The 251334-nt window shown below is 42.2% G+C and overlaps 2 protein-coding genes across 14 annotated transcripts; one reads left to right on the top strand and one right to left on the bottom strand.

Annotated features, from left to right (window-relative positions):
• Positions 1–12429: 12429 nt before the first annotated feature.
• CDC40 (cell division cycle 40) lies at positions 12430–72326 on the bottom strand. Its single transcript, XM_048844795.2, has 15 exons — positions 72086–72326; positions 52723–52809; positions 48622–48751; positions 42895–42978; positions 40816–40955; positions 39877–39973; positions 37302–37441; positions 33065–33139; positions 29211–29256; positions 26897–26998; positions 22492–22607; positions 22063–22196; positions 17285–17361; positions 15636–15780; positions 12430–14339 (listed from the first exon to the last, which is right to left on the bottom strand). Exons 1-15 carry the CDS (start codon positions 72275–72277, stop codon positions 14162–14164), a joined length of 1743 nt encoding a protein of 580 aa, XP_048700752.1. The 5' UTR covers positions 72278–72326; the 3' UTR covers positions 12430–14161.
• Positions 48074–249276, top strand: WASF1 (WASP family member 1). 13 transcript variants are annotated; one of them, XM_048844799.2, is made up of 11 exons: positions 178488–178625; positions 179795–179891; positions 183493–183580; positions 185738–185896; positions 216173–216307; positions 236171–236324; positions 237850–237967; positions 238772–238944; positions 241061–241240; positions 244114–244724; positions 248411–249276. In XM_048844799.2, exons 4-11 carry the CDS (start codon positions 185764–185766, stop codon positions 248566–248568), a joined length of 1662 nt encoding a protein of 553 aa, XP_048700756.1. In that variant the 5' UTR covers positions 178488–178625; positions 179795–179891; positions 183493–183580; positions 185738–185763; the 3' UTR covers positions 248569–249276. The 13 variants fall into 13 exon arrangements, with proteins under 13 accessions (XP_048700759.1, XP_048700755.1, XP_048700761.1 ...); XM_048844796.2 differs by lacking the exon at positions 178488–178625 and adding an exon at positions 178808–178955; XM_048844798.2 differs by lacking the exons at positions 178488–178625; positions 179795–179891 and adding an exon at positions 74091–74540.
• Positions 249277–251334: the final 2058 nt, after the last annotated feature.

Genomic DNA, 251334 nt, shown 5'->3' with positions numbered 1-251334 from the left:
TTCTCCAGTCAACTGTCTTCCCCCTGTAAGATGGTAGCAGCAGCCGGGTCAGCCCTCTCCTCCTCTTCGCTCTTTCCTTCCCCTGCTGCTTAGTACTGCCTCCCTTGGCTCCTCCCCCAGCGATCTCCAAGCCACCCATTTAGAACCTAGGAATTACCATGGTGGAGCAGACTAGTGATCCATCTACTCTTTAGCACAAGCCAGTACTAGATGCTTCAGTGGAAGAGGCAAAATATCCTGAAATTGACAATTATGGAATAACCTGCCTCTTCCACCACCAAGGAATTTTCTTCCTACTCCCTTCCGTGAGAGGCTGCTTTATGTCCTGATGCAATGGGGTTTCTCTCACTTCTAAACATTTAAAACAGGTAAAAGAAGTCCTTGCTATTTATGTGGCTAATGTCCAATTCTTTTTTGACTCCTAGTAAGTTCTTGGCCTCATTGTTATCCTGTGGCAGAGAGCTCCACAAGAGGCTGGGGCTTCCAGACAGATTGATGTACAGAGGACCCAGTTTATAGATAAGCTTTCAATTTTCATTTCTGTACTAACCTGGGTCCAGGCAGCTGAACTCTGATGTCATGCTAAACAAACCGCTGTAATTATTGATTGCCTCCCAAGAACTACAACACTGAAGAAGCCCTGCAGCTAAGCACTGCACTGACTGATTCACATCATCTACCTGTAGTTACAGATTCCATGGAGGGAGCTTTTCATGGGGTCAATCTACACCAATGAAGTAAATTAGCGTTCTGCTCAAGAAGCTATGATCCAATGGAATGATCTTTGAATGAAAGTGGAGAGGGAATTCCTTCTTTACTACAAGCACGTTGGATGCAAACTCTTATGTAGTGAACAGTAATATTCTTTAGGGGACACAGAGCCATAAGAGTTTGTATAAAAATGCCTAAAGTCGTCAGACTTCCTCAGCTGTTACATGGATCTGACTTAAAAGTGATCACTAACAACCCCGAGAATGTCTGAGTCATCATTTTTCAGAAGTCAGATTGGGATAGTATCAATCTGGGTGTGATTAACAACTTGGTTTTAGAAATAGTGCCACATCATCTTTTCCCGTGGGACAGTCTTCTAATAACTAAACTGGTAATCTATAACAACTCGCTACAGATTAGTAGTGTAAGAAAGCACAAGTTAGAGGCTCCAAACATGGATTATGTAAACTTTTCCCAAGAAATTAAAGGAGACACACAAGTTTATTATAGTTTATTGCTCTGAAACAATGTAGGAGTGTAATGATGGAAATGGACTGAAGTTCCATCATGCATCTCTTGACGTTACAGCAGACTTGTAACTTTAGAATACCCAGAGCTTTATTTATTCCCAAATAAAATCAGGAGTGAGCAGAGTGGGAACAAACGTTTCTGGTTCTGTACCTCCTCCAGGAAAATATTGGAGTAGCTACAGGAGTTCTTTAACATTTGCAGTCTTAGATTAGACAGGACACTCTTTAGCGGAGTGCAGGTTGTTCTACTATTTTGGGAAAAAATGAGCAATTCTAGTTTTCCTTACACACTATCCAGACCTTCAGCTTTAGAGTCTCTGATTCTGGCTGTAACAGGTAGGTGTCACGATTTTGGGACTTACTTTTGGTCCCGTCCCCCCATGTTTGTTAGTCTTTTCTCATTTAAAGGGCCAAATCTCAGTTTGAAGTAGGGGATGAAATTTACCAAGTCTTTCCATCTTCCCAGTATGCTAATGAATACTAACAAAGTTTAATTTAAAAATGTTTCTCCATCACATATCAAACAGTAACATGGGACAAGTAATGCCACATATGATGCACAAGGCACTTCTTCACCTGAATCTGCCATTGGAATCTGAGAAGATGACTGTACAATAGAGCAGAACCTGTTACTTCTAGAAAACATCCATCCTGCTTTCCTACTTGTTCCTTTGCTGAAAAAGAAGGGCCTGAATTATTTGTCTGCTTTATATGTACAAAAAGACAAAGTGGATCACACTGATAATCTTTCAATAGCAAAGGAACTCATTCAAAAGTGTAATTCAAAGGCTTGCTGCTTTTGGAAATGGAGAGCTAGAATGTCAGATCATTAATATCATACCACTTAACGGCACATTTGCTTTGCATTAGTAACTGTACTGATATAATTGATTAATTCCAGCCTGAGTGACTGACTATATTTTAATTTACAGTTGATTTAAAAGCAGTCAATCCTACATACAGCTGGTGCCCTGTAGAGCCGTAGAGTGTAACACTGGCTACCACTATGCCAAACAATCTCACTTTTCAGGCACCCTCGCTATGGGCATGCTGGACACAGGACGGCTGGTCATTATAGCAAACAGCAGTCCCGTGCTGAGGCATGTTGAAAGGAACTGTTCCATTTTTAGAACACAGAATTGTTTTATTTACAGGTTTTTCAACCTGATCAGGAAAGACAGTAGCAACTCTGGTGCCCTGGCCCCCTCCAAATGTAATTTGTGTTTACACCTCTGGGACCAGACTTTGATCAAGTGTGAATCACAATGTACGAGTCTATGCTAGCAGGAAAGGCATCAGTACTTGAAGGATCAAAGGACGTGCAAGAAAAACATGCTGATCCTTTGTGCTATCCTTTAGAATGATGATTCTTGGCAGATGCAAACAAGGCTGTTGCAGGAATCCCAAGGATAAAGCACGTGGAAGGAAATACTCTCAGGTGAATTATTTGAGCGTTGAGCCGAGCTGTTTTATTATCCAAATTGTTGGTTTTATTTCTCATGCTTTTTGGCTAGCATTATTAGATGCGTCTCTGCTCTAGAAAGAACTTTCTGGAATTATTTAGTAGATCACTCCTGGTCTCTTCTTCCTTGGTTACATAACATGACAGTAGTTGTAGTTTATTTAGAGCAGTTTTATTGCTGAAATTTCCAAGGGTAAAGTCACAATAAACACTGACTGAAGTTCAGACACATTTTTGCATCTCTTGCTCCTCTTGGGACCTACAGTCTTGTATGGACAATATCTAAGAAGACTTCCACTTGAACAATGCATTTTCTGAAACAAAAGTCCCTGTTGAGAGATAACTATGTTATGTCATTGTAAGATATTTCAGCTGATTCTGGAATAAGCCTTTGCAGAGATCATCCACTCTACTTCACTTGATCTGCGAGCCAAACCACAGAGTGATCAAAGACAAGCCCACTTCACGATATGTACAGATAAGTTCTCAAGCCTGAATAAGAACTGGAATGTTTCTTCCATTTTGACTAGATTACCCAACCTAAGTAATCATATTTTCAACTGTTCCTGAAAGGAGGGTGTGTGTCAGTATGTACGAACACCCACCCTTCAGGAACAGTTGGGGAAAAAATAAGTGCCTATAGTGATGATCTCTTCCTTTGTATATTTAATATAAGATTAATTTTTGAATCAAAATAACTGGACCACAATGTAATCCAAAGGCTTTTAAATTAAACCCCCCACTTACAACAGGCCTGAAAGCACAGGCTGCATATACAATAGTAAAGCTTTAACAAAGTTTCAGCTCATGAGTGTCCATCTTTTGATCATAAAGGTCCTTTCAGAGCCCTACAACAAAAGGATTAAAGCCTTCTTCTATAACATATTAATGGAAGGTCCATTTAAGGGACAAAAGCCCAGTCTAAAAAATAGGGGTTGGAATAGCTATGCTTTGCACCTCTCTGGGAATGATGATAGCATCTAACAAGCCTCAAACTGGGTTAGTTCTCTTTTGAATATTTTTCTGGAGAGGGAGGCCTTCTTCATTATTTTCCTCCTTTGGAAGACTAATTTCAGTGAGGTAGAGTAATACAGTCTTTGAAGGAAATAATAAGGAGACCAAGCGTTCATATGAAAACCCCTTTAATCCAGTCTAATCCGTATCACGTAGAAAAAAAATGCATAACAGGATAAAGTGCCATGACATCCCTATAAATCTCAACCTCTTGCTAAAGATAACTCCTTTGAGGGTCACAGTGTGAACTAACAGCAATGGTTACTATTCCACATTCTCTACCACCTCGCCAGAGGCTGTTTCAGAGCTAACAGGAGAGGCTGTTGTGACTTGGGTCTGCTGTGAGATCTGGAACACTAGAACCAACAGACCATTAATTACCTTTTGGACAACAGATGCAAAGCCACAAAACCCTTCTAAAATAGAGGAGCCAGCTCTGAATGAGACATGACCATACAGTCACTTCTAAAGAGCCTCAATATGCAAAAATGAAAATGCAAAAAGGAAAGCATTAGGAGTCAGGTAACTCCAAACTACTTTTTTCTTAAAAAGAGAAACAGATAAACTCTACTAACTGGAATTCTTCAATTCCCACTTTTACCTCCCACTCCCAACCCATACTTTTAACTTCAACCTTATTTAGCTTTTTGAAGTGAAGCCAAAGCCAAGCTCACTTTGGAGGAAAGTCGTGACTTCAGACAAATAGGTATGTGCCATTCTTTATGGAGATGATGAGGAGTGCTTCATGTGAGCCCAGCCTGATTCGTAGACTTGTGGCCCTGAGAAAGTCTTAATCCACAATCAAAATTTAAGCCACTTGTGAATTTTATTCTTCAGGGAAAAGGGCACGACTTACCACTAGCACTTACCTCTTCAAGGAGAGAGAGAGAGAAGAGGACCTGGCTGTGGAGAAAATGGTTTGAAAAAAAGCTCATCACCATTTTTGCATCATTTGAGAACTACAGGGAATGGTTCTTTTACCTTTCTCTTTTTAGGTGTTTTTCATGCAAGCCATCTTGGATTTTGACTAAAACCCTCCCCCCACAGGAGACACACAATGTGCTAAGGACAGATCAGAGAGTGGGGAGTGGAGGGAGAAGTGTCACATGAGGACTCAAGAGGCAAAAAGCCTCAGTTAACCAGCTAATCTGCCCGAGGGCAAATAAGAGCTACCTAGGAAAGGTGTACTGCTATAAGCTAAGGTGTGAGTTTAAAATCACTATAAATTATACCGACAGCTCACCATGAAGACACTTAAAAATGCACTCATGTTCCTTTGGAAGCACACAGAGTTATACTGGTATAACTTTTAAGGCATAATTCTACTGTTCCAACTGGCAAAGTTTCCCATGCAGACAAGCCTTAACCCAGAACTCTAGCCTGAGGTAGTCCAGAAACATGTCTGCTTAGCTACTGACCATAGTTAAGCTTCATAAGTCTCCATATTATTGAAATTGCTTCCCATAAGGCCATTGAGGAAAATCAAGCTTGATCAATGCTGTCACTCTTTTTATTAAGAGATACTCAACTAGGTTTGAATCACAACTTCACGTTCTAGTTCTTATTCTGACCATTAAAGTCAAATATATCTAGCACTCTCTCAATGGCCTATTGTACAGTAAGTTAACAGTGCGCCTCAAACATGCACAATACCACCAAACACTTTAATGATACTTTAACATTATAACAAGATAATAAAAGGGTTTATGGTCAAATTTTCAAAAGCAGGTAATTGACTTGAGTGATTGAGGTGCCTAAGTCAAAGAAACTTCTAAGGGTACGTCTACAGTATTAAATTATTTCAAAATTATTCAATTTGAATTTTTTGAAGCGATTTTATACATTCGATCTTGTGCGTCCTCACTAAAGCATGTGAATTTGGTAGGTGCATCCACAGTACTGAGGCTAGCATCGAATGTCGGAGCGGTGCACTGAGGGTAGCTATCCCACAGTTCCTGCAGTCCCCGGCGCCCACTGGAATTCTCAGTTAAGCTTCCAGTGCATGATGGGGCAAAAACATTCTCGCAAGTGTTTCTGGGTGTGCGTCGTCAGTCGCTCCTCCCACTGTGAAAGCTACGGCAGACAATCGTTTCGCACCTTTTTGGCGTGCAGACACCATACTGCTTTCAGCAGATGGTGCAATACAGTGCACCGCTTCTCTCCCAGTACTATGAATCTACCTCGCATTTTCTCTCGTCTTTCTATGTAATCTCTATAAGTATCTACTCTCTCTTCCTCATCAACTGCTTCCGCTGCCAACTCTGCTCTGCCACTGTGAACCGAGCAGCACAGCTTCCGCCGCCAACTCTGCTCTCCCGCTCTTGCTGCGCTACCGAGCTTCTCCATGTTGTCTGTCCTGGGCTCCTGCCTCTGTGAAAGCCACAGAAGACAGCCATTTCCCACCTTTTTTCAGCTATCATGAACTGAACAGCACCTCTTCCGCTGCCACTCTGCTCTCCTACGTTTCGCGCCCTTTTTCCAGGATTACCCGAGCAGGTGCCATAGTGCAGCAAGCATGGAGCCTGCTCAGATCTCTGCTGCAGTTTTGACCATTGTAAATACCTCGCGCATTATCCAGCAGTATGTGCAGTACCTGCAAAACCGGGCGAGGAAGTGATGACAGCGCGATTACGATAGTGATGAAGACATGGACACAGATGTTCCTAAAAGCATGGCATGTGGTGATTGGGTGGGGTTAGGTCAGGTTCATGCCATGGAACACAGATTCTGGGCCTGGGAAACAAGCACAGACTGGTGGGACTGCATAGTGTTGCAGGTATGGGATGATTCCCAGTGGCTGCGAAACTTTTGTATGCGTAGGGCCACTTTCATGGAACTTTGAGACTTGTTGTCCCCTGCCCTGAAGCGCAAAGACACCAAAATAAGAGCAGCCCTCACAGTTGAGAAGTGAGTGGCCATAGCCCTGTGGAAGCTTGACAGCTACCAGTCAGTTGGGAATCAGTTTGGAGTGGACAAATCTACTGTGGAGCTGCTGTGCTGCAAGTAGCCAATGCAATCATTGACCAGCTGCTATCAAGGGTAGTGACTTCGGGAAATGTGCAGACCATTGTGGATGGCTTTAATGCACTGGGGTTCCCTAACTGTGGTGGGGCGATAGGTAGAATGCATATCCCTATCTTGGGACCGGAACACTGGGGTGGCCAGTACGTAAACCACAAGGGGTACTTTTCCATGGTGCTGCAAACACTGGTGGATCACAAGGGATGTTTCACTGACATCAACGTGGGATGGCCTGGAAAGGTGCATGATGCTTGCATCTTCAGGAACTCTGCTCTGTTTGAACAGCTGCAGGAAGGGACTTACTTCCCAGACCAGAAAATTACTGATGGGGATGTTGAAATGCCTATAGCTATCCTCGGGGACCCAGCCTACCCCTTAATGCCATGGCTCATGAAGCCGTACACAGGCACCCTGGACAGTAGTAAGGAGGACTTCAACTATAGGCTGAGCAAGTGCAGAATGGTGGTAGAATGTGCTTTTGGACGTCTGAAAGGGCGCTGGCGCAGTTTACTGACTCAATTAGATCTCAGCACAACCAATATTCCAATTGTAATTGCTGCTTGTTGTGTGCTCCACAATATCTGAGAGAGTAAAGAGAAGACGTTTATGGCAGGGTGGGAGGTTGAGGCAACTCGCCTGGTGACCAATTTCAGACAACAGGGTGATTAGAAGAGCGCAGCAGGGCATGCTGCGCATCAGAGAAGCTTTGAAAGCGAGTTTCATGACTGGCCAGGGTACAGTGTGACAGCTGTGTTTGTTTCTCTTGAAGTTACCCTATATATGAAAGGAAATAAAGTCACAATTGTTTAAAAAACAGTCTTTATTATTTGTTGCACAACACATTGAGAGAAATCAGAAGGTAGACCGGGGGGTACTGGGGGAGGGAGGTGGAGGAGGAGGGAAGGACAAGTCCAGAAACCAAAACAAAATTTTGGATATGCTAGCTTTCTGCTGCTTGTGCAATCCTCTGGGTTGAGTGTGGGGTCCCCGTAGCCTCCCCCCCTGTTTTCTTGGGCATCTGGGTGAGGAGGCTATGGAACCTGGGGAGGAGGGAGGGTGGTTATACAGGGGCTGCAGTGGCAGTCTGTAGTCTTGCTGCCTTTCCCGCATTAGATCCACCATACAGCGGAGCATGTCAGTTTGCTTCCTCATGAGCTTGACCATAGCATCCTGCCCGCTCTCATCACGTGCGTCCCTCCTCTCTTCAGGTTCATTTAACGCTTTACGGGACTCCACAATTGTTTGCCTCCATGCATTCAGCTGGTCCCTATCAGTGCGGGAGGACTGCACTAGCTTGGCGAACATGTTGTCCCGAGTTTGTTTTTTCCACCTTCTAATCTGGACCAGCCTCTGGGACGGAGTAGATAGGGGCTGCGTTGAAACATTTGCACCTGCGGGAGGAGAAAAAGGGAGGGTAGTATTTTAAAAGATACATTTTAGAGAACAAAGGGGACACTTTCTCAGTGAAACAGGCAATTCATAGTACACCGCACTTGTTCTTTCTGTATAAGGTCACATTTGGCCTCTTATACTGAAGTGCCTGCCATTTTGGTGTGAGTAAGCTATCACACGCGGCCGGGCAACAGAATTCAGCTTGCAGGCAGCCATGGTAAGCCCTAGGGGCACACAGGGTTCTGTTTCTTCTGCATTCATTTCAATGCTTTCAAACTGCCAGGCCTCCTTTCGCATAGCAAGGAATGCCTGGTGGGTTTGCCATATAAAAGGAGGGTCTGCAGGCTCTCTGGGATGATTGCTTCACACACCCCATGTGGCTCCGATGAGGCTCTGAGCAGGGATGAGCCCTTTAAACTAAATGCAGACAGCCCAGAGTGGCTGGGTTTCCCCGCACTCCCCACTGCATGGCTCTGATCAGGCTCTCACTCACCAGAAGTGCCTTCTCTAGGGTCATGGTCTGGGAGCCCGCCTTGGGAGTGGGGGGAGGCTATTGGGTCCAACGTTAAGAATAGTTCCTGGCTAGGGGGAAAAACGGATTCCCCACTTGCCATCTGTGCACTGTCCTCCTCCATCTCTTCATCCTCCAATAACTCATCCTCCTCGTTCCATGCAACTCCCCCCTTGCAGGTGTCCATGGACAGTAGTGAGGTAGTGGTGGCATCACCCCCCATAATAGCATGCACCTCACGGTAGAAGCGGCATGTGTGGGGCTGTGACCCAGAGCTCCTGTTTGCCTCCCTGGCTTTTTGGTACGTTTGCCTGAGTTCCTTGATTTTTGTACGACACTGCTCTTTGTCCCTGGAGTAGCCTCTTTCTGTCATGGCCCTGGAGACTTTAGCGTATGTATTTGCGGGGTTTTTTTGGAACGTAGTTCTGCCATAACAGATTAGTCTCCCCAACATGTGATGAGATCCAGTACCTCCCGTTCGGACCATACTGGAGCTCGTCTGGAAATCCGGGTCTGCATGGTCAGCTGTGATGGTAAACTGTGCTGATAGTGACCAAACAGGAAATGAAATTCAAAAGTTCCCGGGGCTTTTACTGCCTACCTGGCTAGTGCATCAGAGTTGAGAGTGTTGTCCAGAGCGGTCACAAGGGAGCATTCTGGGATAGCTCCTGGAGGCCAATAACGTCGAATTGCGTCCACAGTACCTGTAACCCGGAACTGAGATCTCGATTTTAGTGCTACTTCGCTTGCCGAGGTGGAGTACAGAAATCAGATTAAAGAGCTCTTTAAATCGAAAGAAATGGTTTGGTCGTCTGGACAGAATCAGTTTTATTTCAAATTAACTCAGCTTTTTCCGAAATAACCATGTACTGTAGACCAGGTCTAAGTGCCCAAGGCTCCTGTCATATAGGCACTTTTGAAAATGTCACCCTTCAATAAACAAGTGAGGTCTTCTTGGACTGCTGCAAGAGAGTCACAGAACGTCCAACATTCAAAGAGCTTGACTGGAGAGATTCATATTCATTTTGCTACAGGGCAACAGCCATCTAATCTTTTGTTAAGTCAACTTAAAGTAGTAAGCCCTATATGTTATTCAGAGAAACAACTTACATCTCAAAAAAGTTTGCTGGTATCCTGATACTAGTCTAGTTAAAGTAGCTTTCCACAGTTCTGTTCTCCCCCCCCCACACCTTTTACCCTCCCGTCCCTTGTCAGGTATGAGGTTTTTGGCTGACAAAAATGAGACTTTGTTATGATTAATTGGGAGAGACAGGGTGAAAAGATTTTGTGCCTGGGTAGATAGATTTTCAAAACGAGTTTGCAAGGCTTGAAGGCACAGTATTATAAACTAGTATTCTAAAGCAGCTGTTTAGAGTTGAAAATTGGCTCATGTTATAAATCAGTTTGTCTGGAGGTACAATATTTTTGTGCAGCGCAATGAGAATGTAAGGAGTAAGCAGCTGCATCTTATTGAAAACTATTACCAAGTCTGTACAGGACAGAGGCAGAGGCCAGCTGCTTCAAAGGAGGCAGCTCCTTCACCAGCAAGTTGTGTAGGGATGTGTGGTGGTGGGAAACACCCCACACAAAAGGAGAAATCCAACAGAAAGTTGGCACAAGGCTAAAGGAACTTTCAAGTCTCCATGGCAGAGCTCAGAAAAAATGATTTGGGTAGCTTGCTTATGTGCAAAATCCTCACTGTGATATCCTAAAAGTATCTTCGTTGTAGTGGCAATAAGTTACTCAGATTTCCTTAAAATTACAGTAGATCAAGTGCAATGATTATGAAGCTGTCATAGCAACTCCATTGGCCAAGTTGTAAATATTAATTCAAACCACTATTGAGACTTACTTGACTCCACCCTTCACAAAAGAACTGCTTTCAGCTTGAAAATTTTGCATGCTTAGGCTTATACCAATGGAGAATTTATTGGGAAAATCTGAAGCATGCTGTTTTCTAGTTATGGGTCTCAATTCCCACCTCCCCCCAAAAAACCCAGTCCCATGCCCCCCCCCGCAACTTCAGCCTACAGGCCCCTGGATTGTCCTAACTCTATCTCCATTGCTATCACAAGGCTAGCTCACCATGAAGACACTTAAAAATGCACTCATGTTCCTTTGGAAGCACACAGAGTTATATTGGTATAACTATTAAGGCATAATTCTACTGTTTCAACTGGCAAAGCCTCTATCACAAGGCTAGCCTTTGCTTTTGGAGTCCATAAATGTTTATAAATTGATGGGGAGAAAAATATTACAAATGAAAAGCCTCTGTGGGTTCCCATGCAGGCTTTAAAAATTTCACAAAGGATTAACTCAGTGAGCTACAACAGATGGAGACAAAGGATCTGATGCAGAAGGCAGGTTCTAGTTGAGTTCTGATGCAGGTTTTTACAGAAGTCTTTTTGTTGCAGACATTTAATTCACCAACTCCAGTGGAGCATGTAAGATCTGCATGTTACTCACAAAAGTTTATTTATCTTGTCCATAAATGGAAAATGGCCTATCAGAGTTTAGTAGCTCCACTGGAGCATTTCTGCACTAGTGGTGTGCGTAAGTGGTGGGTGAATCTTCTGACTGAACAAGAGGTTCTTACATATCTATTCAGCGAAATAGTTCAAGTAAATATACTGTACAGTTAGATTTTGTGTATCAATGATTTTAAGTGCTTTCTAAACAACAAGGAAAATCCTAGACAAGAATCTAATTAGGATACATTAACGATCTGTTACTTTTTCAAAAATTCTTATGGTATGTTATATCTGGCCTGCCTTGGCTTTTAAAGTTAAGGTCGGCTGTGGGACGCACATTCTCTCTATTCCTGAACTCTTATTGCTGTCCATTTTCTACTTAAGAATGTTTCAATTTTACTGTCTACATCAGAGCCACCTGCCTAGCCTGAGAGCTCATCTTCAGTAGGAGATGAGTACATCTCATCTTACCTCAAAAACTGTAACCTGTCCTTACCCACTCCCCCTATAGTCAATGGATGCCAACATTTTCATGTTTCCACCTGCAGCACATATAACCTCCTAACATTCACCACCAAATTTCTATTGCTCTTGTACAGAGTTCTAAGTTTGTACTTGCATAGTCTGAGGCCTGTCCATATAGCTACTGGTACCACCACTTTCTCCCAAAACAGAGCCATCCTCATCTGTGCCACCCATGACAAGTCACCAAAGTACATGTATTGTAAATATCCATCAGAGGTGCCGATGTCAAATGGATGGTGCACACTGTAGTGGGGTATGAAGGCTGAGAAGAGTGTGTGTGTGGAATCTAAACTGAGTTTCCAGACTTTCAAATTTATTTTTGAACAAATTTCACCTTCACTCAAATGTCTGGCTTTCGAGTTAGATGTATGACTTGGAAAGGGCCTTTAGTGGCTTATCTTGTCCAACATGCCTAATCTTCTTAAGACATCCCCAGTAACTGAATGATCAAACAACAATGGTTTGATCTCCAACAATTTTATAATGTTAATTCAATAGTTATTCAATGTGGCTTGAAGGCTGACCAGTTTGTTGTCCTTTCACCTTATTTCCATTATTCATTCATAGTCAGATAATATGGTACTGAGTGTGGTATAAGAATTTAGAAAGACTTTTCTGCCTCATTTGCTTTGCAAAATAATCAACATATTGTTTTAGTATCATCCAAGCAAGGAAAATAGTTCATTTGTACCTTGGCACCACTGGCAGTTAGGAAATGCCAAACCCCAAACTGAAAGGATAATGAATATTCAACTTGGATATGTTAGAAACAAGGACTAAACTAAACCAGACTTTTATACAAAAGATTTATTAAAAATAAGTTCTTAAAAAAAACAACAACAAATTGTGATGTATATACAGTAGCTTAGCATGGAAACAATCTGATGCATATAATACCGGAACAGTGAGTACGGTAACTCCTCACTTAACATTGTAGTTATGTTCCTGAAAAATGTAATTTTAAGTGAAACGATGTTAAATAAATCCAATTTTCCCATAAGCTTTAATGTAAATGCGGGGGGTTAGGTTCCAAGGAAATTTTTGGGGGGCAGACAAAAGGCATTATATACCGTACAGTACTGTACTGTGGTTGGGAAGTACCCCTGGCTTACCCCACAAAGGCACAGCCCACTGCAGACAAGGACACTAGGAAGCTCCTTTGCAGCAGCGGCAGCTTACCCAGAGAAGAACAGGCACCAACTTTGCTGGGGGATGCTCCAGGCCCGCCTCTTCCCGTCCCCGCTCCACTCCAGGCCCACCTCTTCCCGTCCCCGCTCCATCTCCTCTCCGGAGCATGCTGCATCCCCGCTTCTTCCCCATCCCCAGAAAGTCTTAGGGGAGGGGGGGGAGGAGTGGAGACGCAGTATTTCCCCGCTGCTCCCCCTCCCTCCCAGAAAGTCCTAAGCGCCGCCAAGCAGCCGTTTGGCGGTGGGGGAAGCACTGGGAGGGAGGAGGAGGCGGAGAAGAGGAACTTGTGCAATGCTCCCTTGTAAAGTCACTGCTCTTCCACAAAATCTTACATGCAGCGTACAGAGCAGGCAGCCAAACGATGTTATAAGGGAGCATTGCACAACTTTAAATGAGCATGTTCCCTAATTGAGCAGTGACATAACTTTGAAACAAGGTTAAGCGGGAGGACGTTAAGTTAGTAGTTACTGTACTAAAGTGCACGCGGTACAAAGAATATGATTAAGGGATAGGGAATGTGGTTTTCTTTGAAATATGCCCCAGTAAAGCATGATAATTAACATATGGAACTTATCTGGGGGTTTTTGGGGAGGGGAGGATTTTTCTTTATTATAAAGAACTTTCAAATAAACGAGGTTACGTAGAGGAACCTCCATGATCAGTATCATGTAAATGTTTAAGTCAAGATACAAATATAAGAATGCAGATGGAGGGTTTGGGAACACCATCTGCAGGTTACACTCCATTTGTTCATTGGTATGTATGCTAAAGCCTTTGATCAGCTCTGTTTCTGTTATGGATCAATAAATCTTAGTCATTGGTTGTGTACCCTAATAAATCGAAGAAACTTGAGTGCCACAGAATACTGCCAAAAAGTCTATTAATGGATGCATCTTCAGTATCTACTGCAGTAGACATTAGAGTCTTTTCTTCTGAGCGGTGCAGTTGCAGAACACAACAAAACTGCTGGTTTTCTACTTCTACACCATATACTGTGTGACATCCAGAATCACAAACTAGAAAATATTGTTTTATTCTGAAAAAGTGTATTAAACAGAAAATAATTTATCAAATTAATATTTGTTTCTGGCCACTTCACATGACTGTTCTCAGCGTCTCACAAACCTTGAAGTCATACTTAGAACAGTAGCCTTTCAGCTGAGTCTTCTGCCTGGGAGATTTCCCATTTCCAAGAGTGCACAGTGTACTTTAATAGCGAAGAACCCAAAAATAGCTGGAAGTTCAAATCAAACCATCCTCAGCAGAGTTCATGTTTAACAATCTCAGATGTTCACAAAAAAGTCTTATAAAAAATTAGCTCCTTGCAGTACCCCCTTCAGTCCCACAATTTAATAAGACCATCCCAGCCACAGGTGATGACCTTGGATGTTTCATGTGGATGCCAGACTGCGCCTATACAAACTTTGTCATGTGCTTTTAACCTACTGTAGAGTTTTGTCGTCTTCCAGTCCCAGATGTTAAGTTTTCCATCTGCATCACCTGATATCACATAGCTGTATTAAAAAAAGTAAAAGCTGTATTACAAACTCTCAGAACTACTTTTATTATTTTCCATTTTTTGGAAGATTATAAAGCATACATTAAAATAATGTTTTAAATTAACGCAAAAAACAGATTCAGGATAATTTTATACTGGGGAATGGAAAAAGTTTAGTAATCCAATAAGCTTTCCATTCAAGAGAGTCTGTTTCAACAGACATTAGGAATTCCAAAGAATTAACATGCATGATGTGTTCTAAAGAGCCTGAGCTCTTGCTATGCAGCGATTCATCACATCATCTGTGAGGTAAATGTGCTAAGCAATGTGATTATACCATGCGTTATGTTGCTTGAGTAATAGAACCTACTGAGAGGATAACAGAAAATTCCAGGAAAAATCCCTAATTTGCAGAGATTTTTCTTTACATTTTAAAGGGATTTTTTAAAAACACTTTTGCAGTGCATTATGCTAATCATGCATATACTTGCTTTGTTAACTACAGGAAGTTAAATGGGAATAATGGTTTTAAAATGACACCGATGTGACATCTCTAGTAAAGCCACAGATAGGAATTAGCTGTACAACTTCATTAGGCAAAGTATAAGAACCAGGCTTCAATCTAGATTCCATTTTGCTTTAAGTTTGAACCCAAGGTATGTGTGTGCAGGAAGGCTTCTTGTTACTCTACTGTAGACCTGTGTGTACGAAGCCAGTTACTGCTCCCTGGTTCATGGCTACCTAGCTCCAGTGCAAGTTAGAACAGGAAGCATCCTGCTCAATGCTGCTGGTGCTATAAAGTCCCCTACACCAGCAGAGGATCAGGTGTAGTGGAGCTCAGGTCCAACCCCTTATAGCCCCAGTCTGCCCTCCTCCATATGCTTCCTCCTCTCACTTTCACTTTGAGGCAGTCTGGAGTGGGGGCTGTGGCTGGTGTGGGAGGCAGTTTAGCTGCCTCTTATAGTTGAGACTCCTCCTACCTAGGGAAGGCTTCTGGCTGGTTTAAGGTCATAGCAACACAAAACAGCCTTTGCAGAATGGAGAATTTAGGCCAAAGTGTTCATTGCGAGTACTCCAACTAAATGGTCATTTCATATACTACTGGGTTAAACGTTAGTACTGAATCCGTTGAAGTTAACAAATGGCAAAGGGCAAATTCCCCTTTTAACTTCTGCTGTGTGGCCACGGAGTTTTCTGCAATGTTGGGTTAAAAGGACAGCAGCACATCAGTATGTTACAAAGGGTTTCAAAAACAAATTCAGCAGGTTCTCGTGCCAACTTTAAGACAGAAGTTAGTTTTCATAGAACTTACCTCATGTCAGGTGAAAAATCAACTTGACAAGCATAACCTGCCACCATGTGACCCTTGAAGATTTTCTTTTTGTTTAATCTGAATCTGTTCTGAGCTCCAAAAATCAAAATCTGATTATCCATTGATTGACAAGCCAGCCATTTTCCTGTACGTGCAACAAAGTTCAGGCAGATGTCAGTCTTATTTTGAATCAGACTACCGCAGCTGAAGAAACAAATCTGACAAAGATTCCTAGAATTTTCACTGTCAGTTTTGGTTTCAACAATATTCTGTGTTAATAAAGCATTTAGTTAAATAATATGCACGGCTTTTACCGTGTACTGTGGAGTTGAGAGCTAGACCCTAGAATGGTGTATTAGCAGTGTTCGTTCAAAGAAAAGAGGTACAAACTTGGCTCACATCACTTGTGTTGAAAGATTTCTAGTGTTGCAGACACAAATTTAATCATACAAAAACAGAAAACTTCTAATTCTGTAAGCAGTTCTTTCTAAGCCATTTGTGACACCAAGTACAGTTATCAGTCATACCCACGGAAAACTGTCATTGAGATGACGACTTCTGCCTATTACAATTAATACTGGAGATAGTTTGGAAGTATGTCCCTGCATGTATGCTCAATTGCCTATAGTAACTTTCTCTGTTATAATCACACTACACCAGTGATTCTAAAACTTCTGTACTGGTGACCCCTTCCACATATCCTAACTGGTCAATCAAATAATTGAAACCAGGAGACAAGCTCACAAGATGCACATCATCTCATTAATTACTCATTTTAAGTTGTGGAACAAAGTTACCAATGGTTTTTTTTTTTTAAAAGAGAAATTTTACTTCAGTGTAAAGCAGGTCTAAAATGTGTTGAAGGATTTTAATCATGTAAATAATTCCTAAATATCTAATTTTCAAACCATCTTTTTTTTTTTTTTTTTAGTTTCACAGTTCAACAGGAGAAGTGTCTGGAAGGAAAAAAGAAGGGATTCTCTCCTAACCAATCATGTATCCACACTTCTTCCTGTTTTGGTGGTGGGTAGGGAGGAGAGGGCAGTGCACTAACTTCTGTCTGGAAATCCAATGCAAATGCAGATGCTTCCAGGTGGGCGAGGGGACATGCTGAAGAGAGCAGCTGCTCCTTTTATGCTGGACATATTCCCTCTACCCTGAGCAGTGACCTCACAGTGACTTTGAAAGACTTTCTCAAGGGTCCCAGGAAAAAAAAGAGTAGACATGTCATGGAGACACTATTCTTCTCTTCTGCTGCCTTTTAGGCTTTTTTATTCCCTTCTAGCTTTGTTTGCTCCTTCTACCACTTGCAGAAAGAGAGAAATTTTAAACTGACAGAGTTCATAAAAAAAAGAAACTAACTTGGGCCTCTCACTACAGAGAAAGTAAACTAAGACCTTGTCCACTTGGGAATATTTTTTGGTATAACCCAAGGTGTTAATTTAAACTGATATAGCTATATTGATATAACTCACCCTGTTGGGTTACTCTTACTCTGGTATAAGAGTATCTTTTTCTGATTTAGCTTATGTCATCTGGAAAGGAATTTAAGCTAACCCCCAAAATGAAACCACAGATATCCATATGGGAGGTCTGATACTGGTGAAACTTTCCTGTGTAGACAAGGCCTAAGTAAAGTGTTAATTTACCATTTGGAGACAAGGTGACGGCAGGCATCGAGTGCATACTTGGCTCTGCGATGTACTTGAAATCGACAGGAATATCCCTGCAAAGGAAGAAATGTGAATGGATGAAGTACTGGAAATGTTTCAAAGGGCTACCTAATGTCAGCTGATTTAATCAACCATTGTGAAACACAGAATGGGAGGTGGTGTCCAGATGAAAAATGTCTAAAATGGAGTTCAAAGATATTAAAAATACCTCCCAGTGAACTCTTACTGTGGTGCTATCAACAAAAGAAAACTAGCCTTGTTTAATACCTCCAGTTGTGAATATGTTTTGGAGATGGATGTAGGCCAGAGGTTCTCAACCCTTCTCTCTCCGAGGCCCCCGCAACATGCTATAAAAACTCCATGGCTCACCTGTGCCACAATAACTGGTGTTCTGCATACAAAAGCCAGGGCTGGCATTAGGGGGTAGCAATCAGGGCAGCTGCCTGGAGCCTCATACCACAGGGGCCCTGTGAAGCTACATTGCTCAGGCTTCGGCTTCAGGCCCGAGTGGTGCGGCTCAGAGTCCTGGGCTTCAGCCCCATGTGGCAGGGCTTCAGCTTTCTATCCTGGGCCCCAGTAAGTCTAATGCTGGTCCTGCTCGGCGGCCCCCCTGAAACCTGCTCACGCCCCCCCAGGGGCCCCCGGACCTCTGGTTGAGAGCCACTGTATTATAAAAGTATAGATTCCCCCCACAATAGCCGTGTCTACACTAATAACAAAACCAGTTTTCAGTCACACTTGAGGGAGGCTGTAGGGTAAAGGCAGCGAGGTTTGAAAGTCAGTGCCAGACACTACTCCATTCCTACAACAGACAGGCAGAGTATGATAGCTTGCATGTCTCAACCTGCTCCTTCCCCAAAAAAGAGAGTCTCCACTCCAGCTAGGAAGAACTCTTATGTAACCTGTAAAGGTTAAAAAATAAAGCCACATTATGGAAAATACACTTCCTGCATTTAATTCTAGTTAAAAGGACTTGAAATGTAATGTGGGTTTTGCAGTCTTCTCTCTTCACAAATTAATGCAGGGCTCATCTGTTGGAATTTATTCCAGGCAGCTCTGCTTTCTGTTAAAATGTACCAGATGTAGTCAGGACTGCGGCAGGATATGCTGCCCTAAACTATTAGGCAGAATAAAAGACATTTAAGTTTCATGCTTGTTTCAAGCCAAATTTTGAAACAAGACGACAGACAAAATCAGCTTCTTAAAAGGTCACCAAAAACTGCTGCCATGGTTGGCTGACCTAAAAACCAATTTACCCTCAATGGCTGTTCTCACTGGAAACTCTAAACTGTGAGACCTGGTACATTTTCCTCAAAATGTTGTTTTATGAGCTGACAGTTATAAGTGGTGAAAGTGTATAACCTTCACTGGCAAACATTAGAGTACTCCACTGTGATCTCTTTCCTCCTGACCAAACCTAGCAGGAAATAAAAGTTAGGGTCTCTTGAAAGGGAAAGGGAAAAAGTGTTTGGAACTGCCTCAGACATAAAAGCTCTTAAAAGACTTCAGTTTGCTTATGGGAGAGCTTGGGAACTATGGAAAGACAGACCACTCCAGGGAGATCATCTGAAGCCTAGGGATTGCATTAGCCTCGTCATCCTAGCAGAGAATTAAACCAGCATTAGATACCACTATGGGGCACTGGTTCACTAGTGACTTGGAGGTAGGAAAATTTTGAGCTGAGTGTCATCAATATAATGATGGCACAGCAGCCCAAACCATTTTGCCATTTCCCTGAGTAGCACCATGAAAATACTAAGGAGTGAGAATAAAATTCTGCATTTTCACACATCAAGGGGTTTAGAATACAACAACCACCTCAACTTTAATATCACTGCCATATGGATGCAATAAGTAGAAAGCAGGAAAGCAAACTTCAGAATATCCCAGTTCAGATTCCACTGAGCAAATATAGTTTGTAATCTGAAAAACATTTATTGTTCTATATTCTTACTGTTGCAGTTCCACAAAGGAAGGACACTGCAATCCAGTAAACATGAAAGCAGAATCTGTACACAGCATAACATCTGTGAAATGGAGATTCAATTATCATGGGAAAGTTGTTCCCAGCAAAGTCTGACATGTCAGACCACTGCCAATGCTGGCCAAGTGAAAATGCTTACCAACTGAGGTTTGATTACAAAACACCCTAAACATTCCTCTACACAATTAAGAACACTACAAAAGCAATTAAAAACTTGCTCTTAAAAGCTACATTTAATTACATGTACAGGTCATATTTACTTGTAAAGCTTTTTCTGGTTCTTGTTAAAATCAAAATCTTCAGGCTTATTATTAATGTAAAGTAAAGAAAGAGATATTTGTACATTTAAACCTATCAAGAAGTGAAATAATCAATTAACCGAGCCATATAAAATGCCTGTTATAAAAGTAACAGAAAAGAGGGATTTATTCACAGCACTATGGGTGACAACTTGACATATGAAATTCTTCAAGCTCCAAAAGCTGCAGTGCTGAACATGTTCATTTAGTTTTAATGCAAATACCGTTAATTTGGAGCCTGAAATCTGTGAAATTTGCCTACAGACAGATAAGCATATTTCATTAAATGTTCTGTACAACAGTCCACAGCGATGAATGAGCAGAGTGGGAAAAGCACTCTATATTAGCTTTAATCAGTCTCTTAAGCAAAATTTGAATGATGGAATATGATCTAATCTATATTTCATAATAGCTGAATGAGACAACACTATCCCTGTGACTTCTAAAATAATTTGAGGATATCTACATTTGGGACAATCAGGCTGTGATGTTCTGCGACTAGATTCTTTGTGGTGGGAAGGAGGAAAGGGAAGGTCACATTCCACCCTTTAGCTGTTTATCTTATCCATTGTCAGGAACCACAAGAAACAAGAGCATCCAGTCCCAAGAGGCAGCAGTTCTGTGCAAGAGAGACACGGCTCCACAAACCAAACAGAAGAAATCCCTGTTAAAATTAATTGTACCCAAGGACTTTTCCTACTCCTTAAGGGGTTCACTGAAGCTGCTTGGAGCTAACCCACCAGCACTCGGTCAGATCAACAGTCCTTCCAGATGAGGAATTTCAGACAAAGCTCCTTCCAGAACCAGTCAAAACACCCACTGAGTCACCCAGAGAATGATCTGGGCACTTCTTCTCACCTGTGTGGCCAAGTGCACTGCCTTCACATAGCTCCCAAACTGCTAGCCAGGGAGCGAAATCCAGAGTACTGAACAGAGATTATCACAAAACAGCATGTGGCAGTAGAGCTAGCACAAGCTTAAAATGAATTTCAATATACCTTTCACACTTTTTTTAAATAAAAACAGGCAGTAACTGTGTGATACAATATGGACATCAGTTGAGCACTGCTGTGACCTAGATTCCTCCATCCACGAAGGGCAATGTACAACTACTGTAGATCCTAAAGATAGCCAGCTGGATTCAATGAAAAGGCCAGAATGAATCATTTTCTTTAATCACCAAAGGCTTTTTCTAAGTTTCAGGAACTGAACAGAACACAACTCTCTCCCAACTCACATTAGAACTGAAGAGCAGTTCAAATAATATTTCTAAATGAGTCTTTTCTTGGATGGAATTTTATACACCAGACTGCCACTATAATTTTTGTCAATGTTTTTACTGTGCTTCTCCATGCAACTCCAAAAAAAAAAAAAAACCAACCACCATGACCAAAAAGCTAGAATGAAACTATTAAACGATTTGACTTATTAGTTATCTTTACGGTACTCTAAAGTAGCATCACACAGGCAATTCTTTATACATGCAATTTCAGTGCTGCTACACCTCCTATGGGATAGCAGCTGAGAGAAACCATTAACCGAATGTTGTCTGCCACAAGCTGATATGGCTATGCCCCCTGTTTCCACATAACACAGCCCATGGCACCACTTTTACTTTATAAGTAAAGTTAAAATAATTTGATTGGTATTCACCTAGAGTGTGTTATACAGGAGTAAGAAGCAAATCATTTCACCGATTAAAACCCTATACCACATGACTGACTATCCTAGAAAAAATTTCCAGCAATAATTTTTATATTACTGCAGGTGCTATGTTTGGTTTAGATAAAAATCAATCTAACAAGATATTTGATTTCATTTTGGGCTAGTACAGTATGTTGAATAAATGTGACCTGAATGCTCTTGCACATTCATACCAATGAAGTCCGCTGTAAACTATGAAATTCTCTGCTTTGCTTTTGGATAGAATTAATGAAATTTCACAGGTTTTTTAAAAGAAGCCCTCAGATAATAAGTACTGCAACACAGGAGAATTGTAAGCCAGTAAAAAGAGTTAAGTGTTAGACATTTTAAAAATCTTTACTTCTAAGGGATTTTAAAAATACAATTAATGGTCTTACATCTAGTTTCAGGAAGGGATGTTTCATTTGACTGAACAAATACATTAAGAACTGGCTCTCAGACTAGCCTGTGGAATGCAGAACATACGGGTTTGGTGTAGAGTATTTACAATTGGTCAACAGCACTGTAAAATAGACTAGAAACTAGCAGCAGGAACATCACTGATTTTTTTCTGGCACTGCTTCTTTTTAAATATTTCAACTACTGTAGAGAATAACAGAAATGGATTTGTGGAAGTTTAAATTAATTTAACTTTTTGTTTGGCTAGCCAGAAGTTACTGCACCAAAACTTCAAAGTAATTGCATTGATTTGACTTAAAAATTGTTAACTATTTCCCAGTTTGCTCTGTACTAATGTGAAATCAAACTTTGTGAGGTTTGAAACTTACCATTCCCAGACTCTTAAACTCTTGTCATCAGATGTACTCACAAACCGTCTGTTCTCATCCACAAACACAATGGTGTTGACAGCTCCCAAATGCCTATCGTACTCCTGCACAATCTCCCCACTTCGAACGTCCCACTGCAAATTAAACAGCCAGCGTCAGAGCCACTTAGGTTCTAATACATTCCTGAACTTGAAACTATAAAGCTTCTGATATTTAGTCAGACTTTCAGGTCAGAGAGTAAGCACTCCAGCAACACCCTTTGAGGGAGTGTTCATTCAAAAATACTGTTAAAAAAGGAAAGAAAAAGTCTATGATTTTGAAATATAATAAAGGCATTGCAGTTATTCAGCAGCTAAATTTAAATGTCAGGTACAAAAACTTTACAAAATAATGAGATCAGGAAACATTTAATTAAGTTCTGAGTCTTACCTGTACAATTTTTTTATCTGACATTCCTGCCACAAAAAGATTTTGTTTATCTTCATCAGGATTGAATTTGACACAGTATGGAACCTTCCTGTTTGTGAACCTTGAAACACATTGCCCTGTAAACAGACAAGCCATTCAAATTACATCAGTTCAAAAGTTTCTCAAACATAGTTTTATAAATGCTCACAGTAATAAGCTACCATAATTTATCCATCTTTGTACCTACAGAGGTTTTACTTAGTTTAGATCCGGAGAAAACAAAAACATAGGCTTTCAACTCTCTGAAAGGATCAGAGATTGGGAATTATTCTGGAGATGACTTGGATCTTGTTTATATTAGATCTTCCCTCCTCCCTGCCCCCATAAAGTTTCCCACCATTGCTACCTGGTTCAACCGAGACAGCTGGTCACACCCTGGATCTGATCTTTAGCCTAGATATCAATACTGAGGACATCACAACCCAGCCACTGTCTTGGACAGACCCATCACCTTATTAAGACAGGAGTCAGAAACCTCCAACTGCCAGGCAACAAGACAGACCAATGATCCTGATTCAACCATGAATACTCATGGATGCCATCAAATTCCAAAGCCTCCTAAAAGACATCAGCACCCCACCATGAGTCATCACGGACCTGGTGACTCATTATCACCTCAATACTAGACCCATTACTTGTAGAGTTTCACAAGGAACAATTCTCTCACTGGTCCTTTTCAACGTCTACATAGAACCACTAGGTGAAGTGGTCAGACAATATAAACTCAAAGTGCCAGCAATATGCAGAAGACACACAGCTTTACCTACCCTATTCCTTCACTGCCACCACCACCACAACCAGCAAGGCCCAATGCTTGGACAAGATCAGCTGGTTGAAGCTGAACTCAAGCAAGGCAGAAGCTATGGTGATAGTGAGAAGAAAACATTTTGAGGAGTTTGCAGCCAAAGTATATTTTCCTTTGGTTAAAGGTACACATCCACAATTGGTCAATTGAGTTCATAGTTAAGGAGCACTCCTGGATTCCTCACTGATGCTAAGTACGCACACAGCCGCATCTTTGAATAATGTTTTTTATCATCTCTGGTTGGTTAGAAGACTCCACCCCATCCTGGCAAATGATGACTTGGCCTCTTGCCTTCATCACCTTTTGGACGGACTACAGAAATACAAAAGCACTGACGGCTTCATGCCCAGTGTAAGGAAACTCCAACCAGTATAGAATGCTGAAGCACGTCTTCTCAGAAACACAGGCTACTGCAAACACCTCAAGCCTGTCCTCCGCTCCCTACGCTGGCTTCCCATAGAATACTGAATCCAGTTTAAGTTCTCAGTCCTTATTTTCAGAGCACTCAATGGCCTGGACCCAAGGTATCTAAAAGATCAACTGAAGACTGTGGTTGACAACTACGCTCCTCTGGCAAGAATATAATTCTACAAGAAGGGTAAACTCATTTGTGTGGGAGACAGAACTTTCTCTAGGGGCCAGCTCAGGACTATGGAATGACATCCCCAAGGAACATCAAAAACCTCACCACCTTCCGCTCTTAATTCAAGATGCATTGCTTTGACCTTGCCTTCTCTAACATACAGCAGAGAGAGACAGTGAGTGTGAGTGAGAGAGAGAGAGAGATAATAAAAAAATCCCAGAACAAAACCCTCCACTGCACAAACCTCTCCCTTGGGGAGAGAACAACCACATGATAGGTGTTAGTCATGTTGCTTAATGCATTACTGGAAGGTACTCAGATACTACCCTAAGAATAGAATTGACCAGGACTGATCCATTGGTGGTGACAACAGTGGAAGCACCAGTAGTATAAACAAAATGTCAGTGGCTGCTGGTTTTTTAACCCACAGTGTCATTTAGACCTGCTCTGAGCAGTTAGAGGACAAGAGTGGTTAAAATGCTGTCAGCCATGTGCATCTTTTTAATATACTGCTATTTCCATTGTTGCCTCCACAAGGTGATTTTAAGGAAAACAATCACAGACATGGCCTTGCAAACTAAGTGCCAGGAGATTATGAAGCCTTCTGAACAAAGATGCACTCTACACAGCTCTTTAATGGTGTCTAACCTTGATATTGTATGTATTTTAGGAGGGCAGAGTTTGGCCTCCAGTATGTATTGTCAATTAATATGCATGAGGAGAAAAGAATCCATTTTGACTTTCAAAGACCAAGCTGAATTTGCAAGCTAGCAGTTAGAAAAAAATATTTTTTTCCCTTGTAAACTATGCAGAACACTTGAGTTAATCCAAGTACAGAAAGAGTGATCCTCATCTACTTATAAAGATCTGGGAGAGGCTTGCTGCCCTGAGCAAAACTTCAGTGTGCCACCCCCCCTTGTGTGCTGGGGATGAGTGGTTTGGGGTATGGAAGCTCAGGGCTGGGGCAGAGGGTTGGGGTGCGGGCTGCGGGGGTGAGGGCTGCGGCGGGGGGCTGGGAATGAGGGGTTCAGAGTGTGGGAGGGGGTTCTGGGCTGGGGTGTAGAAGAGGATCAGGGCTCTGGGCTGGGGGTGCAGGCTCTGGGTTTGGGGGGGCTCAAGGCTGGGGCAGAGGGTTGGGGTGCAGGAGGGGTCAGGGTTCTGGGCTGGGTGTGCAGCTTCTGGGGTGGGGCCAGGAATGAGGGCTTTGGGCTGCAGGAGGGGGCTTCGGGTTTGGGGGGGCTCAGGGCTGGGTTAGTGGATTGGGGCACAGGGGTGGGTTGCAGGCTTACCTACAGTGGCTCCCCGTCAGCAGGGATGCTAAGGCAGGCTTCTTGCCTATCCTGGCACTGCGGACTGCGCTGTGCCCCAGAAGTGGCCAGCAGCAGATCCGGCTCCTAGGCGGAGGCTCACAAGTGGCTCTGTGCAGCCCTTGCCTGCAGGCACTGCCCCCCCAGCTCCCACTGGCCGGTGTGGAGCCAGTGCTTGGGGTGGGGGCAGCACGCGAAGCCCTGTGGCACCCCCCCTAGGAACCGGACCTGCTGCTGGCCACAGCGTGATGTCAGAACAGGTAGGGACTAGCCTACCTTAGCCGGGCAGCACTGCCAACGGGACTTTTAATGGCCTGGTCGGAGATGCTGACCAGAGCTGCCGTGATCCAGTGCCTTACATTCTGCGATCCAGTACTGGGTCACGACCCGCAGTTTGAAAACCACTGCTCTAGAACACAGGTTCTCTACTGAAATAATGGATCTAGGGTTTTGGTCAAAGTGGGGGCAAGTACTAAGTCACAGTGCCACGCATTGTGGGTTGACCCAACTGCCCCTCCATCGCGATGGAGGGACAGCTGGGCCAAATTTGACTGAGTGGCCTTGTCACCTGGTGCATGGGGTCACAGTGTCACCCAGTTTTGGTCCAGCTGCCCCAGGAAGCTGCCTAGTTTGCCTATAAGCTGGAATGGCCCCGAGCTCTGCTATGCAAGATATTTAAAAAAAAATAAAAAAAATTATGGTACTGATAATTCTGTTACAAAGCCTCTTCTCTGGAGTTGCCCTATTCAGATTCTTTTTACTCTTTTAATAGCTGTTTTCCTACATTGAGAAAATCTAGGGGAAAAGGACCTTGAACATGACTATTAAAAACGTGGCCTGCACATTAAGTGCAAAGTGGAAGATGACTGGCCCCAAGAACGCTAAGATCAGTCACCACACAAGTTAAAGTAAAACAGACTTCATATATTTGGCAAATGCACAAAATTAAGGAAGTCTTCAGTTAAGTATTGAATATTTGCTAAGTACCACAGAGGCACAATGGGAGTAGTAGTGCAGCATTAAGAAAACCATATTTAGTATCTAACAGGATTTAAAATACCTTTTTTTGATTGTGTATTTGGCAGAGACACTCAGCATTAGGTGAATAGAATTATTTGTTCAAGTTCTCAGCAATGAAAATACAAAATGTTGTGAAATAAATGTCGTTGCTATAATTACTGTTCTTTCTTTCCCCAACCCATCTGGGAAAATTCTATTTTTTTTTTTTTAAATCTGGAAAAACTGTTATAGAATAAATCCTTTACCAAATTATAATAAAATATTCAATTCAAAAATGTACTTTTACTACTTAATTTCATTCTAATAAGTGAAGGGGTGCCAAATAATTCTCTCTAATTTGGTAAATGTTTGGCCCCATTCTTCGACTTGCTATGTACATTTTCAGTTCAAAGTAATTTTTTTTAAATAATGTGTGAACCCTTGTTACCATGGATTTTTAACTTAAACACCAAGACAACCTTAACTGTAGCTTTACAGTGACAACAAAAATATTCAGGAGATGAGAAAATTGCTCTCCCTGTATTTGACACACCAATGTTGCACTGTAAGAGCATATAATAATAAAAGAGGAAGCATGGCTATTAAAACAGTAGCTATTTACTACTAGTTACAATGATTATCAGATTTGAACATGTATGTATTTAAGCCTACCTGTTTCAGTGTCCCAGAGTTTAAGATACCGGTCATATGCTGCACTAAGAAATTGAGTTCCAGCATTGTTAAAGCAGATGTCTCGAACTGCTTTACTGTGCCCTACAAGATAAAAAGAAATGTGGTAGAGAGAAGAATTAACCCTTTACCCCCAGTGCTAGGAATTAGGATTTTCTGGAGAACATTACCACAGACAGAATGCAGATAAACCACAATACTAATGGTCAATTACAGCTTTGAATTACACTCTCTGGCAACACAGAAAACTACTTACTAGAACTCATCTAAGAATATCTTGTAAATTTAGTTCCAGCAGACCAATTCAACTGGAAAAGTAACAGTACCTCCTAAAGGCCGTTATGAGATTTGAAAATAAAGCCATTGGGAATTACCTCTGCAAAGAGACTGACCGCAACGCTGTGGAAAATTCTAAAACTTCTCCAGATTAAATATAGCATGCCTTTAAAAATAAACATCTATTCGAGGAATAAGACTGACCACAGGAGGCCTCCCTGCACTAGGAAAATCTTCCATTGCTACACCACCATAGTTGCAGCCCCACCTGTTATCAGTCACAGGGCTCAAACAGCGACTGCCATTTTTATTACTTTGTATTGTCTAAACCTGTCCTTTACAAGGTTATGTGACACAGCAGCAAAAGATCAACTCCCTCTAGTGGTGATAATGCAACAGCAGGGAATTTCCCAAAGCAGTCTACTGCAGACAGCCAGAGAGAAGTTACTTTGGAACTGCACTGACAGAAGGTTTTTTTTGGAACAAGTGCACTCATCTTAACACTTAACTAGCCTAATGAGCTAAACTGCATGAGGATGGGATAAATGCCAGGATGGTAATAGAAAGTTTAGATGACTAGTTTTGTTGACATTCTTATTAAAGAAGTCTGCCCCCCCCAAAGCAATTTATTTAAAATTAAAATATTCATTTTGTCTACATATTCCACACATCTTAAGATGTGATGCAGCTGATCTCTCCACTTCACTGAAATGACATACTGCACTACAAATACGATGCACAAAATTCACTATTGCTTCAAATATTGTCCTGGACATAGTTATAGCAACAATGCATTGCATGTGAAAAATATCTCAACAAACATTAACATCCAAGATAAAAAAGTAAGGGAGAATCAAGGACTGAACACTATAGAGGAATTCTATGAAGAGGATGCCAACTGCTAGGCACAGCAAAATTTTGGGATGGCAGCAATATCAAGTGGGTAAATAATTTTGGCAGGCTTAAATTAAATCCCCTGCGGAATACGGGAAATACTTAGGTCAGGAAGGCATGTGGGGTGGTAGAATCATCTCCACCGCCTTGCAGAATAATTCTGGTTGGCCATTGTAGCAGACTTATAGGGGCCCTACATTTTAGCTTACACACATTTTTAAAATAAATACAGCAGGTGAATCTGACTCATGACAGGAAAGTTCTGAAACCATAATTCAAAGAGAAGAGTCTCTTCTGGGAGATCCTTTTCTGAGGCATCAGTTTAGCCAATCTGCTTGGTGCCTTGGGTACTAGAAACATTGATAAAAGGGCACTTCAAATGACGGTACATCATTCTAGAAGTGTTTCCACTTCAAAAGAAAAACTGCTGCTTAGAAGCTACAGCAAAGGCTGCTAGAAAGCTCACATTTATCTCTCTCGATTCTCTAAAAAAGTTCTCAATTACAAGGAAAAAATTGGACTTGTTCCATTTTCATATTTGAAAGAAGGTCTGAACAGTTTTTGTGAAGTTTTCCTCTGTTCCTTTTGCATTAGAAATTCATTTCTTGTCTAGCCCAGAAGAGAAGACCTAGTTAAATGATGGCATCACAATTGTTAATTTTAGCACACCCAAAAGCGTGCTAGGTACCTCACAGTACAAGTAAGGAGACACTACCTTTACTGTTAACATACCATCTAATTTCAGACATGACATATTGAGGGGAGGAGTAGGTAACAATAACAGGGATCTATACAATACATTTCTGGTAATGACCCATAACTGATTGACCCAGTACACTAATATCTTGTTTTTATGGTCTAGAAGTCTTCAGTGCCAACACTAAATCATGTTGATTAAAAACAAAGTAAGATCATTCACAAATGCAGCCTCTTCAGCATTCATGCCAACACCATACTGAAAAGCTGATATTTTTCTCAGATGCCTACATGTCTTCTGTAGCACTGACACCCTCTCCCCCCAAAATCGCAAAGTAATTAAATCTACTGGGGGGGGGGGGGAGGAGACAAGGAAAGAAGGAAGTTGTTTTAATGTATATTAAAGAGTGCAGCAAAAAAAAGAGGTTACCAATAAATGTTCGTAAGCATCTTCGTTCACCATATACCTCCCATAGCTTAAACAAAAACAAAACAAGGAATGTTAATTTCTGCACCACATTCTTATGAAATGACAAGTTTAACTACAGATGTACATGACACTATATGAGAATTTTGACCACAACTAGCCTATCTTGAAATTCAGAAATAATGTGAACATTTGCCACAGAATTTCTGCAACTATCTCAACAGTATGCAAGGCTGAACTAAAATGAAATTTCATTCAGCAACAAGAAATTAAATGGTCCAGTTTCATAAACTCAAAAGAGGAACTTTTCAGCAAAAAATGTTTTGCTATCAACATTTGTCCAAGCTATAAAATGTAGCTTTACATAACATTGTCTTCTACCAAATGATAGCAGCAGCAAAGATAAGCTTAAGGACTTGTGACCTTCACAACCTAATTGTAATAGCATTTAAATGTGATTATTAAGTATTTATACTGTGCTAACACCCAAATTGTTTTAGGCATTTTACATACACACGTGAAACCAGAATGCTTGCCCCAAAAGGCTTACAATTAGGACTGTCAAGAGATTAATCGTGCTGTTAAACAATAATAGAATACCATTTATTTAAATATTTTGGACGTTTTCTACATTTTCAAATATATTGATTTCAACTACAACACAGAATAAAAAGTGTACAGTGCTCACTTTATATTTATTTTTTATTACAAATATGTGCACTGTAAAAACCAAAATAGTATTTTTCAATTCACGTCATACAAGTACGAAAATGCAATCTCTTTATCCTGAAAGTGCAACTTACAAATGTAGACTTATGTACAAAAAATAACTGCATTCAAAACTAAAACTTTAGAGCCTACAAGTTCACTCAGTCCTACTTCAGCCAGTTGCTCAGACAAACAAGTTTGGTTAAAATTTGCAGGAGATAATGCTGCCCGCATTTTGTTTACAATGTCACCTGAAAGCGAGAACAGGCATTTCGTATGGCACTTTTGTAGCTTGCGTTGCAAGGTATTTACATGCCAGATATAATGACTAAAGATTTACGTGTCCCTTCATACTTCAACACCATTCCAGAGGACATGCATCCATGCTGATGATCATGGGTGGTGCGTGAACCACCGGCTGGGGGACGCTAGCCCCTAGCCCCACCCCTTCCGCTCACGGCCATGCCTCTTCCCCCCTCCCCTCCACCAGAACTGAGCCCCCACTTCCGCTGGAGCCCAGAGACACCCACCCCACAGTGGCCACTGGCCCAGTCCCATGGCTAGCTCCCCAGCCCCAAAAGGAGTGTTGGGAGGGCAGGCGGTGCGTGGCCCCAGCTTCCCCAGCCCTGGGGGTTGGTCGGCTGGCCGCAGCCTCCCCAGCTCCAGAGTGCGGACGGCGCATGGCTCCAGCCTTGGGAAGGGGGGTGGCTGCAGCTCCCCATCCCCAGAGCACCGGGAAGCTGGAGCCAGAGGACTGGAGCCACACACAGGGAGCGGTCACAGCAGGGAGAAGGGTCACACTTGGCTGTTTGGGGAGGCAAAGCCTCTCCCAGCCTATGTGACCTGCCGCCCATGCTGATGATGTGTTCTGCTTGACAACTATCCAAAGCGGAGTGGACCAGTGCAGGTTCATTTTCATCGTCTGAGTCAGATGCCACCAGCAGAAGGCTGATTTTCTTTTTTGGTGGTTCGGGTTCTGTAGTTTCCACATTGGAATGTTGCTCTTTTAAGACTTCTGAAAGCATGATCCACCCCTCGACCCTCTTGAATTTTGGAAGGCACTACAGATTCTTAAACTTTGGGTTGAGTGCTGTAGCTATTTTTAGAAATCTCACATTGGTACCTTCTTTGCATTTTGTCAAATCTGCAGTGAAAATGTTCTTAAAACGAACATGTGCTGGATCATCATTGAGACTGTTATAACATGAAATATATGGCAGAATGCGGGTAAAACAGAACAGGAGACATACAATTCTCCCCCAAGAAGTTCAGTCAAAATTTAAATAATGCATTTAAAAAAACAAACAAACCGAGTGTCATCGGCATGGAAGCATGTCCTCTGGAATGGTGGCCAAAGCATGAAGGGCTATACAAATGTTTAGCATCTCTGGCATGTAAATACCTTGCAACACCGGCTACAAAAGTGCCATGTGAACACCTGTTCTCACTTTCAGGTGACACTGTAAACAAGAAGCAGGCAACACTATCTCCCATAAATGGAAACAAACTTGCTCGTCTTAGCAATTGGCTGAACTAGAAGTAGAACTGAGTGGACTTGTAGACTCTAAAGTTTTAGATTGTTTTGTTTTTGAGTGCAGTTATGTAACAAAAAAATTCTACATTTGTAAGTTACACTTTTATGATAAAGAGATTGCATTACAGTACTTGTATGAGGTGAACTGAAAAATACTATTTCTTTTATCATTTTACAGTGCAAATACACCTCTATCCTGATATAACGCAGTCCTTGGGAGACAAAAAAAAAATCTCACTGCGTTATAGGTGAGACTGTATTATATTGAACTTGCTTTGCCCCCACCCCCGGTTCCTTGTTCCCTGACTGCCCCCTCCAGAGACCCCTGTTCCTAATCACCCCCAGGACTCCACCCCCTACCCAACCCCCCGCTCCGTCCCCTGACTGCTCCGACCCCTATCAACACCCCCCGCCCCCTGACAGGCACTCAGCGGCAGCGGCGGGAAGCAGAGCAACACTGCCCCAGCCTGCTCCACTCTGCCATCTCCCAGCTGCGGCGCTCCATTTCCCACCATGGGTGTGTGCAGGGAGGTTGGGGAAAGGACTCCCCCCCGTACTCACCTGCGGTGGGAAGCGGAGAGCCGCAGCTGGGAGCTGGCGGAGTGGAGCGGGCTGGGGCCGGGCTCTCCACTTCTGCTGCCAGTGAGTGCCGGGGGGATCCCTTCCCCCAAGCCCCCTCACCCGAGCGACATGGCTGGGGCCGAGGCGAGGGAAGCGGAGTGGGCTGCTCCTGGCCTCCCGCTAATACCCATGGCCACTCTGGGACTGCAGGGCCCCCAAAAGTGACCCCCCCACAGCTCCTGCCTCCCAGACCTGGGGGAAGGGGCCCCTGACCACCCCCAAGACCCTCTGCCCCTTATCCAACCCCTCGGCCCCGGCCCGGCATCCTTAACATGCTGCTCAGAGCAGTGTGTCTGAGCTTTACCGTGTTGTATGCAAACCCGGGTTATATCGAGTCATGTTATAGCGGGGTAGAGGTGTATTTGTAATAAAAAATAACATAAGTGAGCACTGTACACTGTATTCTGTGTTGTAAGAGAAATAAATATATTTGAAAATGTAGAAAAACATCCAAAAAATTTAATAAATTTCAATTGGTATTCTGTTTAACAGTGCAATGAAAAAAAATTAATCGCATGAGTTAACTACAATTAAATCGACAGCCCTACTTACAATCTAAACATAAAAACAGATGAGAAATGAGGGAGAAGAATACAAAACACAGTACATGCAGTGTGGGCAGGGCGGTGATAGGCATCTATTTAACACACACACAGGTTGCTGCAGAAACCTTAATTTTTGCACTTCTTGACTTCATTTTAACTGTGATCTTTATATTGCATTAAAATAGTTTCTGCATTACTTATTTTTACATTCAATGCGGGTGATTGACAACTTAACTATTTATTTTTATGCAGAACAAAAACTAATTCAAACCATTTCTGGGAGAAAAACTAGAATGTAGGAGGACTATTTTACAATTTTAGCCTGATACAAATTTAAACAGGGGACTCAAACCCTGGAAAAGTACCTGTTCTAACAGAATTAGACTCACTATTTAAATGCTGTGAATGCTACATTTGTACGAAGTGAAGGTATATCAGAAACAACTCACTTTAATTTTACAGTCCATGGAGCAAGATAGCAATATGTGGCCAGAGAGTGGAAACAACCTGACTGCACTGACACCCTGTAAATAAGAACATAAATGATTAAGGAACAGCAAATTGAGCATGTGGATTTTTTTTCAAGCTCAATTTCCCTCTTTTCTAAAATATTTAGCTCAAATCCTAAAACACCAACCTTATCAGAAAGGTTGAAGAGGAGCCTGTACAATCTCCTGCTCCTTTTAACACAGCAATGTATTTTAATCAATTGCTCCTGCTGAATCACCAGGGGGCAATCCTGAGTCACTGCAATAGTTGTGTGCATGCCCCCTTCCCCTCCCACACCGACACCCACCCACACCATTACCATGGCAGCCCTTGGCAAAGAAATACAAATTGTGGGTTTGGAACGTTAGCTTTGACAAAAGAATAACACAGAGCTCTCCCCCCTGCCAATCTGACCTCTTCATAATACACCCAGTTCTGCACAATCGTGACTACAATCCTCTTTATACTACAATCCTGTGAGCAGTAACTGGGGCCTCTCTAAGCAGCCTCCTGGGGTAACTTCTAACTCAGGCCTCTTGCATGACAACAACTTCAACCACACAGGCTCTGACCCTGAAAACACTAAAGGCCATTTGTAACTTTACTCAGGTGAATAATCCCAGTGGGCTGCAATTGGATTTTTAAAGAGGTTACTATAAAACCAACAGATACGTATGTTGGGAAAAAAAACAAAAAAAAACAAAGACTTTCAGACAGACAATACTTTACATCACTTTATTTTACAGCACCCTGATTTCCAGATGCTGGTTTCATACAACAAGCTTATTTTATTACAGATACCTAAACAGAGCAAAGACGTTCATAAAAATGCTACATTGCATTTGAAGTTTGAAACATCACTAATACAAGGAAACTAAACGTTGAACTCAGAATGGGAGAAGTAAAGGAAACACTAATTCAGAAAGTTTTCAAGTGTGTTTAAAATACTATTCCTGATTATTTATACAGCCTCCCAAGCCTACTTATTGCTCAACACACAAAAGAGGCACTAAGCTGACAGATATAGAACCAAATTTTTATAGCAGTTAAGTTGTATTGGCAAACTTTTCCCACTAAAATTTGCACATGTAAACAGGTAATTGTTCATGTAGGAACCATTTGCATGTGCAGTTTTCTGATGAGTAAGCAACAGCTGCACTCAGAGTAAACACAATGTATGAGCATCTTTTCTTGAGTATTAGGATTATTCAATGTTAAAAAAGATTTGCAGGGGATTTTAAGAGGTACCATGGAAATCAGTGCATGGAACACAGTGGGGTTAAAAAAAAATTTCCTCAAAAAAAAAAAAGATTAACTACTGAATAGGACTAACAGTGCAGCTTTACAGGGAGCAGTAATGGTGGAAGTGCTAGTGTAGACATAATGCAGGCATTTTTACCTTCCAACTACCTTCACTAAACAGGATTAGCAGACTTGGTCGGTAAGAACTTCTGCAGTTGGTCTATATAAGCTCTCCCACGACTGCTACCATAAATGGAAAGTGCTGGTGCAGGAAAAAACCCACAAGGAATGAAAGTCTTAGCCCCACTGATGTCAAAGGGAGTTCTGGCACAGACTTCCATGGGGCCACGATTTTCACCCACAATTTCTAAAGTTCAGAATTATGCAAAAAGCCAGACACAACAGCTCCAAAAGAGGCAGAAACTGCCCAAATCATTAAAATGTTAATCTTTACTACCCCCTTGAGATGCCAACATTTCAGTGCTGCCCCTTTCAGCAGAAAGGCACAGGTCATGTGCTTCTCTCTCTTAGGGCCAAAGCCCCAAATATCCCCAGCTGCCACGATATCTAGCTTGCTCTTTCCCTGCCCTCCCCCAAAAGCTTAGTTATGCACTGTCAGTATAAAAAGTTTGGCATATTACATAGTGAAATTGTGGGACCTATGTAGAAAAAGTATCAAAACATACAAGGGCTACTGCTCTACTTGTACCTTCATTTTCATAGATCACTCATTTGCACTGTTCATTTTTCAAATGTAAATGATTCCGCAGCATAATTTCCAACCTGCTGCAACAAAATGCTAGCGATTCTAAGAACACAGCCCCAGAATTCAGGCCAAGCTGGCCACAGAATACACCAGGCCTTAATATTTTCTTCTTATTGCAGCTATGCAACACATTTAACACAATGTCATGTTTAAGCACATTTAACATGGATTAGGATAGTACCTAATGACCATGCGTGAATGAGGAACATATACCGTCTGCTACAGCTGGCTCATCTTACTGGATGAGATTCAAGACAGTGGACAGCAGCCAGTAGATTAAATGTCTAGGGATTAAACATTAGGAGTCTCCAGAGTCTGCCTTGAGTTGAAAGCTCTGGGTAAGGAATGTGCCTTGAATTGTATCACAAACTTAATCCAACTTGGGTTCAGATGCATTGTCAGCAAAATCAAATTGCAATGGTGAGGGCCCAACTCTGAAAAATACCTGCCCCGATTCAACAGCTTCTGTCTAGCAACAGCTAACTAAAGGGGCTCCTTCAGAGTGCAGTTGTCCTACTACACATGGCAGAGGCAGCCTCTGAAAACTAAGGGAATGCCTACAGTACAAAACCACATCAACCTAAGTTATGTCGACGTACAGCCACCACAGTAATTAAACTGCTTTTGCATGTCCACATTACGCTCCTTGTTGGTGGTGCGCATCCTCACCAGGAGTGCATGGACCAATTTAACTGTCAGTGGAGGGCATTGTGGGATAGCGCCTGAAAGTCGACCTCAGCAACGCAGTTTCTACACTGACACTGTGTCAACCTAACTACATCAACCTAAGCGCTGTGCCTCTCGCGGAGGGGGAGTTAAGTCAGTGTAGCGGGCGAGTTATATTTCAGCATTGACGCTTACAGAGTTAGGTCAATGTAAGCTGCCTTGCATCGACCTAACTCTGGCTAAAGTCCAGACATTTTAAGTTTTACCAATTTACAGGTCAGAACATAGTGTCACATCCGCAGTCTGTTCTGCCTAAAAAGCAAGCACATCCAGTCTGCATTATCTGAATGGATAATGACTGAATGGTCTTCAAGGCTAGCTCTAGATTAGGCACTACAGCAGTCCAGGCATTTGGTAATAAACACATTTGAACCAGAATAAAAGCTGTATCTAGAAGGGATGGACAGGCGCAATATCCTGGCCTGCTAGAAGCTAAAGAGTTGCTGGCCACTCTCATTTGGGTGCATGGAGAACAGTCTAGTAAGAACCTGAGATTTCAAGCCACCCTGACGATTGTAAAAAATAAACCAGAATTCAAGGAGCAGTTAAATAGTTCTTTAAAATGTTTCCCCTCCTCCTCCCAGCTTCATCTCAGGTTTATCTGGATTGACCCTAAGCGAGCTGGCTTTCACCCAGGACTCTCTCTCTAAGAGCTACTGGCAAAGTAGGGAAATCCTTCTGTTATTGATATTTAATGTCACTGACTTTGTGCAATCATACATAAAGTCTAACTAACTAGGGGGTTGCACACTTCATAGCTTCTGTAGACTGAGCTTGCTGCACACGCAAGGGGCTCCCTGGATCCCTACCACAAGCTCCCTGGGTGATACCCTTCTTCTCTTTCAGGGACTCCCCACACTTTCCACATCAGTGCTTAGGTCAGTGTAATTTTCGTCACTCAGGGGGTGGCTTATTCACATCCCTGAACGATACAAATTATACTGACATAAGTGGTAGTGTAAACACAGTGTTGGTGAAGGAGGACTTCTGGAGGAGAAATTGTAGTCAACAACTACATTGTGGGAAATCTTATGATGTTACTGTTAATACCATGAAACTGTTTTTGATAGGAAATTATGTTACAAATTTTCACAATAAGGGCAAAATTTTCATGATCCTCCAGAATTAAACCTAATTTGTTCATGTACCAGTGTATGGGTGAACTCCTAGTCCAACTGAAGCCAGTGGGAGTTTTGCTGTTGACTTCCTGGGGACCAGGATTTCACTACATATGTGCAAAACCTGCAATTGTGCATGGAAACTGGTAAATGAATGAATACACATTTGAGTATGCAAACACCCAATTTGTTTATGAACAATTTTGGAAACTCCAGAAAATTTGTCTTGAATGAGTCTGGGTCCATTGTTTTATAAATAAGGATCTGAAAAGCTACTTAGCCACAAAGACAAACATTTACATTATAAAAAAAGAAAAACCTCATTTTCAAAACAATATTCCCTACCTTTGTATGTCCAGACCATACATGGAGCTGTTTCTTTGGGAGATAGCATTTCTCAGGGGGCACTGTAGAACGGAGATTAACGCCAACATCTTGAGGAACATGAAGATAAGATCTTCCCTGGTAGTCATACATTTCTTTGACTAAAAAACCGAACAAACCAAAAAAACAGAGTACTATGAATTGCAGGGAACCTGTAATTTCAAAGGTTACAGATTTGGGAAGATCCAACCACCACACAAAATTAAGATTAAGAATTAGATATAAGGCAGCAGTCCTGCTCTAAAAAGCAAGCAAAAATTGCTCTTTGGATTTCTACATTTATTGTGTCCCAGCCATTTGATATTAAATGTGCCCAGTACACAAATAAGAAGTCGAGTTTTTCTGATTGCTAATCCTGGAAACTCTGTTTGGGTTCTGAACATTAAGCATTTTTGCCATGGCTTGTTTATCGCCAACAGCAATAAAGCTTCCACAGACCAGACGGAGCTCTCACTTACGGCTCAATCCAACTCTTTTGAAATCAATGAGGTTGTTTCCAATTGTTTCAACAGGAGTTGAAGTCAGTCCCTTACACCTGTGCAATCCTATTGCCTTCAGTGGGGCTCACAGAAGTAACTGATGGCAACTTGGGGGCAATTTATATTTCCAACTAGCCCTGTGAATGGAATATAGTGCATCAACGGATTTGCTAACGAGTCAGATAAAGATCTAATTCCCCCTCACAGAACCGTTGGTCAGCTCGGCTAACGGCAGTAAAGCTAGTCCACCTCACCCCTAAAGCCACCACCACCAACCAGATACGACTGAAAACACAGAGAGAGCAAATCTAAGAAATAAAATTGTCATATTTAGGCAATGACGTTTCAGAGAATACCCAGCACTTCAACGTTAGCTACAAAGGAGATGAACCTGTGCGATGGAAAGATAAGTGTCTCTTAATTTCTAGATTGTCTCATGGGAGCATTTTTGAAGCAACATTAAGTTTGAGTGACCTTAACTGTCTACTTGCATATTACTGAATATTTTAGGTAATTTAATACAATGGAACGTTAATTTGGAATTTCCATGAAGTTTGTGTTTTGAGAACAATGAAGTGTTCCTTAAGGGAATTATGTCTGACTATTTTAGATCCATTCTACCTTAAACTTCAGGTGAAGTCTTTTTGCATTGGAATAAGTTATCAATAATTTAAGATACACAGTTAGAGAACAGAAGCACTGATGACTTTCTGGTCATAAGCTTATTTTTTCAGAAATCTATCATTTACAGCTGAAGAATACAGAACAAGCAGTTCTAACATTTATTCCCTGCTGAACCTTTCTCTGGGAAAACAGAGGGGAAAAAATCACTAGATACAAAATATCAGGTCTATTTGTTCTGTATTCTTCACTTTGTTGAGTGTTACGCTATTGACATACCAGGGTCATGACAAATACAGCAAGTCTTAAATGTAAGTGATACAGCTCTTTCCTTTTCCTATTATATGACTGTGAAAAGAATTTCCAGTTCTGTATTTTCCTGTTGGTAGGAATTAGCACCAATGAAGGAAGATTCCCAGTTTATGAGTTACTCTCTTTAATTTTATTCATGAAGGCCCTATGTATGCAAAACTGTCATTGAAAGGCTTGGGTTTTTCGTCTGCTTAGGGCTTTGGGATGAGGCCCTAATTAATTATTCTTATGTAAAGATGCAAGCTTTCAATGTGCAGCAACTCTACTTGGCTACACAATTATTCACAACATGACATCAATAAAATTGGCATCAAATAGACTAAGAACAAAATTTAAATGACTGTCTAATGTTTAATATATAATCTGTTACAGCATGAACTCTAATCCAAAGTATTACTTGCAAATACAAGATCAAGGTATACGACTGAACTTAAATCAAATTTGTTAGTGAAGTACTAGATCTGCAATGGGGCAGAGCCCAAAACCCTAAAGATTTCATTTTGTAAAATAATGAATGGCAACTTGAAGGTGACCGCCAGCGTTTTTGAAATCAATATACAAACAGGCGACATTGCCACACTACTCTTAGCAATACAAACTGGCACTAGTTCAAATTTTCCCCCTTACTGAGGTTTTCTTTTTCTGTTAATTTAAAAACATTTCAGTTGAGCTTGGTCATGAATATGGCTGTTCCCTGCAGGACCTCTCTCTCCCCCTGCTCCTAGTTCCTCTATCTTAGGCTTTGTCTATACTAGGGATGCTTCACCAGGACAGAATAGGTCCTGTCATGGATGCAGCTATACCAGCACAACTGCTCTTGGTACAGGTAAAACTGTCTCCCCCCCTACCCGCCATGAAAGTAAAAGGCTATACCTGTAACAATGCAAATTTGCTGGTATATCTGCATCCATACTATGAGCTTCTGTCCGCACAGATACGCTGGTCAGATCTCACAGCTCTTCGAAAGTCTGTAGTGTAGACACAGCCTACAGGAGAATCTAACTCCTTTTACAGTTCTATATGGGAGCTAATGGGATTCACACGGTATAGCTGACACGAAGTTACACGATATTATCCTTGATTATGAACGTAACAGAAATTAAAGCAGACTAAAATGGCATTACCATGTAAGATAGTCTTCTCCTCTCCAGGTTTATCATCTTCATGTTTGCCTTTCTTCTGCCTCTTTGCTGTTATTTCATCCAACTCTTTCTGCTCTTCCTAGAAAAACAGAATATGGTCTTGACTTTTTTAAAAAGAGTAACCCTGAAGCTGAAGACAAAGACAAAACTGAAACATTGTTTATTTACTAGAATTAATGTATTTGTTAAATATGAATATTTGAAATATTTTCAGGATAGGAAAAAAAACAATTAAAAAAGAAAAACTTTAACCAAAGCCAGAACAGCTTAGAAAGGTATACACACTCTAGAAAGAATTTTAAAACAATTAATTCTACTCAGGCTTACAGGCTATAGCAAAGGCTATGTCTACACTACAGCTTATATCAGCATAATTTATGTCACTCAGGGGGGTGAATAAACCACTCCCCTGAGTGATATAAGTTACACTGACATAAGTGCTGTGTCAGTGGGAGAGCTTCCCCAACATAGCTACCTCCTCTCACAGAGATGGTTTTATTATACTGACAGGAGTGCTCTCTCCCATTGGCATAGAGCATCTTCACCAGACGTGCCACCGTAGCACTGTATGTGTGGACAAGCCCTAAGTGTCAATGACTGAAAGGAGGCAAGCCTTGTCTTTTTTCCTACTAAAGAGTATTTCTTGACTATTCTTTTCACCTAGCTGCTTCTGTTATCATACAGCAGCTATCCTCAGGCCAACAAAGTAAGACACAAAATCTCTTCTAAAGCTACTGTCCAAATTTTCAAACATACAGCACTTAAAGCACTACCTTCAAATGTATCATTGCCACAGTACATTTGGTCTCCACTGGCCTATACTGGTGAAGTCACAAGATTTCTTCCATACCTTGGTCTCTGCCATGGTATGCCACTGTGTTGCTAACTATTCTTACCCAATACACTTTTAAAAACGCTTACTTCTGAGGGTTTGGCTACTTCTTTCTCATCCACATATTTTGCCCATGGTCCCAGGAAGCCATCAATATTAGATGCATCATTCTCTTTGAATTTCTTCCTTTTTTCTATTTTCTTTTGTCCTGTTTCAAATACTGTTAAACCTACAGGAAGAAACACAATACTATACACACTGACGTTTATGCAACTTTTAACTTCAAGAACACAAGTCACTGTATTTTCAGTATAGAAACACCAAGTGATAACAGAAGGGAAGAGGTCTTCTGGATCACAATGTTGCTTTACTTATCTACTTATGAATGTAGCTAATTTAATCCAAAGTAACGAGAAGATGGGTAGGCTGTAAGATTCTAGGTATGATGGATGGCTGTTATAAGTTACTTAATCATGCAGGAGTCAAAATACATGTGAAGTCCACAAAAATATATTTATCATTACTCTTTTGTAGCCATATGAACACAGTAACTAGGCATTTTTATTGTTTCATGCTTTGTACTCTGTAAAGTTTGGAAAACAATTGAGTCCAGACATCTTGACTTTCCTGAAAACTAAGCTTCCCTATTCCACCACCAGATTTTTTTTCAAGATCAGTCGCTAGAGAAATAATTAGAATCCCCAATCATCTGCCCACCCTCCCTTCATCCCAAGCATCTTTCAAGTCTCACACAAGAGCTGCACACATGCACTAACCTACCACGAGTGCTATGCTCTTTACATTTACAAAGTAAAGTTTGTGTTTTCAGAATTTCAACATTGCAATATACAAACATTAAGAAAAATATTGAGGGAAATCCAAGTGACAGTGAGTTTTAGACATTAAAGTTTAGATTATGCATTAAGTTGTATAAAACCCTTCATATCATGATATATATTAGTGATTTTTAAAATAATGTATACACTCAGAAATTGTAAACATTTACTGCATATGAATCAGAAAGTGATACTGCCTATAAAAAGGGAAAGAGCCAGCATAATGTCAAAGCAAACAAATAGTACACCTTATAAATAAAATTAGAGTTTTTAAAAACTTTAAATTAACTACAGATGTTATTAGTAACAGGTTAAGTTTAATTTTAAAACAACTTTCGTCTTGACTGCCTCTCTCCCCAATGGAATTGTTATGTGAAAGGAACTCTAATATCCTCAACTTCAATTTTAAAAGAGAAAATGAAGTTAACACCTTTTAAAAACATTTGAAAATAACGTACTGAACAAGCTACAGCAGTATGTATTAATTAAACATAGGAACAAATTTCAGGCTATATGGGGGAAGATGTTACTACTTGTGAGAAGGTGTTTACATGAGCATAATTTCAAATGCAAAGAAACCACTTTACTAGAACTAAAAACATTTAATATGTTACATCAAAGTAGTAATTACAGGCCCTTCTGCCTCCGGACGAAAATCCTGCCACTGGGCTACCTTTCAGTAGTTTTTCTTTTTGGGGGTCAGAGGAGAACAGCTCCATTTTGCTAACTATTGATAACTCAAAGTTGCGAACAGAAGCGTTAAGGTAAATTGGTGTATACGTCATTTATCTGCTTACCCCATAACACTGAGTACTATGATACAGCTGATTAACCTATTTAAAGAAGCTATTGCAATGCAGGGAAAATACAATTTTAGCTCAGAGCATGATGGAATAAGGATGACACCACAGCTCAATTGAACTCCAAAAATACACACCTCTGAAGTCTATTTGTATATGAAAAAATGTTCTATTCTAATGTGAAATCATAATTTGAAATCTGATGTTAGAAAAAATCAGACGACTATTAAAAAAGATTCACATTCTAGGAAAAAACAAAAAACCAAAACAATGAGAAACACCCCCTGACCCCCACACTATTCTTAACCTGACCATGGAAGGGAAACTACCGTTCATTATTGAGTTTAAAAAAAAAAAAGAAAAAATTTCATCCTAGACTTCTGGTCTAAGGAGCATCTCTCTTGACACATCACAAAGCTTTGTTAATATTTCCTAGCATTTCATGATAGCCGGTTTTCTATAAAACTGAAACACAACAGAACAGATTGCCATTAAAACCAAATGGTTTTATATCCAATTTGACATTACTTACCTTGATTCTTTTCAGCTTCTTCTACAGAACCAATGTATTTAGTAGCAACGTCCTGAGTATCTAGAGAGGGATCTAATGCATAACCTATAATAAAAGCAAAAATACCAGTTGTTAGCTGAAATTTTTGTTCTGCATATGTTCTCAGTGATTGATTCTCAGTTCTCTTTGCCCCAATTTATCTTCCTCAAAGCCCTATATTTAAGATATCTTCCTAAGCCAAGAGGGACTGGATAAGATATGCTCTGAAGTCCATCAACTTTTCTCCCAGCCTAGCTATTGGATTTACTGCAGAGCATTGCCTGGTGCTTGCTTCCCACTAGAGTCTGAGCGTGCTGCTTCCAGAGCGCTCAAACCTCTTATAAGTTGAAGCAGTCACTGGTCAAGTTATTGAAATCGGCCATATGCTAAAGTACTGAGTGCTACCCTCAGGAACAGCCCTTAAACTGAACTGTTACAGCAGCAAATTAATTTCTAAATTTGTACCATTCTGTACTGATACAGAACGCACATTCTAAGAAATGCAACATGACAGCACATATTGCATTAAATAACTGGGACTGTGGTGGGAAGAACACAAGTAGATTGCACAACCTTTAATGTTATAGTAAAGATAAATAATTAAATTAGTTTCTATGGAACAGGTGCACAGAATATTTACTATCACTAATGCCATTTTTTCTGAGAAAGAGTGCACCCTTGTGGACATATAATTAATTTTAATTAAATATTTGAATGGGACAGTGTCCTTTGAAGACTCACGTAAGATCTCAGAATTCAGATAATTAAATCAAGAAATTGAAGATGACCAACAAAATCTGCAGATAAATGCTAGTGCAAACACCACTACACCGCACTACCACAGGACTTGACATTTTGTGGATCCACACAGAGAGAATCATGACACTAGAGTCTCTCCATGGATATCCCTGCACCAGCACAATTATTTCCCCCTTCTCTTAGGGAAAGTGCACTGGATCAGCAACACTCCCAGTCTGCCTTTTTTTTTAAATACTGAAAGAGTCAATTGTTCTTGAAATGTCTAGAGGAGTTGGCAGAAGAGCAGAGCAAAGCAGCGGATCTGCCTTTGGAATCAGGATTTGTGCTTTGGTGCTTTAACTCTGATCTGACCCTACAGAGCACTCTATACCTCCAGGTGGTCCACATGCATATTATAGGAAAGTGAAATATAAATAAATCCCTTTGTGATAAAATATGAAGCTCCATCATGCCTGTGTAATAATTTAGTAAAAATTATTCCAAGTTGTTATACAGATTATCTAAATGTTATAGTATCATGTGTTCGACACAATCAAGCTGAACAGACATTGCCAATTAGATTTACAGGACAACTGCCTGCTGTTACTGAGCCAGTCATCTAATGGGCTCCTCTAAGCTATAAGGTTTCTGTTATTAAAGCAGAGATTCTACTTTGGATAGATGTCAAAATCAATGCAGTGGTTTATTTGTCCTCGAGCTGTGTTTACACCATCTCTGGGACTCATTTGCTCAGTAGTGGGAAGGAGGGACAGCAAGCCACTGAAAGGAGCAACTGAGACAAATTCAGGCTTCAGTGGGAGCCATGCCTACTTACAAGCAAGGTTGACCTTGGTTCAGTATCTTTTCTTATAGAAAAGCTTTTCTACTTTACCATGGGAAGTCTGACAGACTTCCAAATGCAGCTTCAACGGAAAGCATCCTTTTCTCCTACTGAGTTAGCGTGCTAGGCATTTACATGACCTGCCCTGACACTCATCTTTCCTTCAGTTGCCATTAAAACTAGAGACATCAAGATTTTATGTTGACATTGATTGGAAAGGCACAATTCCACTCCACCTTATATCTGAAAAAAGTTGGGGGTAAATAAGCACAAACAAGCCTAATGCACATAACAGAACAATTACAGGTAAATAAATCTCTTTAAAGATGCACTCATAGAAGATTACATCACTCTTGTAGAATGAAACTCCAAGGATCTGTATACTGAAATTTTAAACAACCCCAGCGGAATTGGCAATTGACAGCCCAGACAAAGTGACCTGTACTTTGACAGTGACACTTGAATGCAAGGATAATATACTTCCAATAAATGTTATGTGCACACACTGATAGAAACACTTACTTTCTCATACTCTTGGGCCCTGTAAAAATTACTAGCCAAATCTTACTCCTGTTTGGTGCTGGATCTGAGCAACAGTACTTAGTGAACATATGTAGTCTTGCTTGTCCTTTAGACTTTACATACACAACACTTTCTGAAAAACAGGCCCCTTTCAGGCATCTCAAGTTGGCCACCCAAAAATCTGAGGCCTCCAAGATCACTAGTCACTTCTGAAAATATAGGCATCAAACTACATTTATGAAAATAAGTGATTCAGATGTCTAACAACTAGCCACTTAGACCTAGTTCTCTGAAGCAACAGAACTTATTTAGTGCCAAAGAGAACAAGAAGCTACGTCAAATAAGTCATATTCATTTTAATATCAAGCTGCCCTGTCTGCAGGTGCTGCCCCCACAGCTCCCATTGGCTGGAAACTGCGACCAATGGGAGCTGCAGGGACAGCACTTGCAGGAGGGGCAGTGCGGAGAGCCCCCTGGCTTCCCTTAAACATAGAAGCCGGAGGGGGGACATTCCACTGCTTCTGGGAGCCGCAGTACGCATGCGTGGAGCAGCTGCTGGCCCTGCTCCTCGGCTGGAGTGTGGGAGCGGGGCAAACCCCAGACCCCGCTCCCTTGCAGGAGTTCGAGGGCCAGATTCAATCGGCTGGTGGTCTGGATGTGGCCCGCAGCCCATAGTTTGCCCACCCCTGGTATAAGAAGTATGCCCCTGTCCCTTCCAAGAATGGGAACAGAAAGAATATTGCTGACAGGAAAGTTAAGTACTTATCTTAAGAAAAGTAGACTGAAAATATTCTGAGCCACAAAACTACTTGTTTTGTTTGCCAAGCAATATAGTAAACAGGGTTTTAGCTGACTGCGTATTCAATTTTAAAGAATTACACATAAAACAAGATTGTAATTCTAAGTATAGTAAATAGATTAAATGGAAGGCACAGAAATCCCTCACCAATTCCCTCTGCTTCCTTTTACAAAAGTATTTCACTTACAAGGCCCTCTATCTTACAATATACTTAATTTGCATTTCTAGAGACAAGTCACTGGTTAAACAAATGCCAATTGAATAAAATGGGCCCTAACAGCTGAGGTTGAAGGCCTTTGAAACCTGCAACTTTGAAGCAGGGTTACTTTACTGATTCTTCCAGTATGCTGAAGCAGAATCAGTCAGCAACATTGCTTCCCACCTAGATTTATATAGGGACAACTACACACTTCTGCTCTGCTACTAATCCAATTTACCATGAGAAATTTTTATCTTCCCTTCCCAAAACTGAAAGGCAATTTTTAAAAGATAAAGTTTTCTATGGACGATAGCATGATGAGACTCTGGCAATGTATTTCAAGAATTCTGGTATGTTTTCAGGTAATTCATAACAAACTTGCTAATATGCTGAGAAATCATAATTCTCATTTACTGCTCCTCCTAATTGAACCTTCTAATGCTTCCGTGCTGGTTCTGCTGATTTACCGAGTCTAGCACAGCTTTTTTGCTGCTCCACTTCCGTCATTTCCAGAAGACCTACACCTACGGAACCAACACCAGAACAGTACAAAGCTCCTATGGACAAGGTTGCCACTATTTTCTGTTACTCCTAAAAATAGGTATGTCTACACTGCAATACAAGACCTGTGGCAAGCTGACTCAGGCTCGGGGCTCGGGCTGTGGGGCTATAAAACTGCAGTATGTCTAGACATTCGGGCGTGGACTGGAGCCTGGGCTCTGAGTCTCTGCAAGGGGGAAGGGCCTTAGAGCCTGGGGTCCAGCCCAAGCGCAAATGTCTACACTGCAGTTTTATAGCTCCGCAGCCTGAGCCCCATGAGCCTGAGTCAGCTGACATGGGCTCAGACTCGGTGCTGCAGGTGTAGACATACCGAATCACAGTGTAGACATACCCAATTAGCATCACACTTATAAAATAGTACTAATGGTAGCTAGTGCATATGGAAACAAGCAACAACAAACCAAAGAGGAAACTGAAAAAGAAAATTTGAAGATATACACATTAAATGGTAATTTATGACAGTTGAAAGAATTACTTAAAATTTGATACTTTAGCCTCACGATTTTCTGGGTAAACATGGCTCACACTGACTCTAGTTTTCATAATTTAAACCTTGATGTTCCAATCCTGCAACTGATAGCACACAAGTAGATTGCTGTATGGCCACAGTGCCCCAGTGAAGTCAATGGGGCTCAGCATGTGGGCAGACTGTTGTGCCAAGCAATCAATTGCTGGACCATGGCCTTAATAACAGTTTAATTTAGAAAGAAATCTGCATACACAGATCTTTTAAAACAGCAGTGGACTGAGTATTATATATTATTTAATAATTTGTGTGGAAATTTCAGAACCTGCCTGGTGGATAATTTATGCTCTTCAAACTCTCATACTTCATCAGAAAGAGGCTATGTCTACACTAACACTTATGTCACTCAAGGGTGTGAATACTCCACCCCGCTGCGCAACATAACTTACGCCAACATAAGTACTAGTGTGCACAGCGCTACCTCGGTGAGAGAGCTTCTCCCGCCGACAGAGCCGTTCGTTGGGGGTTGATTACGTAGGTTGACGGGAGAGCTCTCTTCCATCAGCATAAAGCAGCTACATGAGAGATCTCACAGCAGCACAGCTGCATCGTTACAGCAGCGCCACTGTAAGCTCTCTAGTGTTGACATCGCCAGAAGCATGCCAAATTAAACTTTATATTTTAAAAACTGATAAGTTTTTAATAACGATAAACAAATGTTAAGTGAAAAAATAAAAGCCTTGTATGCTGAAATGTATAAGAAAACTTGTTAAAATTTCATGTAAACACACAGCACATTCTTTGTACTGAAAAAGCTCAGAAATCCACTTGCTTTTACATACTGTACATTTTCTATTGCACTGTTTCAATCTGAACAGGATTAAAACAAGCTTTATCCTTTTTCACAATGTAGCTATTTGAAAGCTAAAAAAAGGTCTGAGATGAAGTAATTGGTTACTATGGCAATTGCCCATATGGATCCACAGGCATAAGGAGACGAGTGTCTTTAACAAGAGCTCAAAGCTTCTCGCACGCATCCTCTAGGAAGCCATACACCCTCACACCGCTGAGACAGAAAACTTAAAAAAAGGGTGTTGGCACCAACCACCCATCCATGTCCTTCCATTCATTCAAAAATCATGAACAAAATACTGAAGTAGGGAAGGTGGGTGGGAAGTGTGGATCCATATATGCAACCATCATGAAGAACCAGTTGCTATGGTAAGTAGCCTTTTTAACTTTCAGATATGATTCTAACAAAATGTAGCTATGACAGAACCTACCCACAATAGGCTTATAATTTTTTGTCTATTTGTTAAAATGTGAAATTGTAATTTCCATCTTCTACATAACCACAACTAATGGAGGTTTTAATTAAAATGGTTCAGTAGGAGGTCTTGCATTTGATTAACGTTTCAGAGGAATTCCTGAATAACATTTCCAAAATAAATGCCATGATCTATAACTGTGAAGATTCTCATTTAATATTATTTGGTAAGTCTGTTACAGGCCCAGCCACACATGTGACAGTATAAGACAGAGATCAGCCTCAAAGGTTAAATATAAGGAGTTGTAGGTCTTACCATAAGTTGCAAATGTTCTTCTCTGTTGTTCAAACATGAAATCATTGATGTGTGTTGGTTCTGCATATCCAGAAAGCATATTCCTAGGTGCAGCCATCTGCTGAGTCCTAAACGGGTTTTCTGGCCCAAACTGCATCAACAAAATTAGAAGAAAGTATTTAAAGGTTGTACACTATTTTAGAAGGAATTAGTTTCTTGCTAAGTATTTTGTAATCATCTATAATGTTCTATAGGGAACGAACTGTGTGACTTTCAAGAAGGGCAGTATGTAGTGGCTTTAGCTTACTTTCTCTTTATGGCTACTGTAACTGAATATATGTCAGAATAATATTTGTACATTATATTATATACCAATTAGAATAGGAGTTTCTTTATGCATTAAGTAATTTTCACGGTGAAGCTTCTTGCTCACAGCACTGTTGGCAAGGACAATTCAATAAAAAAAAAAATTACTCCACACGCAAAACTCCCATTAAATAGGTAAATAAGGCAAACATACAGAAGATAACAGGAAAGGGGGGAAGGGGAAGCTAAAACCACATGGCATTATCCTTTTTGAAAGTCAAGCCCTAGAGAACTGTTGTAGCAATATGGAAATTGCCTTGTAAAATCTTTATCACTTAAAGAAAAAAATGTAATAATATTTCAGCAGGATCAGCTGCACAACTACAGAATATAGACAATTCATACACAAACACACACCTGTTTTCTAAAGAAAGTACTATACAATTTTATATTTGTATATTGGTTAAATGAAGTATCCACATGCTTCACAGAGAGTTACACAGGAGAGTTTACAGAATTGGATATAGTGTCTAGTTACAGCAGTGATGAGTTGGGCTGGAAGAGCTGAAATGCAAGAGCAGAAGTTTCTTTAGAGCTGCATGGCAGATCTTGATTTGTATATTCTGACCTATCTGAATGGATTTCCATTTAAATCAATGGGCTCTCTCAAAATATGGAGAACAGAATATTTGAGTTGAGCGCCACTGTGTTGGAGCACAAAGGAAGTGAATTTAGCCACCGTCAGAATAAAAATAACTACCAACATTGATAAGCAGTGACACATGAATGTTTGCATAATAGTACATGTTTTTGTAATCTCTGAAGATTGCAGCCATTTGAGGACTATGATCACACACTTGAGGAGGTCTGACATTCCATCCAGGAGAAGGCAATGGTACACATAAAGGACAGAAGTGTGCGTATGCACACACACACACACACACACACACACACACACACACACACCTGTATTGTGTCCAATAAACAAGCCCATTCTGGACTGGGCAAACAGAATGAAACACAGGTAAGGCTCAACTAGATACTTACATATGAGTACAGGTTAAGTATTCCCCATACATGGCAAGACCACCAGTACTGAAATAGTGCAGAGCTGTCTCCCAGAACTGTAACATGTCACGCTCATAGCACATGAATGTTCCGTTCACATGTTATTCACTCCTCCCCAATTCCCAAGGAAAAATAAGAAACTGAATATTTTATCTGTATTTACCAAAGCAATCTCTCACACAATTTTTTAATGTAAAATGGACCACTAAAAATGATGTTACAGGTTTACTGTTATTCGTCGATTAAACAAGAAACTCTATGGTTGTAACTTTTAAGACACTAAACTATTATATCTTACAGAGGCTGCATATTCTTGCCTCAGAACAGTTGATAAACCCTTTTTAATTCTGCTTCATTTTATCTCTGAGAACACAGACTGTGCTACTTATTAGCCATACATACCAAAATCGGCTCAAACTTTGCAAAAAAAACCCCCAAACTTTGCAAAAAAACCCCAAAAACCAACAACTTCCAACTCTGAGCAGTTGTGATTTCAAGACTATGACAGCTGCATGTATTAAAGCTAAGTATATTACCTTTTATACATGTTGCTTATTCCCCAAGGTGCTTTCCTGTGCTGAATACGAATCTCAAGATTAAATTGTTTTTAAATGTAATAATTTGACACATTTTAGACTGCAGATAATAGAATTAACCAAGCCTCCTCCTCTTTGAAGAAAGTTTCCTATTCTCTCCCCTTACGTAAAACCTATTTTTTCTCATTTTTTTCTTATGAATTTCAGAAGGAGAGAGAATCATTTAATCCATTAGATTTTTTTTTTGTATACTCAATTCCCAGTCATACACCAATAAAACCTTTTAGTGCAGAATTCAAGTACGGATCAACAGAACCATTTCTGATTCTGTACTTGCTTGCCCATACTAGATCAGGCCATGAATCCAGTTTGTATGTTATATTGTCTCCAGCAATACCCAACAGCTGATGCTTCAATGAAAAGAAAAAACAAATCATAACTCACCAGCCAATTCCACAATAATTACATAGGAAAAAAAAATTTTCCTAACCCGTGGCAATGAGATTTTAAGCACTGAAGCATAAGATTTGATTACCCTTATCTTGAATATTACTAGTCATAAAATTATCCTGTCCTTTGAAGAGAAAGGATGTAGCCATAACATTTTGATCAGATTCAGAGATGTGTTTCACATACGCAGGACCAAATGTACTCAACAGGATTTACACATGCTGAATGCAGCCCAGGATCAGCCCCTTAGGCTTGATTGCCTGTAGCAGTGGTTCCCTCAGGTTGATAATATGCCATGTAAAGAACCGTACTGTGTTCTCAGTTTACTTCCCTATAATGCTCTTAGTCTCAACACGAGACAGGCGTTAACACTGAACGATTATTTTCACTGTGATATTCCATTTTAAATGTCCTGTCTTTCTAAAATTCTTGTTAGAGGCCGATAGCTCCGTTCTGTCTATAATTACAGGAAGGTAAGAGAACTCTGTATCTCTCCAGTCTCAGGGACTCCACTAGTAGTTCACACCCCCCACCTTAATTTTCTTTTCCAAGATGATAAAGTAGTAACTTTTCCTGAAGTCACCATGGACCAGGTAGAGAAAATATTTAATTAATAGGTGCAAATCAAGTGCCACACATTAACTGTGACTGCTGTGCTTGCTGACTCCAATCACAAAGCCTTGAACCTGTCCCACTTGAGACCACTTGGGTTTCTTAAATCAAACATCTTTGCAAACCAACAGCCATAAGTTGAGACAGTTCTGTTGTCTATTTGGCCCACTTGAAGTGCAGATTGCGAGCTTTTGTTTAAAATAGCACCTAGCTCCCATGGTTGCACAATAAGTTTTCTAAACAAAGCATAACTGATGCAAAATTTATGCAGAGTTGTCTTCCAATCTGCAGACAGCCTCTATTTGTCTAAATGTGTCATTAACTCTTATACTGGATAACACTAAGAAGTTTTCAAATAAGTTATAGATTTATACATAACTTGAAGGCTTAAACCATCTCTTTCAATCCTTCAGACAAATAGTTTGTAGGCTACTGAAAAACAGTTAAGATAGAAAAACAGTTCAAGTTGTTTTGAAGAAGGTTAATTTTAGCCCAAAAGAGTTTTGTACGCTCATACTACATTAATTTAGAAAAAAAATGATTGAAAACACTTGAGTGATCATGACAGGACATGAATACGGTTTCTATTGGTAATACTGGGTTTTAGTTTTATACAGAACTATACCCATTTTCTAAAAGCTATAGATCTATATGACTTCTGGCAACTATCTCTACTGCTTGCTGATTAACATTACGAGTAGACATCAAAAGAACAGAAGACACAGGACACTTCAGGATGTTCAGCCAGGTAATCTCCTGTACTGGCTTCTTAACAGCACAATGCAGCACATTATTTGATTTCCACCTTTCATACCTCATACAATTCTTCTCTTTAAAATAGTTTAAAGTTAGATTACAAGTGTACATGATATCCTCAGGGTACCTGTTTGTGTTATGTGGTGTCTTTCAGAGTTAGCCAAAGTTCTTATCTTTACTTTAAAGTCCAGAAGGTTGAGGCAACCCTGAATCTAGAGAGAACTTGAGGAACTCTGTACATTCATATTTGAAGAGAATAGGCATTGCAATGTCTGAATTTCACATTAGAACAACTTTAACACAACACATTCCTTTTAAGCTACTTACATTCCTCAGTGCAATGCCAATTAATTTGGAAGACTAACATTTCTGGTTTTAATAAAAATGTTCTTACCTCTGGTGCAAACATGGTGTCATAAGTGGGATTGTACTGAACTTCCTTGATAGCAGGATCGAGGTGGACTCCCGTCTCTACATCTTCCTGAAACAACAAAAGTGCTATTGAAATGTAACCAAAACTTCTCGTACATAGCTAACCTAAGATACCGGACGCTAATTTGACTGTATGGGGCACAGTATGCTTTTTAAATTATACCTATATAACTTTACTTTTAGTTCTGAAGAAAAAAAAAATCAGGAAAAGCTTGGCGAGAATTCTTATGTATCAGTTAGATGAAGAACAAACGTTTGACAAGTTTTTATTAAGGCTCAGTTTTACCGGAAAAGTTGTAAGTGCAATTTAAAAAAAAACACACCCGATTTTCTAATATTTGCCCCCCCTATACCCATTAACCTAATGGAGAAAAAGCAAAGTACCATAAGAAAAACAAAACAGCAGGAGCCTGGGAAATTTTTTAGAAGATATTTCTGTAGATGCAGGGTTATTAGGAATTCCCTCCATTTCTTAATTCCCTTTCACATACACAGCTTATAAATAGAACCCTATGCAAACTTTCTTCCCTCCATAATGCAGATGTCTTTGTAAAGATGTCAGGTACCAAGGATCTCTGTTAGTCATGGTGTTCCCCTATTTTTCCATCACAACTGCCAACATTTTATGAAGTGACCAGTGATTTTGGTGCACAACTCAACATATACCTTAAAGTGGCCCAATTTTCATCCAGTGCTAAACACCCATCTTCCAAAAATCTGATACCTTAGATGGGCATCCATATATTGGGGCATAAAAATCATGTATCACTTTTGAAAAAATCTTCCCTCCAAAGTCAGTCAACATTGCTTTTGAGCCAACTGGCTGGCTAAAGAGAGAGGTCTTTTCACTCCCCCACATGGATGAAGTTATTCTATTTTATACAGGTACTTATACCACCCTCCTCACCTGAGCACCTTCCAGTAATGCATTAAGCAACACACCTAGCATATTTCATGTGACTCATTCTTCATCCTCTCCCCAGGGGAAATATGTGTATGCAGCGTAGTGTGTTGTTAGATTTAATTCGTATGCTTACATTAAAACATAGCAATATGCACATATATAAGAAGGGAAGGTAAAAAGTATGTGTTGTACTGGGATCAGAAGGTGGAGAGGTTTATGATAGTCCTTGACCCCTGTGAGTTCGTTCCACAATCTGGGACCTGCCCTCCACAAAATCTCCATCTTCCTGCACAGAAAAGCTTTCCCTTATGCTCCACTGTGCCTGAGAAATAAAGTCATTAACCGTGGTCCAAATCCTGGAGCTTTAGATGATCTTTTATGTATTTTGGATTAAGGCCATTGAGAACCTTGTAGATAAGGACCAAGACCCGCACAGCTTGTGGTAGTCCATATTGCTGAGGAGATACACTGCTATTTTCTGTACTAGCTAAAGTTTTCTAAGACCTAATGGCTTCATATCCAGGTGTGGAGCATTCCAGCTAGGAAGTGATAAAGGCATGTATAAGCAGGGCCAGATGATCATCCATGAGGATGAGAGAGAGTCTCTTTCCAACCAGAGGTGGTAGAAAGCATGACCTGTGGATGCTGCTATGCTTCAAACAAAGGAGGATGTACCATAGCTGTAAGCTTTTGTTAAACTAGGTACAAAATCAAGTACTGAACTCCACTACCCCTGTATGATAATAGATTATGTTATCAAGGGACTGCTGGACCAGCCTTCCCTATTGACATTCTTGCCAAGGCCATAACCCTCAGCCTCTTAAATGGCAGGCCAGTAACTAATAGGACTAGGAAGCTTATCCATCCAGTGCTTTCGATTACTCTGGTGTTCATTCAGGAGTTTGGAAAACAGGAAGATGCAAGGCAGACACCATATGGAACACACACGTCGCTGAACATGCTTGTGCTGCTACTGATGCACCTTCTCTCCCACTCTGAAGGCATGCTGTAATATGGCTCCTCTCCTTGGAAATCTACATAGGGATAGTTCTCATGGTCAAGGCAGAAATAAATATATTTTTATATACATACCTTTTCCCTCACTCCCATTGGTTGGGCCGAAAATTAATGCAACAGTCTGTATTTTTGCCCCAGATTACAGCACATTTTTCCAGATTAGTTGAGGTCAGTTAGTATCAAGATCACAGTCCACATACACACCTCTGACTAGAAACCTGCTCATTTTGCCTCATCCTCCCTCTATTTAAATATATTACCACTAACCCTGAAAGCATGTAATATTTCCCCATAATATCTTGGGACCAGATCCAGCATGCTCGTCTTTAGGACATCTGCGTGGGAGGTGAACACCCTAGATGGAGCTGCTGTTCAAGTGAGACTTCCTAGTCAACAGGCTGGCACAAATGGTTATCACCAGCCATGGGAAGCACTTTCTGCTAAAAAACCCCAAAACAACCTATCTCTGTGGGTTGTTCTGATATGAAACTTCAGAACATAACTCTCCCCATGTCTACTTTATCCTTTTAACAGTTTGCCTTTATCTCTCAAAATTAGATAAGCTGCCTGGGCCAGGGATCTATGTAAACCAAGACTAAATCATTCTTATGTATTATAATGGGTCAAATTCAACTCTGGCATAAAGACTGAGAGAAGCAGGTGCCACGATTGTCTTCAATGAGAGTTGCATATGCTTGTATAAACTGAATATCATCCAGTAAACATATCCTACCTTTCTGATTCTTGGGCTAAAGGATAAAAAAGTCAAAGTGACAACATAGCCTTCTCTACACTTCTAATGCTTTTCATTATGCTTACTTTGTAAGGAAATCAGAAATGAACTGTTTGTTCACTAGTCCTCTAGATTCCTGTGGAACTACAATAATCGAGATCTCTTAAGTTTTACACATTTTCCATCAGAGCATATACAGTTCTTCAAATGGATATTATCAACAAAAGATAGACTGTACGTAGGTTTTGCAAAACATCTTATTCTTTCTGAATACTTTTTCACTTTTGCCTGATTTGGATTTAGAAACAGAAATTATGTACTTTAGCCTTTATAAATTGCAAATTATTTAACGTGAACTAGAATTATGTTACTATGAGTGGCATATTGTACTCACAGAGGACATCTGACCAAGTTGATGCACTTGATCAGCTTACTCATAGGCTTGGATGAGAGTACACTGGCATTGACTCAATCCAAGATGAGATTAAACAGGAAGGTCTGGAGAACCAGCCTAAAGAAAGATTTGACATCAGTTCCCTCAACTGGAGAGGAGGGTATGTTTGACAGGGGATATACCCATCTTGATATATGCTTTTTTTAAAGCATGAAACATTGCACCCATAAACTAATTGGAAGCCAGTGCAGATTCTGCATCACGGGTGCAATTTAAGGGTATGTCTACACTACGGAATAAGGTCGAATTTATAGAAGTCGGTTTTTTAGAAATCGGTTTTATATATTCGAGTGTGTGTGTCCCCACAGAAAATGCTCTAAGTGCATTAAGTGCATTAACTCAGTGGAGCGCTTCCACAGTACCGAGGCTAGAGTCGACTTCCGGAGCGTTGCACTGTGGGTAGCTATCCCACAGTTCCCGCAGTCTCCACTGCCCATTGGAATTCTGGGTTGAGATCTCAATGCCTGATGGGGCTAAAACATTGTCGCGGGTGGTTCTGGGTACATATCGTCAGGCCCCCGTTCCCTCCCTCCCTCCGTGAAAGCAAGGGCAGACAATCATTTCGCGCCTTTTTTCCTGAGTTACCTGTGCAGACGCCATACCACTGCAAGCATGGAGCCCGCTCAGGTAGCCGTCACCCTATGTCTCCTGGGTGCTGGCAGACGCGGTACGGCATTGCTACACACTAGCAGCAACCCCTTGCCTTGTGGCAGCAGACGGTACAGTACGACTGGTAGCCGTCATCGTCATGTCCGAGGTGCTCCTGGCCACGTCGGCTGGGAGCGCCTGGGCAGACATGGGTGCAGGGACTAAATTTGGAGTGACTTGACCAGGTCATTCTCTTTAGTCCTGCAGTCAGTCCTATTGAACCGTCTTACGGTGAGCGGGCAGGCGATACGGACTGCTAGCAGTCATACTGTGCCATCTTCTGCCAGGCAGGCAAGAGATGAGGATTGCTAGCAGTCGTATTGTACCATCTTCTGCCAGGCAGGCAAGAGATGAGGATGGTTAGCAGTCGTACTGTACCATCTTCTGCCGAGCAGCCATGAGATGTGGATGGCATGCAGTCCTTCTGCACCGTCTGCTGCCAGCCAAAGATGTAAAAGATAGATGGAGTGGGTCAGAACAAGAAATAGACCAGATTTGTTTTGTACTCAATTGCCTCCTCCCCTGTCTAGGGGACTCATTCCTCTAGGTCACACTGCAGTCACTCACAGAGAAGGTGCAGCGAGGTAAATCTAGCCATGTATCAATCAGAGGCCAGGCTAACCTCCTTGTTCCAATAAGAACGATAACTTAGGTGCACCATTTCTTATTGGAACCCTCCGTGAAGTCCTGCCTGAAATACTCCTTGATGTACAGGCACCCCCTTTGTTGATTTTAGCTCCCTGAAGCCAACCCTGTAAGCCGTGTCGTCAGTCGCCCCTCCCTCCGTCAGAGCAACGGCAGACAATCGTTCCGCGCCTTTTTTCTGTGCGGACGCCATACCAAGGCAAGCATGGAGGCCGCTCAGCTCACTTTGGCAATTAGGAGCACATTAAACACCACACGCATTATCCAGCAGTATATGCAGCACCAGAACCTGGCAAAGCGATACCGGGCGAGGAGGCGACGTCAGCACGGTCATGTGAGTGATCAGGACATGGACACAGATTTCTCTGAAAGCATGGGCCCTGCCAATGCATGCATCATGGTGCTAATGGGGCAGGTTCATGCTGTGGAACGCCGATTCTGGGCTCGGGAAACAAGCACAGACTGGTGGGACCGCATAGTGTTGCAGGTCTGGGACGATTCCCAGTGGCTGCGAAACTTTCGCATGCGTAAGGGCACTTTCATGGAACTTTGTGACTTTCTTTCCCCTGCCCTGAGGCGCATGAATACCAAGATGAGAGCAGCCCTCACAGTTGAGAAGCGAGTGGCGATAGCCCTGTGGAAGCTTGCAACGCCAGACAGCTACCGGTCAGTTGGGAATCAATTTGGAGTGGGCAAATCTACTGTGGGGGCTGCTGTGATGCAAGTAGCCCACGCAATCAAAGATCTGCTGATATCAAGGGTAGTGACCCTGGGAAATGTGCAGGTCATAGTGGATGGCTTTGCTGCAATGGGATTCCCTAACTGTGGTGGGGCTGTAGATGGAACCCATATCCCTATCTTGGCACCGGAGCACCAAGCCGCCGAGTACATAAACCGCAAGGGGTACTTTTCGATAGTGCTGCAAGCTCTGGTGGATCACAAGGGACGTTTCACCAACATCAACGTGGGATGGCCGGGAAAGGTGCATGATGCTCGCATCTTCAGGAACTCTGGTCTGTTTCAAAAGCTGCAGGAAGGGACTTTATTCCCAGACTAGAAAATAACTGTTGGGGATGTTGAAATGCCTATATGTATCCTTGGGGACCCAGCCTACCCCTTAATGCCATGGCTCATGAAGCCGTACACAGGCAGCCTGGACAGTAGTCAGGAGCTGTTCAACTACAGGCTGAGCAAGTGCAGAATGGTGGTAGAATGTGCATTTGGACGTTTAAAGGCGCGCTGGCGCAGTTTACTGACTCGCTTAGACCTCAGCGAAACCAATATTCCCACTGTTATTACTGCTTACTGTGAGAGTAAGGGGGAGACATTTATGGCGGGGTGGGAGGTTGAGGCAAATCGCCTGGCTGCTGGTTACGCGCAGCCAGACACCAGGGCGGTTAGAAGAGCACAGGAGGGCGCGGTACGCATCAGAGAAGCTTTGAAAACCAGTTTCATGACTGGCCAGGCTACGGTGTGAAAGTTCTGTTTGTTTCTCCTTGATGAAACCCCCCGCCCCTTGGTTCACTCTACTTCCCTGTAAGCTAACCACCCGCCCCTCCTCCCTTCAATCACCGCTTGCAGAGGCAATAAAGTCATTGTTGCTTCACATTCATGCATTCTTTATTCATTCATCACACAAATAGGGGGATGACTACCAAGGTAGCCCAGGAGGGGTGGTGGAGGAGGGAAGGAAAATGCCACACAGCACTTTAAGCACAGCACTTTAAAAGTTTACAACTTTAAAATTTATTGAATGACAGCCTTCTTTTTTTGGGGCAATCCTCTGTGGTGGAGTGGCTGGTTGGCCGGAGGCCCCCCCACCGCATTCTTGGGCGTCTGGGTGTGGAGGCTATGGAACTTGGGGAGGAGGGCGGTTGGTTACAGAGGGGCAGCAGTGGCAGTCTGTGCTCCAGCTGCCTTTGCTGCAGCTCAACCATACACTGGAGCATACTGGTTTGGTCCTGCAGCAGCCTCAGCATTGAATCCTGCCTCCTCTCATCACGCTGCCGCCACATTTGAGCTTCAGCCCTGTCTTCAGCCCGCCACTTACTCTCTTCAGCCCGCCACTTACTCTCTTCAGCCCGCCACCTCTCCTCCCGGTCATTTTGTGCTTTCCTGCACTCTGACATTATTTGCCTCCACGCATTCGTCTGTGCTCTGTCAGTGTGGGAGGACAGCATGAGCTCGGAGAACATTTCATCGCGAGTGCGTTTTTTTTTCTTTCTAAGCTTCACTAGCCTCTGGGAAGGAGAAGATCCTGTGATCATTGAAACACATGCAGCTGGTGGAGAAAAAAAAAGGGACAGCGGTATTTAAAAAGACACATTTTATAAAACAGTGGCTACAGTCTTTCAGGGTAAACCTTGCTGTTAACATTACATACATAGCACATGTGCTTTCGTTACAAGGTCGCATTTTGCCTCCTCCCACCGCGTGACTACCCCCTCAACCTTCCCCCCTCCCTGTGGCTAACAGCGGGGAACATTTCTGTTTAGCCACAGGCAAACAGCCCAGCAGGAATGGGCTCCTCTGAGTGTCCCCTGAAGAAAAGCACTCTATTTCAACCAGGTGACCATGAATTATATCTCACTCTCCTGAGGATAACACAGAGAGATAGATGTTGTTTGAATGCCAGCAAACATACACTGCAATGCTTTGTTCTACAATGATTCCCGAGTACGTGTTACTGGCCTGGAGTGGTAAAGTGTCCATGAAGGACGCAATAAGGCTGCCCTCCCCAGAAACCTTTTGCAAAGGCTTTAGGACTACATCTAGGAGAACCGCAAATGCCAGGGCAAAGTAATCCTTTCACATGCTTGCTTTTAAACCATGTATAGTATTTTAAAAGGTACATTAGCTTTTTCATACCTGAAGAAGGGTTTCTTCAGGTATGTTGGCAACAAGAAGAAAGCCAAGGAAAGTGTGGGCCCCTTACTGAATGAGGCAGGCAACCTAGTGACAGAGGATGTGGAAAAAGCTAATGTACTCAATGCTTTTTTTGCCTCTGTTTTCACTAACAAGGTCAGCTCCCAGACTGCTGCACTGGGCATCGCAAAATGGGGAAGAGATGGCCAGCCCTCTGTGGAGATAGAGGTGGTTAGGGACTATTTAGAAAAGCTGGACGTGCACAAGTCCATGGGGCCAGACGAGTTGCATCCGAGAGTGCTGAAGGAATTGGCAGCTGTGATTGCAGAGCCATTGGCCATTATCTTTGAAAACTCATGGCGAACGGGGGAAGTCCCGGATGACTGGAAAAAGGCTAATGTAGTGCCAATCTTTAAAAAAGGGAAGAAGGAGGATCCTGGGAACTACAGGCCAGTCAGCCTCACCTCAGTCCCTGGAAAAATCATGGAGCAGGTCCTCAAAGAATCAATCCTGAAGCACTTGCATGAGAGGAAAGTGATCAGGAACAGCCAGCATGGATTCACCAAGGGAAGGTCATGCCTGACTAATCTAATCGCCTTCTATGATGAGATTACTGGTTCTGTGGATGAAGGGAAAGCAGTGGATGTATTGTTTCTTGACTTTAGCAAAGCTTTTGACACGGTCTCCCACAGTATTCTTGTCAGCAAGTTAAGGAAGTATGGGCTGGAAGAATGCACTATAAGGTGGGTAGAAAGCTGGCTAGATTGTCGGGCTCAACGGGTAGTTATCAATGGTTCCATGTCTAGTTGGCAGCCGGTATCAAGTGGAGTGCCCCAAGGGTCGGTCCTGGGGCCGGTTTTGTTCAATATCTTCATAAATGATCTGGAGGATGGTGTGGATTGCACTCTCAGCAAATTTGCGGATGATACTAAACTGGGAGGAGTGGTAGATACGCTGGAGGGGAGGGATAGGATACAGAAGGACCTAGACAAATTGGAGGATTGGGCCAAAAGAAATCTGATGAGGTTCAATAAGGATAAGTGCAGGGTCCTGCACTTAGGACGGAAGAACCCAATGCACAGCTACAGACTAGGGACCGAATGGCTAGGCAGCAGTTCTGCGGAAAAGGACCTAGGGGTGACAGTGGACGAGAAGCTGGATGAGTCAGCAGCATGCCCTTGTTGCCAAGAAGGCCAATGGCATTTTGGGATGTATAAGTAGGGGCATAGCGAGCAGATCGAGGGACGTGATCGTTCCCCTCTATTCGACATTGGTGAGGCCTCATCTGGAGTACTGTCCAGTTTTGGGCCCCACACTTCAAGAAGGATGTGGATAAATTGGAGAGAGTCCAGCGAAGGGCAACAAAAATGATTAGGGGTCTGGAACACATGACTTATGAGGAGAGGCTGAGGGAGCTGGGATTGTTTAGCCTGCAGAAGAGAAGAATGAGGGGGGATTTGATAGCTGCTTTCAACTACCTGAAAGGGGGTTCCAAAGAGGATGGCTCTAGACTGTTCTCAATGGTAGCAGATGACAGAACGAGGAGTAATGGTCTCAAGTTGCAGTGGGGGAGGTTTAGATTGGATATTAGGAAAAACTTTTTCACTAAGAGGGTGGTGAAACACTGGAATGCGTTACCTAGGGAGGTGGTAGAATCTCCTTCCTTAGAGGTTTTTAAGGTCAGGCTTGACAAAGCCCTGGCTGGGATGATTTAACAGGGATTTGGTCCTGCTTCGAGCAGGGGGTTGGACTAGATGACCTTCTGGGGTCCCTTCCAACTCTTATATTCTATGATTCTATGATATGAAAAGGTACACTCACCAGAGGTCCCTTCTCCGCCTGCTGGGTCCAGGAGGCAGCCTTGGGTGGGTTCGGGGGGTACTGGCTCCAGGTCTAGGGTGAGAAACAGTTCCTGGCTGTCGGGAAAACCGGTTTCTCCACTTTCTTGCTGTGAGCTATCTACAACCTCCTCCTCATCATCATCTTCTTCGTCCCCAAAACCTGCTTCCGTATTGCCTCCATCTCCATTGAAGGAGTCAAACAACACGGCTGGGGTAGTGGTGGCTGAACCCCCTAAAATGGCATGCAGCTCATCATAGAAGCGGCATGTTTGGGGGTCTGACCCAGAGCGGCTGTTCGCCTCTCTGGTTTTCTGGTAGGCTTGCCTCAGCTCCTTCAGTTTCACGTGGCACTGCTTCGGGTCCCTGTTATGGCCTCTGTCCTTCATGCCCTGGGAGATTTTCACAAAGGTTTTGGCATTTCGAAAACTGGAACGGAGTTCTGATAGCACGGATTCCTCTCCCCAAACAGCGATCAGATCCCGTACCTCCCATTCGGTCCATGCTGGAGCTCTTTTGCGATTCTGGGACTCCATCATGGTCACCTGTGCTGATGAGCTCTGCATGGTCACCTGCAGCTTGCCACGCTGGCCAAACAGGAAATGAGATTCAAAAGTTCGCGGTTCTTTTCCTGTCTACCTGGCCAGTGCATCTGAGTTGAGAGTGCTGTCCAGAGCGGTCATAATGGAGCACTCTGGGATAGCTCCCGGAGGCCAATACCATCGAATTGTGTCCACAGTACCCCAAATTCGAGCCAGCAACGTCGATTTAAGCGCTAATCCACTTGTCAGGGGTGGAGTAAGGAAATCGATTTTAAGAGCCCTTTAAGTCGAAATAAAGGGCTTCATTGTGTGGACGGGTGCAGGTTTACATCGATTTAACGCTGCTAAATTCGACCTAAAGTCCTAGTGTAGACCAGGGCTAAGATACTGTTTCAAAGCTCTAAAGCCTTAAATGGCCATGAGTGCCTCCAAAATCACTTCTTCCCACTACTTTGTGATTTTACTCTGAGATAATGTACACAGATGCATTTACACCAGCAAACTATAGTGGGATAATTATTCTGATATAGCTTTGCTGGTAAATTTTCTTGTGTACACAAGCCCCTAAGTGATTATGCACCCATAGGATCAAATGGGTATAGTTAAAAGAACAAAGAAAAGCATACACTAGAATTTTAATTCTCCTTTATAAGAAAAAAAATCTGATATGAAGTATGCAAAGTTTTCTCTTTCAAACTACAGAAGAACAATATAGCATATTACAGTATATACTTACTTAACTCTGTTAGCTATTCACCAGCATGTAATGCCCACAGGAGCTATTCTTGCTAGTTTAATGGCAGGTCAACAATAATGTATTTGCTTACATATTTAAGGCTTAAAGAGTTTAAAATCTAGTTCTCTAAATCACAGAGAGAGTGGAAAAAATGAGCATCTGTTTATGAAAGCAATTTAAATAATCTGCTTATAGAATAACTAGTACAATAAAAAAAATTCAAATATTTTCCTAGTCAGGCAAGTATTTCTACCGTACTGCCTAATATTGGAATTGTAAGACTAAACAGAAAGACTGTCTTTCATTAGACCTGCCTGATAAAAACAATTCATACACAATCATTCCATGGCTCCTGCTTGAGCAGGCAGTGTTGCACTCAGACTGACTGACCTCATTCCTTTAATCACATGACCGTCCCAATTTACTGGCCCTGGATGACAACAGAAACCCGTACATTTGCAAGCCTGAGTTTCATATCCCATGCTCTTGACTAGGAACAGTATAATGGACACTAATCCATTCATTCAGCCACACACAAAGATACAAACAAAGCAACTACAATAGAACTGTACCAAAATAATTCCCTGAATGGTATTACTTACTTGCACATGAGATTAGGATTTTCTCTTACAGCTCCATGACCTAAAGAAGTTTCTTACAACCTTCTCATATCATACCAAACAGTTTCTGTTGACAGACCAACAAGCATACTACAAGCATCCCATCTCATTATTTCTTAGATGAAGATTAGGATCATTTATGTTATTTCTAAGGAAAATTCAACAAACTGATCAGACAAGACTTTCACAGTTTGTCTGTGACATTTGTAGACTTATAATTACTTGATATTAAGCTGCCAGTTGCTTGCTTTTCTTTAAATTGTAAGATTCAAAGAAGCCTAGCTTTATAAAATGCCAAGAATTCTTCAGTTCTATTATTTTTATCCCCTTTCTTCTACCAGTTAAGTTCTTCTCTCAGCTATAGAATGGAACACAATAGACGACAGATTGTGGTATGAAAGACAATCCTCAGGAGGATGACTATAGCAATTTTGGTTCCACTTTACTGTTTGCTGAAGAGTGCCGAGTCATTTGGAAGTCATACAATAAATTCATTCCCATACCACGACATGTACATTCTTTGGATGTGAAAATTGCTGGTCCTTGAAACTGAAGCACATGTTGCATTCATTACAGTTCCATATTCCAGCATCTCCGGCTTTACCCATCATTCCATCAAACAAATGATACTTTTGTGCAACAAGTGATAACCAGCCAGTACACTGTTTAAGTGTGCCTGATTTTCTCTCTATTAGTCCATTTCACTTTTAGCTACCTATCAAGAAATTTGAACACGTGTCTATAACTTCTCTTTATTTCCTTCTAGTGGTCTATTGCAAGTGAAATCTAGACCACATTAGCACATACACTCTTGGTACAGTATACTCTGAAATTTAGAACATGCAAATCTTGTGTTAGTTTTATGCTACACAATGCAAACTTATATCATTTGGCATTTTGTCAACATATTGTGCTGTATATGCTTTAATCTTCACAGCACCACTATGAGACTAGCAAGCAACAGGGGCATGAAGGGTTAGTCAGACTAAGACCACCAACAATGCTTCCTCTCTCAGCCCTTCTACAGACTGTGTTCTATGTACAGTGTGACTCCTGTATAATTGCCATCTTCCATAATGGGGAAGAGAGGTATCTGGTGAGGCTAGAGCAGGGGTGGGCAAACTACGGCCCGTGGGCCGGATCCGGCCCCTCAGGGCTTTGGATCCGGCCTATGGGATTACCACCGCTGCGGGCTCCGCGCCGCTCCAGGAAGCGGCCACACCATATCCCAGAAGCCCCTAGGAGTGGGGGGGGGAGGGGAGGGGGAAGAGAGCGCTGCATGCTGCTCTTGCCTGTGGGTACCTCCCCCAAAGCTCCCATTGGCCAGGAACGGGTTACCGCGGCCAATGGAAGCTTCAGGGGAGGTAAACACACAGAGCCCTGTGGGAGGAGGGGGCACAAGGGCCGTGCAGGGATGTGGTGCCGGCTGCTTCCCGGAGTGGCGCGGCATGGGGCCGGGGCCGGGGCCAGGGTAGGCATGCAGGGAGCAGCAAACCGTGGCCAGCGGGAGCCACATCGGCTGAAACTGCGGACGCGGCAGGTAAACAAACCATCCCGGCCCGCCAGAGGCTTTCCCTGAACAAGCAGCGGCCCTAGTTGGTAGATAGAAAGATTAACCTAAATAATCTAAACAGAATCCCCTGGAACCCCATAAGATTGGGTCCCTAATCCATGAACTATTGGAACTCATTTACAAAGCTTTTCTTAAACATTACATGAATATATTGTCCCATACTATAGAATTAGTATTTATAATGCCTATTCCATGATGAGATATCTTTGAGCTATAATGTATCTTAATTAAAACTATCTTTAGATAGATTTTTTTGATAAAATGCTTTTTGAGGAAAAAACCTGAGTTAAATAAAAAAAATCAGATTTTTTTTTTAAAATCATTGATTTTTATCCACCCTGACATTAAATAATTTTACATTTTTGTTGTATGGTTTGGTCAATAAAACACAGTTTTCAGACACTAGGATAGTTCAGCACTAACTAGCCAAGCAGCTAACAAGGGCAGCCTGCTTTGTACAGGATTTATAATTGGCATTAGTTGTCCATTAAAATTAAAGTGCAGTAAATGGAGACCCTATCCCATGGGTCACAAACTTAACAGCCCTGCAAGAAATATTAAATGACATTCCTGTTCAGTGAAATTAAACATTTCCTGCTGAGATTTATACGGTACTTGCAGTGAAGTCCAACGCAATACGGATTTGACCCTGCAAGTTCTGAAGCACTTTAGCCCTATCTAGCAAAACACTTAACCACATGAACAGTCCTACTGACTTCACTGGGACTACTCATGTGCTGAACTTTAAGAATGTGCCTAAATGCTTTGGTGAATTAGTATAGCATGCTCTGCATCCTGCAGGATCAACACCTAGGTCTCCACCGTCCACAGGATATTCTGTGTTTCATAAACCCAGAATTGTTTTAAATGTTGTATTTAAAAAAAATTAAGTAAAGTCCTCCTCACATAAACAATCCCTTAAAATGACTATCGAAGCTTAGCATAGCCCCACAACATATGTGTAGCAGTTTTCTAGTTCATTAAGGAGGGACGGGATGGAAGGATACTGGAAGTAAAAGCAGAACAAATATGGATGGTCAAAACCTCAAACATAAGAAACTAATTTTTTTCCAGATGGACAAGGATTACATTTTAAACACAGAAGAGATTAAAATGACTGGAAAAGTGAACATTCATCGGTCAACTGAATAGATACATTCTAAATGGGATCAGTTTCTACAGTATTATTTAATGCTTATGTGCATCTAAGTTTCATGTTCTTACTTTGAAGCAATGCTCTCTGTGCACCTGAATAATCCCCGAAGACTGACTGTCAGCACCAGAAAAACAGACCTTAAATTCCTGAAATAAACTACATGGAACCCTGTTGGGATTCAGTTCTTCCTGATACTAATGTTGCACTAACAAACAGCATGGACTTAAGAACATAGGAACTACCATACTGAATCAGACCCAACATCTATTTAGTCCAGTATCTTGCCTCTGCCTGTAATTAGCACTACAGAGAGAGATGTAGGACGATATGCTCCCTACATTAAATTTTACTGTAATCTCCGCTAGTTAGAGTTTGTCTTAAAACCTGAAGCATGAGGTTTACTATCCCTTCCAAAACTGAATTATCAGCTTCACCAGTTTCCTGGGGTATTGAGGTCCACAGTCTAATTACATGCTGTACGTAAAATATTTCCTTTTATCAGTTTGAATACTCTGAAGAAGCCATGTGTTAAGGATATTTGAAACCAACACATGAATGTTTGTAAGAGACTTGGGATATTCACCCTCTGTCTTGTATTCTGTGGCTACAGTTTTGATCACCAAAAAGAAATTACTTAGTAAAGATGAGGAATTTTAGAATAAAAATGTATCAACTGACATAAGTAACTTCTTTCACAAAGCGTCTACAATAAAGATCTTGAATTTACGTTGGCCTCAACCTTCATACTAATAGGATTCATTATGACCGGCTTCCACAACATCTACTAGCCTGAGGAATAAGTCTTATACCCAGATGAAAAGTACATGAGCCACTATGCCTCTGTACTCTCAAAGTCATACTTATTTGATTTTTATTACCACATCTTTTTCCTCCAATCAATTTGCTCTGACACCTTTTAAAAAAACAAAAACCAGTGGTGACACTGTTCAATTCTGAAATATGCATCTTCCCCAGTTAACTTCTGGGCACCCACCAATTAATGAATTCTAGGTTCTTGCCCAGTAAATAAGTTCTTGGCTTTTCTTCTCCCCAAATAAATAAAATGTATCCCCACTTCAACAATAACTGAAAAATAGGGCCCTTATATGGAAAAATATATATTTGCTATGTTACACATTTTAATGACCTTTTCATACTCCTATATAAAATTTCATAAAGTACTTTAATAGCCCACTTTTCTTTACTGTATATTTTATTTTTGTAGATCAAAAAATTACTTGAAAAAGTCAGGTGTGAAGAGGTCAGTGCACACTCCCACCATTTTTCCTTTTAAATAAAAATCTTCAATAAGACGTAAGACTCAGATGGATGTGTTTTACACACTGCTACTTAAATTACAATTTCAGTTCTATTTGCTAAGAGTAACAAAGCACAGAGGTCAGCAGCGTGTGGAAGAGCTACTAAAAATACACTAAAGGATGACACCCCCAAGAATTATTATTTCAAATAATAGTTCAATTCATTAGTGTAATTTGCATAGGTGCAAATGTCATTTTGAAATCAAAAGGGACTGTGCAGATGTATGATGCAGTTCAAAAGCAAAGACCTTGCCCTCTTTCAACATCAGCTAAGATCTAGCATCTTGGAGTAACATCTTTGGGCAGTACTTGTTGCAATTCATAAAAGTATACAAAAAGGAATGTGTCTAGTCCACTAGATGTCTGATAAATTACAAACACCAAAAGCTAGAACTAGCAACTAAGTTTTGCCATTGCAGATACTTAAGAATATATTCCCCTTTTAATATCTATGCATGTTTGACATCTTTGCCATTTCACAAAGATTCCAAAGCTAAACTAATCAAGAAGCAATAACAGTTATTAAACTAGAAGCCAGACACCCAGCTACTCAAGCCATGCATTTCTTATTTTTCAGTCCCAACAACCCACTAAACACTAGAGAGGTGCATGAGGGGGAGAAATAGCTCAGTGGTTTGAGCACCGGCCTGCTAAACCCAGGGTTGTGAGTTCAATCCTTGAGGGGGCCATTTAGGGATCTGGGGCAAAAATTGTGGATTGGTCCTGCTTTGAGCAAGGGGTTGGACTAGATGACCTCCTGATGTCCCTTCCAACCCTGACATTCTATGATTCTATGGCTACAGGTCAGATCAAAGGACTGCAGTGTTCTCACCAAGTGCCCTTCCCTTTCACAGAGCCAGATCTCCCATCTCTTTCTCCCATCCAAGCTTGCCTCCACAATACATGGCCAGCATACTGCTGCAGCCACTTCCTACACCAGCTAGAGCAGCTGTTGTGTGTCAGCAGGCCAGTACCTTCTTGACTTTCTTCCCCAGTCGACTTGCTACTCCTCCAACACAGTAATGCAAGAATCATTGTACCATAAGCTCAAGACCTATTTCGTTCTATTTTGCAAATAAAATTGCTCAGATTCGGTTAGAACTGTCTGCCTCCATGGGATAAGAATATGTGCTAAAGAACACAATGTTAAATCTTCTCTGCTTGAGGTTAGGCCAGGGTCAATCCTTTCTGTTTTTGGATGCACTTTGGCCATCAATTTGTGCTTAAAAGCTACATCCTTCCTGGATGGTGAAAGCATGCAGGAAAGAACTGGGTACATTGTTAATACAAATTATCAATACATCCTTGAAAGAGGGAGGTATCTTTTCACTGAAAGAAGCACAAGTACCTCCTGCACTCAAAAAAATCACTGCTTGTTATTGAATCTTTCCAGCTATCATGCCATTTTAAGTCTTCCATTTTCAGTTAAGATTATTGAAAAGGTTGTGGTGAGATAACTCAAACACTATTTAGTAGCCTCAGTTCTTTTCTACACTAGTTGCCAACCTGGGTAGAGCAGAGACAGCCCTGGTGGTATCGGGGGATAATCTCCTGACAACAGATGAAGATCAAGTATCTATCCTGATATTATTACATCTGTGATCAGTCTTTGATAAAGTTCACCATAATTGGATGTTGACTTTTTTTGCAAACCATAGCATGAGTGAACAGGCCTATTTGAGTGGCACTTTGATGGGCACTCTCAGAAGGTGGTGTAGGAAACCTGCATCTCCCCATGTAAGTACTCTTCTGGGGGGGTTCTGCAACGTTTCATGTTGTCACTCCTTTTGTTTAATGCATGCATGAGGCTATCAGGAGTTTTACATGGACCGGAAGGTCTTTAATATTCTGAATACACTCAGCTTTATATCTCCATCAGCATGGCTGGAAGTGCTGATGGCATTACTTGGTGTCTGGAAAAGGTTGAGGCACGCACCAGGGCAAGATGGCTACAACTTAGTCCAGACAAGACAAAAGGGATGTTGATTGATTGTAGGAAGCAAGCTGGAAGAAGTGACAAGGATAATTTCTATGCGTTAAATTGAGGGTGTACATCTGCCTTTTGTTACCTGGGTTCATAATCTTGGGATCTGGTGAGGATTGTATGGGATGCGTGTGTGTTAATTTCTTGTATTTGTGTTGTCACTTGAGTTTGATTTTGGGGTAACTAATGGGTCTGTTTAGTTGCTAGTATATTTTAAAGAGATTGTCAAGGGTTACCAGAGCATGGTGGAGACACTTTTATAGTAGAGTAGTAAAATCTAAATAAACAAAATAGTTTGCCTGCCAAATAACATAGCCCCATCTTCTTTTTCGCATTTAACACAAAATTCTACTCACTACTAAATGCGATGTTTTGGGATAGCTGAGTAAAATTTCATTTTTTTCCCCCCGTCATTATCAACAACAAGAGGACTGGAGCACAAGTCGCCTCCATGAAAACACTTTTTAAAGATAATATAAAGGGAGTGGATTTCTCATAGGTCTCTAAATATTGACTCTTGCAGAAAATATCTTTTCCTGGAAGTGTTAAAAAAGCCACACTCTCTGCAACATTGATAATGTAGTAGCCTCCAACCAGCAGAAAGTGGTCCACCAGTACATCAGTGGTTCAGCTTTTCAGACTGGTACCCTAGGCATCACCTTTAAATTTATGTAAGGCTCTGATGGGCCTCAATGCATTGTCACTGCTACTTGTTATTTAACATTCATGGTCAAAGCCCTTTACAGATGTTAACTAATATGACTGTCAAACTGTACACTAACATCCCAGAGAGATTAGAAACTCTAAGGAGTGTGGTGGTGCCCAAACATCATGGGATGTACAGATAAGTGTCAGATGGGCAGCTGCGATAACACATCCATCTTTCATTTGAGGCAGTGAATGGAAAAAAAAAATCCATTCATCTATTTCGCACTGTGGAGTATGATGCATTCACTGGGGCATGTGCTTGTGATGGTGCTACTGTGCCATCAACTTCTGCAGAATTTATGATTTCATTTAAAAGTGAATTGTTTCTAACCTTCTGTACCTTTTGGTTCTGAAGATAACTTTCTAAAAGTGAACCAATGCAGTCTTGTCTTTCTGAGCTTACAAAATGAAATCATGCTGCTCATAGCTTCACCAAGAAGTACTAGAGTGAAATGTATGCAACACTGGTCAGCCTTCACTGTTGCTATTCACAGCACTGTAAGCAGCAGTTAGTGTGTCAAGAATTAGGTCAATTTCATTCTACTGCTATCTGGGGATAACAGGGATACAGCAAAACAAAAACAAAAACAAAAAAAGTTTAAAGATTAAACAGCAGGGACCAGTATCAAATTAAGATTTTGAACCACATAATCAATCCTCTAAATCAGGGCTTGAAACAATTAGCTAGCGAAGAGTATAAGATGCCTACAATTTGAAGTGTGTAAACAAAACATGGGGGGGGGGGGGCAGAGGAAGGGAGCAGAGAGGAGGACAGCATCCCAAAGGTCTGTGTGTCATACTCTGGTTTTAATCACCCCTCTGCCCCCAAAAGCATGGGGGGGGGGCAGAGAGTGGTAAACTGAGTAGTGGGTTGAAGACACCTGTTAGCCAAACCAAGGAAGCCCGAGTCCACCACAGAGGGAGGGGAAGGGGGTCAGGAACAGCATTACCACATTAATCCCGAACACCCTTCCCCCGCCTGGCTGCAGAGAGCTAGGTTAACATCAGAATATCATACTTTGACCTCGCGGATTCTCCTCTCCCCAGCTTCCCCCAGCATTCTGTATGCACATTTCATACCCTAGGTGCCTTCTCCCCTTGCCGACTGGAGATCTGATTGTTTCAAGACCTAATTTAGAAGATCAGCTACAAGGTCCAAGACTTTAACCTGGTTAAATCGGTGCAGTAGCCGAAGAGAGCTGACAACTGAGAGAAAGAAGCAACCCTACGCACCTGCAATGCAAGAGGCAGCTGGCCAGCCACCGAGCTATTAAGGGGCTCTGCATCCCCTGCCACCCCCGAATACCTTTCTAGCAGCCAGGGCCCGGGGCAGGCAGCCCCAGTCTCCACCCCAACCCCCCAGCTGAGGGCGGCCAGACAGCACGAGGCCTCTGAAGCCACTAAGCGAGACACACGGAAAAGGGCAATCGCCACGGGGCAGCTGCCCCCTGCCAGGCACAGGCCCAGCAGCGCTACCCAGGAGGCGGGAAGGGGATTCCCGCCCAGCCCAGGCCGGAGGGAAGGGGATTCCCTTGCTCCCCCTTCCTGCCCCCTTGCAGCCAGACGCCCGGGGCGGCACCTACCTTCACAGCCACCTCCGGGGCCGAGTCCACCGCCAAGGCCTGCGGGGCAGGGGACGGTGAAGCGAGATGCAGCACCGAGTCCCGGCTGGCTACCTGCGCCGAGCGGCGGGAGCTTCCCTCAGTGTCCGAACCCGAGTCGGAGCCCGAGTCGGAGACACCGTAAGACGCGAGCGCTGCGATAGCGGCCGACATCTTAGCAAGGAGGAACCACAGGAGCAGTGACCCGGAACAAACGGGTCCTGTCAGTTACATAACAATCCTCTCCTAGATTTATTTGTTTTTGCGACTGAATGAAAATTACTCAAATACAATTTTAAAAAAATAAAAATTATTATTTATAATTTTCTGGGTCTCTAACGAAACTTTTTGGGAAGCAGAAATCCCCTCCCATGGAGCTGAAGGAGGGTTTAATCTTTCAGGAATCACAGCAAGGACTACAAATCCCAGCATGCAACGCGTCAGAGCTGGGGAGGTCGGATTTGAAGCGTCCTGGAGGGTGAAAGCAGGATCCTGTGGTTCTGAATGACACGATCACTGCCTCTCTGACAAGTGACAAATAATAAATATAACTATAAATGCCCCAAAGAAAGCACTCCATAACAAAAAAAACAAAAAGAGAATGAGACTAAAACTAATGACCCCAGTACTCCCAATCATCCATGGAAGGTACTGTGGGGTAGACATAAGCATAAAATCTGCAAACAGATACCAATTTTCCAAACCTACTATTTCCATAAAAAGAAAAGGAGTACTTGTGGCACCTTAGAGACTAACCAATTTATTTGAGCATAAGCTTTCGTGAGCTACATCTGATGAAGTGAGCTGTAGCTCACGAAAGCTTATGCTCAAATAAATTGGTTAGTCTCTAAGGTGCCACAAGTCCTCCTTTTCTTTTTGCGGATACAGACTAACACGGCTGCTACTCTGAAACCTACTATTTCCATGTTATCCATAGCTCAAATTTGTGATGAAATCATCAAAGAAATTAAACTTGAATGACAGTTTTGGATGTTGGGGGCAATATTTTACATTTACCTGTAAATTATAAAGATACAATATTCCCATAATATGAACTCTATACTTCTTCCCCTTATTCCATTGCAGCCAGGGAAATGGACAACACCATTTGTCTAATTTCAGCCTCCAGCCACTGGATTGTGTTCAGTCTAGCAGAGAAAGGTATAAAATGATCCAATGGCTGCACAGAGAAGCTAGACAAATTCAGGCTGGAAATAAGGCATAGTTTTAATGGTGAGAGTCATTAAACATTGGAACAATTTACCAAGGGTTGTGGTGGGGTCTCCAACACTGACAATTTTAAAATCAAGCTTAGATGTTTTTTCTAAAAGATCTGTGCTAGGAATTATTTTGAGGAAGTTTATGGCCTGTGTTATACCAGTCAGATTAGATGATCAATTGTCCCTTCTGGTCTTGGAATCTATTAATCATCTGGGGTTGATTGGGTCCTTCTGCAACCATCTGCCATCTTCTTCTGTCCAAGGCAGCACTAAAGTCCACCTGCTTGTCTTCTTTGATGCAATCTAGCCATCACTTCCTTGGTTTCAATGTGAACTCTATGCAATGGACCGTAATGTGTGCACTATCAGATCTTCTTAAATACATGGATTTCACAGTAGTTTGAATTAACCTTCACAACCCCCTCTCCCCTGTGAGATAATTAACTTTAGCAGCACTATTTCATACATGGGGAAATTGAGGAATACATGTATTCAGTCAATTGCTCCGCAGTGCCAGGGCCCCGAACAGAAACCTTACACCTGCGTACAGAACACTCGAACACGCTGTGCGAAACAGGGTAAAACGAACTCGAAGCACTCTTTTCTCTGAAACAGCCCCGCCCATTCTCTTTGAAACTGCCAGCAGCCCCGCCCACTCCCAGTCTAGCTCCTCCTCTCCCATTCCCATTGGCTAACCAGGAGCCGGCTTTAGAATACGTCACAATACCAGCGGCCCCTCCCCCTAGATCGAGTAAGTGAGAGAGCGAATTGGACTATACCACCTGCCATCTTGAGGGGGTGTGTGTAGAAATCGGGGCTCCCTGATCCTCAACGCCACGGACGCTGTGGGGAGACACCCACCTAATCCCTGGGGCAAGCGGCGACGGCCGGTCAGGTGTTGGGTAAACAGCCCCCGCGTGCCTGGAGAGGGAATCCGGGCCGGGGAGAAGCCCCTCCTCCCACGCGCACACACGCGCCGCTCTGTGTCTATTGTGAAGCCTTTGGGGAGCTCCGCGCCGCCGACCCCCGCTCGCGCCGGGTTCGGGTCCTCCCCTACCACAACGAGTCTCTCCAGCGGGGAGAGGCGGCTGGAAGGAGCCGTTTGAACCGCGTATATTGGTACAGAGCAGGAGGCAGCGCGAGCCTCTGGGGCGCTGAGAGGGCGGGGCTGGTCGGCGGCATGAAGGTGTGAGCGGAGCCCGCGCGGAGCGGAGAGAGTAAGTGCCCCGCAGCCTGCACCTCCTCTGCCGTGACCCGCGCCCACCCCGGGCAGGGCCCCCCCCCCGTCCACCCTCCCACGGGGAGAGGGACTGCCCCCTCATCGGGGGGGACCCCGCTGTGCCGCCCCTCCATTCTTCCATCCCCCTTCGCCGTCCCCCCATCTCCTGCGGGGTGGAGGGAGCAATAGGGCTGTGCCAAGGTGGTCCCCCTCTCGCTGTCTGCAGCTGGTGGGGGGGGTGAGCCTCGGGCCCCCTCCGGCTATTGCAGGGACAGGTGTGTAAATTCCTCTCCCTTGGCCGCTGCAGGGTGTGGGGGAGGGGGGGCTGCACTTTTAGTAGCGGAGTGCGCCTCTTCACGCTCCCGTCTCCCGTGCAGTGCCCAGTGCGGAGCCTCGCTCAAGGGGCGGTGGGACCTTTTATTGTTGGGGTCAATCATCGGGGGTTCGTTGGCTGCCACAAGGTGCTAGTTACTATGTTGATGTGAAGGGGGTGGAGTTACCCTGACCCAGCCACCTCCGCTTAATTTATGTAATGGGGACTGTAGAGGCCAGAGGTGGGGATGGATGGTGGAGCTAGATGCGATTTGCCTTTTGAAGAGAAGCAGATTCGATCATATTCACTGGAAATAGCTGCCCATTGAAAGATTCCTACCGTTCTTCAGCTGTCGTGGAGATCTCGGCTGCCTGCGAGCAAAAGACCTCCAAACTGCAACCCTACAAACATATAGCGTCCGCCTCCTCCAAACACAAAAATATCCATCCCCCTATGCTGATTTAGCTTGTGGATGCAATAATTATAAAATAATAAAAAGTAATAGCCCAAAGTAATCTCCACTTGTATCTTAAGCATGTACGAAGTCCTTCTGGGTCATTACACTTCGTGTATCTGTGATTTCGTTTCATTTAGTTTTGTGTTTGGAATCAGAAGTAAATACAGTAATTAGATGTTTTAGTTTGATTTGCAACATTGGATTGCCATTTTTTAGCAAATGTTTCAGTTTTAAAGGCAACAGACTGAATTTCTATGAAAATATCAACAGAATAAAGAATAGCAAGTAGAAAATGCAGATAGTGAAGCTTTTATCTTTATTAAATGTTGTCTTTAGATTTTTTTTAGTGGTCATTGCCATAAAGAAACAGTACAAGGTGGCAAAAATAACATGGCATGAAAATAACTTTGCAAGAGTTGTTTTAGGGGAAAGTTCTGTATTTCCAGCATTCTGGACCTTTATTTTTTTGTTTTTGATGTTTGAAGTGTACAACTTTTATTTCAGATTTATAAATGGACTCTTTATCAGTGGTGCAATAGCAATACAAGTTATGTGATTTACCTGACTTACACACCTGATGTGAGTCACCTTGTATATGATTTATTCATTTTGAGAATGCAGCTGTCATTGATTCACACACTGCCTGCCAGCAATTGTTAGGTGATTCTTTAAAAGTGCATTTTTTATTTTCCTGGCATGCACTTACAGGGTGTTGTCTGTAGTTGCATGGTGTGGTTGTTGAAAGGTGAAGTATTTCAAGGTCTGTTTGCAAAACCAATCTTTAGAATCAGAGTCATAGAATATCAGGGTTGGAAGGGATCTCAGGAGGTCATCTAGTCCAACCTCCTGCTCGAAGCAGGACCAATGTCCAACTAAATCCCCAGTGTTTAGTGTAACTTTGCTGTTTAAATATTGTATCTCAACTATTATGCTGCAAATGTTTCAATGTATGTAAAAGCAATATTTTATTATTGCCGAATCTCTAGATTTAATACACAGAGTTTGATTTATCATAACAGGGGAAATTACAGCTTTTGGTTAAACTCTGTGGTGCTCAGATATTTTAATAAAGTGTAATAATTTAAGGGTTTGGGGTGGATTCACACTCCTTTGGAATACTTGGCTAGTGTAAATTAGCTGTTGTCCAGCTGCTACTACCAGTGAGGTGTGTTCTTCAACACATTCTTCAGAATTCAAACAATGGGTGGGTCTACGCATGTGGTGACTTGTAGAGTACAGATGTTGCATGTCCAGCTAGCATAGGTATAACTAGTGGTATAGAACAGAAGTTCTCAACCAGAGGTCCAGGGCCTCCTGGGGGACCGTGAGTAGGTTTCAGCGGATCTACCAAAATAAACCAGAGAGAGACCAGTGTTAGACTTGCTGGGTCTCAGGGCAGAAAACCAAAGCCTGAACTCTGCCACTCGGGTCTGAAGCCAAAGCCCAAACAACTTAGTTTTGTGGGGCCTCGGGCAATTGCCCTGCTTGCTACCCCCTAACGCCAGATCTGGCTTTTAATCTACTGGATATGCAGAAAAACAGTTATTGTGCTGTGGAATTTTTATAGCGTGTTGGGGGCCTCAGTAAGAAAAAGGTTGAGAACCCCTGGTGTAGAAGGTGAGACACAGCTTAGGCGAGTAGACATATCAGAACCCTAGGGTATGTACCTTACCTACATGACTCTCTACATGCCCAAGCCATGCCACCGACATCTACACTGCTGTCCCAGTGCCGAAGACTTTCCCCACCTAACTGAAAGGCAGAAGGCGGGAGGCAGCAGGGAAAGACTCTGGCGGTGGGGAGTTGGTGGAGAAAGGCTCTGGCAGCCCCTTGGAAGAATTGAACCTCTAGTGATGCTTCAGATATTCTTTTTTGACTTAGCAGGTTGCAGTAACTGCAGTTGTATTACAAAAATAGTAGGAAAAAATTATATGGATGGATAAACACACAAATCATCTGAGCATCTAGTTTTGATTGAATAAAAGGTTACAAATAAAAAACGCTACCCAGGCTTATTGTAGAATCATAGAAATGTTGGACTGGAAGGAACATTAAGAGGTCATCTACTCTAGCCCCCTGCTTTGAGGGAGGATGAAGTGCCATCTCTGACAGGTATTTGTCCAACCCGTTCTTAAAAATCTCCAGTGACAGAGATTCCACAACCTTTCTTGGAAGCCTATTCCAGTGCTTAACTATCCTTATAATTAGAATTCCCCCCCCCCCCCAATATCTAACCTAAATCTCCCTTTCTGCAGACTAAACTGATTACTTCTTGTCCTACTTTCAGTGGACATGGAGAACCATTGATCATTGTCCTCTTTAGAGGATCCCTTAGCATATTTGAAGACTTATCAGATCACCCCTCACACTTTTTTACTCAAGGCTGACTGGTGCAGCTGGGACAGTGGAAACTTCTGGTAGCAGTACCTGTTAGAGTGCTCATGTGCTCCTTTCCCCTCAGAATTTGAGCATGTTCTGATCAGCTCCAAAACTACTATTGCACGCATTGGACCCATAGCACAAGTGATTCCATATGCCAGGCTCAACACTGGCTATAAAGGAACTTCACACTCCGCATGGACAGTATGCTAAGAATACTGTCTCTGATGTGTTGGCTGAAACTACAGAATGTCCTCAAAGGAGGCTGGTTCAACCCAGCTCCTCCTATGTTAAGAGTTACTACAGATGGGTCTATGATAGGTTGAGGAGTATATCTCTGCAACCTATTCATTTGAGATTTTTGGAGCTGCAGAGAATCCCCAGTGCACATAAACACGTTAGAGCTGACAGTGATCCATCTGGCTCTGAAAGTGTTTCTTCTCCAGGTGCAGAGTGCAGTAGTTCAAATGGTTATGGACATGTGAGCAATGTATTATTTGAACAAACAGAAAGGAGCTCAATTGTTTCAACTGCGAAACAAGGCAATAAAACTTTTGGACTGGTGTATCCTATACAACATGTACCCAATTGCCTTGCAGGCAGTAGCAGAATACAATGAGATTGTGGAACAACTGAGTAGAGGCCATTCATACATCTGTGAGGAATCCCTGAAGACTCAGTGATTCAGAACATTTTCAGTCTTTGTTCGTTTCTGGACAGAGATTCATCACCAAAACCCAATATGAAACACCCCTCTTTTTGCTTAAGAGCAGGCTCAGACAGTCAGTCATTGCTGGATGCATTTCTGCTTGATTGGGGAAGGGGCTTGATGTATGCATTTCCCCCATTCCCTCTGATTCTAAAGGTGCTAAAGAGAATAAGACCGAATTCTATCAGGGTTGATTTTCGTTGTTCCTGTATGGCCAAGGCAAAGTGTTACACTGAGTTAATTCATTTTTCCAACGGCAAATACAAGATGCTCCCAATAACAACAGACATGCTGTCCAAGCAATAGGGGAAGGTCTTCCACCCAGATCTGCAAACATTAGATCTGACAGCTTGGGCAATAGGACTTTGACAGATTTAGAAAAACCATGTTCTTTTGAAATAAAACAACTTCTAATTAATGCTAGGAAACTATCTATTAGAAAAAGTTATAGTTTTAAGTGGAAAAGATTTGGTGTATGGATATCTGGTAAGAATGTTGGTCTAGTTTCAGTTCCTATGCAACTTATTTTACAATACTTGCGACACTAAAAATCAATGGATTTGTCTCTCTCCTCCATTAAGGTCCACTTAGTAGCTACAGCAGCATTCCATACTCACATTATGGAAAATAATTGTTTTCACATATACTGGTGGAAAAACTGTTTTAAAAAGACTTATTGAATCTGTATCTGCCAGTATGGGACCTTGTCCCTTTGTGGAATTTGACCTTCGTTTTAATGCAGCTTATGTCTCCCCTGATTTTAACCTCTAGTGAGCTGCTTTTTTATCTTTCTGTAAGACAGCTTTTGTAATAGCAGTCACTTCTGCTAAAAGAGTTAGTGAGCTACATGCCTTAGTGGCGGGAGCCTCTTTCTTACTTTTTATAAGCACAGGGTGGTTCTTAGATTGCATCCCAAATTCCTTCTTAAAATAATTTTGAGTTTCATATAAATCAAAGTATTAATTTACTAGTATTCTTTTCAAAACACCGACATATAAAGGGGAATCTGTTACATTCCTTAGTTGCAAAGAGCGCACTCTCATATTATCTGGATAGAACTAAAAAGTTCAGGTCTTCTCCTAAGTTATTTGTCTCGTATGCGGGTAACTCTAAAGGTCAGGCCATTTCAGCACAGTCCCTTTCTAGATAATTTAGACAGTCTATTGAATAGTGTTATAAAGGAGCTTCAGTCTATTCTCCTGTTCCTCTTCACCCCATTCTACAAGAGTGGTTGCTTCATCTGTAGCTTTTGCTAAACATATTCTCCTTATTGAATTATACAAAGCTGCTACATGGAGTTCTGTTCACACTTATGAAGCATTATGCACTGGATCTGGCAGCCGGGTCTGATGCAGTTTGGCAGAGCCATGGCCCAGTCATTGTTTAATTAGGACTCCGCCTTCCTCCCTCCTTCTTACTGTACTGCTTGCCAAACTCTCCCAAGAGTGGGAATATTCAAAGGACACATGAAGAAGAAATGAAGACTTAAATGTAACCATAGTTCTTTGAGGTGGACTCCGCATAATCATAGTCTCTGCCCACCTTCCCCACTCCTGCAGTCCTAATTTCAATATTACTTGGTATTCTTGTTAGCGGTGGAAGGAACTGAGGTGGCAACAGACGGTGACAGGGTAGCCTGCCCCTTGGGGGCTGAATTGCATAGTGGTCAATCCTCCGCATCAGATGTCATGATCCTTTAAGAGCTTGGGGAGGCCTGATACTCAAAGCCTGAAGAGACATGGGGAGAAAGGAAAGAGGTCCAGGACAGAAGTAGTATTTAAAAGGAATTCTGTTACTTTGTCTTTAAGGGCCCGCGACTTGGAGCCTTGCAGAGATGGTGGGGCAGCCAAAAAGGAATGAGCTGGAAGAAGGGGCCACTATCAGTGCTGCCACCTCCTCCATAGGAGGGGAGATGCCTGTAAACCCTGCGGGGAGACAGAAGGCATGTGCTGGGCCTTGACTTAGCAGGGAGAAGACAGCAGCAGGAGAAGATCTGCCTGCTGAGCCTCCCAGCCTGAGGGTGGAGGGACTGATTGGGAAAAGAGCCTGCTGTAGGAAAAGCTGCCTGAGGCTCTACAGCTGGCTTAAAGTATAATTCCCGCTCCAAGGAGGAGAGCTGGGAGGCTCTTGTCTTAAAGAGGGGGACAGTCTCTCCAAAGGCCAGCTCTCCTCCCAGAGCTGGGTGAGGAAACTGACCAGGACTCTTATGTGGGCCCAAAGAGAGCAGCTAAATAAATGAGTTACCCTCTGCAGAATAAATAAATTAACCTCCCTTTGCAGGGACTGGTTTAACTAATCTGGTCTGGGTAGTTGTCTGAAAAGCTCCAAAGGGTGCTGAGTGCAATGCACCTGCAGTTCACAACAAGCCATGAAGGCATGCTGGAGATGCATACCCCAAGACATGGGTGCCATGCCCCCTTTTATAGCCAGGCCCTCAGAATGCTCTCAAACTTAAGAGGCCCTGCTGCCAGAAAGTTCCACCATCTCACTTGCATTGGTCAACACATACCAAGAGTGTGACTGTGCAGTGTCCATCTTGATGACCGCTGGTAACAAGTAACTTACTTTCATTTTTTCTAAACTTTCTTCATAGGTTATGTTTTCTAAACCTTTTATCATTTTTGTTGGGCTCCACTGGACTCTCTCAAATTTTCTTGAATTGTGGCGCCCAGAACTTGACTCAGTACTGCAGCTGAGGCCTCACCAATGCCGAATAGAGTGGAACAGTTACCTCCCATGTCTTGCATATGGCAATCATGTTAATACTAGGGCTGTCAAGCGATTAAAAAAATTAATTGCAATTAATCACACTGTTAAACAATACTAGAACACCATTTATTTAAATATTTTTGGATGTTTTCGACATTTTCAAATTTATTGATTTCAGTTACAACACAGACTACAAAGTGTACAGTGGTCACTTTATATTTTTATTACAAATATTTGTGCTGTAAAAAATGAAGTAGTATTTTTCAGTTCACCTCATACAAGTACTATAATGCAATCTCTTTATCATGAAAGTGTAACTTACAAATGTAGAATTATGTACAAAAAATAACTGCATTCAAAAATAAAAAATGTAAAACTTTAGAACCTACAAGTCCACTCAGTCCTACTTCTTGTTCAGCCAGTCACTCAACACATTTGTTTACATTAGCAGGAGATAATGCTGCCCGCTTCTTGTTTACAGTGTCACCTTAAAGTGAGAACAAGCGTTCACATGGCACTGTTGTAACCGGCGTCACAAGATATTTACGTGCCAGATGCACGAAAGATTCATATGTCCCTTCATGGTTCAGCCTCCCTTCCAGAGGATATGCATCCATGCTGATGAAGGGTTCTGCTTGATAATGATCCAAAGCAGTGCAGACCAATGCATGTTCACTTTCATCATCTGAGTCAGATGCCACCAGCAGAAGGCTGATTTTCTTTTTTGGTGGTTCGGGTTCTGTAGTTTCCACATTAGACTGTTGCTCTTTTAAGACTTCTGAAAGCATGCTTCACACCTTGTCCCACTCAGATTTTGGAAGGCACTTCAGATTCTTAAACCTTGGGTCGAGTGCTGTAGCTATCTTTAGAAAGCTCACAGCGGTACCTTCTTTGCGTTTTGTCAAATCTGCAGTGAAAGTGTTCTTAAAATGAACAACATATGCTGGGTCATCATCCGAGACTGCTATAACATGAAATACATGGCAGAATGCAGGAAGAACAGAGCAGGAGACATACAATTCTCCCCCAAGGAGTTCAGTCAAAATTTAATTCTTTTTTTTTTTTAATGAGCGTCATCAGCATGGAAGCATGTCCTCTGGAATGGTGGCCGAAGCATGAAGGGGTATACAAATGTTTAGCGTATCTGGCACGTAAATAGCTTGCAATGCCCGCTACAAAAGTGCCATGCGACTGCCTATTCTCAATTTCAGGTAACATTGTAAATAAGAAGCTGGCAGCATTATCTCCTGCTAATGCAAACAAATGTGTTTGTCCGAGTGACTGGCTGAACAAGAAGTAGGACTGAGTGGACTTGTAGGTTCTAAAGTTTTACATTTTTTTATTTTTGAATGCAGTTATGTAACACAAAAAAACTACATTTGTAAGTTGCACTTTCATGATAAAGAGATTGCATTACAGTACTGGTATGAGGTGAACTGAAAAATACAATTTTTTTGTTTATAGTTTTTACAGTGCAAATATTTGTAATAATCTAAAGTGAGCACTATACACTTCGTATTCTGTGTTGTAATTGAAATCCATATAATTGAAAATGTAGAAACATCCAAAATATTTAATAAATTTCAATTGTTATTCTATTCTTTAACAATGCAATTAAAACTGTGATTAATCACGATTACTTTTTAAATGGTGATTGATTTTTTTGAGTTAATTGTGTGAGTTAACTATGATTAATCGACAGCCCTAGTTTATACATCCCAGAATATTAGCCTTTTCCACAACTGTTATTGTTGCCTCATATTCAGTTTGTGATCCACTATAACCCACAGATCCTTTTCAGCAGTTCTGTTGCCTAACCAGTTATTCTCCATTTTGTAATTGTGCATTTGATTTTTTTTCTTTTCTAAGTGCAGTAGTTTGCACTTGTCTGTCTTGAATTTCATCTTGTTGATTTCAGACTAATACTCCAGTTTGTCAAGGTTGTTTTGAATTCTAATCTTGTCTTCCAAGTATTAGCAACCCCTCCTAGCTGGGTGTCACCCACAAATTTTATAAGCATACTTTTATCCAAGTCATTAATTAAAATATCAAATAGTACTGGGCCCAGAACAGAACCTTGCGGGGACCACACTATATACATTCCCAAGTTTGACAGCAAATCATTGATGACTACTCTTTGAATATGGTCTTTCAACCATTTGTGCACCCACCTGATAGTAATTTCCTCTAGACTACATTTCTGTTTTGTTTATATGAATGTCATATGCGACTGTCATAAGTCTTATTAAAATTAAGATGTGTTGCATCTACAGCTTCCCCCATTCACTAACCCTGTGACAAAAAAGGAAATTAGGTTGGTTTGGTCTGATTTGTTCTTGATAAATCCATGTTGGCTATTATTTATCACCCTATTATTCTCTAGTTGCAAACAAATTGATTGTTTAATAATTTCTTCCAGTGTCTTTCCAGGTATCGAAGTTAGGCTAACTGCTTTATAATTCCCAGGGTCCTCTTTGTTCCCCTCTTTAAAGATAGGTACTATGTTTGCCCTTCTTCAGTTCTTTGAGGCGTTACTTATCCTCCATGAGTTCTCAAAGGTAATTACTAACAAATCAGAGGTTGCTTCAGTTAGTTCCTTAAGTACCCTAGCCTAGAGTGAATCAGGCTCTGATTACTTGAATACATCTAATTTAGTTAAATATTCTTTAATGTGATCTTCCCCTCATTTGGTTGTGTTCCTTCCCCCTTATTGTTGTTAGTTTTTTTTTTTTTAATTATCTGGTCAAAATTTACCTTTTTTGTAAAGACAGAAGCAAAATAGGCATTAAACACCACCCTTATTGATGTTGTCTGATACTACTATCTTTCCTTCATCTTTCTCTTGCTCCTAATGTTTTTTAAAAAGCTTCTTGTTGTTTTTATGACCCTTGCAAGTTGTAACTCATTTTGTGCCTTAGCCCTACAAACTTGTGCTGTTCTTTTGTATTCCTCCTTAGCAATTTGTCCATGTTTCCACTCTTTGTAGGATTTCCTTTTGATCTTCAGAGCTCCTGATGAAGCCATATTGGTCTCTTACTATTCTTCTTATATATCCTGTGCATCAGGATAGTTTGCTGTTCTCATTCATGTGTAGAGAGCAGTTGCTGTGTCTTGAGGTACCAACTGAATATTTGTAAATTCAAAAAAATGCTTGTTTGAATATAGTATTTTTAAAATTTCTTTTGTTGACTCCGGTAAATTTAAATAAAAACAAAAGTTTTGCAACTAAGGCTCAAAAAATATACCCAACTTTTCTTCATTTGATAACTAAGCCTATTATGAGGAGGGCAATGTTGTCTAGTGCACAGAACACTGGGCTGGGACTTAGGATAGCTGGCTTCTATTCCTCGCTCTTCCACTGACCTGCTGTGTGACCTTAGGCAAGTTACTTCACCTTCCCCATCTGTAAAATGGGAATGATGCTTGTTGTCTTGGTAAAACGCTTTGAGATCTACAGATGAAACACATTTGTAAGAGAGAAGTATTATCATCATCATTGCTGTCTGGGGTGACAAGTATGTGTGCTATTCTTCCTGCTTAAAGAAATAAAAAATGCTTGCATATTGGTGGTGGGGGGGGCAGAGTTCTACTGTATGTAATGATAACATATTGTCAAACACCTACATTTCAAATACATTAAGTAGTAACTTGTTATCTCTCTCTTGTTCCCCTTCCTTGCCTCACTCCAGTTTCTTTCTGTAATAGATCTTTTCCTTTGTTTTCAGTGTACGTTTGCTTCCTGTTTTTTGTTTGTTTGTTTTTTTTTTGGTCTCTCCATCAATCCTTTACAGCTCTTTCTCTCTCTCTCTCTCATTTCTTCCTCTCCCACCACTTGGTGTGCTTTACCTCCTTCTCCTCTATTTTCTGCTGCTTCTACTTCCTCCTATAAGTCATCATATTCTGCTTCTCTTTTTTTCTAACTTCCCTATGAATCTGTCACCCATCCACTCATGCAGGTTCTCACCCCCATCTGCTCTCTTGCTCCCTCCACATAGACCCTTATATCCACAGCTTGAAGAATGTACTAAATGCTTAACAGCCTGAGAACTAGACTAAAATATGAGGCACCATTGTCCATGGACAATGCCCAGGTGTGCTTAACCAGTGACTCCAGGAAAGTAAATAAACTGACAGTTTGAGACTGTACTGCTTTCTAGATAGTGTTATCTCCTCCATCCAGGCTTGTGTTTGTCATCTGTAGGTGAAGATCCAGAATTTAGAACTTTGACTCATGACCAATGTGGGGCTGCAATGCCCATGGACAATATCCTGATGAGAACCAGAGCCTTGTTTTTCCCCCCATTCTCATATCCCTTGGCTGCTGGGAAAGTGCAGAGTGATGGAAGCCTTACCAGGCTGCGCTCCTTGGATCCTGCTTGAAGCTTCATGTTTTGAAACCTCCTGGTACTATTTGTCTGATAAATTTGAAGCCTTTTCAGCCTTGTTGTTACTGCTGGAAGGAAGAAACATTTTTGTACACCCCATCCCCCTGCTTCAGTCCAGAACTAACTAAGCAACTCACAGAATCATGATCCAACTTTTTAGATGTTTGAACATTTCCTAAAGATGGCATACACAAGCCTGGATGAAGAAGGTGACATTATACAGAGAGCCATATAATCTTAAACTTTCAGTTCATTCATTTTCTTGGAATCATTGGAGAAGCTCATTCTTAACTCTATTTTTCAAAAGCACGTGACCTGAAAGAGAAAATCTAGTGTGTGTTTTCTTAACCTTCTGAGCTGTTATTTTTAAAATCTACCAGGGACAATGTCAGATTAAAAATCGTATTTCTAAAAATTAACATCTCTGTTATCTATAACAGATTAATATTACTGAAATTGTCAAAAATAATTTTTTTTCACCATTGAATGAAGTAGCTGAACTGCTAGCACAAATATACTACCTTGCATTAAAAATAGCTTCTATACAAGAGTATTGGAAGGTAGCAAATGTAGCTATTTTTAAAAATCAGAAGGGTAGCTGTGTTAGTCTGGATCTGTAAAAGCGGCAGAGAGTCCTGTGGCACCTTATAGACTAACAGACATATTGGAACATGAGCTTTCATGTGTGAATAAAAAGGCTGTGTAGGGATGATCCAAAGAATTATAGACCAGTAAGCCATACATCTTTAATGGGTAAATTGAGGGGGGAAAATTATAGACTAAAATTCATGGAAGATCATGATCTGAGAGGGTCTAATCAGTGTTTTTTCAGCAAAGGAAAATTGCTTATCTATTAGAATTCTTAAATGGGTCAATGAAGTAGTGGATAAAGGAGAACCAATTGACATAATTTATGTAGACTTTCAAAAGTCTTTTAACAGGGTCCCTCACAAGTTTAAGTTCTATGCTGCAGCTCTTAGAGGTGCAGCACAGAATCTCACTCAGGTTGTTCAGTCTTAAATTTATTTAGTGCTCATTGTGAATGTCATATTTGTAAGGAGCTACACTTGTTCTTCATCTTTGCTAATTTTTAAATGTAAACATATGTCAAGATGCATTCTACTTTAGGTGCACATGAACCTCATGCATAAAACTGGGGTCTTTTTGAATAGTGGTGTCCATTGGGGATGTGCATGCACCTGTCCCTGCTTGTGTTTGAGTATCAGGTCATAAAGGTCAGGGTGTCTGTGACCTTCCCTCCCTTACTGTGCATGGTAGTGAGACAGAACAAGTGTCTGGTCTCTTAGTTCTTAGCGCAAACTAAATCTCTCAGAATTTATTCATCTGGTCTGAAAGCTGATGGTCAGCTCTCCCTTCCCCCCGGCATATATCCCTCCTTACTACCTTGCACCTTAACATGGGGCATTCAAAACCTGTGGACTTCAAGCCCCACCTATCCTGTGATGGATTCATCATCATCATCATGGCAAATCCCAAAGGGACATGGCTTCCTTGAAGATCAAGTGCCTTCCAGATGGATCTCTAGCAAGATGGTGGTATATTCAGTTTGTGTCCACCAAAGCTTTTGACGCCTATGTGATCTATGGGCACATAGCAGTATTTCTTGGTAACCGTGCTTTGGAATTCATTGGTCTTTCCTTCTAATAATGACTATACTAAGAAAGCTGCTGAGATCAAATCAGTGATGATGGAGGTGATTGCTGGATTTGCCTTTGTCTTCGAAGATTGTCATTTCTGATCTTTCCTGTCACTAGATACTGAGCAGCTGATGAAGACAATGAGAATCAAAAATGTCACTCTGTTGTTCCTCGGCGCCCACATTTCACTTCCGTACAGTAGATTTGGTATCACCTTGGTTCTGTAGATTCATAGCGTTGTAGCCAGCTTGAAGTCAAAATGTCCCACTAGAGCTGTTGAAGGGCCTGAAATACGGAGGCAGCAGCTGTTACATACGTGTTCACATCTTGTGAGCATTCTCCAACACCGTCTATGACACTGCCCAAATGTTTGACAGTTGCCACCTACTCAATTTCCCCCACCTCGTCACCCAGACATGTTAATGGTGATCTGATTGCAATCTAGAGCTGAAGGCAACTTGATGATAATGGCTAGTGACTTTGTTTTATCTGGATTAGAATGTGTGCTGCTTATTGTCAGATTAGCTATCAGCTGCAGCGATTCACCAGACTGAATCAACAATGTCATTTTCATGTATGAGATCTCAAAGCAGAATGGTGTTCAGCTTAAAGCCACTGACAGTTGCCTCCTCAAGCTTATCCATCAGCCAATCGGTGCCAATATTGAACAACAGTGGTGTCAGAATGCAGCATTTCCAAACTCCTGTGGTCATAGGAAAGCATGTTATGTATTGGCTATTGATTCAAACGCAGGTTTCTGTTCCATTATAGAGCTCTTCTTTTAATGACATTATCTTTCCACGGATGTCGAGATGCATCAGATCCCACAAACTTGCTTGATGCTCTGAATCAAAGGGCTGACGGAAACATCTAAAAAGTGCTGTGCATGGCCTATTAAATTCAGCCATCTTCTCAAAAAGTTGTTTCAAGATAAAGATCTGATCTGTAGTGGAATGACCAGGTCTAAAGCTGCACTGACTCTTTGTGGCAAAGACCAGGATGCTATCATTGATTTGTGACATTAACATGGAAGCAGACTTTCCTTCGGACCGACAACAGCATAATACCTCAATAGTTACTACATTTGACTTATCCCCTTTTTTGAACAGAGGCAGAATAACACCCTTCTTTCAGTTATCGGTGATGTTAGTGGACCAGATGGTCTGGAAGAGCCTGTGCTACCAGAAAGAAAAGGAGTACTAGTGGCACCTTAGAGACTAAGCAATTTATTTGAGCATAAGCTTTCGTGAGCTACAGCTCACTTTATCGGATGTGCTACCAGAGTACAACAATACTCTCACCTGTCTTCAGCAATTCTATTATGATGTTACAAACCCCTGCTTTCTTCCCACACTTCATCTTACAGACTGTGATCCATAATATGATATGAAAGCTCCTTTTTAAAAATAAATTTACTGAGAGTTGTGCTGGTTCACTGCAAAATGTTAGACAAATCTGAGGGTGCTGAGAACAGTAAAGGGGAACAGAGCAACAGAGTGTAATGAAAATCATTCAGAAAAGACACTTTAACACTTCTGGCTATTTCAGGTGTTGTCTAACTTTTTGAAGAGCAAATTTTAAATCTGAGCATGTTGTAGTTAATGTGTTAATGATCACAGAAGTGAAGATGGGACTTTGTAAGTGTAATTTTATGCAAACCAATTTTAAAAGTATAAATCTGTAAATCAAATGAGGCTAACTTTAGTTGGGAAAGCAAGAACAACCTGCTACTATGTTTAGAATGTAAGGAACCTGATGGGATGGGGAGTGACTGTGTGTATGTATTTATCAGACTGTGTGTATGTATTGTGTTGTTGTGTGTGAGTATCTCATCATTATCCAACATTATTAAAAGTTTGTTTGATTAGTAAGTTTAAATATGTAAATTTTGCATAATTGCATGCAAATATACTGCTGATTTTTTATTTGTGTACTTCAGAAGTATTATGTTTTAGTTCAATGTTTTAGAAAGTTTTCCATAAGTGATGACTATCCTGAAGATGGAGATACTTTACTGTTAGACACATTACTAATGTGCTTTGTTTAAATTTGTTTTTACGTGGATTGGATAGTTATGGGGATGGTAATTGTCTAGTTTGAATCCACTCCAGGTTGATAGTGGCTGAAAGTTGAAAATAGAGCTTTTTCATTGTCTCAGGTTTCAGAGTAACAGCTGTGTTAGTCTGTATTCGCAAAAAGAACAGGAGTACTTGTGGCACCTTAGAGACTAACCAATTTATTTGAGCATAAGCTTTCATGAGCTACAGCTCACTTCATCGTACAGTTCCCAGTGGATGAGTCTCCATGTTACAAAAACCTGCATCACAATTGGCACTAATTGTCACCATTTGTCTAGCAGAGAGGCCAAAGAGTGAATGAATATAGAGGTTGAATAAGCCTCTTAGGGTATGGCTACACAATGAGGCTTTAAGTGACATGGCTAAAAAACCCTCTAACTTTCCAGTTCATTGATGTCTTATGTCGCCTGCAATACAAGATTGCCCTTTCAAGTTATTTTATCTTGCTATGGTTTGGTACTCTAAAGGTTGTGAGCTTCTGTTGCACTGAATTATGCCTAGAATAGTCTTATATACCTTAAATCAGGGGTGGGCAAACTTTTTGGCCTGAGGGCCACGTTGGGGAATAGAAATTGTATGGTGGGTCATGAATGCTCACAAAATTGGGGTTGGGGGTGAGGGCTGTGAATGGGGGAGTGGGCTCTGGGGTAGGGCTGGGGATGAGGAGTTTGGGGTGCAGGAGGGTGCTCTGGGCTGGGATCAAGGGGTTTGGAGAGCAGGAGGGGAACCAGGGCTGGGGCAGGGGGTTAGGGCGTGGGGAGAGGCTCAAGAGTACAGGCTCTGAGCGGCTCTTACCTCAAGCAGCTCCCGGAAGCAGTGGCATGTCCCTTCTCCGGCTCCTATGCGGAGGCGCGGCGTGCCCCATCCGCAGGCACTGCCCCTGCAGCTTCCATTGGCGCGCCAGAGGGGGCCATTGGAGCATGTGGGAGCCGGAGCAAGGCCATGCCGCGGCTTCCAGGAGCTGCGTGGAGTGGCCCCCAACCCTGCGCCCCAGCTGGAGGGCCGGAGTGGGGCCATATGGCTGCTTCTGGGAGCTGCATGGTGTGGCCCCTGAACCTGCTCCCCGGCTGGAGCGCCAGAGCAGGGCTGAGCCACGTGGTGCGGTCCCCGACCCTGTGCCCTGGCTGGAGCATGGGAGCGGGACTGAGCCATGTGTTGCGGCCCCTGACCCAGCGCCCCGCCTGGAGCGCCCGAGCGGGGCAAGCTCCAGTGCCCACTCCCCAGCGGGAGCTCGCAGGCCGTCTCTAAATGGCTCGCGGCCCGGATCTGGCCCGCGGGCCGTAGTTTGCCCACCCCTGCCTTAAATGTATTAAACATCTGAAGAATCACTCTGTGTAGCTTGAAAGCTTGTCTCTTTCACCAGGAGAAGTTGGTCCAATAAAAATATTACCTTACTCACCTTGTGTCTCTTAAACACAGCTTTACAGGTTCTAAGATGTTGATAACTTGAGCACTTGAATAGCCTTCTGATGTTTATCTGCCAAATATTTTTCTCATTCAGTGAGAATAAATAGAAACTCTTTCTTATTCTGTTTGTGTGAACTTGTTGCTGCAGAAACTAAAGACTCCGTTTAATGGAATACCTTAAATCAGTGACTGTTTTAGTAAAAGGTTAAAATTTTTTGTTTGTTTGCTTCTGCACATTAGTAGGTCTTTGGTATGAAGCCTGCTGAATATCAGTTTAATTACATAAGTATTAGAAAACCTATAGATTTATAGAATGTAGTTTCAAATATGAATTGTCATTCTTAAAACAGCTTACTGGATAACTTGTCAGTTTCACAGCATGATATTAAATACCTTGAATATGAAGTAGGGGTCAGGCAGTTCCAGCGATCACACTGTGTGAGTGTCCCTGAATAATGACTATCATTGGCTGGGCTGACAGGGGAATGAGGATCATTGCAGCTCGGATTCATCAATATTTCAGGCCCCTATACAGACTTTTCTTTCCCTATCAGTTCCTGAGTTAGGCTGGATTTTGTTTCTCTGCCATTGTCATCCACCCTGTCCCCAATCCTGAATCCATAATATTACTTCTAAATGAGGGAGCCCAGCCCACAGCCAACCAATTTTCAGCTCATATTCACTGCTCCATGTGGGCCCTCTTTGAATAGGGCCCTGATCCCAAGGAGCCTGCCTTAATATGTACTTGTTGTTCAGACAATGTTTGTTTTCAATTACGTTCAAGGGATCAGATGCTTATATCCTGAATTAGCGTCAATTAAGGATTCTCACTAGAATCCTATCTCAACACTTCAGACACTTTTGACAGTGGTTTTTTAATCTGCTAGAAGAAGGAAATGTCTAATGGGGTCTCATCAGATATTTAAGTCACTTCATGCATATCAATAGCTACTCATGTCTTAGAATTTTTAATAACTTCATTGAGCTTGACTGACTCTTGATATGGCTGTACTGATTGAATGGGATAACTCACTATTTATCAGATACCTTGAAATCTGTTCAGTGGTAGAGGGGAATTAGAGAGATGGCAACTGCAGCAAAGTGAGAGTGGAAAGTAAGTTCTGGAGAGACTCTTCCCACATTTCTGTCTAGATCATCAAAGCTCTAGCTATTTTCCTTATGTTGCCAGTAATTTAATAATTTAGTCTTTTTGTTTTTAAAAATGTGCCTGTGTGCTAAGATTGAGAGCCAGGGATGGGAAGGGAATATTGAGGAGGAGGAGGTAGGAGAAAAGAACAATTTAATAAATTCCCTCAAGACAAAAAATAAAAATTAGTACATTTTTCATATGAAGTTATCAAAGTGCTTTAAAAAGATGGGTAAATTACATCTCTACTTTACAGATATGGGAAATTGAGGCATAGAGTTGACTTGCTCAAGGACATATATAAGTCAATGGCAGAGTGTCTGTTCATATTACACTTATCACTGTAAATCTGAGACTATGTCTACGCTATGGAGTTTTGCCAATGCAAGTTACATCAGCATACAGTCATTGCAATTAGTGTATCATTTGTGCCTGTGCACACTTGGCTCCTTGCATCAGCTCTGCACACCAGGAGTGCTTGTGTCGATGCACAGTGTAGTGCACCATGGGTAGGTGGGTATCCCAGTGTGCAACCCACTGCTGTTCAGCACACTGTCTTTTGGCTAGTTTTGGCAATACATGGTGTGGCAGAACCGAGTCGTGCAGGAGTGACTGGTAGCAAGGGGTGAATTTTTGGGCCTGTTTTCAATTTCCAACCTGCATGGGACTACTTGCTGTCCGCTATCTCTCTTAGAAGCATGGAGCCTGCACAGCTGTGCACTATTTTCATGAGTGTTGCAAACACTCTCAATCCTCTAGTATTTACAGAGCTGCAAGAAGAACTGTAGGGAACGTGATGACTTCCAGGTGGTCAGTTTGCTGTGAGACATAGTGCAAACCATTCAAGGTGGTTGGTGGCATTCACGGAGTAGCTGCAGATGGTGAAGTGTCACTTCACTTCTGAGAAATGAACACTGACTGGTGGGATTGTATCGTAATGCAGACTTGGGATGATGAGCAGTGGCTGCAGATCTTTTGGATGCGCAAGGCCACATTCCTATAACTGTGTGCTACACTCACCCCAGCCGTCCAAAGCAGGGACATCAAACTGAGAGCTGGTGATCATACTTTGGAAATTTGCAACACCAGATTGCTACTGGTCAGTGGGAAGTCACTCTGGTGTGGGGAAAATCCACTGTGGGGACGACAGTCATGCAAGTGTGCAGGACCATTAGTAGTCGCCTGCTATGCAGAACTGTGACTCTTGGCAATGTGCAGGACCTGGTGGATGGCTTTGCAGCTGTGAGGTTCCCGAACTGTGGGGGAGCAATAGACAGCACACACATACTTATTTTGGCCCCAGAGCACCTTGCCACAAAGTACATCAAAAGAAAGGGCTACTTTTCCATGATTTATGCAAGCGCTGGTAGATCACGGACATCAACATTGGCTGGTCAGGGAAGATGCATGATACTTGCATATTTAAGAATGCAAGTCTGTTCAGAATCCTATAAGCAGGGACCTTCTTTCCCAACTAGTGGATTACCATTGATGTTAAAATACCAAAAGTGATCCTGGGGCATCCAGCCTACTCCTTACTCCCCTGTCTCATGGAGCTGTACACTGGTCACCTCGACAGCACTATTGCCGGCACCCAGTGCCGAGAGGCAAAACAACAGCAGGGGTTGGTTCGCTACCCGGTGTGCTTCACCCAATAATCACAACGGGGTGGAGAAGCAGAAAAGTTTATTTGCAGCTGCAAAAAGGTACAGGGAGAATAGAATCTCAAATCCTGCACACAGAGCAGGAAATTACACAGGCTTTTATACATCCTTTCTTCAGCATACTTATCCAATAGCAAGCTGCCCTAAGTATCCATATAGCCAGCCAATCCAATTCCCAGCTAGTTCCCTTGTTTTCTGTATCATTTGTTAAACTATACATAAAGCTGCTTTATTCAGCATTGTTCTTCCATATCTGCCCTGTTTGGCCTTGTTTAGTTTCAGGCAGTCTGACTCTGCAACATATTGTTGCATATCCTGAGCATAACTGCTGCGAGTGCCTCCAGGCGGGGGGGCCAAGGACACTTGGGCCTAGTACGCATAGCTGCTGCGAGTGCCTCCAGGCGGGAGGGGGGCCAAGGACGCCTGGGCCTAGTGCGAGGGGGCTTCATTGACACTCGTGGTCTTCCATCCCCTCAAGTTACCTAGTGGCCATGCCCCAGTGTCCCCAACAGCACTAAGGAAAGATTCAGCTACAAGCTCAGCAGGTACAGAATGACAGTTGAATGTGCTTTTGATAGATTGACAGGGTACTGGCAGTGTTTACTTACAGGATTTGGATCTCAGTGTGAAAAATATCCCAATGGCTATAGCTGCCTGTTGTGTCTAGCATAATATTTGTGAAGCAAAGGTGGAAAAATTGCTGTGGGGTAGAAGGCGGAGTGGAGTGGCTGTTTGCTGAGTTTGAACAACCAGACACAAGGGCTACCGGATGAACTCCATGAGGGGCTATATGGCTTAGGGGTGATTTGAAAGAGCACCTTAACAGTGAGGCACAGTAATGTTCTATGGTGTACTGTGCTCAATATGATGCTGCACTTTGGGGGCCTGTTGGGAATTGTGTGGTGCTTGCTGCATAGATCACTGACAGTGCAGCAAATAATGTTGGGATGCTTGCATACATTTATGATGACTACACTACTTGGCACTGATCCTGTCGGTTATGAGTGACAAGACAACTACTTACAATGCCAGCAGGCATTATACACCATGTGTTGTAAACGTCAAATACGAAAACAGCTCCAAAAATCTTAACATTTTAACTTAAAAAAATTTAGGAACCTTAATAAATAAAGGAACACTGATGTCTGTTGTAGCTACACTTATATCAGCTGTGGCTCTCACAAGTCAGTGTGTATGAAGCTGCAGTTGTCAATGCTTCCCCCAGTGTGGAGTGGTAATGGTAGGCATGTGGCCTCTGAGTAGGCATGTGGAATGCTGAGGAAGGGTGTAGGGAGACACTACACTGCAGTTCTCTGCCAAATTCAACGGCAATTGAGCCCGCAATTGTTGAACCTGGAGGTCCACAAGAGTCTGCAGCATCTGTGTTTGCTGATGGAGAAGCTTCTGTATGTCCTGGTGTATCTCCTTCTCCTTTGCCTTTCTCCTGTTCATCCTATCCTCCTCCATACAGTCTGCAGTATTCACCCTCAAGGCCTTCTATCGAAGGTCTGATGCATCACTGACTTGCAGGATGTTGCAGAAGGTGTCCTCCTGTGTCCTCTTTTCCCCCCCTCCTTTTCTGAATTAGTCATTCTGCTGGTGTAGAGAGGATATCCCTAAAGGATGCAATGGCCGCAGCTATAGATAAAATACACAGAGGAACCATTGGCATTATAGGAGGAATGGAAAGTGAAACTTAAGATTCAGAACTCTCCCCATCCCTTGCTCCCCTAAAGTGTTAGACAAGACATGCTTATTGACATTTTTGCTTTGGAGTGCTTGTTCATGGTGCCACTCAGCACCAGCCATGGGGAGTATGACTCACCAGAGGTGAGGGAAAGAAGGAGGGAATTTTTCTGTTGTGTGAAACTAAGTATAGGGCATTGGCACTGAATACTGGCTACATTTTCCACAGGTGATGGTGGTTTTAGCTGATATCTCACTCCTGAGGGTACCAAAGGCCCAGAGAGCACAGCTGCTACCGGCATCCTGAAGCCTCCAGGGCCCGTATGCCACTACCCTGTTTATGGAAATGGTGCCTGCCAAATTTATCGCCGAATGTCACGAGAAAGTGTCCTACCACGGAGGAAGAAATAAGGTTGCCATCCCTAGAAACCTTGTGGAGAAGATTGCAGTGTACATCCATGGAAGTTTCATTGAGCTCTCAGGAGGATTGAAGGGACAACCCTGTGTACATAAGCTGCTCCTCATGACCCCCTCTGCCTAGCTCTGGAGGGGATTGAAAAGCAAATAACTCTACCTCTTGTAGGATGAGTAAATTAATGAAGATTGAATAGCTATGTCCTCTTAAGTTGGAGGTGACATCACCATAAAGGGAAATTTTATTTGCACGCTTACCCGAGGTTCCTTCCCCTGCTTTGGGCTCACTTGTGCTCAACCACAGGGACTGACTGGATTGTGGTGGAGTCAAAAACAGGTCCTGGCTTAAGGCCTAGCTGGACACCCTCCCCCCCCTCACATGTCCCACCTCCACTTCCTCCTCCTCATTCACCTCCTTCTCACTGTTCATGGTAGGTACTTGTGACTCCTGCTCCCTGGTAGGGTTGAACAGTTGGTCGACAAGGGACCCTGGCGGCTCCGGTCAGCACTGCTACCTGGGCTGTTAAAAGTCTGGTTGCTGGTGCAGTGGGACTGGCAGGCTCCCTGCCTGGCTCTGCGTGGCTCCTGGGAAGCGGCTGGCATGTTTGACTCCTAGGCGGAGGAGTGGCCAGGGAGGCTCTGTGCACTGCCCTTGCCTGCAGGCGCCACCGTGAGTGCTGGCTCTGCTGCTCCTATTGGCCCAGGAACTGTGGCCAATGGGAGCTGCGGGGGCGGTGCCTGGGGGCTGGGGCAGTGCACAGAGCCCCCTGGCTGCGCCTGCGCCTAGGAGCCGGAGGGACGTGTCTCCGCTTCGCAGGAACAGCTTGATGTCCGCGCCGCCCAGAGCTGGCGCCTCAACCCCCTGCCCCAGCCCGGAGCCTCCTCCCACACTCTGAATCCCTTGGTCCCATCCTGGAGCCCCCTCCTGCAACCCAAACCTCTAATCCCCAGCCCGCACCCCAGCTGGAGCCCTCCCCTCCTCCCATACCCCAACTCCCTGCCCTATCCCAGAGCCCCCTCCTGCACCCTGAACCCCTCATTTCTGACCCCACCCCAGAGCCCACACCCTCACCCCAGAGCCAGTATGTCCTCCTACTCCCCAACCCCCTGCCTCAGGCCAAAGCCCCCTCCCACACTCCAAACCCCTTGGTCCCACCCTCCAGCCTGGAGCCCCCTCCTACACCCCAAACCCCTCATCCCCAGCCCCACCCCAGATCCCGCACTCCCAGCTGGAGCCCTCACCCCTTCCTGCACCCCAACCCCCACCCCAGCCTGGTGAAAATGAGCGAGTGAGCAGGAGAGCAAGCGATGGAGGGAGCGGGGGGCAGGGCGGGGGGGGGCCTCGGGGAAGGGGCAGGGCAAGGGTGTTCAGTTTTCTGCAATTAGAAAGTTGGCAACCCTACTCTCTGGAGGTATCCATGGTGGTCTGCAGGGTGGTGACGGAGTTTCCACCAAGCATGGCATGCAACTCTTTGTAAAAGCAGCAAGTCTGTGGCTCAGCACTGGATCCATTGTTGGCCTCCCTGGCCTTTTGGTATGCCTGCCACAATTCCTTGGCTTTCACATGGCATGCTACAGGTCCCTGTCATACCCATTTTCCTGCATTCCCTGAGCAATCTGCTTGTAGATGTTGACATTTCTACGGCTGGTTTGGAGCTGTGCTGCTACAGTCTCTTCTGTATAGAGTTCCTATATCTCCTGCCTACTTCAGGCTGCAGTGTGTCTGTAGCACATAGGTGGCATGATCAGCTGGGAAGTTGCACGCAACAATGGAAAGCAGATAGAGGTGTGCTCGCCAAGCAGGACAACCAGGAAAAGGTATTTCAAAAATTTGCAGGGTTTTAAAGGGTGGGGGCAGCTTCCCATCTATGTGACTCCTGGATACTGGAGTTGACAGTTGTGACCGGAGCAGTTTGTGTTGGGTACTGTGAGACAGCTGCTGAAGGAGTTCTTAGGATTTGCATAGGTAACCCAGCGTCTATACTTGCATTGTGTCAACATCCGTACATCAGCTGTGGCTCAGTGCCACTAAGGGAGTTGAAGTTACTGGAGTACTTACATGGGTGGGAGACAAATTTAAGTGTCAACACATGCACAAGTAGGTTGATGCAAGGTAGCTTGTGGCGACCTTCCTTTGTAGTGTAGACCAGGACTGTAATATCTAATCATAAGGATGTTTCTCCCTCTCTCTCCTCCTCTTCTTCCTCCATTAGCTGCTTTTTGTTCTCTCTAACATTAGGCAAGCTAGATAAAACAAGTGAGTTTTTTCCATTTCATTCAGAAGCCAACTACAAGTTTTGCTGCCCTTCTGACTCCCAGTCTTATACCTGATCCATTAGACCACATTGCAAGTTTACATGAACTGCCGCACAACTTCTTCCAAAGAGGACTTTCAGCGTTCTATATGTGCAAGGTGTACATGTCAGTTTGTGATGCCTCCATGGGTTACTATAGTCTTTCTGTTCCCTGCTCCAGAGTTGACCATTGGAGGAGGTCCACCTACCAGATGGTGACAAGTGATTTGTGGGGTTTGAACTCCTGATGATGATGGAGTTCCTCACTTTAAGAAGGCACTCAGTCTGGTGCAGTAGAGCCTAGTTAGACTCCGTCTCAAAAAGGGGCTGGGTTACTCTCCTGGGAGTGAGAAACTGATATTCAGAAGCCAGCGCAAGGAGCTGTGGAAATGTAAGTGCTGCAAGTGCTCTGCATAGTAACAATATACTGACTGTAGCTTTTCTGAATTGCTTTCTTACAATAGTTTGTTCACTTGAGCATATTTATTTAAGTATATCAAAAATCTTAATTATTTTTTCAGAACTTCTTGGCCAGCAGCAGAAACTGAACAAGAACTTCCCCATGTTCTTCTGCTCACCTATGTAATTTGCAAAGGTGATCCTTCTTTGTAAGTTTGCTACGAATTTCAGATGCGTATCTTTTGCAGGGGGTCAGCATGGTATTACACTTTACACTTAGATTTTATTTTAAAAAGAAAGTTGTTGGTTTTTTGGTTTTTTTTTTTAAACAAAACCTGACATGAATAGCAATGTTCTAGTAAAATGTCTTTTTAAAACATCCTTAACATTTTATTTTTTAATCTAAACCTTCCCCTCTCTGAAACCGAAGAAAACCAGCCTGGTGCTAGTGCACAGGAAACAGGCCATGAAAGCGAGTAGAAACCAAAGTGAAACTGAGTAGTCTAACTGTATTGTCTAAGCTAGTGAATGGCAAAGAGCAGACACCAAGCATGATGAAGAGTGTACCAGGGTTTAAAAATTATTTTTAATTAAATTCGCACTATTAATGGACCTTTTTTCACCTTGATGTTGCCCCTTGACTGTATATCGTGAGTTAGTGCAGAGACATAGAGTATATCTACACAGCAATTAAACGCACAAAGTTGGCCCAAGTCAGCTGACTTGGGCTTGTGGGACTGTAAAATTGCTGTGTAGATGTTCAGGCTCAGGCTGGAATGCGGGCTGACCCACAAATCAGCACAAACCAGCTGACCCAGAGCAGCTGCAACCGTACTGCCCTGGGTCTTTTATTCTAGTGTAGTGGTGTATTCTAGTATAGTGTATGCTGTTACTCATAGTGGTGGGTGTTTTTGTTTTTAAATGGTAATAGTCTACAGGTTGGCATTATCTCATGTTACCAGATATGCCCGTTACTTTGGGGTATGCTCATTTATTAGGGTTACTCTTCTGGGGGGGAAGGGGAATGTTCATGTAATTCTATTAATGTACTGCTTATGTCACTTGTTTCAGAGTAGCAGCCGTGTTAGTCTGTATTCGCAAAAAGAAAAGGAGTACTTGTGGCACCTTAGCGACTAACCAATTTATTTGAGCATAAGCTTTCGTGAGCTACAGCATCCGATGAAGTGAGCTGTAGCTCACGAAAGCTTATGCTCAAATAAATTGGTTAGTCTCTAAGGTGCCACAAGTCCTCCTTTTCTTTGTCACTTGTGTGTTCATATGGAGCTCTACTCCTTCCTTCTGCAAGTCCCCTCCCAATGGAGCTATCCTGCAGTACCTAGAACTAGATAAGAGCGCGCACACACGCACGCGCACACACTAACAGAGCAAGTCTGAGCGGACCAGGTCAATCGGCACTCTCAAGCTGATCCCCTTATATGTCCCTGTACTCAATGGGCTGGGTTAAGCAGCACCTTCAAGCTGTCACCCTTATGTGCCCCTGGTCTCAATAGGCTGTGCTGAGCAGCACTTTCAGCTGCCCCCCCCCCCATGTGCCACAGATTTAACACGTCTCTCTCCCATTTTCACGTCACAATTGTACTGATGATAACCCACTTGATGAGCGAACCCCGCAGTATTTTTGGGCACTACAGGGATCTTTAGCTTAGGTAAAAGAAGTGTTGTTGCAGAGTAAATGGGGGAAGCTAAAAACACAAAAGAGTAAAGTTCAGAGAGAGAGAGAGCGAGAAGCAACCAGCTTAACCATATTGAATAATAGTGATAACTACACAAGGAGATCCTAAACCAACATTATTAAAGGTTAATACCTTAGGTAGAAAGGAAAAAGAGAAATGGGGGGGGGGGGGGGAAGGATCTCACCACTCCCTGAAGCATGAACTGGTTAGCGTTCCCAGGTGATGGTGGTAGCTCAGGGTCCTGAGTGCAGGAGACAGGCAGAGCCCCCAGCACGATCAGTCAGGACATGGAGTCCCAGTGGAACTGATGTAGAGTTTGGATCTATGCATCAGAACACTTACTTGGGCATATGTAGGGGTTTTTGTAGAGAAAATACAATGGTTCAAGGGAGACCACTAGATTTATTTATGGGTAAACTGATGACTCAAGGGGTTTTTTTAGGCTAGACAATAGGAGCTGATCAGTCTTGGCTATGAGTGGTGTTTTCTTCTAGGGAGCTCACAATGCAACTAGGCTGCTTCAGTATTTTGGATATCAATCAAGGATTTATTACTAGCATTGGTCTGATAATTGCTGAGCTGGGTGTGTGCAGGCATAGATTCATTAACATCTGGAGCAGACATTCCCATGATGCAATGCGCCCCTCCTTTTCTGGTCCCAGAGTTCAGTGTAGTTCTCTGTTCTTCATTCTTTATGCTAATCTCTGTTCCATCTCTCATTCAGATGAGGCTAGGGGAGTTGTCTCTGTTCTTCATTCTGTATGCTAATGGAGATGTCTTAATCTTGTCACTCTTATCGGGAGGGGCCTAGGTGTGTCTCCCAACGCCCTTCACTGCTCTCTGCAAGTTTTTTTCTCTGATGGGTTTTGGTTTAAGCAGAGGTTGGTAGGGGGGTGTCTTTCATGAGTCAGACAGGCTGGATACTGTGCCCTGGTTCCCCAAAAACACAGAGCTGACTGGTATCACTCAGGATATAAATTCAGATCTGTAGTAATCTTAGTACAGTAAATAACTTTATATTTTTATCTCCTCTTCCTTCACTCATGCTACAAGAGATACCCAGGAACACTTGGCATTATGGCTCCACCCAACATGAAGCAAGAAAGCAGAAGAACTGAGACTTCCTCCTTACAGGATCCAGTCTGTTCCTTTCCTTCCAGTTCTTTTGCCTCTTGGTCCCCCCTGTTTGCCTCTTCTTCCTCTATTCTCCTTTTTTTTATCCTAGGCTATTTAAAGAAGATGGAGAAATAAAGGACCTCATACCTCCCGCCAGTGCAGCCAAATCGGGGAATCCCGAGCAGAGGGAGAAGCTGGAAGCAGAGTTTCCAAAACTGCCTGAGCCCCCTACCGAGAGGGGTGCTGTCATGAGGGGGAGAAACCGAGGAATCCGGTTCCAGAGCCATTCTCTTCAATTTTGATATTGAGAATCCAGACAACATTCCCCCTCTATCAGGCCTATGGGATTTCTTGCCTAGTCAGAAACCTTTCAAATTCCTGTCCTGCCTGAAGACAGCAGAGACTCTTCTCTTGGATCCTCCCTGCCTGCATCCCAGCTCAGTACAGACCAATGTGATTCCCTTCCCCATATCTCTGGGATAACTGTAAGTCTCATTTTCACAGGTTTTTCTCATTCTTTCCCAGTTTGCACACAGGTACTTGGCATTCCCAGAGGTAGCTTCCCCTCCAAACCCGTATGTGCATTATGGATGCAAGCCTCATGGATTGGGGAGCCCACCAGGGTCTTCTTTGGACCCCAGAGGAATGGAAGTTAAACATCAGTATCATCAATTCCTTTAATCCTCCAGCTGTGGAAATCTCTAATTCTCAGGTGTCATATGCTCATTTGATCTAGCAACAGGTCATCAGGTACCAAAGTGAATAGCCAGGACTGCACCTGGAACCAGCTGTTTTTCTGAAGCTTATGGTGATGTCCTGCCTTTTATCCCTATGGGCAGCCTTTCTTATCTTACTCAGTCATGAGTAGCTGGCTCTAGTGGGTCAGGAGTCCAAACCCATTTTCTTCTCAAGATGTGATAAATGTGACAGCTCCACAATAGGCTGGTTTGCCATAGACAGGTCTCTCAAGTGCCCTGATTTTTTCACTGGAATACTGAACCCAGATGAACTTGAGACTTTGGAGGAAGGCACTGGTCTACTCTTTTTCTTCCTTAATCTTCTACCTTTGTGGGCAATAAGGAAGTTTTGGTCAGGGCGATGGTGATATTGCTGGTGGCTCTACCTTGTTCTCTTCCCTGAATTCTTGATCTCCTTTCCCAGAGTCTGGTGTTGCACTGCCAAAACCCACAAGTTAACATATAGAAAATTAAGAGTAACCATTTCCTAGACTGAGAAATCTCTATAGCAGTAGTGTGGCTGTTTGGATTTGTAAGAACAGAAAAGCTTCCATAATTTTAACATATTCACTTATTTAAGGCATCTTTAGGGCATCTTTACTTAATTAGATTATGGTGTGAAATATCAAAGTTATTCCTGTTCCCTACAGAACATTGTGCACTTTTTACTAATAGGGTTTAAGAAGGGATTTGAGGTCAGCATCCTCAGTTCATTCCTCAACTATCTCTGCAGTCCTTTTATTTCTTACGACAGAAAGCTGCATTCACTGGACATTAAACAGGTTCTGAAGTTTTACTATGTCATTGTCAATAGTTCAGAGAAGATAGACAAAGCATCGTGGCTCTTTGAGGGCTGCCATAAAGGAAAGGGAATGGCTTAAGGCTACCAATTCTAGATGGCTTAAAGCTTTATCTGCCTAATATATGAACAGTTTAACATCATCCCTGAGTATCAGGAGATGTTTTTCTAAAAGTAGCTCTACTTCCTGGGGAGAAAGAGTTGAGGAATATAAGGTGCATACTCAGTTCATCATATATTATAAACCACTTATCAGCTGGATTGCTGTCTGCACTGTTGGATAGAACGTACTGCAGACAGCACAGTAAGGTATGTAAATTCTCCTCTTTAGGTGCTGCTTATTTACATTCAGCTATCTGTCTTGTAGTAGAAGAAGGGGGACATATAGCAATTGAAAATTACTTGCTAGTAATTTCATTTGTCATCTTACTTTCACCCCACATTCTACCCTCCTCTCCACTAAGGAAGTGTGCTATTTCTTTCCTTCTAAACCTTTCCTGCTATAGAAATGTCTAACTGGAAGGTAAAGAAACAGACTTGGGTTTATGTGGAGGAAGTCTTGTTCACAGATCTTTTGCCTCCTTGCTTCTGGTAGAGGAGCTGTACTTCCAACTGTCCTGTATAGTCTTTCATGTAGGATGGGAGAAAAGGAGTCAAGAACAAATGAAAAATTACTTACAGATAATTCTCATGTCTTCCCATCTTTGGAGGAGTAGAGGTAAGTTTTTTGGGTGCTGTTAAAGTGGAGTAATGATGTAGGTTTTGTTCTGAACTGTTGATGTCTGTATATTAAACTGTTTCATATAAAAGCCTGGGCAAGCAAGGAATATTCCAGTTGCAGTCTCTTTTGGCGGAAGTAAATGATCAAACTTCAACATTGTCAACAGACCATTTGGGACAACAGACCATTTAAAACTCCAGACTGTCTTAATTGTAGGTTAAGCATTTTGTATGGAAAAGTTATAATAAAAATATTATTTCACTTACTATTGTTAAAAATTGGGAGCTCTAATGTTTTTTCCTGCAGAGATCTCCTTAAACATATTAGGACAATAACAAGTCTAGCCATATAAATAATTTAGTTTTAAATAGTTTCCTTAGGAGTGCTAGTAAAATAAACTATGTACTATTGTGCTGTTTTTAAAAATAATAATTTATTATATAAAAATTCATATAAGCCAGCAGAGAGATTATATTAAATAATAAATGTTTTGGAAACAACACTACTTGGAAGTTGTAGATAATACAAGAAGTTATAAAGTGCATGTTTTAAATTAGGGGCTAGAAACATAGGGTTGAGGGTAGAGACATGTTCTGAACATTAATGTACAAAAATATAAAATTAATGCATTCAAAAACATTTATTAATATGTGTAATGGTAAAGATTAAAACAACTTGTAGAACCTTAGAAGATATGTAAAGAAGATATATAAACTTGCCATATAGATTCGAAACTCCTATTCTCAATCACTTAACTTTTTAGAATAAAATTCTTCATGTTTGACTTGGCAAACAAATATTCTGGGGTAAATTGCAAAAAATCTATTTAGGAGAGAAATTTTTAAATGTTTTTTAAGGTATGCTGGAAACTTGAAATGGTTTTCTAAACTTAAACTTGGCATGTACTGCACAAACGTTCTGACCATGCTCATATTGAAGTCAGTGGCAGAATTACTATTACCTTCAGGATAAGGTCCATAGTTCTGAAGGAGAAATTTGTACCTTTGTTGTTGCAGTTTATTTTTATTAAAATGCCGAGACCTTTAAAAACCCTCTTACCTGTGATGGGTAGGAATAGTTCCCAGATGAGTGCACTAACTTCTGCAGAATCTGAGCTTTAAATATTTTTAAACTTGAGTTTTTGGCCCTTTTATGGTTATGAAGAGTATAAGCTGATGCACAATGCTGTCTTTTAAATTTGCAGACAGTCTGCTTTTCTTGCTGCTCATAGCTTTCTCAAGCTGTTCTAGTGAAAGCTGACTAGAGTCTTTTAAGTTTTCTGTACTGTTGTTCAGAACCCTGGGCAGCAGTGATATTGATATGAACCAGGTCAGTTTCACATTGCTACATCTTGGCAAAGCTGTGAGCAACAGAGGTGCTAGTACTGGAGCTGTTCACTAGGGAGGAGGATGCAAAATAACTTGCTGGAGTCAGGGTGGATTATCAGCGAGAACACAGTGCAACAGTTCTTCGAGTGCTTGTTCATGTCAATACCAATCAGGTGTGTGCGTACGCACGTGCATGATGGCTGGAAGATTTTTCCCTTAGCAGCATCCGTCAGGTCAGCCTGGGCGCCCCCGGGAGTTGCACCCTTATGGTGCCTAATATATAGCCCTGCCAACCTGCCATCCCTTCAGTTCCTTACTGCCAGTGACGGTGGCTGGAATGTCCCTTGGCTCTTGCTCAGCAAGTTTCTTCGTTATTCGGTGTATATAGTTAGTTGTATCAGTTTAAAGTTTAGTATAGTATAGTAGTTGGGGTTCCCTCCTGCCCCACTCTGGCCTAGGCGCCGTGGCTTGCTGTGGTCCCCGGGATTTAAGAACTGCGTGGCTTGCACCAAGCACATGCTTAAGAGTGATCCGCACTCGTCGTTTCTTCAGTGCCTGGGGGAGACTCATCAGAAAGATAGTTGCAAGATCTGCTGCGAGTTCTGCCCGAGAACACTTAAAGAACGGGAACAGCAGCTGAAGGTGATCCTCATGGAGGCAGCCTTGTGCCCCCACTCCGACCCGGGTTCGAGAGATCCGACCCTGATGGCGTTGTCCTCGATGCTGAGTGCCCCAACGCCGTCGGCGACTTCAGTGCCAAGGAAGGACTCCTCCAAGGACACTCAGCACCGCCATGGCTCCTCATGGGGCCCTTCTGATACTAGGCACCGCTCCCATTCGCCAGTGCCTCAAAAGAAGAAAAAGCCAGATGACCGTTCTCTGACTAAGCCTCAAGAAGTGCGACCCCAGGTGGGCCACTCCTCAGCATCTCCTTCCGGGGCTGTCTTGACTCCTGCCCACGTGAGGTAATTGAGTCCGGCCCCATCTTGACCTCTGGCACCTACACAGCAGCTGCAGCTCCCGTCCATGCCGCAAGCGTACCAAGCTGTCAGAGATCTTCTCCATCTGATGGCACCATTCTTGTCTGCCAGGGAAGAATTCTCAGCGCTGACGCAGCCCCATGCTCCAGTGCATTCCAAGGGAAAGCCAGCTATGATGTCAAGGCACTCCCCTTCGCCTTGTCCATTGGTACCTACACACTCCGACAGAGCGCCTTCCCACTCCCTGAGCTCTCGCTGTTTGAGACACCCAGGATCAGCTCCTCTGTGGTCGTCCGTGTCTGAGACCTGAGTCAGAGCCTGACTAGGAGCAGAAGCCGTAGAGTGAGGTCGGGCAGAGACAGAAGGGAGCATCAGGTGTGGCCTCCGCAGTGGCAGAACCCACCTCAGTGGCCCTTCTGGACTCCCTGGGCTTATCACCAGGGCCAGAGAGGAACCCAGGGCCCACGTTCAGCAACGTCTTCAGTCGCCTCCACCACTTATGTATCGCCTTCCGCTGTGCATCCACCCCCGGCACCTACGGTCCCGACGCCTTTTCCTCCGGCATCGTTGTTGACTCCGGCACCGTGCTCAGCTCCGACTTTGGCACCAGCCTTCACGATGTCTTCACACCCATCTCCCACGCCTGCACCGTTGTTGTCGACCTCCATGCAGGCACCTATGGCCCAGGAGCCGATGTCGGCACCGGGCCCCCCCGACCCCAGTGGCTCCTGTGAGCGTGCCGATGCATTTCCCTCCTGTGAGACTGACGCCGATGCTGGCTATGACGCCTATGGCCCCAGCACTGTCATCTGCACCCCCTCCAACGCTGCTCCGGGAGTCACGTGACTCATCCAGGGCAGACAGCACGGAGCTTCTTTCACCGGCACACACTTCCTCCTCTTCGTCGCTGGACGAAGCGTCGGTGGGGACATCCGTAGCCCCTGCGTTAGAGGACAACAGAGTTTTACAGCAGTTGCTCCGCAGGGCTGCCCAAGGCTTGGGCGTCAAGGCCAAGGAGGTGGTTGAGGACACGGATCCCATGGTGGACATCCTAGCACCCTCGGGGCCCTCACGGGCCCTCATAATGACGGTGGTGGACATCACCAAAACTCTATGGCAGACGCCAGCATCTCTGCCACTCATTGCCAAATGCAATGAGTGCTGGTATTTTGTCCCCTCCAGAGGCTTTGAGCATCCTACTCCCATCTGCCTCTGGACCCATTGGTCGCCAATACGGCTAACCAGCGGGAGAATCAAGGTTTCCAAGGTCCTTCACCAAAGAATAGGGACGCTAGATGACTGGACCTCGTGGGTAGAAAAATCTACTCCATGGGCGGTCTACAACTCCGTATTGCTAAACAGCAGGCCATTGTGAGCGGGTACTCTAACACCTCAAATAAATTTGTTAGTCTCTAAGGTGCCACAAGTACTTTTCTTATAACACCTGTGCTTCCATGGCTAAGTTCACAGAGCTCGTCCCTTCCGACTCTCGGTCAGAGTTCACCACCTTGATGGAAGAAGGGAAATTAGTTTCCCGCACTTCACTACAGGCAGCCTTAGATGCTGCAGACGCGGTCACAAGAGTCATGGCGACAGGGGTGGCTATGCAACGGTGGGCCTGGTTTCAAGTTTCAGGGTTACCCTATGAAGTTCAGCAAATGATTCAGGACCTTCCATTTGAGGGTGAGACTCGGTTTTCAGATAAGGCGGACAAATGGCTCCACAGCCTAAAAGATTCCTGAGCCACCCTCAGATCCTTGGGTTTGCATACACCCGCCACACAGCACAGACACTTCCGCCCACAACTTCCTCAAAGGTTCCAACAGCAGAACCGCCAGGACAATTCTAGGAGGAGGAACTGGAGCGGTAGGAGAAGACAACATTCCTCCGCTAACCAGGGTCAGCCCAAACCACCTTCTGGCCCTAAACGGGCATTTTGAAGGTGCGGTCGAGGACGGCGCACCAGACCAGAGACTGGATTCACCCCACCTTACCTTTTCCTCCTGACTATCCCCTTTCTAGAGTGCAGGGTCCCGTATAACTTCTGACCGCTGGGTGCATCGCACAGTAGAGAGGGGATACTCCATCCAATTCTGTGCCCTTCCACCCCTCTTCCCTGTCCCTCTTCAGAGACCCTTCTCACAAGCAACTTCTCATTCAGGAGGTGCACTCGCTCCTAGTGCTAGGGGCTGTGGAGGATGTTCCACTGGAGCACAGGGACGAGGGTTTCTATTCCCGCTATTTCCTAATACCAAAGGTGGCCTAAGGCCTATCCTGGACCGCGTAGCCTCAGTTAGTTTGTGAGGAAACTCAGGTTCCGCATGGTCTCCTTGACCTCCATTATCCATTCATTGGATCCACCAGTCTGGTATGCCGCCCTCGACTTGAAGGACGCATATTTTCACATAGCAATAGTGCAAAACCACAGAAAGTACCTCAGGTTTGTGATCAACGGTTCGCATTACCAATTTACAGTTCTCCCTTTCGGCCTGTCAGCTGCACCTTGAGTCTTCACCAAGTGCATGGCAGTCGTCGCCGCTTTTCTCTAGAAACATAAGGTACAGGTGTTCCCTTACCTCGACAACTGGCTGATCAAAGGCCAATCCAGAACTCGGGTGGCATTCATCAGAGCCACCTTCGGGAACCTGGGCTTCCTACTGAATGAGGCGAAATCGACTCTGTCCCCGGTTCAGAGGATAGAGTTCATAGGGGCCGTTCTGGACTCAACCCAAGCCAGAGCATTCCTCCCGCAGGCGTGATTCCAGGCCCTTGTTGCTATGATCCAGGGATGGACAGTTGCCCACCACCACTGTGAGAAATTGTCTCAAACTGCTCGGTCACATGGTAGCTTCTACGTACGTGGTCTGACATGCCAGACTCAGCCTTCGGCCACTTCAGTCGCAGCTTGCATCAGTGTACAGACCTGCCAGGGACAGCTTGGACAGGATCGTGACCCTACCTTGCCCCATCCTCGACTCGATCATGTGGTGTATGGATGCTCAGCAGGTTTGCTCAGGCATCCCCTTCACTGCCCTGCAACCATCCCTGATGCTAGTAACAGATGCCTCAGATTTGGGGTAGGGGGCTCATCTGGGGGACCACAGAACTCAGGGCCTCTGGTCGCAGACAGATCTCTGACTTCATATCTATGTCAGGGAGCTCAGGGCGGTACACCTAGCGGGTCGAAGCGTATTGGTCATGATGGACAATACAACTGCAATGTTCTATATCAACAAACGGGGTGCATTCTCCTCTCCCCTGTGCCAGGAAGCCCTCAGGTTATGGGACTTCTGTGTAGAGCACTCAGTTGACCTACAAGTGTCGTACCTTCCAGGGGTCCAAAACAAGCTGGCAAACAGCCTCAGTAGGTCTTTTTACAGGCATGAGTGGTCCCTTCGCCTGGACGTCACATCTTCGCTCTTCCAGAGGTGGGGCTCTCCCTGATCGACCTCTTCACCACAAGATGCAACAGGAGGTGTAAGCAGTTCTGCTCCTTCCAGAATCACAGTACGGGCTCCACAGCGGACGCGTTCCTCCTCCACTGAGGGCGGGGGGGGGGGGGGGACAGGACCGCTTCTATACACCTTCCCACCCATACTGCTCGTCCACAAGGTCCTGCTCAAGATCCGCAGAGACCGGGCTCGGGTCATTCTCATAGCACCATCCTGGCCCCTCCAGCATTGGTACACGTCTCTCCTAGACATGTCAGCGGGAGCCCCGATTACCCTGCTGCTTTTCCCAGACCTTCTCACCCAGGATACAGGTGGCTCCAGCACCCAAACCTTCAGTCGTTGCATCTCCCAGCCTGGAGGCTCCATGGCTGAACCCGTTCGAGCTCTCCTGTTCAGAACAAGTCAGACGGGTTCTCTTGGGCAGTAGGAAACCCTCCAGTAGGGCCACGTATCTGGCCAAGTGGAAGAGATTTTCAGTCTAGTCAGCTCAGCGTGACTTTTCCCCGGTGCTAGCCTCAGTGCCCCCGATTTTGGATTATCTTTTTCACCTGAAGCAGGAAGGTCTCTCCTTGTCTTCTATAAGAGTACATCTGGCTGCCATCTCGGCTTTCCACCCAGGGGTACAGGACTGCTCAGTTTTCGCTAACCTCTGGTCAGTCACTTCCTAAAAGGCCTCGACAGGTTGTACCTGCACGTCCGCCAACCGGTCCCTGCTTGGGACCTTAACTTGGTCCTCTCCAGGCTCATGGGGCATCCCTTTGAGCCTCTAGCAACATGCTTCCGTCTTTACCTCTCCTACAAGGTCACGTTCTTGGTGGCGATAACTTCAGCGTGGAGGGTGTCTGAGCTTAGGGCTCTGACGTCCGAGCTGCCCTACACCATGTTTGTTAAGGACAATGTTCAGCTCAGACCTCATCCGGCCTTCCTCTCGAAGGTCGTATTGCAGTTCCACATCAACCAGGACATTTTCCTCCCAATGTTCTACCCCAAGTCTCATGTGAGTAGCAGGGAGCAGAGACTCCACACTCTCAACGTTCACAGAGCACTGGCCTTTTACATAGAAAGAATGAAAGTGTTCAGGAAGTCGGTACAGCTGTTTGTCGTAGTAGTGGACAGAATGAAGGGCCAGCCTGTTTCGACACAGCGCATTTCATCTTGGATTGTGGCCTACATTACCGAGTGCTACAATCTAGCAGGGATCCCAGTGCCCCTGATAATGGAGCATTCTACAAGAGCACAAGCTTCATCAACAGCCTTTGTGCCCCAAGTTCCCACCCAGGAAATCTGCAGGGTGGCGATGTGGTCATTGATACACACTTTCGCCGCATGCTATGCAATTACTAGACAGGCCAGAAATGATGTGGCCTTTGGTAGAACAGTACTCCAGTCAGTGGACAGCTCCGACCCCACTTCCTAATTTTGCTTGGGAGTCACCTGATTGGAATCGACATGAATGAGCACTTGAAGAAAAAACAATTACTCATCTTCTCGTAACTCTTATTCTTTGAGATGTGTTGTTCATGTCCATTCCAATACCCACCCTCCTACCCCTCTGTCGGAGTAGCTGGCAAGAAGGAACTGAAGGGGTGGCGGGTTGGCAGGGCTATATATTAGGTGCAATAAGGACATGACTCCAGGGGGCGCCCAGGCCGACCCGATGGATGCTGCTAAGGGAAAAATCATCCGGCCGTCGTGCGCGTGCGCGCGCACACACCTGATTGGAATGGCCACAAACAACACATCTCGAAGAACAACAGTTACGAGAAGGTGAGTAACCATTTTTTCCAGAGGTTCTTTAGGGATATTATTTAAAATTGTGCTACTAAACTGAAGGGAAGTTTGGAATGATTTACCTGCCTCAGATAGTCACTCTCTGGATACTACTAAATCACCCCACTACATGTGATTTATCTTTAGGCCTCATAAAAACTGGTTTTCAGAAATACTTTTGCACTTGGAATGAACTGGATTTCACAAAATAACAGGTATTCTTGAAATTGACTCTGAAGGGTACCCCTAGGCATCCTCCCTCTCCAACCCCATTTGCAATACTAATCTATATTTGCTGTTATTTTTAGAAATAATGTATAAATCCAACAAAGTGTGTCTTAATATATGTTTATTTACTCTGCAGTGATGCCATCTTCCTTAACTAGAGTTATTAGAAAATGTTTGTCTACCTGTTAAGACTTGGATTTTTTATTTAAAGAGGAACTGATCACAGAACTAAAAATTGATGGTAACTTAGATACAAGTAATCAGGACTTGATGACATCTATAATGTACAAGCAGAATAAAGCCCAGACCAGTAGCATATATGCTTGGTGCTTTAAAAAGGCCAATTTCAGCTTTGTGAAAACAATGGGCCAGGTCAGCCTCTTTTCACCTACTTCTTTTTATTTTCTCTTTGTACAGGTATACCACCTGGTATACCTTTTTTCTGCCCCTTTATCTCCCTGCATCCATTTGTCTGATAGGTGGTGGGAAGAAGGAAAATTACTAGCATACCTTCCAATAGCCCAGGACTGGCTAAGAAAAGAGCAGGCTTTGTAAACCTATCCCAGGAAACTGCTGTCCTGGTCAATGTCCCAGGAATGCATGGATGGAAGCTGTTCAGTGACCCGCTCTCTGACTGCTGCTTTTTTGGCTGGAGGCAGCTGGTTCCTAGCTCTGAACCCTGGTGGCTGCCTCTAGAACTGCGTGAAGGTCATCTTGATGGGTGAGTGAGGATGGGTGCAGTTGAGAGAGAGCTACCTTTCTCAGTGTAGGCAAAAAGAGGTCAGTTACTTGGAGGAGAAAGGCCAAGTAATATTGGAAGGAGAGCTGTGTGATTTTATTTTAAGACTATCTTCAAATTGGCCAGTGATTTAGGGGCCACTGGCTGGTTTTTATTTGAATTCTGGTGAGATTAGCTTGTTTTTCCTCTGGTTGTTTTTTCTCTTGCTTTCAAAGAATGCCTACAGCACTGTCCATTATCCCATTACTAAAGTCGTGATCCCACTTACGTCAATAGCAAAATTTCTTCTTGATTTCAGTGGTGCAGTATCAGACCTTAAGAGAATTGTACTTGGCAATATATGTAAAAGTTGACAACTATATACTGGGAAGAGAGGTGGAAAAGAGAGCAAAACCATGGAAGTGAACTAAGGAGAAAGTAAGGCAGGGAACTGGAAGAGAGGGAAGGAAGTTAGGAGAGAGAGAACATAGAGTAAGGGAGTGGGGAGAGGGGAAGGGCTTTAGATGAGGAAAACTGGAGAAGAGAATTTTCACAGAGAGCAAAGGAAGACGGCTGGGCTGTGTTTCTGGGGAGAAGGGGGAGAAAGGCAGTGATAACAAGAAAACACATGTGAACATAAAGATAAAAGATAAAAAAGAACAAACAGCAAATGAGAGACAATGGATTAAAAACAGGTGAGATGCAACAACAATGCCAAGGATGCGGAGGGCCTAGGTGCAGATCTATCACTATTTGGAGCTTCATGCCGGAAAGGATGTGAAGCACTGCTCTGCATACACTGATATAAGGAAAAATATATGCTGAGAACTGTTGGCAATATTCAACTGTTTCTTTACATGCTTCTCTAACAAAAATATGGCGGAAAAGAGTAAACACAAGCTACAGTCCAACTCTCAGAAGAGCACAGTATAGATCTTGGAGATGTGAATATACTAAGTTCAAACTTCAGTTAATGTTCTTTAAAAGCCATATTTGTAACCGCTAGACATTCAGTCTAAATAAGTGGCTGACCATTGTGACTGTTCAATAGCAATAGAGGGTGTCAAATGCCTTCTGGTATAAACCTTTTTCTTTAGGAAGTAGCAATGCGAGGTTTTGTGCAGCCAGTCATCCAAGTGTGGGTGTGAGATTTCATAGGTTCAGTGCCTTATGGTACACTTGACTGAACAAGCTAACAATCTGCACAAGGTCCCAGTAACATCTAATTGTGGTAATATTAGTAATTAAGTCTCAGCAATTCTAACTGCAGTTCAAGGCTGATATCATCTTCTACAAAATTGTTGTGTTATTGACACACTGAACTTGTGACAGGGACCATGGCTTCTTCTGTGACTTATATAATAATATTGGTCCTTAAAGTATTATTCTTTTATTATTTCTAATCAGAGAGCATTTTTTAAATGTCTTTCATGATTTTCATACTCTTGGGCATTCTTAGAAAATGTGCTGGAGAGAGAGATCTCCAGTAAGTATCCTTTCTTTCTTGGTGGAACAGCCTAGTGCTACACAGTAGCAGGACTCAAAGATGAGTAAGAAAATAATGTATCAGTTTCTGTTTAGAATGATAAGAACAGAAATGAATATTTTGTTTTGGGGTGTTAGTTCTAGGAGATGAGGAGGGAGTTGGGGGTTTCTCAGCATTCTGTCTCTCTAAGCTGTTTGATAGGCTACCCTGGACCAATCTATATGCTTAGGTTATGCATTTAAAAGGAGGGAGGCATTAATTTAGAAACTTGCCTACAGGAAACCTTTCCAGGAGGATGGAGATTAGGGAGGTTATCAGGATTATTTCTCTGCCTTAGTTGGAGGTATTGCTAAAATTGCTAATAGTGGATTGTCCAAATTGCTGTAAGAGATCAAATATTTTGATTTTTTTTTCCCTAGAGGTATAGTTGTAATATATTCTCTTGGTCCCCAAGATCATGCTCTTCTCCTGAAAAAGAAGTTGACAAGTGTTGCTCCAAACTGGGGAGAAGCTCTTTCAAGAACTTCCTTAAATAGCCTCCAAAACTCCAAGTGCTACCTTCTAGATTGAGAATCTTTACTTTTATTTATAAAGGCCAGGGATTGAGTGAATCTAGAGTAAAGTACGTTATAGGTATGACAGTTCTTAATGAAATGAGACTTCATGCTGTACCTGCTTGTAGCTGCTTGTGGTGGGTGGGAGAGATTGTTCTGAAATAAAACACAGTTTGCATCCTGCAGCCCAATAATACAGCTAAATGTCAAGCAGCAATAAACCACCCCTATAACAAGAAAGTGAACCTGACGTCTTTTTTTATTTCAGTTTTCCAGAAGAATGATATATACATAATTTTATTTTTTTTTTAAATTGAGTTTAAGTGAAAAAGGGACCTATTCTTGACACTCTGCTCACAAGGGTAACCCTGTCTCTGTTACTATAGCATCCAGCTTTGATTGTATTCAGTGAACAGACCCATGATGAAACCCATCTCTTGATGAAACCCATCTCTTTGGATGAAATGAATGTTTCTACCTCAAGACTAAGTCAGAACTTTCTTCTTTCTCCTCCCTGGGGGAAGAGTTCCTCTGAAAGTTCTTAACTGATTATCATGCCACTAGGAAAGTGGACAGGCTGCATTCCTTTGGAGCTGCCTCAATCTAATCCCTCCTCTAAAGCTCCAAGCAGCTGTGTTGTCATTAAATTTACTCCTTTTTACCCTTATAGGCCCAGAATATTGACCTGATCTCCACAAAGAAATAGATACTTTTTCTTTCCTGTAGGCTCTGACTAGTTACATTGGTTGCAGTTCTAAGGAATAATCCCCATCTCTCTTCCACTCTTTGGTAATCCAAACAAGCCCCAGGAAGTATAATCAAGAATCTGAGAGAAAATTTAGCACTTACTGAAGGTCCGGAACAGGATGCATAGATTCCTAACTTAGAAAAATCAGAAGAAAAATGCCTAAATCTAAGAGAAAATACATCAGAGGAAGAAGGTCCTTAGAATTTTTCAATAAGCTTCACTGAAAAAATTGATATTTGCCTTTCCCCTCAGACCTCAGCTCTTCAAAATAGTTGTCCATAATGATTTTGGATAGGTGGCTGGAATAAATCATTCAGGAAGAATATGCAGTAGAACCAAATCTTTCTTAAAACACTTGTCAAATCTTAAGAAGGAAATAAGGGAAGCATTTTTTCCTATACAGAGTGTAGGAATTATTAAAAATCTCTATAAGAGAGTGGTTTTGTGGTCTGTGTTCAGTGTTGTTTGTAGGATCTGGTGCCTGTAGGGCAGAACTGGACCTCAAACTGCTTTGTTAAAAATACTCTTGAGTGTTTTAATCCTGTCATTCATCTTGCCCAGTGCAGCCTAAGGGGATAGAGGTTTGCCTCTGGAGCCTTGCAGAAGAGAAAAGCTACTTCTGACACATCAGATTGGACACTTAAGGAACAAAAAAAGGTTAAATCTTCAGAACTGCCAATGTGAAGATGATTTCATCTTATTCTCTGGCTGAGAAACACAAGGAGTGGGAGAGGGTAGGCTAGAATGACCTCCTTGCTTCAGAGAGGAGGTAGAGCAGTCTCATGGTAGAATTTTAAGAGGGAAGCTAAAGGAAGTTAACAGATGCGGCAATTTTTCTTTAGTAGATTACCTGCAAATTTCTCCTGGTATGAATATAGGGCATAGTCATACCCATCACAGAGGCCTTGAATGTCTTCCAGTACATTGACTTGTCTGTCTTTTTGATAAATTTGAAATAATTTTTGATTTTAAGATTACTTATTGGCATTTCAAAAAGCATACTGAGCATGTGCTGTATTTCCTTAACTTCAGTAAAGTATACCGTAATGCAGTGCTTCAGATGTTTTCAAATCCACATGTTTGATAGGCATATCACTGCTATATAGCCATAAGTGGTTCAGTTAGATTTTCAATTTGTTTGACCAGCTAGGCTGAAAGAAATTCATTAGAACTTGGCCTGTTACAGTTATAGTGTAGTATCTACGGCTGATTTCTTGTACTGTCTAAGTGAAAGATTTGAACTCAGGGAGTAGGTTTACTTTTCAAAAAATGAGAAAAATAACTATTTATAATGTGTATAAGCTAAAATTATATACAAGAATGCATTTCTAAACAAAATAGATGTATTTCCTCCTTTATTTATCTGCCATAACCTGAATTCAGAGTTCTCTGTTCCTCTTACAAGGGTTGGTGATATCAGTTAACACTTAAGGTACTGTACAAAATGCAGTGCTTTTCATTGTTTGAAAGTTTGTGCTGTCATCAACTGATTAGGAGAAACACAGAGTCAAATTTTCTGCTGGCATAACTCTACTTAATGGATTTATCCTAGCAGAGAATTTGGCCTGGAACCTCTACAGTCTGAACTCTGGTCCGTGTAGGCTTTAAAAAATAGTTTTTTACTTTACCAATACATTGTAGTTATTTGCAATGCAGCTGTACATGCATGTCTTCTATGATTTGAGATTTCAGGATTTGTTAATGAAGCATTTCAGTTAATCTATAATGGGTCAGTGACTGTACATCAAGTATTCTAATTGTATTGTTTTCTTGAGAGGTAATAACTGGAGGTTGGCAAATGTGATTTGTCTAAATTGTGGGGAAAAATATGAGATTTGACTTTGTTGATTAGAGCAGGTTATTGCTCACTAATTACTGACTGTCTCAAATTAAATTACTATCAAGTCCCTTCTTCTATAGCATTCTCCATGTAAAACCCAATTCCATTGTCTCAAAATCTTTCTCAAAACCTAGTCTGAATATTGCAGTTCTCTCTGCGATTTACAGCAAAGCAGTGATGGAAAAACTTCGGTGAATAAAGAGAATTAGGCAGGGATCAGTTCTAAGTATGATTTTAAACTTTACTTGTAATTATTTTATGACATTTTAAAATCAATATTTTTTAAAACCCTACATAATGGAAACTATTCTCTTTCATAGCAACAAAGAGGATTTGAAAAATGTTTGACATGCAAATATCAAATATGAAAGCTTTTGTAACAGTCCCTTCATACACCGAAGGACTCCAGGGTGACACTGCAGTCCTCGGCATATACACGCCTACGCAAAAGGAAAAACAGGAAGTATTACTCGACACAAAGATCTAGATCCACACTCTACACTCAACCACAAAGGCAATATGACCCACAAAGGTGGAGGCAGAGACCTGCAAAGCAGAGACCACTCCCTTCTTAGCCTTCGACATCCCAACAACCTCCCTCTAAACAACAGTTTTGAGGGTTTGGTTGAGGACTAGAAACACCTCTCACATCTTCTATTGCTCGAACCATCCGACAACATCCATCCATCGACTATCTGACTCCATTCCACCCAGTGTGGTGAAACATCACATCAGACAAATGGATACTAGAAATTATCGAGACTGGCTATTCCATCCAATTTACCTCCATTTCCCCTTACCCTCCCTCCCTTCCCATCCCTCTTCAGGGACCCTTCTCACAAACACCTACTATGACAGAAGGTAAACCACCTCATATGCCTGGGCACAGTAGAACCAGTACCAGGACAACACAAAAGGAAGGGTTTCTACTCCTATTATTTACACACACACACACACACACACACACAGGATGGAGGCCCATTTTCAACTTAAGAAGACTCAACAAATTCATGAAGACCCAGTGATTCAGGATGATCATGCTAGCCATGATAATTCTGGCACTAGAACGAGGGAACTGGTTCTCAGCATAACAATATGCAACACAGGTGTTTTCCCCAGATTTGTTCTGGGAACAGATCGTTTCCAATACAAAGTAGTCCCTTTCGGATTATCTACATCTCCATGGATATTCTCAAAAGTCCTTTGTAGTGACAGCTCACTTCCACAGACAAGGGTTCTGTAAAGTAAACAATCATCCAGATATTCCCCTATCTGGATGATTGTTTACTCAAAGCCTGAACTCAAGAAGAGGCATTAGAAACTACCCAAAATACAACAGCTCTCCTTGCACAGCTAGGTCTACAAATAAATAAAGATCAACATTCACACCTGTGCAGAGACTGGAGTTCATCGGAAGCTATAGCCTCCCTGCCCTGACACAGATTTACCACTCTAGTCAATCTAATCACTGCAACGCATACCAGGCCACAGACATCAGCTAGGATCTGCCTCCAGCTGTTAGGCTGCACATCAGCAATGACATTTGTCATCAGACATGCCAGGCTGCACATGTGATGCTGCAAGACTGGCTCAGGACAGTATATATCCCACACAGACACAGTGTAGACAAACATCTTACGATGCCAACCAAAGTAAAAATTCTCGATATTGGTGGACTCAACCACATTTGCACAGGAGTTCCCTTTGCATGGGCTCTCCATCGATGATACTCATTATGGACACCTCTCTGCTGGGCTGGAGAGCACACTTGCACAACCACATGATCCAAGGCCACTGGTCCCTATCTGAATCGACACTACACATAAACCTACTGGAACTGTGGGCAGTCTGCAATGCATGCATATACTTCCTACCTATGATCAGGGACAAGACCATAAAAGCGCTGATAGACAATGTTACTTTTTGTTTTGTATGTTTTATATAAACCACCAAGGAGGGGCACAGTCACACTTCCCATACACAAAGCCATCCTACTATGGAACTGGTGCATCCACCACAACATCGACATCTCAGCCTCCTATCTATCAAAGCCAAAAATACCACTGCAGATGCACTGAGCAGAAATTTTTCCCAGGACCACAAGTGGGAAATGGACACCAGGATGCCGCAGAACATATTCAAACAATGAGGGTTCCCAACTATAGACCTATTTGTGACGAATCAGAATTCCAAGTGCCCACACTTCTGTTCCAGAGTGGGAGTGGGACCCCATTCTCTCTGTGACACTTTCCTCCTAAAATAGGATACACATCTGCTGTACGCTTTCCCCGCAAACCTTCTCCTAGCCAGGGTCATAAACAAGATAAGGACAACAACTCCAGAGTCATCTTGATAGCCCCCACGTGGCCCAGACAAATGTGGTTTCCTTACCTCTGGAAGATGGCTGTGTGCCCACCACACACTCTTCCACTTCTACCTCATCTCCTGTCTCAGGATGTGGGTCAGGTCTACCATGTGAACATTGCAAGACTGCAGCTGAAGGCATGGTTACTTCATGGTTCGAGACAATGAAATGACCTGTTCAGAGGAGGTAAGGGGCATTTTTTTAAACAGCAAAAGGTCTACTGTACGGTATACCTATCTGCACAAATGGAAGAGATTCCATGGATGGTGCCAAAATAGGCAAACTGACAACGACCTCTCCTTTACCAATGGTATTGGACTGCATACTGGAACTCAAAAAATCTGGCCTCTCAGTGAGCTCGATCAGAGTACACCTCATGGCAATCACGACGTTCCACCACGAAGTGGACGAGTTCTCGATTTTTGCCCACCCTCCCATTAAATGCTTCCTCGAGGGTCTTCGTAACTTTTACCCTGAAATATGGGTCCCTACTCCATCATGGGACCTCAGTCTGGTGCTGTGTTGCCTTACAGGGGCCCCTTTTGAACCATTAGTGATGTGTTCACTTCTCTACCTTTTCGATGAAGGTTGCCTTACTCATTACTATCACATCTGCCTGACAAGTAGGGAACTGGGGGCCCTCAGGGCACCCCCCCATACGCAATATTTAAAAAAAACAAAGTTACCCTGAGACGACATCCCAAATTCCTACCTAAAATAGTTTCATCATTCCATTTGAATCAACCCATCCATCTCCCATCATTCTTCCCAAAACCTCATGGGAACAAATGAGAAGCAATACTTCATATCCTGGGCGTCCGAAGGGTGCTTTTTACATTGAAAGGACAAAGTCTTTCATAAAGTCACCAACATTATTTCTCTCCATCATGGAACAATCTAAGGGAGATGCCATATCCAAACAGAGGCTGTCAAAATGGATCTGTAGTTGCACTGACTTACTTTTGTTGTTGCCAGCAACAATTGCAAACCCACACACTCAACTAGAGCACTGTCTACATCGGTAGCCTTCCTCAACAATGTACCTATTGTGGACATTTGCAAAGCAGCAGCCTGGGTATTCACCCATACATTCACACAGCACCATTCCATAGAGCAGCACTCGTCATCAGACACCCTACTGGGACTTGTGGTTTTATCATCTGTCAAAAGTGAAACTCCAAAGTCCCTTCCTTCCACTGAGGGGCACTGCTCTACAGTCACCGAAAGTGGAGCCCCCACAGGGACACTCGTCGAAGAAGAGAAAGTTACTCATTCTTTGCAGTAACTGAGGTTCTTCAAGGTTTGCCCTGTGGGTGCTCCACTACCCTCCCTCCTCTCCTGTACTTCAGAGTTCTTTTGCACCAAAGCCTATGCGGTAGAGAAGGAACCGAGTTGGGGGTTGGTTGCACAGCGCTATGTAACCTTCTGAGGCAGCACGAGATGGGGACAGCGCACATGTGAGCCAACCAGACACTGCTATTAAAAATCTCCAATTACAAGCTCTGGGTCACAGATTCACCTAAAGTGAAGCACCCACAGGGACAGATATCTTGAAGAACCTCAGTTACTGCATAGGGTGAATAACCACCTCTTTCTAGCAATGCATTTGTCAGTGCTCGGCTGAGGCCTAAAGCCTTGGCAAGAGTTGGCACCTTGTCTGCCAGCGTCACAGCAATCACTTGAAGAAAAAATGGTTACTAATCTTTTGTAACTGTTGTTTGAAATGCGCTGTACATGTCCTTTCCACAACCCCCCCCCTTCTACCCAGCTACATTGGAGTTTCCAGAAAGAAGGAACTGAGGGGATTTGGGATCGGCTGGGCCCTTTATACTGCAGCAGAGGGCATTTGAGCCACCCCAGTGGGTACCACCGAGGGGAAAAACTTCCGATGACTGTGTGCAGAGCGCACGCACACTGAGAGTGGAGTAGACATGCACAACACATCTCGAAGAACAAAAGTTACAAAAGGTAACTTGCCCGTAGGGATTAGGGAGCATTTTTGATTGGCCCTGACGGGTGTTTGTTTACATCTAGCTCTGCACTCAGCTACAAATATGGTGTCTACAATGTGGAGCCTTGGGAAGGAATTATAGATTTCCAGAGCACCAAACAGGGAGACCAGAGAGTTATCTGTTTGGCTTTTTTCTCCCCCTGTCTGAGTACGGTAGTATCTGTTTATATCTTTCCTTCTCTTCTTTCCATCATTATTCTGCCATGAGCCGGGTAACTTAGACAGGACTGGCCTCCCTGAAGGGCTCATAAAGATCCAAAGAATTAGTAACGCTGACAACAAGCTACTACAGATTAGATATGTGTCTCTTGGTTTGTGCCCCAGGACAAACAAAAGTGTATTTATTTATATACAATTAATACACCTGCTGAAGCCTGAACCCCCTCCTAAGCATTATAGCTCTGAAAACACCCTTTCCACAACTCTCTTTTTCAGTCACAAGAGTGGCAGGAGGAAGAATAATGCATTCAAATGTATCAAATCATATTTGATTTGTTGCTTAGCAGCCAAGGCAAATTATGGAAATTGAAATCTCTGAGACAGATTGAACATTGCTGTAGTGAAGGGGGTTCATTTCTGTTTGCATTCCTTTTTGTTTTATTAAATAATAAAATTTCTGTTCTGAGGTAATTTCACCCCCCCACACCCTGTTACATTTAGGCAAAATCATAGGAATAGTATCAGAAATAACCTGCTTAAAATGGAAGTGTGGTATTATAAAGCTGTGCCTTTGAAATCTCAACAGATAAGCACTTTAATTAGGTACATCAGTGAGAGAGCCCAACAAATCCCCAGCATGGTTGTTTAGGGAATTCCCTTGATTCTGATTTAATTTACAAGTTATTTCACCATATAATTTCAAGTGTATAAAAATTACATTAAACCAGCCTTTTTTTAAAGTTATAGGCAACTGAATTTCATATCGCACAATTGAAAAATCAGTTCTTTATTTTAATTTATCATCATTTGGACTTAGATACATAGATATTTAGGTCAGAAGGGACCATTATGATGATCTAGTCTGACCTCCTGCACAACGCAGGCCACAGAATTTCAACCACCACTCCTACAAAAAAAAAAAAAAAACCCTCACACCTATATCTGTGCTATTGAAGTCCTCAAATCGTAGTTTAAAGACTTCAAGGAGCAGAGAATCCTCCAGCAAGTGACCCGTGCCCCATGCTACAGAGGAAGGCGAAAAACCTCCAGGGCCTCTTCCAATCTGCCCTGGAGGAAAATTCCTTCCCGACCCCAAATATGGCGATCAGCTAAACCCTGAGCATATGGGCAAGATTCATCAGCCAGATACTACAGAAAATTCTTTCCTGGGTAACTCGGATCACACCCCATCTAATAGCCCATCACAGGCCATTGGGCCTATTTACCATGAATATTTAATTACCAAAACCATGTTATCCCATCATACCATCTCCTCCATAAACTTATCGAGTTTAATCTTAAAGCCAGATAGATCTTTTGCCCCCACTGCAAAAGACTTAATCTCTAGTTACTCTGTATAGTTAGCTGGATGCAAAATATTCAGATTAGAACAGCAGATGTAAACAAAACCATTAAGCATACACAATGCTTCTCTCTACCTTTCCCTCACTTACCTCCATTACTTACTTACAGTCACAAGGGAGAGCTACAGTGGATCTGTTTTATAAACAGGCTCATAATTATGGGGGGTTTGGTAATTAAATAAAAGCAAAATATTTTATTACATTAAAAAGGGCTGCCATATATTATAGCTTTAGCCAACAGCTGTAATACAGCAAAATGTTAGTAGTTAGGCTTGCAAAATTGTTGTCACTATAACCTTCTGTTTTCAGATACATAGAATATTATGGGGGAAAAATTCCCTTTAGTCTCAAGATTTCCATGCTTGGCCTCAGCCCAAGTGTGTTTTTTTTTGTTTGTTTGTTTTTTAAAGAGGAAAAGGTGTGGAAACTTTCATTCAGCCAAATTTTGGTTTTTGACATAAATTGTCTATCCATTTTCAGTTAATTTAAATACCTTTATTCCTAGTTACAACAAAACCAGCTGATGACTAAAACTTGAAATTTTTCATGTAAATAGTTGTGAACAAGGAGAAGAGTCATTGATAAGCTTGGAGGGGGATCGAAATAAGTTTGAGAGAGAGAAATCACTTCTGAACATGCTCATAGGCATCTGCTATGATTTTTAGCAAAGCCTAATGAACTCTTTGTGATATCACATATCTGGCAGGGAGAATTCCTGTATTGTCCATTTTCTTTCTTCATCAGGAGAGATGCAAGGGATGTAGCTCTCAGACTGTTCAGGAGTGATATTATTGTTTTTACTCTTTCTTACCTGGCTCCTGAGGCTTGTTGTCTACAAACCTCCTTGTTTAAGACACTTCTCACACCTCTTTAAAATACCTTTCCTGGATTAAATGATTAATCCTATAATGTGTGGGAAGCATCACTTTGAATGTGGATTTTAATGCATATGTAAATGCTACAAACTGATATTGAATATTTATGAAAGGATTGTTAAAAGAACAGAACATTTATTATCCTAACTCTTACAGTGAAAACCCAGTATAGAGAAATGAGAGATGCTGAAAATGCGCATGTCCTTGACACCAAACTTAATAAGCAATTATACAAAACAATTGAAACCAAACATTCAGGTTTTACTGTAACTGATTTACAATGCCAACTCAGTGTTCCTAAAGACTCTTCAGGCTTCCACAGAATTCTGTGTTTCTATTGAATCTTTTATCTAAAAATCTCTGAACACCTCACAAACATTACTAATTAAACCTAATAAAACACCTGTGAGCTAGGGAAAGTACTTATTCCCATTTTACAGATTAGGGAGCTAAGGCACAGAGATGTGTAGAGGGCCAGGATAAGACCCCAGGTCTTTTGACTTCTAGTACCCTAATCATAAAACTATTCTTCCTTCTTTTTATTTTCTGTCTAAGAGAATTTGATCGCAGATCCCTCTTTCAGCTAGCTGCAAGGTTCTATCTTATGGAATAGTGCTAATCTGAACATTAGTTCTGTGGAGAGGATGTTCACATAGTGGTGAGATCCACCCAGTTAGTTGGATTCAGGAAAGGAGCATTTATCTGCTGGGATTTCTGGTAGGATCAGATTTCATGCACATAGTCTCAAATACAATCTCAATTTCTGTCGCAGGAGGAATTGTTGAAAAGGGAACAGGCAACAGCTCCTGCTGTCCCATTAGATATAAAATCATCCTTGAAGGTACAGCTGAACAGGGAACATCGGAGGAGCATCTTATGAGAACAAAAAGGTTTGTTTTATGACCTAAAGGTGTGGAGTCTACATATAAGCAATTGGATGACCCAACAGAAATAATTAAGAACATAAGAACGACCATACTGGGTCAGACAAGTGGTCCATCTAGCCCAGTATCCTGTCTTCTGACTGGCCAGTGCTAGATGCTTCAGAGGGAATGAACAGAACAGGCAATCAGTGAGTGCTCCATCCCCTGTCGTCCACTCCCAGCTTCTGGCGAACAGAGGATAGGAACACTCAGAGCATGGAGTTGCATCCCTGACCATTCTGGCTAATAGCCATTGATGGACCTATTTTCCATGATCTTATCTAGTTCTTGTTTGAACTTTGTTATACTTTTGGTCTTCAGAACATCCTCTGGCAATGAGTTCCACAGGTTGACTTTGTGTTGTGTGAAGAAGTACTTCCTTCTGTTTGTTTTAAATCTGCTGCCTATTAATTTCATTCGGACCCCTGGTTTTTCTTCGAGTGGAGTCCCTGTGGGTGCTCCACTTTGGGTGATTGTGTGCCCTGCGCCTTTAGTCAGAGAATTTTGACAGCCATACCTGGCTGGGCCGCACATGCACTCTCCCCTAATCGCACCTGCAGTGGAAATTAATTAGTGCCATGCAGTTCTTTTCCTCCGTCCTCCCCCCCCCCCCCCAGTTCCTTCTTTGGTCCGAGTCAGAGCTCCAGCAGTGCGCTCCCTCACTTTACCTGAGATTTAGTTTAGATTAGTCCAGTAGTTTAGTGTAGTTAGGTTAGTTGGTTAAGAACCCATTATTTCTTTTTCTCCCCATTTGAAAAAAACAAAACACAAAACCCCACCCTTTTTTTCCTTTCATCCCCTTAAGGGATGTTATTTTTCTCAGAATGCCAGGGTCGCCTGGCTTTAAATGCTACCTCTCCTGTTGTGAGGCAATTCCACTTTCTGACAGACACTTGCAATGTGTCCGATGCCTGGAGGAAACCCATATTCCCCAGAAGTGCACCCATTGCCACAGTCTTAAGACCCAGACAAGGAAGGTGAGGGACATTAAACTGAAACTTATCCTAATGGAGAAGTTCCTCCATACTGCTTCAGACCCGGGCTCGCAAACTTCTCCTGCCGCCCTATCACCTCAGGTGGCTTCTGACAGGCCTCCCCTCTTCCCCTGAAAGGAAGGGACCTGTCTCTTAAAGGACTTGGAAAGGGGAGGAGAGCTAACAAGACCCCGTATCAAGACCGCATCAAGGAGGAAATGTTCCCTGACTCCGTCCCCCACATCAGTACCGACCGTGCCACAGCTTAGTACCTATGAGTCGGTAGGGACCTCCGGTACCAGCGGTACCTTCACAGTCACAGACCCTAAGTGGGCAGGCTCTAAGAAAGAGGGCAGGCAGAAGACCGCCTCCTCCACCTCAGCACCAGCAGCACAGACAAAGCGCTCAGTACAGAGCAACTCTGCAGTACAAAAGGCAACAGCGCCACCTTCTGACCCTATGTTGAATAGCACAGACACTGCACCGAAGATTGCCATGCTGTTCTTGGCATGCTCTCTATTGGCTCCTTTTCTACCAGTACCATAAGGTCCCCTGGTACCTTCACAATACTGCCTTTCACACAGGTACCACCATCAGTACCACAGCCTCAACAGTTTCTTGCTCTGAAGAGACCTGAAAATCGCCTCTCCTCGGTACCGATTTTGCTTCAGCACTTTTGCTCACTCCACCAACTACATCTGCTTCTCCTTCCTCTAGTGAGGAGGATGAAGATGAGGAAGGGGGAGGCTTTCTCCTCCCAACGCTCTTCACTTATGCAAGGCAGTGTTCAGTCTGCACATCAGGAGCTCCCTAAGTCTCGGCTTGGGTCTGAATTTCAAGGGTGGTATGGTCACCTTTGGGGACCCCCACCTATGCCCTTCCCACCTCAATGGGCATTCTGGGATCCATGGGCAGCTTATAGACAAGTTTTCCACAGACCCTAAATGGCACTGTGGAGGTATATAGGCACTCTTCACCATGATCCACAGGGCCACCAGCTGCCTCTCCCAAACAGAGCATTGAGGAGACAGAAGTTTTAGATCAGGTGGCGGCTCCTGCTACCTACACTTCATTCTCGCCGGATGAGACTGTTATGCCCCTTATGCCTATTGCTGGAGATGATTTCAGGAATTTCCAGAAGCTCTTCAAAAGAGTTTGAGACACTCTAGATAACCTTAGAGGAGGTCTCAGAGTCACATCATGAGCTCTTGGACATACTTCACATGTCCACCTTCTCCAAGATCACCTTTCCGATTAACTCAGCAATCATGGAACCCACCGTGAACATCTGGCAGACCACCGCTACCATTCTGCCCACATGTCAGAGAGCGGACAAAAAAATTACGTCCCTTCAAAAGGGATGGAATTTCTATTCACACACCCTCAGACAAATTCATTGGTAATCGATGCAGTTAATGAACGGGGCAAACAGCATTACTCTAGAACCACCTCTTATGATAAAGAGTGGGAAAGACTTTACTTACTTGACTGCAAGGCCTATTCATCAGCGACACTGCACTTCCGGATCGCCAATTATGAAGCCCTTATAGTGAGTATGACCATGTAAATGATTCCAAATTTTCTGACTTTGACTACATACCAGAGGACAAAAGAGAGTAGTTTACATTGCTCACTTCCACCGGCCACCTCTTGGCTAGAACTGCCCTTCAGACTGCTTTGGACTGCTGACATGGCGGCAAGGACCATCACCAACGCCATAGTAATGTGCCTAGCCTCCTGGCTTGACCTGTCGGACTTCCCTAGGGAGGTCCAAACCAAGGTAGAGAACCTTTCGTTCAAGGGTCCAAAGCTGTTTGCCGCCAAGACTGACAAGTCGCTCCATTTGTTAAAAGTTTCGAGGACCACACGCAGGTCTCTTGGCATCTATACACCTGCAACAAAATGTAAACAAGGCAGGCATTATACATCGCAGCGTCCCAGACATGTACCATACACACAGCAGCTGAGACAATACGATAACCAGAGGCATAGACAGAGACTGCCCAGACGCAGAGCAAGCTCTTCCCAACCCACCACATCTCAACAATCAACCTCTAAACAGCAGATTTGAAGGTTTACTCGAGGGCTTGCCAGATCTCCTCCAACTTTTGCTGCCAACACTACCTCTCATCAACCATCCCTTTACCAATCTATCCTTTACTGTTCTATCCTAACTGGCGAACCATCACTTACAACAGATGGGTACTGGTAATCATCAAGACCGGCTTTCCCATCCAGTGCCTTTCCATCTCTCCTACCCACCCTCTTTTTAGTTTCCTTTTTATTAGAGTTTCTGGGTTTTGGTTTTGTTTGGCTAGTTTTGTTCAGGCAGGCCTCTGGGCATATGCTAAATCCCCAGGTTTCAAGCCTTACTCTGGTTGCTGAAAGCCCATGCCTGTAAGTGACCCTAATTCACACTGTTTAAAGTATTTGGGTGAGGCCCAAATAAGGGACTGATGATTGATCTGCTGGGGCTTCAAGATGAGGACAAAAAAACTATGGGAAGAGTGTCTTTGATGTATTTTTATGGAAGCTGCTCTTAGACCCCTGTCTAAACTCCTTTAGCTCATTGATGATTCCTCCCCAGGTTGTTCCCCCAGCTTTACCAGCAGATAGGAGCTACAGGAAATCTGGGACTGTCCTCTTCACATGGTACCAACAGTGCTCTTGTACTGATGGTAGAGCACTCCCTTCAGCTTGCCATTCCCCAGTACCAGCTCATTTTGACTGTGATAGACCTGAGCCCCTGACTGGTGCCTCCCAGGGAGCATTAAGACCGGCTACTTCCTCGTCTGCAACTCTAGTTCAGACATTTCTAATCATGGTGGGATAACTGCCTATATCCAGATAGACAATGCCAGAGGCTTATGTGGTGGTGAGAGACCTATTACGACTTTCGGTGTCACCGTTGCTGTTGATTCTGGGTAAAGTATTGCAAGTATCGTGCTCATTGGCTCCAGTACACTCTGCTGTGGTCCCATCAACCATAGGCCCAGTACTGCTTTCTTTGGGCTCCTCCAGTCCTGTACCTGCTCCATCTTTTCACATGGTACCAACAGTCAGAAAGCCGTCCACATTTCCTCTGGTATCGCATTCCTGGAATACATCCCAGCCACACTCTTCAGGAACTCTCAGTACTGACCCGCCATGGCTCTCAGAATATCCTTCCTTTTCAACAGAATCTGAGATGGGCTCTCAGGTCTCACATTATAAAGATTCCAGGGCTTTCTCCAGGTCCATTCTTGTACTCAGAAGGAAATGAGAAGAGTAGAGTCAGAGATTGGGAGACATAGTTCAGGTACAGCTGGGTCCTGGTGCCGTACAAGCCTCCTCATTGGTCGTATTGGATGCCCCCAGCATCCAGATCAACATTTCTGCTCCCTCACAGGAGCAGATCACTTAGAAGAGAGGCTTCTCTTGCCGGTGATGAAAGGCCTGTGATGGAGAGTACCGATCAAACCTACGGCTTCAGCATTACTGGACTTACCTCAGTTGATTCCAGCACCACAAAACCAACCGTGGGAGGTTTCTCCTTTGACTCCCTTTAATATGACAGCTCCTCAGAAGAATGGCTGCTTCTCTTGTTATACAAGTAGCTAGTGTAGGAAAATAGGTGCAAACTGATTTGACATTTTGCACCCAACTATGCCAGGAAAGGTATCCCTACCCATACATGAGGCCATATCAAGATCAGGTGGTAAACTGCTTACTTGATTTCACCAGTGGTCAAATGAACAGAACATAAATACTAGGTTCCATCCCAGGGACCTGGGCAGTTTTATTCACCCCCTACACCAGGCTCACTAGTAGTGGCAGTGGTGAATGAGAGGTGTCGTCAAGGCTGTGCTAAAGCTACCCCCAAAGAAAAAGATGCAAAAAACCCTCAACCCTTGATTTCTTTGGGAGAAAAATTTATTCCTTGGAAGTCTGCAGCTCCGCATTGCTAGTCACCATGACTTCGTGTCCAGATATAACTATTCTAAGTGGGAAGCAGTCTCTCAATTTGCCGATAAATTGCCAGAAAACTCTAGGGAAGAGTTCTAGGCCCTCGTTACAGGTCATTTGGTCTCTCGTTCCACTCTGGAGGCTTCCTTGGATGCGGCAGTTTCTGTGGCCAGCACTATGGTGAAGGCAGTGAATGCACACCATTCCTCTTGGTTGCAATCATCAGGTATTCCTGGGGAGTGACTGAGGATCTCCCTTTCAAGGGCTGTGCCTTATTCTCATCCAAAACAGATGAAACTTTACACACACTAAAGGACTCTAGAGCAGTCCTAAAGTCCTCAGGTCTGTACACAGCTGCTATGAAGAGGATTAAATATTGTCCTCAGTACCAACCGAGGCAGCAATATTTCTTCTTCTGGCAGCCTGTCCTACACTGAGGACAGCGTAATCACCAACTGAAAGTTACTGGCCCTTCCCCTCCTTTCCGGGACAGGTTATCCTATTTCTTGCTTGCACGGCAGAATCTGCTGCATCCAAGAAAACCTCCAGAGCTGAACGAGAGACTAAATGACCTGTAACGAGGGCCTAGAACTGTTCCCTAGAGTTTTCTGGCAATTTATCTGCAAATTGAGAGATTGCCTCCCACTTAGAATAGTTATATTCTCAAACCCATTCTAGACTTTCAGAACCTAAAAAATGCATCAAGAAGTTGAAGTTCCATATGATGTTCCTTGCTACTATTATCCCTTCCCTATATCTGGGAGGCTGGTATGCTGCCCTTAACTTCCAAGATACCTGCTTCTGTGTGATGATCCATCCTGGTCATGAGGCTGAGGTTTGCCCTTCAGTCTGCGATCGGCACTGATGGTTTTTACCAAGTGCATAGCAATGGTAGCAGCATGCCTCCATGAGAGAGATGTCCACACATATCCTTACCTGTACAATTGGTTGATTCAAGGTCACTCCATATGTCAGGTAGAAGCCATTATCCTTCATAGTCTGTTCAGCATCCTAGGACTGAAAATAGAGTTTATTGGAACAATCCTATACTCCACAAGGCCTTTCTGCCTTCTCCCAGATTCCAGACTATATGGAACCTCTGTGCATTGCTCAGGGATCAGTGACCACGTGGGCACCAATGATACTGCCAAGAATGACCTTGAGCGGATCACTGCGGACTATGTGGCTCTAGGAAGAAGGATAAAGGAGTTGGAGGCGCAAGTGGTGTTCTCGTCCATCCTCCCCGTGGAAGGAAAAGGCCTAGGTAGGGAGCGTCGAATCGTGGAAGTCAACGAATGGCTACGCAGGTGGTGTCGGAGAGAAGGCTTTGGATTCTTCGACCATGGGATGGTGTTCCAAGAAGGAGTGCTAGGCAGAGACGGGCTCCACTTAACGAAGAGAGGGAAGAGCATCTTCGCGAGCAGGCTGGCTAACCTAGTGAGGAGGGCTTTAAACTAGGTTCACCGGGGGAAGGAGACCAAAGCCCTGAGGTAAGTGGGAAAGCGGGATACCGGGAGGAAGCACAAGCAGGAATGTCTGTGAGGGGAGGGCTCCTGCCTCATACTGGGAATGAGGGGCGATCAACAGGTTATCTCAAGTGCTTATATACAAATGCACAAAGCCTTGGAAACAAGCAGGGAGAACTGGAGGTCCTGGTGATGTCAAAGAACTATGACGTGATCGGAATAACAGAGACTTGGTGGGATAACTCACATGACTGGAGTACTGTCATGGATGGTTATAAACTGTTCAGGAAGGACAGGCAGGGCAGAAAAGGTGGGGGAGTAGCACTGTACGTAAGGGAGCAGTATGACTGCTCAGAGCTCCGGTACGAAACTGCAGAAAAACCTGAGTGTCTCTGGATTAAGTTTAGAAGTGTGTGCAACAAGAGTGATGTAGTGGTGGGAGTCTGCTATAGACCACCGGACCAGGGGGAAGAGGTAGATGAGGCTTTCTTCCGGCAGCTCACGGAAGCTACTGGATCGCATGCCCTGATTCTCATGGGTGACTTTAATTTTCCTGATATCTGCTGGGAGAGCAATACAGCGGTGCATAGACAATCCAGGAAGTTTTTGGAAAGCGTAGGGGACAATTTCCTGGCGCAAGTGCTCGAGGAGCCAACTAGGGGGGGCGCTTTTCTTGACCTGCTGCTCACAAACCGGGTAGAATCAGTGGGGGAAGCAAAAGTGGATGGGAATCTGGGAGGCAGTGACCATGAGTTGGTTGAGTTCAGGATCCTGACACAGGGAAGAAAGGTAAGCAGCACGATACAGACCCTGGACTTCAGGAAAGCAGACTTCGACTCCCTCATGGGAACGGATGGCCAGGATCCCCTGGGGGACTAACTTGAAGGGGAAAGGAGTCCAGGAGAGCTGGCTGTATTTCAAGGAATCCCTGTTGAGGTTACAGGGACAAACCATCCCAATGAGTCGAAAGAATAGTAAATATGGCAGGCAACCAGCTTGGCTTAATGGTGAAATCTTAGCGGATCTTAAACATAAAAAAGAAGCTTACAAGAAGTGGAAGGTTGGACATATGACCAGGGAAGAGTATAAAAATATTGCTCGGGCATGTAGGAATGTTATCAGGAGGGCCAAATCGCACCTGGAGCTGCAGCTAGCCAGAGATGTCAAGAGTAACAAGAAGGGTTTCTTCAGGTATGTTGGCAACAAGAAGAAAGCCAAGGAATGTGTGGGCCCCTTACTGAATGAGGGAGGCAAACTAGTGACAGAGGATGTGGAAAAAGCTAATGTACTCAATGCTTTTTTTGCCTCTGTTTTCACTAACAAGGTCAGCTCCCAGACTGCTACGCTGGGCATCACAAAATGGGGAAGAGATGGACAGCCCTCTGTGGAGATAGAGGTGGTTAGGGACTATTTAGAAAAGCTGGACGTGCACAAGTCCATGGGGCCGGACGAGTTGCATCCGAGAGTGCTGAAGGAACTGGCGGCTGTGATTGCAGAGCCATTGGCCATTATCTTTGAAAACTCGTGGCGAACCGGGGAAGTCCCGGATGACTGGAAAAAGGCTAATGTAGTGCCAATCTTTAAAAAAGGGAAGAAGGAGGATCCTGGGAACTACAGGCCAGTCAGCCTCACTTCAGTCCCTGGAAAAATCATGGAGCAGGTCCTCAAAGAATCAATCCTGAAGCACTTGCATGAGAGGCAAGTGATCAGGAACAGCCAGCATGGATTCACCAAGGGAAGGTCATGCCTGACTAATCTAATCGCCTTCTATGATGAGATTACTGGTTCTGTGGATGAAGGGAAAGCAGTGGATGTATTGTTTCTTGACTTTAGCAAAGCTTTTGACATGGTCTCCCACAGTATTCTTGTCAGCAAGTTAAGGAAGTATGGGCTGGATGAATGCACTACAAGGTGGGTAGAAAGCTGGCTAGATTGTCGGGCTCAACGGGTAGTTATCAATGGCTCCATGTCTAGTTGGCAGCCGGTATCAAGTGGAGTGCCCCAAGGGTCGGTCCTGGGGCCGGTTTTGTTCAATATCTTCATAAATGATCTGGAGGATGGTGTGGATTGCACTCTCAGCAAATTTGCGGATGATACTAAACTGGGAGGAGTGGTAGATACGCTGGAGGGGAGGGATAGGATACAGAAGGACCTAGACAAATTGGAGGATTGGGCCAAAAGAAATCTGATGAGGTTCAATAAGGATAAGTGCAGGGTCCTGCACTTAGGACGGAAGAACCCAATGCACAGCTACAGACTAGGGACCGAATGGCTAGGCAGCAGTTCTGCGGAAAAGGACCTAGGGGTGACAGTGGACGAGAAGCTGGATATGAGTCAGCAGTGTGCCCTTGTTGCCAAGAAGGCCAATGGCATTTTGGGATGTATAAGTAGGGGCATAGCGAGCAGATCGAGGGACGTGATTGTTCCCCTCTATTCGACATTGGTGAGGCCTCATCTAGAGTACTGTGTCCAGTTTTGGGCCCCACACTTCAAGAAGGATGTGGATAAATTGGAGAGAGTCCAGCGAAGGGCAACAAAAATGATTAGGGGTCTGGAACACATGAGTTATGAGGAGAGGCTGAGGGAGCTGGGATTGTTTAGCCTGCAGAAGAGAAGAATGAGGGGGGATTTGATAGCTGCTTTCAACTACCTGAAAGGGGGTTCCAAAGAGGATGGCTCTAGACTGTTCTCAATGGTATCAGATGACAGAACGAGGAGTAATGGTCTCAAGTTGCAGTGGGGGAGGTTTAGATTGGATATTAGGAAAAACTTTTTCACTAAGAGGGTGGTGAAACACTGGAATGCGTTACCTAGGGAGGTGGTAGAATCTCCTTCCTTAGAGGTTTTTAAGGTCAGGCTTGACAAAGCCCTGGCTGGGATGATTTAACTGGGAATTGGTCCTGCTTCGAGCAGGGGGTTGGACTAGATGACCTTCTGGGGTCCCTTCCAACCCTTATATTCTATGATTCTATGACCAAATCATAGTGCGGAATTTTCTCAGGCTCTTAGGTCACATGGCTGCATATATATTTTTGACCCCTCATGCAAAGCCCCACCTCAGTGTAAGGTAGGCAAGGCTCAAGTCAATCTATTGCTTTCAGATTCACCATGTAGATAAGCTGGTATGCATCTCGGATAGGGTGTTATCATCTCTGAGCTGGTGAATGAGCCAAGACGATGTGTGCTGGGGTGTCCCCTTCTCTCTATCTCTCCTTTATGTGACTTTCGTAATGGATGCTTCAGTCATGAGGTGGGGAGTGTATTTGGGTGATCTTCAGGCTATGGTTTGTGGACTGCCCATGAGGCCAGGTTACGCACAAATATTTTTGGGTTGCATGCAGTATTCCATGCGTGTCAGCAGTTCCTGCCTCATGTGCAGGGCAAAACTATGTAGATGCTCACAGACAACACCATAGCGGTGTTTTATGTGAACAAACAAGGGGGTGCCTAGTCATACAGCCTATGCATGGAGGCAAGCTGTGGAATTTCTGCATACAGAGCTCAGTCACTCTCAGGGTCTCATTTGCCAAGTATTCAAAATGACGTGCAGATCACTTGAGTAGATCCTTCGTCTTTGACCATGAATGGTCTCTCAATGCGGCCATTCAAGCTTAGGTGTTTCATGTGGAGGGTTTTCAGATGGTGGATCTGTTTGAGATTCGGCAAAACAGGGTCATAGCCCTGGGATGGATCAGTTCTGGGTCAGTTTCAGATGCTTCCTTGTCCATGGAATGATCCTTATAGCTCCACCCTGGCAAAGGCAGCTGTGGTGGTCTGATCTGCAGAAGCTCTCTACTTAGGAAGCCTTTCTCTTGCCACTCACTAGAAACCTCATAACTTAGAATTATGAGCCAGTGCTGCACCTGACCCCTCAGGTGCTACACCTCACAGCATGGTCATCCGTGGTTAAATGCAGAGGAGACACACAGTTAGGTGGCAGTACCAAATGTCCTCAATGGTATAAAACCTTCCCCAAGAGAGGCTTACCTTAGTACATGGAAGCACTTCTCTATTAGGGTGACTTCCCTTAATGTGTCCCTTGCTCAAACTAGAATTCAAACAATTCTGGACTGTCTCTTACATCTTAAGGAGTCAGGTCTAGCCCTCAGCTTCATTAGGGTGCATCTGACTGCTACCTCAACATTTCATCCTTGAATTGATGATGGAACTATATTTACTAATCATATCATACCAGGGTCCATAAAGGTCTCGATAGATTGTTCCCGCCCATTCAGGATCTAGCACCACCTTGGGATTTGAACTTAGAGTTTTCTGCCATTATGGACCCCCCCATTCAAGCCTTCAGCTTCCTGCTTGCTTCTACACTTCTCAGATAAGGTGACCTTGTTAGAGGCCATCACCTTGGCTAGGAGAGTGGGAGAGCTAAATGCACTTGTCACAGATCCACCATATATACCATTTTCTACAAAGATAAAGTCAATTATAGACATAGATATACGTTTTTGTCAAAGATATCTGATTTTCATCTGAACCAGTCTATATACTTACCTGTTTTCTTCCCAAAGCTGCATGCTGACAAGGATGAATGAAGGCTGCATGCTCTGGATGTGTGAAGAGCTTTGGCTATTTACCTGGAAAGGGCAAAAGCCTTTTTGGTTTCTTGGACTATAACACGGTTCAGACAAGAACTAGATAAATTCATGGAGGATAAGTCCATCAAGGCTATTAGCCAGGATGGGCAAGGAAGTGTCCCTAGCGTCTGTTCTCCAGAAGCTGGGAATGGGCAATGGGATGGATCACTTGATGATTACCTGTTCTGTTCATTCCCTCTGAAGCACTTGGCATTGGCCACTGTCGAAAGACAGGATACTGGAATAGATGGAACTTTGGTCTGATTCAGTATGGCTGCTCTTATGTTCCAAGCTCCACCTCCTCCATAACAGCGTGGAAGTCATCTACAATGTAATGGACATATGCAAGCACACAAAGAGGAAAAAAGTTACTCACCTTTTCTTAACTGTTGATCTTCAGGATGTGTTGCCATATGTCCATTACACAACCCACCCTTTTCCCCAACAGTGCATCAGAGTCTACTGTCAGCATTCTGATTTGAGGGAACCAAAGGTGGTGTAGGGTGGCTTCCACCCTTTACACCCTTTGTTCAGAGCATGAGGAGCCAGGGTGTGGGCCCCATTACTGTTACCACTAGGGAAAACTCTCTGGCGTATTAGATGCACACACACCTACAATGTAATGGACATACACAACGTGTCTCAAGGAACAACAATTATGAGAAGGCGAGTAACTTCCCCCACTAATTTATTGCATGGGTTCATAAAGATTACAAAAGCTGTAAGACTAATCCCTCCAGCTATAAAGGACATTAGCTTTTCCCAACACCTTCTTTTAAGATAGGACACTATGGACAGACAATCATATTTGAATTATCAGGGGAAGGAGTCCCCCATTCAGGAATTGGTCATTTTGTTCTAAATGGGCAAAAAATCAATCTGCTATTCATGTCTATGCTTCATGTGTTTGCAACCAAACAACAAAGTTGATGAGTGGGAAATCATTCAGCAAGGATAATGGTGTCTGAAGTTTTCTAAAAAAGTGAGCATGGCCTACAGGATTGGGATTCATGAGTTGTGGGTTTTGTTCCTGGCCCCTGCTGATCTTAATGCTTAAGCTTACTGGGCTTAATACTGTGTGGTATTGAGCTCTCTCGGCTTGTGTTGAAATTGAGTTGAAAGCTTCAGCATCTTGCAGAATTGGGCTGTTAATCTCTGTATTTCAGTTTACCAGTCTATAAATTTGAATGTTTACTGCCCTCTTAGAGCTGTAGTGAAGCTTACTGCCTGTAAGCATTGATGTCCTTAGATGAAAGGTAGAAGTGCAAAATATGAGGTCCTCAGACAGCAGTGGGACAGCTAGGTGGTGGCTATTATGTAGAATTGCAAAGCTGTGGCTTGTAGCAAATATCTAGAGCTATGGGCTTTTGCTTAGGATGCTTTGCCACCTAACACCCTATTCAATACATAAAGTGTGTGCATGGCAGGTTATTGCATACATAAAATTTTGGTTGTAACAGCATGTTTTGATGTGGTATTACTTAATTGTACCCATATGTTTTGTGGATCCAAATAACTAATTTTTCTAGTGTGTACAATTGAGTTGTCTTGAAACTGTTTAAAATAAATCCCTTTCATGCCATTCTTCTGTGTGTGTTCACCACTGTGCTTCTCAAATGCAAAATGAATGTAATTATGCCGCTGAATGTAATTTTAAGGCATACACTGGACAACCATATGGATGCTGTTTTGATGAAGTTATCTTCTATGTTTGTTTGGCACATGCTAGATTAATAGTAGTCAATGAGCATTGTGTTAGCCATTATGATGTCATTAGAAGTCTATTAGGTATTGTAGTAAATGAAGCAGTTCATTATATTCCAGTGTCAGTCGAAGTCTGTGGAAATGGAGTTTATGCAAGCATGTCATATTGAGATATGTGCTATATATTTTGTTAGATTTGTTTCACCTTCTTTGAGTCATTTAGATGACTGTGCTCTGAAGATCCTGCTACAAATAAGTAATCAAGTACAGATGTCTTCAGCCATGAACAGTTTTTTTTTTTTTGGTGGTATTCTTTCTCTGCTGCTGTGTTACTAAATATTTCTTTGAGATCACAATTTGTATAGGAAATACATAAATTATTCTTTAATCCAGTCTGTCTGACTATACTGTACTGTCAGCAAATTCTACATTTACTGTTCAGTTGCTACTAATTTTCATTCCAAATTGTATGTAAACTGGAGTGAACCTAATGGGTTTATGTTCTGCAAAATGGGTCTTTTGAAATGGAGCCTTCTGAAATAACAGACATAAGCGTGTTCAGCAGGATTCAAGTAGCAATTTGAACTTTGTAAAAACATTTCTAACTTGTCATACCAATAAAGATTTTTAATTTGAATCCCCTCCATGTATTTACCTAGAGGCTAAAGGAATCCTGTCTTAAAAACAAATATGGTTTTAAAAAAAGGGGGGGGGAGCGGAGAAGCCCCAGTCACTGCAAGATGAGTAATTGTGTAACTTTTTCACATCTAGTCTGTTAAAATTTGTCAGTTTATAACATGTAAATAAAATTTTGAAGTTGGCAATAATAGGGCTTTCCCTTTCTATGATGCAGACCAACCACTTAGTGATTTTTGTTGTTTAAATCTTTTTTTTTTTTTTTTAATTCCAGGGATGTATTGCAAATTCTGGCCTGATGATATTTTGTTAAAAAGGTGATGGTTTAAGAAAAGTCTGATTAATGTATAGTTCAAAGGTGAAGAGCTAAGAATTTCCCCGCCAAAGTAAATGGCAATCCCTCCTCCCTACCACCTCTTTTTAGATTTTTTTAAAAAATAAGGTTCTAAAATACAAAGCACAAGATGGAGTACTAGCTGTATTTGTTACAGGCTACCAAATCACACTAAGAAAAATATAATTGTTTCATTAAGCACCTATCTATAATATGTCGGGGGGGCTGCATTTTCATGGGGACTTCAATGTGAGTGACATATGCTGGTGGTTTCCTGCTGGTAGTACTGAAACATCCTCTAAATTTCTAAAAATTATGGATGACAATTTCTTAATTCAGTGTTGCATCCAATATAGGGAAATTCTATATTAGACCTCATATTGACAGATAAAGAGGAGTTGATCACAGAACTAAAAACTAGGTTGGTAGCGTAGGTACAAGTGATCATGACTTGATTACATTTGTTATGTACAAACAGAATAAAATCCAGACAAGGGTTGTGTATGTGCATGCATGCGTGTGTGTGTATATGAGGGTTTTAAAACAGCTCTCTGGACTGTTAATGTTGATTTCTTCCAATACATCTTGTAACACTAGGGTAGTTTCAGCGTACTGGAAGAAAGTTAATGTGCCAATAATTAAAAAGAGATACATAGGTTAATGAAAAATAGATCTTGTGAAACTAACTTAATATCTTTTTTATGAGACTACAGATTTGGCTGATAAAGATAATAGGGTTGATATAACATACTTAGACTTCTGTAAGGCATTTGATTTGGTCCAGCACAACACTTAGGTTAAGAAACTAAAATGGTACAAAATTAATACAGCACACACTAAATAGATTAAAGACTGGATAACAGAAGGTTTCAAAATGCAGTTGTAAACAGGGAATCATCATCGAGCAAATGTGTTTCTAGTGGGGTCCTGTAGGGATTGGTTCTTGGCTCTATGCTTTTTAACGTTTTTATCAATGACCTGGACGAAAATATAAAATCATTGCAGATAAAGTTTGCAGATGACCACAAAGATAGGGAGAATGGTTAATAATGAAGAGGATGGGGTCACTAGTGCAGAGCAATCTGGATCACTCAGTAGGTTCCCTATGTGAACCTTATGCATTTTAATATGACCAAATGTAAAGTCATACATCTAAGAACAAAGAATGTAGGCCATACTTACAGGATGTGGGGGACTCTATCCCAGGACTCTGAAAAGAACTTGGGCATCATGGTGAAGTGCCATGAGAATGGTTTTAAAGGATGGGAAAACATGTAGTGATAGACTTAAAGAGTTCAATCTTTTTATCTTAACAAACAGAAGATTAAAGGGTGTCTTGATCAAAGAATATAAGAATCTCTATGGTGATTCAATGGGAACAGAAATTTGATAATAGAGGGCTCTTCAACCTAGCAAACAAAGGTGTTACAAAATCCAGTGTCAGAAAGTTAAAGCTAGACTAATTCAGACTAGAAATAAAGCAAAGATTTTTTAACAGTGAGGGTATTTAACCATTTGGCGGACTCTCCATCAGTAGAAATTTTAAAATCAAGATTGGATATTTTTCTAAAATATATGCTCTAGTTCAAACAGGGAAGACCTATGGCCTGTGCAATACAAAAGGGCAGACCAGGTGATCACAATGGTCCCTTTTGGCCTTATAATCTATAAATATGGTTTCAGGAAGTGCAACTTGAACCAGAGGGAAAGAGAAGGATCCGCAACCCACTTCTTGCCTTGGTTCTGGGAAAGACCTATACAAGGCCTTATAGCCAGCCACCTAGGAGCAGCAGCAGATGTGAGAGGCGAGCTGTCACAGCCTTAGTTGTCTCCCAGCATAATTTGAAGCAAGTAGCTCTGAGCTGTTTTTATCTTAGAGTTTTACTAAGATTACTATTTCACAGGCATTTATATTCTTATGTTTCCCATATCCTGCCATCTAACTTTTCTGTACCCTGTATCCAACCCATCATGTTTCACACCCTTCTTCTCACCCTGACAGCCCTGTCATCCTTCTCTTTCTTCTTATACCATATCGTTTCTTTTCCTGTAATACCTCTCACTCCTCCAGCCTCAAGAAATATCACTTACAACTTTATTAATACATATACAAGCACGCCCTTAAATAGAACTATTGTGAACACATTCAGAACTAACTAGGGTTGCCATATGTCCTGTTTTGGATGGGACAGTTCCCTTTTTTAAGCCCTGTCCTGAACGTCCAGACTCTTTTGGCAAAACTGGGCATTTGTCCCACTTGCTCTTGCCAACTGGTGATTAGTTGGCAAGAGCAAATTGGGCAAATGCTCAGTTCTGCCAAAAAAAGTGGGGTGCCCCCCCCCCCCCCCCCCGCGGGGCACAGAAGAACATTCAGGGTGGCGAACGGCAACGCCACCTCTGTGTGGTGGGGCTCGGGTGAGTGGCATGGGCCAGCCCTGCATGGCGAGGCAGCTCAGGTGAGCAGTTGAGGCCAACCCTGCACATGGGGGAAGGAAAGGACTTGGGGTGGTGGAAGGCTCGGGAAAGCAGCTTGGGCCAGCCCCACATAGTGTCCTGTTTTCACTTTGAGAAATATGGTCACCCTACAACTAACTGAAGCTACCACCTGATCTTTTGTTGTAATATTTATTTCGCTCCTCTTCCTTTCCATCTCTGTTGTCTTTGCTTGTCGCATTATGTTTATACTTTGTAATATAAACTGTGTGGGACAAGCATCAGGCATCTTTGTCTGTAATGCACCTATACACGACAGGTGCAAGATGAAAAACAAGGAGAAAAATTGTGGTAGTGTTTATTTGTGCTGTAGGAGAAAGTTAGAAGGGGAATGCACTGTTTCTTTATTGAGGGAAAAACAAAAACCTACTTTGGATCCCATGTACAAAGTAAAGGTTTTTTGCGTTAAAATATGAAAGCAGATAAAGTCTTTTACTCAGTCTCTGATTCTAAGATATATTATAATACGGTAGTTGAACTACAGTTGCAATGCAGCTGTGAGGAAAATGGTGTGAATAAAACGTTACTGCAAGCTGCTGCTGTATACATGTATAATTTTTTTTAAAGAATGGAATGTTTTTTCATAGCAGATAAAAGCAATTGATGTTTTAGTATGCAGAACACGTTACCTAAGCTGACATAGCATGGATTGTGCAAGTGATAAATGTAAGAAAATATTATCTTTTTAACTGCTACTGTGACCCTCATATGTCTGAGTAATCTGGATCAACATTCAAAAAGCCTCCTGTATCCCTCACAATTAATCAACCCTTATGGGGGGGGGGGGGAGATGGGAGGGGGAAATGCAAGCTTGGGTGACCAGATCGTTCCTTAGTTTCTGAGGATATTGTTAAGGCTAAGGACTCTTCCTCTGGAAGCAGTATGCCCGTGAAGCGCTGGAGCTCCAAGAACGGTAAGCACAGCTCTGATAGGGCACCTATACCAGTAAGGAGGGCAAGCATAGGGTACCATCAAGCTTGGGTCTGCCATCCGCACCAAAGCAGTCAACTCATCTGCCAGCACATGCCTTAATCCAGCCATCGGTACCAACACAAGCAGCTCAGTGGGGGATGACTTTACAGTTGGTGTCCTCAGTACTGAGCAAGCATCAGCATCTGGCATCTGCAGTGCATACAGTATGCATATCATCACCAGTACCATTGGCCCCAGCTATGGCAACCTTGGCTGTGGTGTTAGTACCAGGTCCTTTGTGGTACTTCAGGATTTCTGATATTCAAGGGGACCTCTCTGTCTTGGATGAACCGGAGTCCCTGTTTCTTGTCAGGTACTGAGCATCTCTTAATACTGAGACCTCAGTCTCTGAGTGGCCATTCCATGGAACAGGACTCTCTGTCCTCATTGACTGCCCCGCCCCTCAAGAGCTGGATGTGGAGGATGAGTTTTCCCAACTGGTCTCCTTGGTTTCCATGAGGGGTTCTCCTACATGCTTTTTTGGGAATCCGCCTTTCTGCAGGGAGGGTCTTATGGGTCACCAAGGGTGGTGGAGCCAACCTTGTATACAATCCCCGCTTCCTTATGGACCCCTGCAATGGCCATATTGGGACCCATGGGCTGCCTATCGGCAGCAGTTTAGCAGACCACCAGTACCGTCCCTCAGGGAGACCAGGGTTTCACATCCTTCCCATATCTTCCATGACAGGAGATATTTGAGGAGTAGGAGGCTAGGGCAGGATTAGTTGCACAGTTGGGAGCCTTATGTGGGCAAAATTGTGTATTTTTGGTTGCACAAAGCACTTCAGTTGTACTTTATGCAATAGTTTGGGAGAAGGAAGCAGTGGAAGATATGATCTGCATGCCTCCTTTGCTACAACTGCATATGAATAGTTGTTGCTTGACCAAAATTTATGTGCAGTTCTGAGTGAATCCTGAGTTTTGTTTGTAACATTAAATTACATAAGAGGAAGACAATCAAAGAACTTTTTAAAGATTTCTTACCTGGTAGTATAGTGAGGAGTTATAAACTTGTTTTCTGGGATGCAATTTATTTTTGAAAACTATGAATTCTTCAATAGGCTTAAAGGGTCAGTTTCTGATACGCTTACTTGTGTTGAATGGTACCTTCATGGAGTAATGAGACCACTCATGAAGTGCTGCTCAACATGAGTAAAAGGGTGTCAGAATCTCTCACCATGGGAATGGGTGCATTTTTTGACAACTGGATATCTCAAAGGAAAGGCACAGTGAAGATGGACCGTATCTCAGCAAGAAGAGAACCAATGGACTATTTAAATATTTTTAAAATAAAAAATTATTATGGTTTGTATTCTATTTACAGAAGATACATTTTTAAAAAGTGTGCACATCGGTGGTGTAAAAGACAGGATGTAAGAGAGGAAAAAGCTAAAAACTCTGTTTTATACATATGAGAAAGAAGGTGGAAATATAGGGAAGTACAGTAGTGCATGTGTTCAGATGGGGGTATTCTATCTTTGCCATTAAGGGGGTCTAGTTAAATCAAGAAAAAGGTATACATTTAAGGATCAGAGTCCAGACTTTTCTGAATGGATAAAAAGAGGAGTCGAGTCAACTGCAAAAAGCAAAAAGAAGTAACAGAACTTTATTGCAAACAGCAGATGCTGGACTGAAGTTCACAAAACATAATGCGGCCCTGTATATCTTCTGAACAAGTTGAGATTTGGATCAGGCTAGATACTTGCACATACAAGAGATCTCTAAAATGGTCACAGTATTGATCAACTGAGATTTTAATTACAAGAATATGTCTCAGTCCTTTTAATTTTTCCCATGTCAGTTCTCCCAGTCAATACCTAACAACTTTTTGAGCAGTAACCATACTGAGATTCTCTCTGGAATTTAATCAATGGAATTGAAATGCATAAATAAATAAGATTTATACTTCGGAAATGTTTCATAATATACAAATATACTAGCTTTGAAGTTCACATAAAGAAATTGGGGGAAGCAAATATATTGGATTTCATTGAGGATAGAATGGCTAAGAAGGTATGTACAATTTCAGGAAAGATACATAAAACTTTTTAAAATAAAAAATGAAGAGAGGTAAAGTGAAAAGGTTGTAAAATCTTCACAAACAAGCAGAAGCAATATCAAGGTGCTTATTTTGGAGCGGGACAGGAAAGGGAAGTGTAATGTTCCATGCAGCAAAAACTGATCATTGAGGGTTTCTCATGCATTTTTATGGGAAACAGAGTAAAAATAACAATTGCTTGTCTTACAAACAGTAGATGAAAACTAGGTACAAATGAAATGGTACACTAATGCTTCCTACAACTAGCTAATATAGAAAGGTTATGGGTAGCTCGGCATAATCTATTTTACCAAAACAAAAAACATTCTTATTAAAACATTGCGTTCCTAAGAGGTGGTCAGTGACCACCGTGACCACTTTATTGATGTATTTTATTACTATTCTCTGCTCCTTTCATCAGTTTCTGTCTGTTTGACTTTTTGACCCTAATCCTGCAAGCTGTTTTGTACTAGTGGATTCCTGAACGCATGTGAAACCCATTGAAAGGGTCAGTCTGTGCAGAGTAGCTTGCAAGATCAGGGCCTGTAAATTCTTGGGGCAGCGATTGTGCCTTCCCCTACTGCTGCCCTAGGGTTCCCACTCAGACATCATAATAAGAGACAAAGTTTGATTTCTGTTGTGTTGTTGGGGACTCCTGGATGGGGACTCTAACCCAATCTGACTCCCCCATTAATGTATTTGTTTTCTTTTTATAAATGATGCCTATGTTGGGCAACTACAGACTTTTGATAATCCTTTGCTATGAGAAGGTCAGGGGGAAAACTAAGGATAACAACAAACTTAATCTCCTAACACTATGCATGTTGTAAATATCTCATATTTCATACAGTAGATTTTTAAAATGTAAGGTGCCATGTAAATTTTATTTCAGACACTTTACTGTTTTGTCTGGTCAAATCTATTAAAATATATAAACTACTAACGTGTTAAAGACTGATGCTTTGGTTGATTTTTTACTATAGCAGTGAATGTCTGAATTGTTATCTTTAAAATATGCATGTCTGGTGTGAAAGTGAGTGTCTTCATTCTTATCTTACTGCAAGTCTGTTATAGTAACTTAATTTTTTACAGTAGTGATTGTTAGGGCAGTTTTATATCTTCATATTTTAGTTCATATACAATTATTTTCATATTCCTTCTTATTTTTTTTCTACATTTCTCTGGGCTTTTAAAGATTATAATTGAGCTACTTTGCATCATTTCAATCTGCCTGCCTAATGTGATTAAAATGAACTGTTATGAAAAATACATCTGATTACACTAAGAGCTCTGTGTACAAATCTGTGGTTTACAGAGTTGTCATTATGTTTTGCAATTCCTTCTACATATCCATTCTGCTATGTGCCTGCAATACAATACCCAACCCTAACCTCCAAAACATGCTACAACATGTACTAATGTTTTAGAAAGATTTGAGTTAAAACATGCATGTTGATGACAAAGAAAAATAAGTAGGATGTGACACTGACTGAGAAACTGGTGCTTTCTTTCCATTGTTTAGGGGAAGAAATTACTAAGGCAAGGAAATGTGAATAACTCTTACTGTTCCTTCCAGGCCTTTCCCGTTTACGATGGCTAGCAGGACAGCAAGGGCATATTAGTTTTACCATAGATTTGCAGACTTCATTGCTTGCTTTTAAACTTGTTAGTCAACGTATCTGTTCTTCAGGGTTGGTTTGGCTGTATTATTTTTAATAATAATTTAGCTGTGTAATGTCACTCAGGGAAAAGATAAATTGCCCTTAAATAATGAGGCATTATTTTCCATACTGTGACCCATTTTGCAACAGTTTACTGGAATGCATCACAGTAGTTGCAGAACTACCCTCTCATGCATCCATAGAGAACGTTAGGGTGATTGTGAACCTCCAGGGACAGTTTGCAATCCCTTAGGCTGAGAAACCCATATTCTAGAAGAAGCTCCGTCAGGCAGAGGCTGGGTAGAAGGGCAAATTGCAGAAACTGAAGAGACCTATTAGTGTCAGTAGTTCATTGCTTATTTATTTTTTTTGTTTTTTTCATTTGATGATAAATATGAACTGATGTTAAACTACACTCCTTGGGTCAATGCATCTTTGCTGCTTGCTGCAGGTGTCCACCTCAAATAGGACTGTGGGAACGATTTGGTTAGAACTCTGAACTCCCGTGAAGCCAGGGTAGGTTCAGATTCTGTGCTAACTAAATATCCCATGTTTCCAAATGTTTGTAGATCTGACTTGCTGCTGTCTTCATAGTCTTACATTCCGACTTTTCATCAATCAATGTGATGTTTTCTTGGGTTGTTTAAAAACGAAAACAACAAAAAATACATTTTTTTTTTTTTACAAGTTAACATGAAGATATGTATGTCCACTCTAAACTCCAGCCGAAATTGAAAGATGTTATTTGGCTATGGTAGTAGAACATAAGTTTTGGTGTAATATATACATGAATATAGCAGACTACTTTGTCAAATAAATTAACAGGGAAAGATATTCAATGAATGCATATTAGACATTCAGTTGGAAGTCTTTGATCACAATGGAGCACTATCACTATGACCCACTGATAAGATCCCACTCAGGTAAACTTTTTTTAATCTACTTCATTTCTATGCATTAAAAAAAGTGCTGATGTTCCTTTTGAAAGAAATGGTTTGTGTGAGTGACTCCTTGCACCCTGCTCAGAAGAAAAACCTTCAGATAATGCCATCTCAGTTTTGCAACTGCCTTTATAAACTTTGGCTTGTTTGTGAGCATTTCAAAACCGAGATTATGTATCGTTGAGCACTAAACAAAACAGTATATTGAACCAAAGATTAATATTGATGGTAGTCTTGAAAACAATAACAGTGTAAATACCTCTGTGTCCTCATTCACAATGCACTAACATCTGAGGAGAACAATTACATGTCCAAAATGTTCATGTAGGGCTGGGGTGGGCGGTGTGTGTGTGAGAGAGAGAGAGAGAAAGAGAGAGCACAAACTGAACTGGGCAGTAGTAGTCTCCACCCTATTATATAGGTTTGAGTAGAATTGGTAGAAAAGAAACACTTTTTTTCCAGTGGAAAAGCTCTTAGGTGAAAAGCTTTCATTCAAAAATATATATGGAAAATTTTCAAAATAAAATGAAATTTTTGTTTTATTTGAAATCACACATTTCCCTCTCCTCGCCCCCCTTTTTTGCCACTGAACATAATAGAATGAATGATGTCTATGGTTTTTTCTTGTTTCTTGAAAATGAAAAAGTTTGATTTCAAAATTTCCTGATGAAAAATTTTAAAATACCATTAAATGTTTTTTTCACAAAAATCTTGGTTCTTGGTGAAACCCAGTATTTCAGTTGAAAAATTTCAACTAGATCTATTGCTGAGTGATGGACTTTTAAAAGTGCTAGAAAATTTACAGCTGGGACATCTATGGTCTTCTAGCAGTGTAAAATGTTAAACTAAAATAACCACCAACTCTGTACTGAAATGTGGTGGTTTATATTTTCCCCCTCACCAGTAGCTTCCTCCTTCATGTTTCCCAGTTGTTTCCTCCCTCTCCAATTTTCTCTCCAAATACTCCTTTCTGTCTTCTCCTCCTCCTCCCCCACACTCAGCTTCCCTGATTTTGCTCTTCTCTTTTCTCTTCTACTTATTCACTGCCACTCTCTTACCAGAAGGATACATGCTGGGGGCATGGGGCAGGCAGTGGCTGATGGAGAATCCATAGTTCTTTGTACTAATGGGAGAGCAGAGAAGCAGTGATGGGCAGGCAGTGGAGGGAGCACAAAGAAAAGTCAAACAGGTGACTGAAAGGAGTCACTGTCCACTCTCTCCTCTTCAGCTTCCGCCTAGCTATGGAGCATGGCAGTTTCCCCATCCCCAATGCTTTTCTTTCTGCCTTGAATCTCAAAGGGACTGAGCAGAGTCATGGGATGGTGAAAGGAGCAACGCTTTGGAGCCCAGAGGCTTTTTACCACTAGTGTTCTTTTGCAGCTGGATGAGCCATGTCCTCTCTGGAGTAGTTTTACGTGCCCTAGAAAGGCTTGGTCAACAGACTGGGAACCACTGCAGATGAAGTTTCATAGATAGATAAGTAGTATAAACCAAAGGAGCTGATTTATGGTGAACTGGCTGATGAAAAACGGACACAGGATTTCCAAAGGAAACTTCTAAAATACCCTATGAAAAATGAACTTATAGCTGTATAATATGGGAAACATTAACTATTATTCAAATTAATTAGTGATGAACAGTAAAACACTGCAGAAAAGTTGTATGAAACTAGCCATCATTGTGACTGTAAAATAAAGTGGAAACTACGTCTTGACAGCATTCACGTCTTTTGTATTGGCCTCACCAGAAGCAACAGTACATCTGCATGGGGCATTGTAGAATGTATAAATCACAAATTAGACTTTACAGCCATGGTCTGTCTCTAAGACATAAAACCTGCAACCACAGAGGTAGTTACGTTCAAAATTGCTTAAGCAAAGGAGTGTAATTATTTTCAAAGATGCTGAGCACATGCAGCTCCCATTAACTTCACTGGGAGTTTTGAGTGCCATATTAGGCCATAACATGCTTGTAGTCCCCAACTGCATCGGATATTCTGCGCATTCTATCATAAGATGTTCAGCAAACTTAGGGTAAAGGCCTTTTCCTAGACATTCAGTAGCCATCCTTTTATCTTTTCTCTCCTCTTCCTCAAGACAGTGTGAAGAAACTAAGCATTCTGGACTATGCAGGGAATCTCCTTTTCCTTAGAGCAATTAAACATAGTCCCATCAAAAAGAGAGATTTTATTTTCTATTCCAGGTTCTTTGTGGTGGTAAAATGATAGATTTTTTTCTGAGTCTGGGCCTGTCTATCCTCAATCTCTTTTGAGTGTGTAAAACTCATTTTAAGATGGAGGCTGCAGGTAAGATCTAGGAAATATACCCTACCCCCATCTTTCTTATGCTCCATAAATATGAGTCATTATGCTCCAATATATTTCTGCCACCATTGGTCTGTGTACTTTATAACTTGGAATTATCGGTATGGAATGATCAGTTTGTCATCTCTTTCTTGGGTGTTTACAGATATAATAGTGGTCTTAGTAGGATGATCTATCTACTGGTGAAGGCACAATCATACAAGGAGCAGCCCACCATATTCACTGAACAATTTAATACCTGCAGCATCGTGGATTCACGCCTCCTTCTGTTCTGCCATCTTTTTCGCTAAGCATCCCTGCTTCACCACCTTAATTGAATCCCATGATCTCAATTCCAGACACCTTTTTGCCACTTTTGACTCCCTTCTTAACCCATCCCTCCTCCTGCCTCCATTTCTCTTTCAACACAGGACCTCACCAATGTCTTTCAAGAGAAAATAGACAAAATATTCTGTGACCTTCCCCTCCCCTCGCCTTGTCTTCACTTCCCTCTTCTCTTCCTACAACTCTCTCCACTTCACCTTTGTCTTGGATGAAGTTTTTCATCTGCTCTCCTCTGCTAAACCCCCTACTGCCCCAGTGACTCCATCTCATCTCCTGATCATCCTCCTGCTTACTCTTATCCTCTCTCTTGCACTGTTCTTTTACCACTCGTTCTCCTTTGGCTCTTTCCCCTTAAAATACAAACATGCTTTAGTCTCTCCCATTTTAAAAAACCCTACGCTTGACCCCACTTGCCTCTCCAACTACTGCCACTTCTCCCTTTCATCTCTAAGCTCATTGAACACACTATACAATTGCTGTCTAAAGTTCCTTTTCTCAAGTTCCATCCTTGACCTTTTTCCAATCCATCTGCCATCCTTTGCAGTCAAATGAAACTGCTCTCACCAAAGTCTGTAATGACTTTGCCCAGCCAGATCTCAGAACAAGTACTCCATCCATATCCTCCTGGACCTGTCAGCTGCCTTTAACACCACTGGCCATGCTCTTCTTGAAATCTTACCCTCCGCTGGTTTTTGTGACTGTCCTCTCCTGGTTCTCCTCTGACCTCTCTAATTGCTCCTTCAGTGTGTCCTTTGGAGAATCCTCCTCATCTAACCTCCAGGCCTTGTCCTTGGTCCTCTCCTCTTAACCCTCTATATCTTATCTCTGGGCTTGTCTACACTAAGCAGCTTTTAGCGACAAGTCTGTGTTGACACAGACTTGTTGTTAAAAATCAGCGCGTGTGAATGGTCTCTATTGGTATTTTTTCGGCACTTTTGCCGACAAAATACTTCCAGCCCCACGAGCAGCAGTAGCTTTAATGGCAGGAGAGCACTCCTGTCAACAAAGCCACGATCACACTACCACTTGCATCTGCAAAACTTTTGCCTTTCACGGTGGAGCTTTTTAAAGTACCTGTGAAAGACAAAAGTTTTGTCGTCAGTGTCGCAGTGTATCCTTGGTCCTCCTCTCTTAACCCTCTATATCTTATCTCAAACACAAATACAGCTACCATCTGTATGTTGATGACTCACAGATCTACCCCTCTACTCCAGACCTGTCTGCTTCTGAACAAACCAAAATCTCGGAGTGTCTCTCTGACATCTTCTTGTCAATGTCTAGCCATCAGCTCAAGCTCAACATGCTAAAACAGAGCTCTTAACACCCTCCTCCTCCCCCAAGAAAATCCCAAACCAACTAAACAAAAAACACCAGCTCCCTGCTACCTCTTTTCACAATCACTGTGGAAAACATCATCATCTTGCCTACCCCTCAGGTTCATAACCTGGGCATCATCTTGACACAGATCTCTCTAGGTCATTACATTTAGGCTATGTCCAAATGTTACAGATTCTTTCTGCATAACATGTCTAGGATATGGCCTTTCCTGTCTATCTACACAGCTAAAACTCTTGTCCAGGCTCTCATCATCTTGAAAAGTCCTTTTCTCTAGCCTTGACTAATGCAATCTTGTCTTGATTATATCCATTCAGAATATTGCTGCAAAGATTTTCCTAACCCATTGCTTTGACCCTTTCAGCTTTCTTTGCGCTTGGGTTCCCCTTCTCTGACTCGTCGAACATAAGCTACTTGTCTTCATTCTGAAGGCCCTTTCCAGCCTATTCCAACCCTACCTATTGTCTCATTTGTTATTGTGATAACAAATCCAGACTCTGATTGGCCCGTGATGCCGGCCTCTATCGCCCACGTGTTAAACTTTCAAACTTGCACCTTTGCTGTTCCTCAAGCTTGGGAGGTGCTCCTTGTAAATATCTTAAAGCTACGTAATTATTCTCCTTTAAAATTCTTTTTCTGTGTTACTTAAAAAAATTTTGACACAGGTTAAGCCAATGGTGTGGTGAGACCACTGCCTATCATACTGACCAATATTATTTTGTTTCCTTGTACTCTCCTGTCAGTCTGTCAGTATCTGTCTCTTGTCTCTTGCTTTTTACTTAGACTGTAAGTTATTTAGGGCAGAGGACTGTCTTTTTATTCTATGTTTATACAGGATCTAGTATATTGGGTTCCCAGTCCACGACTAGGGCTCCTATGCACTACAATAGTAAGTAGTGAAGAGCTCCTTTATCCCAACTTGTGAACTCTTACATCAAAATTCAAGCTCTAATCAAATAATTCCTCAGTACCCCTGCACATCAGCATGTCAAAGTCTTCAGTTGATCTTCATGATAGCTGGGTTGCCAAGAATATCTTATGACCCTGGAATAGCCAAGATTGAGGTTTTGTAATCTGATGACCATCACTGAACAAGTAGCCCTTGGTTTTCCAGACTGAAGTACGTGACGGGTAGTATCCTTGGCGGACATACTATCTCCTCAGAACTTATTCACCGGTCCCCTTAAGCTACCTGCACCTACCACATCTGAGGTTCACTGCATGGTATCTATGTAGTCATAGTTCCCAAAACCTAGTTCCCCCAACAGTTGGATGATTTTCTTTTCAAATTCAGAAAACCTTCCACCAGCCAAGCTTGTATGGGTATATGGCAGATGTAGTATTGATGGTGCATGAAAAGGAAGATAAATGATCTGGACTCATCATAGAAGAAATTCTGGACCTTCATAAGGGTCTGCACTTTAGTTTCTTGAAATTGCAAGTCTCAGTCCTGATAATCATGGGTCTTATCCTTCTAGTCATCTGCTTTATCCATGTAACTCCCATTTCTGAAAGCAGCATTGCCTCAAATGTCCCCAATCCAATGCCCAGTGGAACAGTGGAGTTTCAATCTTGTATTACAAGCACTTACTAAATCACCTTTAGAGCCAAGGGTGAAAGGTATTATTGCTCATTCCATCAGGGGAATAACTGCTTAGTGGGCACAGAAATACAGAGCCTCTTTTCAAGATTTGCCAGACAGTTATTTAGAACATAAGAACAGCTATACTGAGTCAGAGCAAAGTTCAGTCTAGCCCCGTATCCTGTCGTCTGACAGTGACCAACGTCAGGTGCCCCAAAGGGAATGAACAGAACAGGTAATCATCAAGTGATCCATCCCCTGTCACCCATTCACAGGTTCTGGCAAACGGAGGCTAGGGACACCATCCCTGCCCATCCTGACTAATAGCCATTGATGGACCTATTCTCCATGAATTTATCTAGTTCTTTTTTGAACATTGCTATAGTCTTGGCCTTCACAACATCCTCTAGCAAGGAGTTCCACAGGTTGATTGTGCGTTATGTGAAAAAATGCTTCCTTTTGTTTGTTTTAAACCTGCTTCCTATTAATCTCATTTGGTGATCCCCTAGTTCTTGTGTTCTGAGAAGGAGTAAATAACTTCTTTATTTACTTTCTCCACAGCAGTCATGATTTTATTGATCTCTATCCTATCCCCCCCTTAGTTGTCTCTTTTCCAAGCTGAAAAGTCCCAGTCTTCTTAATCTCTCCTCATATGGAAGCTGTTCCATATCCCTAATCATTTTTGTTGCCCTTTTCTGAACCTTTTCCAATTCCAGTACATCTTTTATGAGATGGGGCAACCACATCTACACACAGTATTCAAGATGTGGGTGTACCATGGATTTATACAAAGTCAATATGATATTTTCTGTCGTCTTATCTATCCATTTCTTAATGATTCCCAACATTCTGTTGGCTTTTTTGACTACTGCTGCACATTGAGTGTTTATTTTCAGAGAACTATCCACAATGATGCCAAGATCTCTTTCTTGAGTCATAATAGCTAATTTAGACCCCATCGTTTTATATGTATAGTTGGGATTATGCTTTCCAATGTGCATTACTTTGCATCTATCAACGTTGACTTTCATCTGCCATTTTGTTGGACAGTCACGCAGTTTTGTGAGACCTTTTGTAGCTCTTCGCAGTCTGCTTGGGATTTACCTATCTTGAGTATTTTTGTATCATCTGCAAATTTTGCCACCTCACTGTTTATCCCTTTTTCCAGATCATTTATGAATATGTTGAATACTATTTACCTCTCTCCATTCTGAAAACTGACCATTTATTACTACCCTTTGTTTTCTATCTTTTAACTAGTTACCAATCCATGAGAGGACCTTTCGTCTTATCCCATGACAGCTTACTTTGCTTAAGAGCCTTTGGGCATCCATATGCTCATTCATGAAATACTACAACGTGGATGCTTTGTCTGATGCTGTCTTCAAAAGTGAGCTCCTTCAGTCTTCCCTTGTGCAAATTTCAGACTATTTGTCTTGAAACTATGTTCACATCTGGGATGTTTTCATGTCTCCTTCCTAATTGATGGAGGATGTTCTTTACTGCTTGCTGCTGTGCTAGAGAATGAGAAAATTGACAATATCCTAACTGTAATTTCATCTTCTTTGTCCTCTCCATCATCACCCTCCCTTACCTATTGTCTTCAGTATTCTGTGTTTGGTGTTGTAAATGATTGGCTGCACACAGATGGCAGTTGATCTTTTTTTTTTGCAGATTTTCTTGTCAGAAAGAGGAGATGACAAATCTGCATTTTATTTTCATTCTTTTTTCCTGGAGGTGGGAAATGTTTATCCTGATGTCTTTTCAAATTTTTGTTGTTGTTTGCAGTTTTGGTGGTATGGCCTGTGGAGCAATTCAGACGGCACTGGGGGTAGAAAAGAAGAGGAATCTCTTGCCTTCCCCCAGGATTTGGAAAAAGTGCCAAACCCAGCCATTCTAAGCCTGCTGGAGAAGCAGATTCCTGTTTGGAGAAAACAAAATTATGGGTTAAAAATAGATGTTATTGTTAATGCACACTACCTTCTTTGATGAGTTGGGACAAATACTGCTTTTAAAATAAATTAAGAATGTTTGAAAATGTAGGACTGACCAAGGACAATAGAAATTTCTTTCAGCTATTGTTGGCTACATACTTAAAGATGGATGTGGTACATGGTTAATTAAGTGACCAGTTATTTGATTGCAGTAATTTACAAATTGAACTATTGAAACAAGAGGTGACTAAGTTGTGATGCTTAATAGTTCTGGAGCAAAGGGTAGTGGTGCCTGTATATGCAGTAAGCAGCTGAGTTTCCAACTAAGGAGATGTCAAATTCCAGAGGCATTGCCAGTGGAACTTGTTAGCTGCATAAGCCAAATAGTGTAGTTCAAGAGACTTGTATACTCCATGGGTAAAGACTGGGAAACTTGTAAGCTGATTAGCTTTAGTTATTTCTTCTTCTCTTGCCTTAAAAGCACAGGAAGATTAAACTAAAAAAACTAACAGTAATGCCGCTTTACAGTTACAAAATTAAATGCTCCAAAGTCAGGAAATGTCAAATGATAAGGTTTTTCTTGGAATGTTAGCTTGGCTACATTTCACATATTCTGGTATTGTCAATTCCTCTTTTCATTGCTAAATATAGACTTTCATGTATTATGAATTATTAATGCATTTCATAAGCTATGTGCAACATGGACAGCTGATAGGAAATAATTGTATTTGTTTGGTAAAATTTAAGTTAAAAAGAATAAGTACATTTTAAACTAAATGAATATTGAAATAATGGTACATAAAATAAAAATTAGAAGAGAGCAAATAGCACTGTGAAAGGAACAGAATTAAGGAGTATTAAATGTGCTGTTGCACTGCAAGTACAAGTTGTAATAGGACATGCTGTTAATGGTAATGTGACAATATGCAAATGTGTACTTTTTCCAGCTGTTCTATTGCAATGCACAAAACAGTAAAACAACACAAAATACTGAACAGATCGGTATCAATGTTAACATAAAGAAATTGGTCTGTAGAGTTTTTTATTTATTTGTATAAAAAGCATCTTTTCTCCTTTTATGATGAAATAACTAATTTATTTAAAGGAAATAACTTTTCCATGCCTACTGTCAAAATCAGATTCAAGACTCACTGAATTTGTCAGACCACTCTGTTTATTAGCAAAGCGCTTTGCCAATGCACCCATGTGATTGTGAGCCCCCTGCAAAAGCTCAAGCTAACTTATTTATACAGATAAGCCAAGGCCAATTTAACATAGGAGACAAAAGGAAGGAGAAACTGACAAATATACATACATATCTTATTTGCATACTAACGTTTACCAATCTCCTAGCTCAGTAGGAGCTCTAAGTTAATTAGTTTGAGGACCCATTGTCTCACACTCCTTAATGTTTCTCTTCCTGACAACTATATTTCAACAAACTCTTCAAGCAGCATTTCTTTAATGAATTATAATTTCAATATAATTCATTCTATTTTCACACTACACAGTTCCCACCACTGGGTCTCATCTCCCTAGTGTGAGATAGACCAAAACTCCCTCTGCTCTTAGATTTTTGGCCCTATAGCACTGACAGGTAGGCATGAGTCCCTCACCTGTGTTCCATTCTAACTGCCTCTTCTCTCTGGAACCTATTCGGTCAGTTTCTTACTGTCCATAATAAGCAAGGGACTCTTATTCAGCAACTGCATGCCAGAACTTTGGCTCCTACTGTACATTCTTTTAGGACACTCTTTGCTTTAGAGAGATTCTGCCAGTGAACAATAATCAGTTCAGGGGCTGTACCTGGAAAATGGAAGGGTCCAAAGTTCCAGAGGTTAAAAGCAGTGTATTTAGTGGTTATCTCTCTCTTTTTACAGACATATCCCAGAAAACATTGCCAGGATTGCATACATGAACAAATATGGAATAATTCACTGGCAAGTAAGGACGGTAACGTCTAATATGGCAAAGTGATCTATTAATAAATTTGTTGCAGTTAATGTGGTTATTTCACTGTCTTGATAGAAATGCTTCCTAAAAGAAAAGCATTGGCCAGACATTGGTGGACATGCTTGCTAAAAGAGTAAAATTTTTATTCCTGTTGATATTTTTTTTCTGAAGAGAGAGTCTGGATTCTCCCTGGAAATGTAATAAAATGAGAAAGATCTGGTTCCAAACACACACATTATTTTCTGTTGGTAAATTTGTTTAATTAGCATGCTGTATATGTTAGTCTTACAGCTTTGGGTGTAGGGATTATGGAGAAAAATTCTGTAAGTGGGTTGTTAGTGCTAGGTAGCCCCAGATGGACAGATTTGAAACTGTTTCCAATATTCTGCAGAGAAGAACAGCATCCTATTGAGACAGAATCATACTTACAAGAAAAGGAGCATTTAGGTTAAGAAAATTTGCTTCCTTTACCTGTTTGTGTGTCCCTTTTTTCCAACACTTACTTATTCTGCCTCAGACTGAAATGTCTGCTCTGTGTACAGAATACAGTAGAATTTCAGAGTTATGAACACCAGAGTTACGAGCTGATAGGTCAAACACCTCATTCAGAACCAGAATTACGCAATCAGGCGGCAACAGAGACCGAAGGGGGGGGGGAGGCAAATATAGTACTGTACTGTATTTAATGTAAGCTACTAAAATAAAGGGAAAGTTTAAAAAAAGATTTGACAAGGTAAGGAAACTGTTTCTGTGCTTGTTTCATTTAAATTAAGATGGCTAAAAACAGCATTTTTTTTCTGAATAGTAAAGGTTCGAAGCTGTACTAAGTCATTGTTCAGTTGTAAACTTTTGAAAGAACAACCGTAACAAACAACCTCCATTTCCGAGTGTTTGTAACTCTGAGGTTCTACTGTATGTGCCAACTGCTCTGAAGACAGATGCAGTATTATAGGTGGCTCTGGTAGCACCACCTAGTATTAAGGTTGCTGACACTTCCCATTATAAGGCCTTGTTTTCAGTTTCTTATGAATTTGCCATACTTGAACCATTTGGGCTGAAATTTCCCCTGCTGGTGGTCTGCATCAGGCTGAACATTTTTAGAAATTTTCAGCCAAAACAGATTAGCCATTTCTGAGAACGAGACAGGGGAACAATACCTTGTTTTGCTCACATTAAAAGAAATTGTGGCGATTTTTTTCTTTGATCATCTCTTGTGCCCCTATGCTTTGGATTTTGGACTTGAAATTTGGCAGGGAGCTGGCTTTTATCAGGGATGTGCCCAGTGGTGAGCTGGAGCTGGTTCGCTAGAACAGGTTGTTAAATTTAGAAGCCCTTTTAGAACCGGTTGTTCTGCGAGGGACAACCGGTTCCAAAAGGGCTTCTAAATTTAACCGGCCAAAAGTGGCGCCTTAGGCTCCAACTCCATGGGTGCTCCAGGGCTGGAGCACCCAAGGGGAAAATTTGGTGGGTGCAGAGCACCCACCAGCAGCTCTCCGCCCCACCCCCGGCCCCAGCTCACCTCCGCTCCACCTCCGCCTCCTCCCCTGAACGTGCCGCCCTGCTCTGCCTCTCCGCCCCCCCCCAGGCTTCCTGTGAATCAGCTGTTTGCGTGGGAAGCTGGGGCGGGCTGAGAAGCCCAGAGGCCCAGGGAGGCGGAAGTGGGGGGGCGTGAGGAGGGTCGCCCGTGCCGCAGCAGGTAACCGGGGAGGGGGGGCACGCAGGGGAACCGCTCCCCACCCCAGCACACCTCCGCCATCCTCGACCTGAGCGTGAAGCCGCTGCCTGCTTCTCAGCCCTCCCCGGCTTCCTGCCGAACAGCTGATTCGCGGGAAACAGTGGGGGGGTGGGGGGAGAGGGTGGAAAAGCAGAGCCGGGCAGCGTGTTCAGTGGTGGAGGCGTAGGTGAGGTGAGCTGGGGCCGGGTGGGGAGCTGCTGGTGGGTGCTCTGCACCCACCAAATTTTTCCCATGGGTGCTCCAGCCCCGGAGCACCCAGGGAGTCGGCGCCTAAGGCTCCACTTTTGATGTGATCAGTGGGGGAGCGGCCGTTCCCCCTGCTTCCCCCTAGCTACACTCCCCTGCCCCTAGGAGCCAGGGGGACCTGCCAGATGCTCCCTAGGAGCTGCCCCAGGTAAGCATCTCTGGGACTCCCCACCTCACCCCCCGGCAGGTGCCTCTGGCTCTTAGGGGTGGGCACCCACTACGGTGGCCCACGAGACCCTCCTGCCCGGTTCTGGGGGCAGTCAGGGGACAAGGGAGGGGGGGGAGGGGGGTGGATGGGGCAGGAGTCCTGGGGGGGGCGTCAAGGAACGCGGTGGGGTTGGATGGTGCAGGAGTCCCAGGGGGCGGGGGTGGGCAACGACCCTCTCGTGGGGTGAGGAGGGAACCCAATGTTAAGATTTTGGCAGCTCATCACTGGATGTGCCTTTTGCTGTCCTCATGAAAATCTTCCTAAATTTGGTCCAGTTATAAATCTGTGAAAAATCACAATTTGTACATGCTCAGTGGACAATTGCTAAAGCATAATAGATAAATTCCCTGAAGAGTCTGGCCACAATGAGCATGCTCTAGCCTGCGGTTGAGCAGGACTTTCCCTGCAGTTGTAACTCTGGACTTCGCTGGGCCATGCTGAGTCCTGGTCCAGGCACTGAAAGTAAGAGCAGGTAGACTGTCTCTCTTTGTGGACTTTGGGCTTGATCCTTCTCTCACTGAAGTAAATGTTTAAACTTCCATTAACTTTACTGGTGCAGGATCAGGCGTATAGCTGGAATTTGGCTAGCAATAACAGCAGAGGACAAGGTAACCATGTGCATTTACTAGAGTTACCATTTTCCTTCCTCCTTATTTCCTCCTATTTTTTTTGTCACGCTTGTTGAATATTGTCTTCAATTAGATGAGTTACTATCAGTGAATGTCTATGGGATCTAACAGCCTACGTGATTAAGGCAATTTTTTATTTTTTCCCCAGTAATCTTCAGGGCAGGAAATGTCTTATTGTGCATTTGTACATTGTCTTGCACAATAGGAGTCTGGTCCTAAATGTGGTGCTGCCTTACAACTAAATAAGTAATGAAGTAGTACCTCACAATTTTCATTCCTTCTCTCTATTTCTTCATTTCATACTGTTCCTATTCATGAGCCACCTGAGAAGGTTAGGGTGGAAATTTCTCCCAGCTTTTTTCTGTGCAATTCTGTCTAATCTTTAAAGATCGGGAATATGAGAAAGGAAGTGGCCTGACAGAATTCATAATGAAATAACATGGCTGCATCCGCCTATGCTAATGATAGATTAGTACACAATGAGTTGCAGCAGATTTTTTTCTACTGTGGCTGGAAATTTCTCTAGAACAGATAGGAAACTTTTTCCCCCAGACAGGGTATATGGAAACCATAGTTTATAACAAAGAGCTACCAGTTATAGAATAGCCATTCTGATTTCAGAGGGCAAACTCTAAGAAGTTTGCAGTCTGAATTATGTAAACATCTTAGTTGAGCACAGCCTACATATCTGTACAAGGGGGAACTTTCAGATTTCTGAACATGTCTGCGTTGTTCGGGGGTGTCAGAATAAAATTATTAATGTAGTAAATAAACTCCTAAAATACATAACATTCTTTTGTACAGAAGCTTTCCCTGGCTTCCTAATTATCTTGTTGTATCGCATTCCATATTCCACTAATGCATTGGGGAGTCTCATATGGCGCCTGGGAATAGACATTTCCCTCATGCTCATTCTTTGCAGCCTCTTGAAACAATCTGTTGTAATACAAAATGGACGTCAAATATTTTAGTAACATAAGAACAGGGTAATTGCTGCATGTGATAGTTTACCACTACCTAGCCAAAGAAGATCATTTTAAATGTGATTGTCTATCCAAATAGATTAGCTGAATTGTTTTCATTGTTTATCTTCCGTTTGTTCCAGCAGTAATTTCAACTCGGGTATCTCAGAAAGTTGCTGGAGTTTTTATGCTCATGTTGGTTTGTTTTGTTCTTGTTGTTCTACCTACCCTTGCCCATTCTCCACCCTTTTCATCCTGCCACAATGTAGCTGGGAAAGAGTCTGGTTGTATGACCTGTTCATGTTAAGAGATACTGATTTTTATGCGCGAGATTTGTAATCCTGAAGTTTTCCTCATACGGGTTATGTATACGCTTATGTCATGAATATTAATCACTAGTTTTATGTATGCTAACTTTTTTGATTTTCTTTTTCCAATATCACACTCTGATTTGAAGTATATTAATATGTCTTAACACCCTCCTCTCTCCACACACACACACACACACACACACACACACTAATATTACTGCCACTAGTGCTTAGTGTTTTGAACTGGCACCCCCTGAAACAATGTGGACAAATGGGGCCTTCTCTAGAAAGATTAATTTAGAGAGGCACTGGCAGACAAATAAGCCCTCTTATCCCCAACCCCTTTCAGCATTTGGATGGTATTAGAGAATCTCTTTTCTCTACCTCTGTCTGAAGATTGTAAAGGGCTTCATGCTACAGAACAGAATCACCACTTTTATTAAAATGCTTAAGATGCTATTATAGTATTCACAGAATAGCAATTGAATGATAGAGTTGTTCATTAGAATGTCAGAGTGAGAACTATGGGACTTATTGCCATGACAATAGTGCCAGACTATGTTAGTGTTCTGAATCCAAAACAAGTGAGTTTCAACTTAATGGGATACTGTACAATGTATAATCATGTCTGACAATAGTATCTCCATCTTTTAGATTACCAAAATGGATACACAGCATCATGGAAGTGAGGACTAAGACAAGACAAATTTCTTTATATAGTTACTTTAAAAACCATTTACTTAAAAGTAGTAAAGGGTATCTAACCACACTCTGAAAATTAATAATTGAATGTAGCGTACTATTAAAATACTGTGTACAAATAGCAGAATCTTGAAAGTGGAGAGTCTTCTCAATAGTAGACTTCTCTTTATTATGAGTCAAGAAACACTGATCATAGGAGGAGATTCCAGGTTTACTCATGATGTTGTCCTTCTTACCAAACAGTTTGGGATTTCAGACTGGGAAAGTTGGCCACTATCTCTCCTATGGGCATGTAGTAGATGATTTAATGGTTAAGTACAGATAGTAGATGATGTAATGAAGCATGCATCTCAAATGGTCTACAGTTTTTTCAAAAAGGTATATTAATTTTTTTAAGTTTATGTAATGCTTGTAAAAGGTGCAAGATAGGTTTCCCAAGAAAAATGATCTATTATCATTTAAGGAACACAAACAGAAGTGGGAACTGCAAGCTTCCCACCTTGTCTTCTCCAAATGTCTCACCCTGACCTTGGAGGAATGAAACGGTATTCAGTCTTGGAACCAGATCCTCACCTGCTGTAAATCAGTGTAGCTCCATGAAGTTATGTTGATTTGCACTATCTGGGGATCTGGCCCTCCATGCCCATTTAGTACTTGGCTTTTCTGCTGTGGTGGGTTTTTATCAGGTAGTGACCTGTCCACTAGAAACTAGATTGAGAGCAGGTTTCAGAGTAGCAGCGGTGTTAGTCTGTATCTGCAAAAAGAACAGGAGTACATGTGGCACCTTAGAGACTAACAAATTTATTTGAGCATAAGCTTTTGTGGGCTACAGCGCACTTCATTGGATGCATAGAATGGAACATATAGTAAGAAGATATATATATACAGAGAGAACATGAAAAGGTGGCAGTAGCCATACCAACTGTAAGAGGCTAATTAATTAATGCCCCTCTGCCATGTACATTGGCCAAACTGGATAGTCTCTAAGCAAAAGAATAAATGGACACAAATCTGACATCAGGAATCATAACATTCAAAAACCGGTAGGAGAACACTTCAACCTCTCTGGTCACTCAGTAACAGACTTAAAGGTGGCAATTTTGCAACAGAAAAGCTTCAAAAACAGACTCCAACGAGAAACTGCTGAGCTTGAATGAATATGCAAACTAGATACCATTAACTTGGGTTTGAATAGAGACTGGGAGTCGCTGGGTCATTACACATATTGAATCTATTTCCCCATGTTAAGTATCCTCACACCTTCTTGTCAACTGTCTAAATAGGCCATCTTGATTATCACTACAAAAGTTTTATTCTCCTGCTGATAATAGCTCATCTTAATTAATTAGCCTCTTACAGCTCATATGGCTACTTCCACCTTTTCATGTTCTCTGTATGTATGTGTGTATATATATATATTCTTACTATATGTTCCATTCTATGCATCTGATGAAGTGGGCTGTAGTCCACGAAAGCTTATGCTCAAATAAATTTGTTAGTCTCTAAGGTGCCACAAGTACTCTTGTTCTTTTTGTAGATTGAGAGCAGAAACTCAATTCATACTGCTCATCAAACCATTTTCAGATAGTAATTATTTTTAGTCACTTCCTCCCTGGTCTGGATTTTAACTGATAATTTTGAGGTGAGAGATCCTATGTTTATTTATCAGTCCTTTTAGCCATCTAGTAACCTGGCTTTAGACATTAGTTCAGTTTGGGTAAAGGCCGAGACATCCAGATGCTATCAGAATTAACTAAGTTACTTGGACTCAGATGCATTTGAGAATTTTTAAAAAACCCAGCCTTAAAAAATTACAAAACCAAAAACCTGAAAATTAATATTTTGACATAAACCATCTGCCCTATGTAAGTGAGGAATGGCAGACTCAATTAATTATCAACGCGGCAGTTTCTTGAAATCAGTGCAAATCCCAGAATTACTGATGTTTATGCAGTGAAGATAGATGAGTGAGCCTGAAATAGGCTGACCAGAGTTTTTACAGAAAATTAAGACACATTTCTTAGAGCTGGAGTATTCCCCGAGGCAGGCTACTTCTGCAAGAGGGCAACAAAGCTCCAAGTTTCCCTGGAATTCTTTAATCAGGTGAGCAGGGTTTGACCTGACTTCTGCAGATCTAGTCAGGGATTCCAGTTCATAAACTTGCAGATACCCTGTGCCTCTGCAGTGTCTACAGCCTCCCTCTACTCTTTCAGGATCCCTTTCAATATAGCTGTTATGAGAGCGAGATCTTGCGAGCCACTTATGGTGGATTCCTGCAGTGCACATGGTCCCCTACCTGCATCGCTATTTCAGCTGAGAGCTGAAAGAAGAAAGTGGCTTATTTTAAAAATTACAGTTCCCATCTACTGTTCTGTTTGGAGAGACAGGGGGGCTTGGAAGCATATTGGAGCTAGTGAGTAGAGAAGGGGGGAAGTAGGTGACATATTACACAAACACCCTCATGGCCCTCAGACCTGTACTTTTATTGAGAGAGTAGCCTCTGGAAACTAGTTGTAAAATGTTGGCTAGTAGAAACCTCACATTATCTAATTAAGACAGTGGGTGAAAAAATGAATATGAATAAACACAGGGTCCTTGAGTGGTTTTGTAATATTGCTACTATTATCTTCAGTGAAGAAGTCATAACGTAATCCAGACATTAGCCAGATATTCCATCTCAGAGTGTTCCTTTTGTGTGAAATGGTCTACTTCAAAAACAGCCATTACTTGCTATCGATGCTGCTGCAGTTCCATCTTAGTGGCTGTGGCTGGTATGCTGATAGCCGTTTCAGAAACTATGCTAGAAGTAAGAACCTCCTTACTCTGCCTTCAGGCTCAAAGCTAACAAACAGTCTGCTATTAGACAGTGTTATACAATCATTTTCTTGTTTATCCACAGTGCAGTACTAAAATATACAACTTTTCTCTCTGGCTGCCTGACAGTGTGCCTTCCTTTGATCAATAAGAAATAATCATTTTGAAGCACAGCAATAATGGAGAAGAATTTTCTCCCTAATAGGGAATAGCATGGCTCAATAAGCTTTTGGAAGCCAATATCCTGTTCGCTAACCTATGGCTGCAAATCCAGGACAATAGTTTCTGCTGCTTTTCAGTTAATAGATTGGGTTGTTGAATAATTATATGGGTAATAACACTTAACTGACTTATTGGAAAACCTTGTATAAGGAAAATTGTCTTTTCCTTATCACATATTGAGTTATTGCCTGGTGACTTTCAGTAGTGTTGATAAAATAGTAACAGTGCTGGTGCTTGGTACCATTAGCATGATACAGGAATATGCTTTGAACTTGTACAGTTTCACAGCAAAGCAGGAGGAATTCTTCTTCCCTGGTTGCTTCTTTTTCCATTTAAATTCCAGTTCTGTTATGGTGTACTCTGAAGAAACATAGGTCAATATTTGATTAGGATGAGGGTACTGAAGATACCTCATTTCATCATAGCTGTCATATCTGATTACGTATCTTTTTGCTTCCCTGACTTACTTACATGACATTTCAGCACAGAAAAAGTGAGCCAAACATCAGGGAGAGTCATAGGAATTGCCATGCAGATCTTTGGTCCATCTAGTATGGTGTCCTGTCTCTGACAGGAGCCAGTACCACTGCTTAAGAGAAAGGTCCAAGAAACCTGGCACTAGCTTGTTACAGAACAACATGACCACAAGGAGAGTTTCTTCTTACCCTATTGTTAATGGTTGGCTTGTTCCCTGGAGCATGAGAGTTTATATTCCTTCAGGGACTCTTTGGATTTGCTTTGTTTTTGTTTATTTTTAGCTGTTATAACTAAACAGAACTTGTGGGCTTGATACAAGAATTACTAGGGGAATTTCTGTGGACAGTGTTATACAGGAGATCAGACTAGATGATCTAATGGGTTCCTTCTGGCCTTAAAATCTATGAATCTATTAATTCTGGATGTACTTGTTTTCAGTATAAATGTCCAGTCCTTTTTTGAATCCTCCTGAATTCTAAGGTCATGAATTGTGAGAACATAGAAGAGTGGTAGTTTTGTGTGTGTGTGTGTGTGAAATGGAGAGAAGCAGTACTAAACTTGTTCTGGCAATTAATACTCTGGGCTCTTTTGGGGTCCTTTTCCTGGATGGTAGTGGTAAGGACAAACAGAAAAATACTTGCTTCTTTGAGGAGTATCATAGCAGCAATAGCGTGGCATTCTCCACCACTGCTACTGCTGCGTGTCTCTCGACCACTGTTGAGAGCCTCTGTTCACCACATAATTGTCGTTATGCATCTCACTCTCTGTTTTATTTTCCAATACTGATAGACTTCTGGAAACTTGCAAAAGGCTTTACTACTCTTACAGTCCTAAGTGGCTGCTAGAACTTTCATTTGTTGCAGTTGTCAGCTATATTTTCTTTGCAGCTTGTACCAGCTAAAGCTTTTTACTTTCTTGTCTGATAGTTTCTTTCTAGTCATTGTTTAAGTTTTAGTTTAAAATTTTACAGGACAAGGCAGTTGATCCTTTTATATCTTCCACTTCAGCATGTTCAGTGTGGCAGGTGGGGATTTCACTTTCAACTTGGATTTTTTGTCCTATTAAGGAGGTGGGAATTAGTAACTGTCAATGGTTTCTTTTTACATTGGAAGAAACCATTCTTTTTGGGTGCTGGTGACTCAGATGGTGACAATTTTATCAGTATAAAGCTGTTTGCTGATATCCTCTTAACCTCGACCAGCTACTATGGTGGAATGTTCTTTTGGTTCATCTAATTTTTGCAAGTTTTAGTCACAGAAATACAATTTAGAAGATCACCTTGTCTTTACTGAATAAGTGCTCCTACTGAGCTGTGAGAGATCTTGATGGATATGCTTGCCACTATTGCATCCCCTCATACTTCCATGAGACATTAGAATACAGCTTCTGTGTGCACTGAGAAAATAAAAACTTCTCAGATTGGCTTTGCTTGTCTCCCTGCCATGACATAATTGAATTGCCCCACCTCTATGAAACAGTGGGTGGTATATTAATATTTATGTTGGCATTGAAACTTATTTTTTTTAACTGAGCACATCAGTAAGCCAAAGGTTGTCATGTTTGTTGGTTTTAATGACCTTAAACTGTGTAAAAATAACCATTTAAAAACTAGATATTTCTTTCCACACCCCCACCAAAATACTTGAGGCAGAATAAACCAGCCGTTTTGAAGAGACATAATGATAGGCTCCCCCGCCTCCGGGTCTGGTGCTGGTCCTTTAAGCAACTGCTCAGACAGTCTGAAATCCTTCTCTCTCTCTCTCTCTCTCTGTCTCTTAAGTTTTAAATTATTATTTACGTTGTTGTAGCACCCAGACCTCAAAATCAGGATTGGGGCTCTATTTTGTCTCCATGCTGTGTGCACTCCCATTCTAAAGTCCCCCATTTTCCCCTCATGGCAGGGGCTCTGGATGTGTCCCCATGCTCTACTTCCCACTCCACTATACAAGGGTCCCCCATTCTTCCACCATGCCAGAGGCTCTGTGTGTTCCCCCCTCCCCTATACCAGGATCACTCAATCTTCCCCCTATACCTGGGGTTGTGTGTACACCCCCCATGTTAATGGGAGCCGTCAATCAGTCTATAGACAACTGCAGAGGTGCTTTTAGCTGTGGCTGTGCTAACAGAATGGCAGGGGTTCCATGTGTCCGTCATTTTTCCCCTTTCAGTTTTCTGATTTTCCACAAAATCAATACAGTTTTGGCCATTGATGCCTAGAACTTTCGGAATTGATTGGCTGTGTCATTCAAAAAGTTACTGCATTACATACAGACAGACAAACAGAGAAATGCTGTTACGTTGAGTGTAATACCCTTACAATCTTGGCCAATTATCTTGGTCAGTTATCTAGTTGGACCTGCATAATGCCATTATAAATGTTCACTCAGTAATTCCTGCATCAAGACCATAGTTTGGGTGAGGTATACTGCTAAGGGACAGACTGAGTGAGGCTAGGCTTCCAAAGGGTTGCAGTGGTAGGAGAAGGGCAAGATGAAGGAGAACCAACAATTCCATAGCAAATCAATAAAGGGGGGGAGGGGGGAAATCCAGATTCCAAGTGTCAGAGTTGAATGAATTATGATGTTGGAAAGCTTTAAATTAAAGGTTTCAGAGTAGCAGCCGTGTTAGTCTGTATCCGCAAAAAGAAAAGGAGGACTTGTGGCACCTTAGAGACTAACCAATTTATTTGAGCATAAGCTTTCGTGAGCTAAAACCCACTTCATCAGATGCATTCAGTGGAAAATACACTGGGGAGATTTATATACACAGAGAACATGAAACAGTGGGTGTTACTGTACACACTGTAACGAGAGTGATCAGGTAAGGTGAGCTATTACCAGCAGGAGAGCGGGGGGGGGGGGGGGAATTAATTCCAATTCAGCAGTCTCTTGTTGGAGTCTGTTTTTGAAGTTTTTTTGTTGAAGAATTGCCACTTTTAGGTCTGTAATCGAGTGACCAAAGAGATTGAAGTGTTCTCCGACTGGTTTTTGAATGTTACAATTCTTGACATCTGATTTGTGTCCATTTATTCTTTTACGTAGAGACTGTCCAGTTTGGCCAAAGTACATGGCAGAGGGGCATTGCTGGCACATGATGGCATATATCACATTGGTAGCTGTGCAGGTGAACGAGCCTCTGATAATGTGGCTGATGTGATTGGGCCCTATGATGGTGTCTCCTGAATAGATATGTGGACACAGTTGGCAACGGGCTTTGTTGCAAGGATAGGTTCCTGGGTTAGTGGTTCTGTTTGTCTGTATCACAGAATATCAGGATTGGAAGGGACCTCAGGAGATCATCTAGTCCAACCCCCTGCTCAAAGCAGAACCAATCCCCATTTTTTGCCCCAGATCAACTTAACAGCCCCCTCAAGGATTGAACTCACAACCCTGGGTTTAGCAGGCCAATGGTCAAACCACTGAGCTATCCCACCCCTCCTTGTGTGGTGTGTGGTTGCTGGTGAGTATTTGCTTCATGTTGGGGGGCTGTCTGTAAGCAAGGACTTGCCTGTCTCCCAAGATCTGTGAGAGTGTTGGGTCATCCTTCAGGATAGGTTGTAGATCCTTGATGATGCATTGGAGAGGTTTTAATTGGGGGCTGAAGGTGATGGCTAATGGTGTTCTGTTATTTTCTTTGTTGGGCCTGTCCTCTAGTAGGTAACTTCTGGGTACTCTTCTTGCTCTGTCAATCTGTTTCTTCACTTCAGCAGGTGGGTATTGTAGTTGTAAGAATGCTTGATAGAGATCTTGTAGGTGTTTGTCTCTGTCTGCGGGGTTGGAGCAAATACAGTTGTATTGTAGAGCTTGGCTGTAGACAATGGATCGTGTGGTGTGGTCTGGATGAAAGCTGGAGCATGTAGGTAGGCATAGCGATCAGTAGGTTTCCGGTATAGGGTGGTGTTTATGTGACCATCGCTTATTAGCACCGTAGTGTCCAGGAAGTGGATCTCCTGTGTGGACTGGTCCAGGCTGAGGTTGATGGTGGGATGGAAATTGTTGAAATCATGGTGGAATTCCTCAAGAGCTTTTTTTCCATGGGTCCAGATGATAAAGATGTGATCAATGTAGCGCAAGTAGAGAAGGGGCATTAGGGGACGAAAGCTGAGGAAGCGTTGTTCTAAGTCAGCCATAAAAATGTTGGCATACTGTGGGGCCATGCGGGTACCCATGGCAGTGCCGCTGATTTGAAGGTATACATTGTCCCCAAATGCGAAATATTTATGGATCACTCTCGTTACAGTGTGTATGGTAACACCATTGTTTCATGTTCTCTGTGTATATAAATCTCCCCATTGCATTTTCCACTGAATGCATCCGATGAAGTGAGCTGTAGCTCACGAAAGCTTATGCTCAAATAAATTTGTTAGTCTCTAAGGTGCCACAAGTCCTTCTGTTCTTTTTAAATTAAAGGCTTCTCTCAGCTGCTGCTGCTCTCAATGTTGAGGAAACAGGGAATGACACTTGGACTTGGAGGGTCCTTTTAGGTCTAGTGGATGTACTGACTTAACTCCAGAACCCTCAGCTGTGGTGCTGGCTGCCTGAGTGAGAGTAAGAGCTTGATCCAATACACACTGAAGTACTTGAAAAAGCTTCCACTGGCTTCCATGGAAATTGAACCAGGGCATTTTTGCTTCTTAATTTTTTGCAGGATTGGACCTTCTGTTGTCAGGGCCTGTAACTCTGCCCCATTTAGGCAAATGTTTACTCAGGAGCACAAACCCATTATATTTTAAAGTGCTTTTGTTTTCAGCACACCTCTTGTAGCAATCTTCCTTCTCTCTTTCTTATCCAGAAGAATTTCAGAGTCGTGTACAGTTGAAAATTTGTCTAAGATTCCATGGAGACAAGCTTTCTCATAAAGTTTTAAGCATGCCACGATTTTGTCTCCATTTGAAATACTATCAGAATGGTGATTTTTGTGTTATTTTGGTAGCTTCTGGTTGAAATCAGTAAGTACAAGAATGTAAAAATGTTGGGCATGATTCTGACATTCCTGTTGAACAGCCATTTTAGGCTTTGCTTATTTGGGACTACTCACTGGGTGTGACAGAATCAAGCTCTTACACAAATTCATGAGTTAAGATTTTGAACCTAAAGAAAAGTACAGGTTTACCTCAAGAAATATGTGAGGTTGGTTATTTTATCTGCAACATTTTGCCCATCCCTAATATGGATATTTGTCAACTGTATTTTTAGACACTGACAGTAAATGATGGTCAGAAGTAATTTTAGTATTTAAGCCTAAGAAAAATTAGGAGAATTATATCTTATAGATCAGGGGTGGGCAAACTTTTTGGCCCGAGGGCCACATGTAGGTGGGGAAATTGCATGCAGGGCCGCCATGAATGTAGGGCTGGGGCAGGGGATTAGGGTATAAGAGGTGGTGCGGTGTGCAGGAAGGGGTTCAAGGCAAGGGGTTGGGTTGGAGTCCGGGGTGCAGGAGGGATTCTAGGCGCGGGCTGCAGCCCGGCGCCGCTTACCTTGAGCAGCTCCAGAGTGGCTGCGGTGTGCAACGGGGCTAAGGTAGGCTCCCTGCCTGCCCTGGCCCCACACCACTCCTGAAAGCGACTAGCACCACATCCCTGTGGCCCCTGGGGGAGGGGGAGGGGGAGCGGGAGGCAGAGGGCTCCATGTGCTGCTCTCACCTGCGAGTACCTCCCCCGAAGCTCCCATTGGCCGCAGTTCCCCGTTCTCGGCCAATGGGAGCTGCAGAGGGCAGTGTCTGCAGGCAAAGGCCCTCTGTCGTGTGTCCCCCCCTCAGCGGCCGCAGGGACGTGGTGCTGGCCACTTCCAGGAGTGGCGTGGGGCCCATGGCACCATGGGCGTGGCAATCCCGCGAGCCGGATCCAAAGCCTTGACGGGCCGTAGTTTGCCCACACTGTTGTAGATACTTACGTTCATATAATGCACATCTCTTAATAGTTTCATATCTTGGAAGATGAACTATTTTTACAATGTGTTTTTACTTAGACCTGGTAAATTCAAGGCTCCAGAGGATTGCAAAAAGCTAGAAATTATGTACCATTAATTTTAAGAGATAAAGAAAGCTTTTACATAAAAAGCACTGCAACCTACATCAGTTAACAGAGAATGGCATCTCTTTGTTAGAGATCAAAAAGAACGTTTTATTTATCTTTTTTAGAGTATGCTAATAGAGATGCAAATGTTGGTGCCACATTGCTCATTTCAATTGGTTTATGCCTGAAAAGTAATGGTATAAATAGTTTCTTCAGCTTCTTGTAAAGAAACCTCCATTCTAGTGAACCTATGTAACATGAAACCACAGGGTAAATTACCTGTTAAAAACTATGGGCACAGTCCCACAAACTCACTGCTGTAAGGAGTCCTATTAACTTCAGGGTGACTACTCATAGGGACAAAGATTTGTGTTTGTGAGGCTCTAAGAGCCTGATTCTGGAGGAACATAGACAAATTAATAACATAGGCAGAAAATAGCAAAATGAGATTTGACTTGCAAAACTGCAAAATAATATGAATGGGGGTGGGGGGAAATCTGGAAGGGACAGGAGAAACCTGTGTTGGGCCATGATTCAGCAAGGTATTTAAGCACATGTCTAATGTTAAGCATAAGTAATCCCCTTCAAGCTAATGGGACCACTGTCACGCTTAAAGTTAGGCATGTGTTTAAAAACCGTGCTGAATCAGCACCTAAGTGCTGCAGTGCACCTACAATACAGAGTGAACAGCAAATTAGAAATAAGTTTGGAATTTGTAATAGATTTAGGGCTTCAAATGCACAGGCGTCATGTCACAAAGCAAGGAAGTAATAGTCTCTCTGAATTGCCCTGATATAGTAGTTCATCCCTATTCAGCAAAGCACTTCAGTACACCTGTAGATGCTCTGCAGAACTGGTCCCTATATGCCCCAGGTACAATTGCACCTGGAGTCTGGACTTAATTTCTGGCTACCACCTGACTAAAAAAATATTGATCAGTTAGGCAGAGTTCAGAGACGAGCAACAAAAAGTATCAGAGATGGTAGAAGTGATTTATGAGGAAAACATTACAAGAAACTAAATGTCTATAACTTGGTTAGGTGACTGATCGGGGGCGGGGGGATTATAACAAGCCTACAAATATGTGAAGGTAGTAAACAATAAGAAAGAAGAAGAACTGTGTGTGAAACATGGGAGTACAGAGGAATGAAGCCAAGAAAGAGCTGAAACGAAGCGAGAGAGAGAAAGAGAGAATTGAGGCTGAATAACAGGAACACTTTCCTATTACTGAGATGTACTAAGCTTGTAATAATCTTCCTAGGGAAGTGCTGGAAGCTCCATTGCTTAGGACATTGAAAACTAGACTGGACAAAACACTAGAAAATATACTGTCAAGAACAATCCTATACTTCCAGAGAAATGGATTGGATAATCTTCAGGTCTCTTCCCTCTCTAACTTCTATGAGATATTCAGTCTTTACTCAGTCCAATTCCTCATTGACTTCACTGTGGTGTTTTGCCTTAGCAAGGACTGAAGGATCAGTGATCAATCCCTATTTTTAAATAATATAAATCACCTGTGTTTCTTTCTAGAGTGCTTGCTCATGTCCATTCCATTGTAGGTGTGTGTGCTCATCACATGCACCGGTGCCTGAAGTTTTTCCCTCAGTGGTATTCGTAGGGAACCGGCTCTGGTGCCCTCTGGAGTGGCGTGCATATGCACCAGTATAAGGGGCGCTGCCGGCTCCCCCCTCCCTCAGTTCCTTCTTACCGCCAGTGACAGTGCTGGAATGTCTTCCTGCTTTGGCAAGCTTTCCTGTCTCTACTGTATCTAGTAGTGAATTTGTTGAATATAGTTGTTTACAGTAGTATAGTTAGTAGTTGCTTTAGTGTTAAGTTAGAAATAGTTAGACCCATATGGGACTCAGCCTAGGGATGGGGCTTGCCCTAGTCCCCAGGCTTCAAACCTTGTGACTGTTGCAAAAAACCCATGCCAGTCAGTGATCCCCATGCCTGAAGTGTTTAGGGGAAAACCACAGGAGCAACAAGTGTCACATTTGCAAGAGCTTCAGGCCATGGACCAAAAAGGAGCAAGACATTCATCTCCAAGTGCTCTTTATGGGATCAGCCCTAGAACCAGCCTTGGAGTCGACGAGATCGGACTCTGCTCCAAGCACCGACCTCCGACTGGTGCCTATCCCCATCCCCGGTTCCGGCTAAACAGCAAAGAAAGGCTAGGAGGTGGCGTTCTCCTATGTCCTGTAAAGAGAAGGAGAGAGCTGGAGGAGAGCAAAGACCCACATGGGGCAGCTCTTCCCCTCTGGACGGTGGCCAGGCTCCAACTCCCACTGAGCTGTCAAGCCCACTTTAAGACCCGTCCACCACCCCGGGAAGCAGCAGAGGCACTTGGCACCTGGCAGTGCCATCCACACCAGAGGCCTTTCAGGCCACTACGGGCATACTGTCCTTTCTGGTGCTGCCAACACTGGTCGCTGAGGTGCCCCATTTGAGGGGTAAAACTGCCTTGGGACCCTTCCAGCAGTCTCCATCAGTGCAGCACTGCTCCTCGCCGCATAGGGTACCCCATCAGCGGTCACCTGAACAGCTCCACCAGCCCCCAAGGGCGGGTTGGCTTACCTGCCAGAGTTCCCGGCTTCGGTCCCTGGACTCTAGGCAGCGTTCCTTGGGCTCTAGCTGTCGATTGGCAGCAGTCTGGCACAGACCTGCATAGGCGCGGAACCAGTCCCCAGAGCCCTGGTGCTGGGTCGTCCAATCCGCTCTCCCAGCTCATGGCACCATTCCGGAGGGTCAAGATGACAATCTCTCTCACGTTGGGCTTCTCGCTCCCGTTCCCGCTCCTGATCTACGGAGTGGCACCACTCTGTAAGCATGAGGCACTGATCACCTGGGTACCGTCGCTGATCTGCCGAACGACGACCCCAGTCACTGGAGTTGCGGCACCAAGAGCCATTGCCCCCGTACAGGTCCTCAATGGAGGTCCGTGGCCAGAGCCAACAGGATTCGGATCAACAGGCAGCTTTGGTACCGTCCTGGTCCCCCAGACAAGTCTCTCCCTCCTCGGGCTTGGACAGCAAGGAGGAGACCCTGCCTACAGGCCAAGGCCACCCACCAGGGGCATCAACATTCCCCCCGGGCCACCAGTGGCATGGACTTAGGGCCAGTGGCTGGCCTCCTGGCAACTATGGAACCCCTGGGGGTTTCCCCAACCGTCGCAGGGGCATAGGTCAGTCTCAGTGGCATCTGAAAGATGGTCAGTGACAGTCTCCTGCCCACCCCCTGACTTGGACGCGGAGTCAGAGGAGACTCCCTAGGGTTAGCTAACCTCGGCTGAGGCTTCCCTAGCAGAAGCGGCAGAGTTGGCAGACCCACCTGTACCTGCCTCCTCCTCATCTTCGCCCGATGAGGTGATAGCGGGACCTTCTCACTTGGTTCCCCAGGATGTTGCAAGGGCCCACCAGGAGCTTTTAAAGACGGTTGCCTCAAACCTGAGGCTGAAAGCCAAGGAAGTGGCGGAACCCTCAGACTCCTTGTTCGATGTGCTAAGTGCAGCAGCCCCCTCCCAGGTGGCATTGCCAGTGCATGAGGGAGTGGTGAAAATTACTAAGGTCCTGTGGCAGACACTCTTCTCTTTGCCCCCCATCTTCAAGTGGTCAAAAAGAAAACACTATATCCCTGCTAAGGGGTCTGAGTATCTTTATACCCACACTGCCCCAAGCTCACTGGTTGTGTTAGCAGCCAACGAGCACGATAGACAGGGCCAACTGGGATCAACACCTAAGAACAAGGAGGCAAAGAGGCTCCATCTCTTTGGTAGAAAAAGTTATTCTACGTCCAGCCTCCTGCTCAGAGTGGCCAACCATCACTTGGCCATTATGATTTTAATATTTGGCAGTGAAATGGCCAAGATACGGATTCTCAAAAGCCAAGGCTGTCTCTCCACCCCATCCTGGACCTGCAGAGCATCAACAAGTATCTCAAGAAGTAGAAGTTCCGCATGGTCTCCTTGTCCTCCATCATTCCTTCCCTGGATCCGGGAGACTGGTACGCCACCCTCGACCTGAAAGAGGCTTATTTTCGTATATCAGTATTTCATAGACACAGATGATTCCTACGTTTCGTAGTTGGGACAGCCCACTACCAATTTGCAGTGCTTCCTTTTGGCCTAGCAACGATGCCAAGAGTGTTTACGAAATGCATGTTGGTGGTGGCGGCCTACCTCAGAGGTCGGGGTATCCAGATTTACCTGTACCTCGATAACGGGCTCATCAAAGGCTGCTCCAGAGACCAGGTCCAGTGCCATGTCGAGATGTTGCAAGCCACTTGTCAAGCTCTGGGCCTGTTGATAAATGAACAAAAAATCAACGTTAATCCTGGTCCAATAGATAGAGTTTATCGGAGTGGTGTTCGACTCTATCTGAGCCAGAGCATTCCTGCCAGAGGCCTGGTTCAGAGCAATGTCAGATCTGATTGGTAGCATCACTGCCCATCCACTAACCACGGCCCAGGTCTGTTTCAGACTGTTGGGGCACATGACAGCATGCATGTACGTTGTCTGACATACGAGACTCAGGCTGCGTCCCCTCCAGATGTGGCTGTCGTCGGTCTACTCTCCGGCCAGACATCACGTAGACAAGCTTAGAATCATAGAATCATAGAATATAAGGGTTGGAAGGGACCCCAGAAGGTCATCTAGTCCAACCCCCTGCTCGAAGCAGGACCAATTCCCAGTTAAATCATCCCAGCCAGGGCTTTGTCAAGCCTGACCTTAAAAACCTCTAAGGAAGGAGATTCTACCACCTCCCTAGGTAACGCATTCCAGTGTTTCACCACCCTCTTAGTGAAAAAGTTTTTCCTAATATCCAATCTAAACCTCCCCCACTGCAGCTTGAGACCATTACTCCTCGTTCTGTCATCTGATACCATTGAGAACAGTCTAGAGCCATCCTCTTTGGAACCCCCTTTCAGGTAGTTGAAAGCAGCTATCAGATCCCCCCTCATTCTTCTCTTCTGCAGGCTAAACAATCCCAGCTCCCTCAGCCTCTCCTCATAACTCATGTGTTCCAGACCCCTAATCATTTTTGTTGCCCTTCGCTGGACTCTCTCCAATTTATCCACATCCTTCTTGAAGTGTGGGGCCCAAAACTGGACACAGTACTCCAGATGAGGCCTCACCAATGTCGAATAGAGGGGAACGATCACGTCCCTCAATCTGCTCGCTATGCCCCTACTTATACATCCCAAAATGCCATTGGCCTTCTTGGCAACAAGGGCACACTGCTGACTCATATCCAGCTTCTCGTCCACTGTCACCCCTAGGTCCTTTTCCGCAGAACTGCTGCCTAGCCATTCGGTCCCTAGTCTGTAGCTGTGCATTGGGTTCTTCCGTCCTAAGTGCAGGACCCTGCACTTATCCTTATTGAACCTCATCAGATTTCTTTTGGCCCAATCCTCCAATTTGTCTAGGTCCTTCTGTATCCTATCCCTCCCCTCCAGCGTATCTACCACTCCTCCCAGTTTAGTATCATCCGCAAATTTGCTGAGAGTGCAATCCACACCATCCTCCAGATCATTTATGAAGATATTGAACAAAACCGGCCCCAGGACCGACCCTTGGGGCACTCCACTTGATACCGGCTGCCAACTAGACATGGAGCCATTGATCACTACCCGTTGAGCCCGACAATCTAGCCAGCTTTCTACCCACCTTGTAGTGCATTCATCCAGCCCATACTTCCTTAACTTGCTGACAAGAATACTGTGGGAGACCGTGTCAAAAGCTTTGCTAAAGTCAAGAAACAATACATCCACTGCTTTCCCTTCATCCACAGAACCAGTAATCTCATCATAGAAGGCGATTAGATTAGTCAGGCATGACCTTCCCTTGGTGAATCCATGCTGGCTGTTCCTGATCACTTTCCTCTCATGCAAGTGCTTCAGGATTGATTCTTTGAGGACCTGCTCCATGCTTATCACGATCCTGCCGCAGGTATTTATCTCTCTGCAATGGTGGTCCGACCCCATCCTGGTGTTGGAAGGTGTGCCATTCCCGAGCCTGCAACCCACGGTCTCCCTAATTTTGGATGCGTCCGACCTCGGTTGGGGAGCGCATCTCGGTACACTGCAGACTCAAGGGTTATGGTCTTAAAAGGAGCTCATGTTGCATATAAACATCAGGGAGCTCCAGGCCATCCTTCTGGCTTGTGGTGTCTTCCTTCTGCAACAGTCTGGCCAGGTGGTGCCGGTGTTGGTAGACAACATGGCCTCCATGTTCTATGTCAACAGGCAGGGAGGAGCTCAATCATCGGCTTTGTGCCAGGAGGCCCTCCATCTGTGGGACTTCTGCATCCAGTATGCAATCCACCTGGAAGCATTGCACCTCTCCGGCATCCGGAACATGCTAGCCGATCACCTCAGCAGGTATTTCTTCTCTCACCACGAGTGGTCCCTTCACTTGGAGGTTTTCAGAATCCTTTTCCAGAAGTGGGGAGCTCCCCGAGTGGACCTGTTTGCCAACATACAGAACAGAAAGTGTCATCAGTTTTGTTCTCCCCAAGGCCTCGGCAGAGGCTCACTATCCAATGCCTTTCTCTTGTCTTGGTCCAGGGACCTGATGTATGCCTTCCCGCCAATTCCGCTCATCAGCAAAGTCCTCTCAGAAATCACGAGGGACAAGGCACGGGTCATTATGATTGCCCCAGCATGGCCTTGCCAGCATTGGTTCAGCATGCTGAAGGACCTGGCTGTTGCAGCCCTGTGGCCATTTCCCAGCTGCCCAGACCTACTCTTGCAGGATCACAGTTGACTCCTGCATCCAAACCGTGCCTCTCTCCATCTCACAGCTTGGATGCTGTGTGGCTGAATCCAGGGGAGCAAGCCTGCTCTAGTCAGATACGGCAGGTTCTCTTGGAGAGCAGAAAGCCCTCCACCAGAGCAACTTACCTGGTAAAGTGGAAGCATTTCTCCTGCTGGGCGTCAGAGCGGAATATCTCCCTTACCCAGTCGTCTCTCCAATCCATCCAGGATTATCTGCTTCACTTAAGGAACCAAAGTCTCGCCTTCTCTTCGATCAAGATGCATCTGATAGCCATATCAGCCTTCCATCCTCGCATCCAGGATAGATCGGTGTTCTCACATAAGATGTCAATCAGGTTCCTGAAAGGCCTTGAAAGACTCTTTCCACCGGTCTGGGACCCAGTTCCCCAATGGGACCTCAACCTAGTCCTCTCCAGGCTCACGGGTCAACCCTTTGAGCCTATGGCTTCTTGTTTCCTTTCCCACTTGTCGTGGAAGGTTGCATTCCTGGTAGCTATTACCTGGGCTAGACATGTCTCCAAAATTAAAGTCCTCACTTTGGAGCCCCCGGAACACGTTATTTTACAAGGACAAGGTCCAGCTGTGGCCCCATCTGGCATTCCTGCAAAACGTGGTTTTGCACTTCCATTTCAACCAGGATATCCTCCTCCCGGGCACATCCCTATCCAGGACATCTGCAAGGCCGCAACGTGGTCTTCGGTACACACATTCACAATGCATTACGCCATCACCCAGCAAGCCAGAGATGATGTTGGATTTGGCAGAGCTGTGTTACAATCGACACGTCCGTGAACTCCTATTCGCCTCCGATGGTACTGCTTGAGAGTCACCTACAATGAAATGGACATGAGCAAGCACTTGAAGAAGAAAAGATGGTAACCTTTCATAACTGCTGTTCTTCGAGATGTGTTGCTCATGTCCATTCTATGACTCACCCTCCTTCCCCTCTGTTGGAGTTCCAGCAAGAAGGAACTGCAGGAGAGGGAAGCCAGGGGCACCCCTTATACCGACGCATACGCGTGCCACTCCAGAGGGTGCCAGAGCTGGTCCCCTAAGGATACCACTGAGGGAAAAACTTCCGACACCAGTGCGTGTGGTGAGCGCATACACCTACAATGGAATGGACATGAGCAACGCATCTCGAAGAACAACAATTACAAAAGGTAAGTCTTTTCAGAGCTTTTAATAAATCTCTGCTTGAAAGTAAACAACCTTTTCTATCAATTTAGATAACTTTTTTTTTCAACAGAACACTGTTCAAACAGACACTTTAAATAACACTAAAATGTGAGTCACCATTATACAGAAAAAAGGCTTCAGTAGACAAGGCAGCATGTTATTTATGGATATTGGCAGGCTTGTGCAACAAGCCCGCCTTCTGAGGAATTTTGTTGTTTGCAAGGAAAGAAATCTATATAGAAAGGAGCTCAGCTAGTAATAATGAGCTGATCATTACTGCCTGTCTGACTCAATTTGTGACATATCTTAACTCTTCTTTAAAACTGGAAAAAAAGTTAGCAGTAATCATCAAATTAAAATCCTGTAAATATTTAGCAAATTCAAAGTGTCTGTTTTGGGACCTTAGTATAAAACTTACTTCGGAAAGCTAAAAGGCTGTTATGTAGAACTATGATTTATTTTAATATTGCAAAGAATGATTGATCCCCTTTTTCAAATGTCTGGTTAAGCTATGTCTTTTGTGTTTAGCATAAGAAACTTAAAACTATCCAGCCACAAAAAGCTTTAAAAAAGTAATTTTATGACACTGTCCACTGTTTAGTCAAATGTGTCTGAAGCTATGGTTGTAATAATTAAAACAATTGTACGTCACTTGTGGATTAATATAGAGCAACTACATAATTAGCTCCTATGTTGTGTCAGGTTTCCTAGTCACAGACCTTTATACGCTGGACCTCAGTACTATTGTGGGTGTCTGACATTATTTATTATTTCATTAGCATCCAGTTTCCTTCTTGGATTCAACAGTAAGGTCAGTGCAATGAGCTGCATAGACTGTGTGTCTTATTTCCCCTCCCTCCTCTTCTCTCCACCCCCAGCGTAGCCACTCATTTCCCTCATTTCTGGCATGTCATAATTTAATATTTAGCAATTATGGTTTGGAACCAAAGGAATAATTATTTCTTAATCATTCTGCGTTTAGGGAGTTCGTTTCACGTTTCTGAGGAAAAAAGGGAAGTCTTTGGTCACTGGGGGTGAGTGCTTCTGTGTTTTCTTTGTAAAGATAGCTCTGTTGTTAAGGCAAGACACTGTGTGTTGAATTCTAATTCCTTTGTGCAAGAGCCAGCCCGTTTCAAAGCAATCCAATGACTGGAGGTGTTCGGTATGATTAATAGTGCTACAGTTCTGTGATTGACTAGGTTGACTGTGCTTTCTGTGTGTGTAGAATTCTAAAAGTTGATACACCGTTGATGAGTAACAGTGAAGTTTAATGTTGTAGCGGAGGTGGGAACTGAATATCTTCTCTATGCCAGCCAGGTTTTGTCTGGAATTACATTACATTTATTAGCTGCTGTGAAGTTCAGGTACTTTTTCTTTAAATATTTATTGTTACTGCAGCACCATGCTACCCATTTTAGAGCAGGTTTGTGTCTCTGTGATAATTTTTTTTAGAATCAAGTTGTAAAATTGGCATGTGCATTTGAAAGGTAGCTATCTTCAAGTGGTAGATGAATATCTATGGAATTTAACTGTTGCGTGTTTTAATTCATAGAATTTAATTCTTTGATAAGGTTATCATGTAATTTAATCAATGATTATATATTATGATAGATTTGATAAAACCTCAGAAGTTATGCTTTATTTCTGGCTTTAGAGATTTTGGATTTAAATTAACATTGGATTAGTTATCTATCTCTGTCAAGATTACAAAGAGCTTTTGTTGTGATCCATCATAGGGCTTTTGTGTGATATACTGTATGCAGAAGCTGTTAACAGAAAGAATAGATTAATGCTGTGAGGAAAAAATGTCATCAGATAAACAGTAGGTCTTAAAAAGCAATTTCAAATGGCATAGTAAGTTGTATATCGTTAATACATTTTTAGCCTTTTGAGGGTGAAGAACTTGTAATCAAAAATTAATTTATTAATTCTTGGCTGTGCTTAAATTAGAACCCAGGGTACTTCCAAAATGTTTTGAAATCAGATTATTTGAATGGGCTCTCTAGAAGAAAATGAACCCTGTGTAATCTGAAGAATTTTTATTCGTGTTACCAGAAAACTCTGCAACTGTCCTCTTTTGAAGTCTGTGTATGTATGTTATGTGTAGTAATTTTAAATCATATATCTAATACAAAGATATAGATATATAATACAGATAAAATTGTGCGTGTATTATCTTTTTAAAATTATGCTACATATTCAGAAGCTTCAGTAGAAGAATGAATACAAGGAGCCATCAGATTCTTCTTGGTTAAGACCATAACAGTAAAACTGGGCATATATGGGCAATATATCTCTAGGTATGTGACTTATATATTTGTGTTAATGCATGCTTGGCATATTATGAATTTAATTATTCTTTCATTCTTGCCACAGTAATATATAATTAGATCTTGTGCCCATTTTTGGAAGCCATCCCATTTGTTTGTAGTAAACTATTAAGGGGAAGGTCTTTTATGTGTTTCTACTATAGTTTAGTGTGATATCTTCAATATCTGAATAAAACGTGTTTTACCATTTTCTGCCTTTAATATTTTCATTTGGCCATGAAGTTTTATAATGCTATTGGCTTATCTAGTCTCTAACCTTTTCATCATCTTGTACACTTAATGTATTGTAGGCCAGCAAAGAAATTCCTTCAGCAAATATGAAATGGAGAGAAGTTCATATTAAAAATATCTAGAAGCATTATTATAACAAAATATGAAATATCAATTAAATAATGCAATGTAACGTTTGCTATTCTTTCATTCTATTTTGAGTATCCTGTTATTTGAATACATTTTAGTTACTTTGGTTTAAATTAAGAATTCTATTTGTTGTAACTTCGGTGTTTTTTACCTTTAGGAAAATATTTGTACGTACTATTTTACTGAAAAATAGCTAAATACATATTCTTAATTTCAAAATTTGCTTAAAATATTTAATTGAAAGCAAATGAATTTTAAAAATTGAAGTGTTACTCTCTATTGACCTCTGGTATTTAACACAACATGTAACTTAGCTTATTGAAAAAACAGTGAGGGGTGGTCATGTGTGATGCAGGGGGTGGGCGAGATGTCAAAGGGCCAGATACGCTACAGGCTTAGTGCCTTACTGTCTTCAATAGTTCTGCTACTGAAGGTAATAAGTGCTTCACCCTGTGAAAGGTCTTTCTAGGAATCGGTCTGTAAAATAGTTAATTTTCTTAGACAAAAATAAATTGCAGCTATTATCAAGCTAGACACCAAGTAAATCTATACATCTTTGTTAATTAAATATGGGTAAGTTTGTTGGAAGCTGATAGTTGGTTATTTTTGTTTCTGCGTTAAAAGAAGTATTAATCTTTAAAGTCACAAATAACAGTTTTACATTGTAGATAACATAAAAGTAGGTGCAGACGAGAATTTGAATAAGATGATATGATTAAAAACCAATTATTGCATAACAAATTGAAGCTCATTTATGCCGGTTTAAGATACAAAAATCCAGAAATGAAAAGAGAGAAAAACCTTTTTAATTATGGATTTTTTTTAAAAACTTAACCATATTTAGACTTGCAAGTCAGAAAATAGTCTAAGAGAACAGCAACAAATAGCATTCCCACTTAACAAAAGTGTGGATGTTGGCAAAGTGTGGATGCTATTTATCTCATCTGAAGCATTTGCAGGTGTTATTAACAAAAAATTGGAGAGCTTTGTGCTGAACACTCCATCTTAATAGCAAGGGTAAGAAGGACATTCAGCACATATCTCAGCATTTACTGTTTACAGAGGGCCAGTGCAAAGTCTTTCATCTTGCAGAATTCTTCACACTGTAGAAGCCCATCGTAGTCATGAGATGGGGTGTGAAGGTGAAGTCAATGCAAAGTTGATCTTCCACAAGTCCTGCCCATTAGGAGTTTGTGCTCAACATGTGTTCCTAATAGGTCTGCACAGAAGGGAGAAGTTTAACTTATACTTAAGGAGTAGCCTTCTCTTCCCACCTGTATAAGCACAAATCCAGTGGTCTGGAAATCCCCAAGTCCCCATAGGCGGCATAGCGGGGAAGCAGCTTCTGTTCAAGCTTATACACTTGCATGCACAGGAATTTAAAGTATAAATCTCCTAGTAACACTAGTTGAAGTAATATGCCGTTATAGGACATGAGCCCAGTACTGGTTTATTAGACACATCATTTTAACTTTTAAATGTAGTTAACACACTACTAAATTACACACGCACAATTTGAGTGACCTAGTATAATGCCGGTGTCTCCAAACTGTAAATATTATATAACTTCAGTGATAGGTTGGTACTAAGCATCATAATTAGGTGTTCACACACTAGCCTTCTCCTCTGAAATCTTGTTGCTACCACTGTGGAGCTGCTCTGGCAAGATATCAGAATTTGTCCCTAAATCTGAGGCTGTGATATCAACATTACATAATAAATCCATGGCTGCTAAGTTTCCTGTAAAATATAGTAGAATATTTTGAAAGTTAAGTTAATCACTAAAACTTGCAATTTTTGGTGAAACTTTATATTTCTTTTACTAAGCCATGGATGATAATCTTTTGGGTTTTTTTGTGGGGAGGGGAGTAGATTCCTAAAACTTCCACTGTTTTAATAGAAGAGACTTTAGGTTTCATATGCTAGCAACTTTCAGAATATCCCAAAATGCTGTATAAAGCAATGAGTTGGGTACTGGTAGTGTGTGACTGTGTAGGCAGACACAATGACTGTTATGTACTCTATTGCTATTTTTAAAAAAATCTATATTAAATCTGACTGTCACAAACTTTGAAGTGTAACATTCTGCTAGCAGTCAAAGAACGATTGAGTGAAAATTGGGGCTGTACAAAGCATTACTGGACTGCGTATTTTAAAACATAGGTAGGAAGAATCATGGCAATATTAAGGCACAAAAATATATTAAAGAAAATATAAGTCTGATTTAAATCCTTTAAAGCAAGAACATTCAGTGCTACATTTTCAGCACACTGTGTAGGGACATAGATACATGACGTCCCTTAACATTAAGGAAATATTGTCAAGGTTGATAGTCCCCAAATGGAACTTAATGAGAAGTAACTTTTTAAAAGTCCTCTTGATCTAGAAGATTCTACAAGCTTTCCAAGAATAAGACTGAAATGTAGATTAAATACCAGTTAGTTTTGTGGGCAGCAAGTCAGCAGCAAAGGTGGAGCATTTGGGTTTTTTCTCAGTTATATGTACATTTGCCATCCTTCTGATCTTCCTGTCTGACTGCCCCTGATAGGAAATGTGACCTATTATCCTGACAATTGGGGTTTATATTTGTCACAAGATTGCAGAATTTAACATTTTCCCACACTCCTTGCACTTCTGAAATAATTCTGTAGGCCAGTTCTGCAAGGGAAAACAATGCCTGTGCCTGTGCTCATGATAGGCAAGCCATTCGCCCAGTTTTAAGCCGGACGGTCCTGCTTTTTTTAAAGTTTGTCCTAGGTCTGGTACAAGACAAAACAAGATGTGGTTTTGTCCAGTTTCAGATGGTGAATGCCATTTTGAAGAGTGCACCACCCTGCCCCCGCCTGTGTGATATTGCATGCATGATGTGCGCAAGGTCACGCGGGGGGCAGGGCAGGGCGCTCTTCAAAATGGTGTCCCCCATCTGTGACTGAAAGTTAAGTTAATCACTAAAAGTTGCAATTTCTGGTAAAAGTTGTATTTCTTTTGCTAAACTCCCGGTGTTCTGGGAGTGGTTTGGGAGAGGGAGGGGAGATTCCTAAAAATTCCACACACACCCTATTTTCATAGAAGAGACTTTGGGTTTCATATGTTGGCAGCTTTCAGACCATCCCAAAGTGTTTTATAAAGCAATGAGTTGGGGGGCTCCCCAAAGTGTTCCCTCAGCATTAGGAGCAGAATGAAACTGACATAATCCTTGTCATTTTGACAGAGTTGCTCCTATTGGCGATGTTGTGCATGTGCAGGGCAGAAGTGCCACAGGCAGGTTCCTCTGGAGCTGCCAGAGGCATTTGAAAAAGGTAAGAATGAGGAAGAAAAGTTAGCTGCTGAAGGCTTTTAGAGGACAGAGGATGCATCTGTGCCTGCATGTAACATAGTGGATTAAGTAACTATCTCACTTTTCAAAGGTAGTTCATTCAAATCGCATTAAATTGGTACTTTTTAAAATGTGTTCACTTTTTTCACCAGTGCCATTATACCGTGGGGTAGGAATTAAACAAGGAAAAATCAGATCCAACGCATTTTCACTGCTTAAAAAAATTGGTGATATCTGTCAGAATTTAATAGCTATTGTAATGAAAGCATAGCACTTAAAGACTATCAACTCAATACATAACGGATCACATTGTGACTAGCCTTTATGCAATATGAAGGTGACAGAGGAGTTTTCAAGGAGCCTTCTTTCTCCAGGCATCACATATAAGGGTCAGTCACAATCCCAGTCTCTGTATTTGAGGAAACTCAGGGTAAACACTACTCCAAATGGGGTGGGGAGGAGGCAGAACCTGGTCCCATTCCCTTTGCACGCTGGCATTGGTGAGAGACCTGTCCACCAGGTCTTTATAAAGAACATGGGATAGATCAGTTCCACATAATCCTCCATATAGACCTGTACCACCCCCTGCCTCGCCCACAGCCTCAGAGATGTGAGGCTTTGTGTGGGCTGACATAGAAAAGAAAGCCCTTTGCCCCTTTAAGGATTGTACACACACCCTTCCCTTACTCATGGGCCTTCTACCTCCTCATGGGCTTGATGAAGGGAGGGGAGCCTGTTGACTTCAACATACCCAATGGGAGGGACTTATAAAGTCTTCCACCTGCCAGGAAGTAAAACACCCTTGGGGATCAGAGAAGGACTGGGTTTTGAGGCCTTGTTGTAGTTATGCCTAATCATCTTTTTGTGGCTTCAAAGGAATTTTTCCTTCTCTGCCAGATTGTCCTTGGCAGGACAGGTTTTCTTGCCTTTCTCTCAGTTGCCTCAGCAAGTGGGCAGGTTCGGCTGTAAAATTTCTTTTTTGTTGCAAGTGCAAGTGCCCAGTGCAGCTAATCATTCAGTAAGGGGTCTGATTCCCTCATAAACTGGAACTTTTTTTCTCCAAATTGTAGTGACTCCTTCTATATCAAGTTTTCATTCATTAAGGGGGGGGGGGCGGAATTTCCCCAAATTTTCAAGAAATTCCCAAACAAAAATAGAATTACAGTTGTAAATAGTTTTAATTTAAAACAGCGTTATGAGACTGTTGTAGACATAATGCAAAACGCATGTAAAAATTACAAAGTTCTGATTTAGGGTTTAAAATACAATGCTTAATTTTTTTTAACTTAACTTCAAATTTCCCAACGGAGTCAGCAATTCAGAAGTTTGCTTCTCATACCTGCCTTCCAGACTGAATGATATGAGCGCTGTGTCTGTCTCAATAGGAAGGGAGTTTGATTTGAGAAAACAATGAGGAGTCCTTGTGGCACCTTAAAGACTAACAAATTTATTTGGGCATAAGCTTTCAAGGGCTAAAATCCACTTAATCAGATGCATGGAGTAAAAAATACAGTAAGCAGTATAAATAGTACAGCACATGAAAAGATCGGAGTTGCCTTACCAAGTGGGGGGTCAGTGCTAATGAGGCCAATTCACTCCACTGTGATTTTTGCTGATACAGGCTAACACAGCCACTGCTCTGATTTGAAAAGGGGAGTATGACTTCCTCCCATAAATCAAGAGGATTTTCCCATTGGATTTTGCCTGGGACCGCGTAAGGAACTAGTGTGTCGAGAAAGATACAATTACAGTACGAAAGAGGGTTTTCCATCTTTTTCAGAAAAACATGAATAGTAACAAAATGTTCATAGGTTTCAGAGTAGCAGCCGTGTTAGTCTGTATTCGCAAAAAGTAAAGGTCTCTAAGTCTAGTCTCTAAGGTGCCACAAGTACTCCTTTTCTTTTTGAAAATGTTCATAGTATCATTGACACAGTAGTCAGATAAAAGTTCACAAGTTTGAAAATCAGGCTCAAATATACAGGTTCATGTAACTAACCTTTCAGGCCAAAGAAATCCCTTCTTCACCTAAATGTGAAGGTATTTTAATCTTGCCAGTGTTAATGACTTGATTGGATGTAATGATCTGAACCAAAATAATTAAGAAAAACTATAATAATGCTTCTGTTTAATTTCTTCACAGGTGTGCTAGCCCTCTGATATCTCAAAATGCCATTAGTGAAAAGAAACATAGACCCCAGGCACCTGTGTCACACAGCACTGCCCAGAGGCATCAAGAATGAACTGGAATGTGTCACCAATATTTCCTTGGCAAATATAATTAGACAACTGAGTAGTCTAAGTAAGTACATTGTGCTATTAACTTTACAATTCATTTTAAACTAAAATGTCATTTGCTTACAGTTTTTATAGATGAAACAGAACCACATTTTCAAATTTAAAATGAAACAAAAAAGCCTTATTTCTTGATCAACCTTGTATTACACAAACTGCTCTGAACCTTTTGTTTTCTTTTGTTATCTTGTAAATTAATTTAGTGCTCCTGAAAGGTGCTGACTGACAGTTGTAGAGACGTAAGCCTCCACAAAACAGGTAGATAACAGGCAAGAACACTTTTGGCTTTTCCAAATTTACAACATCAATGTCTCTGCCTTAACATTACTGATTGAATGAACAGTAAAGTTAGCATCAGACGTGAACAGCACAGTTAGCATGCTTGAAGATATAGCAGCCGTGTGTGGAGGAGCTGTTTCTTCTGCCTCTATCATCCCAACCACCTTTCATCATTGCCTCCCACTTATTGATTTCCACTTTATACTTGTTTTCCCCCTCCTACTGGGAATTCTGTCCCTTCAAGGGGCAAAAATTTCTGGAAACTTGATATCAAGAATAAGGAAGGCATAGGAGTTATCATGGACCCTCATAACTGATCCTATTGTAGTCAGTGATTATTTTATCATTGACTTCAGTGAGAGCAAGATTAGGCTAAAAAAGGATCTTTCCCAGTAACAACCCTCAAAGGTGTTCAGCTACAGTTAGTCAAAGATAACAGTAAGACATGGCCTTCTAGCCATATAAGTCAGTATTGGTTAACCAAATGCAATTTTTGAGTAAGTAATAGGACATAATTGGATTTATGTTAAAGTGTAACTATGATATGGCCTTAATGTATGGTTTGTTAGGCTTGAAGCTCACAGTAAGTGCCATCAGTCACCTAATTATAACAGTATTACACAACATACACTCTGGATTATGTTGTGATTGTTAAGAAAGAAGTTCAGGAGAGCTGGCAGATTCTCAAAGAGATAATATTAAAGGCACAACCGCAAACTAATCTTATGTGAAGGAAAGATAGAAAGAAAACTAAGAAGCTACTATGACTCCATTAGAAGCTCTTTAATAACCTGAAAGTCAAAAAGGAATCCTACCAAAAGTGGAAACATGAACAAATTGCTACAATTGAGTACAATAGAATAATACAAGCATGTAGGGACAAAATGAGAAAAGCTAAGACACAAGATGAGTTACACCTAGCAAAGGACATAATGTAGCCCACACACCTGGGTGTGGTGTTCTGTCCCTTCTAGTGGCACTGAGACCACTTAGACAGAGAGTTAAATGAGTCTGCTCAACAGCCTTGGCTAACAGACAGTTGGCTTTTGGCTTATGCTGTAGAGGCTCATGCACTAAGCTCCAGAGGTCCCCGGTTCGATCCCGCCTGCCAACGACCAGGGTCTGTCGGCGTTACAATAACAGGCAATAAGAAGAAGGTCTATAAATACATTAAGAGAAAGACAAAGGGAAGTGTTGGTCCACTACTTAGCGGGAAAGGAGAGCTAATAATGGATGATATCAAGAAGGCTGAGGTGTTCAATGCCTAGTTTGGTTCAGAATTCACTTAAGGGTACTTAAGGAACTAGCCAAAGCAATCTAGGAACTGTTAGTGATTATCTTCGAGAACTCTCAGAGGATGGGCGGGGTCCCAGAGAAGTGGAGATGGGCAAACATAGTACCTATCTTTAAAAAGGCAACAAAGAGGACCCGGGGAATGATAGACCAGTCAGCCTACCTTCAATACGTGGAAAGATACTGGAACAAATCATTAAACAATCCATTTGTGAGCATTTAGAGGATAATAGGGTAATAAGTAATAGCTAACGTGGATTTGTCAAGAACAAATCCTGCTAAACCAGCCTAATTTTCTTCTTTTACGAGGTTACTGGCCTAGCGGCTGGGGGAAAGCAGTAGCTGTATCTCCTTTTTAATAAGGCTTTTGACACAGTCCCACATGATATGCTCATAAGCAAACTAGGGAAATGTGATCTAGATGAAATTATTCTAAAGTGGGTGCACAACTGCTTGAAAAACCATACTCAGAGTAGTTATCAATGATCTGCTGTCAAACTGAGAGAATTCATCTAGTGGGACCCCACCGGGGTCCATCTTGGGTCAAGAGCAGTTCAATATTTTCATTAGTGACTTGTATAATGGAGTAGAGAGTACGCTTATAAAAATTACAGGTGACACCATGCTGGAAGAGGTTGCAAGCACTTTGGAGGACAGTATTAGAATTCCGCAAAATGACTTGACAAATTGGAGAATTGGTCTGAAACCTGCAAAATAAAATTCAAGAACGAGAAGAGCAAAGTACTGCACCTAGGAAGAAAAAATCAAAAACACAACTACAAAGTGGGGAATAACTGGCTAGGCAGTAGCACTGATGAAAAGGATCTTGGGGTTATAGTGGGTCACAAATTGAATATGAGCCAACAGTGTGATGCAGTTATGAAAAAGGCTAATGTCTTTCTGGGGTGTATTAACAGGAGTGTCATATGTAAGACATGGGAGGTGATTGTCCCACTCTGCTTGGTGCTGGTGAGGCCTCAGCTGGAGTACTGTGTCCACACTTTAAGACAAATATGGATAAATTGGAGAGAATCTAGAGGAGAGCAACAAAAATGATAAATGGTTTAGAAAACCCGATCATGAGGAGACGTTAGAAAAATGGGCACATTTAGTCTTGAAAAAAGATGACTGAGGGGGAGACCTGATAACAATCTTCATATATATTAAGGGCTGTTATAAGGAGAGTGGTGATCGATTGTTCTCTATGTCCGCAGAAGATCGGACAAGAATTAATTGGCTTAATCTGTAGCACAGGAGATTTAGGTAAAGTATTAAGGAAATCTTTCCAGATATACTGACACTTAAGTTTTGTAATAAGCTACCAAAGGAGGTTATGGAATTACCATCAGATTAGACAAACACATGTCAGGGGTTCATGGCTCAGTGCCATGGGATGGAATACATTATCTGTTGAGGTCACTTCCATCCCTACATTTCTATGATTAAGGAAAAATATTGTTGTTTTGTAAAGTATGTGTAATTTCTAAAATGTAATTATAATATAACTACTTTGAATTACTACTTTGTAGTATAATTAAAGGCAGAGGAATAAATAGCATTAAAGATAATAAGCAATGAAGATTTTTTTTGCACTCTCAAATATTTTTTCTATATTTATTTTAAATGAATGAATACTTCACAAGGTTTAGAACCCTACAGGAGTCTTTCTGAAAAGGCTGTTTTTTTCCCTGGAGCTATAGCAAAGTTAAAGGGCTGTCAAGTGAACCAATATGACGCTAGTTTGAACTGCCAGTATTGTAAGTGCTTTTTAACCACTAGGACACTAACATTTTCCAGACTGCCAGCCCAATGAATGCTAAAGAAGGCATATATATATATATATATATATATATATATATATATATATATTCATATTCTCAAAAGGATAAAGGGCTTTCAGCTCCATCACGATCATTGAACCTGAGGTACATTTTAATTTCATTGAAATATTAAATGCTTTTGAAAGTGTATCTGTTTTTTCCACTTTTCTAATTTGGCCTTTGGTTGCACAGTAATATGACAGACAGTAATGGGGCTGATGATTTCTATTCAGTCTTGTTGTGGCTTTTAAAAAGTAAAATGTTTGCTATCTGTACTCCTTTTTCTCCCTTTTTGAGGAGGATTCCAGACAACCAGTCTGATTCTACCAGGAAGCAAGGAGGCAAAGACTAGGGAAAAGCCAAGGATATATAAAGCAAACTCCACTTCCCTTACCTTAGACCTTTCAGTGTGCTTTGCTTTCTCTCCTAGCAGTATAGAGCCTCAGCTCTTAAATGCAGCTCTTTTACCTCTAGCACAGTGGTCACCAACCCGTAGATCGCGATCAACTGATCGATCCTGGGGACTCTCCCAGTCGATCATGATCTCTGGCCGAGGTGGCACAGTGGGGCTGCCTACCACTAAGGCAGGCTCCCTGCCTGCCGCGACCCCATGCCACTCCTGGAAGCGGCCAGCATGCCTCTGTGGCCCCTGGGGGCAGGGGCAGGGGTGTCCACACTCTGCTCCTGCCTGCAAGCACTGCCCCCGCAGCTCCCATTGGCCAGGAATGGGGAACTGTGGCCAATGGGAGCTTTGGGGATGGTGCCTACAGAGAGGGGCAGCTCAAAGAGCCACGTGCCCCCGCTCCCCCTGGGGTCCACAGGGGGGTGTTGGGCCCCTCTGGGAGTGGCATGGGGCCGCGGCAGGCAGGGAGCCTGTCTTAGCCTCGCTGTGTCACTGACAGAGGTAAGTGCCTCCCAGTGGGAGGCTGCCCATCCCAGAGCCAGCACCCCATTCCCCTTCCTGAATCCCAAGCCCCTACCCCAGCCTTGACCCCCCTCACAGAGCCAGCAGCACCCCATAACCCCTCCTGCACCCCAAACCCCTGCCCCAGCTCTGATCACCCTCTTAGAGCCAGCACCCCATACCTCCTCCTGCATCCCAGCCTCAGCCCTGGTCTCCACTCCAAAGCCAGCACCTCACACCCCCTCCTGCACCCCAACCCCCTGCCCCAGGCTCAGCCCAGATCCCTCTTCCACACTGCGAACCCCTCATCCCAGAGCCCACACCCCCTGCCAACCCCCTACCCCAGCCCAGTGAAAGTGAATGAGGGTGGGGGAGAGCAAGGGACAGAGAGAGGGGGGATGGAGTGGGCGGGGCTTTGGGGATGGGGCGTTGCCTCAGGGAAGGAGCAAGGTAGATCCTGGGTTGCCCTTACATTCAAAAAGAGAACTTGGGCATAAAAATGTTGGAGACCATTGCTCTAGCTCTTCCTCAAGGAGATTAGAAGAGAAGAGCAAGGACAACTTCAAGAAAAAGAAGAGGAAGAAGAGAGATAAGAACAGGAAGGACCCAACTAAGAAGGCCAAACAGAGTACTGTCTGGTGATCTTAGACTGTGCATGTTCCCAGTGCCAAAAAGAAGGTTGAAGAGCATCCACCAGACATTCCTATCCTGATTATGCAGGCCCATGTGGCAGGTAGACTATCAGAGAGAACCCTTCAGGTGATCCTGCAAGCTGCTATTCTTCAGAAGGAACATGGCTTTGCTTTTCAGACTCCTTATTCTCTCTTCCTGCATGGATTTGATTCCAGCCTACTGGTCTGTGGTGGGTTGAATTCAAGTGTTGTTTTTGAGTTCAGTGCTGCTTCTACTTCAGATTCCATTCAGTCATTACAGCCTAACACTGGTGGCCCCTTCAGCTGCTTCTGCTCTCTCTTGTTTCCCAGTGCCAATTGTAATACTCCTGTTTGGAGCCCTTTTTCTTCCCTCTCTTCATCCCCTCCTTGGTAGTTGGATGCAGGTCTTTGTTGTCCCACAACACAATGGCTCAACCCCTATATAGGGTTTCCCTTTTTGCTGTCTGTTGGATAGTTGATGTGTGGACTGCCAGCCTATGTATCCTTTTTTTTTCCTAGTGAAAACCTCCCAGGGCAACTGCCTTCTCCTCAGGATGAAAAATAGGACCCCCCCCTTAAGAAATCCAAAGAAAAGCATAACATGGACCCTTCATGTGCCAAGGACCCAGTGAACTGGGGCAATGGTTGTCTCCCACATTTCCTGTCTTCTAAAATTCCTCTATCTTGACCCTAACTGGCAGGTCTGTACTGAAGATGGCTCTTAGTAGCATTAAGTGCTGATGCTAGCCTGCAGCACAACATGCATACTGTGAGATCCTGTCTGCTTTCAGTTGTGTCTCAGCAACCATGAATACAATGCTCCGGTCTAGTCTTTCCTTGGGGATTAAAACATGAGTGTATGATGCAGTTCAGCAATCATTTCGCAAAGCCAGACGTGTTAGCTGCCTCTAGCTCCTCAGATGCTCCTACTCTGTTTCTCCCTTCCCTGCAGTTGACTTTGTGTCTTCTCTCACCAGCTGTGGATGTAGGAGCCAGGATTCCAGGACTTTCTGGTGAATAGAAATTTCTGTTTGTTTCTCAGTCACTGGATGCCCACTCCCCTAATCAGTGGTGGGCTGTCCCTCTGATTTTCTGCTCTGACCCAGGTTCACTCTGTCTGTTGGCTCAATTAGAGCTTCTCGTTGTCTCTTGGTCACTGGTAGGGGGTTCATCTTCTTTCCTTTGACCTTTAGTGGCAGCCAGCAGCTCAGATTTTCTGCCTTGGACAGGAGTTCAGGTCTCTGTTGGTTAATTAAGAGCTTTTGTATTCCTTTCAGGCCACTGGATGAGGTTAATCACTCCCCGTCTCCATTTTCACTGGCAGGTTTCCCACAAATTTTCTTTTGTGCCTTTCTTTTCTACACTCCCTACTCTTTGTGCAGAAGGCTCTCTGGAGTGCTCTTATAGTTGATCTTCCACAGCACTCCCCATTTAGCTACCAAGACTGTAAGTCTCCGTAATTGTGCCATCATGAAGATTTCTCAAGATTCTTTAACACCCACTCTGGTACCTTTTCAAAGTCTTTCCAACTCCCTTGGTGTATTAGTTTGCCTGCAGATCCTATGCCAAGGTTCCTTGATTATGATTTTGGACCATAGATCCCTTGGTTTGGGTGCCTTCAGCTGACACTGGGGGAAGGAATTTGGTTATATATTGCCCCTGCTGCCTTTGATTCCATGGATACTATGCAAATTCCAAGTGGACAGGGCAGTTTCCATCCTTTTTACTCTCAGATGGGCTCAGATGCCCTGACCTTCAAGCTCCTTGACCCTCCTATGGAACATACATGGGCCTCTCAGGCTGTCCTGATATACTTCTCCAGAGGCCAGTTCTCTTCCTCAGTCCAATCCCACTAAGCCCCCTGGTCTGGAAGATGAACAAAGCAGTTACAGAAGAAGGCTTCTCCCCCGAGGCTATAAATGCATTGTCTAAGTAGTTACAGTCCCTCAACCAAGAAGCTTAATGAAGATTATGTATGACCTTTTCTGTTGGGGGTGCATTAAGAGGTATCACATTCACCAGTTGTTCACTACAACAAATCTTTGAGATAAATTTAGCCATATTCACTTCCTGCCTTTGAATTCAGGTTTTATCCATAACTGCATTCTGAAGTTTGATGGCTCCAAGTTTTTCAAGTCCTTAAAGAGACCAGTTTTCAGAACATCATCCTTCAGTAGTACTTGCCTTCTATTATTCAGTCTGTGAGTACATGCATGAAAACTCTCCCTGCATCTGTTGATGGTGAAAGTTGCTCTTTTAGTCATTATAACCTCAGTTCAGTATGTTGAAGGCGTAAACTCTCTAGTTATTGAAACCCTGTTTTTACCTGCTTTGTGCAGGGGGTTGGACTAGATGACCTTCTGGGGTCCCTTCCAACCCTGATATTCTATGATTCTACTATGTTTCCCTAGCAAATTGGTTTTACAGTTGCCTTTGGAGTTCCTTCCTATATGGCTTATTCTTGGGGGACTTCTGCACCAAAAAAATTTAAAAATTCTGTACCAAAAAATTAAAACTTCAGCACACAATATTTTAAAATTCTGCTTATTTTATTTGTCAAAATAACACAATATAATCACACCAGTTTCAATTATTTTGGTAATTTATTTTAAAATATCTGTCAGCAAGTATGTCTGTAACAGTACAGACAAAAAAAATTCACGTAATATTTTTTTTAAATAGATTCCTTACTAGGCATATTAATACAGAACTTTGAGTAATTCATTTAAGCAACAATACAGAAAAATATTTTCTGCACCCCTCAGAAGCAGTGCAAAGGCCTGGGGGAGTTGGGGTAACAGAAGAGCTGAGGGAGAGGGAAGGAGCCTGAGCATGAACTTGGAGGGTTTTTGGATGTGGGTGGGAGACATACGGAACAGATTTTGGGGCAGGGAGAGAGGAGGGATTGTTAGGGAGTTGGGAAGCCTCCCCCATGCAGACCCTGGCTGACCCCAAGCCTCTCCTATTCAGTCAGGTACATCTGCCCCATCCCCATGTGTCCCTGCACCCCCCTGTCCCCATGTGGCCTTGCAGCACCCTTCCCATTCAACCCCTGGCTCAGTGCTGTCACCCCACTAGCTCCTGAGCCCGTGCCCCAGTCTGTTCCCCCAACTAGCCCTTCTGAACCCTAGTCTGTGTCCCCCTCACCTCCCCCCAGCAGCCCTGTGTGCCCCACTCTGTCTGTCCTAACGTGGCTCCGGCAGACATGGTGCTCTGATGAACGCAGCCGGCTGCTGGCTGTTCTGGTGCCACAGCAGCTCCTGGTGGGTGAAGGACAGAACTGCAGCACTTCTCTGGTAGAATGTATTTTCTGTGGGGAAAAAAATTCTGCACTGAGTATGAATTCTGCATGTGCGCAGTGGCACAGAATTTCCCCAGGAGTAAGTGCTTTATACTTCCATGTAAAGGAGCCCATGGTCCTGTTGACTGACTACCCATATTTTTCTTCCACTCTTGAGGGCAGACTACATGTTCTGGATGCTGAGAGAGACATTGCAGAGACAAGAAACTCTATTATGAAATTCAAGATTTCAGTACTTTAAATGAAACTGATGTGTATTGTGGTTTTGGTTAGATAATTTATATATAGTTTTGTTCTGAGTTCATATAGATATTACAAAGGAAGCAAAGAGACATATAGCTAAATAAAGATAAGATACAAGATGTGTATGATGACATTATAACACGAGAGCAAATCTGTTGTCCTGTTGGTTTTAATAAAGCATTTTTATTGAAAAAATTGGAAATAAGAAGAGAGAAAAACAGCACCAATTGAGAAATTAGGATGATATGTATGTAATTCTCTGCTTGGGGCTATTCTCAAAATAAACTGAAACAGGGCTAGAGCCCTGTTTGCTCTAGCAAATCAGTCACTGCAGTGATGTTAGTAATGCTAATGGCAAGCAGCAAACAAAACAAAAAGCCCAGGATAAATTTGTGCAGCATATTATCACAAGTTTTCAGTACACAAAATCCTGCCATGAACCAGACCACATGTCAGTTTATGTCTCTAGCAGGCGGTTCTCCTGTCACATAAAAATCCAGAAATTATTATAATGATATTTCCAAAAATAATTTGGCTGATGTCCCAGCAGTTGTAGGAGCAATGGGTAGCAAACTATAGATCTTTCTTTATCTTTCTCACATATTGTCATCGGAAAGGTAATGTCCATGATACATGTTGTGGTATAACAGCAAGCCACTGAACAGCTAGTGGAGGCTTTTTGGTGATCCACTTCTGCTTTTTGTGTATGTACATAGAGAACACAATTGCCCACTGAATCTCTGTGGACAAATGTGCGATAACACCTATTTTGTGCCTTTTTCATATCTTCTATTTAAAAGAAGACTGTGTAACCCATTTAGTTCTCAAAATATTTTCCTTAAAGAAAGGTAAATGCCATCCTGCATCTGTGTAAAATAAAATTAGAAAAAACAATTATTATTTTACTTTGGATCCTTAGCAGCTTATGCAATGTGCAGCTAAGATGGTTACATTAGCCTGACAGGCTTCATTGGCTAGTGAGCCTTAAGTAAATGACTGGGAACCAGGAACTCTTGAGTTCAAATCCCAGCTCTTCCATTAACTCACTCCGGAGCTGTAGGAAAGCTAGTCTTGTGGCATCTGTTTCCTCATCTGTAAATACTACTTTTCTATCTCACAGTGTATTGTGGGGCTCCATTTGTTAATGTTTTTCATAAAATTACTATATGTTAGTAGTCTGAATATACTTGTGCATGGGCACATTTTCATTGCATGACCATAAGGGAGGCTTTGACTATGTTATCCAGTTTGGGTTCCATAAGACTAGAGGTGGCTCCACCAGTGGAATGTGCTAGTGTAGTTCCCCTTCAAAGAGTACCTCCTGCTGATGTGGTGTTATGTACTGAAAGATCCTGCTGCTGGTGCTGCCTCCTTCTGCTTCGTCATGGCTTTTTCATGAAGTCTTTCTCTGTTGATCTTCATAGACTGTGCACCTATTTCTTTTTACCTTTATATCGTGTGTGTTTGAATACAACTGTAAGCTGGGGTAAGCTCCTGGAGGCAGGACCTTGTTTAAGTATTCTCATAAAACATTGTAGGAAGGCCGGGTTTAAATATTAATAGTAGTCCCAGTGATATTGCTTACTGGATTTTTGAAAGTATTTTGGCTTTCCATTTTGGGGAATTATGAGGATATGAACTGACCCAGAAGACAGACCAGCTTAGGAGGTACTCCCCTGAGACCTTGTGTACAGTGCTGTTCAAGTCAAAGATCTTTACGTTTTCTCTTAATTATGATGTTGAGCAGACAACCGTATAGTTAGCATATTATGATCTATGCAGTTTACTCTGGTCCTTGTGTCTCAGTACAAGTACTGTATCCTACAGTTGCACAGGTGATCCGTGGAAGAATGATATTTTGTAGAAATCTGCTTGGGAACTGTAGGGTGAGTTTCCACTTGATTGTAGGCCTCAAGTCAGTGAGGTATTGGGGAAATAGGTTTAGTTTGCATTGAGATGGACCATGGTTCTTTGCATATAATTTGAATGAATTAGCTGATCAATTAAAGAGATGCCTTGGTTTTGACATCTTTGAGTCTAAGCATCAACCTTCTGTGTTTTTTTCCTCCGCTACGGAAGTCTGTAAAACAGATCTTATTTATGAGCCCATTGGGCTATTTGGGGCCTTTATGCTCTGAAAACTTGGTTTTGATGATACTAGTCCCTTGGGCCCTCATTTAACATCTTTAGTGTTTAGCAAGTGTTTTAACTTTTAAATAAACTTTTTTAGCTGGCCTTTTCTTCTGTCAGATTGAGTTGGAGAACTAATAAGTTTTAGTGTGTTTGTCTTTTGTTTGGGTAAAAATTATCCTTATTTACATTTTTTTAGGGACGTTGATTTCGTTAATCTAGAATTAGTTCCTAGATACAAGAGGCTTACCTGAATTGGCTCTCACACTTTAAGAACTTGTCTTTAGATTTTGGGGTGCTTGTTTTATTTTATCATTTGGAACCACACAATTTCTTTGGGTTGTTTTCTTGTGATTCAACCTAGTTCACGGATTACAGAAATGGTTTCCTCATGGGTATATACAATAATGTATAGGATGAGAGGAAAAGCATTATAAGTTGAAGTTATTTACCAGTGTTCTATTTGCCATAGTTGTCATCTTCCCCCATAAAAATTCCCAGTCCCCTGTGTGGTTCATTTGGGTAGCTGGTTTTAATTGATTAGCTTGGAAAATTTCTTGGCATCAGGAAGAAATGGAAGTGGGAGGGCAAAAATATCTATATGTCTACTCTGAGTGACAATCCTTTCTCCCTGGTTTATGGAGATGTATCACTCTGTGTGTGTATGTATAATGGGGGAAGATGTAACTGCAACATACAGAATTGCCATTAAGTAATGTTTCTTTTTCTGCCTATTTCTTGCACTCTCTCGCTCGCTCTTTTTCTTGTCTTCTGTAACTTGGTAAAAGAATCTATCATTTGGCAGCTCTTCTTACTACCTTAGCAACAGTAGTTCTCCGGACACCAGCAGCTGTTGTTTCAGCTTCCTAAGCACTCTTCTCTGTATTTCTTGCTTTCTGATTGCAACTATACAAGAAAATTGCATATCCACTTTCCAGCAATGGTGCAGCTGCACTGACATTACCAGTGGTGCAAGGTTACCGGAAACCAGGCTCAGGCATTTTCAGCATGCATGACACACAGCTGCTATTACTTGTGTAGCTGCACCATTGTTAGAAAGTGTGTATCCAATTTTCCTATGTAGATGCAACCTCTGTGTTTCTTTCACAACTGCCAGTCAGGCTTACCTTTCTTTTAACTGAGCTGTCCTTTGTATACAGTGACCATATGCCACATGAGAAATCCAGCTCTCTACTTCCATTCTTCTCTCATCTCCCCATCTGATGGAGAGATCCCTTTGCCACTTCAATAGGAATTTAAAAAGTCCAAAAGGTAGCACTTTAGGTAAGTTCTGCCCCAAGATCGGTTAGACAGGTGATCCACTATGGTAGCTAAAGTAACACCATCGGGTCAAAACTCAAATTTGTAATGTTTTTAACATTACATTTTTACTGTTAACACCTCAAATACCTGAAAATGAACTCTGCTTTAAAATCAAGTTTATCTATTAATTTTTAAACTTTTCATATGCTGACTAATGCTAATATTTATGGAAAGAGCTGTTTAAACATCCTGGCACTTGTTGAACATGTGTTGTAGCAAAATTACATCATTGTATACACTGCTCTACACTGAGTGCCTAGATGTGCTGTGTTTTCAGAGAAGTGAATATAAGTGTTTAGGTGTATTACAGTATTTTTTTGTGCTGAATGCTGTAATTAAAAAGGCAAAAAGTTTCCATTGTAACTTCCTGTTTTCATACATTCATAGCTTTGAAATATTAACTTCTGAGGTAGAAGCCTTCAGTGTTTCTGCCCACTGGTGAGTTTTTGTTGGAAATTTGAGCAAAATCCTTTAAGGTGAAAAAATTCTTTTTGCATTTAAGAAGTTTGTTTTCACTATGATCAGTAAAGGTTTATTGTACCATATTGATTCTGAGCTATATTATTAAGGTTTTTAAGTGGTCTCTACTTAGCCCCTGGTTATATGCCCACAGTTAACGGGAACATTTCAGCACCTATCTGTTTTGATTACAGAGCGTGACATCTAAATTTTGTTACTTTTGCATGCAGTTAATTGTAACGGCAAAATTGTGGATTCAAAATTGGAGTCTGGTCCATAATGTCTAACACACTTCGTTCAGTCTTCAAGGTTAATGGTGACCAGATACTCAGCTAAGATTAACAACAAGGGAGAAGGAACGCAAGCTAAAATAGGGAAAGAATAGGTTAAAGAATGTTCAGGTATGTTTGATGTATTCAAGTTGGCAAGGCCTGATGAAGTTCATCCTAAATTACTTAAGGGTGCTAGCTGATGCAATCCTGGAACCATTAGCAATTATTTCAGGAACTCATGGAGTACTGGTGAGGACCGAGAGGACTAGAGAAGGGCAAACATAGTACCTGTCTTTAAAAAGGGGAGCAACGAGGACCTGGGGAATTATAGAACAATCAGCCTAACTTGGATACCTGGAAAAATACTGGAACAAATTATTAAGCATTTGTAAGCACCTAGAGGATAATAGGGTGATAAGTAATAGCAGCATGGATTTGTCAAGAACAAATCATGCCAAACCAGCCTAGTTTCCTTCTTTGACAGGATTATTGGCCTAGTGGATGGGGAGAAGCTATAGACATCTAAGGCTTCTGTCACAGTCCCACGTGACATTATCATAAGCAAAACTAGGGAAATGTGGTCTAGATTAAATTACTATAAAGAGGAGCCATAACTGGTTGAAAGATGATAGTTATCAATGGTTTGCTGTCAAACTCAAAAGATGTATTTAGTGGGGTCCCACTAGGTTGACCAGGTGTCCCAATTTTATAGGGACGGTCTTGATATTCGGGGCTTTCTCTGATATAGGTGCCTATTATCCCCCACCCCCTTCCTGATTTTGCACAAATGCTATCTGCCACCCAAGGTCCTGCAGGATTCTGTCTGGGTCTGGTACCATTCAATATTTTTATTAACGACTTGGATAATGGAGTGTTGAGTATGCTTATGAAATTTGAAGAGGATGCCAAACTGAGTGGGACAGCTATAAACACTTTGAAGGGCAGACTTAGAATTCAAAATGACCATGACAAATTAGAGAATTGGTCTGAAATCAACAAGATGAAATCCAAGGAAGACAAGAGCAAAGTTCTGCACTTAGGAAGGAAAAATCAAATGCACAACTACAAAACGGGGATTAACTAGCTAGGCTACTAATGAAAAAGGTTCTGGGGTTTATAGTGGATCACAAATTAATCCAACGATGTGATGTAGTTGTGAAAAAGGCTACTATCATCCTGGGGCAGATTAAGAGGGGTGTCATATGCAAGACATTGAAGATAACTGGCCCGTTCTACTCCGCACTGGTGAGGATGCTCGACTACTGTGTCCAGTTTGGGGCATCACACTTCAGAAACGATGTGGGCAATTTGGAGACAGTCTAGAGGAGAGTAACAAAAATAATAAATGGTTTAGAAAACCTGACCTATGAAAAAAGGTTAAAAAATAATTAGTCATGTTTAGTCTTGAAAAAAGAAGATTGAGCGGGAAGCTGATAAGTCTTCAAATAAGTTAAAGGCTTTTAAAAAGAGGATGGTGATCAATTGTTCTCTATGCCCACTGAAGGTAGGACAAGAATTAATTGGCTTAATCTGCAGCAAGGGAGATTTAGATTAGACATTAGGAAGAAGTTTCTAACTATATGGGTAGTTAAATCCTGGAATAGGCTTCCAAGGGAGGTTGTGGAATCCTGTCATTAGAGATTTTTAAGAACAGGTTGGACAAACACCTGTCAGGGATGGTCTAGGTTTAGGTCCTGCCTCAATGTGGGGGTTGGACTTGATGACCTCTTGTGGTCCTTTCCTGCCCTACATTTCTATGATTCTGTGTTGCCATAGAGATTATACTGTACAACCTATAAAACATCTGCACTAATTTACTCTTGTTTGATCATCACTTTAGATTACTGTATATTTTAAGATTTATTATAATTTCTTCCAGGTTTTAATATAATCATTGTTTCCCTTCTTTCCATCCACTGTATTACCATTTTTGAAAGTAACAAATGTAATTAGTAATCCTGTGACAGACTGCTTCTAATTCAATAAATTAGACATTAACACACAAAGCTTCAGGGATTAAGGTGAAACACCTATATGCTTCCCCTTTATCTTAGACGTTAAATAAAAAAATAGGTTGAATGAAATCAGGACGCAGAACTACTTAAGCCTGTTGCCAGTCTTAGTTCCTAATAGGTTTATCAGGAGATGCTTTTCATAGATTTCAGATTTTTTAAAATGTCAGAGAAACTGAAAATATATACTATTTTAAAAGCTCATTTTAAAAGCTCCACAGGATGAGGCTGTACTGCAGCTTGAGAGAATTTAGCAGAAACCTCACTTGAGACCTTTTTTAAAAAAACTGTAACATTTCTGTAGCCAGTTTTCTTGGAATTGTATAATATAAGGATACAGGAAGTGCCACATTGAATCACACCAGCAGTCCCTCTAATACAGTATCATATTTCTGATGCTATTCAATATCAGATGTTTCAGAGGACGATGCAAGAAACCCCATATTGGACAATTATAGAAAAACCTTCTAATCTTTGGTTATTTTATGCTCTGAAGCATGACAGATTATATCCTTTATATGCAAAACTCAACTCAACCTTAATTTTGGAGTTCCAACCAGCAGATCCATAATTTAATCCTATCCAATGTGATTATGCATATTCTTGCTATCCATATAATGTCTAGTCCTTGTTAGCAGCTCATTTCTTTCTTAAGTTTCTTCAGAATTTTTGGATGAATACCATTCAGTCCTGGTGAGTTTTTTCTTTAATTCCTCACTCTGCTCTAGCACCACCTCTTCTGACAAACTGCACTCTGACACGGCCACATCTTTATTACTTGAAAAGAATAGATATCTCCTCACCATCCTTTGTGGTGATGTCTGATGCAAAGAAATCGTTTAGCTTCTAAGCAATTTCCTTACTTCCTTAATGGTTCCCTAGTAGTCCGGCAGACCCACTAATTCTGCCCCAGGGTGGCTTCTTGCTTCTGATATCATTAAATAATATTTTATTTCTTCATAGTCTTTGGTTAATTGCTCTTTTAAAATATCTTTTAGCACTTCTAATTTCTATGTTAGATTTTATGTGCCATAATTTGTTTCTTTCTTTAGGGTTTACTTGTGCTGGATTTCTATTACGATGGATATATATATTTTGTTTAATTAACCTTTTGTACCTTGCTATGTAACTCTATTATTTTTTCCTTCCCTTCCTTGTTCCTTTGTATTTATAGGTCTGTATTCCTTCTGAAACTGCTGTTTAAGTAGACTCCATGCTGAAACTAAGGATTTTAAGATAAGAACTAAGGAACTGATCCAAACACCCATGGGAATCTTTTCAGTGACTTCAGAGGACTTTGGATCAAGCCCTTAGACCCTTTTGGGAACTGAGATAGAGAAGAAGGAAAAAAAAGCCCCAAAATAATCAGAACCCAATAACTAGTAGTCTGGAGCTGCTCTTTCTACAGAAGCTGAATGCATATTTCCCCTCAGGATTTCAAGTGATCCCGGTGAACAGATGTTGTCCAAAATCATCACTTCTAATAATGAATCTGTTCATTACTGAACTTTTAGAGCATGGCAGCAGGGTCCACATAACTACTTAGTGCACAGCAGGCTAGTGCAGGGTAGATTCACTCTCCAGCTTGTCACGCACTAAGTCTCTGTACAGGCCAGCCGTGAGACTCTCAGTGCTAGAATGAGTTTGGTGGAAAGCATCTTTTTGTTTCTAAAATTGTCCCTTGAAGGGATGGGGATCCTAAAGTGAGGATATTTTTAATAAAAATAAAAATCACAAATAAGGAGAACTGACAGCCTATAGGTGTTCAGCACCAAAAATGTTGAATTTTTACCAAATGCTAGCTTGAATCATTTGGTTTAGTGAATCCCCCAGAACCAGTAAGATGGAAAATTGTGGTTATTACTCCTTAAGAAAATAAGAGGAGAGCCACTAATGGAAATTGTGAAATGTACCCCTTATTGACTTAACAACTTTTGACTCATTTTGAGAAAGATGATTTTGAAATCCTGAAAGTAACGTTGCCAGCTGGAAATCTAGTCTGTTTCAAAAAATGAATTAAAAGCAGCCTCAGGTACTACACCTGCTATTGAGTAGTCCAGCAAAATTTTGTTTTACAGTTACATATTCCTATCTAAAAAAAAAAATAACTCCCTTATAGCTGTGTAAAACACCCACATGAAAAGGAGAAACTCACTGACTGATTATGCAAGGGAAATAGTGATATTGACTAAACCCAAAGTCCTATCAAATTACACAAAGAAAAGAACATTAGAATATTTTGTCTAATCTTTGTTTTAGGAATCACATGTAATTTGTAACAATATTAGGTAACACCTACATTAAAAACAAGATCTGTTCTCAATTTAGGGAATTATGTCTGATAAAAATAATTACCTTTCTGGAACTACAACAGAAGTTGATACATTTTTGGACCAGAACCAGTATACAATTGAGGCTGTGGAGCAAGTAAAAGGCTGGGTGGAGAACTCTGAGACATAAGACTTTGTTAAGGAAAGCATATAATAGCTTTAGAGCCTCTCTCCCCCACATGGCTGGTTCTCTGCAAGAATAAGTGTTTGAACAATTTTTCTTCTGTACCTTTTTCTGAGAGTTGAAACTTTATTTGTTGATAAGTTCATAAGTGCATATGATGTGGCAAGTTGTATTTAGCAGTTGTTTTTGGCCTGCATAGTGAGGGGTTCCTTCCCAAACTGGTTTGCTAAGCTGCCACCCTCCACTTCTTCAGACCAATTTCTAGTGATTTGGCCACAAAGAGACATTTTTTATTTTTACATATTTAGGAAAGCTGCTGACAAAAAAATGTCAACGGTACAATGCATGTGCCTTTGCTGAGTAACTTTGTAATTTGCTATGGCCTTTCCTTTGTCCTTACATCTACACTTCACTGCTTTGTTGTCTCTCTCATTTGTGAAATTAGATTTGTAAACAATTGGAGGGAGGGGCAATTTATGCATACTGTAAAGTGTGTAAAATAGTTTTGGGCACTGTAAGATAGTAAGTTGAAAATGAATACATATAGTCACTATTTGACCTGTCCACACTAAAGGTTGAGACAGCTTGCCAATGGTTTGTGCTTTAGAGCAGGAACAACAGTACTTTAACTACACTAAGCCCTGGGTCTCCTGAGTTTAAAACCATGCTGCAACTGAAAAATGTCCTATCTACAGATAATGTCTACAGTAGAATTTCATCAAGATGATATGCCAAAACTTCTAACTTTACTGGACCTGTGGATTTTGCTGACTTGCACCTGGTATGGTACCATTCTGAAGAGTAGTTTTGTCTTGAGAAGTTAATAATATAATTACTGAGCACTGAGCTGAATATTTTGGCTGTTTGTTATTTTTTTATGAAGCCTTCATATATTAGGAACTTCCTGGATGTCCCTCTTTAGTTTTTTCCCATCTGTAGCAGATAGAAGCAACCTTCTTGCTGGTCTGGAATATCTCCTAGTCAACTTTGAGGACTGAGTTCTGGGAATATTTTATTCATTTTAGAATTTTAATATTTTTTACACTTTTTCAGTCAGGACAGCTCTTCAAAGGGAACAGTGCCTCAGCAGCTTTTAGGCAGTTCCCATTAACCAATCTACAGAGGGCTCAAAGCAATAAAGAATCTCGCTTTCTAATGGCTGCAAATCACTTGTCCCTGTTATTGTGCCTTGCATGTTTGGTCTGCTAGTAGGAGGTCCTGACCTGCTAATGTGGCTGGAGGACTGGCTACAAATCTCCATTATTGTGCTCAGCAGCACACTTGATCTGCAGCTTTCAGCCCCAGGTATTCTGCTATCCCACAGGAACCCCTAGTTGATGGAGAATGAAGTAAGTGAGTTAGGATGCTGTACTGGTCCATTGAATTCTGTCATCTGAAGCAAACCACATAAGGAGGTCAGATGCTTTTCAGTAGTGGATTCAGGATCTTCTGTTTTCTCATGGCCAAAATGGCTTATGAGTCCATGGGAGTGAGATCTGCTGTGACACTATATTGGTCTCTTGTAGGCCACAGTGGCAAGGTCACTTTGTTCCTCTTGTGTAGAGGAGCATTTTATAGCTAGTCAAGTGAAGCTCAAGGTTTCTCATATTCCACCCTGATTGACAGTCTATTCTGGTAAAGGTGGCAATATCCAGCAGCACTGTTGTCTTCCTTATTGTTTCTTGTTCTGTGTCCTTCCCCCACCATTTCTTTCATAGCTTAGAGCATCGAAGAAAATGTTCAAGGAGTGAGCATGAATAATTGTGGTTGCACTACATTGGTTCTCTTCTCATTGATACTCCAAACTCATGTCAAAGTCACTAGTCCTCACTCCTTTAAAATGACCTTCTGTTTCAAGGATTTGTACCCTGTTACCTATAATCCAGCAAGGTTCTTCAGAGGGTGTACGAAAGAAGACCAGTGGTCTCCACCTAGTGGCACTGTAAAAGAGTTCAGTGTGTGCTCCCAACTGGCATGGAATGGGGCAGGATTTTGTCTACACTCAGCCATAGCCCCATTGAGGCATTGTCAATATTGATAGTGCCATGGCTTCCCAACATCTTGTATTCAAGCACTGGGATTTTGGCTGCACCAATAAAAGAGCATCTGTAACCTCACTTGAAGAGTTCAACACCTTGTCTAGCATGAAGGATGTACATAAATTAATGATTAAGAATAGGGATATGCTGGATTTGAAAAAAAAACAAAAAAACAAAAAAAAAACCCAAAACCTGCATGCTCAAGAGGTAAGAAAGCACTTGGTGCCAATAGGTGTTGCATCCTGATTATTAGTCACAGAAAATTCAGCTATACTTTGTCAACTTTTATATGTAGGGCCCTAGCAAATTCACGGTCCATTTTGGTCAATTTCACAGTCAGGGGATTTTAAAAATAATAAATTTCCTGATTTCAGCTATTTAAATCTGAAATTTCATGGTGTTGTAATTGTAGGGGTTCTAACCCAAAAAGGAGTATTGGGGGGGGGGGGAGGAGAAGTAACAATGGCATGCTATGGTACAGTATTGCCACCCTTATTTCTGTGCGGCTGCCTGCAGAGCTGGGCCCTCAGTCAGCAGCCGCCACACTCCGGCTATCCAGCTCTGAAAGCAGTGCACAGTTAAGGGTGACCTTATCATGACGACCCGCCCTCCCCCCAAATAACCTTGTGATCCCCCCTGCAACTCCATTTGGGGTCAGGATCCCCAATTTGAGAAACACTGGTCTCCCCGGTAAAATCTGTATAGTATGGTGTAATACCACACAAAAGACCAGATTTCACAGTCAGTGATGCATTTTTTATGGCCATGAATTTGGTAGGGCCCTATTCTTCTTCAAGTGATTGCTCATGTCCATTCCAAGAGGTGTGTTCCAATAGAACATGCTGCATGCATGATCGTCGGAAGTTTTTACCCTAGCGGTACCCGTCGGGTCAGCTGTGGAGCCGCCTAGAGTGGCGTCTTTGTGGTGGTATATATAGGTCCCTGCCGCCTGCTCAGTTCCTTCTTACCACCATTTCAGAGTAACAGCCGTGTTAGTCTGTATTCGCAAAAAGAAAAGGAGTACTTGTGGCACCTTAGAGACTAACCAATTTATTTGAGCATAAGCTTTCTTGAATGCATCCGATGAAGTGAGCTGTAGCTCACGAAAGCTTATGCTCAAATAAATTGGTTAGTCTCTAAGGTGCCACAAGTACACCTTTTCTTCTTACCACCATTGACGGTCTTTGGAGCAACTGGTCTCTTGCTTTAGCAAGTGCTTCCTTGTGGTTTCCCCTGTATTTAGTTGTTATCCTTCACTATCTTAGTCAGTTAGTCAGTTTGTTAGTACATTTAAGTTGGGGGGTTCCCCCTCCCGATATCTTTCCCCATCGCTGGGGCATGCCGCGGCCCCAGGGGTTCAAGCTGTGTAATAGGTGTGGTAAGCCTATGCCCAGAGGGGATCCACACGCCGCTTGTCTGAAGTGCCTGGGAGAGGGTCATTTGCAAGACAAATGTACCATCTGCAGAGGCTTCAAGCCCAGAACTAAGAGAGAGAGACTACCGCCTCAAGCTCCTCTTCATGGAGTCCGCTCTCCAGCCCCAACCGGCTCAAGAGCTGGCACCGGCAGCCTCGGTGCACAGCGCACCAGCCTCAGTGCAGGACATCTGGGCACCGAGGCAGGACTCACATAAGGAGCATTAGCACCGTTCCCCTGAAGTGAAGGCTGGCTCATCGGTGTGGCACCGATCACAATCCCCGGTGCCCCATAAGAAAAAGAAGGCAGAAGGGGGCTGCTCCCCCACCAAGAAGAGCGGACAGGACTTCAGAGTGGTGCATCCCACTTTGGGACATCAGAACGCTGGTCCGTCAGTCCCAGCACTGTCAACTCCAGCCTCGAAGTGGAGGTCCATCGAGTCTGGTGTCGGTGGACTCTCCGTTCTGGTAAATGTTGGAAGAGGACCTGGACCTCCCCTCCACACCAGACACTTTTGAGGCTGTGCGAGACTTAATTGCCATGACAGCACAGTCCCCAGCCTCCTCTTCCCGTGCATCAGAACATGCTATGACCTGGCTAAGATCCCAGCCCCAGTGTTGATGGCACACTCCACAAGAGCGCAGGCCTCTTCCGCTGCGTTCCTCTCACAAGTCCCCATTCAGGATATATGCAATGCAGCAACATGGTCTTCCATCCACACCTTCACGTCGCACTATGCCATCACTCAACAGGCGAGGGGCAGTGCGGCCTTTGGCAGGGCAGTACTGCAATCAGCAACTTGGTGAACTCCAACCCCTCCTCCATCGAAACTGCTTGGGAGTCACCTATTGGAATGGACATGAGCAATCACTTGAAGAAGACAAGACAGTTACCTACCTTTTGTAACTGTTGTTCTTCAAAATGTGTTGCTCATGTCCATTCCAAATCCCGCCCACCTCCCCTCTGTCGGAGTATTCCAGCAAGAAGGAACTGAGCAGGTGGCGGGTCGGCAGGGACCTATATACACCACCACAAAGGCACCCCTCCAGGGGGCTCCACAGCCGACTCGACGGGTACCGCTAGGGTAAAAACTTCCAACAATCGTGCATGCGGCAACACATCTCGAAGAACAACAGTTACGAAAGGCAGATAACCATCTTTTTATATGAATGAAATAAATAGCAGAATTCAGAATTGATAATTCAGAATAACAACACAATTGATTCTCTTTTTCCATTATTTACTTATTCCATTTTAAAATATTATAAGCTTACCCAAAGTGACACCTGTGATTAGACTTAGTGTAGTACAGCATTGTGTGGAGGAGTCACAGAGAAGACAGAGCTGCAACACAAATTAAGGTTTGAATTTACACTATGTAGCTTATTTCTCTCAGATCTGTGTGACCAAGATTAACTTTTAGTTCAGACCTGGTTCAGAATGTGATTGGTGAGCATAATAAAATTAATGGTGACATTCCCATGCCTAAGTTCAGAATGGGTTTTCTTCTTTCCTGGTTTACTGAAGTGAAAGCTATATTGACCTCACCTTTGGAGGTTTACAAGCCTATGAAAGAATCATGGAAAGTTTCTTAAGAACTTGATTTAAGTAACTCATAAAAAGTACCCTGCTTCTTTTTACAGAAGAAAGCACACTAGAAATTTTTAAAAGGCTTCATCAACTGCAAAAGCCATGGATTTTTTCATGTGTAATATGTGATGAAAGCAATTACCAAGTAACTTGAAGATCAGAGTATATTGCCATTTTCAGAGGTACTCAAATTACTGCTAAACCACTCATTATCTATAATCAAGACGCACTTGAAAATCACAAATGTTTTTTTTCCTAATCTCTGCCTCAAATCTCCTTTACATTTTTAGTGACTAAATGGCAACCAATCACAAGAGCAGAGATCATCCTTTTTGCTTGCATATTTGTTAAAATCCAGGAAATAACTATTATTATTTTAGCATAGCTATGGAGACATTACCTCCAAATTCTGTTCATCTCCCAAACAATTTCCTGTAAAAAACTACCCAGATGCTAACAAAAGACAATGATTTATGTGACTTATACACAAATAAAGTTATGTTATGAGGTGATATCACTGGAACAAAACACTGCATGGGATAATTGTCTCACACTGCTATATAAATTATATGAAGAAACGATGCAACTGACTGAAAATAGATATTAGGCAAAAACTTTTCAAAGTGGGAGACATTTTCGTGCAATAATGCTCTGTTCCAAGTGAAGTAGGATTAACATAACCCAACATGACCCTGCCCTTTCTTAATAAATAGCCCCAATACTAATCACAATGCATGGTTTGCAGTAAAATCCACTACTTCACTATATTGACAGTCACTTTGGGGAGCTGTGATGGCCTGTGTTATACAGAAGTTCAGGCTAGATGATTACAGTGGTTCCTTCTGGCCTTATCTGAATTTATAACCCCTGGAAGTACTGGTTTTGGTACTTACTTAAAGGATGACGTAACTGAATAGCCCAGTGGTTTAGAAGTAAGCCAGGTAGTTAAAATAAACCCCTAGGCCCTCTAAATAACCGTGTACATTGAGATATACAAACCTGTCCAAATCAGTTCAGCCTGAATGATTTTTTTATATTAGTGGTCAGCAGTAGCTAAAGGAAAGGTAAACAGTGTTTCTTTTATGAATTTCTATGCTGTCTTGCAAATATGTGTAACTACTGTAAAATGAGCTTTAAAAGGTTGCTGTTGCAGTCTATTTAAAGCATTCCTGGATTTGCAAAAAGAACAGGAGGACTTGTGGCACCTTAGAGACTAACAAATTTATTTGAGCATAAGCTTTCGTGAGCTACAGCTCACTTCATCGGATGCTCATGAAAGCTTATGCTCAGATAAATTTGTTAGTCTCTAAGGTGCCACAAGTACTCCTTTTCTTTTTGCGAATACAGACTAACACGGCTGCTACTCTGATTCCTGGATTTGTAACTGGTGTTTTTAAACGTAAAGAGCTGCAGAGTTTGCTGAATGATTTGTACCTTTTGTAGTGTGTGAGTGGCTTCTTGTCCCCCTGATCTGCCTTTTCAAAACAAAAAGATTACCCTAGTTTGGACTCACGATAAAGAATATTTGGTGCTAATTCTCTGTCACTCTGCTTTAGTGCCTAGGATTCCATGTATCTGATAGGTTTTCTTTCTGAGCCACAGATAGAGTTTGAGATATCTACTTTGTCTCTGCAAACAAATGTCAGTCAGCTTTTCATATCTTCCTTAACTCCTCCGATATGAGACTTATAAACAGCAATGGTATGGAGGTCTTTCACATGCTCAACTCATGTGAAAGTGTCTGTTACGTATAAAACCACATTGATAAATCATGATGGTATTGAAAACATTATTAGTGTCTGTCATGTTCTCACATTTGCCTGAGTGGTTAGGATATTGGTTTAAAACTTTAAAAGCTAAACACACAATAATAGTGTCACACGTCTTGACGTCTTATTTTTTTTTCTGTGTTTCTTACAATTAAAAAGTTAACATTAAATTTTTTGACTAACTTTATAATACCAAGGAACCTCAGACCTGTGCAGGGCTGCACAAAAATCACCCTGCTGCTGTGGGCCACTGCATGCTGGAGTATAAAGGCCCAGCTAACCCCAAGCCCACTCAGTCCCTTCTTAGCACCCATGATGGTCATTGGAATTGCTTAGCTTGCATTAGCAAGTGCTCTCAGTGTGCTCATTGTAAATTTATTGTAGTTTTCTGGTTTTATTGTTGATTAGTATTTCGTTAATAGTGTAGATCGAATTAGTTTCTTTTTTGGTCCCCATTTTTCGGGTTTCCATTTCTGGGTACCCATGGATGCCTATGTCACCTGGCTTCAAACCCTGCATCTCTTGCGCTAGGCTGATGCCTGTGAGTAACTCTCACTGAAGCTGCTTGAAGTGTTTTGGGGAAGCTCACGTTCAAGATTGTTGCCAAATTTGCAAATTCCATGTCTCGCTCTATGCCTAAAACAGAGAAGCCAGCCTAAAGATTTTGCTTATGGTGGAGGCCCTGAGACCTCCATCAGAGCCCAGCCATTCAGACTCAGCACTGAGTACTTCGACATAAGTTAGGAATGTGCCTGGCACCGTTTTCCCTCCCCAGTGCCTAAGAAGTGGCATAAGACCTCTAAACAAACCACCGAGAGAGGAAGGTCACCAGCACCACCGAGAGAGAAAGGTCATCGTCTAAGCATGGGGATAAGTAGAGTGCAACTGAAACCCAAGCACTCCTCTTCATTGGTAGCACAGAAACTTATACCATTGACTCTTGCACTCAGGAAAGTACTGTCAAGTCTGAGGCCTGAGGGGGCACCTTCTACATCTGTAGTACCTCAGCATTCTGGGACCTTCTCGGTACGGACCACACTGGAGATCATTGTGGCAGCGAGAGATGTTTTGAGCCTATCGGTACCAGTATCCCTGGGAGTGCAGGAGACTGCGCCCTTGGTACCAGCAGACAAAGGGACAGCAGTATCATTGGTGCAGCACTCAGTTCTGCAACAAACTCCATTGCCTTAGAGTGGGGACAGTCCCCCCCACCCCCACCCCTTGGTCAGTAGAGGGATTCATTCACTTCTGAATCAAAGATTGGCGCCTATATTTTCCATCCATCGGAGCTGGTCTCATTACTCTCCACTGAGATGCCTGGGGTGCCTTGGGATCCTCCAGCTGGAATAGGATCAGGTATGTGGCCGGGGAGTCATGGGGGCTCACTACTGGTCCGGCAGTGGTCTTTTTGGAACCTGGGGGGACACCCCTTGGTTTCTAGGTCATACACCAGGTGTTCCTGCTCTGTGTCCTTGAAAAGGAGTGAGGAATCTACTCACCAGGTGCTGCCTGTTCCTGAGCCTGGCACCAGGCCCAGATCCAAGCAGTAAGAGGCAGTTCAGGAGGATCCTGCTGGACAGCTAGTGGAGGAGGTGCAGCCTCAGCTTGTGCTGGCTTCTTCATTCTCCTCTTTGGATGAGGCAATTTCCTTGGGAGGCATCTCACCTCATCCTGATGATTATAAAACTCACCAACAGCTATGGAAAAAGGTAAGTTTGGGGATCCAGGTAGAGGAGGTTAAGAAGTCCACAGACCACTTTACTGATATTTTGGCCACCACAGGGCCTTTGCAGGTTTCCTTATCTATTCAAGAGGCAATTATGAAGCCCATTAATCTTTCTGGAAGATCCCTTCATCCCTTCCTCCCACTTCAAAAAGGGCTGAATGTAAATATTATGTATCCTCCCAAGGGGTTGAATATCTATACTTTCATCCCCACCCCCAGGCTCTCTGGTGGTGCCAGCAGCCAATGAATGGGAACGACAGGGACAACAGGCAGCAATTCCCAAATCAAACGATGCAAAAGAACTTAGATTTATTTGGTAGAAAAGTTTATTCTATTTATCCTGCAAATCAGAATTGCCAACCAACTAACTCTTTGGGACGTTGTGATTGTAATGTTCGGGACTCCATGTTAAAGTTTAGGGACATGTTGCTGGAGGGTGCTAGACAGGAGTTCTCTTTAGTTGATGAGGGGAAGTCTGTAGCAAGAACTTCACTATAGGCTGCACTGGACGCGCCAGACTCTGCTGCTAGGACTATTGCTTCTGTGGTTTCCATCTGCCCATGTTTGTAAACTACCTTTATAAACCTTTGTAAACTACCGGGAGATGCCCGGTTCCATCTCCCCATGTTTGTAAACTACCTTTCCCACTTCCTCAATGTTTGGTCCTAGATTACACATTTCGGAGAACAACAGTTACGGAAGGTTAGTAACCATTTGTTCACCACTAGGAACACAGTTCTTTGCCTGCAGGATATGAATAACTCCTAGTCACTACAATAGAGTTACTCAACACCTACAGTTTAAGAATAAAGATTTAGCAATGATTACAGTTCTGTAGGAATCAAATAAATTAGCAAATTCTCTTTTTGCTGAATAGGTTCTTTTGTAGAGTAATATCTGATACCCTAGATAAGCTGGGTCTCCCACGATCACGATTGGGATTTCAACATCACCAATGGTTATTTTGCAGTCTGGAAAGACAGTCCCTGCTTGCAGCTTTCTGAAAAGACCTGTGTTCCTAAAGATGTCTGCGTCATGCACCTTTCCTGACCATCCCACGCGGATGTTGGTAAAACAGCCCCTGTGATCCACCAGCACTTGCAACACCATTGAGAAGTACCCCTTTTGGTTTATGTACTCTTTGGCAAGATGGTCTGGTGCCAAGATAGGGATATGCGTTCTCTCTATCTCCCCACTGCAGTTAGGGAACCCCATCATGGCAAAATCATCCACTATGTCCTGCATGTTGCCCAGAGTCACTACCCTCCTTAGCAGAAGTCTTTTGATGGCCCTGCAAACTTGAATCACGACAGATCCCATGGTAGATTTACCCACTCCAAATTGATGCTCCACTGACCGGTAGCAGTGTGGCATTGCAAGCGTCCACAGAGCTATCGCAACTTGCTTCTCCACTGTCAGAGCAGGTCTCATTTTAGTAATGCTGTGCTTCATGGCTGGGAAAAGCTCTTCACACAGTTCCTGGATAGTGGCCTTACACAATCGAAAGTTCTGCAGCCAGTGCTCATCATCCCATAGCTGCATAACGATGCAGTCCCACCGGTCAGCGCTTGATTCCTGGGCCCAGAAACAGCACTAAACCGTGTCAAGGTGATGCATGACTCTCTCCAGCAACTGCGAATTGCTCCACTCTGTGTCTTCCAGCAGGGCTGCTTGAGTGGCACTAATTGTTCCATGCGGCGGCTCCTGTATTGGCTGTGTAAATACTGCAGGATAAGGCACGAGGTGTTTTTAATGCTCACAACAACAGTGTACAACTGAGCAGAGTCTATGCTATGGTGTCCATGCGGGTAACCCAGGCTTATGAAAAAAGGTGCGAAAAAGACTTGGTTTGTTTGCCATTGATTTCAGAGTGCATCATGGGAGGCTAATGCCATGTTCCCATAACCACCCGTGCCAGTGTTTTGGTCCCATAAGGCATTGCAAGCCCAAACCAAAATTCCACTCGGCTTTGTGCACTGTGGGATAGCTACCCACAGTGCAGTGCTCCACGTATCAATGCAAGCCCTGCTAGTGAGGATGCACTCTGCCAACACAATGAGCATAGTGTAGACATGCAAGATCAACTTGCTTAAATTGGAGGCTCTATGTCGACTTACATGAAGTCGACTTAACTTTGTAGTGTAGACACAGCCTTACATGAGAAACTAGAGAAATATAGCCCAGATGAACTATACTATACTATACTATACTATACTATACTATACAATGAGTGCACAACTGGTTGGAAAAGTGTACTCCAAGAGTAGTTATCAATGTGTTCACAGTCAAGCTGGAAGGGTATATTGAGTGTGGTCCCACAGGGATCTGTTTGGTGTCAGGTCCTATTCAATATCTTCATAAATGATTTTGATAATAGCATAGAGAGTACACTTTTATAAAGTTTGCAGATGATACCAAACTGGGAAGGGTTGCAATCGCTTTGGAGCACAGCCTTAGAATTCAAAATGATCTTGACAAACTGGAGAAATGGTCTGAAGTAAATAGGATGAAATTCCCTAGGGACAAATGTGAAGTACAACACTTAGGAAGGAATAATCAATTGCACAAATAACAAAATGGGAAATGACTGCCTAGGAGGAGTACTGAAGACAAAGATCTGGGAGTTAAAGTGGATCACAAATTAAATATGAGTCAACAATGTAATACTATTATAAAAAAGCAAACATCATTCTGGAATGTATTAGCAGGAATGTTGTAAGCAAGATAAGAGAAGTAATTCTTCCACTCTACTCAGGACTGATAAGGCCTCAACTGGAGTATTATGTCCAGTCCTGGGTGCAACACTTTGAGAAACATGGACAAATTAAAGAAAGTCCAAAGGAGAGCAACAAAAATGATTATGGGTCTAGAAAACATGATCTACAAGGAAAGATTGAAAAAACTTGGTTTGTTTAGTTTGGAGAAGAGCGGATTGAGGGGGACAGAACAGTCTTCAAATACATAAAAGGTTGTTATAAAAAGGAAGGAGATAAATTGTTCTCCTTAACAAGAAGACAAGAAGTAAGGGGTTTAAATTGCTGCAAGGGAGATCTAGGTTAGATATTATGAAAAACTTCCTAATTGTCAGGGTAGTTAAGCACTGGAACAAATTACCTGGGAAGGTTGTGGAATCTCTGTCATTAAAGATTTATAAGAACAGAGTAGATAAACACCTCTCACAAATGGTCTAGATAATACTTACTTGTGCCTCAGTGCAGGGGACTGGATTGGATGACCTATCGCAGGGGTGGCCAACCTGAGCCTGAGAAGGAGACAGAATTTACCAATGTACATTGCCAAAGAGTCACAGTAATACATCATCAGCCCCTCCCCGCACCAACTCCAGCACCTTCTGCCCGCCGGCAGTCTGGCCGATCAGCACCTCACCCTCCCTCCCCGTGCCTCCTGCCCGCTGCAATCAGCTGTTTCGTAGTGTACAGGAGGCTCTGGGATGGAGGAGGGAGGAGCAAGGGTGCAGCAGGCTCAAGGTAGGGGGCAGGAAAATGCGGGGGCCTTTGGGTAAGGGGTGGAGTGGAGGCAGGGCCTGGGGCTGAGCAGTGGAAAGTTGGTACCTGTAGCTCCAGCCCTGGAGTCAGCACCTATATAAGGAGTTGCATATTAACTTCTGAAGAGCTGCATGCGGCTCCAGAGCCACAGGTTGGCCACCCCTGACCTATCGAGGTTCCTTTCAGTCCTACATTTTGGTGATTCTACAAAGATCATGTAATTAGAAGCCTATATGATACGCTTGTGAAGGCATCTTAAAAGAACAAACTTTTCACATGAAATACATGCACACAAGACCAGGTTGCGGTCTTCAGAAAACATGGCCCCAAGTCTGGTGTATTTGTAGTAGTATTGGCAGACTCTGCTCAGGACAGGCTTAAGATGTAAAAGGCGTTGCAGGTTAGGATGGAGGAGGAGTAGCAGAACTACATGGAGAATTTTGTACTGTATCTTTCTACATGATACCTGGCTATAGGTTGTGTTATTAGGGAAAGGTCCATTGGCTACTGAAGTCTATGGAAGGACTCAGTGCGTGTTGGTCAGTTTCTACAATATTGAGCACTCAAAGGAAGAAAGTAATTATTTTTTAATTGTATCTATGAATAATCTGATTCAAATTATACTGAAACTAAATACCTGGGTTTCTGTTTACGAAAACCTGTCAGATTATGTAACTGACAAGTTTACTTTAGTATTTTTTAATTACACTTGAAAAGATGACTTAATCCAGTTGTAGGGCTACATCCTCAGATAGTATACATCATCCTAGCTGAGCACAGATGTCACTGTAGCTACCTTAGTTTACACCAGTTGAGGATCTGTTCATTAGTGTATTGGATATACTAATTTCATTTTTAGTAAATACATTGTCAGTTGAATAAAATCCCTTTTACTTCTCTGTCCTTTCATCTAACATTCTTAATGAACTCAGTAAATTACAAGTTTTTGTTAAGATTGGCACCTTTAACAGCTGTCAGCTATTAAAAATAATCTTTTTAACATAACAATTCAAAAGACAGTCTTTTAAAAAAGCATTCATTTTGGATCACTTGTGCCATTCTTGAATTCTTATTTTCCAACTTTTTCTGTTGCAGGTAAATATGCTGAAGATATATTTGGTGAGCTTTTCAATGAAGCACACAGTTTCTCCTTCAGGGTTAACTCCTTACAAGAACGTGTGGACCGTTTATCTGTCAGTGTTACACAACTTGACCCAAAGGAAGAAGAACGTAAGTTTACTTCCACACATGACTGTGGTTCTTACATTTAAGAGTATTTCCTTTGTGCTGTAAATAAATTGATATGCAAAATGAAAAGAAGGATGATTTGGGGGTTAAGGCACAGGACTGAGAAGGGGAGGCATAGGTTCGCCTCTTAGTTCTGCAACAGACTTCCTATGTGATCTTGAGCAAGTCATTCAGCCCAACATTTTCATACCAGGGTGCTGAACACCTACAGCTTCCATTGACTTAGACGGAAGGTGCTAGAGAATTGTGACATGCCATTACTATTTATTATATTTTTGATTTTATTAATTAAGTCTAATTCTGGGAGTAAACCTGTACTCAGTTTTTACCTTCATGAGTGAGATTTATAAGCACTTGTGTGAGTAAAGTCTTCAGTAATTGACACATGGCCATTCTTTATTAAAATGTGTACAACTTTGGGCTCATAGTGAAGTTTGAACTGTAGCCCTGTTTGTCAAAGATTGTTTCACACATCTGTCCCAGGACAGGCATAATGCTGTTCAGCTCTCCCCTCTCATCCATCCTGTCCATCGTCTACTGATCTTCAGTGAACAACTCATCGTTTAGCTGTGGAACTTTGACATCAGAAAATCAAGGATGAGCCTTTGCCACCTCTTTCCCCACCTTTTTGGTCCTTTGTATCTTCTTTAAGATTGTGAAAAATTGACCAGTCAGTACTCTCCCAGTCTTTTCGTGTCCCCCTTCACTCTTTTCTCCCCTTCCTTTTTCATGCATACTGTAAATTTATTAAAGTACCTTATAATCGTTAAATCTGTGTATTTTGCTAAAAATCACAGAATCACACAGAATATCAGAGTTGGAAGGGACCTCAGGAGGTCATCTAGTCCAACCCCCTGCTCAAAGCAGGACCAAACCGCAATTTTTGCTCCAGATCCCTAAATGGCCCCCTCAAGGATTGAACTCACAACCCTGGGTTTAGCAGGCCAATGCTCAAACCACTGAGCTATCCCTCCCCCCTATTTATTTAAGATTTATATATTTTTGCCTAAGTAAATTTAGTATTCAGGAAAGGTTCTGGATGACTATCCTCAGATTGAAATCCTCTGCTTTTCCATACTGTTGGGTTTCAAGACTTAGTCATGAGATTTGGAAGCTGTCTAACAAGCCAAAATAACTGAACCTTTTGAAGAGGGTAGATCATGTAACCTGTGAAGGTACATAGAATGCTATAGTTTCCAATTCCAGTTTCTTTTTGACCACACAAAAAAATCTAACAGCTAAGACCCATAACTCTGTGGTAGAGAAAGGTGGATGAATATAAATCTATCATCGCTTCTTTCAAAGAACAAGATGACAGGTAAGTAATTTCCTTTTCTCCACAGCTTTGTCTACTATAGCATGCTTCACAGTTATTATTCTCTGTGTGTGATAGCAGCAATGGAAGCTGCAGTGTAGACAAGGCAGTTTCACCACTAAGTCATTAACCCTACATGGAATAAAAGGATGTGGGTTCTGTGACTGTTTCTGTCCTGGATCTCCTGTACAGTTAAACAACATGGTTAAAACACTGTTCCCTTTCTTCACTTAGACGGAATCCACCGTTTTACCATTAGTGAAGATATGAAGTTTGGTAGTATAGATGCAATGCAGAAGTAAATGAGTTATAAGAGAGCTGAAGACATGAAAAAAATGGAGAAGCAATGTTTTAGACATGTTTCTCCGGAACACAGTTTGACCTAAGGCACAACTGTCAAAAATAAGGCATATACGACTTGCTTAAAGAATTGTTACCAGAATGAGTATAAGAACATGTAAAATATTATTTGGGTGATTGATTCAACGTACAGTTTCAGAGCTAGCTATGGAAGGAGTTTAGGAGGAGCCCACAGCATTACTTTATTAGTATGAAAACTAGTGAAAATTGGATCAGTTAGAATGACAATGACTTCCTATAGGGGCTCATAGACCAGGTCCTCAGATGGTGTAAATCATTGTATCTCAGTTAACTTCAGTGAAGTATACTGATTTACACCAGCTGAGATTCTTTCCTTTAGAAATAATGTTGAGCCCTGAGAAAACAAGTAGCTCAAAAAACATCACTGGAGTGACTTAGGCAGAGGACTAGCAGGTAGCATTTATGTACAGCTTAAGTGGTATATAGGCATTGTGCTGGCCCTCAGCATGGGGTCAATTGCACCCCAGCTGAGCAAGATCACAGAAACCTTTCACCATACAGAGTTAGCGTAATTTCCACATTTCCTGAAAACCTAAGTAGGGAAGCTATTGTTTATAGACAGAAACAGAAAATATCTAAGAATCCCAAATCAGACCACTCCACTTTTTGGAATGTAATCTCAGACAGAGATTAAGATTCCAGTTTTCAATAAAAAGATGTTCAAGTTCTGCATGATTAGTTGCGGTTAAAGCTCCATTCATGGAGATAGAAAATGTTAACTACACTAAAGTGAGGATTCATGTTGCATCCTATAGGAACTATGGAGTTTATATAACTTCACTTTCCAAGACTAGAATGAGTAGAAGGAAGTTTTGCATTCTTATTGTGGGGTTTTTTTTTCAGTTCTGGTGGATAATGTTATAGCTATTCTGTTTAGAAATGAAAAACACATTTCTTTTGAGATAGCTGCACCACTGATGGATCATACCATTAAGCTGAGACAGCTTGTGATCAAGATTCTCTTTGTGGGACAAGCCGTTGCTAAAATTGTTAGACTGGACAGTCTGCTCAGTCTTTTGGCTCATTATAAAACAAAAGAGTCTGAACGTTTGGTTGGTCTGTTTTATAAAATTAGGTAAAAATGCACCAGATTTCCAAAACCTAATGGGTGTATCAGGCTCATACTCTGGACCCTAGTCTTGTGGAAACTATCAAGTTCTTCAGCTTTATAAGATTGTTTGCCTGAAATTGCCCACCCTAGTAGCAGGTGTTTATTCTTCTGTGGAATGTTAAGTGTGCTCTCCTGATTCTAAACAGGTGACTTGTAACTGACCTGGATATAGGGAAGGTGGGAGTAACCTTAGAGGGAGGATCTGGGGCAGGGGTTCTCAAACTGGGGGTCAGGACTCCTCAGGGGGTCACAAGGTTATTACATGGGGGGTTGCAAGCTGTCAGCCTCCACCCCAAACCTCGCTTTGCCTCCAGCATTTATAATGGTGTTAAATATGTAAAAAAGTGTTTTTAATTTATAAGGGGGGCGTTGCTCAGAGAGGCTTGCTATGTGAAAGGGGTCACCAGTACAAAAATTTGAGAACCACTGATCTAGGGGGAAGGCTGAGCAGTCCTAAGGTAGGAATCCTAGTAGCAGGCAAACCCAGTGTGAAGGTCTGAACTGAATTTTATGTTGTTAATTTCAGTGTAAATAAAAACCCAGGAAGGGTGAGTTGTTGACTCTGACATGTTTGGTATTTGTTTTAGAACAGATTTTTAAAAGCAACTGCTCACAGAATTACTGCTGATTTTCCACAAACTCATAATTTGCCCGAGGAGCTCTCACATTCTCCAAGTCTCTGAAAGTAAAACCACACACACCTCCCCTTTTTCAAGTAAAGGACTATGCTTACAATGATTGGATATTGAAAGATTTCTTAGTGAGCAACTGTAATCTTATAACAGATGTGATGGTGGGGGTATGTCATTTTCATGTTTACCCTTGGCAATCTAGTTATTGGTTTAAAATTTAAGTATTTGGGGAAATTATGTCTGTACAAATTTGGTAAATGTTCAAATTTCAGAAAAATACACAGGGACCATTTTGCTTGATGTAGTTACGATTCTGAGGATATTACAGAGTAGTGAGATGGGTATTCATACTTTCTTGCACAAATGGCCTTTGACAAGTTCAGTTATAGGCTTACATACTAGGCACTAATGGGTGTTTACTGTCAGAGAATCAGGAGAGAGATTGTTAAAATAGTATTTAGCCCAAAATGCACTACAAATGCTTTTGACAATACTGCATTTATTCTTGCAAATGTTTACTAAACCACACTGGTAAGGAAGTAGAAGAATGTTGCAGTTAAACAAAACAGGGGTAAGAGGGGGAGCCAGTCCACCAATTTCATGGTCATGCAGCATGACCCAAGTGGCAACTCAGTATTGGTTCCTCATTCTCTGGGCTAGCAGTGCCTGGCAGTACTTTATAGGAAAGGCTGGGGTACTGCCTGTCTTACTGATCCAGGATTGTCATTTAACAAGTTCCTTGAAGAAGCTATATCCAGCACTCCTTGCTTAGAAGAACAGGTTTGCCCAATGTGAATCCTTTGATAGGGGAGTAAAGAGATGGGGGGAACCATTTGTTCTTTACCAGGCTTCTCTGGCTTTGAATTTTAAGGGTTCACTTACAAACAGTTCTTGCTCTCATCTGGGCTAAAATAATATCAAGGTTTTTAATGGAGGAAAATGGTTTATGATTTAAGTAATAAAATCTAAAAAAGTTTGGCAAATTAGTTTGGTAAGTTACAGAAGGGTAAGGGTAGAGGAGGGCTCATGGAGCCTCCTGTCTTAAACCTCCATGCGAGATTCAAGCAAATCTCAGTCCTTATGCTCAACTGATTGTAAAGTATGCATTTATTTAGCAGTGCTAGCCACTCCAAAGGGGTTAGGAAGGAAGCATTACTGTGGTTCTACCCTCTGACCAGCCATGTAGCAGAGCACATGCTGCACCCTCTGAAAGTGTGTTGGAGTGACAGCACTGCCCCTATGCACCATGGAGCTAGGAGAGACTTTATATCAACATGTTTTATTTTTCTTCCATTAGAAATTTTTGCCATACAAAACGGAGTGATTTACAGAAGCCCTGTAAAAACTTCACTCCCTTCTGTTAAACTTAACTTGTATGGCAATGGGGTCATCTATACCAGGATACGCATCAGGTGATTCTCTTTTGATATGCCACTGGGGTATTCTTTTTCAGCAGACAATAGCAGAGATCTCTTTTAAGATGTACTCCTCTGTGTCCACACAGCAACAAAGAAAAGAAGAAAAAATTCACTTTTAGGGGCTCACAGCATAAATGAACAGCGAGAATGAAGTACATTTGGGCAAGATACAGATACTTGACATGAACTTTGATTTAGGGTTGACAGAAGAAACTGAAGTTTTGCAAGGACTTTGAATTTCCCTCATAATTTTATATGAATAAAATCTTTTAATGCAAAAGAAGAAAAATCAAATCAGGAGAGTGACTGGATTGTATTCGCTATGCATTACCCTGAAGTATAGAAATATATGGTTCCACCAGGAGCTACAGAAAACATTGTACCTCAGGAGTGAAACAAGGAACGTATAGAATTACTGACTTTCTACAGGAAAAAATGAGGAGCGGAAAGAACAGAAATTACATGGATTCATACATAGATTTTATACAACGAATCAGAATATTGCATCAATTACTTTAAAAATGTGATTTTGTTTGAATAAAATTTACTAAGTTTGTTAGAAGTTATTAATTTCACAAAATCAGTGATCGCACACTGAAATCAAACAACCAGAAATGGGATTTAATGTTATCAGAGCTAGCATTTGAATTATTTCTGCCTTATGTATTTGCTTAATATTCTGTAAAAAGGAAATCAAAATGGTTTCCAACACTGAAATACTCTGTTTAAATTAATGAATCCATAACATCTGAAAAATTGTAGCTTAGAGAGGGAGTGTCCATATGTTTTGAATATAAGGTATCTTCCCCTCATTTTTTTCTTATCACAAAGACTTCTGTATTACTTTGTTCTCCCCATACCAGTGATGCTATACTTGTACATAGAGGAAGAGTAATTGTTTGTTTTCAATTAAGTGGAATGAATATGTTTCTTTATACATGATGATAGGCATGTGTTAATAAAATTAATTCTTCAGTGAAAAATAATAGAAGCATTCAGCCTGTTTTGGCTGTGGCTAGCATGAGAAATCAGTGCTGTAAGTATTATCATAAGTTAACTGAAGAAATACTTAAGGAATTCTCTGAAATCTTTTCTTTTAATAATTTATTTTTAGAACATAAATGTAGCGTGGTAAGGTATAAAATTCCTTCTTGTAGTAAAAATAATTTAAATTCATTGCACTGGAGATGTGGTTTCTCTGCAGCCATGTTTTATTTAATGTCCTTATTTAACATACAGTGATTTCTGAGGGGGTTGAAGGTGTGTGTCACACACACACACATCCTATAATAATTGAAAGACTAGTGAGTTAGCTGTTAGTGGTTATTTGTGAAAGTAGTTGTGTCCAAACTATGAAATAAAGAAAACGTGATCCATTCATATTGTTGCTCTTGTAAAGAATACTTGTCAGTTTTACCCACAGTTCTATGAATTTCTTAGTGCCATTAATCTTGAAGTGCTAGTACAGATAAATAATTTAAAATCTGTGTAGGTGGAAATTTTACAGTGCTTTTATTAAGAATCATCATCCTAACTTTCATGCCTCTCTCTTGAGATACTGATATACAGTGCAGTACTGATACCAAGTGTAACAAGTCATTAACAAATAACAGCAGTGTATTACTCCCTAAAAAAAAAAAAAAAAAAGTGGTGTCCTGGAAGAAGGAAAATTTATAAACTGAGAGCTGATCTGTCTATTTTGCTATTTTAATAGAAAAGAATGCCTTATAATGGTGTTTTTAATTTTTACAAATTGGAAGCCAAACATAGTACATAAAGCCTTTGACTTTTGCAGCACACCTGTGCTAAATGCTGTGATAAATGGAAAATTCCATGGCAGCAGAGAAATAAGTGTAAAAATTCAAAAACTAATGTTATTGAATTAAATATTTAAATGAATAAAAGTCATTAGTTTAATTTTTAATTCAATTCAAATGTCTCTTTTGAACGTTTAAGTGTACCTGTAGGTTTTTAGTGTTCTAGAAACATCGCTCTGTCACAGAATTTAGTTACCACATGGGAAAGATTAATAGCTGAGAAACGAGAAATGTTATATGCGGTGGTGGGCAGGGACATGCTGGCCACTGCTTCCCGCCGCTCTCATTGGCTGAAACGGTTAGCCGCAGCCACTGGGAGCAGCGGGCAGCCATGCCAACAGACAGTCAATATAAACAAACTATCTTGCAGCCTGCCTGCAGATTACCCAGATGGGCCGCGTGCAGCAGGTTGCCCACCACTGTTATATAGCCTTAATACCATAAGAGATGGGGGGTAGAGGCTTTTGCTATAGATGACAAAGATGGCATTGGCAGGGGAAACCTAGAATGGTTGGTAGCTGTGAGGCGAGGCAATTGTGATGTTAACTTGAGGAAGCAGCAGCTGGGATAAAAAACTGGTCTTGGTAAAGGAAATAGAAACTGGAAGCTAGAGTTTTGTTTATTGTAAGACAAGGAGCAGCACCTGGAAAGGGGGTTGGGACATTTGAAAGAACAGGTTCTTCGAGAGAGATGTCCCTGTGGGTACTCCACTCCACTCCACTCCAGGTGAAGGTGCATCCCTGCGCCTTTGCTCGGAGAGTTTTGCAGCAGTGCACGGTGTCTGCCTCGCACACTGCTGGCTCTTCAGCTAGTGTGCATGCGACCCGGATTCCTCGGTTCCTTCTCAACCATCCCCGGCCTGAGACGGCACTCAGCAGTCCCATTGAAAACCTTCGTTTTCAAATTGACAAGTTAGATAAATTAGTAAATTAGGATAGACAAGTTAAGTTTCAGTTGTTAGAATTATGTCCCCTGTTTAAAAAAAATATTATTTTCCATCCCATAGTACAGTTAGTAGTAGTTTAGGAAAAGCCTGATTCACTAGGTTTTAAAAGATGCATGACATGCAGAGAGGCAATTCCTGTATCACATGGACACACTCAATGTGTCAGTTGCCTGGCGGAATCTCACATTCCCCAGAAAGTGCCCACTGTAACAAGCTGAAGGCTAGGGCATAAAGGGATAGATACCTGAGGCCTGGTCTACACTGGGGGGGTGCGGGGAAGGGGGAATCAATCTAAGTTACGCAACTTCAGCTACGTGAATAACATAGCTGAAGTCGACGTACTTAGATCTACTCACTGCGGTGTCTTCATTGCGGTGAGTCGACCGCTGACACTCCCCCATCGACTCCGTCTGCTCCTCTCGCTCTGGTGAAGTACCGGAGTCGACGGGAGAGCACTCGGCGCTGCCCGTCGATCCTGCAGGAAATGTAGACAAGTCCTGAGGCTTAAACTCAGCTTAATGGAGAAGTCCCTAAGACCAGCCTCCAACCCTGGGCAGGAACCCTGTTCACAGCAGAGGTCACCAGTCTCTTCAATGCCAAGGTCCTTGAAGACCAAAAAAATAGTAAAAAAACAGTCATCTTCCTCACCTCATAGAAAGCAGACCAGCACAAAACGCTCGCTGACCAGATCGCTCTCATTGATGCTGGCCTCACCACAACTTAGCACCTACGACACTCCAGGCACCTCTGGCACTGTTCATGTGGTGGCAGCCGCGGGCACCCACCACTCCGGTGCCAAGGATAATGGCTTTAAGCTGCCTGTCTCCATCACGACACCATTGGTACCTCCAAAGGAGATGGCACTGGCAACTGCTCCTATTTCCACGCCACAGACTAATGCTGCTATCGTCACAGCGCCAACACAAGCAACATCAGCACCAACTCAGCACACCGCACCACCAGTGCAATCGGCACCCGGCCCTGCAGCACCGATGCTTTTGGCACCATGCCATTTTCTGCACCATAAGGATTTGTAGGTCTCCCCGAGCCCAGAGTCTCCTCTCTTAGGCACCAATGTCTCACCTGGGCCAGTGGTACCACACCAACAGCTATCTCCCATACCATCACAGTTTTTAAGTGATGAAGATGAAGAGGTTGAAGGGGTAGTCTCCCCTCACCATTCTTCCCCAATCAGGACACCTATTGCTGCTGGACCACTATGATCATGGTCCACATACGCTCACGACATGCCACCTTGGTATGACTACCCATGGATGGGACCTTCCCTGGTCTCTGGCCATACTGGAATCCCTGGGGGTCTTACAGAAGACACCATAACATGCACCCCAGCACACATAGGGAAGACACCAGATTCCCGCCTCCACCTTTGGAGACTGTAGCTGCGGACACACAGGAGGAACCCATGGCAGAGCAGGAAGAAGACACTGCTCCCAACACCTCGCCAACCAACAATAATTCTTCCTCCTCACCAGACGAGGCTATTATACCTCCATCACCGACCATGGCAGATGACTGTACTCACTTCCAAGACTTGTTCAGAAGAGTGGCTAATGAGCTGAAGATTGCTCTGGAGGAAGTGCCGGAAACTCAACATGAGTTAACTGATATCCTACAGACATCTTTCTCCTGCAAAATAGCATTGCCAATCAATGTGGCTATCATGGAACCCACCAAGACAGTGTGGCAAACTCCAGCCACAATACCCCCAACATGCAAAAGGGTGGACTGAAAATATTATGTTTCCTGCAAGGGATCCACTACCAGCACCCAACTTTCTGGTAGTGGAAGCAGGCAACCAAAGGGACAAACAACAATTTCGATCCACCCTTTTCAATAAGGAGAGTAAGAGTTGGACCTATTCGGCCACAAAGTATACCCATCATCCACACTTCAATTTAGAGTGGCGAATTACCCACGGCATTACTTGCCAAATATGACCACAGGAACTATGGCAAATGTATGGACTTTATTAATGACATCCCTGAGAAAAAGAGGCAACAATTCAAATCGCTGGTCTCTGAAGGACAGATGATTTCACTCATGGCTTCTCGCTGAACACTGCTGACATGGCTGCGAGGTCCATCACTATGGTGGTTGTTATGCGACGAGCCTCATGGTTTAATTCTTTGGCATTCCCACGGGAGATACAAAATATGGTCGAAGATCTCCCTTTCGACAGAGAAAAATTGTTTGCAGTCAAAACCAATGAAGTACTGCACACCTTGAAGGATTCACGTGCTAGCCTCCGGTCCCTCAGCATTCATACACCTGCCAGAAGAAGGAGACAATACAGGTATCAAACATATCAGTCGCCTAGATACCTGACATATACACAGCAACACCAGAGGCCTTACAAACAACACCAGCAATGACAGCGACAGAGATCACAATGACGACGCCCTCTACCACCACTACTTCCTCTAATAAGCAAATTTGAAGGCTTGGTGGAGGGTCTGGAAGACCTCTCCCACATTCCAGCACATATACCATCCACCCAGCTATTTGGAGACCGTTTGCTCCCATTCTACCTCAAGTGGGCAGCTATCACCAAGGACAAATCGTCCCTACAAGTCACCCGAATGGGCTATACCATTCCTTTCCTGTCTATACCACCCACCCATCCTGTCTCTCTTCATGGAGTCCTCTCACAAATATTTACTGCCCAAAAGGTAGATCATCTCCTCCAATTAGGGGCAGTGGAGACTGTTCCTGCTCAAGATAGGGGGAAGGGATTTTACTCCCACTAGACTGAAGCTAATCCTAATGAAGCATGCCCTAGCTCCTGAGGGGTCTACTTCCCCCCCATACACCCGTATATTGGCATCTATGTTACAGACAGCCTTGGTTACTGTTGCTGCTTCATCTGCAGCCCTGGACAATAAGACCTCAAAAAAGAGGAAGCATTCTTCTCCCAGGAGGGAAATGAAGAGGAGGGAAAAATCACCGCATATGACCCACTCTCGGGAGACCTCTCATCTTTCTAAGGGTACAGCGGAGTTTTGGACTAGGTCTGGTATTGAGGTATCGGTTCTGAGGAAGAAGACCCACTCAGATGTGCCTACCTCAAGAGCAAATACCACAGCACCACCATCTACTTCCTTTAGACATAGCGAGACCCACAGAGCTATCATTCACACCCTGGTACCGGTATCTTGCAATATCTCTGAAAGAGGGCAGGACACTACAACCATCTTGGTACTGCAACAACCTCAATCTCATCACCCAGTATCGACTTGAGCTTCAGGTGATGGATATCCAAGCCCTCCACCTCCTTCCAGGTTCCTTTCTTCAGAGGATCTTCTTATCTCTGAACCTGAATCGCAAATGAAAGGAGGATCTACCACCATCGCCTCCATGGTACCACTACAAAAGCAGCATGTTGGGACTGGTTTATACCTCCAGCTTTTAGTACAGATTAGAACATCAGAGAGCTCCTCCTGCCTTAATTCGGAGGAAGACACCTCCGACTCAGAGATCTCAGTACATGGATCCATCCCAGTACTGTACTATCCTACCATCCCTATGAGCCCCTTGCATGAATACAAGCCTGGGGAACCATCCACATATCATAGGCTCGGAGACTAGGATTATCATTGGGTCCCTCCCCAGTGGGGTCACTGAGACCACTGGGCCACTACAGTGACCAACTTCATTGGATGCCTAGGAGAAAGCACCAGTACCATACCATCCATGAGCTTCTACAGAATGTCCTCACACCTCTGCAATTCTCCAGGCTTGGAAGATGTACAAAAGGAAGAGGAGACTCAGGCAGAGAAGATCTCACCTCCATCTGGAAAGTCTTCATCTCTAGATGAGGTGGTAATGCCACCATCGGCCTCTTACAAAGAGGATTTCAAAATATTCCAGGAACTCCTGAAAAGGCTAGTGGACTCCCTTCAAATTCCACTAGAGGAGGTGCAAGAGCCCAAACATTCCCTGGTGGACATCCTGACATCCCTAGGTAAACACTGTCCTATCTATATCTCCCGTATAGGCCCTGTGGCAAACATCTGCCACAATTTCACTGATCTGTAAGTGGGCAGATAAAAAAAAATATTGCATCCCACCCAAAGGAATGGAGTACATCTTCTTCCACCTTAAACCCAATTCCTTTATGATGGAGGCTACCAATGAGAGAAACAGTCAAACATGATTTAGGGCCTCTCCATCGGATAAGGAATCTAAACAGCTGGACTTGATGGGAAAGAAGAACTTTTCATCAGCCACTCTCCAATTTCATATTGCCAAATGCTAGGCCTTGATGGCAAAATATGATTTCAATACATACTTCAAGTTTACACATTTTATTGAGCATTTGCCACAAGACCAGAAAGATCAATTCCAGTCTATCATCACTGCAGGACAGTTGATAGGAAAACCGCTCTACAAGCTGCTTTAGATGCCATTCATACACCTTCCAGGTCTGTGGCCAGGTTGATGGTCATGAGAAGAGCATCCTTGATCCAATCCTTAGGACTTCCAAGAGAAGTTCAAAACATGGCTGTAGACCTTAAGCTCTTTCCCAGGCATACAGACATACTCCACATACTCAAGGACTCCAAGACAGTGTTGCGATCACTGGGGATTTATGTGCCTGCAATGAGAAGCCAGTTTAGTTGATCTCAAACTGCTCAGAAATGGAGCACTACCATGAGCACACTTTCCCTAAGCCTCAGGAGCCTTCAGGAGAAAGGCTAGACCTCAGAAACAAGGTACTCCCACCCTTACTTCTACCCAGTCAACACCTCTCTCTTAAGAGACACTTCTGATGCCTTCATTGGTGTCATCAAGTATTCCACTCCACTGGATCACCAGTTGTGTGACTACCCCTCCTTTGGAGACCCACTCTCTTACTACCTACCTGCCTGGGAGTACCTTACTTCAGAAAAGTGGATATTGGAAGTCATGAAAGAGGGCCATTCTATCCACTTCCATTCTATTCCTCCATCTGACCCCTGCTCTCTGTCCCTCTTCTGGGATCCATCTCAAGAAAAACACTTAAAACAAGAGGTCCACTGTCTCTTTCTGGGAGCTATAGAACCAGTCTCATTTATTGTCTCTGGGGTCACAAAATGGGAGTAGGTGAATTGTGAATGATGATTTAGTGAGTTTCAAAACAAAGAATACAAGGTAGTTGGGGCCTGACCTCCATATACAGTATGCTAAACTTCATAATTACAATCAGTGCTTAATTTGTAATGAAATACATGCCAGGGTCAAGCAGTTAGACGCTGAAGCTCAAGCAATTTTTTTACTTTCATAATTGACACAGCAAGCCCAGAGGTGCCAGGGCCATGAACTCAGCCCTGGCAAGTCCTGGCGCAAATTAAGCACTGATTACAATATGATCAGAGCATAATTAATGCAGACAGAATTTTCGGCACCAAACCTAAGTAAAGAACAATACATTAGAGCTAGAATTGCAGAATGCAATCATTTCTCCATCAAAGATTGCATCTGTGGATCCCCACTCATTCTGAGCACACATTCCTGTGTGCTGCAAATCCTAGAACTACTTAAAGCAGTAAAACATGTCCTTCACACAGAGCCAGACACTGGGGGTGAGGGCCATGTCTGCAACCATCCTCAGTGCATTTCATCCAGTTGTCCTGCCCATTTGATGCAATTTATTAATGGTTTAGTAGCTAATCTATTTTAAATTAATCCCCACCACCACCACCACCATTTGATAAAGATAGTTAATTTAGTGAGAGATCTGTGCTTCTTTACAGTTGGTTTTCTATCTGTAAAAAGGGGGATCTGGACAAAATGTCAGGTTTTGAGTAGTGCATTTTCTTGTCAAAATATTTGTGATGACCCAACCAGCACATTTGCTGCCTGAAATGCCTGGGTGAGAAAGGTATTCCCTAAAGTTCTATTCAGTGTTTCACAGGACATAGTTCTACACCTACATCCCAAATTTAAGGTGATTTCTTAACTCTGTCTCAATCAGTACATTAACCTCCCAGGTCTTCTCAAAGCCTCTTCAATTTATGGAGCTTAATTTCCACATGTAAGTTAATGTCCAAAGAGCATATGAGCTATTATTTTCATTAAAACAAAGCCTTTTAGAAAATTTGAGGTTGCTCATTGTCTTTGGGGACAAGTCTAGGGGAAAGTAATTTCTGTTTAACAACTATCAGGACTACTATGATCAGACAGGAAATCTGGTGGCAGAGGGGTCACTCTACTAAATGCAAGGTGGCTTCTAAGCATGCTTAAAGAATATCACCTTTTCTGAAATCTGTAAAACACCTACACTGAGCTCAGATCGCAACGATTACTCTCTCATGTGAGCTGAGTCAGATGCTTATTTCTAGAGAGAAAAATTTTAATAAAGAAAAAGTGGTTACTTACTCATAGCTCATGCTCAAATAAATTGGTTAGTCTCTAAGGTGCCACAAGTACTCCTTTTCTTTTTACTCATAACTAGTTTTTTCTAAATATCCGCCTTCTTTCCCTGCTTCTCCCAAGTCTGTGGACAGGATTTTAAATAGAGGAAGGGAACTGAGGGCATTTGGGTTCATGGACTGTTTATATAAAATTCTCACAAAACATTCAGCTCCACAAGGGATCATGCTTGTGATGCTCCAGAATTCATGGTTTTAAATGGTGCTGGGAGTGCAATGCTGAGATAAGCGTTCACAGAACTGTAGATCTGCACAGACATATTTGCCAGTTCCTAGTGAATATTATTGCCTCTTTTCTGGAATGTTTTTGGTGTAGAATCTTTTCATTAGTTGTACATTGGAAAGACTGTAAAAATTCTAGTGCCTAACAGATTTCTTTTAAAGTGAGCTATAAAATACAAGATTTAATATTTCTTTGAAAGGTAAATTATTTCTATCAGAATAGCTAGTTTCTGTCAGCACGCTGATATGCTACATAGCTCATCCTTTGCTGTAAATTGCAGGTCATACTTTAATGATACTAAGGGGAGTGAAATCTAAGAAGCAGCTTACCAGGTGGTAAATTATTATTACCAATTTATAGTACTGATGGGTTTTTATTTCATTTGTAAGGCAGCTTCAAACAAAACCCAATTACTATATGTTGCAGTACCGCTATTTAAATACTTGCTTTTTCTATTTTTTTCCTTAAGTTGAAAAGATAAATGGACAAGGATCTCTCTTTCAGAACCTCACATACAATATGTTGGTAATGCCTGTCAAAAAGATGAGCTATTTTAAATTACTTGGAAACTCTGTATTGGCAAGGAGTAAGAATAGCAGATGTAGTGGGTCTTTTCACAGAATCCTAGGAATAGAGTTGGAAAGGACAAGCTTGCACTTACTGTGTTAATACAAAAAGAAAAGGAGTACTTGTGGCACCTTAGAGACTAACCAATTTATTTGAGCATGAGCTTTCGTGAGCTACAGCTCACTTCATCAGATGTATACCGTGGAAACTCTGAAACCTGTGTTAATACAGATTCTCAAATGAGCACGTACATTTAATGTAAAATGAGAGAGATTTAAATGTTGAATAAACAGCATATATAGGGTCTCATTGTTTGTGTACTACAAATAAGATATGCACTGGGATTTCCGCATATACAGTGAGTTTGTGCTTCCTGAGAAATTTATCCACCAAACATTTTGGATATTGGATTATTTGTACCTGCAGCATACCGAGGCTTGTTATGACTTTCAGAGGCTAATTATTTCACAGTATGATATTTCTACATATTCTTTGCTTTGTGACCTTCCATTTCCTTTAATGATGTCATTATAATGTGGTCAAATGTTTTGAACCAAACGGCTGCTTTTTCATGACCGGATCAAAGAATGTTAAAGAAGGAAATGCTAGTAGCAGTTTTGAATTCCACAATCTATAAATAGCCCTCAGAGATCAAATAACTTCTTAAGTTTGGAGGAAAGATAATCTGTTGAGCTTTGTGAACTAAATGCCCTGGGGAGTGATCTTCCCCTTTTGTGAGGCGTGTATAGTTGCTGTGCTAAGTGGGGAGGGGAGGTCGATATCTAGAAGAGGGAGACTGATGATTTGGACATTTTAGGCCTGGAAAGGTGGAAGACAAGGTCATTCCTTCTAAAGACTTAACCAGGCAATTGATGATAGAAAAGAGAGGATATAGAACAGTGCATGTCTCAATAATTTGGCAATGTTTTAGGAGATGTGTTACATATTTTTGTGAAGGTCAGATATCAAAAGCAAAGAAACATTTTGTATGTGTTTTATTTGACCAAAAATGTTCCAAATTAATCCCTTCACTACTGTCTGAGGGTACATCTGTTCAAACAGATTTGTACTGATTTTTTTATTATAATGTGTTTCAAACTAAAATCCTGTATGGCATTTAAGACTTTAAGGGAGTGCTGTGCAGTACTGAACATGGACAGTTGTACATATCTTGCACAGAACTTTGAAAGCAGAACAGTTAATTTTATGAAATAATTCAAGGCCTGATTTTAGATCAAGTTAGCCCCAGCCTCTGTTTAAGTGCAGTTTTTAGCAAGCAAAATTACTTGCAATTCATGGCAGGTAAAAATAAATATATATATGCACATGGTTGAATGCAAAATTGTGCTTGCAAAAATGGGAGTCCACTCTAAAACTCAAGTCTCCATTGTTCATGGAATTCAAGATTACTGTTAATGCCATTGTCAATTGCTTTACTCCCATCTAGCTGGGATTTTCTGTTAGTAATAGTATTATTCATGAAGTCTTGAAAAGCTTCTGAGCACCTACCTAGACAAGGTTTTCACAGGGATAAAATATCCCCTAACTAAATAGATCCTAAAACAGGAGTGGAGGGGGGAGAAGCCCGCCAATAACACCATAAATAAAACCTCAAAAGGCAAACCGAAAAGTGAACAAAAACCATCTTTAGCCTCACAAAGAATGTCATTGATGTGATTTGGTAAGTGAGGAGAGCATTCCAAAGTTGCAGGCCCTTTGTGGAGAAAGTCCTGTCTTCTGCCCTCCTGTGATTATACAGTGGAACTACCAGCTGTTCCAGTAACACTGTTTTCAACTGCTGCGATGGGAAGGAAGTGAGGCAGCAGACAGTGCCTCAAGTAGATTGGCTTTTATATGCTAATACTAGGGCTGTTGATTAATTGCAGTTAACTCAAGCGATTAATTTTTTAAAAAATCACAATTAATCACAGTTTAAATTGCACTGTTAAATACCAATTGAAATTTATTAAATATTTTTGGATGTTTTTCTACATTTTCATATATATTTTATTCTGTGCTATAAGTGAAATCAAAGTGTATATTATTTTTGCTTACAAATATTTGCACTGTAAAAATGATGAAAGAAATAGTATTTTTCAATTCACCTCATACAAGTACTGTAATGCAATCTCTTTGTCGTGAAAATGCAACTTACAAATGTAATTTTTTTTTGTTACATGACTCCACGCCAAAAAAAAATAAATCCCATGTAAAACTTAAGAGCCTACAAGTCCACTCAGTCCTTCTTCTTGTTCAGCCAATCGCTAAGACAAACAAGTTTGTTTACATTTAAGGGAGATACTGTTGCCCGCTTCTTATTTACACTGTCACCTGAAAGTGAGAATAGGCATTTGCATGGCACTTTTGTAGCTGGCATTGCAAGGTATTTACATGCCAGATATGGTAAACATTCATATGCCCCTTCATGCTTCGGCCACCATTCCAGAGGACATGCTTCCATGCTGATGATACTCATTAAAAAAATGAGCGTTAATTAAATTTCTGACTGAACTCCTTGGGGCAGAATTGTATGTCCCCTGCTCTGTTTCACCCACATTCTGCCATATATTTCCTCTTATAGCAGTCTCGGGTGATGACCCAGCACATGTTGTTCATTTTAAGAACACTTTCACTGCAGATTTGACAAAACGCAAAGAAGGTACCAATGTGAGATTTCTAAAGATAGCTACAGCACTCGACCCAAGGTTTAAGAATCTGAAGTGCCTTCCAAAATCTGAGAGGGACGAGGTGTAGAGCTTGCTTTCAGAAGTCTTAAAAGAGCAACACTTCAATCTGGAAACTACAGAACGCAAACCACAAAAAAAAAAAAAAAATCAACTTTCTGCTGGCGGCATCTGATTCAGACAATGAAAATGAACATGCGTTGGTCCACACTGCTTTGGATTGTTGTGGAGCAGAACCCATCATCAGCATGGACGCATGTCTTCTGGAATGGTGTTTGAAGCATGAAGGGACATATGAATCTTTAGTGCGTCTGGCACATAAACATCTTGCAACGCCGGTTACAACAGTGCCACGAGAATGCCTGTTCTCACTTTTGGGTGACATAGTAAACAAGAAGTGAGCAGCATTAGCTCCTGCAAATGTAAACAAACTTGTTTGTCTGAGCGATTGGCTGAACAAGAAGTAGGACTGCGTGGATTTGCAGGCTCAAAAAATTTACATTGTTTTATTTTTGAATGCAGATTTTTTTTAGGTAATTCTACATTTGTAAGTTCAACTTTCTTGATAAAGTGATTGCACTACAGTACTTATATTAGGTGAATTGAAAAATATTATTTTTATTGTTTTTTTACAGTGCAAATACTTGTAATCAAAAATAAATATAAAGTGAGCACTGTACCTGTTGTATTCTGTGTTGTAATTGAAATCAATATATTTGAAAATGTAGAAAACATCCAAAAATATTTAAATAAATGATATTCTATTATTGTTTAATAGTGTGATTAATTTTTTTAATCGCTTGACAGCCCTAGCTAATACGCTACAAAAATCAGACTGAAGAAAACCCTTAAAATTTAATCATATGCACTCTTTTAAATCATTATTTTAAAAGACTGTAGTGACATTTCTGAATGTTTGAGTAGGGTACTGGAACAATTTTTGTAGAAAGGGTACTGAGAGCCATTGAACCAAACTGTTCCAGCACCTGGGTGTGTGAGACTGAGGGACCTCCAGAAAAAAACTAATTTCTAGGGGGGATGAGGGGAGAGACACAAATCTGTTTCTTTAAATATTGACAGGATTGAAAGTTCTGTTCAAAATCAACTCTTTATTACTTAGATTAAATTTGCCTTTCTGCAGTATAGAATGATTTTGAAGAGAAAAAACACCACGGCTTGCTGGTATAGGTTGTACTCCTTTTATTTGTCAAATCTGAAAAACTGACATTAGTTAGGAGGGGAAAAAAGGTCAAGTAGGTAACTGGACTCCATGGGAATAAGGGAAGGAGAAAGATGTGATGTTGAACTATTTCATGACTCTGCAGTGCAAATGTCATCTGTTGCCATCATTTTTTTCAATTAACCTTGCGAGGCTCCTAATAAGAATTCTTGTAGCACAACCTGCCTGATGTTCTTTAAACCATAAAGGTTGTATAATAATCTAAAGTGTCACATTGACCTTAATTTTGATTATTGTCTAAGGATTTATTAAACATATTTGCTAGTTATGAATCAGTGTTTAAGCTTATCACTGTTACACTGGGCTCTTGCCCATTCTCTTTATTTGAATCTTGCATACTGATCATTACAGGATTTTTAAAAGTTTGTTAGTAGTTACATGCAATTAAGTTAAATTGAAAAGTCACACCCTGATTCAGAAATCTGTTTAGAAAGACATTTTACTGGTTTCATGGAATGGAATAGAAGAGAGCGAACTACTTACCAGTAAGTCCCATTGACTTCAATGGAACATGTTTAAGTGCTTTGCTAAATTGGGGCCTCAGTGGTACTTCAGTGGCAGCACCGCATATGCTAGGACTGCAAATTTGTCCCTATTCACGTTAAGGAGAGCTAAAGGCAAGAGCCCTCACATCAAGATGAGCCAGCTTTTAGTACCGTAGGATCATGAAATGGAATGGGTTAACTTTAGCAGGTAGCTCTGAAATCTAGAACCACATTTTTGTGGCTGCGGTGGTCCAGCTGGGATAAAGTCATTGTCTGGGAAAACCGAATTCTGTTACCAACCGGAGTCCAGTGAGCAAAAGTTTCCTGTGATAAGTCACTGATAATGCAACAGAACATACAATACATGTTTTCATGTTGGCTGACTATATCACTAAAAGCTATATGACCTTATATACCGTTGTAAAACTGGGGTGCTACTATGACAAATAAACCATTATTAATAGTAATGCTTACCACTTATAAAATGCTTTACAAGTTCACAGTGATTTTTCAGCATTAATATAATGAATCAGATTAATGCAACCAAATCAAGTGTTGTTGGCCACTCTTTTTTTATTTTGATGTTCCCTTTCAGTGTCATTGCAGGATATTACAATGAGAAAAGCTTTCCGGAGTTCCACAATTCAAGATCAGCAGCTATTTGACCGCAAGACTCTGCCTATTCCTTTGCAGGAGACTTATGATATTTGTGAACAACCTCCCCCACTCAACATACTCACCCCTTACAGGTAAGTGTGAAAAATCAGAAAAAAATCCTTTTTTCCCCCCAGTAACGTATAGCAATATTCTTGACATCCTTACTCATGTTGAGTAGTACCATAGTCTTGGAGTAGTCCATTCACAACAGTGAAACTACTTGAGGAGTAAGGATGGCATAATCTGGCCATCAACATTAAAACTACTGTGAATTTTATGCCCAGCTAACATTGGTAAGAAAAGCAATTCTAAAGTTCCATATTTGTTAAACACTGTGCTTCTACTGAAAAAGAGAAGGAAAGTTAAAGCTAAATTCCTTTTAAGATGCATTCTGTTTCTGCCAAGGAGTACTATATTGTGTATACAATCCTGTGACTTGAATCTTATATGGTGTGACCAACTTCACAATAGCATCTATGAGAAAAGGGGAAAAATAATTCCAAAAGAATTGTGCATTGTTGCCATGTTCAGTGGTTTCTGGCAGAGCACAGTCAAAACCCCATTTCATTTTAAGACTTGATACAGCAAAATTAATTGAAAAGAAATTTATTCTCTTCCTGTGACATTGACATTCAAGGCAAATTTGATGCCAAAGAGCACATAATAAAATGGAAAAGGCATTGATTTTTAGTCCATTACAGGTTTCTATTTATTGGATAATAATAATATAACATGACAGTAAGAATCTAACTTTAGAAAACAGGTGATTACACTGTTGTGGTTAGTACAAAAAATGAGCTGAGGGTTTGTTGCTTTTCTAAAATTATGTTGAATGCCTATTTACATGAAAAACTGGTCCTGCAACTTGTACTTACTGTGTTGGGAGATAGATTAGAGTCACATTTTAAAACAATTTAGGGTGAGTGGATTCATTTATTCGGGATACTTGTTATCCCACAACTAGCATTAAAACTTATTTCTCAAATAAGGATCTGACAACAAGAAATAATGGGGGAGGAAGGTTTTAGAGGCACCAATATGAGAGTATTAGTACTTGAAATAACTAACTGAAATAATAAAAGCTGAGCATACAGAGGAAGAGAGAGAGGCAAGGTGTCTGGATTTTCCAGCATAAAGGTTTAATACAAAAAGCAGGAGAATTAGTCTATCATAGATTTCTAGCCTCAGTAGAGCTGTTTGCAGATCTTATAAGCCAAAAGGGACCCCTAAAATGCTCTAGCAAACTACAACAGAAGGAAAAAGTGGCTTCACTGAGGTAGACTTTACCCTGTAAAATACACATAATCTTTCCTTCTTTCAGCTCTGTTTTTTGTGAGTCTCCAAATGAACCTGGCTGTCCATGTTAGAGAGGCTTATTTATTTATCTTTAACATGTGTACTGATCTTTAGTATAATTTTAAATCTAATTATTATGCTTCAGGTAAACTTTTGTTGTAATAACTTTTTTGATAATGTACTCGAGGCAGAAACCCTGAATATTGTGTTTTAAAATGATGGCTACAGCTACCTGAATAAGCTGTCTTTACATTGCCTCAGCATTTAGTCCCATGCACTACCAAATAAACAGTATGTTCTATCTTGATAATTTTACCTCAGAGATGATGGAAAAGAAGGTTTGAAGTTTTACACCAATCCTTCATATTTCTTTGATCTATGGAAAGAAAAGATGTTGCAGGACACCGAGGACAAGAGAAAGGAAAAGAGAAAGCAGAAGGTATTATGTTCCAAGCTAAATAGCTGTGGGTTATGTTTGCTTGCACATATGATACTTCAGTGGTTCTGCAATTTAAAAAGTTCAGTTCTTTATATAGACAAATAGCCAGTTTCAATATGCTTGAAAATATTCTCAATGTCATTCGATTCAATCAATTTTTCCTTGCAATAAGACACCATTAAAAGAGCCCAGGGTTTTAATGCTGTCTCACCATAGTTAACAGCAGGTTTACCAAATGTTATGATTTCCTCACAACAGTAAAAAATCTCTAACTGACATACAACAAGAATCCAAGGATGTCTCTGGAGTCTTCTTTTAAAATATGAATTCCCAACCGTTTTATAGAGAAAGTTGTTTGGAACCTTTTTGAGAAATGTTTACTATAAATTAGCGTTAATATGCTAGAAAGGGAACATTTTAATTGTAAAGAAAGAATAAAAAACTGAAGGGAAGCACTGCTACATGCTTGTTTTTTGCCGTTTATATCCTACATATTTCATAGCATAAGTATGGTATCTTGTAGAATGCAAATGTGAGAGAGACATTCAGAATCTCATTTAAGACATATTGCAAGCCAGTTTTTTAGATTTTGAATGAACTTAATACCATCAGTTGGTTATTCTTTAGCTAAGTAAGTATCATATAAACTGAAGTGTCTCCCTCTGTTAGGCCTTCATTTCCTGTTCTGGTTTGAATAAATTTTTTTTCTTGCGCTAGAATCAAGATCTCTCTCTATTTTGTAACTGATTTTAAAAGCATTCCTCTTTTAAAAGACTGTCAGTTTTGTTTGCATAACTCTTACAGCAGAAGAATCTAGATCGCCCTCATGAACCGGAAAAAGTGCCCAGGGCGCCTCATGACAGACGGCGAGAGTGGCAGAAGTTAGCCCAAGGTCCAGAGCTTGCTGAGGATGATGCTAATCTCTTACATAAGCACATTGAAGTTGTTAATGGCCCAGCCTCACATTTTGACTCAAGGTTTCTTTTGTTTCTTTCCTTCCTTTATTTTGAGATATTCACCTTATCCTTGGCTAAATATATTTATGATGTAAATGACTGTATATGGGGTGCAGTACTCAGAATGCAGTGGTGATAACAGAACTACCTCTACCAAAAGAGAATTTTGAAGTTCTTTCACCCAGGTGTTTTAAATGGTTTATTATCTTGTCATTTTAAAGAATAATTTATATCTCTGGAATTCGTTGCTATGGGGGATGTGGAGGTGTGTGTCATTGTTACTCATTTATCAGTCTAACATACTGGTGCAGGCTTGCACACAGATCTGTCACTGTATTTCAGTCCTGAACTTCAACCACCCCCGTTATTCTAGTCTTCTGATTTACTTGAGCATAAACTGCCAGTATTATGTGGTGGTTTTGTGATGTGAACAAATTATCCACTTGGATGAGACCACTGAACTTATTTACTCTTGATTGAATCTAGAATTTGATTGAAGTTTCTGCAAACCTTAACGTGCTAAATTCTCTTTTCATAATATACTTTTGCGGGTGGCTGACAGTAGCATTTCAGGTGACATACCTGTAGTGTTTGTGCAAAACCAAAAGCATGTAACCAACTGAGGAACTGTACTATGAAAGAGAGCTGACTCTCAAGTAATATTAATCTTGAAAATTAAAAAGAAATAGGGTTTTTTTGGAAGGGAGGGGCTTGTTTTTTGTTCAGCCTTTTAAATAAGACAATTTTTAAGATTATCTGGTAGCCCTATTAATAGTTGTTGCCTGCTGCAGACTGTAGGATCCAGGATGTTGTGTCTGAAATAAAAAACCTGCCACTTGAGAACTCTGACCTAGTGAGACCTCGATTTACAGTGATGTAGAATGAAAAGTCAAAAATGGTTTCAAGTGCATTTCAATTTGTAATTTACAACTCAGGTTTTGATGAAACCCTCCCTAAAGTGCAGCTCTTCTGTGAAAAAAAACCCTATAGGTGTATTTCACTGTGTTAGCTGCCCATAATGAGTACATCACCTTCCCTGCCACACCCCTCATGCAGATATATGCCAGATTCCACAGCAAAGTGATTGCAGAACCACTTGAAAACTCGGAGCCCCAAGGATCAACAGTGACAATCTAGGTTTTTAAGGTCAGGCTTGACAAAGCCCTGGCTGGGATGATTTAGTTGGGGATTGGTCCTGCTTTGAGCAGGGGGTTGGACTAGATGGCCTCCTGAGGTCCCTTCCAACCCTGATAAGCTATGATTCTATGAATACTGTGCTTAGACATTACAGTCATGAGCACTATCCAGAAACCTACAGTAGAACCACCAGCAGTTAGAAAGTGTTCTGCAAACACTTTTCCTCCGATTTCAGAGAAATTGTGATCTTTATCAACATTTTAATTAAACAGTTACATCTGTAAACATTTCTTAATTGGTGTTGGATCAGATCTTTAAGACATAAACAGAGGTTGATTTTAACAGGAGACTGAAGTATTTTAAGCTGTTGATGAGTTATCTTTATTTTACTGCTACTACATTATAGTACACTTTAAGTTATCTTGTTGAAGTATATTAGCTTGCAACGTTGCGTTTGGGAGGAGATCAGCGGAACTCTACCTGTAAGTTGTGTGTCCACAAGACAGTCCAACACAGTAATGTCTTGACAAATGTTTTATAAAACTGTTAGAAGTACTACAATATATGATGTATGGCTATATAATTTAGAAAAGTAGTAAAAGAATGTTTGCATATGAAAAGATTGTGAATCACAAACCGCTACAGGTACATGACTGTTTCATACTGTAAACCTGTTTCTAATAACACTGTTATGGTTGTTTAATTCAGTAAAGTCTGAACAATAAACATTAACATCACACACACATACTATAGGAATTGTATGGGTTTACCAATGAAAAATTGTTTTAACGTTTGAATTGCTAGAAACAGTAGGGCAGAAAGGGAAAAGAAAAAAAATTAAAAACCACAGTTTGATTGGCATGTCTTGTGCAGAGAGGGAATTTAATTCAGAGATCAAACTGAAGTATAATATAGTAGCTGAGCTGAGTAATGAATGATTTTGTCTGTGATCATCAGCAAGACAATTTTGAAGTGGAAAATTGCCTTTATTTTTTCTTAGACCTCAGCCATATGTGGATCATATGGATGGATCCTACTCCCTTTCTGCATTACCCTATAGTCAGATGACTGAACTTCTGAGCAGAGCTGAGGAGCGAGTGTTGGTCAGACCACATGAGCCACCACCCCCTCCACCAATGCATGGAGCAGGAGATGTGAAACCCATACCTCCTTGTATTAGGTAAGGAGTCAAGTTTGGAACAACTTTTCAACAATAAACTGACGTACATCTCTGAAAAAGGTCCAAATACGCAAGACTATGCTGTGAAGAAGCAAGCAGCATCATTATTGTACTTGATTTCAGCCCAGAGAGCAACATAGACCAGAAGTTCTCAGACTGGGTGGAGGGCTGTCCTGGGAAGGGGGCGTGCAATGCTTTAGGGGGGAAAAAAACATACTGCATGTATTTTACCCACAGCAATGAGTAACTAGCAAATCTGATTCCTCCAGACATATCAGGTTCTCAGATGGCGCTGTGCATTTTGACAGATTTCTGTTAAGCTTGCATAGCATTGTACAACATCATTCATTACTATCTGTACGTTATTCCATTTGCTACAACGCAGTCTGCACATTGAATTATAAGCTTCCACCACAGTCGCAGTTTTGCTTTTGCTCTTATTACAATGGATCGTTGGCTCTGTTTGAATCAATGGTTTACTGGTTTTAGTTATTAGTCAGAGTTGCACGCTGATTTTTTTTTTTTAAATCTGTATATGTTCATGTGTGGTGAGGGGGTGTGTAAACTAGAGACACAAAGAAGGGGGAGTGCGATCAAATAAGTTTGAAAACCACTGACAGACAATTGTCTACAAAATAGATTAAATTACAGACATCGTTTCTCTTTATGCCTTTCTAACACTGGGTGGAATATTGGGATACCATCTAAACCAATCATCCTGACAGTATTTTTCCATGTAACTTCATATCCAAGCAAAGTCATACTTTATGGATTATATTTTTATAGGGTTCCCCTTACCTTTATCTGGAATATACAAGAGTAGATCTAGAGTATGTTATGTCAGCAAAATAGTTTAATGTCTGTCCAAATGAAAGTATTTCCACTATCCCAGGGCTATACACAGAAATATGTCTCTTTTATTGGGTTAACATTTTCTTGTTATGAGTGTTAAATTTTCCTACCTGGGTATTCTGATTGAGAAATTCCTCTAGCAGTTTATACTTTAAAAAACAACATTTACAGTCATCTCTTGTCTCTTTGAGGACTGAAAAGGGTCCTACACTGAATTAGACAGGAGTGTCTTATGTGTATATAGCTACACTTGACTAATTTTGTACGGTACCACTGGACCTGTCAACGAACTTAAACCCATATCTCAGTTTCAAAGTCAGTTTATCTAGGTAATCATTCTGTAAAAATAGTCCCTTTAGAATAGGGCTTTCAAACGATTAAAAAAACATAATGGTAATTAATTGTGAGATTTAAAAAAATAACTGCAATAAATCACAGTTTTAATTGTACTCTTAATAATAAAATACATTTATTTAAATATTTTTGGGTGTTTTCTACATTTTCAAATATATTGATTTCAGTTATAACACAGAATACAAAGTGTACATTGCTGATTTTATATTATTTTTATTACAAATAATTGCACTGTAAAAACAATAAACTTGCTGATGACATGTTCATTTTCATCATCTGAGTCAGATGCCACCAACACAACGTGGTTCCAGTTCTGTAGTTTCTGCATGTTCCACACCTTGTCCCACTCAAATTTTGGAAGGCACTTCAGGTTCTTAAACCATGAGTTGAGTGCTATAGCTATCTTTAGAAATCTCACATTGGTACCTTCTTTGTGTTTTGTCAAATCTGCAGTGACAGTGTTTTAAAATTGAACAACATGTGCTAGGTCTTCATCTGAGACTGCCATAACACAAAATATAAGGCAGAATGTGAGTAAAACCAGAGAGCAGGAGACGTACAATTCTCTCCCAAGGAGTTCAGTCACAAATTTAATTAACACATTTTTTTTTCTTTAAACGAGCGTCATCAGAATGGAAGCATGTCCTCTGGAATGGTGGTCAAAGCATGAAAGGGCATATGAATGTTTAGCATATCTGGCATATAAATACCTTGCAAGTCCAGCTACAAAAGTGCCATGCGAACACTTGTTCTCACTTTCAGGTGACACTGTAAGTAAGAAGCAGGCAGCATTACCTCCTGGAAATGTAAACAAACTTTTGTCTTAGCAATTGACTAAACAGGAAGTAGGACTGAGTGGACTTGTAGGCACTAAAGTTTTACATTGTTTTGGTTTTGAGTGCAGTTAGGTAACCAAAAAAAAAAATCTACATTTGTAAGTTGCACTTTCATGATAAAGTGGTTGCACTACAGTACTTGTATGAGGTGAATTTCTTTTCTATTTCTTTTGTTTATCGTTTTACAGTGCAAATATTTGTAATAAAAAATAATAATATAAAGTGAGCACTGTACACTTTGTATTCTGTGTTGTAATTCAAATCAATATATTTGAAAATGTAGACAAACTTCCAAAAATATTTGTAATAAATTTAAATTGATATTTTATTATTTAATAGTGCAATTAAAATTGCAGTTAATCGTGATTAATTTTTTAATCGGGTTAATTTGTTTTGAGTTAACGGCAATTGACAGCCCCACTTTAGAATAAAGGGAATTAATCAAGACTGCCACATTCTACGAGCTTGTCCTCATACTTTGAATAAATCTCTGGATTTACTACTATGTGTAGGGAAAAGCTTACTTACTGTAGGAAACCTTAGATAAGAGAAAAACTCAGCTATTTGCCTGAGTATATGTATAGGCTAGCAAGGAAAAGGCTGGTGTATGTTCTACCCAAACAATTAAAAACTAGCCTTTAGATTTGGTAAATTTGATTTCATGGGGATCTACAGTAGCCATGCAGTTGTCACGTCAGTACATTTAGCTTTTTTATAACCCTAATTACTGATCTTAAATATTAACAAGCAAAAAAACTGTAAATATAATTATATTAGCCAGTTTTTCCACTTTGTGGTTTTGGTAACTGGTCCTTCTGTTGTGTGTTTCAGCTCCACCACAGGTTTGATAGAAAATCGTCCTCAGTCACCAGCAACAGGCAGGACACCAGTGTTTGTGAGCCCCACACCTCCCCCTCCTCCTCCTCCTCTTCCATCTGCTTTGTCAACTTCTTCACTGAGAGCGGCAATGACTTCCACCCCTCCCCCACCCATGCCCCCCCCCCCACCACCTCCAGCAGCTGTTTTGCAAGCGCCAGCAGTGCCACCTCCACCAGCTCCCCTCCAGATTGCTCCTGGAGTTCTGCATCCAGCTCCTCCTCCAATTGCACCACCTCTAGCACAGCCCTCTCCTCCAGTCACTAGAGCTGCCCAAGTATGTGAAACTCTCCCAGCTCAGCCAGTTCCACAAGCTGAAGTGCAAGGACTTCCTCCACCCCCACCACCTCCTCCATTGCCTCCCCCTGGCATTCGACCCTCATCTCCTGTCTCAGTTGCCACCCTCCCTCACCCTCCCACAACCATTGTTCCTGGCCCTCATGCTCCAGTCATGCCTCCATCTCCACCATCCCAAGTGATTCCTGCTCCTGAACCCAAACGCCATCCATCAACTCTACCTGTAATCAGCGATGCCAGAAGCGTTCTACTGGAAGCAATACGAAAAGGTAACGTTTGGCCACTAAAAGAACAACAGAAGTTGGTCTCAGCAGTTTAATAAAACGAATATACTTTTAACAGATGGAATAATGTACACCTCTGGAAAAAAGATTTGACAAGAGTATCTTAAATCTGGTGTGCTTTGTATTCTGCACAATATTTGTATTCTGCAGCTTGCCAAGTAGACAGATTTTGTTCAACTCATAATTGCACCTATCAGGAGTGTAGTTTAGAATGCAAAAACCAGTTCTCCATAAAAGTTGGCTAAGGAAATGTATATGTTACTAGATGATCTATGGAGATTATCTTTTCATTTCTAATTATTTGAAGAGTATCTCTTGATACATTTGTTCCAAGTTGTGTGGAAAGCAAAAATGTCAAGAATATTTTTCACAACAGCTATTAGCTAAGAGCAGAGCAGACAGACTGGCATATGGGTTTTAATCCTGTTTTTATGTAAGTATTCCTCACACACATTACTGCAGTGCAATAACAATGTAAGGACATATTCAGCAGTTTTTTTAAAAGATTAAATCAGTAAGGGTTTTGTTTTGTTTTGTAACTCTGAGCTGCCTAGTGGACCAGTGGGTCCCAGAACCATCTTGCCAACAAAAGGCAGGAGAACAAAAGGGATGGGGGAACCTTCTGGGGCAGTACCTTACTGATGCTCTCCTATCTTGCACATTCTTCACATTACAACATGTGCACTGGTGGTCTAACCATGAACCGTTAGGACTGGGGGTGCTGGTGCATGGTTATAGGGTCTCTTCTAGTGCTGCCCTCAACACTAGTTGGAATCCTTCTCCAATGATTTTAGGTACACTGGGAGAGGCTTCCCTGCATACTCTTCAACATACAGAGCAGAATTTGTACTTGGAGATATAACATGGTTTACAATAAGCAAGTGTTTTCTAGATTAGAGCAGAGAAGTGAGAGAGGATAGACTCCTGGGTTATATCCCCTGCTGCAAATAATGTTACCTAAGGAAAGTCACTTGTCTTAACCTCTTTATACCTCACTTTACTCAACTAACAGGACACGGAACAGTATAAATCAAAGGGGTCTGAAGGAACTTCAGAATGAAGTAATTGAGGTGCTTTAAAAAAAATGCAATCTTTCTGTGAAGTAAGCCACTATACCAGAGAACTGGATGGTAACAAATGATAAATATATCTTTACAAAAACTGGTCAGGATGATCTTGGGAATCAGACTAGTTAGCTTTGCTCTAGTACCAGTAAATGGATTGAAATGACAACTAAAAACATAGGTATAGAACACCTACATCTAATAACTAGCATGAATTCTCTAAAAGGAAATCATTCCTCTCTAATCTGTTAGAATTATTTGAACATGTCAGCAAAAAAGCATATAAGGAGAACCCACTGGCATAATTCATTTGAGTTTCTAAAACCTTTTGACAGAATCCTACAGAAGACACTATTAAGAAAACTAAGTAACCATGGGGGTGAAAAGTAGAGTAGTGTCATAGATTAAAACCTGCCTAAAAGCTAGGAAATGGAGTAAACAGATTTTTAAACGTTTGCCCTGTTGAAGACTGATCGAGTGCTCGACGGCTCCTTACTAGAATCTTTGTTTAACACTGTGGAGGCACCAATCGGCACACCATAGTTAAGGATGAGTTCCATTTTGTGGTTAAAGCAGGGATTCAGCCTCCCCAGCATTTACTCTTTGGGTATAGAATGAATTTTCTGAAATGAATCAGTTAATGAGTTTGCATTAAAATCAAATTTAAAACGAGTTGTGTAAGACATAACATTTGTCAGTCTTTTCGTGTCCCAAATGCTTTTAACAATAATCTTGCAAACTCTTCAAATTTCTTTAGCTAAAATTCATTGAAATCTATTGTGCCTATACTATATACTTGGAAACAATTAGGTTGTAATTAAGTAAAGTTATTAATGATTGTTATGATTTTAAAAGTTACGGTCAGCTCACCAGCTCAGGTAACTTAAATGAGGCCTTTGTGACATTAGAAGTAACTCTACCGATCACCACCCTTTCTCTGTAGCTATTTTGCATGCAAAAAAATTCTGTTGCTTGTAAGGACTCAGTGGCATAAGGAAAACTGGACATGTGTGCCAAGAATGCTTATTGGTAGGAAGTTACTTTTAAAGGGTCTGTGGCCACATGCTACCTTGGACATCAGCGTTTGAAAGGCTCCCCATGGAACTGCTGCCTCCACTGCACTGCACACCCGACAGTGGCAATGCATCAAGGGCGGCACGCAGGGTCAAGTGCCCCCCACCCACACCCCCCAGCAGCCATAAGGGGCGGGGACAGTGCTACTTCTGGCCGTGCTGGGACGTTGCCCAGTACAACACAGCAACTGCCTCGGAGAGCACCTGGCTGTAGCAGCGGCGGGCTGCCCCCTGCCCAGGTGGGCTTCCCAGGACTGCGGCTGAGCAACCCAGAGCCCCCACTGCTCCCTGGCATGCTTGGAGTCAGCCCCTGTCCACTGAAGCTGAGCCTGGGCAAGGAGTCGGCTGCCACCCCTCCCCAGCCAGCTCTCTCCCAGGGAAGGAGCAGTGACCTGGAGTGGCTCTGGCCTGCTCCCTGCCAGGGAGGGCAGCCAAAGGTGCCAGAGGCAGGAGCCGGTGCAGTGGGAGGACAGAGCCCGCCACCCCCCCACCCACACACAGGTAACATGGGGCAGGGGGGAGTACAGTGGCTCCAGGCTCGGGGTGGGGACAGGAGGGGATGAGGCATGTTGGCAGGTAACGTATCCTCCCCTTTAGCTGGTGCCCCCCACACCAGTATGGGGAGGTACCAGTCATGTATAATTCACCAGGGCAGCCCTGCTGGGGGAACTGAGGTTCCTTAAAGTGCAGAAACGTTGGAACTCAGACTCAGATTTCCTCATCTCTCCTTTCACAGAGAGAGGGGTCTCTGTAACACACCCTTCTATATAAAAATTCAATTGCAATTGCCAGATTCACCAGTAGACTTCAGCTGTTTCGCCCTGTGCTTTTGCACTGCTGAATCTGGCCTTAAAAGAATAATTTTTTTTTAAGATTCATACTATACACCTTCAGATTATGAAAAATATCACACACTATTTTCTTTGGAAATGGACATTTTTAGTATTTCATTTTTTAAACAAGGACATTCCCAAACAAAACACTATATTAAGTGAGAGTTGCAGTTCAGAGTATGAAACTTAAGGTAAAAAATACAGCAGAGAGGTTTTAATTATTCCCAAACCTAGCATTCCAAGCCAGGAAATTCAGATTTAAGATTACACATAAAGGCAATCCAAGTATGTTAAGATACTCAAGCAACCTTAAGTGAAACCATGAAGAGAAAAAAAAATATGAAAAAACTATTTAAAAATCAGTTTAATTTAATCTGGGAACATAGATACTGAAATGTTTTGATCATAATCATATAGTTATTGTATGGTGTCACTACAGAGTTACGGTTTTTAGGGTTTATTTCTCAGAAATATCTACTACAAGCTACTTTCAGAGGCAGGATAGTGTACTACATGGACTTCTGATCTAGTACAGCAATTCCTATTCTTAAAATGAATATAATATTAGTTACCTCTCTGACAGGCAGTGTTCTCAGACAATTCGTTTTTGTTTGCTAAGCAAGTTGAGAGCTGTTGGTAAAAGTATTACGCATAAGAACAAGGAATTTTTTATTATTATTATTATTATGTTTGTGATTTAGGTATTCAGCTACGCAAAGTCGAAGAGCAGCGTGAACAAGAAGCTAAACATGAGCGCATTGAGAATGATGTTGCCACTATATTGTCTCGCCGCATTGCTGTGGAATACAGTGATTCAGAAGATGATTCAGAGTTTGATGAAGTGGATTGGTTGGAGTAAAATAGATGCATTGATATACACTGAATGCTAATGTCCATTGTGGTGATTGTTCTTTGAAAACATTTGATGGTCATTTCTAGTGTTTTTTGTATTTTTTTTCTTTACACTACACATCATTAATCCATGTTTTTCTACTTTTCAGTTTACAAGAAAATTACTAGCACATCTTTGAAACGAAATGTTTTACAGTGGCTTTTCTTTTTCTGAAAGAACATATTTTGTTCCAATAGACCACTAAGTATTAAGCATGGGCAGCTGTTGGTAGAGTAGCAGTTTCAATTTTTTGGCATATCTTAACTGTGCACTTTGTGAATTTTAAGTTAATGAAGGTAACTGAGATTGAAATTCCGAGGGCAGCTGTATGTACTAATGAGCCTTATTCCATTTTTGATAAATGTTTTTAAAAACCTAGCTATCAAGATATACATCTGTACACTAAGAAGGTACATAAAGTTAGCAGCACTGAACACAATGAAAGGAAAAAAGGATCTTTGGGGGCTTTTATTGTTGTTTTTTAAATAATTATGGCCTTATTTGAATGTTTAGAGGTTTCCCCCTCCCTCCCAGGTACATATCGTGTGGTACTATTTTGCCTGCATACAAAAGTTCAAATTTTTTCTGTGTGAAATCTTCTGACTTAAACATGCTGTGTAACTTATGTAACTGTTAAAAATAACAGTTTGGTTTAATAAATGGTAAATGTTCTTAGCTGTTGCTTTTTTAATAACATCACCCTTTTTCTGGCATTACTTAGGATCTGAAGGGTAAGATTTTCAAAAGTGCCTAAATCACGTAGTCTTTTTTTTATAATTATACTTAAGCTTCTAGTAACTTAGGTACTTTTGAAAATTTAACTCATGGTACGTTTGGGGGGGGGGGGCAATCATCAGAATGAATATGTTCCTGTGAAACAACACTGAAAGAACTAGATGATATTGCAAAATCATGTCTCATGCTGTCTAATTTATGCTGCATGTCAGCTACATCCATACACACAAAGCGCCAATGCAATTTTGGACTGAATTCAGAGTTCAAGTAAATGCAACCATGTATTCCACTTGTGTGTGCACACCCAGTGCACTGGAGCCAGAGAATTTTGCCTCATAATACCCATAGAGGGGCAGCTCTCGCAGCTTATGGCCATAGCCCCTGGCTATATGAGGCGGTGCTTCCCCAACCCCCTTCTGTGGCTGGAGTCAGCTCTGTATGGTTTGTAACCGTGCACCTCTCTATTTCTTAGTGACTTTTTCTATATATATATAGTTAATTAGTACCCTTAGTATAGTGTTAGCTTTTGTTTAAGTATTTCCCTGGTGATGCCCTCACCATTGTGTGGGGGAGCATTCCCCACACCCAATGCTTGCTGTGCTTAGGCAAAGCCGACTTCAGGGAGCAGTGTTCAATTTGCAAATCATTCATGAAATGGTCTCAAGTTGCAAGAAATCTTCGTCTAAAGCAGCACCTGCTTCAGCACCCAGGCCTCTACTGGAGTGGAGGTCACCCTCAGGTTCTGAGAGCGCTGCCACTTTGCATCCTCCAATTGGTACCTCTCTGAAGAGAGTGAAGTTGCTGCCCGTCGAGCGTGTCAAGGAAAAGGTCACATAAGACTGATCGTGACCATTTCAGGTCACATGGGGACTTGTCTGGTTCCTCCAGAAAGATCACAGACTGGCATGGTGTGAATGCCAGTGCACGGGAGTAGGTCCTCTCAAACACTACCACGCAGGGAAGTCAGACTCCATACCATTGGCTCCGTTCTGGGCCTGGGGCATCCATTGAGTCTAGTACTGATATGGCCAATACTGGCACCAGCTGCTTTTGTTCTGGTGCCATATCAGGCAGCAATGGACCTCTTCTGCCTTTCTGTTCCAATCTTTTCCTTGGTCCAGGGCTGCATTTTTTATAGCCCCATTGGCCCCACAGGTTAGGGGCTTGCCCAGCCATCAGCACCAAATCCCAATGATTCCCTTCCACAGACAATGGAAGCGGGGCTGAGCTGGGCCAAAGTTACCTCTTCAGCACCCCTACTATTGATGCTGTCATTGTTAATGTGGTGGCACTCACTGCCCCCCACTTTGGGGGTTCAACACTACTTCCACCACTGGAAACAAAGGCATACTCAGTGCTTGCGGTACCATTTCCACCATTGATGCCAGTTCCTTCTTCATTTTGGCCTCCGAACGAGTCAGACCAGTTGCTCGCACCCTCAGGACTGGCTCCATCTTTATCTCCTGAAACCCAGGACTCCTCGACATCCAGTTTGGGATCGTCCTCCTGTTCACCATTGCCTGACCCATATTGGGGGCTGCTCCTAGAGCACAAGGGGTACCAGAATTGACACTTGTCATGGAACACCCCTCTGTTGCAGAGGTCCCACTCCTCAAGTTGTTCTAAGCCCACCGAGCAGGCCTGTGGCAGTGACCGTTGATTTGCCGCAGGCCCAGGCACTGTGACCCTTCCCCTCATGGAGCCTCCACAATCATCCCATCGAGGTCCATCAGTCCTGGAAAAGGACCCCATTCTGGAACAGTTAACTTCTTCGTCTTTGTCCCCAGACAATTCTGCAGTACCTGGTTCTTCCTCTTCTTCAGTACCAGAGGCTTTCAATGCATACCAGGACCTTTGTGGCATGTGGCTGCTTCCCTGGGTATTGAAGTGGAGTTTCTGCAGGAGAATATCCACAAGTTGCTGGATATCCTGCAGCCATTTGTCCCAGGAGAGTGGCCTTCCCTATTAATCATGATCTCCTAGAGCCTGCTAAGGTTC

The sequence above is a fragment of the Caretta caretta genome, chromosome 3 (genome assembly GCF_965140235.1).
Source record: "Caretta caretta isolate rCarCar2 chromosome 3, rCarCar1.hap1, whole genome shotgun sequence".
Lineage (NCBI taxonomy): Eukaryota > Metazoa > Chordata > Testudines > Cheloniidae > Caretta > Caretta caretta.
This window is presented reverse-complemented; position numbering and strand designations above follow the sequence as displayed.

What these genes read in the sequence shown, in the direction of transcription:
- CDC40 (XM_048844795.2), bottom strand. Translation starts at nt 72,277, where the DNA reads ATGTCGGCCGCTATCGCAGCGCTCGCGTCTTACGGTGTCTCCGACTCG. An exon ending in AGAAGCTGAAAAGAATCAAG is followed by an intron (nt 40,956 to 42,894) that starts GTAAGTAATGTC and finishes TTCTTCCTGTAG; the next exon opens with GTTTAACAGTATTTGAAACA. An exon ending in CCATGGACTGTAAAATTAAA is followed by an intron (nt 29,257 to 33,064) that starts GTGAGTTGTTTC and finishes TTTTTGTTTAAG; the next exon opens with CTATGGGAGGTATATGGTGA.
- WASF1 (XM_048844802.2), top strand. Translation starts at nt 185,764, where the DNA reads ATGCCATTAGTGAAAAGAAACATAGACCCCAGGCACCTGTGTCACACA. An exon ending in AGGAAAAGAGAAAGCAGAAG is followed by an intron (nt 237,968 to 238,771) that starts GTATTATGTTCC and finishes TAACTCTTACAG; the next exon opens with CAGAAGAATCTAGATCGCCC. An exon ending in ACTGGAAGCAATACGAAAAG is followed by an intron (nt 244,725 to 248,410) that starts GTAACGTTTGGC and finishes TTTGTGATTTAG; the next exon opens with GTATTCAGCTACGCAAAGTC.